Here is a 245,084-nt window from a genome sequence, read left to right as displayed (position 1 = left end):
TATCTATAGTTCGGGTGGAGGATGAAAGGAGATTCATTTTCCGAGCTTGTGGGTTGGTTTCTGAACGTTTCGTTACCAGGCCGGGTAACGTCTTCAGCAGAATTTATTTATTTATTTATTTATTTATTGGAATTTATATCCCGCCCTTCTCTGAAGACTCAGGGCGGCTTACATTGTGTTAAGCAATAGTCTCATCCATTTGTATATTATATACAAAGTCAACTTTTATTGCCCTCAACAATCTGGGTCCTTATTTTACCTACCTTATAAAGGATGGAAGGCTGAGTCAACCTTGGGCCTGCTGGGACTTGAACTTGCAGTAATTGCAAGCAGCTGTGTTAATAACAGACTGCATTAGTCTGTTGAGCCACCAGGGGACATCTAGACATTTAGGGGACATCAGCGTTCTGCTTATAAGACCCATCACAACACTCACCTGACACGACGCTCCCATCACAAGACCTACTGACCACATGAAGCCCTTATCGACAGAACACCGGCATCCCATAAATTCTGCTGAAGATGTTACCCAGCCTGGTAACGAAACGTTCAGAAACCAACCCACAAACTCAGAGAACGAATCTCCACCCTCCTACGTGGATGGATTGAGAGGATAGGATTGGAACATCTCAAGAACTTCCGATTACTGCAGGAAATCCAGTAAGTCACAATGGAAAACAAGCTTGCAAAATGCCAGGGAGGGACCCAGAGGAGAAGAGTCATAGCTTTGGCTGGATGAAGAGCTCTGGAATGCCAGAACATCCTCCACACTTGAAGTCTCGTGAATTAGGCCTTCAAAGGAGCCGTTCTCCTGGCATCCCTGGCATGGGAGCGGGAGCAGGATTTGAAGCGGCTAGTAATCCAGGATGGGCAAGGGGCTGCCCAGACATGCTTGTGAGTGAGCCACAGAAGGGCTCCTATCTGGACCAGCAGAGAAAGCAAAGGAGTTGCAGAGATCCTGTTCAAATGCCACCAGTTTCTCCTGGACACGAAATGGAGACTAAAGCATAGCCACTTCCAAATTCAGGTGGGCTCCACAGCCCATGACCTCAGACTGAGGTGGTCTTTCCCATGACTTGCTCCTTGATATTGTCTCATAGGAGGCAGCAAAGCTTCTGCTAGACCTTTTGAGGACTTGACATATTTTTCTAGCACTAACCAACATGTCGCCACACCACGAAATGAGGGAAAGTTCTGGGCCAGCTAGGTCACCAACAGATTAGGGAACAGAATTGGGACACCGAAGGTGATGTCTGCCGACTGAGCTTTCCAAAGTAAAGAAAATTGCTTTGCCGAAAGCCAGAACGTTAATCTAATTGCTCCCTCATTGGTTGCAGATGAGATGGAAGTACGTTTCCCGCTTAAGGAAGAGCAGGCCAGCTGCCTGATCAAAGGCTCCATTTGCTGTCTGAATGGATGAAGAGTTAAATTGGAGGCAGAATTACCACGAGATTGGAAGAACTATCACAGAAGTGCATGAAGCACATTCCCAAAACGGGCTTTGTGCAAATCTAGGACAAGTAGTGAAATGTTCTGCTGGGAGAACAGGAAGAGCCAGAACTCGGGGAGGTGGGGAAAGGGCGGGGGGGGGGGGCACATTGGCTGCTGCTATGTCAGGTTTAGGAACAGATGGCTTGATCAACAGTTTGGTTCATGCTTGATTTTTTTTTTTAACCCTGCAAAACAAATTACCAGGGAAGAGCAGGCAGACCCGTTCTTCAAAGGACCAGAACAACCGCATTCATGGACATTGAGAATGCCTGCATCTCCCTGGTCGTTCCCCCCCCCCCCCATTTCTGTCCTCCTCTTGGGGACTTTTGGCAGTGAGCATCATCTAGCTGATTTTTCCTTGGCCTACAAAAAACCAAATATGTCTAAGCAGGGCTGGAGCTGATTGGTGCTAGGCTCTTCTGCCCGCCAATGAAATAGGGTGCAGCTCTTGCAAACTTTGACTGACATCCCAGTCCATCAAGTGCTCAGAACAGGGTTTTCTTAGGAAAACTTCCTCCAGGAATCCAGATGCTGAACAAAACCAGAATCCTCACATCCAAACTGCCCAACTTCCATCGGCCAAAGTGGCAAAGAACAGGGAGAAATCTCCTTCGGTCATCAGGGCCACCAGGGAAGAGGGGCCCCATCCTTCAGAAGGATGGTGACATCCACCAATGTCTTTAAATCGTCATCTCTCCTACCCCAAATTAGTGTCTTCCAGATGTACTGGATTGCAAGGACCATAATTCTCAGACAGCTCGTTTTATCCCAGCCTCCCCTCTGCACGACCCTTCAGGATTGGAAGTCCATTGGGGGAGACCCATCAAAGGTTATGCATGCCAATGGCACAGAGATATTAATTTATTTATTTATTATTATTATTATTATTTTTATTGAAAAAGTTTTAGAACAACAATTAAATTTCCCCCCCTCCCCTACCTTCCCCCCTCCCTCCGTCAATAATTTATTTATTTTTTAAAGAACACCCATCAGCCTTCGCCGAAGGAGGGAACATCTCAGCTAGTGTTTGAAAAGTCACAACAGTCTGGGAATATATGAGCAATATGTGTTTAATTCTGACAAGACACTGAATTCTGACATGCCCCAGCTTTCTACGGCTGGGTGACCATCACGCTTCTGCCATACGGGGGACCTTATAGGATACAAAGGTACAAATGATAAATGACAGCCGTACAGAAAACAAAAAATTTGACACCACTTAACGAAAGTAGCCCGTTCGCAATGGTTTAGAAAGTAGTTCTAAAATGTTTCCCTACAGATTCTGCCGCAGAAACCAAGTCAGGCTAGATATTTAAGCCATACTCCATAAAAAAGAGGCGTCAGAAAATAGTTGGAGATGAAAGAAATAGGTGGCTGTGATCGCTTTCCTTGAACTAGGGAATTCTTTTTTTAAAAAAAAAACCTGATTCATAGAATTTTATCTTTTTAATCCCTTTTCTCTATTCACGTGTGCGTGGCCAGCCAACACCAACTCCTGTTTGCCCGTGTATGCCAACCCTCAACCGTTTGCCCATGTATGCCAACCATCTTTTCTCCTACTGAGAAACTCGGTACAAGACAGACAGACTTGGCTGAATAAAAACAGAGCACATAAAGGGGGGGAAATTAATTAATTTAACTGGAAAGCCTCTTTAGGAGCATTCTGAAGTCACTTTAAGGAAGGCAGGATAGGAAATGTGAAGGGACAGTTAATAATGTTAGTCTACGTTAATTGGAAGGAAAGCAACAGCAGAAAAGTGGCATGTTTAAGCTGTTTAAAACCTTTGGCTACATAAGGAGGGAAAAAATCACCAGACAACAACTTTCCTGTTGACTGCCAACAAAATACTTATTTAGCATCCTGTACCTGGGTTAGCTCCATAGAACGAGCTACTTTTTCCACCTGGACAAAATTAAATCAGCTTTTCAAAGCAGGAATTCTGCAGGGACTCTAAAGACCATGCTGGCCACACAAGGAACGAGCAGAAGCTCTTCCAGAAGACCTGGGTGGAGAAGGCCACTCTAGGGTGTTCATGGCTACTCAAGAGTGAAATGACCTGTTGTGAGGAATCAAACACAACAACTTGTGCAACAAGGTATAGGAAACAAAATGAGAAGTGGAGGCAGCTGGCCATTGGAAAGCAGCTACTTGTCTATATTAACCGCACAATGTCTGTCTGTCCCTTTGGTATCGTGGATTATCATACCTTCCCTCGAGGTCACCAGCAAAGGCCCCCTCTTGCCACTTTCAAGTCACTCAATAGCCTTTGAGAATCTTTTTTACCATGACCCCCGGCGGCAGAGTCTGCTCACCCAAAAGGGGCTTCCTGGAACGGATGTTTCTTCTAAAGAATAAATTATTAAAAGCCACCCAACAACTGTCCCTATTGCACACAGCCAGTCTCTAGCATCAAGAGACCTCATCCAGCTTTTGAGAACATCTGTATGTAAGCACACACACGTGTTGATGCGTGCTTTCTTGCAGTTGCCATTTCAAAAGGATTTTCAAATAGTTATTAACTACTTAAACCTGAGTATGTCTTAGTGGAAAAAACATGAACCAAAAGAATTAAAAGTTTACTTTTCGGAGAAGACTGTAAACAGAGCCAAGTAACACCATGGAGTGCATTCTTTAGTTAGAAGAGTTTAGTTAATTAAAAGTAACATTCATACAGCAATGTTTTGTTTTTTAAGTTGCTGAAAGTATTACAAGAGAGAAGTCATTTATTTTCCATGATCTTCAACCTCTCAAAGGCTTCCAGGAGGTTTTTTTTTTACACAAAGTGGAGAGATGTATTCATAAAAGGGGGAAACTGAAAGGCAACTGTAGTGTTTTCCTTTTTCAATGTCACCTTAGCCATATCCCTCTCAAAATTCACGTTACACGAGCTATTCCATTGTTTTTTCCAATACAAATATGTCTTTGTTCAAGAGCAGAATACTTGTCGATATTCCCTTTAAAATTCTCTTTAAGAAAACCAAGAGCTAAAATATTTATATATAAATAAGAAACATTAAATCAAAAAAAGAAGAGAATTGGAAAAGAAAGACGGTATCTTAATTTTTCCACTAAACCTGATAAATCTATCAAAACTATTGACTGTTAAATAAGAACATTATAAAAATTAGCAAGAGTGAAAACAGAACGCTCACCTGGCGAACTCAAATCCAAAAGGGCCCTATCCTTAAAAGTGCAAAAGTATACAAGGATTACTGCATAATAACAAAAGGTCACCCCCAAATCAGTTCCCAAGTCGCCCCAGTATTACCCCTATGCCTTTTTTAAAGCCTTGCGTTGCAAGTCAAATGAAAAGAGCAGGTGTAACTAATTTCCAAATGAAGTCACCATCAGAAAGCACAGAGCCAAACCCAGCCCTGAACAACCAAGGCAGCATGCCAGCCATTCAGACGGAAGTCGTGGGCAGTCCGTGTTAAGTTGTAGAAATTCAACACTGCATACAAAACAGCACACTTGCAGGGTTTCACAAAAACTTTGCAGGACTTCACAGAGCTTGCTTCGGTTCTCCTCCTGTGGACCAGCTCGCCCGGCCCTCCCCACCTGATTCTCAGCGGTGGGGGTGGGGGTGGACAAAAGGGAGGCACAGTTTTGCTCGACATTTTAGTGTGCAAGGATATACAGAACACAAAGGCCAGATTCCTCTTTTGCCAAGACTGGTAAGGACTATGGGTGAACCAAACAGTCTAGAAGAGCAGGTGGTTATGTGCAAACATGTTCACTAGCACTCTTGAGTCTCAAATGTGTTTTTACAAGCACAGGAGCTGGCTGGCTCAGGCCACGGCACTTTTGAGTGCGGCTTATGGTCTACAAAACAACACGGGGCTCTTTAAGATGGCAAAGTCTTCCTATTACCTTGAAATGATTAACAAAAAGGAAGGGGAGGGAGCAGAAACTGCCTTTGGTGACAAACACCGAACTGTTTCTGCAAGGCTGCCGAGAACCTAAACAAAAAGTACCATCTGCGGCAAAAGGGCACGTCTCGGCGAATGGCCGAGGGCACCAGGAGCTCCCACAGGCGGCTACAGCAGCCCGCTAGCCTAGCCACCCCCGTCTCCGGTGTTCGGGGTTCAGCCCAAGCCAACCTCGGATGTCCTGCCCGCCTTTCCCAGGGAAGCTTCACGCTCCAGGCTTCCTTTAGAGGAGGAAAGGGTTAGTGGCATTGGCCGGCTGAGAGACCGAGGGAGGCATCCCCGGGTGGTGGAGAGGCTGTGCCACAGACCCCATCACGCCCACACTCACTCCCGGGCCCATCCTGGTTAGAGAGGTCACAGGGCCCGCGGCAGGCAAGGGGGCCAGGGCCACAGGAGCCACAGAAGGAAGGGGCCCCGGCTCCGGCACAGCATTGAAAGACAGGCTGCCCCCAAGGATCGGGCTGGCCCGCATCTGATTGAGAGTGAGGGGTTGCGGCTGATTCACTTGGAAGGGGTTGACTGTGGCTGGAGAAGGAGAAGCCGACGATGACGACGAGGATCCTGGGAGCAGAGAAGAGGGGAGGAAAGAGTCAGTCTGACTGCCACGGTTTCCAGTCTGACAGCAAACAGTTACACAAGCACAAAGCTGCAACAAGGGCATCATTCAATGCAGGGACACCTTCAGTGCAAGGCACAGAGGTAGGGGGCCTACCGATGGGTCATGCAATGCCCATTGTCCAGGAATGACAGCATTGGGGTCTACAGAAGGAATCGGGGGGCGGAGGAAGGTCCGAAGCACCACAGAATTCAAATTCCACTGCTGGTAGCTAACCAGTAGCCCAATTCAGAGACTCTCGTCTAGACCAGGGGTCTCCAACCTTGACCACTTTAAGCCTGGAAGCTGAAGTCCACCAGGCTTAAAATGGCCAAGGTTGGAGACCCTGGTCTAGATGGAAATGAAACATGGCACCAAGGCCCTCTCACTGGCTAGAGTCACCCCCAACCTTTCCTCCCAGGCAATTCCCCCCAAACCTCCACTGAGCAGAGACTCTAGAGCACTGGGACCAGAGAAGTTGCTGAAGTGAGAAACTTCAGCAACTTCTAAAAGCTGGGGAATTCTGGGAGTCGAAGTCCGCACATCTTAACGTTGTTTAGGACGACAGTCTTAACCAGGCTTCAACTGACTGCCCAAGAAGCCACCTTGCGTTTCTGGGTCCTGGGTCCCTGCCATGCAAAACGTTTGTTTTCCTAAAACGCAGCTACCAATAGGCTCAGGGTGAAATCAGTTGCTGCACTGACTCAAATAACGTCACACAGACTGTCCACCTTCAAGGGAGCAATACTCATTATTGTGCCCATTTTCCATCTTTGGCAATTCCCCTCTCAAAAGAAACAAACAAGTGCAAACTCAGGGCGAAGACGTACCTGCAGCCAAGAAAGGGTTGAGGGATGGTGCTGGCTGGGGGGGCTTGGATACCAAGGAGTCCAGATTCACCAAAGCAGCATTGGAGCCCAAGAAAGACTCGGGGGTTTTCCGAGCAGCGCTCTGTTTACCGGAGGAGAAGCTGGCTGGCTGGCAGTCTGAGAAGTCAGGGCTGGTGGTGCCGCTGTTCTGGGCTGACAGAGCAGAACCTGAATTGCGGGAAAGGAAAATACGGCTCTTGAAAAAGTTCTGTCTCAAAAGGACACATTCCCTATTGTGCCAGGCATTTTCCTGGAAAATTAGGTGGTTGCTTTACTCATTCTGGCTTCTTCAAATCTGAAATCTGAGTCTGACTCAAACATCAAGAATGCTGACCTGTTATAAACGACTTTCTTTACCTAAATGTTCACAGGAGTGCAATTTTTTCTCTTCTTTTAATTTGGGGAAGGCTATCAAGATCTCTCAGCAGCATTTCCCTACCAGGTGTCCAAGCTCCCTTTTCAGCCCCCTGCTATGGTGTCCATTTCAAAGATACCTTGCTTGTTAGAAGTCCGAAGGGTGTCGAATTCGGAAAAGTCATCTTTAATCGTCCCGTTCAAATTGCTGAAGAGATCGAAAGATTTGCTACCTGCAATGCAAAACAAGAATATTGCCACCATAGCCAGGATTCTTCTCCACAATCCTAGAAAAATACTCTTTCCGCCAGCACCTCCCAATCTTCCAATCTGTTAACACTCTCTCTCTCTCTCTCTCTCTCTCTCTCTCTCTCTCTCTCTCCCTCCCTCCCTCCCTCCTTCCCTCTCTCATTAGTGGAGGACAAGACAACCAGCTTCACCCAGCTACAAAACTCCACCCCCGAATCTTGGCCACCCTGACTGGAGAGGCTGGGATCTGGGCCTTTCTGATGTTTGGCTGAGCCATCGGCTCTTGGCCCTTCAGGATGCCCTAATCCAGGAGTCTCCACCCTCAGCAACTTTAGCGCTTGTGGGCTTCAACTGCCAAGGCTTCAAGCTGGCCGAGGAATTCTGGGAACTGAAATCCTTGCAGTCTTAAAGTTGCCAAGTTTGAAGAGACCTGATCTAGTGGACAGTTACACTATGCTGCTGAGTAATTCTAGGAATTTAAGTCCACAAGCCTTAAAGTTGCCGAGATTGGAGACTCCTGCCCTAACCTACTTTGCTTCATCAGGACACCTCGGCTGTGTCCCTTCAGCCCACCCAAGCATTCAGGAGAGAATTCCCAGCATATGAGCGTCTCAGGCTCCAGACAGATTAAAGTGGATTTCTTTCAAGAAACAGACCAAGCTACCAAGTAGCCTTAAGAATGGAGGAACTGATAGGATTCCTGACACGGGAATGCCTGTGTCCTAGGAAAACTCCCTAAAATGAGAAACTCTTTTGTCCAGGGCACATCTGGAGAATAAAACAAAAGCTTTAAAATGTACAGAGCTTCTCCTTTGCTGAAGGGAGACAGTCATGATCTTTCACTTTTTTAAAAAAAAACATTCCCATCACTTGAGCCGGGCTGTTGTATTTCTAACCACGGCATCTGTATGAAGATAATTTTGCCCCACATCCAGCCACTTCTCACCCACACGCCAGAGAAGATGCCTCAGACCTAGCCAACGATAAAACAGGTTCCTCCAGAAGATACTTACCAGAAGCAGAAATTGGCTTGTTTACTGGTGCTGGTCCCCAGGGGTCTGCGGCTGTCTTTGTTGCCACAGACGATGGCTGGGAAGGAGCCCAAGGATCGGCACTCTTTGGGAGAGGCTGGGCAGCTGAGGAGGTCGCAGGGGTTCCCCACGGATCAACCGAGGTGGCTGGTTTGGCACCTGCAGGCAAAGGATGTACAAGCCCTGACGCTTCACAGCAAAGTCAGACCTCAATCTGACAGTCAACATGTGACTAACGAGAAGACAACTTCCATTTTGAGGGGCGTATCTATTTAAACTCTATTTAAACTAATCCTAACTCACCAACAGGACCAGATGCGAATAACATCCACACAACATTCAGAGCCCTAAGCCAAAATTTGTGGAGCATTTTTTCACAAGAGAAATCCTAAATTCAAAGAGGGCAAATCAATCTGCAGTTAAACAATGAGACATTAAGGACCCTTCTTGATCTTCACAAACACTTATGATCCACTTATCTGGACCTACTTGCTGCCTATCCATGCATATCACCATAACTCATTCATTATAGACTAGGTTCTAGCAGGATTTTTTTAATTATTATTTTTTAAACTTAAAAGATTGTTTCTTGATTGGCATAGCATGATTAAGTGACAAAATTAAAACAGCAAGTCACTGTTCATCCCATCTTCTCAGCGCCTTGATTTAAAAAAAGAGAACCCAAATTCAGAGGGTTGGTTGTGTTTTGGCGTATCTGTTTAAAGGAAGCCTGCTGAAAACACACTCACACACACACACAAAACTATTAAAAATGTTGATTCAGATTTACAAACAGGTGCAGGCTCCCAGTCACTATGTCCAGAAGTTAGGAAAGGCCGCAGAGCTTTCCAGAGAAAGCAGCTCATCTCTTCCCCGCTGCCTCCATTTCCTGCAAATTTATCAACAATTCCATGCAAGAAATGCTAATTGCCTGGGGCTGCCCTAAGTGGAAGCTTCCCAAACAAATTGCTCTTTCATGAATCGGATGACAAAAGCGGGCAGACGCAGCAATGGCAGCCCCGGAGGACAAGACCCTCTTCTGAGAAGGCGCTTACTGAATGCCACTGAAAACCCGGTCCAGCTAAGCAAGACTTAAAGGCCTCTGTTCTGCTTTGAGCCACCCTTTTCACCAGCATTCAGATACATAAATCTGATTCCTTCAGCACCGTCCGAGGGAGCCAAGGAGCTGGCAAGCTCAAACAAGGGCCTCTTATCAATGCATCGAATCAGTCAATGTTGGAAGCCCGCAAGGCGTCGCAGCTGCAAGCCTGTTTCCTTGAACCCGAGGACGAGGGATGGATGGCATCTCTCTAGGTTTAAGAATAAAATGTTTCCAAAAATCCTCACCTTCCCAAAGATACCAAACCACAACGGAAACCTTTCAGGGACTTGCACGGGCTGCCCCACCCTGTGGGAGAGGGCAGCAAAAGACCCCTTTGCCCGGCTCTTACCGAACGATTGCCATGGATCGGAGGGGGCAGTGCTGGCTGGAGGGCCCCCCCAAGGGTCGGCTTTCTTGACTGCAGCTGGGGGCTTCCACGTCTCTCCTTTGGGGGCAGAGGTGGCGGAAGAAGGCAGCACGTCCATGAGGTCCAGCAAAGCTGCGTGCTGCTGACAAAGGTTATTTTTAGCCGAGGACAAACATTTACCAGGGCCCACAAATCATCTTTTTCAAAAAGGGAAGACAGGAGCGCAACAAACAAAAGCAATGCACCATTTCACTCTTTCAGGTGCCCTCAGCTGATCATTTCGGCTTTTTATCCCAGTACGGGAGAGATGCCTTATGATAAACCCTCTTGTCTTCCATTCACGCATAGATACTCAAAGTCCCAATGCTGGCTCCGTCTCTAAGCTGTCCAGTGAGCTCTGAGAATTCTTTGCAAAGGAAACCGCCTACCTCCTTCTTTTTGGGAAATTTGACGGTATCTCTGCGACTTTCTTCCAATGCCATCTGTAACCTCAAATCATCGCCTCGGCGCAGGCGCTCTTCCTGCAGAGAGGGAGAGAGGGGAGAGGTTTAAAACAGGGTCCCACGACAGCTCAAGGAAAGCCACAAGTCGAGCTCAGGGACTCATCCGGGCCCTTCCCTTGGCATGACAGGGAAGGGCTTTGCTGACACTTTTTTCGTGCCGTTTTCCTGAATTTCCCGGTCTAGTCTACAGCCAACACTTCCAGCCAGATTGCAGAACAGGTAACAGCTTTGTTACCTCTTCATCTACAACTTTATAGGAGTCTCCAAACTTGTCAAGTTTAAGACTTGTGAATTTTGACTCCCAGAATTCTGGGAGTTGAAGTCCACAAGTCTTAAAGTTGACCAGTTTGAAGAGCCCTGATGTAGTGTGTACCAAAACCAAAGAAGCTAAATCGCGCATTTTCCACTCCTGCTTCATGTCATCTGCAGAGGCGTGGCTGCCTCGAAGATTCAGAATTTTCCATACTCATCAATGTAATGTTTAGAAGCCAGATTGAAAAACTGGCCCTGTTAAGACCTGACCGTGGACCTGAAAAGGTTTTGCTTCAGGATTTGACTGATAGTTCCAGAGTGTCCAACGGGGGTGATTCACATCCATTCACAAAAAGGCTGCAGCTTTCCTTTGATCATGCGTAACTCGTAACAGCTGTCATACGCTGCCACGGATCGTCAGCTCCTTGCTTAACCATGACAGCCAAGCTGGGAGGCAGTTTTCAGAAGTGATTTTCAGTTAATAGGGAAATTGGGGTGGCGCCGACGGGGCTCCCGCAGGGTTGCAGAACCTACCTCCTGCTAATCCAACCAACCAAACCTAGAAGGGGAGGGAGTAGAGAGTGGCAGTTCAACAGGTTCCTACCTGTGCTCTTCCCAGCCCTTTTCCTCGTTTCACCTTTCTGGGGTAGACAACAGATCAACCCAAAGTGTACCAGGTGATGCTGTCGCTCTGGGAGAAACGCACCTGTTCTGCCACTTCTCTGCTCATGGCCAAAGCCAGCTGCAGCTGGAGCTCCTCTTCCCCGCTGGTCTGAGGCCGGGCCTGCTCCAGTTCCGAAGACACTCTCGGTGATGTAGCTGCAGGGGGAAACAGGCACAACCTTGGCTCTCTCTGAGCAGCTCTGCTGCTGAAACCTGCTCTTCTCCACCTCGGCCCTCCTCCCAGGGACAGCTACACTCCCACAACCAAGGTGGTGAGCTTCCTCTCATCTCCCTCGTAATGGCAAGGGCCCCAGGCAGACAGATTAGGATTCAAAACAGCCATCCTTTCAGTAAAAAAACAGATAACCCAGAATTGTAAACTGCCAAAGAAGAGCCAGCTGAAGACTGATAAAAACTGAAATCCAGCTGAGGAAAATTAAAATAGGAGATTTACAGCCACAGAGGAGGGGATTGCAAAGATGGTTGTCCACTCGAACTTGGACTATCCCCAAAAGTCAGAGGATGGGCAGGCTGAGGTTTCCCAGTTAACCGGCTGCACAGCGAGAGCGATCCGAAAGTCAGGTCGGGGGCCAAGGGGGTCTGATTAGGCAAGAACCCGGAGGCCAGACTCCCTTGAAGGAAGACCCTGAACCGGCCTCACCCGAAACACAGGAACTCCTGTCCCTCTAATGCAGGCCTGAAGCCCCATATCAGGTGGCACTAACAGGTCACTGCCGCACGTGAGGCTCTTATGGCCGGGAATGGTTTGCTATGCTGACATGCACCCCACTGTAGGCCATTATTCCCTGGATAATGTACAGAAATTCCCAGGGTTCCCTCCCAGATATCTTCTGCAAGTAAAGCTAGAAGGGCAAACTAGACAATCCAAGGTCTCTACGGAAAGAAATATTGCTCCAGGGCTCCGATCTCCCTGGTATGTTGCTTCCTCTCCTAATAAGTACAGGACAGTAACAGGAAGCTTCCCAGGGCTGCTTCAGCCCAGGAAACGTTCGTTTCGCTGCAAAGTCAAACGAAGTGAAATGTTAATCCTTCCCTGGATCCAGACCAGGAAAACTTGACCGTGACCCTTCCATGCACACCGAGGAGAGCGAGCAAAACCCTCAGAATTCAGCTTGGTTGACCTGAGTAAATCTGGTTAGGATAGCTCACCTCCCTTCGTTTCCACATTCAGCGAACTGCAAATCATTTTTGAGGCACGCTTAAAATCACAGCAGAATTTCAGATGAAGATGCGCCGACTTCCCAGGGGGAAGCTTCCGTTAAATTTTATAAAACGGTGCCTGCAAATTGAAGCGACCTATTTCCCTCTTCCACTCCACATTTAAATCCCTAATGTCATTAGGAGGCCGTTAATGACAGCTCAATCACCATCCCGGCCAACCCTGCAATTTCTTAAATTTCCGAAGCATCCCAGCATTGCGGTGAAAGCCTCGTCTCCCAAACGACCCAGCCTTGTAACCCATGAAGGGACCCTTTGTTATCCTGCTACAAAGCGCCTGATCGTTAACTCAGATGTTTGCGCAAGATGGCACTGAGTAGATCCAATGTTGACACCCCAAGACCTGCTTTGCGGCTGCTTCCAGAAACCTTCGGATTCCCAAACTATAAGGAAGTCAAAAACGGAGGTCCGCTCTTTCACAAAATTCCCACAGGTCAACTCTGAGCCGCCCTTCAGGTCAGGTTCCCTGAGACTAGAAATGAACAACTTCCCAGAGGATATTTTAGCTGCCTGAGCCTTCTGGGGAGCCCCAGTGCTTCCCACTGTGTGTGTGTCTGAGAAACGTTGCCTAAAGTGGGGTGGGGGGAGATGGCGACCACACTTCTCACAGATTCACAGAAATTGAGGGAGCACCACGTTGCTCCCGGGTAACACCACTCCTGCGCAGTCTGCACTGGCTACCTGTGGTCTTTCGGGTGCGCTTCAAGGTTCTGGTTACCACCTTTAAAGCGCTCCATGGCTTAGGGCCCGGGTACTTACGGGACCGCCTGCTGTTACCTTATGCCTCCCACCGACCCGTACGCTCTCACAGAGAGGGCCTTCTCAGGGTGCCGTCCGCCAAGCAATGTCGGCTGGCGGCCCCAGGGGAAGGGCCTTCTCTGTTGGAGCTCCTACTCTCTGGAACGACCTTCCCCCCGGTTTGCGCCAAATATCTGACCTTCGGACCTTTCGTCGGGAATTAAAAACTCATTTATTCATTCTAGCGGGACTGGACTGATTTTTTAGATTTTTTAAATTTCTAAATTTTGAATTTTAAATTTTTAAATCTTCTGTAATTTTATATGGGGTATTTTAGGTTGGTCAATTTGACGGTCTTAATTCGGCCATTATGGAATAGGTATTTTAAATTGATTCTTAACTTTGTATATTTACTGTTTTTTATCTTGGCTGTACACCGCCCTGAGTCCTTCGGGAGAAGGGCGGTATAAAAGTTTAATAAATAAATAAATAAATAAATAAATAAATAAATAAATAAATAAATAAATAAATAAATAAATAAATTTAGAAAATTATTATTACTAGCCCAAGAATCTAGTAGTACAACCTTACAGCTGCAACACTTCTCAATCTTTAAAGATGCAACAAAATTCTCTACAAGAGAACAAAACTCAAAATTATAACTAATTGGGATGGAACACCTGCAGGAAGGGGAGGATGGGAGAACTATTTCCAATCCAACTTCAGGGCCGTCCTCCTGTTCCGGAGAACCTCCAAATGAGAACGTCCTTTACAGTGAAAGCACTGGCCAAGCAAGGCCCACACACCAGGTCCCTGTAGCTGGTTCAAAGACAGGACCCACATTTCTATTTATCCACCCAGAAATCAGAAGAGGCACGGAGCGTGGAAGAACCCCAAAGCCCACAACGTGCACTTACACCCGTGGTAGGAAGCTGGAGAACCTCCAGATTTGCCGTACTCTTGCTCGGAGTAGCTGGTGGACAGATTAGGCTGGCTGGACCCTCTGCCAAAGGAGATCTGATTGCTCCCCACTCCGGTGGCCACTTGAGCCATGCGTTCTTTGGTCTTTAAGGCCTGGGCCCTCTCCGTCTTGAGCCGCTCGTCGTCCTTCAGCAGGGACACCAACTGCTTGGACTTCTCGCGCACGTTGATGCCCTGGTCTTTCCCATCCCGGTCAATGTACTGGAAATCTTTCAAAGTCTGGATGGCAAAGATGTTCTCCTTGCACTGCTGGGCCACCCGCTCTGACCCGGTTTTGATCAGGTAATCCAACAGGGTTAAAGCCTTGTAAACATGCCTCCAGTTCTTGCCGTGGTCGTTCAGCCGCTTCCAGATCATGCTCATGATTTCTGAGAAGGCCACCACGTTGTAAGTCAGGTCTGCAATTTCGGTCATTAAGGAGCTGGAGGGACCCCAGGGGTCATTGGAAGTTGCTTCCCGGACTTTAATTTCGGCCTCCGAATAATTGTTCACAATGTTTTTCACTTGCCGCCTGATCGACGAAGTTGTCATTTTTATCTCCTGCTCCTCCGTCAACGCAGATTCCTCCCAAAAGTCCTCAGGGATTGGCCACCACGGCGTTTCCCCCTCTGCGAGTCCCTCGGACAGGAAGACGGAGCAAGAACACCCGACTTGGAGCAGTGTCTGATAAAGTCATTTCCTCTCCTCATCAAAGGTACGAAAGGAACTGGGGAGCTTGACCTAAAAAGGAGGGGAAATCCCATTAGTAACCATGGCAATGGCTTTCTTGCCTTTTGAAAGATGGTCCAATCCAACTCTGGCATCCCATCTGTCTGTTACATGACCTGCCTTCCTGACGTGACCGAAGGAACCCTCCATTTGCTCACAGGACCTGAGCTCGCCTCAACAGCACCTGGCTAACTAAATCACCTCCAGACACAGCAGCCAAGAAGCCCCATTTACAGCAATATCCTCGCAGCTAGGCAGCCACGTGCAAGCAGTAGCGTTTCAGGAGCTCTTGGTCAGGCATCCCAGACCCAGATAAAAACACTGTGAACAGCTCGGATTGCCAGATAAAAGGACCAGGAGGAGAACTGAACTATGGCTACGGACAAGATGGCGCCACCAGCTTGAAGCAACTTCTGTTGAAATCATTTCCTCTCCTCCCGGCAGGGCCATCTGTTGCTCTGCGTAACACACTCTGGCTAGCTCCCCAAATCACACACCCCACAGGGAAGTCACCCTAGGGCCGAGAGGTATATCAAGGGCAAGGGCACCAGCTGCTGGGGCAAGGGGTTTTCTACCCTCCTCCAATCCTCTTCTATCAAGACTGCAGGATGTCTGTCAAGCGGCTATCGGGCAAGGCAGAAAAGGTAAGATAGATCATTTGGTAAATATAGAAAGTACATGACAAATTGCTTTCATTAAAAGCAAAGCATTACATTAGCAGGGAATTAGCCTTCTTTAAAGAGGCCCTGGCGGATTATTACTTTACTGATGAATCGCCCTGGAAATGTGTAAACTCAGCAGAAACAGGGGCTCCGCAGGGCCCTGAAGTTGCAACTGCAGCACGAATCAAAATTAAACTTTATGCAGGCAGCTGCTTGGTGAAAATACCAGAATGCAAAGCCGTATCTGCAATTAGACCTCCTGATACAGCTGATGCAGCCACTGTGTCACACCTCAAAAACACTTTGCCTTTTCTGGCCTTCTGAGCAATGGGAGCATGTGACTCAGACGGAAGGCAGGCCTATGAGCAGTGAAGGGGGGGTGGGGGGGTGGGGGAAGCATCTGCAGATTAGAAGCTGAATTCTTCCCAAAACCACATTATGGCAAATGGTCCCTTCGCCCTTGGGAGCTTGTATTTAGTTCTGTCCTTGGCCAAAGCATTTTACAATCTCAGAAGCAGCTCTGGTGCTCACAATGGCCGTAACCCTCGTTCCTAACACAATCTAGGCTCCGTCATTAAAGGAGCAACTAACGCTTTCAGGTAGTTTTCTTTATAGAAGTGATCCACCACCGACTTCAGAAATTCTAACTTGTGGTTTCCAAATCCTAAGCGGGTCTTGTCATGCGTAACTTCCCAAAGTCACGACAGAGCTTAGAGCTCCCCAATTTTAGAGACAAGGCCTTTCTTTTCATTACGTAGGATACCATACTCAAAAATGAATATACGGAGAAGTAATAAATGTTTATAGTTTTTGGCAACATTCAAAACTCCAAAATGAAGAGCAGGAAATAGTGTTTTATCATAACTTCAATCCTGAGGGTTAACTCAAGTCACCCCAGGGATGTCCGACTGTAGGAATTTAGCACACACCCCCCTCCTAGAAGAATGAAATATTTTAGAAAATATTTAAAAGCAGAATATATTTCCCTGGATGAGAAATGGAGAAACATGTTTTAAAGTCAAAGCAACTTCCTGCCACCCCCACCTCACCTTTGTCAATGGGCCATTAAAGCCTCAGCCAAGCTCACTCATTTCCCCCCACATTTGTCAACCACCATCTGCATCATAATAGAACCCATCTAGAACAGAAACTCACCACATGGCAAGGCTCAGGCAAGCTTGAGGGACAACCTACAATGTTAGCTAAGACCCCCACCCCCTGGGAGTCTGACAGCCAATCAGGATATTCTTCTTGTGCCCCAGAAAGTCCAAAACTCAGAAAAAGCATAAAGCCAGGGAGCACACAGGATCTCAGCCCTTTTCTGTTCAGGAACTCAAGCCATGTGATCCTGACCACCATTAAACCATCTTTCCAAGCAGTCTCCATGTTTCCAGTGTCTTTGTCCCCACTTGGAACTGAACCCAGATGGAAATTTCTTCCAACACGACCTTGACAACTTTTAAGAGCTGCGAACTTCAACTTCAATGGCTGGCTGGGAAATTCTGGGATTTGAAGTATTAAAGAGACCAAGGTTAGACACCCGTCTGAGCTACTTACCCCCTTGTTAGAGCATAGGGCAAAAGGAGATTCATATCTTAATCCTCTGTGGATAAGGAAAGTAAATCACAATTTATTGATACTACAGCAAAGTTCTCAGTTTGCAGGATAATAAAAGGCATTTAGCTAGCCACAGGGTTGTTGTTGCTTTTTTAAAAAAAAACCAAATGAAAGCAACAGCCAGAAGAAGTTCCTGCATTCTTCTACCAAAAATGTAAAACATGCCAGAAATGTTTCTTATTCCAGGTCTAATACCACTTTGGAAGTGGGGGGAGAGGGGGAAGCACCGGATGGCCCATCTGTTGACTTGGAATTAAACCCCTCCAGATTTCAAAGAGAAGCCCGGGGACCCCCTGCAAGCTCTGGAATCCAACTATTTCCGGTGGCATGGCGGTACAAAAGGAGCAAGAGATGACACCCTCCCCCCCAATATCTCCTCCAGATACAGGAAGGAAGCTTCAACTCTCCCCCCTGCCCCCCCCCCCCGCCCGCCCTTCAGTTCTAAATGGCCTCTTTTTCATGACAGGTGAGGGGGTGAACAAAGAACTGGGCTTTCATTACACCCATTGCTCAAATCTTTCATGAGAGATTTGAGTTAGAAGCCACAAATCACCAGACACCAATACGACAAAGAGGCTGTGCATTTAAAAGTGGGGGGTGGGGTGGAGAGATCAAAAGATTTGTTTCCAGAGCTGAACAGGAAAATGAATCCCATCTTTCATTCTATCAGGTGCAAACATGCACGGCAGTCGGTTAACAGATGCAATCAAGCTGGGCATTGGGCATAAAACTCCATATGCAGAACACACACATCAGATCTTTCCTGCCTTAGTTTAAAAAAAAGGAAAAGTATTATCAACAGAACAGCAAGGAGTCCTGGAAGGGTCCCAGGAACTTTCTTGCCTTCCAACTATCTAAACATAAAGCTCTGCAGAAGAAAAAAAGAATCAAGCTAAGATTTAGGACGTAAAATGTATTTCAGGAAGGAAGAAGAGGGAATCCATGTCATTTCTCTAAATCGAGTTTGCTTCATACAAGGGTGACAATTGTTTCCATCTCCCGTTTCATCATTCAGGAAACAAGCTTAGCTGCTTAGGCAAACAGACCATGGTGACGGGGTCCACTTTTAAAAGTTAACTTTAATAGGATTGTTTCATTGATTTGTGTGCATTTCATTTTATTTTTTCTTCTTCTGCATTTCCCTCTAATCATTACAGGGCTTCCAGACTGAAAGCTTAAGCAAAAAATTGATGAATCTGATCCTAACGCTGAGATTGACTCTGCAACTTTACAGTTAGTTTGCAAAAGGGACTAAGATGCTTTCAGGAGAATTTTTCTCTGGAAAAGCTATGGGAAAACAGGGATTATTAGCCACGTTTATGTAGCTCAGATTCCTGAGGAACCTCATCTGCCCTACCAGCTCAGGAGTCTCCATCCCCCATCAGTGGACCTGCCTTTCTCCAACAGGAGGATTTCATCATTTTGCGTACTTCAAGGCGCGTTACACAATTGGGTGCTTTTGAAACAAAAGCCAGAAGAGATCCTGTTGACCCATCAGCAGAAATCCCTGAGAAGGGAGGAGGAGGAGGAGGAGGAGAACAGGAAATCTGATTCATGAGGAGCAACAAGTCAACCAAGTATTTCTGAGATTAAAACACACAAACACAAACACATTGCTATTTAAGGAATGGCGAGAGCAGAGAGCTGTAGATATGTGAAGAAGCCCTCAAACAATTCCAACCCTGAAATTATGCTAATATCTTCGCACTGCCCAATGCGGGCTTCCTCTTAAAAGTACAACAAAGAGTAAAGTAGATAAACACAAACATACTGTCTGGAGATTAATGGAGTTGCAATGCAACATAAGGCTGGGGAAGGTAGATTACAGGCATGCACAGAGAGAGAATAAAATCGAATTTCCACGCTGAGTTTTCTTGGGGTGCAGAGTAGGACCACATTGCTATGGAAACAGAAAAGAAAACCCACTTGATACTTCTCTTGATCTTACAAAGGGTAGGGCCACTGAGCAATTCAGGCACTGCTTTCCCATCAGGTTTGAGACCAAGTTTATGACAGATGGTATGTGCCACAGGAAAAGATTTCCCAAATGCTAAATTACAATTTGCTCATTTTAAAATAAGGCTTGCAAAATTCATATGCATTTTAAAATGTTTTTTTTTTAAATGAAAATGCCTTATTGGAAACACGCACAAAAGGATATTACCTAGGAATGGCATCTGAGGCAGCAGCCCTACGAGCACAAAGTGCAGCCAGAGGAATGGGAGCCCAACTGGAAGACACCTGAATTCCTGGGAGAGAGGCCTCAATCACCTGGGACTGATCCCTGCCCCATCCTCCAGGGTCAGCATGATGGAAAATAATCGCAGGTCACAACAGATGTTACTTCCATTCGTTTATTTGCAATGAAAAACGCAGCCCTGCCCTCTGGATCAAGAGAAAAGAATCCAAGCGGGCAAATGCATTTGGATCATCAGGGGATGCTGCCAAGGTCCTGATCCAGGATCCAAAGGCTGCTTAGGTCTGGACAGGGAAGAGGAGATTGGGGCTGAATCCTGCCAAGACTGGTGTGTGTGTGTGTGTGTGTGTGTGTGTGTGTGTGAGAGAGAGAGAGAGAGAGAGAGAGAGAGAGAGAGAGAGAGAGAGAGATTCTTCACTATTGGTCCAGAGAGGACAAGTGCTCAACCTGGGGGCTTTCCTGAACTCACAGCTCCTCTGTGAAGAACAAGTGGCAGCTGTTGGGAGTCTGTCACGGCCAGTTTGGTACTGGGACGCTTACACAATGACTGGACACCTTGCTGAAGGTATTTACAAAGCAGAGGTGTTAGCACTGAGTTTCATTCAAGCTGGTGTAGCCAAAAACCTGGGCTGAGCAGAAATTTGGAAGCTGCAGGCTTCACACTGAGGCTCTAAATTAAGGGTGTCCAACCTTGACAATTTTAAGACCTGTGGACTTCAGCTCCCAGAATTCCCCAGCCAGCCAGCCATTTCCCCAGGAGTTGAAGTCCACAAAGCTTAAAGTTGCCAAGATTGGACACCCTTGCCCTAAACAATCTGGACAATGCAAGCACAACATCCGTGTTACCAAACCTCCAGTCTCTTGCTCAACTATCTTGCATTAGGACATATTAAACTCTCCGCCTTACTGAAATAAAACAGGAAATGTTTGCAAAACATTCCGAAGTACCCGACCCAACTCTGCTTTTTGTCAAAGGGATTGTAGCTAACTGGCTAAAAAAGGGGCAACTTTGTTAAGTGCTATCTGTAGCATTATTGATTCAATTAAGGCTATAGTGTTCAAGTATTTAGGACACAAATGTTGCCAAGCGAGCAAGCAAACACAAACAAAACCACTTGGAATAGGATGCTTGACATAATTTTTTTTTTTACTTTTATCCCCTAAAATGCATAGTTCATGTAGCATAAAATATACTCAATTTAATCAACTTGTTGCTAGTTGCAAAGTCGTGTCTGACCCATCGCGACCCCATGGACGTTCCTCCAGTCCTTCCTGTCCTCTACCATCCTCTGGAGTCCATTTAAGCTCACGCCGACTGCTTCAGGGACTCCGTCCAGCCACCTCATTCCCTGTCATCCCGTTCTCCTTTTTAATTTAATTTAATGTAATCTAGTTAATTTTAATACTCTACCTGCCTGCAAACGAACCAAAGAGGCATAGGGGATAAAAATCAAGAGGTTGTATAATCAGGTGAACAGCAAAAATTTTGTTTGCTTGTTCTCTGCTTCATTTATGCAAGAACAGTTCATTCTTTAGTTGCAGATTCAGAGAGTTGACTATACCTCATAAATCACAATGGCCCAGAGAAGCTATTATTTACTCTTTCAATCTCAAAGATTGACTCAATAAGAGCAAAAGGATACCAGCCTTGTGAACCAGTGAACATCATTAAACAACTTTCAAAACACAACTTTAAAGAAGAAATTACAAGGAAGATCCAACACTGTATGCAATTTAACTCCACTTAAATCCCTTAAGTAAACTGGGAACTACTATCTGGGGAAGGTGGTGAATCTGTTTTTTGAACCTTGAGAGAAAGGAGTTAAAGTGTGTCTGTCAAAACGTGAAGAACCTCTTTAGAAGCAAACATTTTCCATTTCTCCTTTTCTTCATCGTAAGGAATGCAACAACTAGCCATGAAGGTTGCTCCAAAAGTCATAAAAATCTCCCCCAAGCACCTAGGGAAGCTACGGAAACTACAGGCCCTTTGAGCATGGGAATCTTCTGGCTACTAAAAACTGACTTTGAAAACAAATACTTTCCATCAGCCATTCATTTCAGTGAGGTTGGCTTAAAACAAATGAGTTAAAACCTGAAATTCAGGAGAAATGAGGAACTGGCCTAGAATTCTGTACTTTTCCACTGACACTCCTTCCATCTTCCCAAGGTCTCAAGCATGTAGGGATTAACAGGCGTGATGGATTGGGGGGGGGAGCAACGCCCCCAGGACCTCGTGCCGAAGGATAGCTGGAATTCTCTCTCCTCACAAATGGCCCTGCTTCCTGCAAGCACTTCACACTCTTCACTGGGGGATACTTGGGGAAAGCAGAGTGATCTGTTTTTACTGTAAACAATGCCTGCTTATCACCCAGATCCAACTTGGTAGCCACTTGGAGAGCAACAGGACGAAGAGATGACCTACATGGCAGGGCCTGTTTCATATCTTGGGAAGGGGCTTGTGCTTAGCTCTCACTCTCCCAGCTAGGAAGAGAATTGGCTTTGCAAGCCAATGTTCCTGTACTTTCTTAGTCCAGCTGCCATAAGCAATGGGCATTCTCAGATTTGGAGCATAACTTCTCAAACTGATCCATGGAGCAGATTCAGCAAACCAAGTTTTGCTAGCCCTTTTTGTGACCCCGATGGGCGTGTGGCTGAGCAAAGTCTTCGGTTCAGGGTAGCAAAGAACTGCAGCCAAGCTGCGTTTAGGGAAATGTGTGACTATTACTAATCTTCATCAGATCGATTTCCAAAGAACCCAAGAAAACAGTTTTATGATGCAGTAGAAACCCTGCATCTTATGCGAACACAATAGTAGGTTTCTATGTATGTTGGCCTCTGAGTTCACCTCCTAAAAAAAAACATCCTCTTACTATGTTCAACAAGAGAGGAACCAAAAATAACTGTGGCAAATAAGGAAGGGTTTTGCTTGATGGATTCACACCACAGCCCTGATGTCGCCCTGGGTAACCTATTTAAGTCGCTGAGAGGCAGCCTTTCCATGCCTTCCAGGGAAGCTCCAAACCGCCAGACTCACAAAGTGGATTACAACAGCTTTCCCATTTGTATCTGTATCACATTTATGCTGCAACAAATTAAAAATCAAAAACAAAAGTTAAAACGGCAAATAAAATAACAGCAAGTTAAAACGAAATTGACAGCAAGAACACAGGCCGCCTTATAGCCCTGTAAAGAAGTACTAGCTTCTCAGCCCTGTGACTAAGATCCAGACTTGATGTTCTGTTCTGCAGATGTGATACAGTATTAAGATCTACAGTTCATAGCAAACGTGGTCATTGGCCATATTGGCTAGGAACTAAATGTAACAGATAGCATGTACAGTCTCCCAATAAATATATATCACATGTGTTCCTTTACTCTAGAAAGCTGCAGACAAACCAAAATACTCATTATCTACAAGTCAAGACTTGAAAATTCATGTCATGTAGTTAGACTGGTTTATTTGATCCCTGGCAAATGGCACTATTCTTCCCCATGAAACTTACTTGCAAGACCTCTGTTACGATCAGAACAAATAGAAGGAATCTGAAGACATATTTCAAAATAAAATGATTGAAGAATGCTTATGTGGCAATTTACCTGCTCCAAGCTCAGTGGGGCTTAATTCTGAGTAGAAAGTCTGTTACTGGTAACAGACATATATACATACACACGCACACACATATATTCATATTGCAATTATGTGGCAATGTGTTTACCTTTCTCCAGTGATAAAATACAGCTAACCTGTATCGATGAAATGCCACAATGATTTTTTGTACTGTAGGCATTTTAACCTACCGTAGAAGCTGCTACACCTGCCACATAAAACAAATCACCGCCCATTTCCATTGCAACCACCCTGAATCCCCAAATATAATCAGGCTTTCCTATCCGCAGAAGTATTTTGCCACTCTCCGTGGGGCTGTTCAGGAGAGCTACATAAATTTAATCTCATGCTTGGCTGACCATGCCTCACCTATTTCAGTATAATTTACTCCCAGGTAGGCTTCCATGGATTCAATTTACAACTGAACACTTCTCAGTGATGTAGAGCCAGTTCATACATATTAAGAGTCCTTACTTCTGTGCACAAAAAGGGCACACACTCCTTTTCAATTGAGTTGTCCTAAGCCTCCGCGTTAGAGTCAGTCACTTGACTTTCTTTCTTTTTTTAAGGAAAAAAAAGGAGGGGAGGAGAATCAAGGAAACTCCAATCATAATCCTATTGCATAGATTTCACAAGCTCTGTACCAGCATGCCAGTCCAACTTACAACCAGCCTTCTTCAACACAACACCTCCAGAAATGAGATGCCAACAACTCGCAAAATTCCAGCACTATCAGTGGAAATTCTTAGCTAATCTCCAAAGGCTGAGCAGGGCCAGAAGAACCCAGTTAATATTTGGATGGGAGACCACAAGAAATATCAGAACTGCAGACTAGATTAGAAAGTAAAACAAAATAAATCCCAGAACAGGAGAACCTACATATCTAAGAAGAACGAAATCACTTGGAGTTGATTTTCTATTTTATTTGGTTCCAACACTCTTAAAAAGCACCAAGACAAGGAAGATTACTGTACCCAATGCATCTATACTCAGAACTGTCCTGGAAATTACCTCTTAATTGCAATCAGCCACTATTTCTTAATATTGGCATAAATGTAAACTCATTTTCTCAATTGCGCTGCTCTACAATAGGAAACAAACCAAATTTCATCACTGCAGGTCCTTATGTATTAAAATGTTAAACTCATATTTATATGACATTCAAATATCTCCCAAACTACACAGACTTCTAATAAAATATCTTAAAATTCAATAATTTGGTAGAGAACCCAGAATGTTTCCAAGGGCAGAACAAACGATTCAGAAAGAAATTATGATCTGCTGATGTGCACAATGCAACACAGAATAATAGAAAAATAGCTGGAAAATCACTGAACAGATCTCTCCTTTCTGACAATTTTTATTCCAATTGACAAGGCAGAAGGAGAAAATTTATTTTCCGGCTACTAACTGTTCTGGGATTGCTGGAACAACCCTGGATGACACAAAAGAAAGACCACATATCCAGACTTCACTGCCATGAATTAAAATAACTGCTGCTCTCATCCTAAATGAAAATAGCAAAAAAGGAGAAAATTCAAAGTGTTAGGATCTGACCTGCGTTACACATCCTTTCAGAATGACTCCTGAACACAAAATACAGTCCCGGTACACACACATTCCGATTTCACAAATTCCCAGCTCCCAAAGACTGCACCAGTGTCTGAAGTACCCGGCAAAAGCCCGTCTGCATTTCAAATCTGATACCGGATTTGGAGGAAAGAGAAGGCAGAGACTCTTAGGAATCTCGGTTGTGTCACCCACACCACACCTTAGGCCATTCTCCACCCTGTGAGTGTTTTTTCAGATAAAGACAAACATCTCCTAGACATGCAGAGCAGCTTCCATAACTCAGCCCCGACCCCTTGATTGTCACCGACACCTTCAGGATATTATTCAGCTCAAACACCAGCCTTCTTCCCTTTTGCACCCCACCCCCCAAATTCTTTCCTTGTGGGTCCATTTTAGGTAATTGCACAACTTTGGTCCCTTTTTCACACTGACCCTCCATCCACTTCCAAGTGCAAGAAGACACACCCACGAAAAAGCCACAACAATAACGGGGAATAATCTGGTCGCAGCTTTCCACCTAACCCTAATTCTGAGGAAAGTCCACAAGCTCCGCAGAGGGTTTGGCTTTGAATCAAAGGCACAAAAGCTGCTTTGAAACGCCTCGGCTGACGGGCTCCCGATTTCCTGGCTACCAAAAAATTAAAAATGAATTTAAGATGAAGTGTCCTCCCTCCCTCGCCAAAATCAGTAGAGGTCGATGCACCAGCCATGAATTGTTGGGGAAACGGCAAGGAAAGCAAAGAAAAAAAGGGGGGGGGGCGGTGTTACAGAAAAAAGGGGCGTTGGACCCCTCCTTTAGAACCCCACCATGCAAAACCATCCCAAAGGGGGGGGGCTTGTCTTTGTTGTGCAGGGAGCATCTTTTACCCGAAGGGGAAGGGGGGGAATCACAGGCTCTAGCCAAGGCAGGGTCGACCCCATGGGCCCCTCCTTTGGCTGCCACCCAGGAGGCTCACCCTGGACCCCCCCCAAGAAACACGGAATAAGACCCCCCCACCCATAAAAGCAAGCCCTCCCCCACGTGGTCCCCTTTCCTCCATGGGGCGCACCCCTCCTCCGCCCTCCTTCTCCCAACCCCCTGGGGCAGGCCAGGGTCGTGGGGTCCTTCAAACGGGGGTGCTGTGTCTCGGGAGCAGAGAGGGGAGCCAGAGACCCCCCGAGCGACCCTCCCCCGAAAGAGCCTCCGGGAAGCTCCTCAGGCCGCGCCGCCCCCTCCCCCGACCCCAGGGCCCCCCCGGCCGCCCTGCTCGCCCGGTCCCACCTGCTGCCGGCGGGCGTTGCTGGGCTCCGGGCTCCGGCGGGCGCCGCCGCCGCCTTCGACACTCGCCGCCCACACGCGCCATCCAACATGGCGGCCCCGCCGAGGGAGGGGGAGAGAGAGGAGGAGGGGGCGCGCTCCCGCCCGGCCGGCGTGCCCACGTGAGGGCGTGCACGCAGCCGGAGAGCCCCCCCCGCTCCTCCTGCGCAGGCGCCCTGGGCTGTCGAGGAGCCCGGGAGTCCGCGCATGCGCCTTCGCAGCCTGCTGACGAGCAGCCCCGGGGAGAGCGTGCGGGATCGGGGGGGGGCGGGGATGCCAAATGCCAGACAGGCTCCGTGCGCGCGTGCATGCAGGGATGCGTGGCTGCAGCTCTCCTTCCCGAGCTCTGCGGCGCCCTCCTTCCCCCCCCCTCCCCGGCAGGGGTTGTCATCATTAAACGTGCGAGGGTAAGAGAGACCCAAGCGATAGACAGGGTTGCAAAAGCTGCCCAGGGATGCGCTGGGACTCGATGCCTCTTTGCAACCAGGGTTTTCCACTCGCAGAAGTCCCCCAGCCCGGTGGGAGAATTGCCCCACAGGGTCGGGGGAAAGGAAGCCCAGAGAGTGAAAATGCAGCCCTGGTCAAATTCTTCTCCCACTAAGAGTTGCACGGCCAAGTTAAAGTATCTCTGCACTACTATTAATCTTCTCATCGTTCCCATCACTCATCTCCTTCCACTTATGACTGTGTGACTGTTGCTTATATCCTTACGATTTATATTAATATTGTTTCCTGATTGCTTATTTGTACCCCATGACTATCATTAAGTGTTGTACCTTATGACTCTTGATGAAGGTATCTTTTCTTTTATGTACACTGAGAGCATATGCACCAAAAAGACAAATTCCTTGTGCGTCCAATCACACTTGGCCAATAAAGAATTCTATTCTATCCTATTCTATTCTATCCCATCCCATCCCATCCCATCCCATCCTATCCTATCCTATCCTTCCCCCCACCCCCGCCAAAGAGTGCCACAGTCTGATGGACCAACCTTCAGAACCTGCCTGGAATTGGTCTCCATCTGGGGCACCTTCCTTGGTGGGTGGGATTCTGAAGTGGGATCCCAAGAGCAGGACTAGGGCTCTGCTCTTTTCCCAAGGAAAAGCCCATCTCGAGAGCATTGCGCCCCCAAAGCCAACCCATCTCACTGGGCTGAACAGCCGTCACCCGCAGGAGCCCTTGGGTGGAGGAGAAAACGGCGTGTTCCCACCCAGATGTAAATATGTTGGACGTTCAATTTTATTCACAGGTGTTAAATTTCCATCGCCGCCAAGCCAGCCTTATGCGCACATTCAGGCAGGCACAGCGATGGAGGCAGCATCTGAAAGAATTGGAAAGAAAGAAATTATTTTGTTTGTTTCTTAGCAAACACAGCCCAACCTCTGGCACATCATTTTTCTCCCTCCATCCCTGAGGTTGAATCTTAGTAGGTGGCTGCCTGGCTTTGGCTTGTGTGCAGTTCAGCCTCCAAATCTCAGTGGGGTTCTGTGTTAGAAGGTCTGGCTGGAAAACACACAAACACACACACACACACACACACACACACCTACCTCCCCCAGCTTTCAGAGTCATTAAAGAGATCAATAGAAGAACAAAGGGTTGTTTCAGAATGGCAACATCGGCCCTCAGGTGCCGTTCTTTTCTTTTGTTGCAGTTCTGGGCCCTCAGATGCCCAGGTTAGAGTCGAAATACACTTAAGGAAAGGTTCATTTGCAAACCAGAATCTTAATTTTCCATGTGCCTGTTGCCCTAATCTCAAGGAAGCCCCCTTTTTAGACCAGCTGTTGGTACAATAGGACCAAACAGGCAGCTAACAAGACATTTGAAAATGGAGAAGCAAAAAAAGATGGTGGGTTTCTGAGGATTTTCTGTGCGTGTAGCAGGATGAGGAGGGGTAAATCTTCAGAAGGCCTTCTGTGCTCCAGAAAGATTATGCTTTCTCCTGGGCGTTGGGCAGCTTGCTGAGAGGAGGGAGGGAGAGAGAGAGAGCTTGGTTTGGTTGGGTATTTCCATGCCAAGCAAGACAAGCAAGTAGTAATTTATTCTAATTGGCACCCTGCTGCATTCTTCTGCTCTTCGATGAAAATGCCCAGCTGCTGCCTCTTCCTCCCAACACCTGGAGGAACAAGTGGTTAGAGGAGGAGGAGGAGGAGGAGGAGGAGGAGGAGGAGGAGGAGGAGGAGGGGCGTGCATAAGCGCACAAATGTGCCTACCGTTCCTGTCCTATTGTTTTTCTTTTCTTCTTCCTATATATATATAGATGCTTATACCTCCCAATATTTACTCATATATATGTTTATATACTATAAAATCTTTTTATATGATGTTGTGACGAAAATAATATAAATAATATAAAAATAAATATATAAAATAATAAATAAATAAATAAGGAGGAGGAGAGAAGACCTCTCTTCTGCAGTAGATGATTACTTTCAGATGCTCAGGCTGCAAAGACAATGACGTCTCCCTTTGAAGAGAAGACAAATCCTGGCAAGCTTGGCTTGTTTTTTATATTTGACACACTGTTGGGTGCTTTCAGTCCTGGCACCAACTGTGGCTGTGATCTCCTTGAGCCAATGCCAGGGCATGGGGGCCTCAAGAGCCCCCAAGATACAGCCAGACCTTCCTCCCGTCTTCTGAAAATGCCAAGGAATGCTAAGCCAGTTGGCTCCTCTTCATCCTCTTTAGTTCTCTGTGGATCGATTCAGATCTAGGGGTTCCCTTTTCAAGGGTGATCCGCGGAATCACAACCCTCGCTGGTTCCCCTTGTGCTCAGAGCAACATTTCTCTGCTGCGGCTATTTTAAGACGTGGACTCCAACTCCCAGAATTCCCCAGCCAGCATGGGTGGATTTGAATTCCCAGGATCCCCAGGCCGGCAGGCTGGCCAGGGAATCCTGGGAGTTGAAGTCCACAAGTCTTAAAGCTGCTGAGGTTTCAGGGAAGTCACTGATCCTTGGAGGAAGCCCTTCTGGAGACAGACCTTCCCTGCTGGATTGAGTCTGAAAAACAGGAAGCGCCATTGGTCTGCACAGTTGCCTTCCTTCCCAAAAGGGCTCCCCTCTACTTCATGCCCTCCCCCAATCCCCCAATTATCCACATGAGCTTTGGAACAAGAGGAATAGGCAACTCCTCCCTTCCCATCCACCACCACCCCCGGCTCCCCCTTCCTGAGGATTCCCCACCCCCACCCCCACCCATCCACCCACCCCGCACACCAAGGAAGCCTGGAGCGTTTCAATGAAGGGTTGGGACACCGGCTAATCACCCCTTCTGCCTCTGCTTCCTGGGCTAGGCATATTTTCAACTGGGGGTGTCGGATCCCACATGGGTCTCCTGGAAGTCTGCCAGGGTCCATGCAGGAAGAGCCGGTTCAGAGGGAACCAGATGCTGAGACGCATCACCTGCAGGATGTGGCCATGTGCAGCACCCCAGAACTTCCCATGGAATCTTCGGGGGGGGACTATGGCTGCCTTCTGCCCCTCTCCCCTATTTCTACATCCCTTCGCACCGTTGGAATCACATTCCTCCCGATGCTCGGCCAGACGGGCTATTTCCAACAGATCAGGAAAAGCAAAGGAAGCAGTAAAAAATAATTTCAAAAAATAGCATGACTGCACATGATGGGTCTGACAGCCGCCAGGAAGCATTTGGCAATTCTGCAAGACATTGGTGGGAACTGAAGAAAAGCAGCCCTCAGAACTGGAATCTCAGTCCTGGCTGTCCCAGGGTGGGGCTTTTGCTGGAGCTGTCAGTCACCAGCCAAAAAAAATCAATAATAAATACCTAAATAGAAGTAATAAATTGTTTGGAAAAAATAGAGAGCCTGTGGGTGCTTTGGTTAAGATGTTGGACTGATACAGATTCTGGCTAACTCTTAGTCATTAAACCAGTGGTGGAATTCAAATTTTTTTTACTACCAGTTCTGTGGGCGTGGCTTGTTGGGTGTGGCAGGGAAAGGATACTGCAAAATCTCCATTCCCACCCCACTCCTGGGGGAAGGATACTTGCAAAATCTCCATTCCCACCTCACTCCAGGAGGAAGGACACTGCAAAATCTCCATTCCCACCCCACTCTGGGGCCAGGCAGAGGTGGTATTTGCAGGTTCTCCGAACTGCTCAAAATTCCCGCTACCGTTTCTCCAGAACCTGTCAGGACTGCTGAATTTCACCCCTGCATGCAACAACCTGCAGACTTTGAGCCAGTCGCTCTCTTTCAGCTCAGCCTGCCCTGCTGTCATGCAGGGCAAAATAGATCTTGCACTGAGCTTAGATCCAGTAAAAGCCTGTGGACGCTTTTTTCCGCCTCTGGAGGAGAGGCTTGGAAAGGGTTCTCCATTTCCTGATTTGTTCCTGGTTTTCCTTTGAAACTGGAATGCCAGGCTGCAGATCCTGCCACCCACACGCCAGCTGCATTCACACAATCTGCTTCCCCAGACTGATGGGGAGGGAGGAGAAAGAACAGCGGGTGCCTTTGCACAGCATGCTAAGCACTCGGAGTCAGTCAACTGGGTACTTGGACAGTGCTGTGCCTATCCTGCGCTGCCCAGAATGCAGTGGGCTGGGGCAGTTTGCAGATATTCTCCTATAAATAACCAGCAACCTTTAAAAAGCGAGCCTATCGGGAGCCCAGACCAGGGGTTAATTCAGCCACCAGCTGAAGGGTGAGGTGAGCCCAGCCAACCTGGGAATCTGATTTTTCCAGACAGGAGAAGAACCAGGAAATGCACCAACCTGCTCAGAGGAAGCCAAAAGAAAAATTATTCTCAGCTGCATCCCTCCACGGTCCTGGCATCTGCCAAGCGAGAGGCCAAGGGCATCTACGGGATGCTAAGGAATGCCAGCGCCATTTGGCCTGGCAAAGCTCCTTTGCCCGTCATCGCCTTTCACATCCATCATGCTTCCCAGCCAGAAGAGAAAAGGGGGCGCGCCTTGGAACAAAAGGCCAGAGCAACACAGACACAGCTCCCCTCCCCTGTTGTGCACTGGGTGTGCCCCACACACATCTGCCTAGGCAACTCCCCTCATGCTCAATAACCGACCCAAACCCGATTAAAAGGCTGATGGCAGAGCAAAGCTGGGGGTGTCACTCACGCTGCAGATGCCCCAGGGAGAGGTCAGGGATTCAGCCAGTTCGCACCACTTCGGGAGAACCGGTTGTCAACTTTCTGAGCAGTTTGGCAAACTGGTTGTTGGAAGAAATCATTAGGGCAAGAACCGGTTGTTAAATTACGTGAATCCCACCACTGGTCAGGGGCTGTTTGCTTCGTGCACATCCTGTAGCCTTTGAAATGAGGTCAGCCAGGAAAAATGATCTCTCTCTCCCTCCCCCACTCTCTGTCTCTGTCTCTCTCTCCTTCCCTCCCTCCCTCTCCCCCCCCCCAACCCACTCCTGTTCTGTCAAGGGAGCAACAGATGGGGACTTTTAGTGTTTTCTGTGCTTCCCAGAATGCAGAATTGGTCTGGGCAATTTGCACCAGAAGGCAAGAAGAAGAAACAACAGATGGAAACTAAACAAAGGAGAGAGGCAATCTGGAATGCAGGAGAAACTTCCTAACGGCAAGGACAATTAACCAGTGGAACGACTTGCCTCCAGAAGTTGTAGGTGCTCCATCATCGCTGGAGGTTTTTAAGAAAAAGACTGGCCAGCCATTTGTCTGAAATGGTACAGGGTCTCCTGCTTGAGCAGAGGGTTGGACTAGAAGACCTCCAAGGTCCCTTCCAGCTCTATTCTGATTGATCTGGTTCAAGCATCTTGTTAGGCAGAGGATTGTCCAAGGCCCTCTCGCCACCTTGTGGCCAAATGAGACACTTTAGAAGGATTTGTGCAGATGTTTGGGCAACTGGCAGGGTTGGGGCACAGGGCCACTGACCCCCAGCCTCCTAACCAGAGGGTGGAATAATCTCCCTGCAAATCCACTGGAAAAGATGGCAAGACTGTGGGAAAATCTGGTTTTGGGGCAGGACCCTAAAAAAATCAGAACTGAAACCTTCCAGCCTCGCCTTTTGCATCCACTACACAAAATCAGCCAATGATTGCGTTTGGGTTTTGTTTTTTTTCCACCTAGAAAAGCAACAGGAGCCAGCTGAGGGGGAAGGAGGGTCGCTTGGGTTGGTGGCTTTGGCCAGGAAAAAAAATAAGTTGTTTTCGCCTTTTAGAAGCTGGTGATGGGTTCGAGCAGATGCGCCTGCCTTGAGTGCGAGCGGGGCAGGGGGCAGGAAACCTTGCCTTGAAGCCCCCTGGGAGGAGAGGAGGAATTCCCCTCTGTGAGGTTGCTTTCTGCAGGTGCAGCCTCTTTGTTCCTCACACACTTGCACGCCCCTCCAGCGAATATATTCAAATATATTTCCTGTCTCATTTTTACGCACAGATTTTTCCCCCCTTTCCTTTTTCTGGCCCCAAACTGCCTCCTGACTTGTGACTGGAAGCAAAACTTTGAGGTGCTGCTGTACACGGGAGACAGAAGGAAACTCAGCCTGGCACTTCTCAAGAGGAACTTCTGGCTGGCCTTTTCGGGGGCCAACTGGGCTGGAGAAGTGGCGCCTTTGAGGTCTCGCTCTGGGCCAGAGAAGGACCAGCCCCAACATGGAGGCCCTTGCTTTGTATAACTTCCAGGCATCTGAGAAGGATGAATTAGCCTTTAAGAAGGGGGACACGCTGAAGGTAACTCGGGGGGGGGGGGGATGCCGGTCAGGGCTGTTGGCAGATCAAACCCCAGCTGCCTTTGTTCTGAAATACACAAAAATCAGATCCACTTGGACAGCCGAACAAAATCGCCCAGCTGAAGCAGGTTCAGAGATGAGAGATGAGAGGGAGTGCATGGATGGATGGATGGACAGGCAGGCAGGCAGGCAGAAAGAGAGAGAGCAGATATAGTTCTGATCCACCTTGCTTAAATTCCCAAACTTAGAAACGCATTATTAATCGTGCTAAAAAGTGTCTCAGAGCCATTTTGACTGCATCCTTGGGCCTCTGAGCTTCAGGACAATAATCTACCCTTGAACTTTAAATATTTTCCTGGGCTTCCTCCATGCCAAGATGGAATCTACCTGAGAGGTTCCTCTTCCCCCCTCCTCAACTACAACCCACCCCCTCGGCAGCCTTCTGCCACTTTCCCTCCCCTCACAGCTTCAGCCCGATGTTTGCTTATTCCTCCTTCTGAGTCCACAGATTCTGAACATGGAAGAGGACCAGAACTGGTACAAAGCAGAGCTTTTGGGCCTGGAAGGATTTGTCCCCAAAAACTACATCAAAATGAAACCTTATCCGTAAGTAGCCTTTTCTCTCCCACTTGGACAAGACGAAGAATCTCCACAGAAATGTTGTTCCTGTGGTTGACATCATCAGTTAATTCAGTCCTAGCAGGGATCTGGGCTGAAGCAATGGAGAGAAAAACAGCAAACATTCCTTCAAACCACACTTTGCCCATCCACTTCTACATTTCAGAATCAGAATCAGAATAGAGCTGGAAGGGACCTTGGAGGTCTTCTAGTCCAGCCGCCTGCTCAAGCAGCAGATCCTATACCATTTGTGTCTCTTATCTATGCATATAAATAAATGTACAGTATGCATAAATAAAAATGCATGGCAGAGAATAGAACAGAACAGAATAGAATGTTGGAAGGGGCCTTAGAGGTCTTCTAGTCCAGCCTCCTGCTTAAGCAGGAGAACCTATACAATCTCAGACTTAATGATAGTCATAGGGTACGAATAAACAATCAGGAACGAATCAATATCAATCTAAATTGTAAGGATACAAGCAACAAAGTTACAGTCACACAGTCATAAGCGGAAGGAGATGAGTGATGGGAACGATGAAAAGATTAATAGTAGTGCAGATTCAGTAAATAGTTTGACAGTGTTGATGGAATTATTTGTTTAGCAGAGTGATGGCCTTTGGGAAAAAACTGTTCTTGTGTCTAGTTGTTCTGGTGTGCAGTGCTCTGTAGCGTCGTTTTGAGGGTAGGAGTTGAAACAGTTTATGTCCAGGATGTGAGGGGTCTGTAGATATTTTCACAGCCCTCTTTTTGACTCGTGCAGTATACAGGTCCTCCATGGAAGGCAGGTTGGTAGCCATTGTCTTTTCTGCAGTTCTAATGATCCTCTGAAGTCTGTGTCTGTCTGGTTGGGTAGCAGAACCAAATCAAACAGTTATAGAGGTGCAGAAGACAGACTCAATAATTCCTCTGTAGAACTGGATCAGCAGCTCCTTGGGCAGTTTGAGCTTCCTGAGTTGGTGCAGAAAGAACATTCTTTTTTTGTGCTTTTTTTGATGATGTTTTTGATGTTAGCTGTCCATTTTAGATGTTGTGATATGATAGAACCTAGAAATTTGAAGGTCTACTGTTGATACTGTGTTGTCTAGTATTGTAAGAGGTGAGATCATGGAAGGGTTTCTCCTAAAGTCTACCACCATTTCTACGGTTTTGAGTGTGTTCAGTTCCAGATTGTTCCAGTCACACCACGAGGCTAGTTGTTCAACCTCCCCTCTGTTTAGTTCCAGTTCTCATTGAAAGAGCTGGAGCAAAGCATTCCACCCTGGTTCTTGCAGAGTCAAAAATAAACCAAGAGTGACAGGCCAGAGATGGCCGCCTTCATCAGCCCCCACACGCTCTGAAGCTACAAGTGGAACTGAAACTTCCTTTGCAACCCCGCTGGCTGTCATATTTTATACGTTGGGAACCTTGATTTGTTGCTTCTCTTCTCGCCCCTAATTCCACCTCCTGCCTCTGACCCTCCAGGTGGTATTGCGGCAAAATCTCCAGGCAAGGTGCGGAAAAGGCCCTCCTCAAACGACAGTTCCGGGGCGCCTTTCTCATCCGGCAGAGCGAAAGCAGCCCAGGGGATTTCTCCATCTCGGTGAAGTAAGTGCCTTGTTGCTGGGGTGGGGGGAGGCGAGTGGGGGTCCCTCTGCTGTGAATACACACCCCTGTCGGAAGGCCCCAAAAGGAAGAAAATGCCTGTCAACAGAATCCTCGGGACACGCCTGCTTTGCCCAACTGTTGCCGTCGGCTGCAGCTCACAGCACCAGAGGGTGCTCTCAGCACACCAGGAAAAAACCAAAGCTGCTTTTCCAGGAAAAAAAAACCACCCAGGGCATTTGGAAGGAGCCAATTTCCCAACTTTGGGAAGTGAGCGAGCAATTAAAATAAATAGCTGAGGATTCCTACTAGTGCAAAGCATATTTCCACTTCTGCAGTAATCTTAATTGGCTAAGCAGCAGAACTTTTGCTACTACAGGTATTCCACCTGTCTTAAATGGCTGGGGACTTCTGGGAGTTGAAGTCCACCCATCTTAAAGTCGCCAAAGTTAGAAAACGCTGCTCTAAGCTGCTTGAGGTCATCCAGCCCCTTTCTTCCATCTCTTTGGTGCTCCCATCCCTTTGTTCTGCAACCCATCTGGGGGTGACAAGTTGGGGAAGGCCACCCTCCTCATCCAAGCACATCTGGAGGGGTTCTCACCCCTTCTCGCTCCCTCCCACACCTGCCAGGACCATCTTGGCACAAACCAGGCAGGCAACAATGCCACTTTCCAAACAAGGAAAGTTGCTTTGCTGAAGGAGAAGCCCGGGAGGAAGGGAGGGAGGGTGGCGAGAGGACACAATTCAGATTCATGTTCAGACTGATGCACAGAGCCTGGCATGCCAACCACCCAGCATGTTTTCTGTGCCAAGGGCAACCCATTACGGAGAGAAACCCGGGGGGAGGGGCGGGAGAAATGTGACTGGCACCTTTCCTCCATCTCGACCCATTTTGTATTCAAAGTCAAATCCGGGCATTTTCTTCCTTTCTCTTTTGCCTTGTTCAGACGTGACCAAGAAGAGACTTCACAGCACCTCCTCTACTTCCAAGGGACTAGAAACTTGTAGCAACAAGCCCCAAAGCGATCCATTAAACATGACAGGACTGACCTCTCCTTTATTTACCAGGGTGTGGTTCTGTTCTCCCTGAGCACAATTCTCAGAGGCATCTGGAGCCCATTTTACCATCCAGCTCCCCCCTGGAGGGTGAATCAGACCAGGCAGATCAGGCTAAGGGAATGGCCTTGACCATGTACACAGTTGCACCTTCTTGAAGGACCTCGATCAGCCCCTTCTCCAACCCCCCCCACCCCCCCACCCCCAGCCCTGAGGCCACAACTCCAAGATTTCACACTTTGCTTTGAGAACATCAGTGCTGCTAATGGGATGGGAGGCACCACCCCGTTTCAAGATTTAAATCAGGGGCCTCCAGACTTTGCAACTTTACAGCTTGTGGACTTCAACTCCCAGAATGCCCCAGTCAGCTTTACTTTGCTGGCTGGGGAATTCTTTGCTTTGCTTTGCTGGGAGATGAAGTCCACAAGTCTTAAAGTGGCCACGTTTAGAGACCCCGGACCTAAATTCAAATAGTCCTTGGCTTATGACCATTGTTGGGAACCAGAATTTCTGTTGCTAAGCAAGGCAAGTGGTTAAAAGAATCATGCCCAATTTCACTGTGTTTTTTGCCATTATGCAGATCACTGGGGTTGTTAAGGGAATGATGTAGCCATTAAACAAATCTGGCTTCGCTTATTGACGAATCAGCACAGAGGTTTGCAAACCAAGATTTCCAACTGAGCCAGATGTGCAAAGTCATTTAATGGGAGGCATTCAGCAAGCCTCTCCTGGTGTTCAGGAACTAAGGCTCTGAACTGGAAGGGATCCCCCGTCTTGACCCCTTTTCCAAGTAATTGAATAGTTCCTAGGTGCGTTTCCAAAATGCCACAGGTGAGAGGCCCAGGTGCCTTGCCTGCCCTTGTGTGTCCTGTTCAGAGGGAGGGGAAGAAAACTGAGCTGAGCCTGTGGAAGAGGTTGGGATGATTCGTCCTAGATCAACAAGGGAGTTGTGTTTCCAGAAACAGCAATGAAAAGATGCTTCCTTCGTGTCCTCAATTATATGGCCAAAATGGTAGAGTCACCCTGGGTGGATTTGCAAGGCCAAAGGGCTGTAAAAACCCAGTTCCAGGATCCAAAACACATCGACGTGTGAGATCTCATCACCTGCAAGCCTTATTGTCTCTGCCCAGTTCCAGAAGAAGAGGTGGACCTGCCCTTCTAGGAAAAAAGGGGTAAAGTAGATCCTGTTCCAAGCCAAAGGTCTCCTCCCCTGCTTAGACCGGACCGGTTTTACCAAAGGTGCTCCAGAACCTGCAAAGTCAGGCCAACCTTTGCATTCTTGCGTGGCTCCATCCTGGTGCCGCTCTCTCAGAGATGTCAACAGGCCAACAAGCATCGTATCCTCCCGATGTGGAAAACCACAGGGCTTAAACTTGGAGTTCTCCGCCAAAATTAAGCTGCAGTTGCCATCTCATTTTATCATTTTTCCTAGTTTAGGATCAAGGGGTGCAGTTTTGATAGGAAGGCGTAGAAAGGACATCTCTGCAGGCCACTCCTGGATCAGCAGAAAATAGGCAGGTGGTTTTTGAAGGACTTCCAAGGGCAGGAAGCAGCTTCTGCCACTTCCACATGATCCAGAAAGGGAACCTTCTGAGTAAGATTCCTTCTCCTGCCCAACAGGCTGGCTTTCCTGTGGCCAGCAGGGCTGAGAATTAAGGGGAGGGGGCTACATTCCCAAAATGTCAGGAGAGCAGTGGGTTGAGAAGATTGACATAGGATGACCCACAAAGTGGCCTCTTCTGGAGTCCCGTTTGATTCTTCCCGCACATGGTGGGCCTCCAAAACCTGAGAAGGGTTTTACCCAGCTGTTGTAATTTAGGATCTCTAACCAGCATGTTCAGGGTGGAATATGGAATTTTTCTGCTTGAAAAGGAGCTGTGCCCCCTTCCCAAGTGTCCAAATGAAGGGAGGTGGGCTTCCCTCTTCTTGAGGTTGACCCAAACTCATCTTGAACAAATCCATCCATCCATCTAATTTCTATAGCTGCCCATCCAGACTGGGCAGCTTATAATTCAACACTGAACCTTTTTCTTCTCCTACAGTGGGGTCTTCTTCAGACCAACCCCCAAAGCTTTCTGAATTGCTTCCTCCCCGCCCTAGCGGGGGGCACATCCCTCCAACCATCGCATCCGCAATGACACAATGCCTGCTGCCCCATCTCCAGGTTGTTCTTTCCTTCTCCTCCCAGGAAGGTGGGCACTTCACACATGGGCACCCAGAGCCAAGAAACACGCCACTTCCTGGCGCATTGCCCAAATCAAAACATCGTTCAGACTCCCTGGGAGGTTTAATCTGCGACTTTGCGGATGCAAGTTGTCACTTGACACAGGAGCTGTGAAAGCCAAGCTGTTTCCCGTCGCCTCTGTGTGTTTATATCAGCTTTGTGTCTCTCCTGTTTCAGCACCTGAAAGCTTGTAAGGTAGAGCTATGAGAAGATGAGGGTATAATTATGGCTTAACCCAAGTGTTGGAATTGCGAAGGATGGGACTTTAAAGAAAAAGCAATTTGCAAGCAGGAGACAGCCCAGCCGGGCAGCTAAATAACTGAATAAAAGTTTCTTTGGTGATTGGAAGGCGATTTGGGACTTCTCTGAGCATTTACAAGCAGAATTGTAAAATTGCACAAAGTTTCTGGCCTCTGACAATTCAGCTCAGTATTTTCCAAAGGTGGCAACTTTAAGAGGGGTCGACTTCAACTCCCAGGATTCCCCAGCCAGTATGGCTTGGTGTGGAATCCTGGGAGCTAGTGTCCAACCCTCTTAAAGTTGCCACCAAGGGAAAATCCTGGGTTTAACCCTAGTAACGTAGGAGACCATCATCAAAGGCACCAGTTCTCCACCGTCTCCAGAGGGTTTTTTCGGTCTGTGACAGTCAATTGTTATTTTTGCCCCAAGAAAACCAAATGCAGCAGTTACCTAGCTGGGAATCTGGCATTTTGCAGTTATCTCATCAGACACACAACACAGAGTGTTATCAACCCCACCTGGTTGTCCACCTGGCATCTCCTACTGAGATCTGGGGAAGGTCGCAAGCAAGTTCTTGCACACAGAGGGTGTGCTTTTTGTGAGTCAAGGCCGTGGGGATTAGTAGGAGCTACAGAAGTCAGCCTGCAGGCAAATTGCTGTTATCCCTTTGTTTTCTTGGTTTAAAGGAAGCCTCAAGTCCTCAGGACAAAAGGCCAAGGAACCTCAGGTGGGAGAGCTTGAGCCAGGTTCCCACTAAGAGGCCGAAGTGCTCATTTGTGCCAAGTTGCGCTCATCCTGTGGCAAACTCACTTTAAATAAAATGATAAAAATAGGTACAAAAATAGATATAGGAATCTAAGTTGCTTAGCAAGACAGAATAACAGTGTTGGAAGAGATCTGGGAGATCTTCTAGCCCAACCCTCTGGTCACGCAGGACACCCTTTATCATTTCGGATAAATGATTGTCCAGTCTCATGGGCATGGGACACTTTGTTGTTATCCAGCCTATCAGTGTGGTAGACGCCTGATAAGTAAGATCATCCTTCTTCTTCCTCCATGATGGACTCTGGTCCATGGGATTATTTCCTAGACCCATCAACCTGGAGGGTCATTGAGGCTATCAAGTCAACCTCTGCTCCATAGAAGAAGCCCAATCCATCACCAAAATGCCCAGCTGTCCTCCAAGCACCGCGTTCTCCTCTTCTCCCCACCCCTAAGCTTCATCCTCTGCTTCTCTCCTAGTTATGGAGACCAAGTGCTGCACTTCAAAGTCCTCCGGGAGAAAAAGGGCAAGTATCATCTCTGGGAGGAGAAGTTCAACTCCATCAACGAACTGGTGGACTTCTACCGAACCACCACCATCGCTAAGAAGAAGCAGGTCTTCCTGAGAGACCATGGAGAAGCCCAGGAGGTAAGGAACTACCCGGCTTCCCCTTGCTTTTCTTCCATCCTCTTGTTAACTGTGAGCAGTCGCTAAACAAGTGGTTGATACATCAAGGGCTACTTGGAATTGCACCCCTTGATGTAGAAGATGGCCTCTTCTGAAGCCTTCTCTTGATCTCCTGGGCTCCCACTGTCCACCTAGCCAAGGCTGACCTTGGAGAACATCCTGCCTTGGGAGATTCTAACAATCAAATTTAGATGAGGTGGACAAAGACGTCCCAAATCGTCTGTCCTTCCGTCTCACTGAATGATCTCCAACCTCCAGAGAACTATCATCTCATCTCCCACCCCACGTCAACCAGAGAGCTGGGACAAGAAGGGGGAGGAGGGAATTGCTAACAAGACCCCACTTTTCTTTTCACCTCTTTTCCCCACAGCCCAAGAAGCCAACATTCGTCCAAGCCCAGTTTGACTTCTTGGCCGAGAACCCCTCACAGTTGAGCTTCAGCAGAGGGGACATCCTCAAGATTCTGGACTGCTCTGACCCCCACTGGTGGAGAGGGAAGCTGGGGGTGAAGATGGGCCTTTTTCCTCGGAACTATGTTTTCCCCCTGCGCATGTGACCTGGCTGGCTGGCTCGGCTGGCGGAAGTGATCAGCCGTCCCGTCTGGACCTTTTTCTCTCTTGCAAAGTCAACCGATGCGATGCTTTGATTCGCCCTCAACCAGAACTAGGCAAAACTTTCCATTTTCACACTCCGACCTTGAAAGAGGCCCGTTGCACACCTGGATGGCTGTTCGGAAGCTGAAAGTTTGGGGCTCATTGCAGCTCATTGAAATACTTTGCAGACTGATCCCCATCACTCACCTGGAGCCCAAACAAACCTCTGGAGATTTCTAATTATTTTGCTTTATACAACAATATATTTCTAGAAGTAAAACTGCAATCAAAGCACCGTCCGAAGTCAGCCCTTGTTCAAAACTGCCTTGTGGTCCAGCCACCTGATGCTTTTACTGTCATCTGATGCTTTCAAAGAGCTGGAAGCCTTTTCTGAATTGAGGCGCTGGAATGACCTACGGGGGGGGGGTGGATCTGATCCACTGGGGCTGGTGTGGAGACAATTCGTCACAAGTTTCCATCACCCCATATTTGTAGGGGAAAAGAACTACAGTTCCCAGCATCCCTTGACAAAACACGTGGAGCGCAAACTTCCAGTGGAGAGGTCCCGCCTAGAGATACCATGTGAAGCATGCTGGCTGGGGAACTCTGGGAGTTGAAGTCTTAGAGTGGCCGAGGTTGAGAGACACTGCTCTGGATGCCACCCACCCCACCCGGTTGCCCTGGTCTTAGAGCCCCTCCTGACTGCTGCAGAAGATTTTCTGCCAATCTTCAGACATATTCTGGGTGACTTGCTGAGTTTTGATCTCATACCTTGGCAGAGATCCTCAAAAGTGATCCTACGGATGCCAAAATGATTCCCACCAGTGGACCTCTGGACTCAGGAAGCAGATGGGGGAATTTCCCTCCTGCTTCTTTCTTTCTCTTTCTAAGCCTTTCCTTGGCGTTTTGCTGCCCAGTCCAGCTCCCTCTGCTGCACAGTCCTCTTGGTCAGCTGCCAAGTGCAAGGAATGAAGGCGCCAAAAACCATCCAGCAGGTCAGGAAGTCCACCGGTCCCCTCCTTGACCTTCTGCTGCCCTCCTAATCTTTATGAGACCTGCCCTAAGTCAGGTGTTTGCTCAGCGCCCTGCAGAGGTGCTCCCAAAGCTTCTCAGGCAGGGCTGTGTCGGGCTGGAAGCTCTTTTCCACCTGGTGGGACTCCCTTGCTGGGGACCGGCCACCATACAGCCTCTAAGTGGCCCTCAGACCACCCCAGGGGCCCTCCAAGGAGATGGGATGGCAGCTCTCATCTCCCTAAGCTGCTCTTCTCTGCCAGGGACACAAGTTCCAAAAAAGTGATTTATTGGGTTTTATCTTCTCTGCGGGCAAAGTGGCAACCAGGATTTACAAACTCCTTGCTGCTCAGAACTCTCTCCTGCCCCCCAAGTCATTTCTTTTATTCCTAGAAAAAAAAAATCTCTTCGTGAAATAAAGTTCTCCATTTAAACCCCTTCGGAGAAATGTTCCCTATCCCTCCCCCAGATCCTTTTTCCAAAAGCCCCTTTGCTTTGCCAAGAACCCCACGGCTGAAATCTGTTGAAAAGCTCCCACAAATCCCCTTTGAAGTCCCTTCCTTTGATCTCACCCTTCTTGCCCCCCCACCCCCCAAAAAAACCCTTTCAAGCGAAGTAAGCGTAGAAAAAGACGTTGATGCAGATGAGGATCACGGCGTTGGCAGAGCAGACCCGGGACCAGAAGCCAGCTGCCCTCTGCTTGCTCTGGCCACCCTTCCCTGGGGCACCTTCAGCGTCCCTCTCGGTGCAGAAGGACCCCGCCTGGAGGATTCCTGGGGCAGCTGGCAGGGAGAGAATGGAGAAGCCTACAATAAAAATTAGGGTGCCCAGAGACGGCACTCTCCCCAGACCTAATGGCCACCTAACCTCCATATGCAGTAGCAGTCTACCTTAGAGTGGGAATGCCAAGGAGAACGGTCAAGAGGTCTGCCTCCTGCTTGCCATGGACTGGGAAACACGTGTTTGCAAACCAAGGCCATTTCATTACTCTGCCACGCCTGGCACAAGTAGGTGTTTCTGTCTCTCTCTTTCCCCTCCTTCAGCCCTGGCGGGGGCTGGATGGCCTTTGGCTGCCCTCCCTCCCCCAAAGTGAAAGATAGTCACTTTCTGTCCCTGGGAGGCTGAGTCCCAGTCCACTGCTGCTCCTACTTTGTTTGCCTGGTTTGGCATCAACTCTAGGATGCAAAGAGAAGTTTGGCCCCTGCCCCAGAGACCCACCGTCTTTCTCCGTGCCAGGCAGGGAAGGGGGTCCGGAGAGATGGGCAGATGAAGGCACCTCCAGGGACCGTCGGGTCCACCAAGTCACATCCTTTATCTGCAATGGTTTCCAAAACAGAAAAATAGAATTGTGGAATCTGATAAAATATGGATCCTTCCCTTCCCTTCCCTTTCTTTCCCTCTCTCTCTCTGCCTTCTTCATCCTTTATTACTTCCTCTCCTCACCCTTCCCCTCCCCTCCCCTTTCCCCTCCCCTTTCCTTGCCTTCTTCATCCATTTACTTCCTCTCCTCTCCTCTCCTCTCCTCTCCTCTCCTCTCCTCTCCTCTCCTCTCCTTTCCTTTCCAACTTGTAGGCTAGATTTTGCCTGGGGCAATAAGAGGAGGGCTGTTTTGGGGGAAGGGGTCAGTTTCCATCTTTCTGATAGCCTCTTCCACGTACTCCTATTTTTCCTCCCCAAAGCCAAGAGACAGAAGCCCAGCCTGCCTCTCCTGTTGAGCAGAAAAGCCCCCAGACCCCAGACCCGAAAACCATGCTGGTTCCCAAGGGAGGACCCAGACCGGATTCCAGGACATGCTCTTTCCCAGAACTCCTCTGGGCAAAAGGCCGCATGGTTTGGGGAGGTGGTGGTTTCGAAGGCGGGGAAAGGGGGGGGGCGGACTCACTCTTGGGAGGGGCAGTTCGCCTCCGTCTCCCTCCTGCCAGCGCAGGAATGCAGGGCCGGCTCACCCATCAGACTCAGCCGTGGTGTGGCCGGTCGGAGGCTCTGAAGCTCAGCGTCCCCAGCCTGCCTCTTGCTTCTCAGTTGTGGCTTCGGCTCAGCCGGAGACACAACCAAGCCCTTCTCTGAGTCAGCTGCTGAAGGAGCATCAGGCATGGATCCAGCCTGGAGTTCAAGCTTGCCTCTCCCCCTCCAAGCGGTGGGGCCAGACGTAGCCCCCAAGTTTCCTCCCTGCCCCCAAATGCTCTGCCACTAACTCAGTCCTTCCTGGCCCTCAGAACCCGTTTGGAAAGGGAGAATATTTGGCCCTCAGGCTCCACAGATACCCCCAGCTTTCTTGACCTCCACGGGCTCCGTCGTCCCACTTTTCTGTACCAACCTGGGCTTCAGACGGGGCTGGCGTCAGGCAGCTGATGCCCACCACGATGCCTACAGTCAGGAGACACAGCAGGGGAGCGACGTGGAGGTAATGCAGGTCCCTCATAAACGAAGGCCGATGGTCCAGGACGCCACAGCGGGGGACGGGGTAGGCAAACTCCAAGATCATCCGGCTCAGCCCCACTGCCAGCCCCACCATCAGGCCCCAAAAGGCCCCCTGCACAAGAAAACCAACACCTTCTAGACTCCAACCTTGGCAACTTTTAAGACCTATGGACTTCAACTTCCAGAATTCCTCAGCCAGTGAAGCTGGGAGTTGAAGCCCACAGGTCTTAAAGTTGCCATGGTTGGAGACCTCCGGTCTAGACTAGGGGCGTCCCACTTCAGCAATGTTAAGCCTTGTGGACTTCAGCTCCCAGAATTCCCCAGCCAGCATTCCCCAACCAAGGCTCTGGGAAGAGCCATTCATTGGGGTTCATGCACCTTTCGCTCTAAATCCAGGTGAGCCAAACACGGCCACCATCCTCTCCAAGTCCAGCCTCCCATAACCACCACCCAACTCATCACAAGGCTTTGCTGAACTGGGGCTGATGGTTTTGTACACTGGCCAGGTGTGCAAATTGCTACATGGATTGGGTTCGCCTCTCCGAGCACTCTTGGGGCAGCCAGAGGCTTAGCACTGTTGAAGGCACACACAGGCACACACACACACGAAGTCACCTGCTCATTGGCTCTCTTCCAAAACACAGCCAGGAGAAAGACAGCAGTGACGGGAGGGGCCAGGTAGCTGGTGACCGACTGAATGTAGATGTAGAGTTGACCACTGTTGGAGCTCTGCAGGATGGGCAGCCACGCCACACTCACCGCCACCAGGACGACGGTCACCACCCTGCAAAAGCAGCAAAGACACCGATCACTTTGCCCTTCCCATCGCCCCTCCAGAATCACCCTGGGGGGCTACAAAAAGGGGGATCACAGCAGGATCCTCGCAGGTGGGCTTCTCCAGGGATTCTGCCCGATCTGCCAGAAAAGATTGTGGGGTCCAGTGTCTCTGTTGAGGATCATTTTTGTTCCTGGGATGATCATTGACTGCAGTAAACATCCTTCTCCTCCTTTTCTCCTTCCCTTCTTCCTTCTCCTTTCTTCTTCTCCTTTTCTCTCCCTTCCTTCTCTTTCCTTCTCTTTTCTCCCTTCTTTTATTCCTTCTTTTTCTCTTTCCTTCTCGTCCTTCCTCCCTTTTCTTCCTTCTCTTTCCTTCTGCTTTCTCCTTCTTCATTGCTTCCTTCTCCTTTCCTTTCCTTCTTCTTTCTCCCTTTTTCTTCCTTCCTCTCTCCACCTTCCTGATTACAAAGGTTTCCCCCAACTCAAATAACACTTGAATGCCACCGAGCAATACTCCAGCTTCACGAAAGTGTTCACTTATTTTAAGGTTTCTATTTCCTTAAGATTTCACGTAAAAATTCTGCACAATCAAGGATGATCTTGAATGGCTAAATAAGGGACAGGACCAGGGGTGAAATGTAAAATTTGTTACTACTGGTTCTGTGGGCGTGGCTTGGTGGGAGGGGGTAATGTGACTGGGTGGATATGGCCAACTTTTTTTTAAAAAAGCATTTTTTCTACAACCTCTTGGGCCAAAGAGGTTGTAAAAAAATACTTTTAAAAGCCTCTGATGATCCCAGCTGAGCTGCACAATCATCAGAGGCTTTTTTTTTACTTTTAAAAGCATTTTTTTGGCTGAAGAAAAAATGCTTTTAAAAGTAAAAAAAAACCCTCTGATGATCCAGTGGCTCAGTTGGGATGGGGCGGGGGCAGGGATTATTTTCTACCAGATTAGGCAATCCGCCCCTGGACAGGACCCAACCAACCCTGAACATCTGACGTCCGTTCCAGGAAGGAAATGGGAAGGGCTGTGAGAGTCAGCTGGACAGACAGCCCAGAGAACCACCTGATAAAAACAAATCTGAATCCAACCCAGAAATGCAATTTGAGAAAGTGTCTCAGAAATGACTCTCCCAAGTTGTCTGAGAAGGAAAAGCAAAGGGCGGGGGAGGGGGAAAGGAAGCACTTTCAGCCTTGCAATGTTCGGTTCCTCCGTCCTTCCAATCAAGGTAGCCTTCATGATGTCGGTTTCCCCGTCTGGACTACCTCAGAGGGTTGACACACCCAGGTCCCCTTGCAACCGGATTTTGCAAGCTGGTGGAAACTCAGCTGACTCACTCTGGATTTCAGGGGCAACCCTAACCGAACCCACTCATGGCACCCAAATTCGGAAGTGACTGTGTCACCTGCTTCTCCCAAGCGTTACGGCATGAGAGTCACTGCGGAAGGAATTCAAATGTAAAGCTTATTAACACCTTTGAAGACATCACTCAACCGCACCCCAGCCAGGAACGGTGTCTCGTGGCTTCTCATCCCCACCAGGAGGTCCACCAAATTCTGGGAAGCCACCAAAGAAAAAGAGGTTAAGGCATTCCACCCACACCGTGCAAAACCCACAAATCCTCGCAACCCACCATCAGCACTGAGAAAAACCATGACAAATAGAAGAAAAAGCAAACAAGTCCAGGCACATTGTTACGATAACGCTTTATTTATACCTCGGGCCAAAAAAGCCAATCAGATCTTAATTAAAGCATCCCCTTATTCTGATAGCTCTCCTGGCGAAAAGAAGGAAGATTACTAAGGAAGGAAAATGCAGCAGAGATGTAAAGTCGACTCTTGTCTTTTCAACCTGACCTTGAAAAATCAGCATTTCAGGGAAAGGGCTTCAGCGCCAAAGCCCGGCACGAAATTTTAGGAACGGCAAAAAGGGAAACGATGGCAGGGCGAGGCAGGTAAAGGAGAAATGCACATCGTTAGTGCCAACATAAATGTCTTTGTTACCTAATTTTGAATAGTCACCTTGGCAGCTTCCTGTTGTTCTATGGAAAGCACCTTTAGGGCCAGGAATGGCCACAGTAGGCAGAAATGCTTTCCCCAATTCAGGAAGCAATTAGGCAATTAACTTTTTAAAATTTAAACTTTCCAGACATTTAAATGTCTGGATGTAAACTTTTCTGGAAGACCAAAGAAGGTATAAACCAGCCTTTCTCTACTTTAAGACGCGTGAACTTCCAACTCCCAGAATTCCCTCCAGCCAGCCATGGGGAATTCTGGGGAGCTGAAGTCCACAGTCTTAAAAGCTGCTAAGATTGAGAAATTTTGGTACAAACGTTTAGAAACAAAGGAGGCTAATTGGCAGGTGAGCGTTTGCAGTCCAGCACACCTGGACAGTGCTGGGTGGAGAACCTTCTTGAAGGTTTGACAGCTTAATAATTCTGATTATTACCGTTCCAAGCATAGGATGAGAAAGCGCCAAGCAGGCTTTTTAATTGGCCCACTAGATTAGCCAACTCCGCAGGGCTGTCCTCAAATGGCCGCCAAGCCCTGGAGAAAGGAGCTGTGCCATCACTGCCCATCCATCTCGGAGCCTTTGGGTGAGTCAAGATCACACCCGCCCGCTTCTTTCAAAGCCAAACCAGGGCAGTGGCCCAGTTCTGCCCACTGCAGGTATTTCTCAATCAGCATTAAAAACAAGGAGTTTCTCCAGGCCCAGGGAGGCAGGCAGGCAAAGAGAGGAAGACGTCTGAGGCAGGGGTGACATCCCATTTTTTTTACTACTGGTTCTGTGGGCGTGGCTTGGTGTGTGTGGTGTGGCTTGGTGGGCGTGGCAGGGGAAGGATATTGCAAAATCTCCATTCCCACCCCACTCTGGGGCCAGCCAGAGGTGGTCTTTACCGGTTCTCTGCTACCAGTTCTCCAGAAACTGTTAGGACCTGCTGGATTTCACCCCTGGTCTGAGGTCATCACCGCATGTTGGAACACCTGGAGGTTCACCCCAAAGAAGGATGGATTCCACAATGCTGGGGGGGGGGCTAGGGGTGCAGGGGGCTGTGGTTCAGCATGGGGAGAGAGCCACAGGTAGGTGGATCACCAGCATCCCCACCCTTGAGAAGGCACCATCTGGTGTCTAAGCACTCAGGTCTACAGCCCCCAGGACCGCCAATCCATTCTAAGCAGGGAGGCTTCCGATGGCTAATAATGCCCCTCCCTCGGACTGGGGGGGGTCCCAGCAGAAGCAACGGGGTGGCAGAGATGCTTCACCCCAAAGGTTCCTCCTTCAGGGCCAGAGCTGCTCTTCACCAGCCCCACTTCAAGCAGCCCAGCTTCCCTCCCGCAGGAGACTGAACGGACCGGCCACCCGTGGCCGCAGAGTCCTGGTCCTGCCATGGATCCAGTCCTGGAATGACCGACTCCCTCCCTGCTCCCTTTGGCTTCTTGTGGGCCACTCCCCGAGGGGGCAGATGACGCAAGGATATTGATCTTGTAGACAAAAGAGAAGGAAGAGACGTCGCATCCTTATAAGGAGAAGCGGAGTTTTTGGGTTACCTGGCGAGGAGGAGGCCTGCCGAGACAGGATCCCTGTTTTCCCAAGTCGGGCTGTTTGCTTCTTCCCCATGGCAACCGGGAACTCGGTCCCCACCTGGCACTTTCAGCCTCACCCCCTGAAAAGCAGCCACTCCTCCCTGGATACAGAAGCCAAGCGGAGCAGCTTTCCCCACCTTCCCCTGCCACTCCCACTGGGGGCGATGGGGTTTGTCAGGCCTTTGGATTCCAAAGAGGAAGAATACAGGCTGTTCTCAACGTATGACCGCCACTGCCATGCAAGGGGACGGTTCCATGAGTCGCGCCTCGTTTTATGACCTTTTTTCAACAACGGTTGTTCAGCAAACCGCCGCAGTTGTTAAGTGAATCACATAGTCACTAAGCGACTCTGACTTCTCCCATTGATTTCAGCTGGAAGGACGACTCATGGCGATCACGTCAGGATGCAGCAACCGTCATAATACATGCCAGTTTCCCAGCGCCCAAATTTTGACCACATGACCACGGGGATGCTATAACGGTCGTAAATGCGAGGACCAGTCCTAAGTCACTTTTTTCAGTGCCGTTGTAACTTCGAAGGGTCCCTAAATGGATGCAAGTCGAGAACTCCTTGCAAATATTTCAAACCCAGCCGGTAGTTAACACAATAAACACAATAATTGGTGATATAATTTTTGCTTTTGCTCAACCCATCAGTCTCTCTCTCTCTCTCTCTCTTGAGCCATCCTGTGATGCCTTCCTGCAGGGAAATCACCAGGTTTCCCAGAAGGATCAAGCGAGATGCCAGAGGTGCCACTTAGACTCCTGATCCCTCTGCCGGAGCCTCTGTGAGAGGCGGAGGGGCCCCTCCTCAACTCCCCTCCCCCCCTTGCCTCCGTCTCCACCAGCAGAGAGGAAGCTCAGCAGCCCCCAGGCCGCCTTGGCCCTTCCCCCTGCCCGGTTCAACATTGTGAAACCCCCCAGGAATTCGTCTAAAGCTGGGGCGTGGCCCTCTCCCGCAGCTTTCTTTTTCTGCCCGGTTGCGCCCAGCTGGCATCTCGGGCCCTCTCCGCACATCACAAGCGAAGCGATGAGCCGCAAAGAGACAAAAGAGGAAAACAATTAAGTCGCGGAGGGGCACACCTTGCCCAACGCGATCCGGCTCTGCTGGGGAGAGTCCAACCCGCTGCCACTCGCTCGCTTGCTCGAGCGATGGGACTGTTTGCCCTGCAAATCATGCCAGGCCAGACGTGCCCTGCGCAGATCAGCTGCCCGAGGAGGGGAAAGTCAACCAGCAGGACTGTACCCCTCGGGCCAGTGGGGAAAGCAGGCCTCCTGCAGAAACCCTGAAACAGGGAGCTGGCTTTAATTCAAAATATCTGCACCCCATTTTCCTGCTTAACCTGAACAATCTTCACGGCTCACAGGGAATCTTCTACTCACAAGCATTCGCTTAGCGACCGTTCAAAGCTGCAACAGCCCTGAAAAAAGTGGCTCATGGTCAGGCTTGCGCTTATGACGGTCGTAGCATCAGGGGTCACGTGACGGCAATCTTTGCACTTTTCCTAGCAGACTTCCGGCAAGCAGAGTCAGTGGGGGAAAGCTGGATTTGCTTAATGACTGCATGACTCACTCAACAGCCCCAGGGATTCGCTTAACAAGCATAGGCAAAAAGGTCGTAAAATCAGGCATGATTCACTGAACAACCTCCTTGCTTAGCAATGGAAATTCTGGGCCCAGTTGTTGTCGTAAGCCAAGGACTAGCCATTCTTAAAAGGGCAGCTTGTGGTTGAGATAAATACAAGAAATCTAGGAGATCTCACAATATTACTGGTAAAGAGAGCTTACAGTGAGTTCAAAGGAGAAATTTCCTGAGAGTGAGAACAATTAACCAATGGAACTCCTTGCCTCCAGAAATCTTGGCTGCTCCATCACTGGAAGTTTTTAAAAAGAGACTGGACAGCCATTTGTCCGGAATGGTGTAGGGTCTCCTGCTTGAGCAGGGGGTTGGACTAGAAGACCTCCAAGGTCCCTTCCAACTCAATTATTCTGCTATTTTGTCACCCTGCATTGTCCAATTCATGTAGCCTGAGATGGTCCATAAATCAGGTTTATAGGGTCACAATGAAGAGTAATCACTTAGAGTGAACACAGCACTTCCGCCAATCAATCCAACAGAAACTTATAAACTTTTTTAAAGAAACCCAATAATACCTGGAAACATAGAACTAGTGCACACACACGCGCGCGCACACACACACACACACACACACAGAGGGTTTGAAATTTTGCAGGGCGATGAGTTCAGGGGCTGAGAGCCACAACGTTGGCGGCTTCTCTTCCTCAATCCATCCCTGCTTGCCAAACAGGCCGACAAAATGGGGCATCGCTCGGTGATTAATCGTGATGAAGATCGGTGTGTAATTCAGACAATCATCACTCGAGCTCTCGCTGTGTCGCATAAACAATGAAACAATTGCTGAAGTCAGCAGATGCTGCTGAGATTGTTGAGCCCATTTTACAGGAAGAGAAACTGAGTGGCGGGCGAGACTGGAAAATTACCCAGGAGAAGAACCGGAAGAGGAGAAGAATTCTGACCTGGGAGTGAAGCTAAAATAGTTTGGCCCAATGTGGTGCCTTCCCTACAGACTGGAAATCCCACCATCTTTCCAAGCGTGCATCTAATATGCTTTTGGAAGAAGTACATTCATACCTCTACATTTTGGCCAATGACAATAGGCTGAACTGCTGTTGCTTTGGCCCCAGATTTTAAAAACCAGTTTTGATAAGGTAACTGAAACATGGTTTGTCTCTTCAGCATCCCATCAAGGTTGCCTTTGACTCTTCAACTTCCCTCTTCAATACGATCCCAGGGACAAACCCCAGATGTGCCAAGCTGGAGATGAATTGGATCCCTCGTTTCTGATCTCAGTTTCCCGTTTTCTCCATCCGAAAGCTAGCCGACATTCATGGATATATCTGGCTTGCTCAGCCCTCACTGGGCTGTTGTAGACAAACCTACCTCCATTGAAATTCTACCAAACTTCTGCAAAAGTTTCAGGTCTAAAGTGGGCAGTGCTGGTTTAGCTACAAAATATGGGACAGGGGGCTTCATAGGATTGTGGATTCCTCTGATGGCCTGAGCAAAATCCACCAATACCACATCGCCCTCACCTTCCAACCAGCAGCAGCTCCTTCTCACTGGCCTCCTGCCGGACCTTCCTCCAGATGTCCATGGTGAAGAGGGCACTGCTGCTGTTGAAGATGGACGTCAGGGACGACATGAGGGCAGCCATCATCACCGCCACCATTAAGCCCCGTAGACCTGGGAGGTTGTGGAAAAGTCAGGTGTTCAATGCAACCACTACATTTGGGAAGGAGAAGAAGGAGAGGAAGGCCACCTGCAGTGTGAAGTCGCCTCTATAAAGGCAAGTGACACCATCTGGTCTCCACCTACCGCTGGGCATCAGTTCCATCACCAATTTGGGATAGGCGATGTTGGCACATCCAACTTCTGTTCCACAGACTTGAGCGCATTGTTCCGGATCAACACATCCAACAGCATCTGAAATCCACACAAACACAAGGGACCCTCAACTTACTGGGCCTCCAGCCATAGGCTGCCCCCTTGGGAAAGACTCCCCTGCTTTGACCCAGGGGCCAAAATTGATGGCATCGGATCCAGAGTCCCTTTCTGGTATTTTGTTCTGTCATATTATACAATCTCTTCGGATACATATAATTTCTTTCTTTCTTTCTTTTTCTTTTTTTCTTCCTTCCTTCCTTCCTTTCTTTCTTTCTTCTTTCTCTCTTGTTATGGCTTTTTTCTTATGTAAAGCACCCAGTATCTGTGGGAGCTGAGTGTTTTTTTAAGCCTAGGTCTATGAATAAATAAACAAACAAACTACATCTGGCTTCATTAGATCTGCGGAATGGCCACGGGATCTGATGAAGTAAGACATAATTCTCAAAGGCTTTTCACGAAATTATTTCGTCTAAAAATAAGGAGCTCCCAGACTCCGCCTGATAATTAACTAGCCCAACTCATAATACTAATGGGGCCTCATTAGGGATTATTATATTAGACATTCAAGGCGAGAACAGCAACTTCCGTAGGAGCCAAACACAGCCATGGATATCACACCAAGAAACCTTCCCCAGCCTCCTGCACACATTGCAAGAAGGGCCACAGGCACAGGCACACACACACACACACACACACACACACAACACCATAAGCACTGAGCACCAGTGATGGTCAGAACCCATCCCGAGCAATGCGCTTGCCCTCCTGCCCTAGACGGAGAAGGTGGGTGAGAGGGTATCTGCAAAAGAAAGGAAGGGGAGACAGAAAATGTGGCCCCAGCTTCCCCAGGGAAACTGCAACCCAAATCCCAGTGTTGTTATTGTGGGTTGCACAGCCAGATGTTTAGACTGGAGCTGGTCCTTCTCTCCACCTATCAAGGCCTTCCCAAGGATTCTGAACAGGTAGATGTTGTTGTTTAATAACATTCAAGGTCTCCTTGAAAGAAGCAAAACTGCCTTTTGCAATTGGCTGAGGGTGATTTTCTTATTGCAACCCTCATCCGCCTTTAATCGAGCTGCCCATTCCAGCTGCATAGCAAATATAACAGCAATTAAAACAATTAAAACACAAACCAAATGAAACAACACAGCCCGGATTGAAAACAAACAAACAACCCAAGCACAAAACAGCGCAAACCAAAGGTGAAGGCCAGGCTTGGAAGCAACGTCGGGGTGTTTTGGGGAACCCCAGGATGGAGGCTGACACGCGTGTCTCTGGGGGACGCTGCTCCAAATTAAGGTGGGGGGGGACGATAGAAAAGACGGAGTTCCTCAGTGCCCCGAGACAGCAACCTTTCACTGAAGCGACCTGGAACGCACCCGTGTAAAGAAGAGGGCAGAACCAACGTGAGAAAGGCCGCCTCTCCCTCCCTCCCTCCCTTCCTTCCTGGGCATTCCAGGGGGCTGCGACTCTTCCCTCCCCCCGCTACCCCCCCCCCAAGCTTGGTGGATCCTCGGGAGATCCATCAAGCCCCTCCTGCTGTTTGCAAAGAAGGAATGGAAACTTTGCCCGACTTTGGAAAAAACGCCGGCTGCCTTTTGCGCTCGGAAAGCCAAAGTCTGACCAGCTGCCCGGCCAGCCTCTGCCTAGGTCCATGAACCCCAGCCTGGCCTGGCCTGACGAGGAAGAGCAGAGCTCCGAGAGGGGCGGTGAGTCAGTTTCCTGCCTCCCCTCCGAAGCTGGGCCGGTTTTGGCACCGCGAGAGCCCCGCGTGGGACAGGCAGGAACCGGGACCGTCAGAAGGCGGGCGGGGCCACCTGGGACTGCAGGTGAAGCGAGGAGGAGGAGGAGCGCCTTACTCAGCCGGCTCGCTCTTTGGTTCCTCCTCCTCCTTCCCTTCTTTCTCCACCTCCTCTTCTCACGCTGACTTCATTCCCGGCAGACGCCGCCGGAGTTTCCACGCTGTCGGCCGGCGAGATCCGGCATCTCAGGAGCGCGCCTGGCGAGGCAGCCCAGCTGGCAGAGGACGGAGGTCGGGAGGAAGAGGAGAGAGCGAGAGCCCCTTCTCCGCCCAGGTGGTTGGGCATCGGACGAGGGTCGCCGAGGAGGGCAGGGCAGGAGAAGAAGCCCCCGGGAGAAAAAGAGGCAGATCAAGATGCCTTCAGACTGAATTGCTTCACCTTTCGTCACCCAGCGCCTCTGGGCATCTGGAAGGTCGAGGGTGGCGGTGAGGAGAGGGGGGTTGCTGGGAAGTTTCTGACCGAGGAGGAGGAGGAGGAGGAGGAAGATCTGCGGAGATAGTCGTCGTTTGGGGAGAGTGAGAGGCCTCCGGTGGTTGGGATTCTGCTTTCCACCCTTTGTGGGCCGTTTACAAGAGTTTTGGGAGAGAAAGACTTGGGACCGATTTGGAGACTCCTCGGTCCTTTTGGTTCTACAAGATGAGATGAGGAACCAGGTGAGAAACTGGAGGTGGAGGCCAGAAGACTCTGAAGCACCTGAAACTTTGCTGAAATCCGGGAAGACTTCTCAAGAGCCTTCGGAAGAGCTGAAGAACTCTATTCTCTGCTGCTGCTGCTACTAACTGTTCAACTCAGGAATACCCACCACTAAATTATTTCTCCGCGTATTTGAGCTTGTATTTATTCTTGGTGGAGCAGACTCTCCTCCTGGCTTTTGAGTCCAACCATGGCTTTCTCCCAGGTTCAGTGTCTGGATGACAGTCACGTCAACTGGAGATCCAGTGAATCCAAGCCCGAATTCTTCTACAGCGAGGAACAGAGGTTGGCCTTAGAAGCTCTGGTAGCCAAAGGGCCGGAAGCCTTCTACGAAGTTCTCAAGAAGGAGAACATCCGAGACTTCCTCTCCGAGCTGGAGCTCAAAAAAGTCTTGGAGACCTTGGAAACCTACGACCCTGGTGCGGAGTATCCCCTCAAGGATAGGAGTGGCTGTGTGGACAGTGGCAGCCAGACCGATGACCAAGGCCCAGGGCCTTCTTTGGAATACTGGCCGGAAAGATCTGACCGATCCATCCCGCAACTGGACCTTGGCTGGCCAGAAGCCATTGCGTACCGTGGGGTGACCCGGGCAGCGGTCTACATGCAGCCGCCCATTGACTACCAGCCCCACATCAAAGAGGTCGTGCGCAAGATGATCTTCCAGGCTCAGAAGGTGAGAGGGCTGTAGGGGTGGGTGTGCGCATGCGTGTTGGGTTAGATGTCCTCTGAACCAACCTCAACATCTCAGGAGCTTCCTGGGAGATCCGCCTGGAGGATGAGCCACAACAGAGCTGATCTGGTGTCTCAGTGAGCTCATCTCGGGCTCTGTTTATGGCTGCCCTCTGACCTGCTGGCAGATTTGATCCCAGGATAAGGTCCCATCTCCCAAAGGATGGGAGAAGAGGTGGGACTGGATGAATGACAGGTTGAAGAGCTAATGGTTAGAAGCCAGCATCCATGACGCTGGAAAGACTGGGGAGATAGAATGGGGTAGAAGGAAGAAGCTCCATTCCCAGAAATTGTCTGACTCTCCAAAACATGAATCAAAACTGAGCCAAAATCTCAGTGTTTCATTCTTTAAAATCTCAGCTACTTGCCTTCCGTAATCCCAAATAGCTATTCGTGGGGAAAGGTCCTCTGCAGATGCTCAAGAACACTCTTGTTCTTACTGACTCCTTGCACGGAATACGAGTTCCAGGTCTTGCTAAAAGGCATTCTTTTATGTTTCCTTTGTATCTGACCTCTGGATCTCCCAAGTCTAAACACGGCACAAGACCAGCCTCAGTTGTTTCACTTAGAAAAAGAAATGGAACAGGAAGGGAATCGGATTTGGGCCTCCAAGAATTCCGTACGATGCACAGCTGAAAAAAGGCCACGTGATTCAAAGGCCCCAGGCAACTTTCAGTCTCAGTCTTCCCATCCATAAAATGGGAGTAACTGTGACCTAGATTTTTCAGGCTGTTGCAAGAAAGAGATAAAACGCTACTTATTAAAATTCAAGCCTGTACTATAAACAACTACTTCAATCAAAAATAACTGCAAATGGTCTCCATGTACTCTCACTTTATTAACATATTTCAAAATCTCCGGTCCAGCCCTGGACATGCCTTTCCCTTCTCCTCCTCCTCCTCCTAATTCACTTTCAACTCAGTTATTAATTAAAATCGGGAGTGTGTGATACAGGCCCAGATTCGTTTTCAATCTTCTAGAGCTTCGGTTGACATTTAGCAATCAAGCATCCGCAGCTGGCGCAAAGGCGATTTCCATTGCAAAAGACAAAGCTGTCAACCCAGAATAAATACATAAATTTATTTACTTTTATCACATTAGGTTGGGAAACTAAACCTGTCAACGGGCAAATGAAGGTGTTTTCCAGCGTGTGCCTGCTGGCGGATTCCCACACATTCATATCCCTCTTGAATTGCAGTATCAAAGGGTAGTTTGTAGAGGTAAAGGGAGCCAAAAAGCCATTTTTTAAATCTTCAGTTGCAACTGTCATCAAACCATAATGAGAAATTAAATGTATTATGAGAAATGAAATGGAATGCCTGTAATTATATTTGAAAGACGTTGAGACTACGCCAGTCCATTGCATTCCAAGTTGGTGAGAAGTTGGCTTGTCGGGAAGATTAGAGACCCCAGCACGGAAGAGGGCCCACGGTCAAAAGAGTTGAGACAGCAGCCACATCAAGACCCTGCCCCCTTTTGATGTGGGCTGTGTGTAAAAAGGAACTTTGTGGTTGTGTGGCTGCCATTTTGAGTCCTTTGCGGAAAGGCGCATGGGCACCCTCACCCACGTGAGATCTGGGCGGCCCTTGACTGCCACTTGCCAGGAAGGCTGCCCATGGCAATGGCTTACCAAAAAGCATGCCATGAAACTTGTATTGACCAAAGCCTTGGTGGGCATTGGACAGCAACATCAACAGGCCTCTCTGAGAATGACCGCGGCAAATGGAAGATGGTATTTTAGAGCAGAAAAGGATAAAACAGGAAAGAGCGATAATGAAGAAAACGTGAAATGAAAGGAAAAAAGAAAGAACAATAGATCTGTGGTCTGTCTAGGAGGCCAAAGGAAAGGGGATGGCATGATTGGTCTTCTAGAGCAGAGCTGGTCACACAGGCATGGAAGGAAAGGAATGGTTTTAATAATAAAAGGGTTAAGATATCACTTAGGGAGCGACTTTGCTGTTATCTAGGCCCGTGATGGCAAACTTTTGACGTTCCCGTGTGCCAGCCTGCATGCCGGCAGTGCCACACAAAACCATCCTGCGAGATATGTGCAGCCCCTCTGGCCTTGGCACGCGTGGGGGTGCCGATACCCGGAAGAGCGGCGGTCCATCGCGCATGCGTGAGCCAGCACCCAAACACCTGGATACCATCATGGAAGCACGCCCGACAAACAGCTGGCCATCGCGCATGCGCGCAATGTCAACCCAGAAGGTCGGGTGCTGGCCTGCGCACATGTGCCGGAACGCCACTCTTCCGGGTTCCGCTGCTCCCGCGTGTGCGACGGCCAGCTGACCGGCACACGTATGATCACAGGAACACGGAAGAGGAGCCAGTGAGGCCGCGCATTCTTCGTGGGATGGTTTCGCGTGCCGCTTCCGGCACGCGTGCCATAGTTTTGCTGATACTGATCTAGCTATTGTGTATATGAAAGCACACGGCCACAATCTGATGATAATTATGTTACACTCCACTGTAAAACCAAGGATGGTCTTGGAGAAAAAAAATCTGCAATATTCTGAATAGATGCAGTCCAGGGGAAAACACTCTATAGGTGACAAGAATAACTGAAAACAAGCTGAGAGAGAGTGAAGGAAATCAGTGGGACATCAGGAATCCAAGAATGATTATTGGCTTGCTTAGGACAAAATCTTTGTTTCCATGGCATAATAACAAGTCTGTTCATGAAAATATTAATAACAAGTCTTTGCATGAAAAGGAATCAATATAATTCTAGAAGCATAACTGATTTCATTGCTTACTGTGAATGATGGAGAAAATGAGTGGCTTGAAGGATGATAAGATGTTCTAAATGTGGAGCTGACTATTTTGTAGAGTATCAGTGGCCTTTTCAAAATATCGAAAGAATACTGGGGTTTACAAGAAGCAAGAATGAAAAGTTCAGTGAAAGTTTATGGTGGGCAAAAGGTGTTTAGACCAGATTCTTGTTCTTTAGTTTTTCTTTGCTGAGAAATCTACATGTCTGTGAGAAAGTATGTTTACCTTGTGTTTATTAATTTAGAGAAAGCATTTGATAAAGTTGAATAGGTTTGATGTATGGAATGTTTTTTTGCAAACATGGAAAGGAAGGTTGGTTGCTACATGTGAAAGAAATGGCGTAGAATGGAGGTGTGAGAATTAACAGATGTTTTGTGAATGGATCAGCTGAAAGCAATACATCACACAAGGTTGTGTGATGTCCTACAGGCTGTTTACTGCATTTCTGGATAAACATGTCAGGATAACCTTTGGTGATAGAGACATATTTTGTTTTGATGATGTGGACACATCTGTATTTTTTATGCAGATAATGCCGTGTTGTTGCCATCTTGTTGTCAACTGAAAATTAATGTAGCCAAGACCATGGAAGTTGCATTTGAGGGGGAAAACAGAATGAGCGATTGCAAGTTTATGTATAAATGGTGAAAAACTAGAGTGAGTCGATTAGTCAGCAACTGACTTGAAAAGCTGGGTTCACAAGTTACATTAAGCCAGGATTGTCTAATTGATTGGTTGCATGGAGCAGGCTGGCCTGACCCTCGACGACTAAGAGCAGCTGAATTCACACATTATGGCTAAGTTTACATCCAGAAATCAGCAAGCCCGTGATTGCTTCACACTGGATCTCAGGCGCTGAGTTTTTGTTGAGCTGATCCATCTGGACTCCACCAAAAACTATCTTGGACAAGCTTGGGCTTGTGAAACCCTTCTAGCCATAACATCAAAGTGTCCTTAGGAGATTAAGCTTCTCTTTGGAGCTGCCTTGGCTTAACCCAGGATTGGTTAGGCACCAAGAATCTGTTTTATTTGCAGTAGCAAAAATGATCATCTTGTGTTTCTAAGAAGCTTCCAGGAAATGGCCCAACGTCCACTTTTTTCAACATAAACTGAAAATAGTTCTCAGTATTTCAAAGCTTCCCTAGGGGATTCTGGTGCCTTTTGTCTCCTGCCCAGGTATTTCTCTTAGGGAAGAGTCAGGAAATGTGGTGGTAGATCTTGGATGGAAATGTGACTTTTGTACAGCGGTGAAATCTGAACCGGTTTATTACCGGTTCAGTGGCTGCACATGTGCTCTGTGTGCCAAACGCAAGCTACGTGCGCACATGTGCAGTGTACACCACACCAAATGTGAGGTGCGCACGCACACACGCACACAAAAGGAGGCAAGGGAAGGAAGGTAAGTAGAGCAGCGCCTGCGGAAGGGGGGGATCAGCTGTGGTGCACAATCGTCGTTCTTACTTTTTTTAAACCATTTTTTTACTACCTATTCAGGCGTATAAATAGTACAAAAATGCTTTTAAAAGTAAAAAAAAGGCTCTGAAGATTGCGCAGCTCAGCTGTGATTGGCAGAGCCTTGTTTTTTTTACTACCTAGTCCTACCATTCGGGCGGGAAAAGCAAGCGAGCCGGAAAGAAGTGGTAAGCGAGCAACCAGGCAAGCAGGCGATAGGGTGGGCATGGGTGGGGGGTGGTGTCCAGGGATTTTTGCTACTGGTTCTCTGAACCACCTGTTGCCCTCGCTACCAGATCAGCTGATCCGGTCTGAACCGGGAGCATTTCACCGCTACTTTTGTAGCTGGGAGATTCTGCCTTCACGTCTCCTATAATGTCAGATGCAGCTCCAAGGTCTGCCTACTTCAAAGGAGGTCTTCTTGCGGACAAAAGTCACACCTCCAGGTTCAAGTGTGCTTTCTGAACAGAAATGGAGCCTTTGGTGTAGAAATATTCAAAAGCTCTAGAGATTGGCAGCTCTTGACAGCTTGGCTGGCTTGACCAAGGAGCCCGAGTCTGAACACATCAGTGGGACCTTATGAAGAAGGACCGGCCTGGATGCCTTCAGTTGGGAGATTTCCCCAAATTTCAGCAACCATCGGAGCTGTGTCAACATGATCCGTGGGGTTTCTAGTTTTTAGATGAACTCGGCTGCATTGCACCCACTAAGGAGAGACAGCAGAAGGAAGAGTTGAAGAGTGACACAGGCAGCATATAAATGTAATAAATCATTAAATTCTCAACATTCAAAAGTAGTTTCTCATAGAGTCTGGGACGATTCCACCTGTCTCTTTTCGGGTCACTGAATCACAGAACAGTCGCCTTTAGGGCAGGTCGAATTCCACGTCATTTCTGTGTCACATTTTCTCACAACATTTAATTTTCAAGATCTGTTGCTAACAGCTGCCGTTGGCCAATCCTAGGGTGGCAGGCTAGATTTGGAAGTCAAAAAAACCCTGTAAAAATCTGGAAAGAAATCTCCGGTGCCACCGTTTATGAAACCATTGGTCAAATTGTGTGTGTGTGGGGGGGTATTTTTGTTTTTTAGTGGCTCCCCCAGGGCAGCCGAGTGCTGATGAGATCCTGCCTCTTCTGATACACTTTTCTTCAGGGTTCATTTCTTCATACTGCTCTAAACGGCACTTTTCAACTTTCTTTTTCTTTCTTTCTTTCTTTCTTTCTTTCTTTCTTTCTTTCTTTCTTTCCTTTCTTTCTTTCTCTTTCTTTCTTTCTTTTTCCTTTCTTTCTTTCTTTCTTTCCAATTTGTCCTCTTCCATTCCTGACCCTTGCGAACCTGCTGTACTTGGTTCCAGAAATACGACTTTGCCTCCTGAACCGATTCAGCGTAATCTGATCCAGAAATGAACCTTGGGCATAACCGCACTTTGGGGGGGGGGGGGAATGGAAAAGGTGTTTTTGGAAGCAATCGAGGAAAACAGGCAGCCTGAGCAGATCAAAGGTCTTTCAAGCTTCCTTTCTCCTTCCTCCTCCCCATAATACTTATTTTCAAACCTGCAGGTGTGACACAGTAGCACCGACAATGGCAGCAGGGCAGTCATTCTCTTCTGATTAAGAAGCGTGGGAAAACAGCTTAAGTCTTGGCTGGCACCTCAGTGCATCTTCCCCATTTAAGACCAGCTGATTCCAGATGCAACGGAGGCCACTGCATCCAGTCTTCCAAGGCCATAAACAGGCAGGGAGGAATCGAACTCTCTCACTGCTTCCTAATCCACTCAAAAATGCAGACCAGCCACATAGTCTAAATAACTGCAGCACAGTGAAAACCCAGCTGCGGGAGACCTAAGAAAGGGCCCGGATCTGTAGTTCACAGCAGTCCAGCGCCAACCGGCTCTCTGGGGGACAGTGGCTTGTTTTAGGGTAGACAAAACGAGGCAAAGAAAGAGAAAATCCCCTTGCTAAACTGGAGGAGTGCTTGGGAAAGTTGGCTTCTTACTCGGGCATTTGATCACCAGGGAACTACATTCAGTTTGACTCTGGACAGAGAGCAGGACTTATTTTGGCAGCTCAGCTGGGGGGGATGGAGGATAAGACCATTAATCAACCCTTTGAATGGTGATGCTGAATGATATTCCTAGAATGTTTCCTTGGGTGGGTTTGTGAAACATTCAACAGCATCCTCTCTGGAAACCGTTTATATAAATAGTATTACACACATGAATCAATCAACCTCTGCATGGTTACTTTTCAGAGAGGAAGCTGCTTCCTGTAAATTTCAACTTCGAGACCTGGAGACAGAAACCCAGGTTAAGGAAATCACAAACCAGGATATCCTGGTTTCTTTTGGATTACGATCTCCATGAAATCTTTAGCAGAAATCCAGTTTTGGTTTGGGAAAATGATTCCTGGCTCTCGTTCCCTATTGGAAAAGCCTGAACACTTTTAATCTTTCTCTTTTTTAAACTTTGCAGGGACTATGCGCTCTTTGTCTCTTCTTTTAATCGATAATTTAGCAGGATAATCTTTTCACTCGGCTGCCTGGAAAGCTGCCTCAGGTCTTTTTGCCTTCTGCTTTTGGTACATAGAATGTAGAATCCAAGGGCTGGAAGGGACTTCAGAGGTCTTCTAGTCCAACCCCCTACTCAAGGCAGGGGATCCCTATCCGGATCAAATGGCCATCCAGTCTATTAAAGTGTATCTTTAGGCCCTCGGATTAGCTGCTGATGCTAGTTACCTAGCAGAGGCAGGTAAACGCTGAATTGACAGGGCTCTGCCTATTTCCCTTGGTAGCCAAAGCACTAAAAATAATTATTGACACTCAAAGGAGGGGGAACAAACACTGAAAGGCTGCACTGGGGCATCTGCAAGCGGAGCAAACAGCCGAGGCCTCGATACTGCTCTGTTTATCCAGCAAGGATTGCTCAGCCTGACCTCCAGATTAACCCTGTTGCTAACAGCAAAGCCCCCGGCCAAACCTTCGGCCCCGGATTCTTTCAGCAAAGCTGCTCTGCTCCACCTGCGCACCTTTTCATGCCTCTTGCAAAGCCCGGGGCTTCCCTAGGGAGAGGCTGTCTACCAGCAGATGCAATGGCAAGATTGCAGGGCAGGTGCCTTGATCGGAGAGGGTCTGGTTGGCCAAGGCAGAGAACTGGAGATACAGGAGGAGAAGAGTTTATAAGGCAGCTTCCCACCCACCCCCATTTCCAAGGATGGTTGTGTTGATGGGACGGACCTCTAGGGCAGTTTTCTCAATCTTTGCAACTTTTAAGATGTCTGGACTTTAACTCCCAGGATAGCTGAAGCCACACAGGAAAATGCTGCAATTGTGTGCAAACTATATGAATCTTAAGAGGCTCTCTTGCCTTCCACCTTGCTCCTTTAAATCCTGGGGAATTTGCCACTCTGCTTTTCCTGTGGCAAAACAAAGCAGATGGAGCTGCACCAAACAGAAGCTGCACAATTCCTGTCCCATCAGGATCCCATCCCGATCCCACCAGTCTGAGATCAGCCCTTCCAAAGATTCTCCTCTATTGTAAGAACATGAAACGCGGCACATCCTCGGCCACCACAGGAATAATAAACAAGGATAGGAGCGTGGGAGGGGGAATAGGCTGTGGATTATGGAACAGATGCTGGGTAGGGTACGGGATTGGTCATTCCTATTCAAAGCCACAGAACCGATGGATTGTATCGGACTGACAGCCGGCCAGAAGATGGACAGACAGAAGGATGTGGAGAAATCTGCAGGTTGAGATTCTTCCTTCCATTTCCAGAGATGCTTTAGTGGTTCCCTAGCTAGCCAAGTGCCCTAGGTGGACCCTCACCCAAAACTAACCATGTACCTCCCCCTGCTAAGGCAGAGACAAAGCATTTGAGAACTCCTCAAGTACCTTTCGCCCTGGAGAAACAGCATTTTCAAGAACTGCTGTTTTGCCCAAGCAATCCATCTCAGGAAAATGGAACAACAGATTTATCCATTGGGAAAGCAAATAAATAAATAAATAAATAAAAACCGGATCTTTTTTCAGCAAGCAGAAGCTGCTTCAGGAGAAAACTTGGGACCCAACAGACACTCAACGTTTGTTCTCCGAACAGTTTCGAAAACAGATGACGTGTGCCTGGCCCAAGATGAAAGCAGGAGACAGCAACATCTGCGAGCGCCTGAAGGGAAATGTTGCCCTTAATTAGGCCAACAAAACTCCTCCAACTTCCTCAGCTTTGGGTCCCAGATATGGGAACCCAGGTGAGAGTTCCAGTTGGCTCTGGACTCCAGTGAAGTTTGCAGGAGGAACAAAAAATTACTTTGCAAGGGAAATCTGAGATCCAGAAGTCACCACCGAGTTACACACCGACATGGATGTCCACAGGATATGGTCACAAAAAATCCACCCACACTCATATGCATCATGAACGTTCCATGTGTTCATATTTTCTCTGTGATGGAAAGTCCACATGAAACTTCAATCCCACCATTTTGGGGCCACTATCTTGCCTTTTTGGGACCACCTGTTGTGGTCCGCCAGCAGCCTGCAGAGCTGGCAACGGAGTCAGACAGCGATGAGGCTGAGGAAGAGTGTGGGCCAGTCCTGGAGGCTGGGGAAGGCCCGGATGAGGGCTCTGCATCAGAGGCAGAGGTGGGGCCAGGGCCATCGGGGAGTGAGGTGCGGACTCAGGAGCCTCTAGAGGCTGACAGTAGTGAGGCAGACCCTGTTCCTAATGCAGGCATGAGAAGAGCTGCCAGAAGGCAAGAGCAGCTCAAGCAAAGAGGACAACTCGGGAGTAGGGCCAAGAGATGATTGGCCCCTTGCCTAAAGGCTTAAAAGACCAGTGACGGTGTTTGGGCTCTTTGCCGGAAAACAACGTTGCTGCATTTGTGTCTTCTGCTTTTGAACTTTTGCCAAGAAAGGCCTTTGGCAGTTCGCGTAATTAAGACCAAGGTTGGTCATAGGACTGAGGAATTGTGTTGGGAATAATTTGCTTTAGTTTGGACTACGCTGCGAATGAGTTAATTCTCAACTGTTCTAATAAAGTCTGTTTTTGAACTGAGTTTACTACTACCTACTTGGGCCTGGGTCACACCACCCCCCTCTGCAGACCCCCAGCCCATGAACTAGTCTTCCTGACAAATTACTTCCTTGCCTCTCCCCTCCAGTTCTTCCCATCGCACCTGGGGACTGAGCAAAACCAGCCACGGTTACACAATTGTTGCTCGGATTATTTGCATGGCGATAGAAGTGCTGTGCGTGGCGCATGGGGTATTTGCAAGACATTCAAGATGCAGGCTGATCTTAACACGACAGAGTGGGATTATTAAGCGTGATTAAAAGGCAGCATCCTGAGACAGCGAACTAATTGCTCCGTGTGACAAGGGAGGCTTAAGTAGGCCACGGGAGAGGCAGCCGTTCGGTCATGAGATGGCATTTAGCAGCTTGGCTTGGTGGTGTACGCAAGCCACTCAGCCTTCCAGGCGTGCCTCGGTTGCCCAATCTGCCAAAAGCAGGTTAGATGGCTGTGTCCTGACCTCCCATGGAGAAGAAGCCCTGCTCAATCACGATCGCCTCGCCCAGAGACACATCTTCCAAACCCTGGAATGAAGGCGCAGCAGATCAAAAGCATCCGAAAGACAATGGTTGAGAAAACTTGGTTGAGACAGCCTGTTCAAAGTAGAGCCCCGTCCCTTCCAGTTGGTAAACACCAAAACAGCTGGCACTGCAGCCAGATCCTGACACATCTCGATTGCAACTGGTCCACAAAGACCATGTAGGAAGAGGGTGTTCTCGTGAAGATCTCCCGATTTGGAAGTTCAGCGTGGTGATGGTCTATCTCAACTCTTCTAGAGGCCTCTCTTGGCCACCAGTGGTCCATCTGCTGTGTCCTGGGGAGGTCAGGAGGAGACACTCTTGGATCTGGACTTCTTGGCCCCTGGAGGACTTTCTGGTTCTTGGGTCAAGTGGGCCTCTTTTCTCAAGGACACTATGGTCACATACCCACCGAATATGACATGTAAGAGCCACAGACGTGGCCATCTTTCCTGGATGGTGATCTTTCCAAGAATTTCCTGTAAAACCACTATTGGAAACTGGGCAGCAGAGCAAAGAAAAGACCCTCTGCCCAAAAGGCAACTTTTGACTCTTCCAGAGAGTTGAGATTTTGCAACATGTGCTGTTAGAGAACATGTTTCTACATTGCAATCTCACAGCTTACCTCAGGACTCAAACATAGACCCAAGTATGTTCTGTTGGGTTTTTCACAAGTGTGTGTGTGTGTGAGAGAGAGAGAGAGAGAGAGAATTCCTAGCACAAACATCTCTGAGCTTAATCTGCTCCCATAATGTTTTCCTCATGTTTTCCTTCTTTCAACCCCAACAACTGGTGCTCCAGTGCAACCGATCAGAGCCACTCCGAAAACCTTCACTCAAAACTGGATCCTCCCTCTTCTTAGAGACCCCCAATAACCACATTTCGGGTTCTCCCAGCTGTCCAGAACCTTATTCTGCACCAGTGGTTCACCCAATCCCCTTGACAAGATCAATCAAAGTCAAAACCATACAGACTCAGCTCGATTAAATCTCGGATCACTTTAGGGTGTTCCACAAATCCAGCCTGTTTGGCTGGTTCACTTTTGGCGTATTGTGAGGATCCAGAATGCTGTGACTGTGGTGTGAAAATGGCAACGTGTCCTAAGCTGCTTTTTTTTAAAAGGAGGTTTGGCTACCGAGATCTCTGATTTTTTCCTTTGAGCAAGAAAAGTCAGTTAAGTCTTGGCCATAAGAACCAGAAGCAACCTACATTTCAAGTTTTTAGAGTTTTGGTGTTTTTCTGTTGTTGTTGTTGTTATTATTTGACTGTTCGGTTTGTTTTTAACCATGTGAGCAGCTGATAGTCGTGTATGTAATATAAGTGGCTGTACAAACTGAATGAATGACCTTTGCTTGTAAATAAATCCCATTAGTCTCTCTCTCTCTCTCTCTCTCTCTCTTTCTCTCAAACACACCTACACATGCCTTACAGAAGTGTTTTCCAACCTTGCAATTTTAAGATGTGTGGCTGGGGAATTCTGGGAGTTGAAATCGATACACTTTAAAAGTTGCCAAAATTGAGAAATACTGCCTTACAGCCAACTCAATTTTCAGAATTAGGAAGCTGCCAAGATTTGGAGGACCGGGGTGCAAAAACTCACAGAAAAAGGGGTATCCTCCCCATCATTTATGTGGGCCGCAATTCCTGGGAAAAGGAAAGGGCTTGCCTTGAACCCACACATTCCTATAGGCAAAAAACCCCCTTTCTTCCTACATTTTCTCAGACGTTCTAAGAAAGGAAGCCAAGCAAGTCAGCACCAGCTCCCTCCTCACTTCACCTTGTCTGCTCCCGATCATGTTTCAATTCTCTCTCGTTAATTTTGCCGCCTGCCTTGGTTTCCCTTTGCTGACCCGGTGACTTTCCTGCTCTTGAATTGAACCTCTCGGGGCCGAGAACCGACTCTTGTAAGAACTACATTACTCAACCCGAAGGCAGCTCGTGCCAGAAATACGATTCCCCCTTTTCTCTTACAAGATGTAAACACGTCTTGCCTCCTTTTGGAGCTGCATCAGACGTTTCTCCCACGAAATGCATGGAAGAAAAGTATTTTTTTTCTAGCTCTTGTTTTGAGAAACAGGCCCACCCACACAGCTGGGACCCAGATGGAAAAGATTTTCCTTTTGGAAAAGCTGGCCAAGTGAGACAGGCTTTTTCTCAGTGCAGCATGGAACCAGGCTACCTTAAAACACCTTTTTGCTTACAGCAAGCCTCTTTCAGGAGAAACATGGATTGGGGTTCTGAGTTTTAAGAATTGGGGCTCTTTGCTCCTCTTTGGAAGTTGAGGCTGCCCCAAACTCAGCCTCTGAAGAGAGGAGAAAGCAAAGTTTGCCATGTCTAAGAACAGAACAGAATAGAATAGAATAGAATAGAATAGAATAGAATAGAATTCTTTATTGGCCAAGTGTGATTGGACACACATGGAATTTTTTCTTGGTGCATACGCTCTCAGTGTACATAAAAGAAAAAATACCTTCATCAAGAATCCTAAGGTACAACACTTAATGATAGTCATAGTATACAAATAAGCAATCAGGAAACAATCAATATAAATCTTAAGGATACATGCAACAAAGTTACAGTCATGCAATCGTAAGTGGAAGGAGATGGGTGATGGAGACTCATCCAAGCCGTGGTTGTCCCAAAGGTGGTTTTTCAAAGAGCAACTGCACTTCCTTGGGGATTTTTCTTGAAGACGTTTTGCTTTTCCTGCAAGAAGCTTTTTGGGACAAAAAGTTGACAACTTAATAGCCAGGAGGGCTCCTGGGGGAAAGACGGTCTGCGTTTAGGCTTTGTCACGGGGAAATGGGTTTTGTTCTGCCCCAAACGTTGGAATGTGGTCCCCATCCAAGCAATTAGCAAATGCCACCGGCTCAAAGGTGGAAGGTAGATTTCACGAGGCCATCTAATCCTGGGCTCTAGAATATTTGAGGTTAAATGGAGAACTGGTGTGTGTTGATCCAAGGAGAACATTCTAAGAATTTTACGGGGTGGAATCAAGGAGCAACATTTGCTCTACTCCCGCACGTAAGTCCCTCTCCCTCTACTTGGTTTCTCCCTGTAAAGGGCATTAGATGAGAACCAGTGACTCCCAGGCCAGGCAAAATCATTAGGTAAACCTTGAACCAAAATCTCCCAATCCGAAGGCTGAAAAGAGAATGGCCCAACCTTTGTTGACTTGAAAAGGAAGGAAGACAAGATCTAGGATTTGAAGCCCAAAGTGGGCCTGGAGAAAGAGCTTAGTTGTTACGTTCTGCACGAGGCAGACCTTCTGTGTAGATAGCTTCTGTCTTAATTGCAATCAAGCCTTTAAGACAGCTGTGTTGAGTCCTTGAGGTTCTGCTGTAAGCCAGTTCTTGACTTTGGGCTGATGGAGCTGGAGAGTCAAGATTTATTGCCATGCTTGGTGTGAATCAGGCACCTCCACAAATGCTGGGATTACCATTCCCAGAATCCCCAGCCAACTAAGAGGTAAGGCCAGATCTGGAATGACGTTTAGCTCCCGTGGCTGAGGTCTCCTTTCTCCCTCTTGGCAGGTGGTTGCGGTGGTCATGGACATGTTCACGGATGTTGACATCTTCAAGGACCTCCTGGACGCGGGATTTAAGCGGAAAGTGGCCATCTACATCATCATAGATGAATCCAACCTGAAATATTTCCTCCAGATGTGCGAGCGAGCCCAGATGCATGCCGGCCACCTAAAGGTAAGTCAGCCCCAAGTCTAGCAAAGGGTCCAGTGGAAACGTCGTCCACAAAAGGGGAGAGATAAAACGCCCTCGGAGTGCTTAGGAGGCAACCTTTTGTAGTTTGAGCTGATATCTTCATTGGCCAATTCAGGGTATAATTACTTTCCCGTTTTGCAATAATTGCAACTTTCCCAAATTCCTTTAAGCCTTGGCTTCGGAGACGGCAGCGCTTGCCAGCCAATCCCATCCATGCTGGAGCACCCAGCGCTTGCGAGAAGAGTCTCCATGGCACCAGCTGGCCGTGATATTGATCTCTTACAAGCACATTCCTGGGCTTTCTCTGCTTCCTTCCAGTCGGTCGTTCAGCAGCTCTGAGAGGGGAAGACAGCAGAACTTCACATTGATTCCAGTTTCTAAGCTAAGCAAGACCCTGGCCCTCATTAAGGGAAAGGTAGTTTCAAGAGTCTTGATTAACGCCTAGAAAGCCTCCCACCCACCCACCCACCCCCATCAAGTCAACCTCTGACTGCCGATGACATTAGGGACAAGTTTCTACAGTTTTCTTGGCCATAGTTTCAGAAGCAACTTTGCCAGGACCTTCTTCTTGGATAGAAAGAGAGCGACTGACCCCCAAAGTCACCCAGTTGGCTTCATGCCTAAGGCAGGACTAGAAAATCCCCCCACACGCATGCGTGCGCCCCCTGCATCCGCCCTCCCCGCCACATGCATGTGTGCCCCCCATACACACACCCTGGGCATGCGCAACAGAGACCCGATGACTAGCTGGCCGGCGGGAGGCGCACACGCAGGCACAGCGAAGCTTAACTGGGGCGACGGCTCACGTGCCCACAGAGAGGGTGCTGTGTGCCACCTGCCGCATGTGTGCCACAGGTTCGCCCTCACGGCCCTCGACCACTCCAGACAAACGGGGGTCCAGCCTCTTCTTGAAAAGCCTCCAGTGATGGAGCAGCCACAACTTCTGGTTGCCACCCATTCCACCGTTTTCACGGTTTTCTAACTTGCGTAGACCAAAACAGGTAAAGAGGGGCTCAGGTACATTTTCCATGCCAAGAACCCCATTGCCGGAGGCCTGAATAGCTTCTTATTCCCAATGATCCACAAAGCTGCATTTTGCAGGGGCTCAACGGGATGACAAGAGGTTGGAAGAGCTGAGGAAGAAACCACAGCACACCTCTTGCATTACATGTAGGGACGACTTTGATGCCTCGGCTGGTTGTTTCAAACAGTTGTCCCAGGGGTGAAATGAAACATTTGGTACTGCCGGTTCTGTGGGTGTGGCTTGGCGAGGGGGGGTAACGTGACTGGGTGGGCATGGCCAACTTTTTTTTTTTAAAGTTTAAAAGCATTTTTTCTACAACCTCTTCGGCTGAAGAGGTTGTAAAAAAATGCTTTTAAAAGGCTCCTCTGACGATCCAGCTGAGTTGCCTGATCGTCAGAGGCTTTTCTTTTAAAAGCATTTTTTTTGTTTTGCTACTGGTTCTCCGAACCACCCGCCGCCATCGCTACTGGACCGGGCGATCCAGTCTGAACCAGGAGCATTTCACCCCTGGGTTGTCCCCATTTTGCAAATGAAGCAAACAGGTGCTGGGGAAAAGAAGGATGGGCGTAAGACCACGGATGACTTTGAGCGGTGGTGGGTTTCCGAAATGCTACGTCAGAAAGCAGCTGGTGATGGAACCAGGTTTCTTTCGTAGTCTTCACATCAGAGCGTGCTTGGCATTCCTGAAGCGCTGCTGAAAGAGATCCGGGGCTGAGCAGATGAGTTCACTCCGTGCCCTTTGCCCTCTTGCTAGCCACACACACACTTATATGCCACAGGCCCAAAGGTGAGACCTCCCTTGGTCTCCTTTTTGAAGCACAGGACTGCACTTTACCCATCGGGAGGTTGTAAACAAAAACCACCTTTGCCTTGAATTGCCCTAGAGCAAGGCCTCATCCTGCTTACATTCCAGCTCAGCTCTTTCCTTTGAAAACTTCGTTTTATGCGGCTCCACCTTTAGCACATAACGCCGACAAAAGGCCTGGCTGTGGAAGGGATTTATTTACCATTTTCAAAGCTCGCAAGCTGCTCCAATCAAAACCAACACATTTGCTTCAAAGATCTGGAGATGCTTGCTTGTGTGGGCTCCAGAGGGACTCCAGGAAGCTGGATTCTCCAGTGCTGTAGAGGAGGGTTTCTTAACCTCAAGAACTTTAAGATTTGTGGGCTTCAACTGGCAGAATTCTGGGAATTGAAGTCCACACAGTCCCACCTCCAAGGTCCTAAAATTCCACGATTCCCTTTGAGAGAACAGCAGCTCCGTTCTCATCAGGCTTGGTGTCCATCTGAGGACAGCCGAGCTTCGGCACCATCACACCCGGCAAGAGTCGTCACACAGGGGCGAGGGGTCAGCCACAAGGCACCCTGGGAAACGTCTCCAGCTCTCTGAGCGCATGTTTGCCCAGTGACTCAGTCCTTGGCACGAGCTGCCACGCTGGTCCTCTTCCCTGCCAACCAGCCGTCTTGGCTGTTTGCTCCTGTTTTTTTTGTGTTTTTTTTTGTTCTGCTCCCGGCCGGCTCAATCAACAACTTTGCTCTTACTTAAGACAGCTGCCTCAACTGCATTTTTCCCCCTTTCTTGTTGTCAATTCAGGCTGCTTATTTTCAATGGACTGCGCTTGCTTTTCTTCAGAGGAAGAGAGGAGAATAAACATCTCATAACGTCATTCATTAACTTCAGAAAAGAAAACAAGGCGTTTGGCCTTAAAATGCTGGCTGGGTGAGGAAGGGCCTGAAGGATGAAAAAAAAATATGTTTTTGGAACGAGAGCAATTAAGAGTTAATTGAGCCCTTGGTCTCCACCTTCTTCCTGGAGATTTTCCCTCGGAGATTCTCCACTTCCCTTTGACCGAAACTTTTAAAGAAGTTCTCGAGAACTCTTAAAGCTGTCCTCTTCCTTATGAGCCACTGGGGCTTGTTGACTTTTTGCCAACCCATCGCCTTTCTCGAATTCAGAAGATCTCAAATGTGAGCGTAGTCACACCAAAGACAATAAAGACAGGAAAATCCAGCACTGGGCTTTTTATTAGCTTTCCCAAGAACTCTGCACGTGGCCTTTGGCTAGTCCCTCAAGTCCTCTTCCAGCTTCGGTGGGCCTGCGCCTTAAAACCTGCCCTTCGTTTGCACGCATTGACTTGTTTCTACAGGAGAACTTTTATATTTCTTCCTTCGGCTTCCCACTTATCTTTTCTTCTCCCTTTAAAACATTTCTGCAGGTCGTCCTCGGCTTACAGCCATAATACAGGCTGCCCATTATGGTTATTTTAAGTGGTTGTGACCATCGTAAAACGGTTCATCACATAACCAGCCTGGGTTTTGCAAACTTTTTTTTTGCAGTGGCTGTTCAGCCAGTATGGCTACTGGTTTGCAATGGGGTGGTTTTTGGCAAAAAAACAGAAGCAAATTTCAGTTTTCAGCAGAAACATCATAATAAACCTCAGAGACATAGGTGCATTAATAGATGGTATAAATAGGTTTTGCTCAGCGCTTTCTCAATACGGAGGAGGCTCCATTACAGGGAGCACACAGCATACGTTGGCGTGTTGCAATTCTGCACTTTCGCACACCACAACTTCCCGCTTCCCGCTTTAACTCCCGCCCCTCCCTTCACCAAAGCCAAGAGGTTTGCAAAACAGGCATGGCACAGTCCAAATTATCTGGGCTTTGCAAAGATGCTTCGGTAATCAGCTTGGGTGCCTCTTCTGTTTGCAGCAAGCCGGTATTGTGCTGAGTAAGTCAATCTTGGATGGGCTAACTCGAACGGCCACGCCACACCTGCTCCAGGCTCCACCCTCCGCCCATCCAGGTTTGAAACCACAACTCTGGCTCCCAGGAGTCCAAAATGAAAAGAAATGTCCTTTAAGTGCCGATCGCCCAATAGCAAGCTTTTATCCGCTGTTTTCCGGCTCATTCCTGCCCTTTTGTGTCTGCAGAATCTCCGCATCGGCACAATTGGGGGCACCGAGTTTTTCACCCGCTCCGCCATGACATTCAAGGGGGCCTTGGCTCAGAAGTTCATGTTTGTGGATGGGGACAAAGCTGTGTGTGGCTCCTACAGGTAGGTGGAGAACCTGGAGAACGCCCTGATTTGGGGTCCCAAGCATTCTAGCTGGCTCTGTGTGGCTTTAGGGGTAGGAAGGATGCCAGTGGCGAACTGAAAGGGGGGTGTAAAAGACCTCCTATGGGAGACCCTGCGGCCAAAGAGAGCTTTCCACTCTCATGGGAGAGATCAGACAGAAAATTGGGGGTATTGCTCAACCAAAGCTTTAATACTTAGCTTCTTCTCATGACCCACAACCAAGCAGCAACTATTTAGATTTTGCACAGAAAACTGGTCTAGATGTGCACTGAACACAAATATTTGGCTGTAAAAATGCCCCCTTGCATGGTTTATCATAGTGTTTCTCAAGCTGTCAGGTTTAAGAGGTGTGGACTCCAACTCCCAGAATTCCCCAGGCTGGAGAAGTCTGGGAATTGAAGTCCACACCTCTTAAAGGTGAGAAACATTGTTCTAGCAGGTTTGAGCGATGCTAGTCCTTAGCCAGTTTTCCTTTTTAACATTTTCTTCAAGTTCAAGAGTCTGTCAGCCCCCAACTGAACTGTCCCGTATTCCCTTCCAGCTTCACCTGGTCAGCCGCAAGGACCGATCGGAACATCATTTCCGTCCTTTCGGGCCAGGTGGTTGAGGCCTTCGACAAGCAGTTCCAGGAGCTGTACCTCATGTCTCGGAGCGTCAGCCTCAAGTCCATCCCTATGGGGGAGGAACCGGAACCCGAGCCAGTCATCCTACCTTCTGTTATCTCGCTGACCCCGGCCAACTCCACGGTGAAGAAACTGATCAATCCGAAATATGCTTTGGTCAAGGCCAAAAGCACCGAGCAGGTGGGCAGCGGCAAAGCCAGCAGTGACAAAGTCCTCACTGAACAACGGGCAGAAGCCCAAAGCAAGGTCATCCCTGAAGACCACGTGTCCGAGAGGCCCAGCAACCTCACCGAGAAGGTGCCACCCATCCACCCAGGTCTCCTCAACCTGGAGAAGGCCAATATGTTCGACTACCTGCCCACTTGGGTGGAGCCTGACCCAGAACCTGGAAGCGAAGTCCTGGGCTACATCAACATCATCGATCCCAAGGTGAAGAACATTCAGCTTTCTCAAATCAACCGCATCAAAGTGTGTGATGTCTCCAAGGCCAACGCCCAACACAGGCATCTCCTCAAACAACAAAAGGCCCTCGAGGCCAAGAACAGAGCTGGTCAAGAAGGGGCCAAGAACCAACCTTCCCAGACTTCTCTACCCCTGGTGGAATCTGCCCCTTCTCCGGCCCATGACCAGGAGCCTCCTTCCAAACCCTTGGCCACCAGCCCCGTGGAAAAGTCTCCTAGGCACCTGGTCAACGGGGAGACAATTGCCACTCTGGCCAACAACAAGCACTTGAAGCAAATGCTGGATCCCCAAGCAGAAGATGGAAGCGCTGCTGCCCCAGTGCCCAAACCAAGGCGAGTCCACGCGAAGGATCCCATCGCTACGAAACGTCTTCCCCATGAACGGGGTGCAGAGTGGTGAGGGGGAGGCGGAAGAGGAAGAGGAGGAAGACTATGTGACCCCCAGTGACCACGGAAGCCTCTCCAACAGCTCCCCTGCCCATAGCTGCGACCTCTCCAACGCGTCCATCCACTCTGACAAACACAGGGGGCAAAGCCACATGTGCCCCCTGCGGAGGACCAGCTCCGACTTCCTTCTCAACGGAGAGGGGCCCGGCCTTCACCACTTGCAGCGGAAACTGAGTGAGCCTTACCTCAGCCGAGGGACCTTTGTAAGCCCCCTGGGGAGCCCCCCACCAAGGCTTACTCCGCCTCTGGAGGAAGCCGCTCAAAGGAGGAGGTGGAAAAGTGACAGCCTGGAGGAGACGAGGTGCGTTTGGGAAAGGGGCCACCCCCTGCATGCTTTACCTGCTGGCTACATTACCTGTACGAGCGAGGCTCCACAGGTAGGCATTTCTGTGGTAGCATTCTACCTTGGCATGTGAGTTCAGCTCTAGGAAACCACCCAGGAGGGTTTCTAGCAGAACATGTGGCTGTCCTCTAAAACAGAACTTGGGCAGTGACTGTCACAGCAGTCCCTGGAGAGAAGGGCCACTTGCAAGGGTTACTCTTTGTGGGAACCTTTCTCAGAGTGGTGGGCTGGGAGACAAGGATGACTCTTGGGTGCTGCTGCTCAGCAACACACTTGTATTGAATAGCTGCAAAGGGGGAGAGAAGATAAAGAGTCTTATCTCATTGAGCATCGTATCTTCTCAGTAGCTGACCAAACATGGCATCAGCCCAACTGTTCCATTCTGCTCATGGTTCCCAGAGCCATCTCCAATGCTGGAGGTCAGATATAGGCATTAAGATCAGAGGCCACAAATAGCTTCATCCTTTATGAGTTTGTCTCTTCTCCTTTCAAAGCCATCCGTGATGGCCTTCACCACCCCTTCTGCCAGCAGTTCCAGAGTTTCCCTGTGAGAGCACCATAAGTCAGCTCTAAGAAATATTCCTCTGGATCAGATGCCAACAGCAATAACCAATCGATAACCCAACCCTGGGCCTTGGTCATGGCTTTCAACCCAACCCAACACTATCAATGTTTGTTGTGTCCACCAACATTTCAGTGGGGTATTGAGGGACTGGGTTGGAATTCTGAAGAAGATCCTTTGGCTAGGAATTATGGGAACCCAACCCCAGGCCAGACCCACCAAATAGGGAAAAAAACAGAACAGTTGTAAAATAAGGGTTGATATTGGGCACTATCCCAATATCCACATGGACAGACATGCATTCGAGCCAAATGGGAATCATTTGCACTCGCTCTTGGTTGCTCTCTCAATAGTGAAGTTACAAGACAACTGAAAGCTGTAATTGTTAGTTTCTCTGGCCTTCTCATCCAAAGAATTACAATTAGCTCTAGCTGCTTAATCTCATGGCCCCAGAGGCAATATGTCTTCCAGGCCCACATTTCTCTCCTACCTTGCGACACTTTCTCATACTGAGTTGCCTCTTCTCCTACTTCTGATATGGGGACAGAACAGCCAGCTCCATAGTTTTGGTTTCCTCCCAAATTTATCAAGTCTTTCCCCAAGAGCTCAGCTCTTGAGAAGACCTTGATCTACACCAAGCCATCTGGGGAAGACCTTGGTTCTCCCAAAGTGCTTCAAGCCCAGATTTAGGACCAATGCTAAGTGGAGATGCTGGGCCTTGTCATGTCCAGCTGCCAAAGTCCTCTGTCCAAAGCCTCAGGGTCCAATTATGTGGTAGCTGAAGGCCATCCGAGGACAAGCGCTGGAAGGAGAAGCTCTTTAGCACAAGGAGCTCCCACCCAAAGGATGCTATGGGGTGTCTAAAGCCAACCACATCCTTCTGGGGCCCCTCAGGATGGTTTGTGACCGACCAACAACCTCTGATTGGTGTTTTTCCCCACCAGCTTCACACAAGCCATGTTCGGATTGGTTCCGTTCTTGGCTTGGCCTCCTTTTATGAATTTATTAGGTCATTAGTGTTTAATATTCTTGCTGCAATCATGTGCCTCTTGGCGATGTAGACATAATATATATACTCATGTATATAAAATACAGGAAGAATGAAAACAATGCCATCAAAATTAAATTAAAATGGAGCAATACATAATTACATAAAACGCCAGTGCAGTTATCCAGCTAATTAAATGGAAGGGCTCCACTTTAACGCAGACTTTCTTAACCTCAGCAACTCAAAGTTAGGTGGAGTTCAGCTCCCAGCCAGAAAATTAAAAAAAAAACAAAACCCCAAAGGAAAGGAAATAAAAGCAACACAACAGCAACAATTATACAAAAGGCCTCTCGTCCACAATCGATATGAGAAGCATGTTGTGCAAAGCTGCTGGTTATTATTATTCCAGCATAGTCAACAAACCACAGTTGACTAACAAGGCTGATCCTAATACCGGACAGTCCTGAAGTCTAACATTAGGAAGAGGAGAAGTGCAGTAACCTTGATGGCCATCAGACAAGCTATGGATAGAAATACGTCCCCTCTCCACCCACACATGCTTCCTCAGATGCTTGGCAGGTTTCGTACACAGCTCACCTGCCTGTCAATCAGTTCGCACCCTGAGATTATTTCCAGAGGATGGCATCCTTAGCTGTGTTCAGGAAGTGATCCCATTCCAGGGAAGACAGAGCAGGAACTGGCCCCCAATGAGGCCAGTCAATTGCCCTGCACTGGGGCACAGGAGTAGTCAGTGGCACAGTTCTCCTGTCCAGGGCCAGCTGCATTTGCCAAGCTGAGCGCAGGTGCCCACCCTGGAAGTCCTCTTGCAGCTGCTTCCCTGGGCCAGGCTGGGTCCTGCTAGGCTGGGTACCCCAGATATGAAGCCCATGGCCTTCGGGCCTCTTCGGTAGGAAAAAAAACAGAAGGCGTTTCCTCCACGACATTTTTTTTTTTTTGGACACGCAACTTACCTGGGTAGAGAATTCGGCTAATCATGCCCGGCATAACAATGACAATCATAGGCAGCATTTTCAGGTAGCTGGCAAGGATGGAGGCGGCCTTGGCATGGTTGAGACTCCTGGCCGAGAGGGATCTCTGGACAATGACCTGGAAAGACACAAGAGTGAATTCTTGTTCAGGACAGAAAAAGCCCCATGTTGGTTAGGGAATTCTGGGAGGTGAAGTCCATCCATCTTAAAGCTGTCAAGCTTGAGAAACACTGATCTATCATCTCTTTATTTCTCTTTTCTGCGTGTCTCCTCCCCCTCTTCTATCTATTTCTCTATCCTCTCTCCCTGTCCCTCCGTCTCTCTCTCTCTGTCACACACGCACACACACCTACCTACCTATCAACTATCTCTGTGTTTCCCAACTTTACAACTTTAAGATGGGTGGACTTACCTCCCAGAATTCCCTAGCCACCTATCTTGGCTGGGGAATTCTGGGATTTGAAGTCCGCCCATCTTAAAAGTTGCCAAGCTTGAAAAGCACTGATCTAAACTGAACTGGGCCGTGGTGGCTCAGGCTGTAAGATAGCCTGTTATTAAAACACAGCTGCCTGCAATTACTGCAGGTTCTAGTCCCACCAGGCCCAAGGTTGACTCAGCCTTCCATCCTTTATAAGGTAGGTAAAATGAGGACCCAGATTGTTGGGGGGGCAATAAGTTGACTTTGTAAATATACAAATAGAATGAGACTATTGCCTTACACACTGTAAGTCGCCCTGAGTCTTTGGAGAAGGGCGGGATATAAATGTAAATTAAAAAAAAAACCTGATCTACGGCAGAATCCAAAGTTATTTCCAACACATTTATGGGAGCAGGACTCTGTCTCTCAGCCCTTTGCAAAACTCAACCACGCACTGGACACATAACTGCATGCGGATGTTTCGAATGCCTTTTTCTCTTCTTGATGCTGTTTTGCGTTCTGTCCGCAGGGGCCTCAGCTGTTCTGCTACGGATCCCGGGTGCAAGTGTCGGCTGAACAGGGCAAAAGCCGACCCCAGCAGCGGAAAACCTCCGAGGAGGGCAAACGGCCACAGGACAGATCTGGGGCCAAGAAAGTCGCCCCAACCTCAGCCAACCCCTTGTTCTGGCAAAGGAAGAACTTCACCTCTGCCAAGAATGCCCGGCCCGGCCCCGTCTCCCACAGAGGTGGCACAAGCACCCCAAGAGCCACTGGTCGGTCCCTGACTCCACTCCCCGAAGGCCAGAGGTCACCAAAAGAAATGAGGACTCCGCTGGACATTCCTCTGTCCAAGCTCTCCCAGTCAAAGCACCTGAAGAGCAAGACTTCCCAACTGGAATCCAAACGGAAGCCCCCTGGGACCGCCCACCCCAAGGACCAGTAAGGCCGGTGGAGACACCCGAATGACCAATGGAAGGGGGGCTGGGCTGCTTTGCAATTACCTGGTCGGTGCACCAGTACCACGTGGCCAAGACGGTCAGGCCCAGAGTCATGCCCGTCCAGGGCAGGTCTCCAGTGATGGGATCCCGGAAGAGATGCATGGCGTCCCGCCTGGGCAGGTGGCAAGTTGTGTTGGGGACAATCTTGGATGGGATGGCAGCTAAGTAGGCCTCTTCCAGGTTGTGGTAGCCCCCAATCCGGTGGAAGGCTGCTCAAAGTAAAAATCAATGGGGCGGGAGAGCAGAGGACCAATGAACAATGTCTGAAGCGAGCAACCACATCCCTCCCCTTTGTCTGGGCTCCTCCAAAGTCAATGGTTCCCACCTTCTTCCTTTGCCCCCAAAGAATGAGGAAGGAACCTTGACAGTGGGGCATTGAGTTTCCTCTCCACTCAGGATGAGGTGGGAGAAGAAGGGGGCCATTTGAATGCAGAGGTCATGGGCAGTGAGAAGAAGCTGGGTGCTCTTTGTAGGCCACCTTAGGTTCAGTCCCATTCAAGAGTCAAACTCCAGTTGATCCTAAGTCTTGGGCCAACCTCTGAAGCACCATCTAAGCATGAGGAGCAACCAACGACTCACCATCTCCTCCATCAACTCCTCAGTTGCCCAAAATTCTTCAATAAGCCAGAAGGATCCATGGTGCATCTACAGGGCACCAAGTTGAGGAAAGTTGCACTAACAGCAATCTCAACCAGAGAGCCCAAAGGAAGCTTCTTGTAATGTTCCCAGACTTCCCCATCTGCACCTTCAGCAAGGGGGTGAACCCCACCTTCTGAGATTTGCTCCCGTGCATCCACGCACCTCCTGGCATTAGTGCCACATTGTTGAAGCCAGAGTGTCATCACTGACACCACAAAAGCCACTGGGGCATCCCATGCCACGTAACAACAATGCAGTGATGGCCTTGCTCTCCCCTGCCTTCTACACATCTCCCCACAGCTCCCCGAGTGCACATGGGTACTGTACCCCAACTAGTCAGCTCACTCACCTGCCCCTTGACAGATTTCACTCCCAAGAAGCTACCGTATATACTCGAGTATAAGCCGAGTTTTTCAGCACGTTTTTTGTGCTGAAAAACGTCCCCTCGGCTTATACTCGGGTCTATATGGCTTATACTCGAGTTTTGTTTTTTTTTAAGCCCCTCGGCTTATACTCGATATATCGCTTATACTCGAGTTTTTTTTCTTTTCACATTTTACCGGACGGGAAGCCCTGCGGTGCAGTGAGAGGCGGGCGGGGGCCGCCAGCCTTCTCAGCTGAGGGAGGAGGTTTCCCCAACCGGTAGGTGCCTCATTTCCCACCCTCGGCTTATACTCGAGTCCCCAGTTTACCCCAGTTTTTGGGGTAAAATTGGGGACCTCGGCTTATACTCGGATCGGCTTATATTCGAGTATATACGGTAAAGGAAAATTCAAATTTCACCCTACGTATGACTTGAATTTAGGGGGGTTGAGGGAAGGGCCAGGCATTCCAAAGGAGAGAGAACAGAACAGAATAATAGAGTTGGAAGGGACCTCGTAAGTCATCTAGTCCAGGGGTCTCCAACCGTGGCAACTTTAAGACTTGTGGACTCCCAGAGTTGAAGTCCACAAGTCTTACAGTTGCCACGGTTGGAGACCCCTGATCTAGTCCAAACCCCCTCCCCCGCGCCCGCCCAAGCAAGAGATCCTACACCATTTCTGATAGATGGCAATCCGGTCTCTTCTTGAAAGCTTCCAGTAGTGAAGTTCCCACAACTTCTAAGAGAGAGGAAAAGAACTCCAGGGAAGTCACAGGAAATGACCATATTCCAAGGGGAGAGGTGGGCAGCGCACCAGCCAACCAGAAGGGTGCTGAGAAGCCCTGGCAGGGTCAGCCTTCGGCTGGCTGTCCGATTCCAGCATAAATGCTGCTAAGGGTTCAGTGGTGAAATCCAGTTTTTTTACTACTGGTTCTGGAGGCGTGGCTTGGTGGGCGTGGCAGGGGAAGGATATTGCAAAATCTCCATTCCCACCCCACTCCTGGGGCCAGCCAGAGGTGGTATTTGCCTGTTCTCTGAACTGCTCAAAATTTCTGCTACTGGTTCTCCAGAACCTGTCAGAATCTGCTGGATTTCACCCCTCGTTAAGATGCCTGGGAGGGCTGGCCTTCGTGTACCCCATCCAAAACAATTGTTTACAAATGTAGAAAGAGAATAAAGGACTTTAAGCTGCAGAAACATGCGTGGCTCTTTCCACCCAACAGAGCTGAATTGGGTGGGTGAGATAATTGAAATATAAGAAAGGACCGTCCCTGCCCTGAAAGACATGGGAAAGTCATCTTGGGGCGGGAGGTGGAGATGCATGAGAAAGGCAGAACTTCTTGGGCTGGCTCCTCCCATTGGTTCCTCCTGCTCCCAACAGAACATCTGCCTTTTCCCCAAGTCTACCGTGATCTCCAGCTTCTCTCCTCAAGTGGCAAAGGGCAGAAAGCAAAAGGCAGGTCTCGAGTCCTCACCAATGACCGTCAAGATGATCGCACCAACCACCATGATGAGGGTTTGCAGAGCGTCGGTATAGATGACAGCCGTCAGCCCACCTGGAACCATGTAGGATGCAACTTGTAAAGGGGTTGACCCAACGGGTTGGTACCAAGAGAAGAACATCTTTGTAGCTCAGGGTTGAACCATGAGTTCCTCATTGCTCTTTGAGCTTGGCACTTTTCATGCAAATGTTTTATGACCCAACTAGGTAACACCATCAGTGCTACCTGAAGGTAGTGATGAAGTTACTTAGTTAGGTAATGAGCAACACTCAAGCTCAGAGAGCAGCCAGCACACAATTGGTTGGTTTTCCCCCAAAAAACCCTAGTTTGTCTGGAACCAAAAGCTAACAAGTAGGAAGTCTCCTTCAAGTCACCTTCTGGTGGCTTCACAGGCGAGGCTCAGCAGGTAGTAAGCTCTCAGTCCTTACCTGGAGCCCGAAGTAAGCAGGGCCAGCCTAATTACTAGTCGGATAGGGACAGCATTGGGAGATGCCAAGAGGGCAGGTGAAAACAAGAAGGAAATGGCAAAAAATATATGGGCCCTCAAAGCAACAAAGCGTACGGGTAACCCTCAAGGTACAAGCACAACTGGAACCAGAGTTTCTGGTTCAACTCGGGGATGGTGAGAATGGTCCCATCACAGTCCTGCAGGAGACCAGCCTGGGCTGAGAGCCTGAGACTTTGCGCGGGGCCTCTTCCTCTCACCTGCGATGGTATAGACAGCAGTCACCACCAGCATCAGGAGGGTGGAAAGGTAGAGGTTCCAGCCGAGGCAGATCTGAATGAAGAGGGCTCCGGAGTACAAGTCTGTCTGCAAGAGGAAACCCAGCCCCGATTTCATCCGCTTTAACCTTGGGCTCCAGCAGGGGAGGTAAAAAGCCACCTTTGCAATGCGGTTTTGCATCAGGAGACACAAGCCACACAGACACACAATCACAGCCCTCCATTTCAGTAGGAAACACTTCGCTCCTGAATCCTGACACCTACAAACATGTTTTGGCAGAAGATTTCAGCTCAGGCATTCCAGCTGGGCCCTGTGAAGCAACAGAGACTATCTAGGCAAAATGCTTCCCACCAAGGGCTTCCTGGCTCTGCACCTGCCCAGAGCTCCTGTCAACAAGTCTTGAGGGGCAAAATATCCCAGCGAGCAGGATTTGGGGACATGTCCCTCATTAGCTGCTTGTGGGGAGGCACACCCAGCCGCCTAGGTGGAGCAGAAAACCCCAGAAAGCTTGTCAGATCAAAACAGCCCATTTCCAAACTCCAGGGAGCTTCAGGTACGAAGATGCAACAACATTTGAGGCAAGATTTCGCCTCGCAGCCTGTAATTAACCTGTGGAACTCACTGCCGTGAGACGGTAAGAGGATCACCTACAGCCCAGATGGCTTTCAGAGGAGACAACACAAACACAAGGAAAGGGAGGAGCTGCACTAATGGTTTATTGGGCAGGATGGTTAAGATCTGAGTCTCTGAGTCTGGGAGTCAACCGGAATCCAGGGAAGGGGAGGAAGAAAACAAATCTATCTCTTTAAAAAATAAATTAAGATGGTTGGTTGCCTAGTCATCCAGAGGTTTTAGGCTCGATTTGGCATTTTTGTCCACCTGCAGAGTCCTTCCAAAGGACCTGGGATAGGCAGATGTGGATGTTTTGAAAGTGCTAAAGGTTTCATCGCAGGATGTAAGCCGTTCCAAGCAAAGTTGCCTTTTGCAATTGACCGATGGGGATTGTGTCAATGCCCATAATGTTCAACTGGTGCTCCAGATGTTTTGGGATTGCATCCAAGGCACCTATTACCATTGGTATTATCCCGGCTTCTGATTATTATTCATTTAGATGCCCTCCACATAGAAAGATCCCATGGGGGGGGAGGGACTCAGAGAGGAAGCCGCCCCTTCGGTTGCTTATCCTTCCAGCTTCCTGGCGGGTGGGTGGTGTCTCCTCTCCATCTCCTGCTGGCTCAGCAAAGCCCGGCTGGCCTCTTTTTAGCTGCCAGGCAAAGGCGGAAGGCGGCAGGCGGGCGATGCCCAGTGCTTTCACTCTCCCGGCTCGTACAATTTCTCCCTCGGGCACCTGCCCCGCCTGCCAGGCAGCTGCCAAGCTCTTCCTGACACCCAGCCCCAGTGCCGGTTCCGCACCGGGCTACCGCAAAAGATTTGCTGGCCCTCCATGGAGCCTGGCAGAGGGACCAGAGATTCTTCCCACGGCTGCCGTGGTTCCATTCAGGGCGCTGCCCTACAAAGGCCACTCGGCTCTCCTTGGTGGCTGGTAGATGCACATCCGCTACGCAAAGGTTTTTTTCCCCAGACTCCCAGAGCTGAAAACAAGACTCTCATTTGTCCACCTGTGGTGGAGTGATGCTTCCTTCTGGGTGAAGGGCAGCCCTTTGCGCAATTGCTTTATTTCCTTTAAAAACCAATTAAATTGCCGGCCATTGGCTTCATCTGATGGTTGGCCCTCCCATCCCTTAATTCCGCAATTGGTGGGAGGGTGCCCGATCTCTTCCCAGGCTGACTCCTGCGGAGTTTCAGGGAAGCACAAAAGGAGCCCCATTCATGTCTCTCCAAGCCAGAGAAGAGCTCCATCGACCCCACCCACGTGGCCCCCATCCTCCACAGCCACTTTTAGTGGTGGGTTTCAATTTTTTTTACTACTGGTTCTGTGGGTGTGGCTTGATGGGCATGGCAGGGGAAGGATACTGTAAAATCTCCATTCCCACCCCACTCCAGGGGAAGGATACTGCAAAATCCCCATTTCCTCCCGATCAGCTGGGACTCGGGAGGCAGAGAATAGATGGGGGTGGGGCCAGTCCGAATTTTTACTACCGGTTCACTGAACTACTCAAAATTTCCGCTACCGGTTCTCCAGAACTAGTCAGAACCTGCTGAAACCCACCTCTGCCGCTTTTCCAGGAAATTGCCGGCCTGGTTCAGAGGAAGCCATTGGTGGCCCCGTGCACTGGCAGCTGTGCTGGTCAAGGGGAGGGGATGGCCGGTCCTCTCCTGGCCTTGGCTCAGCCCCTTTCTCAGCCCGGAGAGCGGCTGGCAGCAGCCCCCAAGGGAAAGGAATGTTCTGTCATTACTGCAAAGGGGTGGAGATGCCTGCTTAGGAGTTGGCAGCGTTGCACCCCACTTAAAAACACACATGGGGCATTTCTTGCCTCGAAAGCCTCAAAGCCCGAATCCTTCCAGCTTCCTCTTGCTAGCTGAGCATCTCTCCACCCGATGGGAGGGAAAACAGGGATTCTTGCAGACTAAGAAGGCAACGCTCGCCTCCTGCTTCAAAATCAGGAAGAGAAATCTCCCCACCACCTCATCCCCAGGGAATTTGGCCCATTCATAAAACAGGAGCTGTGGCAGCCGGGAAGCCCTTTGATCTCAGCAACTCCTGGAAGGAAGAGGAGCAGAGCCGGGGGTGGGGGTGGGGGTGAATCGGAGCCTGCTTTGGGATTTTTTTTTCTCTCCGCTGCAGCCACTCAAAATTCAGGCATAAAAAAAAAAGATTTTTAAAAAATATCAAAATTCAGGCATCCCAAAAGAACTCATCTATGGTGGAGGAAGCTGTTGGCGAAACCCCAGGGGGCAATGCACAGTGGTGAAATCCAATTTTTACTACTGGTTCTGTGGGTGTGGCTTGATGGGCATGGCAGGGGAAGGATACTGTAAAATCTCCATTCCCACCCCACTCCAGGGGAAGGATACTGCAAAATCCCCATTTCCTCCCGATCAGCTGGGACTCGGGAGGCAGAGAATAGATGGGGGCGGGGCCAGTCCGAATTTTTACTACCGGTTCACCGAACTACTCAAAATTTCCGCTACCGATTCTCCAGAACTGGTCAGAACCTGCTGAAACCCACCTCTGCCGCTTTTCCAGGAAATTGCCGGCCTGGTTCAGAGGAAGCCATTGGTGGCCCCGTGCACTGGCAGCTGTGCTGGTCAAGGGGAGGGGATGGCCGGTCCTCTCCTGGCCTTGGCTCAGCCCCTTTCTCAGCCCGGAGAGCGGCTGGCAGCAGCCCCCAAGGGAAAGGAATGTTCTGTCATTACTGCAAAGGGGTGGAGATGCCTGCTTAGGAGTTGGCAGCGTTGCACCCCACTTAAAAACACACATGGGGCATTTCTTGCCTCGAAAGCCTCAAAGCCCGAATCCTTCCAGCTTCCTCTTGCTAGCTGAGCATCTCTCCACCCGATGGGAGGGAAAACAGGGATTCTTGCAGACTAAGAAGGCAACGCTCGCCTCCTGCTTCAAAATCAGGAAGAGAAATCTCCCCACCACCTCATCCCCAGGGAATTTGGCCCATTCATAAAACAGGAGCTGTGGCAGCCGGGAAGCCCTTTGATCTCAGCAACTCCTGGAAGGAAGAGGAGCAGAGCCGGGGGTGGGGGTGGGGGTGAATCGGAGCCTGCTTTGGGATTTTTTTTTCTCTCCGCTGCAGCCACTCAAAATTCAGGCATAAAAAAAAAAGATTTTTAAAAAATATCAAAATTCAGGCATCCCAAAAGAACTCATCTATGGTGGAGGAAGCTGTTGGCGAAACCCCAGGGGGCAATGCACAGTGGTGAAATCCAATTTTTTTTACTACCAGTTCTGTGGGCGTGGCTTGGTGGGCGTGGCGTGGCTTGGTGGGCGTGGCAGGGGGAGGATACTGCAAAAACTCCATTCCCCCCCACTCCAGGGGAAGGATATTGCAAAATCTCCATTCCCACCCCACTCTAGGACCAGCCAGAGGTGGTATTTGCCAGTTCTCCAAACTACTCAAAATTTCTGCTACTGGTTCCCCAGAATCTGTCAGAACCTGCTGGATTTCACCCCTGACATTGCAGGACCCTTTGGGGGTTCAGCCTGATAACCAAACCCCAAATTCTGAGCTGCGCCATTCTGGGGTCACGTGATCCTCTTTTGCAACTTTCTGCCAAGCAAAGTCTGTGGAGAAACCAGATTCGCTTAACAACCAGGTTACTGATTTAACAGCTGCAGCGACTCACTTAACAAACTTGGCAAGAGAAGTCGTAAAAGGGGGCAGTCCAAACTGGGAGCCTTTCACCCCTGAGGATTGGGGGCCTCGAGCCCCGGGGCCAAACCTCCAGGGGGCGACTCAATGGCCCTTGGAAAGCAATGAATCCCCCGGTGGGCAGGACAAGCTCCGTTCTCAGGGCAGCTCAAACCAGCCTCCCTTTGGATACACAAAAGACCAAAGCGGCCCTGGATCACAACAAAGAGCTGCTCACACCTGGCGGAATCTACACCTAGGTGAGAACAAAGAGGGAAGTTCAGGTTTTGCTCAGCCCTCCGTTGTGTTTTTATAGGGAGGAATTCGCCGGGAGCGAAGAGAGGCCAGAATCAAAGAAGGATGAATAATGGCCCTTATTTCCTGCCCGGTTCCTACCTCAAGCTTCCCTTTAAGCTAATCATCACTTATTATCCCTCGTCAATTAAACACCTTGCAGGAATTATCTGATTAAAGCCAACTCCACGGCCAAGGCTCTTCGCATCCGATTAAGGGAACCGGTTGCCGTGCATCGCCAAACTCCTGACAAAGGCATCCTTCCTGGGCCTTCCCACGCGCAGCAAACAGCGGAGAATAAAAGAGTTGGAAGGCACCTTGGAGGTCGTCTAGTCCAACACCCCTCCCCCCAAAAGCAGGAGACCCGACATCATTTCTGACAGATGGCAAGTCTGGAAAATCAAAATTGGAAGCTTATGGATATAAACCAGCCGTGGTGCTCGGCACAATCTTGGACAGCACTTAGAAAATCTGCCCAGCGATCCAAAGGCAACCGGAGCACCGCTTGAACCCCATCGGCATTGACCAAATCTCCATCGGTCAATTGCAGACCGGAGCAACCTCCATCCTGCGATGATTCCTTGAAACTCCATCAAACCAGAACAGATCCTTGGGAAGGATCAAAACACCAAATCCAGCCTAAACATCTGACCAATCATAATTGTCGTTATTGGTGGGGTTTTTTTTAAATCACTCTTTTCCGTCTTTCTGGTTGAGTCTGAGGGTTTGGCCCCATCGGTCCCACTTCAACCTGTTGGGCTTTCAACCTCCCAGTCGCCCATCCTCCCAGTCTGGTTCCCAGCAACGGCCGGTCAGGGGTGTCTCCAGAAAACCCACAAGCGCAAAAACAATCCCTCTCTCTTTCTCTTTCCCAAACAATCCACCTAGAAAGATAGACTGCTATTGAATAGGAGGGTCTACTGTAACCAGCGGCCATCGGTAGGTAACACGGCCTTTTCAAAGAAGAAACGAAATCCTTTCCAACATATTGCGGTCGTCATAAACTGCCCAGGACAGGCGTTTTTTTAAAGGAGGCCTCAAGGAAACCATGAGGTTGTATTTGCACCTTGGCGCTTTGGCCCAGGGGAGCAGGAAACGCTTTGAGAGGACTTTTAAAATGTGGAGGTCAACGGCAGAAACCTTTGGGGTTGCTGGGGGAGAGGAGAAGAATTTGAGTCTTAAGAAGTTGGAAAGCAAGAAGCCATCCTCTCCCCCCCACCCACCTCAAGCAGGGGCTGCTGGTGGGAATGCGGTGGTCAACAGCGCCCCCCGCTGGACAAAGACCTGAGTGCAATGTGGGGCCTGCTTCAAAGGAGCACTCATCCTTTCTTTCCAAGGGTTCAAAAGCCACTTGAAGAAGCCAATTAAGGACCAGACAAATTAATTAATTAAACCAATTAAGGATCAGACAGGTTACTTGCTGTCCAGTGCCAGAGGGAGGCAGGGAGGAAGGAAGGAAGGAAGGAAGGAAGGAAGGAAGGAAGGAAGGAAGGAAGGAAGGAAGGAAGGATGGATGGATTTATCTAGGCTCAGCCTAGAGATGCAGAGGAAAGGGGACCACTCACAGATATCTTGGTGAAGATGGAGAGCAGGAGTGACAAGAAGGACAGGCAGATTCGAATTCGCTCCCCTCCAAAGCGTCTCTGGAGATACTCTGGCATGGTGATGATCTGGGGGAAGAGAGGAAGGGTCAGTCTCCGGATGGCCTGAAGGAAACGGAAGGGGCAGGTTGGAGGGGATGATGGGAAGCCAGAAGCAGGAGGAGGATGGAGCCAAAGGATGAAGAGCTTTGGATGGACACCACAGGAAAGTTTGTTTGGTTGCGGAGTTACCGCGTCCTGTGAAGCTGCCCCACAGGATCTGCAAAGCAGCGGGTTGTGTCCACTCATCAAGGGCGGCTTCTCGGCCAAACTCTGGCTCAGCAAGCCAAGATTGAACTCAAGGGGGAAGGAGCGGGGATGAAATGCTCCCTGTTCGGACCGGATCGCCTGATCCAGTAGTGATGGCAGCGGGTGGTTCAGAGAACCGGTATCAAAAATCCCTCCCCCCCCACATGCCCAGCTGAGCCACATGATCATCAGAGCCTTTTTTAAAAACTTTTAAAAGCATTTTTTCTACAACCTCTTTGGCCGAAGAAGCTGTAAAAAAATGCTTTTAAAAGGCTCCTCGGGCGATCTCAGCTGAGTTGCCTGATCGTCAGAGGCTTTTCTTTTCTTTTAAAGGCAAAAAAAATGCTTTTAAAAGAAAACAAAAGCCTCTGTCGATCAGGCAACTCAGCTGGGATCACCAGAGGAGTTTTTTAAAAGCATTTTTTCTACAACCTCTTCGATCAAAGAAGTTGTAGAAACATGCTTTTAAAAGTATATATATAAAAAAGTTGGCCACGCCCACAGAACCAGTAGTAACAAATTTTACATTTCACCCCTGGGAAGGAGCCGTCCACAAGGAGACCCTCACACGCAGCGCCAGGAGTGAAGGGTGGGGACTGAGAGAGAGCCAGCTCGCACTCACCTCTGACGAAAGGTAGACAGGAACGAAAAGCCAGGCCAAGGCCAGCAGCACGTAGGTGGCCTAAAAGGGGCCGAGAACCCAGACAGAGACCATCAGCAGAAGGGGGTCAGCCTCAGCCAGGCCCACCCTCTTTGCTCCCCGGGGACACTCCAAAGGGGGTCGGCTGCTTAAACCCAGGTCTGGGCCAGCAGAGTTGAGCCCCTTACATTCCACTCAAAGCCGGCCACGGCGACTCCGCCGGCGGCTCCACTGCTGGCCAGCCCGATGAAGAGGCCGGCTCCTTCGCTGCTGGCAAAGAGCGAAGCACCGATCTGCAAAGGAAAACCTCAGAAGTTGAACTCCGCCAAACGACAAGAGGAAAAAACCTCCTTGTTGGTGACGGTTATTTGATTTATTTATTACATTTCTGGGCTGCCCACTTCGCTATCTAAAGAGGGTCTCAGCGGCCTGCATTAAATTATTATTATTTGCGCAGGGAGGAAGCTACCCTGGGCATCCAAGCATCACGAGCTGACCCACTAACCTATTAAAACAATAAAGCAAACAGAAAACTGTGACTCTGGACTTTAATCATTAACTGGATCAGTTTAATTGGTTTTGTAAAATATGTGAATCATTGGTTTTACTGTATGCTGCCCAGAGTCATCTTGAGCAGCCATGTAAGAAAGATAGAAAGATAGATAGATAGATAGATAGATAGATAGATAGATAGATAGATAGATAGATAGATAGATAGATAGATAGATGAAAAGAAAAAGAAGGAAGGAAGGAAGGAAGGAAGGAAGGAAGGAAGGAAGGAAGGAAGGAAGGAAGGAAGGAAGGAAGGAAGGAAGGGATTAGTGTTTCTCAACCTTGCCCATTTTAAAATAAGTGATTTCAACTCCTAGACTTTCCCAGCCAGCTATGATAGACACAGATGACAGATATAAGCAGCAACAAATATATACCCATATTCCTTGCAAGAGACCAGTAGGAATCAGTTACACCCAGTTGGTGTTACTCACCGGCCACCAGGCGATGTTCCTTCCAGCCAGAAAGTAACCACTCACGCTGTTCCTACTTGCCCTGCATGACGACTGCAAAGGAGAAGAGAGAACTGAGCCAGGAACAGGATGAGATTTATGAAATCTGTCTTTTCAGTCTCCCCATCACCTCTTTTCCAGCCCTGCCTCCTTCTGGGAATATGCATCCTGCTTTCCAAATGCTCGGCTGAATCCCTACTTTGCAATAAAACCTCACCCCATGTTTATTTATTACCTTTGTTCTTTCTTTCATCGCCCCTTATTTTGTTGATTTTCTCGTTTACTGGATCATTGCAGTCTGGACTGTCAGTTTGAGGTCATGTTTTTCAATGAATTAGATTACCCAAAACTACCAAGTGGGTCCTTTCTCTCTTCCTCCCTCTCTCCCCCTTTTTACTTTTTTATTTATTTAAGAGGCTGCAGATTAGTTCTAACTGAAAAGAAACATCCTCTAACCCTAGAATGCTACCCCAGGATTAAAAACAGCACTTTCAGAAAGAAGACGGGGGCCTTCCATGAAGCAACTACAGCTTCCACAGACAAATAGCCACTCCGGGTGAATTCAGAGGGGTCAGCGTAAAAACCGAGGCTGCCATACCCAGATGCCAACTGCCAGGTTCAAAAGGAAATACATCACCACCACCACCGCATCTGGAACGCCGAACTGCGGCGAAAGAGCAGGGATTTCTGTGTGGGAATCGTTCTCCATGGACGCCGTGTGTCAGCCCGGAAGAGAAGACAAGCTCAGCGTGGCTTCCTTCTAGCTGCTTCCAAGCCGAAGGGAATTGATGATTAAACCACCCACCACCTCCTTCCTCCGGAGCTGAGGCTGCCCACCTTTTCAGCTAAAACAGCCTCCGATTCGACCCAGGTTGTCTGAACTTTGCAGTGGCCAGAAAACCTGCTCCTTCTAATGGTCAGAAGCCAAGGTTGAACCTGCTTCCATTCACCCTTTGGAGGTCTATGTAGAATCTCCATCATCCAGGTCATGATTGTCCCAAAAGTGCTTTTCCAAAGGGCAACGGGACTTTCTTGGATTCATATTTTTTTTCTTGAAAATGTTCCGCTTCTCATCCAAGAAGCTTCCTCACAATCGAAGAAATTTCTTAAATGAGAAGTGAAATGTTTTCAAGGAAAAAACCCCAAGAAAGTCCAATTTGGAACAGCAATTTTGGGATTCACCCTTGGAAGTCTCGGGTAACTTTCCTCCAGCTGCTATGGAGAGTGAGAGCTACACACACACACACACACACACACACACACACACGGACAACTCAAACTTTCGGAAGACACCCTGGGAGAAATCCCGGTCCCTAAACTGATGCGTTGGCTTCTGTATCTGCCAAGCTCTCTTTGACAGGGTTGGAACGGCAGCTCCCAGTAGTGACCTGGGTGGATCCACGCCAGATTTAACATGGTTAGAAGGACCTGGGCACAAGGACACATTTGAGGAATTAAGTCAATCACTTTCACAGGGAGCAAATCTCTCTGTATTGGGTTAAAGCTTAAAAGTCAACCCCTTGGTCAACTCTCAATTTAGTTTCTTGACAATACGATGGAAGGGGTTTGCTATTTGCCCTCTCCGACTTCCCAGACTGGTCAATGTGACTTTGGCATCACCTGGTGGCCTCCCACCCAAGGATGACTGGTTCTTGACTCGGCCTAGTTGAAACCAGCTAACAATGGCTGGGGGGCTGCCCCCTAGTGGCAATGCTTGTCATGAGAACATAAGAATCAGGTTAATTCTTAACCTCTACCTTAATACACTTTTTGGAGAGCCTTAAAAACTCAATTCTTCAAAAAGGAACTTATTTTATTTATTTATTCATTCGATTTGTAAGGAAAGCTACAAGCACACTGCCTCTGGGGATGTGGGGGGGGGGAGCTCAGTGGATCTGCTGATAATTGTAGGGAGTTGAAGTCTAAACCTCTTAAAGTTTCTAAGACTGTGAAGCACAGCCTTAAAGGTGGCTAGAACCTTTGAAAAACATTGCTGTAAATTTGTTTTAACAAACACGTGTCCAGGGAAGAACAACAGACCTCTTCATGCTTGCATACTTGAACATGGGATCCATTCTTTCATCTTAAGAGACCAAAGCCCCATTCAGCCCAATCTTACCAATCTCCCCTTTTCATCCCGTCCACCTCTCTCACAAACATTGACATGTCTCGTTAATGTGTCAACCTTTTCATTTGCTTGTGGCATCGTTTAGTAAGCTGTTGTGTTAAAAGTCCAACCCCGGGTGGGTGTGGGGGCTGGATACATAAACTCCTTCATCTGAGACACACAGAATGGATCACAAATTGCCATTTTGCACCCTTGAGTGGTGAGGCCACCAAGGGGCCCAAGGGCTGCAGGCAAGGTTGGAAAGTCAAAATCAAAAAATCAAAAAATAATAATAATAATAATCAAAAGTCAAAATTGGCAATGCTCTATCCAATCCTGTTCCTGTCAAGAGTGGCGTTCCTCAAGGCAGCGTCCTTGGACCAACACTCTTCATACTATACATTAATGATCTTTGTGACCATATCTCAAGTAATTGTGTTCTCTTTGCTGATGATGTCAAACTATTTAACACCACAGACAATACTTCTATCATTCAAAAGACCTTGATCATCTAACCGCTTGGTCTAAAATTGGCAGCTCAAATTTCAACCAGCAAATGCTCAGTCTTACATATAGGAAAAAGAACCCAAACACTAAGTACATACTAGATGGACATTACCTTACAGATGACCCCATCCGTTAAAGACCTTGGAGTTTTCATGTCAAATGATCTAAGTGCCAAAGCCCACTGCAACTACATAGCAAAAAGCTCTAAGAGTTGTAAACCTAATCCTGCGTAGCTTCTTTTCCAAAAACACCACACTACTAACCAGAGCATATAAAACATTTGCTAGACCAATTCTAGAATACAGCTCACCTGTTTGGAACCCTCACCACATCTCTGACATCAATACAATTGAACGTGTCCAGAAATATTTTACAAGAAGAGTTCTCCATTCCTCTGAAAACAACAAAATACCTTATCCCACCAGACTTGAAATCCTAGGCTTAGAAAGCTTGGAACTCCGTCGCCTTCGACAAGACCTAAGTTTAACTCACAGAATCATCTATTGTAATGTCCTTCCTATTAAAGACTACTTCAGCTTTAATTGCAATAATACAAGAGCAACCAATAGATTTAAACTTAATGTCAACCGCTTTAATCTAGATTGCAGAAAAAGTGGATCAAAATGAAGATCAGGTTGTGATATTACAATATAAACTTATGGAAGGAGCTCTTAGAATTCGTGGTATGCAAGAAGAGCGTGGAGAAGACTTAAGAAAAATAATATCAGAAGCATTGGCTGAATTTATTGAAGCGGACCCCAAGAGGTAGCTTACCAAATTGATAAAATATATAGAGTTAATTCTTGGATTGCAAGACAGAGAAAGCTTCCTCGGGACATTGTGGTTTATTTTGTGAAAAGGACTATGAGAAATCAAATTCTGCAAGTTTCATATCAGACAACTTTAAAAATTGGAGAACAGGAGTTGAAGGTGTTGAAAGAGATTCCTTCAAAGATGTTAAGAGACAGGAAGAATTTGCTTTTTACACAAGAACTTAAAAAACATCAGATTCAATTCAGATGGGAGGTGCCAGTTGGACTGACACTATTCTATCAAGGAAGGAGATATAGAATTGACACGGTTTTAAAGGCAAAGGATTTTCTTTCTACAGTTTTGAAAGTCGAAATAGAAGTGATAGAAAAACTTCAAGAGACTCAAGAAGGCGTGGTGACCCAAGAGCCTTTATTGCTGCCAGTATTAGAGGAACCACAAGAGCAAAGGGTGACAAGAGGAGCCCTTAAGCGTAAGAAGAGCAACAGTCTCAAAGTAAAAGTCAGGATCCCATTATGGAAGCTGTGGGAGGAGCTAGACGGAAGATACCGGAGGAGGAGCTTCCGTTGTCTGCTTCAAAGCTTCAGGAGGCCAGTAATGGCAAATAGAATCTTGTCATGGAATGTTAATGGCTTGAATTCAGCTCAGAAAAGAAGGAAAATATTTCACTACTTGAAACAATTTAAAAATGATGTGATTTGTTTGCAAGAGACACATATAAAATTATCAGACCAAAAATATTTAATTAATTCAAAATTGGGTAACCATTTTGTTGCATCAGCTTTGGAAAAGAAGCATGGAATTGTTGTATATATCCGGAAGGATATACCAGCTAAGCTAATTGAGGCAGATATTCAAGGAAGATTTATTGCTATTGAACTGGTGATAGATGCAAAAAGACTTTGTTGATAGGTATTTATGCACCTAATCAGCAACAAGAAAAGTTTTACAAAATGTTACATGAGAGGTTGACCCTCTGGGATTATAGTTCGTTTATTTTATTAGGAGACTGGAATGGAGTAATTGATACAAGAAGGATAAGAGAACTCCTCCAAGAAGATACCTATACATGCAAAATTACCAAAATCTTTTTGAAATGATGGAAGACTTTGAGTTTAGAGATATATGGAGGTTACGGAATCCAGATGAGAGAGATTTTACTTTTTTCTGATAGGCATCAATCTTTTCACGCATTGATTTTATTTTAATTTCTAATGACTTGCTTTCTAGGGTGAAGAAAGCGAAGATATTTTCGAGGTGTTTAACTGACCATAGCCCAGTATGGATGGAATTATTACAAGGGAAAAAAGGTGGTAGAACATGGAGGTTGAATGAAAATCTGTTTAGATATGAGGATAATGTAACTTATTGTAAGAAACAGTTAAAACAATTCTTTGATTGTAATATGTACAAAGGGACACCTATAGGAACTGTGTGGGAGCGAGCAAAGCGTTTATTAGAGGATATTGATTTATTTGGACAACAGGCAAAGGAATAATAAACAAAAGCAGCGTAGATATTTGGAAGAAGAAATTCAAAGGAAGCAACAGTTATTAATTCAATACCCACAAGATCATAAACTTAAAGAGGCTATAAAAATATTACAGAGTCAATTTAATATGTTAATGGCAGACCAGATGGCAACGAATATACAATATGCTAAACATAATACCTTTTGTAATGCAAATAAACCTGGGAGATGGTTGGCATATAATTTAAGGAAGAAACAGAAAGCACGTGTCATACAAAAATAGAATATAAAGGTAAAGAGACATATCAACAGGATAAAATTAAAAGGCATTCTCAGAATTTTATACTGCACTATATACAAAAGACAAAATATTGGATAGGGACATTTATGATTATTTGAAAGATTATAAGGTGAATATTCTAACATTAGAACAGAGGAGGAGCTGAACGGCCGATAGCTACTGGAGAAATAGTGGAGGCAATTAAACAATTAAAATGGGAAAACCCTGGTACAGATGGTCTTACAGCAACTTATTATAAAAACACAGGATGAAATATTAGGCCCACTTAAAGAATTATTTAATCAGATACAATTAGGAGTGGAATACCCCGTCATGGAAAACATCTTTTATTTCACTGATACCGAAGAGGAGCAAGACTGCTCTAAACCTGGTAACTATAGGCCGATTTCACTTTTAAATAATGATTATAAGATTTTGTAAAATAATAGCAAATAGATTAATGTTAGTTTTACAACAAAGAATTCATACTGATCAATCTGGTTTTATAAAGGGAGGCAGATGAGGAATAATGTTAGACAGATTATTAATATATTGGAATATTTGGAAAAGAAGAATACTTCAGCGGCACTTATTTTTTTGGATGCAGAGAAAGCCTTTGATCGATTGCATTGGGATTTTTTATTTAAATTAATAGAGAAAATGCAATTTGGAGACTGTTTTATTAGAATAATTAAAGCGATTTATGGAGAGCAAACAGCACAGATTATAGTAAATGGTAGTTTGACAGAAGTTATTAAGATTGCGAAAGGAACAAGACAGGGATGTCCCTTATCACCATTATTGTTTGTTTTGACTCTGGAACCATTATTAGATAAAATCAGAATTAATGAAAATAGAGAATTAAGATTAGACAATATGAGTACAAAGTTAGAGCTTTTGCAGATGATGTAGTGGTTACGTTAATGAATCCTATAAATTCAAGTAGATTTTTGTTGGAAGTAATTGATAAATATGGAAAGGTATCAGGATTTAAAATAAATCAGAAAAAAACAAAAGTGATAATTAAAAATATGTCTATACAACAGAAACAAAAACTAGAGGAAATGACAGGATTTGAGGTAGTAAAAAAGGTTAAATATTTAGGGGTCTATATTAGCTCATCGAACAAGAAACTTTATAAGAATAATTATGACTTGCTATGGCAAAAAGTTCAGAATGATATGAATGGCTGGAAGAAATTGCAGTTATCCCTATTGGGAAGGATTGCTATTAAAATGAATGTGTTACCTAGATTTTTGTTTCTGTTCCAGATGATACCTATAATTAAAAAGGATAAAAATTTGGAAGATTGGCAGAGTGGGATTAATAAATTTATATGGCAGGGTAAAAAGGCGAGGGTTAAAATGAAAATAATACAGGATTCACGGGAAAGAGGTGGTTTAAGAATGCCTAATTTTAAACTATATTATGAAGCAGTAACCCTCTCAGTAATAAGTGACTGGTTTAACTTAACAGAGGAAAGAATTTTGAATATAGAAGGTTATGACTTGTTATATGGATGGCATGCGTACTTATTTTATGGAAAAAAGTGGATAGGGCTTTTAAGAATCATGTGTTGAGAAGTGCTCTTTATGGTCTGGAATAAATATTCCTATAAATTAGATTATAAGATTCCTATATGGGCGAGCCCTAGACATGCAATAGAGAATATAAATATAGAACAGAAACAGGAAATGATTACATATAAAGAACTTTTGTATGCTGAAGGAGGTAGATTGCAATTAAAATCATTACAGGTATTAAATGAAGAAGGGAGGAATTATACTTGGTTTCAATATGGGCAAATAAGTGCTAGATGGAAAGAAGATCAAAAAATTGGTATAATGCAAAGGAGGAAAATTTAATAAAGCAAATTAGAAATCAGACCCAGGAGCATATAAAGAGATTGTATAATGTGTTGCTTGAAATAGATTCGGAAAAGGATTTGGTAAAGGATTGTATGATAAAATGGGCACAGAATATTCAGGAACCAATAATGTTGGAAACATGGGAGAAAATTTGGGTTAGAAATGTTAAGTTTACACAAGCACAGAATTTAAGGAAAATTTTTATAAGATGTTTTATAGATGGCATTTAGATCCCAAAAAATTATCATGTATGTATCCTAATATCCAAGCGAAATGTTGGAGGTGTGATTGTGATGATGCTACATATTTTCATATTTGGTGGACTTGCAAGAAAATTAAGGTCTTTTGGATAAGAATTTGGTGGATTATTCAAAATGTACTGAAGAAGAAGATAAAGTTCCTGCCACAATTTTTCCTTTTGGGAATTATAATGGATTGTACAGGGATTGAGACTAAACTGATTTTGAACTTAATAACAGCAGCAAGACTGTTGATTGGACAATACTGGAAGAAGAAGAGATACCTACAATAGAAGAATGGATATTGAAAGTTATTAACTTGGCTGAGATGGCTAAAATCTCAGCGTTTTAAAAGACAATACGCAGGAAAGATATTTAATTGAATGGAAAAATGGATTGATTATCTACAAAACAGATATCAGATTAAGAAATATCAGATTGCCTTTGAATAATTAGAAAGTTATTTTATGTAATGGGAGGGGTTGGGAGACGAAAAGCTTTGGATGTGGTTATTTGGATTGGACTTTACCTTGTGATTGACCCGGGAAGCCGGGGTGGGGAGGAGGGGATGTTTTGTTTTTTTTTTTTTTTTGGGAGGGAGGGGGAAAAAAGGGGGAAAATGTTTTTGTTTTTTTTAAAACTCTTTCAATAAAAAAAAAAAAAAAAAAAAAAAAACATGGTTAGAAGGACCTGGGCACAAGGACACATTTGAGGAATTAAGTCAATCACTTTCACAGGGAGCAAATCTCTCTGTATTGGGTTAAAGCTTAAAAGTCAACCCCTTGGTCAACTCTCAATTTAGTTTCTTGACAATACGATGGAAGGGGTTTGCTATTTGCCCTCTCCGACTTCCCAGAATGGTCAATGTGACTTTGGCATCACCTGGTGGCCTCCCACCCAAGGATGACTGGTTCTTGACTTGGCCTAGTTGAAACCAGCTAACAATGGCTGGGGGGCTGCCCCCTAGTGGCAATGCTTGTCATGAGAACATAAGAATCAGGTTAATTCTTAACCTCTACCTTAATACACTTTTTGGAGAGCCTTAAAAACTCAATTCTTCAAAAAGGAACTTATTTTATTTTATTTATTTATTCATTCGATTTGTAAGGAAAGCTACAAGCACACTGCCTCTGGGGATGTGGGGGGGGGGAGCTCAGTGGATCTGCTGATAATTGTAGGGAGTTGAAGTCTAAACCTCTTAAAGTTTCTAAGACTGTGAAGCACAGCCTTAAAGGTGGCTAGAACCTTTGAAAAACATTGCTGTAAATTTGTTTTAACAAACACGTGTCCAGGGAAGAACAACAGACCTCTTCATGCTTGCATACTTGAACATGGGATCCATTCTTTCATCTTAAGAGACCAAAGCCCCATTCAGCCCAATCTTACCAATCTCCCCTTTTCATCCCGTCCACCTCTCTCACAAACATTGACATGTCTCGTTAATGTGTCAACCTTTTCATTTGCTTGTGGCATCGTTTAGTAAGCTGTTGTGTTAAAAGTCCAACCCCGGGTGGGTGTGGGGGCTGGATACATAAACTCCTTCATCTGAGACACACAGAATGGATCACAAATTGCCATTTTGCACCCTTGAGTGGTGAGGCCACCAAGGGGCCCAAGGGCTGCAGGCAAGGTTGGAAAGTCAAAATCAAAAAATCAAAAAATCATAATAATAATAATCAAAAGTCAAAATTGGCAATGCTCTATCCAATCCTGTTCCTGTCAAGAGTGGCGTTCCTCAAGGCAGCGTCCTTGGACCAACACTCTTCATACTATACATTAATGATCTTTGTGACCATATCGCAAGTAATTGTGTTCTCTTTGCTGATGATGTCAAACTATTTAACACCACAGACAATACTTCTATCATTCAAAAAGACCCCGATCATCTAACCGCTTGGTCTAAAACTTGCCAACTCCAAATCTCAACCAACAAATGCTCAGTCTTACATATAGGAAAAAAGAACCCAAACATACTTGTACATACTTGATGGACATTACCTTACAGATGACCCCCATCCCGTTAAAGACCTTGGAGTTTTCATGTCAAATGATCTAAGTGCCAAAACCCACTGTAACTACATAGCAAAAAAAGCTCTAAGAGTTGTTAACCTAATCTTGCGTAGCTTCTTTTCCAAAAACACCACACTACTAACCAGAGCATATAAAACATTTGCTAGACCAATTCTAGATTACAGCTCGCCTGTTTGGAACCCTCACCACATCTCTGACATCAATACAATTGAACGTGTCCAGAAATATTTTACAAGAAGAGTTCTCCATTCCTCTGAAAACAATAAAATACCTTATCCCACCAGACTTGAAATCCTAGGCTTAGAAAACTTGGAACTCCGTCGCCTTCGACAAGACCTAAGTTTAACTCATAGAATCATCTATTGTAATGTCCTTCCTGTTAAAGACTACTTCATCTTTAATTGCAATAATACAAGAGCAACCAATAAACTTAATGTCAACCGCTTTAATCTAGATTGCAGAAAATATGACTTCTGTAACAGAATCATCAGTGCTTGGAATACTTTACCTGACTCTGTGGTCTCTTCCTATAATCCTAAAAGCTTTAACCAAAAACTTTCTACTATTGACCTCACCCCATTCCTAAGAGGACCATAAGGGGCGTGCATAAGCGCACAAACGTGCCTACCGTTCCTGTCCTATTGTTTTTCTTTTCTTCTTCCTATATATATATATATATGCTTATACCTCCTAATATTTACTCATGTATAGGTTTATATACTATCTAATCTTTTTGTATGATGTTGTGACAAAATAAATAAATAAATAAAATAAATAAAGACACATTCCAAAATCCCAGAATGGCTGGCAAGAAAATGCCTCTGACCTCCCAACCTCTGAATTCAAGCGGGAGGTCAGAATTCACCAGATGTTGAACTATCTCCATTCCCCTCCCCCGTCTCCATACGTTTTCTCTCCCAACAGCAAAGAAAAGATAACAATTGAACAAATATTTTCTAAAAAGCAAAACCAGAGTCATTTTATTTGTGCCAGAAAATAAATACCAGTGCACGTTCCTTATGGGTTTTTTTTTCCTATAAAAGCATGGTTACAAAAAAAGACGACGTCACAGAACTGCATACAACAGTGCGGTTTTCTTGTTTGGCTGGTCTCGGACACAAACTCGATGCCATAGCTACCGTTTGTTGAACAACGCACAAAAGCACTTGAAAGCAAGCTGGGAGGATCAGGAAGGAAGATTATGAGCTACCTCGGCTTCCAATAACGGAGGAGAATGCATCCTGTGCGAATCTCATGGAAAGATACATAAAGATGCACGCGAAGGATGGAAATGAACAGAAGCGGCTGTTTCCAATGACGAGTAGCCAAGTCTGACATGGGTGCTTTCATTCCAAGCTCTAAGGCAGCGTTTCCCACACTTGGCCACTTTTACGCTCAGTGGATTTCAATTCCCAGGATTCAACTCCTGTGAAAACAGCCGCTTCCGTTCACTTCCCTCCCACATGTGCAACCGTCTTTTGTGCAAAACGGCTGCTTTCAGTGACAAATAGCCAAGCCTGACATGGTTGCCTTTCTCTCAAACTCTACGGCAGTACTTCCAAGCGCTATGGCCACTTTAAGATGGATGGGCTTCAAGTCCCAGGATTCCCTAGCCAGCTTGGATTCTGGGAGTTGAGGTCCACCCATCTTAAAGTGGCCAAGCTTGAGAAACACTGCTCTAATGGAGTGCAGGACTCTTCATATCTGCTGGGACAAAATAGTCTTATGAACATGGGTCCATCCCAGTACCGGATCCATGTTAGAAATAAATGCCCTTGAGATGCAGTCCTTCCTGCTGCCAAGATCACCCCAAACCCCTCCCACCCGCCCCCCAAAAAGAGGAAAACCATCAATAAGGCCGTTTCCCAATTTGGATTCCTGGCAATGAAGCTGCAGCAGAAAAGTCTCTGCCGGGAATGGGGGGGTGGGCTGTGCGGTGGGTCTTGTCTGCAAAATAGCGCCGCTAACCTGACCATCTCTAGAAGTTGAAAAGAGGGTTGGTTGTTGCTGTTGTTTTTTAAAACTTTTTATAAAATCCTTTCTCTTTCTCGAAAACAAACAAAATCGCAAGGAAAATAGCTCTGAGGATTTTGTCTACTCCATTTAAACCACCGGAAAGAAGGGCGGAGGGGGAGAATAAAAGCCATCTAATAAAAAAAGGGCTCCCACCGAAATACAAAGAATAAGCCACAAAAAGATTCACAGCTGGATTTCTGTCCCGTGTCCAGTTTGGCCCCTAAAAAAAAAACACTTTTTTTTTCTTTCTTTCTTTCCTTCAAGCCCTCCCGAGCCACCGTCAGTCATCTAGCCCTATGTTTCTGAAGAGGTACGACATGGATTCCCCATTGTGGATTCTGCGAATGGCCTCCGAGAGGATGAGGCTGATGTCCACCGTCTTAATTTTGGGGCACTGCAGTTTCTGGATCTCGTGAGGAATGGTGTTGGTCACGACCACCTGAAACAAAGCAGAGATCAGAAGTGCCTGGGGGGCTGGGGGTGAAGAGAGAGACCCCCCAGGAGTTGAGGTCTCACCTCCTGGCAAATCTGGACAAACCCTCTTGGAGTTCTAGGCATGGCTTCAATTCGGCCTGGAATGGATCGCCATGAATTGACCGGCAGACTAAGATTATTTTAAAAGACTTCATTTAATTTATTTGCCGTATTTCTATCCTGCCTGGTCTGCAAGAGCTCAAGGGAGGGTTACAGGGGCTGTTTCCTGCCCGGCAGAATGAGGAGGGCTGAACTGCTTTAAAGTCACCAAAGGCAGCAGTGAAATGTAAAATTTGTTACTACCGGTTCTGTGGGCGTGGCTTGGTTGGGGTGGGGGGGTAATGTGACTGGGTGGGCGTGGCCAACTTTTTTCTTTTTTATTTTTAAAAGCATTTTTTCTACAACCTCTTCGGCCAAAGAGGCTGTAGAAAAAATGCTTTTAAAAGCCTCTGACAATCCCAGCTGAGCAGCATGATCATCAGAGGGTTTTTTTTTTACTTTTAAAAGCATTGTTTTGGCTGAAGGAAAAATGCTTTTAAAAGTAAAAAAAAAAACCTCTGATGATCTTGCTGCTCAGCTGGGCATGGGGGGGCAGGAATTTTTGCTACTGGTTCTCCAAACCACCCGCCGCCATCCGTACCAGATCAGTCAGTCCGGTCCAAACCGGGAGCATTTTCACCCCTGACCAAAGGGCTCCGTGATGAAACAGGTTAAATTTGAAATCTTTAATGGTCTTCAGAAAAAGGACAGCAACAGCTAAACCAACTGGGCAAATTTCTAAGCCTGAGACCGCAAGAACTGGGTTCAAATTATGGCGTTAGCGGCCTCATGCTGAGGAATTAACTGGCCTTGCCTGCAAGGTGCTTAGGCAGTGTTTCTCAACCTCGGCCACTTGAAGGTGTGTGGACTTCAACTCCCGGAATTCTGGGAATTTGAAGTCCACCCATCTTAAAAGCTGCCAAGGTTTAAAAACACTGGTCTACATTCCTTCTGGGGCATTCAGGTCCGGATGATGTGGGAGCAGGAGCCGAGGCATGAACGAGGGGACCAGGGATTTGAACCCAGGGCCTCCCGTGGCCACGACTGCTCAACTTCATCTGCCGAATGCAGCAGCTCAGCCGGACACGTCTCCCGCGTACCTCATCGATTGCCGACTCCTCTATCAACCGGGGGGCGTCGGAGGAGAGGAGGCCGTGGGTGGCCATGACGAAAATCTTATAGGCGCCTCGCTCCTTCAGGGTCTCGGCGGCCGCAAGGAAACTGTCCACGTCATCTATGATGTCGTCCTGACCGGGGAGACCAGGATGCTGTTAAGGGGGGCCGGGGGAGATTTAATCTGCCTCCCCCTGGGGGACCTTCAACCCCAGCGTTTGCAGCTGCCATCTTGGCTTTCCTGACCACATCCCACCGGCACCTCTGCGCAGGACCAGTTCAAGTACCGAGGAATAAGAAAGGGAGCTTCGCCTGGCACCAACACCACTCAAGAGCAGACAAGCCAGGATTGGCAGCCCCGGATTCAGTCCCGCTTTCACGGGTTCAGGAAAGAGAAATGGGTGGTGTTGTTTTTTTCCAAATCAAGGTGGAGATCCGCCCTTTCCGTACAGGCAGGCTCTGAGCCTTGCAGGCCTCCAGGTGGTGACAGCCACCTACCACAATGATGGCTATTCGTCCCCCAACATCTCCAACCACAGTGATGGGCGGCTTCTCTTTCGGAATCAGCACTGGCAAAAAAAAGGAAGGAAGATGAGAGAAAACCGGGGTGGGGATTTCTGCCTCGAGCCCAGCAAAACGCCACCCCAGACAAAGCGGCCCACACCCAGCCAACCCGACTCTGACCGAGGGAGACAGAGGTGGGGGAACCCTCAGAGGACCCACTTTCTGAATTTAAAAGTAAATATCCCCCCCCCATCCCTTTTAGAGCCTGAGAATAAGTTAGAGAGATTATCTTCTGAATTTCTCCCTCTGCCCGTTATGCAGCTCTGGGTTACGTCGTCTCTTATCTGATCGTTCCCTCTTCAGCATCTCTTCCTCCTTCTCCCAAGGCCATTTGCACTTGCGTTCCATCCCAGTCACAGCTTCTCCATCCCCCCCTTTGAGCGCAGTCCTCCAAACCAGGTGGATTTTCCACCAGAAATCCCACCTTGCCTTCCGGCCATGGATTATAGCCCCATTTGAGAGGAAGGCATGCTATGCCATTCTCCCTGCCTGAGGCTACTTACGGGGTATCTCCAAGCTGGGGTGAATGGCGGCGACGTTTTTGGCAGTTGGGGGCGAATGGCGCCCGTCCACCAGGTCAGACTCGGCATCTTGAGCCTCTCCATGGATCACAGCGATGCCCAGCCTCAGACGCTCAGCAAATGACTGCGCCCTGCCGAGAAGGACAATGAGCCCACCATGTTCTCGGCATGGGCACAGATCCGAGGAGAGGAAATGCCCCGCGTGACACGTAGAAACATCTCAGGGGAAAGAACGTCATCCAGGGGTTTCCAAGACCTTGGCCGCTTTAAGACCTGTGGACTTCGACTCCCAGAATTCCCCAGCCAGCCATGCTGTAGTCCGGAATGTACACATGCTGCCTGGGGAATTCTGGGAGTTGAAGTCCACAGGTCTTAAAGCGGCCATGGCTGGACAACCCTGCCCTACTGAATTCTGGGAAAAGACAGGGACCCACTTACCTCTTCGCAGATGCAGGAGACTTGGCCACAATCACAGCATTCCTGTAGTCCGGAATCTACACAACGAAAAGCAGTACAACCACACTCAGAGCTGGCCTTTTACCTTGACTAAAAAAGCCCGTATCCTTCCTTCTACAGAGAGCTGAAGTGCAAAACCGGCTGCTGCCTCTGCCCCCCACGATCTCTCCCAGATTCCAAGCTGCAAAGCCCCCCCCCCCGAGATTCGGGGCCATCTAAGGCCTAGAGATTACTCATGGCTGACCCCGAAGCCTGCCTGTTCTGACCCAGCTCCCCAAACACGACAAACCCTTTGCAGTGAACTCAAGGATTCCTTTATTGGGAGCGCCAGCAGCCCCGGGAAGAAGTTTCTCTCTCAATGCAGGCTAACAAGTCTGTCCGGCCAGGAGATGAATAGTTGTCTCCACCCCATGCCTTTTATTCCCAGAGCTAGGCTGGGGCTTCACTAGCAGCGGTTGCTCTTTCGTCCCAAGGACCGGCCCATAGATTTCCATTGCTCTCCTCTCCTCTGCCTTCTGCACATCCGCATATCAGGCACTGGACCCAGTTGCTCTTCCTCATCAGCCACTCCACACCTGGGGGCTGTTGACTCTCCATCTGAGGGCTGACGGATGGCCTAGGCTCTGTCTGTCTGTCTGTCTGTCTGTCTGTCTCTCTCTCTCTCTCTGCCAGCTCCATTCCTTCTTCCCCCTGGGAGCTCTCAGGTTGCCTTGATGCTGACCCTGACTCCCACACAGCCTCCTCCTCCTCCTCCTCTGATTTGGCTGCTGGAGGGGCCGGCAGCCGATAGGCCACAGCACTGCTTTTCCCCCATGGCTTCGTTTTTGGCATCCATCCTAAAAGGAGTGTCTTCACACACGCCCCGAGGCGTGGCTGACCTCTTTCCCGGCGCAGGAGAGATTGCAACGGTCTGCCGTCTGCAGCTGCCCAGCCCGGAGGCCGAGGATTCAGCCTGGCTCACCTCTTCCTGGATGTACTGCAGTAAAAACGGTGATGCTCTCAGATTGTCCACCGGCACGTTGAAGAACCCCTGGATTTCCTTTTGGTGCAAGTCCATGGTGATGAGGTGAGTCAGCCCTTTGGGGAGGGCAGAGGGGACAGTCAGGTTGCCATGGCTCCATCCAGGCCGCCTGTTATCCTGGGCGGCAAAGGCCAGGCAAGGGCAAAAGGCTCTTACCTGCCTTGCACATCATGGAGGCGAGGAGCTTCGAGACGATGGAGCCCCGTTTCCGCATCTTGCACTGCTTGCTGTAGGGGAAGTAGGGCACCACACCGATGATGCTTTTGGCGCAGGAGGTCTTGCAGGCGTAGACCATGATCAGCAGCTCCATGATGGTGGTGTTGACGTCCCTGGAAGGAAAAGACGCCAATCCAGCAACCGCCCTTCTGACGGAGCTCTGCAGCTCCTGCTTGTAGCTGGTGGGTCAGCCTTTTTCCCCCGAGTTACCACTGGTCCTCACTGCTCCAAACAGTGAGTTAGAATACCAACCATGTTAATGTATCGGAGGACACTCTGAAATACACAACACAGAACTGTAAAACTAAAATGTCATTTCCGCAACTATGACCAAGACAGACAAGCAGAATGAATTCAAGGAGACTTTATTTCCAGCTGGTGCGTTTACTCACTTGGAAACGGTCTGGATAATGAAAACGTCTTTGCCCCTCACGGACTCCTGAATCTGCACCCTCGTTTCTGCCAAAAAGGGGGGGGGAACAAAACAGGTGTGCTCAGGACTTGCACACATGCATGAAGTAAATTGCATCGCAGTGTGATGTAAAATGAAAACGCACAAGTGATTTTTGACAATCGGAACAAGGGGGCATTGTTGCAAACGGCAGGATTCTCCAGAAAGTGTGTGTGTTGTGTTTGCATATGTGCAGCAGGGGAGGAGGATAGATTTAATGAACAGGTTGCTCCTCCTCCTTCAACCTTCAGATAGGGAGGCCCCAGGTGTTCTCTACTCACCTCTGTTTGCCTCCTGGTAAACCTGCACCTTGCCCATTTCCACACCCAGGCGCCTACAAAAGGATCCGAGAGAAAGTAAGGTCATGAAGAGGAAGAGGATCCAGCAGGTATTGACTTACAACTCCCAGAATTGCCCAGCCAGCAGGTGGACCAGTGAATTCTGGGAGTTGAAGTCCCATCTACCTTCAAGTTGAGAAACTCTGCATTGGAAGAGTTCAATTTGCTTGATCTCTAACCAATTATCAATCAAACCCTGACTTAAACAAAAGACTCTAAACTCGTGATGGCGAACCTTTGACGTGCCCGCGTGCCAGCCTGCATGCCGGAAGTGGCATGCGAAACCATACCGCGAGGTATGCGCAGCCCCACTGACCTTCGCGCACACATGAGCACCAATACCCGGAAGAGCGGTGGTCCATCGCGCACACACGAGCCGGCACCCAAACACTCAGATACTGGTAAGGAAGCGTGCCCGATGAACAGCTGGCCATCGTGCATGCCACAACGTCAACCTGGAAGATTGGGTGCTGGCCTGCGCATCTGTGCTGGAACGCCGCTCTTCTGAATTCTGCCACTCCCACGCACGCGACGGCCAGCTGAGCGGCGCACGTGTAATCACAGGAACGCGGAATAGGAGCCAGTGAGGTCGCACATTCTTCACAGATGGTTTCGCGTGCCGCTTCTGGCATATGTACCATAGGTTTGCCGACACTGCTCTAAACTCACCCTGTGTGGGGGTGCATGTAAGAGAGAAGCAGAGATAAAGAGAAAGAGAGGGACACAGATAGAAAGAGACACACACACACACACACACAGAGAGAGAGAGAGAGAGAGAGAGACAAACAGAGACGAGAGAGACAGAGAGGGAGAGACTATCATCCCACCCTCCTCTATATCAAAACTCTACTGTTGAAAACAGCCAGGGAAAAGAACTGAGCAGTAGGGAAGCCTTACTCAGCAATCCTCTTTGAGAGCTCCATGCAGGAGGGGTTGGAGTTGGCCGAGAACAGGACCAGACCACCCTTCGTGACATTCATGATGGGCCCGGTTCCAACAGGTGCCACGCAAAACATCAAAACTGCCTTTGTTGTCCCGCCTTCGGATAGACTGCCAAAAAAATATCATAATAATATTCCACCAAGAACTTTTCAGCAACCCTCAGCCAAACGAAAGTTACTGAAATCTTGCATTTCAAGAGCTTCTGCGAGAGGATGGAAATGTCTCCCCTGGAGCATTTAAAGCAAAGCTTCTCCATCAATCTCAATCACTTTAAGATGGATGTACTTCAACTCCCAGAATTCCAAAGCCAGCAGAGTTGATTTAGAGCAGGGGTCTCCAACCTTGGCAACTTTAAGACTTGTGGACTTCAACCCCTAGAATTCGTCAGCCAGCTTTGAAGTCCACAAGTCTTAAAGTTGCCAAGGTTGGAGACCCCTGATTTAGAGGGTCTTAATACCACCCGCTGTTCACCCAGCAACACAAGCTGTGCCTTTCTGAGCAAAAATCTCATTTATAACCTCAAGGAACCTCATTTACCAGCAGCTTAAGAATCTGAAGGCCACAACCATACAAGCCAGGGATGAATAAAAGCAGGTACAGTAACCTAAACCTTAAGCCTTCCCAATGAACAGATTTAGGCTCCACCACAGGGGAGGAAGGTTCGCATGTCCTTAAGAGTCTACACACAACAACCAACCGTTAATTCAGCCGTTTTTTCCTCCCTGGGGCTGTTTCCATTCCCAGAAAAGCACTCCCAGCTCTTTGCACTTACAAATCAAGATGTGATCCAGGAAAAAGCGTTTCAGGAACTCAGCCCACCACGCTTCACGCTTCTTCTAGAATGTTGCTTTTAAGCACCTGCGGAAAAAGAAGATATATATATTTATTTAAAAAGCACCTCCGGTTCAAGAAACCTGTTTACTATCTTTGAAAACCGAAACCAGGAAACAACTTCAGTCACCCGCCAGCAAGTGTCGGATTAGGCCCTTCGACAAAGTGCCAAATCTAATGAGTGTTGCCTAAAATGTACTCCAGTCCCAGGCCGTCATCCAATGCCAAATTTATTACTCAGAGAGGATTAGTTGACCAACTCCTAACAAGAGGTGGAATGTACAAATTGTGCTAAAATCCGGAACTGTCTGACCGAAAAGAGATTAGAGATCCTAACACGAAAACTGCCCCTCTAATTGTGTCATCTATTGAGAAAAGAAATATTTTGAGCCTCCAGCACTGGCCAACAACATTATAAAAGACTTTTTCCCCCCTAAGCCTTGTCTCCCAGGTGAACCAAAAACATTCTGTGTGTTTAGGTCTCAGCCCAAAGCAGTTTGGAAAATCTCTTTCACGCTTCATCAGCTGTTCCGCCTTGTCCCCAGAGGAGGCAGCCACTGGAAAAGGGGAAAAGACGAAAGGCAGAAAAGTCACAAAAACCGCCGGGCAAAACACTTCCTTTCCAAGACAGCAGCAGTGACAATGCAGTGGAGAATGAAAACCACAACGCACAACCCAGAGCCGGGTCTTGTGACAAAGGCCTTATGGGTGGCAAGGAAGGCTGGCAGCTGCAAGCCAGACGCAGGGCAAGGATGAATTTGTAAAATAAAAGCCAGGGTTCCATTCGTAAACCAGGCAAATCCACTAGGTGAACCGACTGGATCAGTAATTTGCGATGAAGCTGCACAAAGATCACATTCTGGGAGTGAAGCCCATGAAATAATAAAATCTCCACATGGTGGGTCAATGCAAGAATCTTTCCAAAGGACATTCTGGGATTCTCCTGCAAACAAGCCTGGTTTTTCACAGCAGGTTCCCCCAGAAAGGGGGATCAGGAGACCCATCCTGCTTCGGAGCCACCGCAATCCGAGAGCTAAGGCCACGGCTGGTCCTGGGGTCCAAAAAAGCTGGATTTCACAGCACCTCAGAAGGGAGAATTGCCAGCCCCTCTTGGGGGGTGGGGGGGAGAGAGAAAGAAAGACACGGTTATTTCCATCTTGTTTTCCAGACGACTTGCCAGCTCTCTTTGTATTCCAGGACTCCTCATCTCTCTCTAAATAGAATTTAAACAGGGGGGTGAGCTAAAATCCAGCAAGAGCAAACTCTTCCTTGCCCATCAGTGAGAATATCCATCTGGTGAAATACACACGATTCCTGCTCACCACTGAGTAACCTTCTATTTTGTTCGTTTGACAGTAATGGATATTTCAAGTCGCAAGCAGATTTTTCCTGCCTCCTGGCACAGGAGGGACCAGGTGCGTAGGGCAGGTGTTGTAAAATGTATGGGCTTCATCTGGATTTAGAAACATGGCTGTTGGCCACAGCAGGAGGAAAAACTGCAAGAAAGCCATTGGAGGAACACAGCCTCGGCTGTGCAAGGACCAGAGCCTGACCCAGACAGGAAGCAGACGGCTAGTGAAAATTGCACACGCAGCTGTAAAAATGACAGATAGAACAAAAAGAACCCCATAAAAATAAAAGGTGCACAGAAATAAAATAAAAGTGAGCCGAGGCAGAGAGGCCATAAAACAGCAGAGGCAAATCTGAACCTGGTTGAATGCCATGGGGTCACCATCCATCTTCTCCCCTCCCTTCAGATTTTTTTCTTTTTTGAGCGGTGGGACTTGGCAACAGGTAACGGGGCAGCAGAAAAGTCGCCCCTCCATTCTGGTCCTTCGCAAACTCAGCTGCCAATTCAAATTCTGCAGGGAAACAAACCTCCTTCTGAAGAAAAAAGGCATCCACCAGACGGTAAACAACACCGCCCGTCTGGAGGGGAAAGTCCAGCCTCTTTGGAGCCAGACTGAAGTCCGAGTGACTTTGCGGGAAACACCCATGGAAGTTTCTCCAGAAATGGATGGAGATCTTGCAGGGTGGGTTTTCATCCAGCCTCCTCCTCCAGGCTTGAGATTTCCAGGAAACCTCTCCCCTCCCATCACTTTCTCTGGCCTCCAAAGTTGTTTTTTAGCTGTTGCTTTGAGTCCTCAGAACCCCAAAACCATGCAGCCCCCTCCACCACATCCCTCCTTCCCACCCTCAAAAGGACAAAACCTTCATTTTCAACCACCCTTTTGCATTTTCTCTCCCCTACAGCATTTCCCCCCTCCCTCAACCAGCCACACCCACCATAATTTCATTTAAAGGGCCTAATTCCCAGAATTTCAAATAGAGGGGTGGGAGGGGAGATGCACGCCTTCCCCCTGAAAAAATCAACCCCTAAATAAACCAGGTTCTGTGGAATTGGGGAGGGGACCCTCATCTGCTCTCATTAAAGGGCCCCCCAGCTGTGTAGGAGCCCCCTAAAAGCCCATCCAACTTTCAGGGTCACCAGATAAGCAACACAAGGGGGGGATATGAGAAGACCCTCCTCCCCATGAAATCAAAGGATGATATACCAGAAACATGTTGGGGCTCCTACACAGCTATGTTATAATAAACTATAAGACCATATAGGATAATATAATATAGATCAAGCTATAAATTTCATTTTGAAGTATGCTGATTAGCGTACATTTCAAGTGAAAAAGTGAAAAAAATCCTATTCTAGAAGTCCCCTTGCAATTAAGGGGGGGGGACAGCAAGGCATGTATGAATGTCTCCAAGAAACCTATTCGATCCCCTAATTTGTAGCCCTTTGCAAGTCAGGTTCCAGAAGAAAAGCAGACACCATGAATCCCATAGGAAGCTATAAATAAAAGTCACTTGCTCTGGGGCTACACAAATTTGCAAATAAGTAAAATAACAGGGTCCTTCCCCTTTAGTTCCCGGAGGGAGAGGCCAATCGTGCACGTGTGCAAGCAAACCTTGTAGGAACTCTGCAATGTAAGGCATAATTTGATTAAATGGCAGAACAGGGAATAGGCTACGGAATAATACCCACCTCCTTGCAATTCGTACGTCTGCACGAGGCTACAGAAAATCTATAATACAACTAACTTAGCGTAAGATAGTAAATCACGGGCGGGTTTTCTGGAGGGGCAGCCCAGATAAGATGCAGCTTAAGGCCAGAGACCCTCCGAGGCCCCTTCCAGGTTAATTTGGGGAGGGGCAGCACAGACCTCAAGCCCAGGAAAGGCTGCAATAAACAGAATTAAGGCTTCCCATGAGAACTAACGGAGCCCAGCCTTCAATAAGGTCAATACTGGGCTGAAAGGGAGCCCCTGCCGCCCCCCCCCCGCAAAGACCTCGGCCCCTCCCCAGCCACCCCCCCACCCAAGCCCCGCCCTTGCCCGGGGGAGGGGGGAGGAGAGGAGGGGGGCGGCGCGGGCGCATTCATACGTGCATCTTCCGTGTCCGCCCGGCCTCGCTCCGCTCTCCCCCACCTGGAGACCCCCTCCCAGGGCGGGGTTTGTGGGGCGGGGGGGGTCGCACCCCCGCGACGACCACCACCCACCTGCGACCCTCGGAAGGGCTGGCGCGGCGGCTGCAAAATGGCGGCGGGGCGGGGCTGCTCAGGCTCCGCCCCTCGCGAGCCTCCGCCAATCCGAGCCCGCGGCGGCGGCGGCTGGGCCCGCCCCCTCTGAGACCGTCCTGCCTTCTCCATCCTTCAGAGGCAGCGGCGGTCTACCTCGCGGGGTCGTTGTATGGAAGAGGGAGGGGAGGGGAGGGGGCTTCAGCCAGGAAAAAGGGACTGCAGAGAAAGCTCTGCAACCCGCACCTTGCCGCCCGTTTCAAAGTGGCGGGCTGGGGGTCTCACCCAAAAGATCCCCCCCTTGGGGAAGGCTGATGCTTGTATCCCCCCCCCCCCGAGGGACCCCTCCGTTGAAGCCCACCCCCGAGGGCTTGCCAAGCTCTTCTCGCAGGGGGGATTGGAAGCTTAGGGGGTGCCCCACCTTCCCTGTCGTGTTGAGGGGGGAGGGGGCTTTGCTCAGGCATGGGGGAAGTTCCTGGCAAACCTGTCTTGCTAGTGGGGGGGGCACAGGGGGGGCCCATCACAACAATTGCACTACATAAAACTGCTGCAAAGTAACTTTATTGCCACCAGCGTGTGCACAAATAAATGTTTTCTGGGCATGGGCAGAGGGCAGGAAGGACCCCCTGGAGGGTAGCCGCCGCTCCCCCCCCTGGTCAATTCAGATCTTTGACCCCCAAGAACAACTGGGTCCAGTTGGCCATTGCCAGACCCTAAAGTACAAAACAGAAACCAAAGCGGCCCCTTCCTTCTTCATCCACATCATCTCTTAAACCTGCTTTCTCAGCTAAGCCATCCGGATCTCTGTTTGGGAGGCAGCCCGGGACTTCCTCTTGCTGGACAAGGACAGGAGGGCGTCCTCCCCGAAGGCCCCCTCAAAAGCCTCCCGCACGGACCGCCGGAAGCTCTTCTGCCCCACGAAGACGTAGAGAAGCGGGTTGAGGCAGCTGTTGAAGAAGGCCAGGCTGGATGCCAGCGGGACGCCCAGGTGCAGCGCCCTCTTGACCGCCGGGCTGCCAGAGGTCTTGGACATCTCCAGCAGGGAGAGGACGTGGTAGGGCGAGTAGCAGAGGAAGAAGCAGGCCGTCACGGCCGCGATGATCCGCAAAGGCTTGGGCGACTTGGCAAGGCGCCTGCGCTGCACCTGGAAAGCCACCACACCATGACAGACGGCGATCACCGTGAAGGGCAGGAGGAAGCCAAAGACGAACCTGGCCAGGATCATGGCTCTGTGCCTTTTCCTCCACAGGCTCCGGCTTTCCTCGCTGGTGTAGTTGCTGGAGAGGGCAAAGTTGTTGTAGCAGCTGGTGACGTTCCTCGCACTCAGGGCCGTGTCTCGGAAGAGGAAATACGGGGAGCTGATGAGCAAGGCGGCCCCCCAGGTCACCAGCGCGATGGCCCAGGCCAGCCGGGGTGTCCGGTGATTCCTGGACCACACCGGCAGGACCACCAAGAGGCAGCGGTCCAGGCTGATGACAGTCAAGAGGAAGACGCTGGCGAACATATTGAGGAAGGCCAGGCTGCTGTTGAGCTTGCAGAGGAAACGTCCGAAGGGCCAGTGGAATCCCAGCGCCGTGTAGGTGATGCTCAGCGGCAGGAAGAAGGTGAAGACGAAGTCGGCCAGCGCCAGGTTGAGGAACCACACCACGTTCACCGTCTTTTCCATCTTGAAGCCGGCGATCCAGATGACCAGGCCGTTCCCGGTCACGCCAAGGAGACAGGCCAGCCCGTAGACCGCGATGGAGAGAAGATACAGGATCCTTTCGATGCCCTGGGAGGGATCCGGGGCTGAAGGAGTGAGCTTCTCGGGCTCCCGAGTGGAAGGGGTCAGGAAGGGCGAGAGGGAGAAGTTTTCCATTCGGAAGAGAGAATCCTGAAATGAGAGAAATGTCTCATATAAACACTCAAGGAGCAGAGCAGAATAACAGAGTTGGAAGGGACCTTGGAGATCATCCAGTCCAACCCCCCACCTAAGGAGCAGAACAGAATAACAGAGTTGGAAGGGACCTTGGAGATCATCCAGTCCAACCCCCCACCCAAGGAGCAGATCTTACACCATTTCTGACAGATGGCTGTCCAGTCTCTCCTTGAAGAAAAGCATTCCAACAGGAAGGAAACGGCCCCCAAACTTGGATTGAAACAAAATTTGGCCTAACAGCAATTACTGCATTAATTTTATTTCAATATTAAGCAACACATTATCGGTAATTGCTTTTCTTAGCTAGGAATATTGTGGCTCGCATTTTCAAGCATTGTCCCCGTTGGGATTTTGTTCTGCTTAAACGCCTTTTTAAAATTTTATTGTTATATATTTATTTTCCTTGCTCCGTTTGATTTTTTAAAAATCATTTTCCTCCTTCTCTTTTCCTGTATGCTGACACAAATCCTCCCATATTCTTCCTCTGGTTTTTCCCCCTCTATTTCTCCCCTTCTCTGGGAAAACTCACCTCTCTTTTCTCCTCTTCCAACCGATGCCTCTCCTGGATCGAATTCTGGATTGCTACCCCCACCGTGTCGCATTTTGTCTGTCCGTTTGGAAGAGAGGGATCTTCCCAGCGGTGATTCAGGGTGGCTTGAAGATTTTCCTTCTTCTTTCCATAAGTGTGACTTTAGGGGAATTTGATTTATTTAATATATTCCATCTCTCCTTCCTCAATCTGTTACTGATGAAACTTTAAACCTTTAAAAAGAATTATTTTTTTCAAGCTGAGCATTTATTGGAATGCAGGTCATTGATGGCGGAGGTTGGTTTCATTTACAGGGATGGAAAGAAACTGCTTTATTAAGTATTAATTGTTAATAATACTTAATAAGTCCGGCTTTAGGCATGAAAACTGGCTCGGAAACTTTAGCCCGATCCCTCTTTCTCTCTCAGCTCAGTGGTTGTGGGAAAAATAGGAGGAGGAAGAAATGTTATGCAGCTTCACTACCTTGAATTGTTTATAAATATAATAAAGGTGGGATAAAACAAATCTATAAAGAGAGGAGACATGACAAATATGTCCCAGTTGCAAGGAATCACACCAGCATATCACAAAACTGGCAATTTAAGATATGTGGACTTCAACTCCCAAAATTCCCCAGCCAGATGTTGGGTGGGGGATTCTGGGAGTTGAAGTCCAGAAAACTTTTCCAAGGCTGAGAAATCATAAATTTTATTGAATAGAACACAGTGTGCCCTAGAAGCGCAGTCTGTCTGCTCCAATAGCTCATGTCTTCTATTGTTTAATTCCTGATCTAATTCGCAGCCAATCCTCGGGAGATCCTTTTGGGAGGCGCGGATGGAGTTTAGGAATCCAATATTGCAAAAAAGTGGATTTTAAAATTTGGCTTCCGGGTGGGGCAAATGCATAATGAATACAGCCAGAAACCTTACTCCTTGGATTTTTATTTTGATCTTAACTCTCTGGATAGAAAAAAGTTAAAAATCTCAACCCGAGGGTTGCCTAATTCTCTTGCGCAACCCGCGCATCTCTTTGCAAAATCTCTCCCAAGCAAAAGAGCGCGCGGGAGGCGGGCGGAGCTGCGTTCTTCTGATTGGCTGTGACGCACCGCGGTAGAATCCTCCGGCGGGGGGCGAAGGGAGAGCGCTGATTGGCTGCGGCGCGGGGCAGAAAGTGCTGAACGTTCCATCCCCCGAGCGCGCGGGGCCTCGTGAATTTAAGCCCGGAGTTTGCAGGGAGGCGCCTCTTTTTCGCGGGGGCGTCCGCCGTTGCACCGAGGATCCCAGTAAGTATTATGGTTTGGAGGGGGGAGGAGGAGGAACCTTCTCCTTTTTTTCCTGTAGGATCTCTCGCTCTTTCCCGGAGGCTACTTCTCTGCATAACAGGCGGAATTTCAACTGGTCACTCCGGCTTTCTCTCCCCTGCCTCCCTGGCTTTTGCAGCCTGTTGCAAAACCGGACCCCGCCAGGCTGTCTTCCCCAGCTCGGGACGGTTGCAGATCGTTGGTAGCTTTAGGTCACTGCCTCTGGATCAGCCTTTCTTTCTCCTGCCTGGAAAACATATGTTATTAGAATGTTATTAGAATATATTAGCAATTTAATAGAGTCAATCTTTGGTCCCGGGGACCGATTTCACGTCATAATCCTGGGACACGTGTATTTGCCTTCATTCGTGAGAATGCAGTCTGCCTACTGTGCGCAGACAGTGAGCAGTTTACAGGAGCATAGCTGGGATTTTAAAAACTTGCTTGGCAAAGGGACAGTGAGAGAGGTGGTTATACAAAATGTGATTAAATAACTGAATAAGGTGATAAGGATGGAAAGCTGCTGATTACAATGTCAGTTTGCAGCGTTGCAAACATTAGAAGCTATGCGCCAAGTTCATATTTGCTCCTGAGACGCCAGGCAGGCCTTGAGCAAAAAAGGAGTAGGGTGTAAACTCTACTTACATGTGTTTGCACAGAAACTTGTGTGCAACCTGACAGTTTGGTGCCCTCCATGGCCTGTAAACGGGAAAGTTAGGAAGAACTTGAGGCCAGGCAGAAGTTCAACACCAGATTATACAGCAGGGTTGGGAGCTTCCCAGAGACTTTTCCTCCTCTTGGAAAGTTAATATATAACTTGAAGTGGTAAGACAACCCCTCTTTGTCTAGGCAGAAACTCCGGGAGGGAGGGAGGGATTGGGGTCAGCTGATGGGCTGGTCATGGAGAGCATAGGGCGCTCTCTCTAATCTTGGTAACTTTTAAGACTGGGGGATTTCAATTTTCAGAATTCTGGGAGTTGAAGTCCACAAGTCTTAAAAGTTGCCAAATTTGGACAACCCTGCCTTAGGGCTTCCTGCTACCCACTCCCTTGGGAGCCAAGTCCAGAGCCCTTCTTCTGCAGCTGTTAGTTGGGCCATTGTCCAGCAAGAGCCACGCTCAGCTGGTCCCTCCCCAACCGGGCTTTATTCATACAACATGCTAGAGAGAGGATTCCTTAAAAGCACAAATGCTGGGAGGAATTCATGCAATCCTCTAAACCAGAGGTCTTCGAACTTGGCAGCTTTAAGACTTGTGGACTTCAACTCCCAGAATTCTCCAGCCAGCATAGTCTTAAAGCTGCCAAGTTTGGTGACCCCTGCTCTAAACCGTTTTTTCTCTACCGTAGCAACTTAAAGATGGGTGGACTTCAGTTCCTGGCACATGGGAATTCTGGGAGCTGAAGTCCACCCATCTTAAAGTTGGCCAGAGTGTAAAGACCTGTCCTAATCTAAATCTAATGGTTCACAAGCCATCCAGATTCAGAAGGCACCAAGCCACACCCTTGGAGGTCTGATGTGGCATGTGAATCTGGCCACTGGGTAAGCCACAACATCACAACATAAGCTGCAGGTCTGCCCCTCCACCCTGGATGTTTAGAATGGTTGGTTCATTCATTCATCAAATCTATATGCCACCTGTCTCACTGCCGACATAACTCTGGTTTGCATTGATTCCCGTCTTATAACCCTCCTTTGAAGAGCCACCTTCCCCATACACACACCTTAAATCATGGCCTAAATGCAAGGCAGAGACATTCCTTTTTGAGGGCGGTAACAGAATGCTAATTTTGTTCTATGTTGCAAGATACTTTGCGAGACGCAGCATTGGTGTTTTTTACAAAATCAAATTTTTGCAGGCTGCTAGTACTTCCTGGTGCCATGGCCAACACAAACGCCGGCGGAGACCAGGTCACCAGGGACCTCTGGGTCTCTCATAACAAGATGGTGATGGAAGCCCTGGACACCAATGACCCCGAGGTAGGTCCCTCTTCTGTTCCCTTCTGCTTCTTTGACTGGTGACCTCAATTGGGAGGGGGCTGTATTGATCCGGGTGGGCAAAGGCCACTGACCAGCGGCGTGACGTTCAACTGAAAGGTTTTAAGCTGGCTCAGCTCTTCCAGGTTGACACACCTTTCAACCTTGCGTAGGGAATAAGAGCAGCGAGAACAACATGTTCCAGAGTTGGGTTTGTTGCAATCGATGGCTTGCATTTCTCTTTAGTAAACAGCCTCTGCAGTGGCACTGCTGGTGCAGCTCACGTGGGAAACTCCAGGGAACGCCTCCATTCCCCCCTCAGGCTGTCGGGAAGAACGCAACAGGCCTATTGGTTCACCTTTCTGAATTGCTGTAATTGACTCACTCAGGGAATTACATACCTGCACTTCAGAAATCTTTCGTGAGGGAGGTTCAAAAATATTTACTGTGATGCTACAAAGATAGCATGCCAACGGATCAAACCAGATATTCACGGCAGCCCCCAATGCAAAGCAAGATCTATCGTTAATTGTTTAGGAAAATTAGAATCCATGGGCATTTAAATATGTGAAGCACCTTACTCTCTCAAGGTGAACTATATCCTTTGTACTATTCTTTATACTGTATCCTTTACAGCCCGCTTGCCTGGGGGCCCATGGTGAACTTCCTTTCTTTGGAGGGGTGTGCATGCCACGCCCTCTGCCTTCTCACCCCCAGCCCCAGACAGACACCCCTCTCAATCCTATTCCAGAAAGCCCACTTTTCTGCCCTCCCCAGGTCTACGATATTATCAAGAAAGAGAAACGGCGTCAGAGACTCGGGTTGGAACTGATCGCATCGGAAAACTTTGCCAGCCGAGCTGTTCTGGAGGCCTTAGGTTCCTGCCTGAACAACAAATACTCAGAAGGATATCCGGGGCAAAGGTGGGGCTGGGAAGGAAGCGGGTGCGGTCTGGGGTTGAATACCTGAAGACCCTTTGACCAGATAAAGCCCCCCACCCCGCCTGGATCTGAGGCCTGTAAAGGGGATGCTAGGAGCAACCTATTTTTCCCCTTCCCCACCCATGTTATTGATACAGTCCTTGACTGGAAATTGGGCCCTTAATTTCCAGAATTATTGGCCCTATGGTGGGGGTCAGAACTGGATATGTTGGTGGGTAAAATGATCATCAGATCTACAGTCTTCTAGTCTCTTCCCACAGATGTTTTCTGAAACTTGGTTTGCATGTAGCTGTGCAGCCTTCTCACTGGGGCGGTCTGGGTTTTGCTTAGCTGGCTGTTTAAGGGTCTTCAGAGATTTCTCCCTGTAAATGCACATATGCCAAAGGTGTGGCATTTAAACCAGTGGTTCTCAACCGTAAGCTTTGTGGGCTTCAACTCCCAGAGTTCCCCAGCCAACGGTGGCTAAAGCTGCCGTCTATTTTTTTTTCCTGTTAGATATTATGGTGGGACAGAATTCGTTGACGAGTTGGAAAGACTTTGCCAGAAGAGAGCCCTGGAGGCCTATGGGCTAGACCCACAGAAGTGGGGGGTCAACGTCCAGCCCTACTCAGGTATTTTGCAAGGTCTTCTAGAACGGACTGCAGAATGCCTGTCGGTGGCAGCCCATATGGGCACAACAGACCTATTTTCACCAGTTTGAATGTGACTCAGTGCAGCTGTCTCTGTGTCCCTTTTTTCCAGGGTCCCCCGCAAACTTCGCTGTGTACACCGCCCTGGTTGAGCCCCATGGGAGGATTATGGGCTTGGATCTGCCAGATGGGGGTCATCTCACCCACGGCTTCATGACTGACAAGAAGAAAATCTCCGCCACGTCCATCTTCTTTGAGTCGATGCCCTACAAGGTGAGTTCCATGCCACCTAGGGAGGGAGGGAGGGAGAGTGCTACCCGTGGGAAATTTGTGTGAAGAGTTTGTGTGAACTTCAGGATTGCGCTCCTCTTCTGGTGAAAAGAATTGGGGAGTGGGAGCCTCAGCATGTTTGCCACAAGCCTTTCCTGCAGTGGTGAAATTCAATTTTTTTTACTACTGGTTCTGTGGATGTGGCTTGGTGGGCGTGGCAGGGGAAGGATATTGCAAAATCTCCTTTCCCACCCCACTGGCGCCAGCCAGAGGTGGTATTTGCCAGTTCTACTCATAATTTCCGCTACCTGCTGGATTTCACCCTTGCTCCCCCTCCCCTTATTTTGACATTACCCCTCTTAACTTCTTCATTTGGCTTCAGGTCAACCCCGAAACGGGCTACATTGACTATGACCGACTGGAGGAGAACGCCCGCCTCTTTCATCCAAAGCTGATCATTGCAGGTGAGGCTCCTTCTCTTCCACTCCCCGGGGTTACTCAGAGGTCATCTGCTTGGGCCTGGGCACCCTTCCCAGGTTGGGCTTTCCTTGTCTTCAGAAAAGTCCAGAGACCAAAATGACAGGAGTACATTTGATGTACAGAATTGTGAAGATCAAGTTGAGGAGGAGAGAATGCTTCTCTTGACTTTCCACGGGGAGAGCCTTCCACGTCAGGCGGAGCTCCACCCTAGAAGCAAGTCCAGGACCCCGCTAGCATCTCCTTCCCTGGAGCCCTTTGGAGTAACCCTCGCCCTCTCTCCCACCCCAGGGGTCAGCTGCTATTCCCGGAATTTGGACTACGCCCGGATGAGGAGGATCGCGGATGAGAACAGCGCCTATCTCATGGCCGATATGGCCCACATCAGTGGCTTGGTGGCCGCCGGCGTGGTGCCCTCCCCCTTCCAACACTGCGACGTGGTTTCCACCACCACCCATAAAACCTTGCGGGGCTGCCGGGCTGGCATGATCTTCTACCGGAAAGGTGAGCGCTGCAGCGAGCAGGTAACAGAGATGCTCCGTCTTCCTGGGCTGAAACCCCTGGAGGAGATGGGCAGGCATCCGGCACCTTCCAAACACCCTTCTTCCTTTCTCCAGGCGTCCGCAGCGTGGACCCCAAAACGGGGAAGGAGGTCCTGTACAACCTGGAAAGCCTCATCAACCAGGCAGTCTTTCCTGGTCTCCAGGGAGGCCCTCACAATCACGCCATCGCAGGTGAGCCGCCCTTGAGAAAAAGATGGTCGGATCCTGGGAACTGGGAGGGAGGAAGAAGAAAAATTGGCGAACGTATTCCCGCCTGCTTCCTTCGAGCTCAGGGCAAGAAAATGTTTGAAAAAAATGGGTTTCATTCACACCGCAGGGGGCCTTGCAAAGTCCATTCCTTCTGCCTAGAAGGTTTTTCAATCCCTGTCTGGCATGGCCTGTCCCCCAGGGGTGTCATTGTACACAGGCACTACTTAATCCATCTTCCACTCTTCGGGGGGGTCGGGACAGGCATTGCTGTGGCTTTGAAACAAGCCATGACTCCCGAATTCAAGACGTACCAGCAGCAGGTGGTGGCCAACTGCAAAGCTTTGTCAGCCGCGCTCACCAGCTTGGGATACCACATCGTCACTGGTAAGAAAATAATCCTCTTCAGGACAATTCCCACACCTTGCGAGGTTTATTTCCGAATAAACGTCTAACAGGATTGTGTTGCTAGGCAGCCGTGTGTGTAGTTCTCCTTGGCGTCTTCTCCGAAGGACACAGGGCTCCCCAGGACAATGGTGCTTCATCGCACCTTCAGCCGCTGGGGTTTTTTTTGGCTCTCCATGCAGGGGGTTCCGACAACCACTTGATTCTTGTCGATCTGCGCAACCGGGGCACGGATGGGGGACGAGCTGAACGGGTCCTAGAGCTCTGCTCCATCGCCTGCAACAAGAACACCTGTCCAGGTGAGGGAGGCTCAGCCAGAAGGGACGCGCTTCGGCCCCGGGGGATTTGCTAGCGTTGGGGTTTAGAAGGACGGTGACGGTTGGTTGGTGTCACCACTTGGACCTTCTTACACAGGGAAAACGATGCAGTGGCTAATAGTGACCTCAATAGTGACCCTTGCGGTCAAGGAAGTTCAATTCTGGCAGTCCCAGCTCCCATCCTTTGGGGGGCTGTGTTGGCTGGGAGAGACTGAAATCGGAAAGCCAAAATCCTGAATCCCCACGCTAATGATCACAAGGGGAGTTGGAACCCAGCAACACTTGTCTTAAAGTTGATTTAATGTAGGCCTTTGAGACTGAACGGCTGTCACTGAGCACAGCTGCTTGCAGGAATGACTGTCTGCTTAAATCCCCCACCTGGCACCAACCTGCAATTTCTTTCCTGCAATTTAATCCCTATTTCCCCCCTCCCCCTCCTTGTAGGAGACAAAAGCGCTTTGCGCCCCAGCGGGCTGAGATTGGGGACCCCGGCTCTCACCTCCAGAGGACTCCTGGAAGACGACTTTAAAAAAGTAGCTCACTTCATTCACAAAGGTGGGGTGGTCATTGCACCTGCTTGCCCGTCCTCTTCCCCCCCCCCTTTCTTAGGCCAAGCAGTTATTGTGAATCCTGGGAAGATTGGGGGTGGGGGATAGTGAAGTGCTTTAAGGCAGAGCTCTCTAATCTTGGCAACTTTAAGACTTGTGGACTTCAAATCCCAGCATGCACTGGCTGGGAAATTCTGGAAGTCCGCAAGCCTTAAAGTTGCCAAAGTTGGAGAGCCCGACTTTAAGGGAACCGGGGGAGAACTTGGAGGAGGGGAGGGCAGAGCTCCCTGGTTGTGGTCTGCAAAGCTGCAGAGCAAGACATGAGCAAGTGTAAATAAGAATTTCCTACCCTTTCAAAGCAAGATATTCTTAAGCCTAGAACAGACTCCTCTGAGAAGTGGAGGGGGGGGGGCTCCCTTTCTCTGAAATCATAAAGGCAAAGTCCAGCCAGGTGAACCCCTTCTTTCTTGCCTCCTAGGGATTTCATCATTCCACAGGGAAGGATTGGGCAACCTCCCAAATTTACCCTATTCCTCAGTCTTGTTTCAATGAGGTACTTAGGCAGGTGTCTCTCTTCCCTCATGCAGGTATAGAGCTCACCTTGCAGGTCCAGAGCGACATGAGCCCCAAAGCCACCCTGAAAGAGTTCAAGGAGAAGTTGGTGACGGAGCAGAAGTATCAAGGGCTGCTAAGGTCCCTCGAGCAGGAGGTGGAGACCTTCGCCAGTTCCTTCCCGCTTCCCGGCTTGCCTGTGTTGTAAAGGAGCCACATCTGGAATGGCAGCCCCCACCCACCCCAGCTGCCCTCTTGCAACAAGACCCTCCCTCCCCCCAATACCCGTCTTTGGTTTCCCTTGGCTTGGCCTCTGCTTTTGTCATCAGCTTTTTAACCAAATTCTGTTCCTCCCCCTTTTCTTTTAAAAAGAAAAATGTACTGGAGCTGGCAAGGAAATGGAAGGAGGGTGAAATTTAGCATGAGGGGCCGCTGTCATCAGCGTTGCCTTCCTTTCTTAGGGAGTGAGATCCCAGGTCAATGAACAGGAGTTTCACCCTTACGAAAGAAAAATAATCCATTTTAAATGGGGGAGAGGGAGGGTTCATAGTCCAGCTAACTGAGTTGTATTTTTATGAGGTTTGGCATCTGGGGCAGTGAGGCTGTTTTGTGGGACGGCTCCACGTTTAGTCTCAACGGTTCTTTGGAAAGTAATTCTGCAAGACTCCTTGAAAATGTGTAAATGAAGACTCAATCATCCAGGCCAAAAGTACCTAAAAAGGTTAAATCGTGGCAACTGGACCAAAGTTTATTAAAACGGAGACTTTTTGTTACTCGTCCAAGTGACTTCTTCGGAAACTCCCTGCTGCCTGTATGGCAATAGTTGTGGGTCATTTCAACATCTCTCTGCCTACCCAAAATTTTCGTTCTGACTGAAGAAGTCACTTGGATGAGAAACAAAACAGTTTTAATCCCCTTTGGTCCAGTTGCCATGATTTACCCTTTTTAGATACTCCTTGAAATGTTTTTGGACTCGTTTCAGAGCCCTTCCTGATGGGATTATTCCACCTTGTGCTCTTTCGCCCTTTGACCTTGTGGGAAAAGGAAGAAATAGCACAATTGTATAAAAGGTTTTCAAGCAGAAGATGCTATCTAGGCCTGTTGCCAGAAAAAATAAACAAACACATTGATACAACAGGAGAAGCATCTCTTCTAGAGATCTTTTGGAGAGAAGTTGGGGGAAAAATTGTTCTCCAAACTGTTTTGCTCTTAAGTTACAGAATTTATTGCCACAGTTTATAGGGATGACAATAACGCTTAAGCAGGAGACGGCCTTCCTTCCATTTACCTCGCAGCCTTACCAGGAAACCTGGTGGTTGGCCAGGGAGGGAAGCAGGAAGCTAAACGATGCAGGGATTTTAATTTTCTCTCGTACGCCTGAGCTTGTCCCACGGTTTGTACTTCCAGTTCCCAAAAAGCAGAGGTGTCGTTCAAGGAAAGGGGCGCTTTTAATGACAAGCTGAGCAACATATTTGACACCAATTTCTCCCCAATTGCAATTTGCCTCCCCACCCACCACAGACAGTTGCCTTCACTGTACTAGATGCACAAGCCCAAAAAGACCGTCAGGACAGTTTTTACTAAGCACAATAAAATTAAGAATTTTACCACGAGTGCATGGGTTATATAAGCTTTAAAAAATACAACAATATATATATAGATATAGATATATATTTGTATTTCAAAAAATATTTGCGCCCAAATAAATAATTTCCTTTTTTAAATATACACTTCTTTTTTCAAGTCACAGTAATTTGGTGTTGAATATTATTTCATCCAGTTCTTGCTCAGGATGTGACTTAATAGCATGAATGTGGGAAGGCTGCCTGGATTTCTCTGAAGGGTCCCAGTTTTTATGGTCTCCTAAGTGCCGCCTATGCAAAAGCTCTGGGACCAAACCAGAAAACCAAACATGCAGAGATGAGAGAAGCTGCTTGGAAAGTGACGGTGTTAGCAGGGAGTGACAAAGAGGGTGCAGGAATTGGCAGTAAGAGGAAAGGTCCTTGGGGGGGGGGAGCCCCGGAAGGCCTGTGCTATGTCTACAGATACTACAAGGGCAGGCCACTAGCACCAGATCAACTCAAGCAAGGTCTATGTATAGTCGCAGAGACTACATTGCGACTCCAGATTGCTCTCAAAAGGCACGATGGCCCTGGAAGGGCAGAGCCACCCGGCTACCAAGCTACACTCCTGAAGCCGTGTTCCTCAACCTTGGCCATTATCAGAGGTGTGGACTTCAACTCCCAGAGTTCCCCAGCCAGCAAGCCACACCTCTGATAGTGACCAAGGTTGAGAAAGACTGCCCCAAAGTCAAAGAAGCCCTCTGAAAACACTGGTGCCTAAAGAACTAGATGACACTTGCCAGCCAACTCTTGGGGATTGCAAGTAAACAAGTTTTAGGGTTTCTTAAATATGCCCAGAAATGGAATGTTTTATTTCCAGATCTGCTCCCTGGTCTTGTTGAAATACAACAATTCTTTGTTGCTGTACCAGTATGGATGACATCAATGAAATTGGCAACACAACCAACCCTCTCCCAGTATTTCATTGGGAGGCACAAGAAATCGATGGGTTGGGAATCTTTTCCAAATGAGTAAACGAAGGGCACTCCAAGAAGCTTTCTCAAGCTTGGTCTTGTGCAATCCTGACCTTCCACAGAAGGAAAAACTGGCATGTTTTCAGCACAAGCTAGAATATTTTCAAGGTCAAACAACGAAGATCTCGATCTACAACATTCTTAGCCACCAAACTGAGGTCTGCTTGAACAGCTTCCTTTATTAGCCAAGATCTAAGCCACTATCTAGAGCAAAGGAATTGTTATCTTTGGAGGGGCTGGGTGTATCCATGCCTACGCTGGCCAGGTCACTGGAACTTGACCTGTCCGGCCAATTTGGGGTTCAAAACTCTTGGGTGTCGGATTATGGGAAACAGTGCAGTGTTTCAATGTCACAAGAGGGTCTACACAATGTAGCTGACAGTCTGAGCAACTCTTAGGGTCCGTCCTGGCCAAAAACCAAGCCACGTTAGGTTGTTACCCAAGGGCCACCCACATTCACATCCTCAACACCTGACCACCTCAACAGACTTTAGAGCTGAACCCTCTCCTCGTTCAGAAGTGCAACGCAACAGCGAGTTTCCCTTTTGAATCAGATCGCCCCACCCCCACTCCCCGTTTCGCCATGCAGATTTCACCTCACCTGCAATTCAACCCCCAAAGCCTCAGCGAATCAGAAACTTTATATTCGGTTCCTGAACACTGCCCTCTGCTCCAAAAGGGGAGTTAAAACCAACAAGGCCTCTCATTTCAAATGTGACAAGACAATTGCCCAAATAACAATTCACACTCGTCGGAGTATTATCCCACATGCAAGGAGATGCACTGGAGATATCCCACCGATCTGCAAAAGACCCGACAGGAAGAACTTGCTCACACATTCGGTATCCCAGCCTCCTCCACTCCATGATTGCCCGCCACATTCACGCCCCCTCTGCCTTTTAAGAGCAACCTGGCAGTGGTGCCCAATGTCTGGAGTCTCACTGTAATGCTCTATCGCTCTCAGGATTCCCACGGGACGGTCCTGGAACCGTGGAAGCCTGTTAATGGCCATAGACGAATGTGGGATGAGGAGGGACATTGGCAGGGCAGGCTACGGATGCCGCCTAAATTTTGTACAAAGAGCTGGGCAGGTAATCAAACCTGAGCACGGGGCTAACCCCGCGGATGGGATCCTGAATGTACTGCAATTTCAGAAGCTCGGCCAGATACTGGACCACTCTGCGGTCCTCGTTTGCCAGACCCAGCTGGACTTTCAAAAAGTTCTCCCGCCGCACAGTGACAGAGTCCTCCGTCTCTCCCTCTCGGATGGGGAGGTGCAGGTGATGGCAGAAAGCGTAGAGGAAGGCCTTGGAGCAGAGCTGGGTGAGGAGGGTCTGGACGTGCACGTGGTAGGTGCTCCCCCGCTTGATCTGGGTGCGGTGGTCAGCCAGCCGGAGGATCAGGTGCCCTCGGTACTGCGGACAGCGGAGGGTCTTGTGGTCGGCGTCCAGCACGCTGATGTATCGGCTGTATCGGCTGAGAGAATGCATCATGTTGGGGCCACCTGGAGAGGTTGATCTGTTAAGAGAAGGAACAGGTGCAAATGGGGAGGTTGGAAGGCAAAAGGTACCCGTGAGACAGTGAAGCGTCTTAAGAGGAGGAGCCAACTTTAAACTCTCCCAATGCCCACTATTGAAAAGGCTTCTATAAGCACCTTCGCCCTTCTCTAATGCACTTCCTCGGGAAATCTTAGCTAAAGAACAGGATACCTTATTGCCTTTTAACCGTTAATTCCCTTATCTATGTTTACCTGAACCCCTTCCCCATCTCCCAGCATTGGCTAGAACAGAATGAAGGAAACAGAGGTCACATCTGCCCAATTGCCTCGTTTGCTAAATTAATAGAGGCAGACAAAGTAACTGAATACATAAATGAAGTTAGGATTGTGGCTGTTCAAATCTCAGCCTGGCCACGTCCACTAATCACTGAAACTTGAGGAAGTTAGTGATTTTTAACAAAACTGCAAGTTCCTCTTTCTACCCTCAGGAAATCAGCAACCTTTTCTTTTCAGTCAGCTGATCAACTGGTTGGCAGGAGACAAGAAGCCGAGCACTGGCTGGTTCTGCCAGGCACACCTGCCAGAGTCGTTTGCTGAGATGGGCAGCTACAGAAACCGAATAAATAAACAGGTTAGCCACTTTGGTCCAGTCTAGCCTTATTTCTCAATATAGTTTACCAGGCTCAGCTTTCTTTCAATCCATCTTCCTTGTGACCACCAAGTGTTGCGGAAAGAACATCTCTCAAACCATATTTGAACAGGATATTTACGTATAACGAGGATAAACATGCCAATACACGACACTCTTCTACTTCTACACCTCACTGCCCAGTTCAGTCAGCTAGCCAATACCAGCAGAGACCCATTTCAGATCTCGCCACTCAACATGGCAAGGTCAGAGGCAGGAGGAGCAGGCAATTCTCTCCATGATGTGATATGGTGAGGAAATGTGCCAGGGCAGGACATTTCTGTAACTAACCCCCTCGGGGAAAAAGGTCCAAGGGCCTGAAATGTTACCTCTGGAGCCCCACCAGCTTCCACTTCTGAAAGTCCGTGATCTGCAAAGGCGAGGTGGCCCAGTGCTTCACGGGCTTGGCATACGCGCCGGAATTGGGGACAAAAATGGAGAGGGCGGTGATGAGCTTCTCCACGGTGGCCTTGTCTTCCCCCAGCACTACCAGAGTCCTCCCGCTCAGCAGAGAGTAGATAGCGGGGTGGGCGAAGGGGTACTGCCGGATGAAGCGCAAGGCGCTCTGCCCAGCCTTCTTGGACTTTTCTCCTGTGAGAGCAGCAGGGGATGGGGTTCTGTCGGAGTTGCTGGACGCCGCGCTGCTCATGTAACTTGTGGAATCCGAGCACTTATCCAGGTTCATTTTACTAGTTTCTCGGCCGTCAGAGAGGTAATGAGGATCAAGTTCATAGGCAAGGAGGCCTCCCAGGACCCCATCGTGGGAGCAGTCTGTGAAGTTCACCTGAAACCCTGCGTCACCTGGCCTGTATGGCTGGGGGGGGATGCTGACCACGCCGTCGTCATCAACGTGTCTGGGAGGCACATTGGCTTGACCCTCAAGGAAGTTGGGGCTCTCTTTGCCAATGCAGCAAGAAGCATCCCCCGGAGGGGCTTCAGGCGCAGGGCTGCCTTCCACCTCCTCTTCGGTGCTATCCAGATTTAACTCACGGTTGAACAGGAAACCTTCCTCTTCTTCGCCACCGTAAGGATCTTCATTAATGGCACTTGGGTAGCTCGCTTTAAAATCGTCTGGGATCAGGGCCTCCGAGGGGCAGGTACTGAGGACTTCGATGCTGTCCCCGCTTATGGTCCTATTGCTGGTGACTTTGTCCCTCACCACGGGGGGGCTGGGGGGCGCTTGTAGCAAGCCAGACTGACTTTCAGAGTGGACAGAAGTTGTGGCCGATTTCTCCGTTCCCAAAACTTCAATGCTTTCGCCGCTGCTGACGCTCCCTTTCAGGTCGACATCTAGAAGTTCGACGTTGTCATAAGGGAGAGGGTGGGAGACCTCTGGGTCTGGGCCATCTTCAACCTCTGGGTCCATCTTAATCAGCACAGACTCCACACTGGATTTGTAAGAGGCAAGATCGACTAGTATCTCAGGACTCGGGCAGCTTTCCAAACAAGCCACGTTGGGAGGGTCCAGGTTCTGACCCGGACCGACTTCAAAGGGCTTTTCCTGCTGCTCCTCGTCCAGAAGAGACACGTCTTCGAAAAGGAAGCCAGCAAACGCCTGCTGCTTCAGGAGGGCTCTGCTGATGCGGTTGATCAGGAGGTAGCAGACGTCACCCCGGAACATCTTCTCGATCCGGTGCAACCGGTCGAGGGTCTGGCTAAAGGACTGTTCCTCACAGAGTTCCTGGAGGGTTTTCAGCTTCTTGTCAAAGCATTTGCTGGACTTGGCCGGGATGAGCTTTGGGGTGTAGGAGGAGCCCTGGACACAGGGTGGTGGCAACGTATCATCAACGGGTAACTCCGGCTGGGCGTCTTCTCCGGTCGGCTCGCAGGGAGGCCCGCTGGCCTGCTTCCGTCTGCCGGGCGGATAGGATCGGATCTGCCGGAGCAGGTCGCGGTGCTCAATGATGGCCTTTTCCACACTGGCCAGCTCGTTGGCCTTCTCGATGGCTCGGCTGGAGTAGCATCCTTTGGCCAGGCTGCGCTTCTGCAGCTCGGTCTCACGGTGCAGCACGGCCCGGGTGTAGTCCAGGTCATGCAGCTTCTTCTCCAGCTCGCGGGCAAAGGCCCTGCGGTTGCCGTCCTTCAGGCCCTCTGAGGCGCCCGAGAACTGGGCCGAGAGCTCTGGGAAGAGGCGCATGACCTTGCGCTCGTCAGCTGAGACGTAGGCCAGGCAGAAGGGCCGCACAAAGCCGCGAGCCTCCAGGTCGTAGAGCGTCAGGTGGTGCACATAGGCGAAGGCACCCGCCTTGGAGTCGCCCAGCACCACCTGCGAGTCCCTGGCGAAGCGCAGGCGCGGGTAGGGGCCTCCCGGGGCCGCCCCCGCCGCGCAGGCCTGGTAGTCCACCGACATGATGCGCAGCGCGAAGTAGTTCAGGTCGAAGCCGCCCGGAGCCTCCCCGGCCGGCACCGTCAGCAGCGGCTGCGGGCCCACCTGCTCCGAGAACTCGGCCACCAGCAGGAAGTCGCGCGGGAACGGCGGCGGAGAGGCCCCCGAGCCGCCCCCCAAGCCGCCTCGCCGGGACCACGGGTGGGCGCCGCGGCCTGGCGCGGGCAGCAGCGGCACCGAGTACTCCTCGGGCAGGCCCGGCTCGCGCGCCGCCGCCGCCGCCTCCTCGGCCGCCGCCTCCTCCTTGGCGAAGGCCACCACGTCGGGCGCGCCGATCATCCTGGCCGGGAAACGTCGATCGCGGCCTGGCCCGCCGGAACCGCCGCCGCCGCCTCAGCCTCCCAGCCGCCGCCGGGCGGCCATCTTGGAGTCACATGACCCGTGGGCTGGGGACCTTGGCCCCGGAAGCAGTTGGCGGAGGAGAGGCGGGCTGACTGCCACCTGCCGCGATTGATAGGCTGACTGGGCTGATTGACATTAACGGGAAGGGTTTGTGGAAGAGTAGGGGCGGAGGTGAAAAGAAGGGAGCATTGAAGCGGCCCTGCCGAAAGGCATGCTGGATGTTGTAGTTCTGACTTTCATATGATGGTGTTGAGGATGATGAGATGCTTTTTAGATATAACTGCGCCCGCCTGTTCTCCCCAGAACAACAACCCTGAAAGGTGGGCTCCAGGGCTGAGCGACAGCGAACCTTTTATTTACTGCCAGCGGCTGCTTCCCCCTTTCGCAAAGGGAGTCCCCGAAGTTGCGCAATCGCCGTCCTTTCGCGGCTGGGCCGTAAAGCGAGCGAAACACCGCCCCCTTCGCCTCTCCGCCAATCCGCTTTGCCGAGGGCGTTTACGACGGCGCTGGGCGCGAAATACGGCTGGGCGCTGAAGCGGGAAGGGGAAGGGAGTTCGGGGAGGGGGAGCAGGTCAAGCAACCCCTTCCCAGGCGGGGGAAGGGCAAGTGGAGGAGGGGGCTGGGGGGGGGAGGGGCAGCTCTGGCTTGCAGGCTGAGGGGGTGCAGAGGAGGGGGCTGGGGGCACCAGGGGCTTCCTCCATCCTGATCTTGGGGGGGGGAGTCACACAGCAGACAGGTGGGTGGCCAAGAGGGCCTGAGGTCAACCTGGCCCCGGTGGGTGCCTGATGGGCATCTGGGGAGGGCCTCTCCCATTGTGGGCCAAGTAGGAGAGAAGCTGCTACCCCGCCAGTCCTGGGGAAGAGCCCCCTGTGGCTCCCCTCCCCCCCAATTGCCTGAGGGAAGGTGCACCCCCACCCCCCACCCCGGCTGCTGCCTTTGGATTCAGAGCTTCCGCTTCAAAGAACATTTGGGGTCTCCCCATCCACTTCTGTGACCTGTGCAAACTTGGGGGACCAGCCCCAAGAAGGGATCCACTCTCTTTCGGACCGGGCCAGAGTTCTCCTCCCTTGCCGACAGACCTTTATTGCCTGGAAAAGGAGCCGGCAAGGGCCCACGATGGGCCGGCCGGCTGGATCTGGGCCGGCTGGGTTTTAGGATGTTTAGCCAAGCCAGAAGATTGACTTGGGGAACTGTGAGGTTCTTCTCCTGCTCCTCCAACCTTTGCTTCAGGCTGACGGCAAAGGCCATGGCGTTTCGCAACCTCCAGAAGGTTCTCTGTGTGGCAGAGAAAAACGATGCAGCCCGCGGGATTGCAGACATCCTTTCGAACAGCAGGATGAGGAGGGTAGGAGCGCAGGGAAGCCGACTTTCTGGCCCTGAGTGAGAGATTTCCCCTGGTCAATGCGAAGATACAGCGTGTTTGGGATGACTTGAGCCAATTCATTTCAAGCTAAAATCAATGTCCAACTTGCTCATCTGAATTCCAATTTATAAAATGAGCCGAAAGTCATTCTGGCAGAGGCATGGGAAATTCAAACACCATTTCTACCATAAGTTCTCAGAGAACAGCGGTTAAAGTACAGAGAATCTGTCATGATCCCAGGCATTTATTTCTGTCCATGTTGATGGGCTGGAAAACACTTTCACGTCTAGTCCAGTGGTTCCTAAATTGGGGGTAATGACCGCCAAGAGAATAATCTGGGCCTATTGTAAGAGTAATGGAGCAATTTATAATTGCTTGTTTGTGAGCTGAATATTCAACCTGGGATTTAAAAACAACTTCCTCAGATTTGGGAGGGGGAGGGAATAATGCCCTTATTTGAGACGGCAGAAAGAAGTAAAAGGATCAAGCAGAATTTGGTCTAGTTAAATTCTACGAAGAGTCAATAGTACCAAAGTTACATCCTATATATAAATATCATGGCTTACTGCTTGAGAGATTTCTCAGGATATTTATCTGAGTATCGTATTGGTTATTTGTTTATTTGGATAAGCTGCTTTTTTGTGAATTAGAATTGTTTGTTTTCCTTTCCAGAGGGAAGGAATGTCCAAGTTCAACAAGATCTATGAATTCCAGTATCACTTGTTTAACCAGGTTTGTGTCAAACAGTTCATCACAATTCTCTCTGTGCCTCTTATTATTACATCCGTAACTGTGGATATAACAGTGATGTTATCAATGACTTTTACTTTATTGCTAGTTATATAACTAAAAACCTAATGATAGAACAAGTATTCTTAATAATGAGTCTAAATGGATTAAAAAAAAGTTAGACTGTCTAGATAAAAATCCATCTTTGCAAAGCAACACTTAGCATGGCCAAGAATAATTTATCTTTCTCTATTTTATGCAGAATGTAACTTTGATTATGACGTCTGTATCCGGACATTTGCTGGCTCATGATTTCAAGGCACCATTTCGGAAATGGTACGTAGCAACAGATCAGGAAGGCTGATTAAATCAGGAAGGCTGATTAATGATATGATCAGATTTTGAACAAGGTAACTATCATAGGCATAGATGTCTGGAGAATCTAGATAGTATTTCTTTAAATGTTCCCTGTTTCCTATATGCCTTTCTCTGATGCTCTTCCAACAGGCATAGCTGTAACCCCTTGGTCCTTTTCGATGCTGAAATTGAGAAATTCTGCCCTGAAAACTACATGGACATTAAGGTTTGTGCTGCCCGCAGCCTCCTCTTTTAATAAGAGGCAAGGTAGCCTTCCTCCTTTTCTGTGGTTGCAATCTCTGACTGAGGAAGAATGTGCCTTATGTCCAGCCACAGACATAATATAAAATATCGTTGGCCTACCTCTTATTTCAGAACAGTGGCTCTTTCTCCTCCGTTGTTTCATGTTGTTTCATCCTATTATCAATTCCAGCGCACCCTTGAGCGAGAGGTTCAGCTGTGCCAGGCCCTGGTGATCTGGACCGATTGTGATCGCGAAGGGGAGAACATCGGCTTTGAAATCATTCATGTGTGCAAAGCAGGTGGGTGGGGAGAAAGAGTGAAGGGCTGAACATTCAACATACGCACATCCTCGGGCACAGAAATTTTGGCCAAGAAGCCACAGAGGTTTTATCAGTTGAGTGAGATTAAGAAAACCTTCCAAATCACAACGAGTTTCTTTTTGCTTTGCTTCCCCTGACTCCATGTGCCTTGAACCTTCCTTTGGACAGTGAAGCCAAACCTCCAGGTGTTCCGAGCCCGCTTCTCGGAGATCACACCCCGGGCTATCAGATCCGCTTGCGAGAACCTCACCCAGCCAGATCCGAATGTCAGTGATGCTGTGGAGGTTAGGCAAGAGCTGGATCTCCGGATAGGTAAGAGAGAAAGCACAGCAGTCAGATCGTAGACCCAAATGGTGCCTTGAGATACAGAGGAGATCAATATAACCAAACACGGGTGGTTGACAGAGCTAACTCAATAGCTTAATCTTTGTGGGATGGAGTTCCTAAAACCAAACACTTCATTTTGATTTACTTTCTGATAGCTGGTGGTTAAAGTGACTTCTTATTTTTCCTTGGCACCATGATGTCACCAGCTTCTCAGAAGAGTTGCTGTCTCTCCGCTGGGCCTGTCCAGTAACTCCTCCCCTCTTCCAACAGGGGAGTTGTGGTTTCCTTTTCACGCTGGGCCTGGGTTTTCTGCTTCCTTGATCAGGTGCTGCCTTTACCCGGTTCCAGACCCTGAGGCTTCAGAAGATCTTCCCGGAGGTATTAGCGGAACAGCTCATCAGCTACGGGAGCTGCCAGTTCCCCACCCTGGGCTTCGTGGTGGAAAGATTCAAAGCCATTCAAGCCTTCGTTCAAGAAACGTTCTACAGAATTAAAGGTTCGGGTGCAGAAGGTGAAGGCCAAGCAGGGAAACACCTGGACTGAGAAGCCTATAGTGGGAATTTGCTTTTCAAATCCCATTCTTGTTCTTTGCATTCTTCCCGCCATATCGCAGGGTCCCCAGTTTTGCATTTCCCACACCACTTTTGTCTGGTCTGCTATGGCTTGTGTGTCTTCATGCAGGCAGTCCTCCTATCACTTTTTCGGCCATCCTTGGAGCTGCCCTCTGGGCTGGGTGCAGGTGCCTGTCTCGCGATGGATTCCACACCAGCTCTGCCCATACGTCTGTACCACTGCAGTCTCGCTTCTCTCATTTTATCTGGAATTGGGGCGACTTTGGCTTTTGTCGTCAAATTGCATTGTCTACTTAAAGTGCAGAGTGTCAGGGTTCCAAGCAAGCAAAACTCCGAGGCAGGCGAATTCCTCAAAAAATAGCTTTATTGGATATATCATATTGGCACAGATCTGGCGAAAACCGACTCTGAAGGTTCCCGTGGTTTTCACCTAATTAAAAGTTCTTTCCTCAACCCCAAACTGTCAGTCACATGGTCCAATCAAGGCTCTGTCTGGTGACCTCACTCCACCTTTCTGTGGCCAGGTGTGAGAACGTCCTTTGTTCCCAAGAGAAAGTATTTTATTTTGGCTACAAAGTCCCAACCATCTCCAATCCCCCCTCCCTCCCTATCCCTCAGCTCCAGTGTGGCCAGGTCAGCTTCAGGGTTGACACAAAGACTGCCTGGGTCCACCTGCCATTTCCCTCCGGCCATTTTGGACTCCAGCAGCTGTTGAGAAGAATCACCTTCCCTCCCACGCAGCATCTTTCTGCAGCTGCAAGCAGAACGGTGTCACCGAGCCTTGGTCTATCTTCTCCCCCCACAGTGACTCACGACCACGAAGAGGGTACCGTGGACTTCAACTGGAAGAGGCACCGTCTCTTCAACCACACAGCGTGCCTTGTCCTCTACCAGATGTGCATGGAGGTAGGGAAGCCGGCCGTCCTGTCTCATTTTGTCACTTGGCAGGGAGCTTTTGAAGAACCTTGTCTTCCGCACACCTTTGTCTTAGGCTCCTCGGGCCACTGTCCTGGAGGTTGGAAGCAAACCCAAGAGCAAATGGAGACCTCTTCCGCTGGACACTGTGGTAGGCTTTGGGAGGGGGGAAACCCCCACGTTCGTTTAAAGTCAGAACAAGAAGAGCTGTCGGCTCAGCTTCTGATCCAAATCCCCTTAGACGGCCTCCTTTTGGAAGCCTCAAGTTGGACGTTCAGAGGAGACGGGGAAGGGACTAAATCTGAGGAATGTTTTGGCCTTCTCTGGTGGGAAGCCCAGCCCTAAATGAATCTCTTAACTGTGAAAATGGGTCCTGGAGAGGAGCGCATGAGTATTCCTGGGTTGAGGAAAGTCACCAGAGGCATGCTCGTGTTCCTGCGTCCAGGAATCCTCCTGATTTTATGTGGGCAGAGAGGCCTATTTTGCCATACGGTGATCAAGCATATTTTCCTCCTTCTGCCGTAGGAACTTGAGAAATTGGCTTCCCGTAAGCTGAAAATAAATGCCAAGGAAACCATGAAGATTGCCGAGAAGCTGTATACGCAAGGGTAGTCAAAGCAGCTCTTTTTCTGTGGGTAACTCATAAAGATCACTTCCTAAAAAGTAACTTTTTGTCCTCCTTTCCTGTTTTTAAAGGTACATAAGTTATCCCCGAACAGAGACCAACATTTTTCCCAAAGATTTAAATCTCTCCCAGCTGGTGCAGCTTCAGACCCAAGACCCCCATTGGGGAGCCTTTGCACAAAGGATCCTGGACCAAGGTGGGCCAACCCCACGGCAGGGGACAAAGTCCGATCAGGCTCACCCTCCCATTCATCCCACCAAACACGCCGGGAATCTGCAGGTGAGTCCCCGAGACTGACTGGCGAGCCTCAGGTGCAGCTTTGCTTCCGAAGAGAAAACGGTTTGTAACCGGTGAATCTGAAAAGTAAATGAAGCAGGAAGTGAAGCAGAAAGTGGTGCCTTACAAAATGCCCTTTTATTAAAGGACAGGAATACATTTTCTTCTGGTTCAAATTAGGAATATTTATTCCTAGACCCTCCAGGTGGTTTTTTCAAGCAAACTCCAGGTCTCATTTGAAAGGGGAAAAATGCGCAGGGGGCGTGTGCGGAATTCCTTGCTCCTTGTGGGGAAGAGCAGGGTTATCTTTACATCTGTATGAATCCGTTTCTCCCCCCCCCCCCCCGGTCTTTTTCCTCCTGCAAAAATTCTCTTCATTTTCCACCCGTTGACCCTTTCCTTTGCGTCCTACAAGGGCAACGACCAACGCCTGTATGAATTCATCGTCCGCCACTTCCTGGCCTGCTGTTCCGAAGATGCTAAGGGGCAGGAAACCACGGTGGAGATTCAGATTTCCAACGAGCGCTTCGTGGCTCATGGGTTGATGGTCCTGGCCAGGAATTACCTGGAAGTTTATCCTTACGAAAGGTGGAGTGACAAGGTGGGAGCGCTCGATAGTAAGCAGATGAGGGTCAATTCCTTAGGAGAAGTTGTAGTATCTTAAGAGAGGGAGAAAATTACTCATTCATAGTCCTGCTTTGAACTATCAATACAGAGGTAGTCTTCAACGTACAATCGGTCACTCATAGACCATTACAATAAGACCATCCTAAAGCTTCACTTTATGACGGTCATGACCTAGGACCATAATGGGCAGACTCCATTCCGGTTGTAGGTTGAGGTCTACTGTATACCTTTCTCGTTTCTCCTGTCCTTTCTTAGGTCTCCCATGTAACCCCGTTTCCTCCCTGCCTTATCTTCCTTCCCCCCCCCCTTGACTCTGCAGGTTATCCCGCTCTACGAGGAGGGCTCCTGCTTCCAGCCCACCACGGTGGAGATGGTGGAAGGGGAGACCAGCCCCCCCCAGCTGCTCACTGAAGCGGACCTGATTTCCCTCATGGAGAAACACGGCATCGGTCAGTTCTCCTCCGGCTGTGATTTGGACACGTTCTCTCACTCGTCTTCAGTGTTTATTTTATTTTTTTATTTACATATCGAACTTGTGTTGCCCATCTTGCAAAAGGCAAGAAAAAAAAGCCTCTGATGATTGCGTGGTTTAGATAGGATCATCAGAGGAGGCTTTTAAAACCATTTTTTTACAACTTCTGAGGTTGTAGAAAAAATGCTTTTAAAAGGCTCCTCTTACGATCCCAGCTGAATTGCCTGATCGTCAGAGCCTTTTTTTTCCTTTTAAAGGCAAAAAAAATGCTTTTAAAAGAAAAGAAAAAAGCCTCTGTCGATCAGGCAACTCACCTGTGATCATCAGAGGAGCCTATTAAAAGCATTTGTTCCACAACCTCTTTGGCCAAAGAGGTTGTAGAAAAAATACTTTTAAAAGTAAAAAAAAAAAAAAAGGTTGGCCACACCCACCCAGTCACATTACCCCCCAAGCCACATCCACAGAACCGGTAGTAACAGATTTTACATTTCACCACTGTCCATACCCCAATAGCTTCTTGGCCAGAAGTTTTTGATTCCCTGCTGCAGAGCGTGTCTCTGATCCAAAGCCTTCCCTGAGAGGCAAGCCCTGGTGGCAGAACAAACCAATCCGAGAGCGGTTACGGAGAAAAGGGGGCCAAGGAATGTGGGCATCCTGGCTAACAGCAGAGGGCAGAGAGGTTGAGGCTCGGCTGGATTGGGTCACTGTTGGCATCAGGATGGAAGCAACTGAAGTCCTTGGCTTAGGACGTAAATATTGCCGAGGTGTACAAAGCTCCCCACTACGGCTTGTATGCGAGGACTACAGTTCCCAGCATGCAGTCGGGGAATCGTTGAGAGCTGCATCTCTGGAAGGCAAAAGGTTGGCCTTAGGGTCAGTTGATGGAAAGTACTCTCAAGCTTGCCAGCTTTGAGATGCGTGGAATTCTGGGAGTTGAAGTCCTCCCGTCTAGAAGCTCTGCTCTAAGGAATGTGAGCGGCAGAGGAACCTGGGCCACTCATGCCAACGCTTGGCTTTCAGGAACTGACGCCACCCACGCGGAACACATTGAGACCATCAAGTCCCGCATGTACGTGGGGCTCACCCCAGACCAGCGCTTCCTCCCAGGACACCTGGGAATGGGGCTGGTGGAAGGTAAGAATGGACCCCGTTTAAAACCTTGGCTCTCCCGTTGAGTCTTTCCTCTGCCCACTCCTCTTTCTACCTGCCCCCCTCCTTCCCCCCCCCCCAGGCTACGACTCCATGGGCTACGAGATGTCCAAACCGGATCTTCGAGCCGAACTCGAAAATGACTTGAAGCTGATATGTGAGGGGAAGAGGGACAAGTCCGTCGTGCTCCGAGAGCAGATCCAGAAATACAAGCAAGTCTTTGTGGCTGCCGTGGCCAAGGCCAAAAAGTGAGGGCTGAAAAATCCCCACCCAGATCAAGGAAAATTGGGGGGGAGGGTTGGTGGCCCCTGCCTGGACCAGCTCAGCTGGCAGTGGATGGAGAGGAGAGGAAGGGCAGCTCAAAGGCCAGGGGAAACTGCAAATAAGCCCCTCTTTAAACCTTTGTTTCTTTTCTACAAGGGAAGTACCTATTTCAGAATTTTTTAAAAAGGAGATATGTCACACAACTTCTGTCGAGTCGGTGGTGGTAGCTCAGTGCGGGGCGGTGTTTAGGTCCTTCCTTGATCAAGATTGTGTAAGCAAAGAACTAGGTAATTTATGTATTTATTTAGCTGCCCAAAAGAAACTGGGCGGGGAGCAAAATAAATACACAGGTATTAAGAGTTTAAAACAACTGTTACAGAGAGGTACAACCCAACAACACGTGGAAAGCCACAAGCTGTTTCTCCCTGGATTTTCTCAGAAATCTCTCCTGAAATAATATTAATGTATTCACATTTTCCGCACAAATCCTTAGGATCCATGAATCCTTGCTGGACACGGCTGATGGCAGGAAGAAATATGCCCACTTCATAATTTCTTTTTTTCAGGTTGGATGAAGCCTTGGCTCAATACTTTGGGGAGATGGCCCAGGTGGCTCAGGAGGAGGACATTTACCCAGCGATGCCCGATCCGGTTAGGAAATGCCCCCAGTGCAACTCCGACATGATCCTGAAGACCAAGAAGAAAGGAGGGTGCGTTGGCATGCGGCAAGAACCACAAGCTCTCTTGATTTATAGCAACTTTACCCACGCAAAAAAAGCACTCATTGGAAAAATATCAAGCCAATCAGACCCATTTTGACAGTTGATCCGTAACTGCCGCCTCTTCTGCTTGTCCTGACGTTTCCTCTTGTGTTTCTCTAGCTTTTATCTCAGCTGCTTGGGCTACCCTGCTTGTAAATCCTCAGTCTGGTTTCCCGACTCCGTGCTGGAAGTCAGCAAGGATGATTCTGTCTGTGACGTCTGCAAGCCGCCTCCAGTGCATCGGTGAGGCCTCGAGTTCTGTTCCTGCTGCCGTTCGGGATATCCTGAGTTGCTGAGTTTTGCATTCTTTGGAATTTCAGGGCGTTTGCATTCCGGCTGAGTATTTGCTCTGTCCCCGCCCTCCAATTCAGGAAACCTGTGGGGGGAGATTTATCCTGCGTAAGGCACAAGACCTGCCCTCAACACTCCCAGTTGGAGGGAAGCCTTATCAGAGCCATGATGGCCCAGTGGTTAGAATGCAAGATTGCAGGTTGGGGGCAAGAGGCTGACTCTGTAAACTGCTTAAAGAGGGCTGTGAAGCTCTACGAAATGGTACATAAGTGTGTGTTATTGCTATTGCAATTCGTTGCCTGGGAATATACAGCCATTTCAGACTTGATTTCTACTAAAGCATTCCCTCGCTTTCCTTTCTCACAACTTAATAGCCCTGGGCACATCTTGAGATTGAAATCCATTGGGAGAGGGTCATTTGGATGCAGGGGCCGAGCAGAAGCTTCCATGCCGTGGGGCTGCAGTGCCAGCAGTCCAGGGCTAATTGCTCCCCTTCTCTCCCCCGCAGGCTGAAATTGAAGTTCAAGCGAGGCAGCCTCCCGGCCGTGATGCCCCTGGAATTTGTGGGTTGCATTGGTGGCTGCGATGAAAATCTCAGGCAGATCCTAGACCTGAAGTACCTGCAAGGACCAGCCAGGGCTCCAACTCAGCCGAGGAATCTCTCCAAGGAAGCCCCCGGCTCCCTTAACGGCACAATCCACAGCCGTGGCCAGCGCATGCTTGCTCCCATGCCCCCCCCTGCACCAGCACACAGGACTCCTCCAGCGTTCACCAATGCGGCCGGGAACGATGCCGTGATGTGCAACTGTGGCGAGGAGGCCCTGCTTCTCACCGTCCGCAAAGAAGGGCCCAACCAAGGCAGGCAGTTCTACAAATGCAACACCGGCAACTGCCGATTCTTCCTGTGGTCCGACCAGCAGGAGCCCGACAACAGGCCGAACGGGACATCCGGGTTCCTGGCACCGCCCCCGGGCTCTTCCCTGCCAGGGCAAAGGAGCTCAGCAGGGCCCAGGCGGGCGGGCTCTGATCCTGGAGCCGGTGCTGGCCGAGGAGGCCCACTCTGCAGGTGCGACCAGCCCGTGGTGACCAGGACAGTCCAGAAAGAAGGACCCAACAAGGGGCGCCAGTTCCACACCTGCTCCAAGCCGAGGGAGCAGCAGTGCGGCTTTTTCGAGTGGGCAGATGACAGCTTGTTGCCAGGTAAGAGAGGAGTGGGCATCTTTGGATTGGCATGAGCAGGATTGGTGGGTGGGTGTAATGGAACATGCAACCAAAGGAGCAGGGGTGGGTTGGCAGGAGCATCATGGCTCTCTGGGAGAGGGAAGCAGAGACGGGGCCCAAGACAAGAGGTTAGAACAGGGGTATCCAACCTTGGCAACTTTTTAAGATTTGTGGACTTCAGATCCCAGAATTCCACAAGCAGCATGGCTGGCTCGGGAATTCTAGGAATTGAAGTCTATAAGTCTTAAAATTACCAAGGTTGGACACACACACACACACAGCCTTAAGAGAGACCCTAACCCTGCCAATTGTAGCTGGCTGAGGAATTCTGGGAGTTGAAGTCTTAAAAGTTGCCAAGGTTGGACACCTCCGGGTTAGAAAGTTACAGCTTTAATCTGGCAAGATTCCGTCTGTTGGGTGTCAGCAAATAAAGAGCTACACGCGAGTGGATTTCACCGTGACTTTGGACTTGGACCCGACAGCGAGGTTTGCACGATGCTCCTTTAAATAAACTTTCCTTAAGAGCTTCCCTTATTAGCTTGGGATCTTGCCCAGCTCCAAAGGCCAGGAATGTACTGCCAGCAAGAGCTTGAAGTAGGAGAGAGGTGAGAGGATGTAGCTCTCTCCAGCTGTGGCTTCAATTTCATCACATCCAAAGATGTTAAGAAAACAACTTTTAAGCTTCTGGCCATCAGAGGATCCCCAAATGGGGAGAATCCATTCTCAGGTGACTTAAAACTCCCCTAATCTTCTCCTCTCCTCCTGTTGCAGCTGCCTCCACCTTTCCTCCTTCCGTGGGCGAGTGGGCCAAACGGGGGCCTGGGGCCAAAGCAAAAAGATCAGACAGCGACTCTTCTTTGACTGCGCCTACAAAGAGACCAAGGACGTGCAGCGTTTGCCACCAGCCTGGCCACACCAAAACCACGTGTCCGCAAAATCGCTGAAGCGGCGTGGCCCACGGACGAGCCCAGGCCAGGGAGACTCGAGAAGGCCCGTTTGCCAACGAGAGCCTTGCCAGTGGACTTCTGAAAGATCGACCTCCTTTCTTGCAGACTTCAATTTTCCACCTCCTCTTAAGTTTTAAAATAGAGGCGGGGCTGTAGAAGAACCTGAGGCTGGGGTTCCTCAACCCCTGTGGCTCCTTGAAGAGGGGTGTTCTGGGAATTGAAGTCCACCCGACTTCAAGTGGCCACGGGGTTGAGAAAGGCCACTTTAGACTGGAATGCTATGCTGATGTTTGATTTTAAAAAGCTTTTCTTCTCTTCGGGAATTTAAATGAGGGGGGCCTGTTTCTCAAACACCTGGAACTCCCTGTAGGACGGACGCTTTCTTAGAGGACGGAATTTCAAAGCTGAGCCAACTTTTCCTCCGTGGAAATCCTCTTCCACCCTCCCTGTAACTAGAATAACCAGCCTCCCATAAATTATTCAAAAGGAAAATGTGTGTGTACAAAACCCAAGAGAGTTTAATCTCTCTAACTTCCTGTCCTGCTCGATGCTACACGCTTATGCTAAGGGCAGCTACTGCCTGCTCTCAACTGATGTGGGTAACATTTTTTTAAATTAAAATATATATTTGGCTTAAGCTCCGTGTGTTGGGTGTGCCGGTATTCAACCCCCTACATAAGCAGCATTGAAAACATCACAAGTTTACATCAGAAGTTGGTTCCTGGGTGCTCAGAAGCAACCTGAGCATGTTTGCTTGCTTGCTTTATTGATGCATTTATTCGTAAAAATCCGAAGAATCTTCTCATCGCTGCCAAGCACAGAGACCTCCGCAGCCGCCACTCAGAGCCCCAAAGAGGGCATTGCATTCAGAGGTGCACATCCACAAGATTTCAGAACTCAAAGCAATGGGGAAATCGGAGAGGAGGGAAGGGGGATCAGCTACTCTCTGCTACCTCAGCCCTCCAATCCTGCCCTACGGAGAAAGGACATGTTCCTCGGAGAACATCCGCTCCGAATGGCAACAGAATCTGCTAAGAGAGCGAGTACAAAGGGCTTACAATCAAGGGCCATTTTACTTCAAGAGCTAATACTTTCATTTCATTCGGTGCAAAAGAATTGCAATGGGGGGGAGGGGGAGGGGAGTGAACGGATCCCTTTCAAGTCTTCTCCATCCGAAAAGGAAGCCAGGACTCTTGACCATTTTACAAACCCAGCCCATCCGCCAGATTGGGCGCGGCTAAAGCCTCGTACAAGGTGCAGCCGATCTCGTCAATCTCCTCCGGGAGCAGATGGCTCAAGAGGTCAATCCTGTCGTCGAAAAAGCAAGGGAGGGAACCTTTGGCCAGGTACTGGACCAGCTCCTCCAAGACCTGCTGGAGCCTGACGGCCAGCATGGCCTCTGACCAGTCCGGCTCCGTTCGGCTCAGGTGGAGGATAACGTGAGTCAAGTCACTGCCGGTTATTTTGCTCCAGAAAGGGTGTTTTTCGAAAGTGGCCTTCAAGATGAGGAAGCAACACTGTCGGATGCCTCCGTCTCCGGCATCCAGTTCTTTCAGCTTGGAAACCTCCACCATGTAAAAACTCTGCTGCCAGAGGTTCTCCACAGGTTCTCCAGAGAATGTGGCAAGGAAAATCTTGCCTTCTGTTTCCACTACCGGGCAGAGGGTTATGTCCAGGAGGACCTGCTCATGTCTGACTTCCAGCTTGAGCTCCCTGGGAGCCATGGAAGGCCGGATGATGCAATCCAGCAGGCTGCCAATGACTGGCCAGTTGACGGAGGCCACCAAAGTCTTCAGGAGGGCGTCGTTGATAGAATTGGACGATAAGTACCCACCTACAATGAACTTGTCCCAAGGGCTACTCCCCCGTGTGAAATAATCCAGACCACTCCGTTTGATCATTCCGTACCACGGGTTATCCACGAGCGTCTCTTCCCCACGGATGAAGTGCCAGAGATGGTCTTCTAGGACCAAGGGAAGGTTGAAGACCACCTCTAGTTGATGTTGGCCAACAAGGTCGTCACAAAGGTAGCCGCTCAGGGAAATATTCCCAAAGGGCAGGTCCAAAGATTTGTTTTTCAAGAAGCTCTGCAGCTCCACCCGGATGTCTTCTGCCAGCTGCTTCCCAACTGCCTTTTCCGTCTCGGAGACGTAGATGTGATCCCTGTAGAACGAGAGGAGTTTCTCCTGAAGGGTGAGGCAGAGCAGGGACTTGGACTGCTCCAAGGAGACCCCGGTGGACAGGATAAGATCTTTAGAGTCTGCAAGGAAGACAGAGAAAAGGAGGTCAGTCACAGGAAGCCAACGTCCGGTTCATTGACCAAAGAGATGTTTAGTTCAGGGGGTCTCCAACCTTGGCCACTTGTGGACTTCAACTCCCAGAGTTCCTCAGCCAGCAAAGTCTTAAAGTGCCCAAGGTTGGAGACCCCTGTTCTAGTTCATCTAAGAGCGGTTCAGGAAGGGAAACAAGGGCCTGAAGAGCTGCCGCATTCTCCTTCCTTAGTTGTGTTCAAGCCAAAGCCGGGCCAATCATTAACCAGAGATGCTTTCATTTGGATTTTGGCACTTCTTAGGGACTTGGGATGGATAGGTTGGAATCAGGGGGCCCGTCCAACTCAGGATGGGTTAGATAGTTGGGGTTCAATTGTACAAGGCCCCCCTGGGGAAAATACCCTCTCCTCTACCACCACCAGAGGATTGGAGCAGGTCTCCTCAGGAAGTGCCCCCATCCTGGAAAGGTCAGCCCGCCCACCCACCCCCCATGCCCAATCTGACCTTGCGCAGGTGCAGCTATGACGGGGGACAGCAGGGGCTCCTCCAGATCTTGCCGTCGCTCTTTGGACACCCCCTTGATCAGGCTTAGCTCTTGCCAGCTCTCCTCCAGGGACTTCTGCTTGGCTTTTATGTCGTCGCTGTCGCCCGGCGGGCTGGTGGCTCGGTCAATAAACTGTAGAAGGAGAGACCCTTCCCCAATTAGCTCTTCTCTTGTGGCAATCCCACCCTTGCTGAACACGCATTTTTTGCCTGTAGCCAGATGGTTAGAAGTTTCATTGGGAAAACATCTGGGCCCCTTAATCAGGTTCCTTCTGCAACCAAGCCCCCTCACCCCAACAAGCACGCAGGCCCAACACCCACACCCCAATGTCAAAATAAATTCTGAAGGGCAAACTTCTTGAGAAGGGACTGAACCAACCACAAATCTCGGATAGCTACCCGTTTCATGTCGAGACTTGTTGCCTGTCTCTTTAGGGGCCCCCCCGAGTTCATTTTGCAATGTTCAACTTGGTTGGCAAACCCTTTCAAAATACAGGTAGTCCCCAATTTATTGACGGTTCAAAGTTACAACGGCGCTAAAAAAAAAAAAAGAGGGATGACCGTTTTTGCACGACTGTTGCAGCCTCCCCAGGGTCACCTGATCCAAATTTAGACAAGCAAAGTCAATGGGGAAAACCTCGCTTAACAACGGGGTTACTAACCTAACATTGTGATTCGCTTAACAGCTCTGGCAAGAAAAGTCATAAAACGGGGCAAAACTCACTTAACAAACGTCTCACTTAGCAACAAAAATTCAGGGCTCAATTGTGGCTGTTAAGTCAAGGACCACCTGTACTTTCCGCTACTTTTTTCAATTCTAAAAAGTCCAGAACTGGGATATTTAAAAAACTGACTGGAAAGGCCATAATCTGTGCCATGAAATTAAACAGAAACGTAGAGGGTGGGGAATTCTGCTCTGTTCATCCCCTGCTTTCAAGACATGAGGCTGGCCTGTTTTGCTGGCAGCTGAACGAAGCTCTTATTTATCTCCGGTCTTCCAACAAAATGCACGCATAGCAGGCGCATGCGTGCCCACCCTCACTCCCACACCTTTAATGCTCCACTGAGCCATGACAGAAGGAGAAGCATTAAAAGAAAAATTGCATTTGTGGGTCTTTGCAAATTACAAATCCGCAAGTAATCCACTGTGAGTTTCAGCCAAACAGAGGCCAGCGGAAATATTTAGGACACAAACAGAATCTCCCCAACCCATCCAGAGTGAGGCTGGAAGGCTGAGGGCTTCCACGGGCCTGGCTGGTTGAGCAAAAACTAAGGGCTTCTGTGACACATTCACAACTCAGGACGACCATTAACAAAAGGCAGGTAACAACAAACGGGACCCGCTCCCTAAAGGCGCGTTTGTCATCACACAAAATACACCGGTCACCCATGGCAGAAAAGGGCCAGTTGGTCTCACCCTCTTGACCGCAAGCGTTGCCAGGGCCAACACAGCTGCGCCGCTGACCCCCAGCACCACCCGGGCGTTGGCCAGCACCAGGTCCACCAAGCTGCCCAGGCTGCTCTCATCCTGCCTCTTGCCCTGCTTGCCGGCGGAGGTTGCCATTGTTTGTCTTCAGAAGTCAGTGCCAATTTGGCTACTGCCAGGGAAAAGTCTTTATGGGCGCAACCAAGAAAAGGCAGGAAGATTCGACGAGGACCGGGGCATTCTTGGAAGCCTTCAGACCTGGAAGAGAAGCAGAGAAGAGAATTAGCTACCTGGCTATCTCAGTGCTTCTTAACCTTGGCAGCTTTAAGATGGGTGGACTTCAATTCCCAGAATTCCCCAGCTGGCATGCTGGGAGTTGAGTTCACCTGTCTTAGAGCTGCCAAGTTTCAGAAACACTGATCTCCCTCTCTCTCCCTCTCTCTCACAATACTAGACAACACAGTATCAACAGTAGAAACCTTCCAATTTCTAGGTTCTACCATATCGCAAGATCTAAAATGGACAGCTAACATCAAAAACATCATCAAAAAAGCACAACAAAGAATGTTCTTTCTGTGCCAACTCAGAAAGCTCAAACTGCCCAAGGAGCTGCTGATCCAGTTCTACAGAGGAATTATTGAGTCTGTCATCTGCACCTCTAGAACTGTCTGGTTTGGTTCTGCAACCCAACAAGACAGACACAGACTTCAGAGGATAGTTAGAACTGCAGAAAAAACAATGGCTACCAACCTGCCTTCCAATGAGGACCTGTATATTGCACGAGTCAAAAAGAGGGCTGGGAAAATATTTACAGACCCCTCACATCCTGGACATAAACTGTTTCAACTCCTACCCTCAAAACGACGCTACAGAGCACTGCACACCAGAACATCTAGACACAAGAACAGTTTTTTCCCAAATGCCATCACTCTGCTAAACAAATAATTCCCTCAACACAGTCAAACTATTGACTAAGTCTGCACTACTATTAATCTTCCCATCATTCCCATCATCTTCCACTTACGACTGTAACTTTGTTGCTTGTATCCTTACGATTTAGATTGATATTGTTTCCTGATTGCTTATTTGTAGCCTATGACTCTCATTAAGTGTTGTACCTTAGGATTCTTGATGAAGGTATCTTTTCTTTTATGTACACTTAGAGCGTATGCACCAAGACAAGTTCCTTGGGTGTCCAATCACACTTGGTCAATAAAAAAATTCTATTCTATTCTATTCTCTATCTTACAGTATCTTTATATCCATCCATCCACCTATCTATCTACCTATCCATCTATGCATCTACCTAGCTATTTACATACCTTATCATCTATCTATCATCATTGTGTTTCTCAACCTCAGGACCTTTGAGCTGGGTGGACTTCAGTTTCCAGAATTCTCCAGCCAGCTTAGGGTTTGGTTTTTTTTGTCCTAGCCAACATTAGTAACATGTTGAAGGATTGCTGGACACTGCCCCAAGGTCACCAGGGACTAAAATGTAATGAATATCAATGTGCGATGATTTCAAAATGAACGAAAAACATCAGTATTTTGGCAGGGGCGTCTCTCCAGGGGGGTCTCCGAGCTTAGTTGTAAAGCAATTTTTTGCAACCTTTAACATGGGATTCAACTCCCAGAATCCCCCAACCAGCCTGCTGTATGTTACCCACCCAGGGAAGAGTCAGTCAAGAGTCTGTCCGCCAGCTGCCAACCTCGGTGGGGCCAGAGCGGCGCCTTCCTCCCCTGCCACAATCCAACTGGCATTTATGAGTCAGAACACTCCGTAAGACGTCACCATGGGGATCCAGAACCAGGCAAAAACCAGCCCAGATCCTGCCAGCCGCAGAAAACCGCCACGTTTTCAGTCCTGGTGGTTTCCCTCATCCAGATCCGGAAAGAAAGCACTTTGCTACAGATGCCACCTTTGAAACCAGCAGGGGCTGCCAACCAGATGCCCCCAGAAATGTCCTTCCCTGGAGCTGAATGGATTCTCCCACCTGGTCCCCAGCACCACTGCCAAGGACAGACAGCTGAATTCCTCAGTTCCGGAGCAGATGGGGGTCAGGTTTCTGGATGCTATTTTTGAAGCAGGGTAACAATATCCCGGTGCTCCGGCAGCCTTCCCATTGCCAGACCGTTCCCCAGGCTGAAATCAAGGCAGGGGTGGGCCAGACCCCATCGGCCCTCGTGCAGAGGGCCCCTAAGCATGTGCAGAATGCACCACCCGGTAACTCTGATGCCCTCGTCAAGCTGAATGCAGCCAACAAACTGGGCTCATTTTGTACCCGCAGTGCTTTCAACAGTCGGTTTCTTAGAGGGGAACCTAACTTAGCGCTCTGACCCATTTCTTCCAGGATCAAAGGAATTCTTACTTGGATCACATCTGCAATTTTAGGATGGCCGGTATCCCAGGTTCCACACCCCTGCCATTTCAATTTGCGTGCCCCCCCCACCTCTTTTATTATTGTTTCCATTTATGACCTGGCTTGGGTACACTTGAAAAAGAAATTTTTGGGGAGAGGGGAACTGAAAAATTCCCTTTTCTATGCTAAATCCTAGAAGCTGGCACCTCTTGGGTGAGGCCAGTGGTCTAGGAGTGGGTCTGACCCCTCTCCATATCTCAATATGCGCCATCAGGTAATGCACCAGCTAGCAAAGTGATAGAGCCTCGAGGTTTAATCCCCCACCCCAGCCTTTCCATCCTACCAAACTGGTCCCCACATCTCTTGAAAAGTCCCAGAGCTTTGTTGCCTACAAAGATTGTTGCAAAATTATGGCTTTATCCAGAAAGCAGAAAGCAAAATCTCAGAATTTGCAGGATCACCCAGGAAATTAGATCCGTGGTACAAAATGGGTAGGTGGGGAGGTGATATCAGGGATCCTAAAATGGAATCCCCCCAAAAATGGGGGTGATCCAGCCCAGAATTTAGTGACATTGCTTATTAGCAAGCCAGGAGGCTGACTTTCCCCCCCTCCCGCCCCCCTTTTTGTCAAAAGCTACACTAGGTGGTGTCAATAGGACCTTAGGAGAGGCTGCCAGGCTGCAAATTCCAATCCACTCAGGCCTTTGTGGCTACTAGAAAAATGTGCTTATTTAGAAAATGCTCATGGCTGCCAGTGCGAAATAGTTCTGGGTGGCTAATCACCAACACACAAGGAAAACACAGCACAATGTGACCCCCCCCTAAACTGAACAAAAGATGAAAAATAATAATACAATAATCAAGACGTTGCATACTAACCATAACGGAAAAGCACCTCAACTGGGCGTCATTAAACATCGTGGGGGCTCTGATATCTGGGGAAGAACCAGGTCTTGGGACCTGTAGTTTGTGGGGTGGGGGAGGGAGGAAGGCTGTTCCATAGGGCAGGTGCCAAGGCAGAGAAGGAGAGTTTGGAGAGCAAACAAGGCACACCAACCCTGCAGAGACAGCCAGTCTTCATTAAGAAGAGACCCAAGGCGAAGGCTTTGAAAGCAACCCCCTGCTGGTTGCCTTCAAAAGACCCTGGCACCTTAAACCCCCTCCTCTCCTCTCCTCTCCTCTCCTCTCCTCCAAAGGGCCTTTTCCCAGGTTACAAAGCTGCCCCCAGCGGTCTCCTCGTGGGCCAAGCCCTCCTTTAGCCCGAAGGCTCCTTGGAGGCCGGCTCTGACCCCGGGGACTACAGGGCCAGGACCGCGCAGACCGATTGTCCACTGTGCAGCTTCCCAGCCGGGGGAGGGCAAGGAAAGGCCGATATTGAGATGAAAAATCCCGCAGGCTTTGAGCCCCTTCCTCATTCCAACAAGGGGGCTGCTTTTGCCCCTAGCCAAGAAGACCCCCTGCCCTTCCAAGGCCCCTGCTCTTCTCCTCCCCGCCCTCCCCCTTCCAAGACCGCCCTCCTTTCCAAGCCCCCTGCCCTTGCAAGACCTTGACCCTCCCTCTTGGACCCCTCCTTCCGCCCCAACCCTCCCCCAGCACACCTTCCGAAGCGCCGCTCGCCGAATCTCAACCGCCCGCAGCGAAGCGCGCAGGGCCGCGGCCCGAGACAGAACGCCACCGAAAGCTCCGCCCCTCTCCCCGTGCAACCAATGGCAGCGCGCCGCCCGCTCCCAACGTTCGGTTCCGAATGCCGAGTATCTTCTGCAGCTTCCGCTTCCCTGGAACTGCGTCGCCTTAAAGGGGCCGCGCGCTTTTCCTTCGGGCAGGTGTGCACGTAGACGATGCTGAGCGAGGAGGCGCCTCCCTACCCGAGTCCGGCCAGAGAAGCATATCAAAAAAATTTAGGACGGCACTTAATTTCCTTCTTTTTTTAATCCTCCCTTTTTTGGGGGCATGCGTTTAATTATTGAAAAGTCGTACATATAGTCCTCGACTTACAACAGCTCGTTTAGTGACCGCTCGAACTTATATCGGCACCGAAAAAGTAACCCATGGCCGTTTTTCGCACTTAACCACCATTGCGGCATCCCCACGGTCAGGCAATCCAAATCCAGACACTCGGCAAGGGACTCGCGTTTATGACGGTCGCAGCGTCCGGGTTGGGGGGGTGTCACGTGATCCCCTTTGGCGACAATCCAAGTCAATGGGTTAAGCCAGATTCGCTTGACCACCCTGCTACGGGTGGTTAACCTAAGGACCTCCAGCGATGCGAGCTATGGCAAGCAAGGTCATAAAACGGGGCAAACCCCCCCCCCTTCATAAAACCTCTGGCTTTAGCAGCGGAAAGGCTGGGGAGGGGAAGCTCCGTTGTGGTCGTAAGTCGAGAACTAACGCTACAGAATGCCCAGGAGAGGGAAGGAGGAGGAAGGCTGTTCCATAGGGCAGGTGCCAAGGCAGAGAAGGAGAGTTTGGAGAGCAAACAAGGCACACCAACCCTGCAGAGACAGCCAGTCTTCATTAAGAAGAGACCCAAGGCCAAGGCTTCGAAAGCAACCCCCTGCTGGCTGCCTTCCAAAGACCCTGGCACCTTAAGCCCCCTCCTCTCCTCTCCTCTCCTCTCCTCTCCGCCAAAGGGCCTTTTCCCAGGTTACAAAGCTGCCCCCAGCGGTCTCCTCGTGGGCCAAGCCCTCCTTTAGCCCGAAGGCTCCTTGGAGGCCGGCTCTGACCCCGGGGGCTACAGGGCCAGGACCGCGCAGACCGATTGTCCACTGTGCAGCTTCCCAGCCGGGGGAGGGCAGGGAAAGGCCGATATTGAGATGAAAAATCCCGCAGGCTTTGAGCCCCTTCCTCATTCCAACAAGGGGGCTGCTTTTGCCCCCAGCCAAGAAGACCCCCTGCCCTTCCAAGGCCCCTGCTCTTCTCCTCCCCGCCCTTCCCCTTCCAAGACCGCCCTCCTTTCCAAGCCCCCTGCCCTTGCAAGACCTTGACCCCCTCCCCCTCTTGGACCCCCTCCCCTTCCGCCCCAACCCCTCCCCCCCCCCAGCACACCTTCCGAAGCGCCGCTCGCCGAATCTCAACCGCCCGCAGCGAAGCGCGCAGGGCCGCGGCCGAGACAGAACGCCACCAGCTCCGCCCCTCTCCCCGTGCAACCAATGGCAGCGCGCCGCCCGCTCCCAACGTTCGGTTCCGAATGCCGAGTATCTTCTGCAGCTTCCGCTTCCTGGAACTGCGCCGCCTTAAAGGGGCCGCGCTTTTCCTTCGGGCAGGTGTGCACGTAGACGATGCTGAGCGAGGCTCCTCCCTACCGAGTCCGGCCAGAGAAGCATATCAAAAAATTTAGGACGGCATTTAATTTCCTTCTTTTTAATCCTCCTTTTTGGGGCATGCGTTTAATTATTGAAAAGTCGTACATATAGTCCTCGACTTACAACAGCTCGTTTAGTGACCGCTCGAACTTATATCGGCACCGAAAAAGTAACCCATGGCCGTTTTTCGCACTTAACCACCATTGCGGCATCCCCACGGTCAGGCGATCCAAATCCAGACGCTCGGCAAGGGACTCGCGTTTATGACGGTCGCAGCGTCCGGGTTGGGGGGGTGTCACGTGATCCCCTTTGCCGACAATCCAAGTCAATGGGTTAAGCCAGATTCGCTTGACCACCCTGCTACGGGTGGTTAACCTAAGGACCTCCAGCGATGCGAGCTATGGCAAGCAAGGTCATAAAACGGGGCAAACCCACCCCCTTCATAAAACCTCTGGCTTTAGCAGCGGAAAGGCTGGGGAGGGGAAGCTCCGTTGTGGTCGTAAGTCGAGAACTAACGCTACAGAATGCCCAGGAGAGGGAAGGAGGGAGGGAGGGGTTAACGAGGGGGCGTGTCCGCGCGAGGCCCCGCCCCGCCTCCCCTCCCCTTCCCCCCCCCCACTCCGTCCGCGGAAAGAGCCGCCGCCGCCTCCCCGGCCGCGCTTCCCCGCTCGCCGCCGCCCATGGCTTCCACCGGGGTGCTGCCCTTCATCCGCGGCGTCGATCTCAGCGGGAACGACTTCAAGGTGAGCCGGGCCCCGGGAAGGCAGGCAGGCTGAGCCGCCCCGCGCTGGGTTCAGCCCCTTCGCCGAGCCCCGGCCGGCCGGGCTGGGCTGGATCGAGCCGGGCAGCCGCCCGCCTGCCCGTCCGCCCGTCCGCCGCGTGGAGCCAATGCCCAGCGCTGGCCAAGCCCCCTTTCCTGCGGACTCCCACTCCCATCCTCCCCCGCCGCCGGGATTCCCCGGCCCCGCTTTTCCAAGCGGTTCAAGCCGCAAGAGGGGAACTTGTCGGGGGCTTCCGAGGGTGGCAAGAAGCAGCGGCGGGGTGGGGAGGGGAGGGGGCGTCAAGGAATCCCCCCCGCCCCATTGCTCCAGGCAGCCCCGACTGAAGACCCCCAGCCCCTCCCGGGTTAGGGAAAAGCCCCGGCGGCCGGAGGACTTTGGGGGGGGGGAAATACATGCAATTTTGAAAGCAAAATAAAAGTTTGGGGTTTCCTGTTTGCATCGGTGCAAATCCTCTCTGGAGAGTTTTTTCTTCTCTTTTCCCTGGAGTGGGGGGGTGGCTGTGCTGCACCCGGACTCGCTTGCCTGAGCTGCCTTTTCCCAGGGATTTAAATCAATACAATTCAGACCCAGCTAGAGAAAGAAGTAAGTGACATTTCCGGTCTCAGCGCCGGGGATTTCTCAACCTCAGCCACTCTTCATTCATGCCCGCTGGGGAATTCTGGGAGTTGAAGGCCGCCCATCGGAAAAAGTCGCCACACCGATTTAACCCCAACGCCTCTCAGAATCCCCAGCATCCGATTGGACCGGTGGCTGCCTGCAGCGTCCTGCAGCTAATTTGCATAGTACCGTAGACTGCTCCTGTCCTTGGAGGCTTCACCTCCTTTTTCAGACTGGGGAAGGGGGTGACCAGGTTCCCCCCACCACCACCAGTTATTCCTAATTTTTGGTTATACAAGAGAAGGATTGATTTATTCAGGTCCTGTGAAGTCAGGCTGCCTCTTGGTCATTTTAAGATCTGGTCTTTGGCTTCCTCTGTGACTCAGTGCTACAAATGTCAGCTGGCCTCAGGGGAGAGAGGGAGGAGGCTGGGCCATCTCCTCTTTGCAGAGTCTGACCTGGGACAGTTCAGAAGCACCTTCATTTGGGGAGGGGGTTTCTTTCTAAAGAAAGCAAATATTCACAAATTGTTCCACAAAATTCACAAACAGTTAATATCCACCAATCGTTGGGGTGATCAGGGAAAGGTTGCATAAAATGAAAAACTCCTGTTTTCATAATTATAATAATCATTTATTAAATGTATAACCCCCAATCCCTCTTTCCCAATGGAAGATATGAAATATCTCATCTCGCTGGCTTGTTGCCACTTAACCAGAAAATATTATGAAATCTTGCACAATTTATTTACTAAAAGTTCCTGGCGTTTCCTACCGTTAAACCTCCCTGGGTTCCTTTCCATCTTCCTAAAAGTTTCCATGTATCCTCCTTTCTCAATCGTTCAACTCATTTCCTCTTGCAGAGTTTACGGGGCTGACATTAGAATTATAATTAGCAGTGAGCCACACTTGGGGTGGGGAGGGGGAGGGGGGGCAGGCGTGTTTGCCTTGAGATGTAACTGAGGTCAGGAATACTTCTGAAGTGACGCCGGACCCTGCTTATAAATAGTGACGTCACTCAGGGAGGGGGAGAGGAGCCAGCCTTCGGACACCCGATCTCTGTGGCTCGGTCCTAGTTTCTTGCCTTGCATGGATGATGGATCAAGCTTCATAACATTTCAGACTGTCCATTTCTGAAATATGACTGTAGGACTGTAACTTTGTTGCTTGTATCCTTATGATTTATATTTATATTGATTGGTTCCTGATTGCTTATTTGTACCCTATGACTAGCAATAAGTGCTGTACCTTAGAATTCTTGATGAAGGTATCTTTTCTTTTATGTACACTAAGAGCCTATGCACCAAGACAAACTCCTTGTGTGTTCCAATAAAGAATTCTATTCTATTCTATTCTATTCTATTCTATTCTATTCTATTCTATTCTATTCTATTCTTTCCAGATTCTGTTCTGTTCTGTTCTATTCTATTCTATTCTATTCTATTCTATTCTATTCTATTCTATTCTATTCTATTCTTTCCAGATTCTGTTCTGTTCTGTTCTATTCTATTCTATTCTATTCTATTCTATTCTATTCTATTCTATTCTATTCTAATGATTCTTAACAAATGTATCTTGTCTTTTATGTACACTGAGAGCGTATGCACCAAGACAAATTCCTTGTGTGACCAATCACACTTGGCCAATAAAGAATTCTATCCTATCCTATTCTATTCTATTCTATTCTATTCTATTCTATTCTATTCTATTCTATTCTATTCTTTCCAGATTCTGTTCTGTTCTGTTCTATTCTATTCTATTCTATTCTATTCTATTCTAATGATTCTTAACAAATGTATCTTGTCTTTTATGTACACTGAGAGCGTATGCACCAAGACAAATTCCTTGTGTGACCAATCACACTTGGCCAATAAAGAATTCTATCCTATCCTATTCTATTCTATTCTATTCTTGAGACGGAAACAGTTGCTTGAAATGGTGCTTCCCTCTTCCTCTCAATGCACGTTCAGTGACCGGGTCTGAGAATCTCAGGGGAGAGGAGGATCTGTTCAAAGTCAGGGAGCGATCCTATATTTTATGGACATGGACCATAAAAAGAGATGGGTTGGCGAGACCCCTTTCATCAGGGACCTGTTCGAAGGAGAAGAATAGGAATAGGAATAGAATAAGAATTAATAGAATAAAATGTAGCAGGGGTCTCCAATCTTGGCAACTTTAAGAGTTGTGCAAAGCTGGCTGAGGAATTCTGGGAGTTGAAATCCACAAGTCTTCAAGTTGCCAAGATTGGAGACCCCTGGAATATAGAACACATGAGAAAGTGGCAGCACGGAAGCTTCCGGCCTACTATGGCTTCCAAAGCTCACATAGGGCAGGGCAGGGTAGGGTAGAGTAGAGTAGAATAGACCTTTTTGCCATCGCATGCCAAAAGCAGGAGGAGTGCAGGTCATATGTGTGTGTGCCCACACCCATAATTCAATGCGCCCCCCCATGTGTGACACACACACACCCCGCGTGGTCCCCCCGCTTTTGGCACGTGATGGCCCGGTGGGCCTGGTAGGCCCATTTTTCACCCTCCCCAGGTTCCAGAGGCTTTCTTGGAGCCTGAGGAGGGCAAAAATGGCCTTCCCCACCCCCACCCCACCCAGAGGCCCTCTGGATGCCGGAAATGGCCTGTTTCCCGACTTCCGGTGGGACTGGAACAGGGGTGGGTTCTACGTACCTTTACTACCGGTTCGTATGCGCGCTGGAGCTGAGCTAGGGCAATGTCGTGTCCCACTCCTCCGCTGACGGCCGGGTCAGGGAAATCCGAATCAGGCGTGCCTCTGCAGCTCTGCCAAAGTCCTAGCAAAGTCCTCAGAGCAGGCAGGAGACCAGAAAGTGACTTCAGCAAGATATGTTCGACTTTGCCTGACTCAGAGAATGCCAGAAAGCAGATCCTTTATATAGGCCATGGGGTGTGGCTCCATGACTCAGCACTTATCCAGGCCTGCCCCTCCCTTCCTTCTGTCGCCTCCGCCTATCAAGTCTTCTGACGCGAGGGTCACTCCAGTCGGCAGCTGTTGGTAATTGACCTCCCTCAGGCTCACATGCTGTGGGGGAGGGGGAGGGGTCTAGTTGCTCCGTTTGCCTGGGCATGGAGCCAGAGCTGGGGCCGGGAGGTGCTTCTTCCTCCTCAGCCTGTCTGGGCATGGAGCCAGGGCTGGGGCCGGGAGGCATACTAGGATATTCCTCAGCGTTCGGAAGCAGATAAGAAGGCCCCGACTGCGGTGAGAGCGGGCAAGACACAACAAGCAATGCTTGCATGGCCACAGATACGGCTCTGCTGCCACCTGTGGCACATGTGCCATAGGGTCGCCATCACGGGAGTATAGAATAGGGAATAGAATAGAATAGAGTAGAAAGAATGAATGAATGAATGAATAGAATAAGAACGAATAGCATAGCGTAGCATAGAATAGAATAGAATATCAAAATGAATAGACTAGAAACAATAGAATAGAAAAGATCCTCATCCTACGACTATTTGTTTTTTTTTTTTTTTTTTTTTTATTGAAAGAGTTTTAAAAAAAACAAAAACATTTTCCCCCTTTTTTCCCCCTCCCTCCCAAAAAAAAAACAAAACAAAACACCCCCCTCCCCACCCCGGCTTCCGGGTCAATCACAAGGTAAAGTCCAATCCAAATAACCACATCCAAAGATTTTCGTCTTCCAACCCCTTTCCCATTACATAAAATAACTTTCTAATTATTCAAAGGCAATCTGATATTTCTTAATCTGATATCTGTTTTGTAGATAATCAATCCATTTTTTCCATTCAATTAAATATCTTTCCTGCGTATTGTCTTTTAAAAACGCTGAGATTTTAGCCATCTCAGCCAAGTTAATAACTTTCAATATCCATTCTTCTATTGTAGGTATCTCTTCTTTCTTCCAGTATTGTCCAATCAACAGTCTTGCTGCTGTTATTAAGTTCAAAATCAGTTTAGTCTCAATCCCTGTACAATCCATTATAATTCCCAAAAGGAAAAATTGTGGCAGGAACTTTATCTTCTTCTTCAGTACATTTTGAATAATCCACCAAATTCTTATCCAAAAGACCTTAATTTTCTTGCAAGTCCACCAAATATGAAAATATGTAGCATCATCACAATCACACCTCCAACATTTCGCTTGGATATTAGGATACATACATGATAATTTTTTGGGATCTAAATGCCATCTATAAAACATCTTATAAAAATTTTCCTTAAATTCTGTGCTTGTGTAAACTTAACATTTCTAACCCAAATTTTCTCCCATGTTTCCAACATTATTGGTTCCTGAATATTCTGTGCCCATTTTATCATACAATCCTTTACCAAATCCTTTTCCGAATCTATTTCAAGCAACACATTATACAATCTCTTTATATGCTCCTGGGTCTGATTTCTAATTTGCTTTATTAAATTTTCCTCCTTTGCATTATACCAATTTTTGATCTTCTTTCCATCTAGCACTTATTTGCCCATATTGAAACCAAGTATAATTCCTCCTTCTTCATTTTAATACCTGTAATGATTTTAATTGCAATCTACCTCCTTCAGCATACAAAAGTTCTTTATATGTAATCATTTCCTGTTTCTGTTCTATATTTATATTCTCTATTGCATGTCTAGGGCTCGCCCATATAGGAATCTTATAATCTAATTTATAGGAATATTTATTCCAGACCATAAAGAGCACTTCTCAACACATGATTCTTAAAAGCCCTATCCACTTTTTCCATAAAATAAGTACGCATGCCATCCATATAACAAGTCATAACCTTCTATATTCAAAATTCTTTCCTCTGTTAAGTTAAACCAGTCACTTATTACTGAGAGGGTTACTGCTTCATAATATAGTTTAAAATTAGGCATTCTTAAACCACCTCTTTCCCGTGAATCCTGTATTATTTTCATTTTAACCCTCGCCTTTTACCCTGCCATATAAATTTATTAATCCCACTCTGCCAATCTTCCAAATTTTTATCCTTTTTAATTATAGGTATCATCTGGAACAGAAACAAAAATCTAGGTAACACATTCATTTTAATAGCCGCAATCCTTCCCAATAGGGATAACTGCAATTTCTTCCAGCCATTCATATCATTCTGAACTTTTTGCCATAGCAAGTCATAATTATTCTTATAAAGTTTCTTGTTCGATGAGCTAATATAGACCCTAAATATTTAACCTTTTTACTACCTCAAATCCTGTCATTTCCTCTAGTTTTTGTTTCTGTTGTATAGACATATTTTTAATTATCACTTTTGTTTTTTCTGATTTATTTTAAATCCTGATACCTTTCCATATTTATCAATTACTTCCAACAAAAATCTACTTGAATTTATAGGATTCATTAACGTAACCACTACATCATCTGCAAAAGCTCTAACTTTGTACTCATATTGTCTAATCTTAATTCCTCTATTTTCATTAATTCTCGTATTTTATCTAATAATGGTTCCAGAGTCAAAACAAACAATAATGGTGATAAGGGACATCCCTGTCTTGTTCCTTCGCAATCTTAATAACTTCTGTCAAACTACCATTTACTATAATCTGTGCTGTTTGCTCTCCATAAATCGCTTTAATTATTCTAATAAAACAGTCTCCAAATTGCATTTTCTCTATTAATTTAAATAAAAAATCCCAAAGCAATCGATCAAAGGCGTTCTCTGCATCCACAAAAATAAGTGCCGCTGAAGTATTCTTCTTTCCAAATATTCCAATATATTAATAATCTGTCTAACATTATTCCTCATCTGCCTCCCTTTTATAAAACCAGATTGATCAGTATGAATTCTTTGTTGTAAAACTAACATTAATCTATTTGCTATTATTTTTACAAAATCTTATAATCATTATTTAAAAGTGAAATCGGCCTATAGTTACCAGGTTTAGAGCAGTCTTGCTCCTCTTCGGTATCAGTGAAATAAAAGATGTTTTCCATGACGGGGTATTCCCACCCTAATTGTATCTGATTAAATAATTCTTTAAGTGGGCCTAATATTTCATCCTGTGTTTTTATAATAAGTTGCTGTAAGACCATCTGTACCAGGGTTTTCCCATTTTAATTGTTTAATTGCCTCCACTATTTCTCCAGTAGCTATCGGCCGGTTCAGCTCCTCCTCTGTTCTAATGTTAGAATATTCACCTTATAATCTTTCAAATAATCATAAATATCCCTATCCAATATTTTGTCTTTTTGCATATAGTGCAGTATAAAATTCTGAGAATGCCTTTTAATTTTATCCTGTTGATATGTCTCTTTACCTTTATATTCTATTTTTGTATGACACGTGCTTTCTGTTTCTTCCTTAAATTATATGCCAACCATCTCCCAGGTTTATTTGCATTACAAAAGTATTATGTTTAGCATATTGTATATTCGTTGCCACCTGGTCTGCCATTAACATATTAAATTGACTCTGTAATATTTTTATAGCCTCTTTAAGTTTATGATCTTGTGGGTTTTGAATTAATAACTGTTGCTTCCTTTGAATTTCTTCTTCCAAATATCTACGCTGCTTTTGTTTATTATTCCTTTGCCTGTTGTCCAAATAAATCAATATCCTCTAATAAACGCTTTGCTCGCTTCCCACACAGTTCCTATAGGTGTCCCTTTGTACATATTAAAATCAAAAAATTCTTTTAACTGTTTCTTACAATAAGTTACATTATCCTCATATCTAAACAGATTTTCATTCAACCTCCATGTTCTACCACCTTTTTTCCCTTGTAATAATTCCATCCATACTGGGCTATGGTCAGTTAAACACCTCGAAAATATCTTCGTTTTCTTCACCCTAGAAAGCAAGTCATTAGAAATTAAAATAAAATCAATGCGTGAAAAAGATTGATGCCTATCAGAAAAAAAAGTAAAATCTCTCTCATCTGGATTCCGTAACCTCCATATATCTCTAAACTCAAAGTCTTCCATCATTTCAAAAAAAGATTTTGGTAATTTTGCATGTATAGGTATCTTCTTGGAGGAAGTTCTCTTATCCCTTCTTGTATCAATTACTCCATTCCAGTCTCCTAATAAAATAAACGAACTATAATCCCAGAGGGTCAACCTCTCATGTAACATTTTGTAAAACTTTTCTTGTTGCTGATTAGGTGCGTAAATACCTATCAACAAAGTCTTTTTTGCATCTATCACCAGTTCAATAGCAATAAATCTTCCTTGAATATCTGCCTCAATTAGCTTAGCTGGTATATCCTTCCTGATATATACAACAATTCCATGCTTCTTTTCCAAAGCTGATGCAACAAAATGGTTACCCAATTTTGAATTAACTAAATATTTTTGGTCTGATAATTTTATATGTGTCTCTTGCAAACAAATCACATCATTTTTAAATTGTTTCAAGTAGTGAAATATTTTCCTTCTTTTCTGAGCTGAATTCAAGCCATTAACATTCCATGACAAGATTCTATTTGCCATTACTGGCCTCCTGAAGCTTTGAAGCAGACAACGGAAGCTCCTCCTCCGGTATCTTCCGTCTAGCTCCTCCCACAGCTTCCATAATGGGATCCTGACTTTTACTTTGAGACTGTTGCTCTTCTTTACGCTTAAGGGCTCCTCTTGTCACCCTTTGCTCTTGTGGTTCCTCTAATACTGGCAGCAATAAAGGCTCTTGGGTCACCACGCCTTCTTGAGTCTCTTGAAGTTTTTCTATCACTTCTATTTCGACTTTCAAAACTGTAGAAAGAAAATCCTTTGCCTTTAAAACCGTGTCAATTCTATATCTCCTTCCTTGATAGAATAGTGTCAGTCCAACTGGCACCTCCCATCTGAATTGAATCTGATGTTTTTTAAGTTCTTGTGTAAAAAAAGCAAATTGCTTCCTGTCTCTCCTACGACTATTTGTTTAACCACCGCTCACAGTTACGATGGTGCTGAAAAAAGTGACTTAGCCCTGCTCCTCGCACTTATGACTGTCGTAACATCCCCCTGGGCATTTGCCTGCCAGAACGGCCTCCAGCTGGTTGGTTATCCGATCTGATGCCCTCCCTGGTGTCTCTCCCTGCGGCAGGGCGGTTTCTTCCCGGAGCACGTGAAGTCCATGAGCAGCCTGCGATGGCTGAAGTTGAATCGGACCGGCCTCTGCTACTTGCCCGAGGAGCTCTCTGCCCTCCACAAGCTGGTGAGAGATCGGCATTTCCTTTTGCAGCCTCCCTGGGGATTATTTTGGAGGATAGGAAACTGGGGAAAGGGGGAAAAACATGGGGTCACAGAAGGGAGTGTTTTAAAAATCCCCCTTAATTGTTAAAATTGAATTTTGGCAAGAAAGAGTTATTTTGACGTCCTCCCACCTATCCCTATTTCTCTTTTAAAGGCTAAACCCAGGTGCCCAGACAAGGGGCCTTGGGATCCTTCAGGCTTCCAAAGACTAGTGAGAGAGAGTGGATGGAGGATTTGGGGAGGGGAGGGCAGGATTTCCCTCCAAAGATCTCTCCCCCTTCCTCCTGCCCTCTTCATGGGCCAGTTTTTGTCCCACCGCAAGCCACGTCCTCCTCAGTTAGATTTGGGCTCAATAACCCAGATACTTTGTCCACAGTGAACAACCCCTGGGAAGCTAATCAGTGGAGAGGGTGCCCACCAACCCTCCTTAACATGACTCGCAGCCCCCAGACCCAAGGCCCTTTCTGTTTCTCTTTCCCAATAGGAACACCTCTCCGTCAGCCACAACAACCTGACCACCCTCCACGGAGAATTCTCCAGCCTCCCTTGCCTGCGGGTAAGTCCTCTGCACCCAAGAGCTCCCCCGTTGCCCCTCTGCATGGTCCCAGGTGGGTCTGACCCTCTGTTCTCTCCTGCTCCCCAGGCCATCGTCGCTCGGGCCAATGCGCTGAAAAATTCCGGGATTCCTTATGAAATCTTCCAGCTGGACGACCTCTCGGTCTTGGTAGGTGGCAGCCCTGGCTGGTGACTGGCTGGGGGATTTTAGGGACTGGAGTCCACAATTTTCAAGCACACCAGCTGGGGAATTCTGGGGGTTGAAGTCCACTTATTTTACAGTTTGAGAAAATTTGAGAAAATTTCTCTAAATTCAGGTGCACCAGTACCGTATTTTTCGGAGTATAAGACACACCTTAGGTTTTGGGGAGGAAAATAAGAAAAAAGCTGATTGACAGGTAGATCGGCCTCCCGGAATACCCACAATCAGCTGTTCTTAGAGGTGAATTTTAGCAACAGGTTCCTTGGTTGTGAGCTCTGTGCCTTGGTTTTTTTTGCTTTCTTTTCTGTCTCTGAAAGCCTCCAAAACAGAACTTCAGAAAAAAAGCCTCTGAAGCTCTGTTTGGGGGCTTCTTTTCTGAAGCTCTGTTTGGGGCTTTTTTTAGCTTCTGAAACCTCCATTTGAGAAGCTGGGCAGGGCTGCATTCGGAGTATAAGATGCTCCCAGATTTTCACCCTCTTTTTTGGGGGGGAAAAGGCGCACCTTATAATCTGAAAAATACGGTATTTGTGCTCTTTTCTTTGGGTCTCTGAGAAACGTGGCCACACGGTGCTTCATTGGCCCCTTCCTGGCTTTCTGTTTCTGTAGGACCTGAGCTACAACCAGCTGACCGAGTGTCCACGGGAGCTTGAGAACGCCAAGAATATCCTTGTGCTCAACCTCAAGCATAATAGGTAACACAGATAATCCTCCACTTGTGACCGATTGCTTAGCAACAGTATAAAGTTATGACAGACCCCCCCAAAAAAACCTGATTTCAAAGTTATGACAGTCACAGACACCCCAGGGTCACATGATCACGTGATTTTGGGCACTTGGTAACTGACTCGCCTTTAAACATACGGTGGTCCCATGACTCCAGCAATTTTCCGTTGGTGTTTTGCCAGTATTCAGATTTACTTGTGGTTTCCAACAAACAATGCCGCCTGAATAAAATGGCTTCACTTAGTGTCAGAGTGTTTGCTTAAGAACCACGGCATTTGCCTAACAATGGCTGCTGACAATGCCAAAATATCGGGTCCAGGCACTGGATGCCTTGACGTGCAACCGCAACAACTCATAACCCAAATTCAGAGCTTCACAAATTACGGTCGTAAGTCAAAGACCTCCTGTACGTGGGGGGGAAGCGGCAACTGGACAGAAGGGTTTAAAGTTTCAGTCTAAAGTCTTTTTCTGCTCTCTTGCTCGTGAGTGGCTGCCCGTGAAACTGAGATATTTGGAGCTGCCCTTTGCTTGGCAATAACTCTTCTCCTTCTGCACTTGCAGAAGAAGGAAAATTGTGCGCTGGTGTGTGAGGATGCCCGCTCTGTTCCCTTCCTTTCTTGGCCCAAATCCTAGATTAAACCAGAGCAAACCATAACGATCAGTTGCCCAAAACAGAATGCAGAGGGGAGATGAAAAGTCTCCTTGGCAGATTCTGCCGGTGCCTCTCCTTTCATCTCAAGTGCCCGTCCTCTGCCTTTCTGCCAAGCCAAACAAGCAGCGAGCGAACGGCAGCTTCAGCCGAGGATCCTTCGGCATCGCCTCGAAGAAGCAGGCGGCGGCTTCTAGGCTCTGGGTTGGGTCCAGCCCTCTGCGGAGGGAGACACCCCAGGGTGTTTGGGGAGAAGAGAAACGAATGGTTCCTTGCAGAACAAAGCTGGGGTGTGAATTTCTGGCTGCTTCAGTGTCTTTGGCGAGCGGGGTGAGGCGCTGGCACCAGGCAGAGCCTACCTGACCGTGTACACAAGGCGTGTCCCTCTTTTCTCTCCCGCCCCACCTCCCGCTTTGCCCCCGCAGCATAGATAGTATCCCCAACCAGCTCTTCATCAACCTGACCGACCTGCTTTACCTGGATTTGAGTGACAACAAGCTGGAGAGCCTGCCCCCCCAAATGAGGCGCCTGGTGCACCTGCAGACTTTGCTTCTGAATAATAACCCTCTGATGCACGCCCAGCTCAGGTAAAAGGAGAGGGAGGGAGGGAGGGGGACTTCTGCAAAGGGACTTCCATCCTTGTTCCCCTGGGAGTTTGCAAGGGGAGGGTCCCGTTTCCAAGCCCGAGACGTTGCCCTAAAGGGAAGTCTCCTTTACTCACTTCAAAGGCGCTAGTCCCTGGGGTTCGGGAGAGACCTGGGTGCTGAGGAAAGACAGGCAGGTTGATGAAGGCCAAATCAGGGCAGAATCCCGCCTTGCTTTCCTGCACCCGGTGTCCTAGCTAAGCCCTTCTCCCCTCTCCTTCTTCCCCCGCTCCCCCACCTGAAGGCAACTCCCCGCCATGACAGCTCTGCAAACGCTCCACCTCCGGAACACGCAGAGGACTCAGAGCAACCTGCCGACGAGCTTAGACGGCCTGACCAGCTTGGCAGGTACCAGTTGCATTCATCACACCTCCCACCAGGGAGTAAAGACTCCATTATCCCAGCCTTCCGCCCCCCCACCCCTCCACCCCCCATCCACCACCACTCTTGGCGTCCTCCAAAGGTGCTGGACCTGAAGTCCTGCAACCTCCAGCTGGGTGGACAATTGTGGGAATTGTACTTCCAATGCCCTGGGAGAATTGCCTTGGAGGATGGCGCATGTTTACTTACAGTTGTAGAAATAAGTGCCTTGAAAGTGGGGGGAAATTACTGCAACACAAATCAGGGCACTGTGGACCCCAGAACTTGCAGATATGGATGACCACCTGGCCCCCTTCCCTCCCCACCCCCTGCAGTGAACCCCCTCCCTCGTGCAATTTGGTCTTTCTCTCTTCACCCTGCACAGATGTGGACTTCTCTTGCAACGATCTCAGCCGCGTTCCGGAATGTCTCTACACTCTGTCCAACCTGCGGCGTCTGAACCTGAGCACCAACCAGATTTCGGAGCTGTCTCTTTGCATCGACCAGTGGACGCAACTGGAGACCCTCAATCTGTCAAGGAACCAGCTCACTTCCCTCCCGGTGGGTGCCCCTTCCTGGAGACCCCCATGCTCTCTGGGCTCCTGAAGCCTAGCTAAGGACAGACCAGCAACTGGAGCAGGAGCCAAGGACGGTTTTATTAAACCATCATATTTGATTAAAGCTGGCAGGTTAAACGGAGTCACTGGTCTGCTCTTAAGAAGAAAGCAGTTTCCTCAATTGAGCGTATAGGTCCGTGATGGCAAACCTACGGCATGTGTGCCACGGGTGGCACGCGGAGCCATATCTGTGGGCACGCAAGCATTACCCTAGGTCAGCTCCAGGCCCACCAGAAGTCGGGAAACAGGCTGTTTCCGGCCTCCGGGGTGGTGGGAAAGGCTGTTTTTGCCCTCCCCGGGCTCATCGAAAAGATCTGGAGCCTGTGGAGAGTGAAAAACGGGCCTACCAGGCCCACCGTGCCATTGCGTGCCAAAAGCGGGGGGAGTGCAGGGGTGGGTGGAGCGCATTGAATTACGGGTGTGGTCATGCGTGCACACAACTCCCCCGCGCTCCCCCCACTTTTGGCACGCGATGGCAAAAAGGTGATCCATCACTGGTCTAGGTAGTCCTTCACTTATGGCCAATCACTTAGGAACCATTTGAAGTTACAGTCTACCTGAAAAGGGGAACTTATGACTCAGATCCAAACTTTCTTAGATGGGGAAGATGGGTATGATGGGTGCCTTGTTTTTACAAGCAAGAAAAAGCAGAGATATTCAGGAACTGGCAACATCCCAGGGATAAGGATATAGGCCAGGGTTTCTAAACCTTTAGACCTTGAAGATGTGTGGACTTCAACTCCCACAATTCCCCAGCCAGCATACTGGGAGTTCAAGTCCAAAGACCTTAAAAGTTGCCAGGTTTGAGAAATATTAAGATGTACGTAGAACGGTAAATCAATTTTTTCTCCCTTTGCATTGCGATTTAGGGACTTTTGTTCTATGTTTATAAAAAACATTTTGATCTTTTGTGCCCCAAGGGGTGTATTTGGACAAAGTTTGGAATTGGAAAATCAGCTTCCAAGTGAGCAAATGGAGGATTCCTTTTCCTTCTTGAAATTAATTTTTCATCCGTTCTTCCCTTCCTCCAGTCTGCTATCTGCAAACTCACCAAACTAAAGAAGCTCTACTTGAATTCCAACAAGCTGGACTTCGATGGCATCCCCTCCGGCATCGGGAAGCTGGCCAACCTGGAGGAATTTATGGCAGCCAATAACAACCTGGAGCTCATTCCCGAAAGCCTCTGCAGGTAGGTCGCCCTTCGCTCCTCCACCAACCTCCACCAAGTAGCGCAGTCATCGCTCTCTGGACAAGCTGGACTTCCACTTCAGCTGGGCTCTGCCCTCTGCCCTTCCTCTTTCCACAGGTGCGTGAAACTCAGGAAGCTGGTTTTGAACAAGAATCGCCTGGTGACCTTGCCGGAAGCCGTGCATTTTTTGACAGACGTTGAGGTAGGAGTTTTGGGGGGGCAGAGGAGTCCTGCAAAGTGGAGGAGACGGGTGGGGCATCCTGCAAAAAGGAAGTGGCTCCTTCTTGGGCAACAGTTGAGGTCTATGGAGATTCTCAGTCATCCAGGTCACGGCGAGCGAAAGTGGGTTGTGGTTGAGAACTTTCAATTCTCACATCACAGCCCGAGTCTTGTCCCTGAAGAACCTCTTGTCTTCTCTGCTCCTGACTGAGGTCCTCTTCTCTGCTTGCAGATCTTGGATGTCCGGGAGAACCCAAACTTGGTGATGCCCCCAAAGCCTGTAGACCGAACTTCAGAGTGGTACAACATTGACTTCTCCCTGCAGAATCAGTTGCGGCTGGCTGGGGCATCTCCTGCCACGGTGGCAGCGGCAGCTGGAGGTGAGCTTAGGACCCCCTTTGGCAGGGGTGAAATCCATCAGGTTCTGACAGGAGAACTGGAGAACCGGTAGCGGAAATTTTGAGCGGTTTGGAGAACCGGCAAATACCACCTCTGGCTGGCCCCAGAGTGGGGTGGGAATGGGGATTTTGCAGTATCCTTCCCCTGCCACGCCCACCAAGCCACACCCACAGAACAGGTAATAAAAAAAATGGATTTCACCTTTGGGTGTAGGTGTGTAGTTTTCTAACCTTCCCCAGCAAACAATAGAAGGTCAAACTGTTGCCTTCGGCCTGATCATCTCAAGAACTTCCACCTGCCTTGTAAACTAAAAGCACATCAGGCATCTCTCTCCCTGAATCCTCTTCCCGATCTTGTTACTTCTAAAACTTCTCCATCCAATGTTCTCCTCTTCATCTCTTGCTTTCTAAAACTCTCCCCCTCCCTCCTTTGGTTCCCAGGGAGCAGCCCAAAGGACCCCCTGGCCCGGAAAATGCGCTTGCGAAGACGCAAAGATTCCGCCCAAGACGATCAAGCCAAGCAGGTGTTGAAAGGCATGTCCGACGTGGCCCAGGAGAAGAATAAGAAGCTGGAGGTAAGGTGATGGCCACAAGGTTGGATTCCTCTCCAAGTGACCCCCCCCCCATGGCTGCGGTGGAAAGCTGTCATGAGGGCTAAAGGAAAACTCCCTCCCCTTCCTCTTTTCACCTGTAGGAGAACGGAGACCTAAAATACACGGATCTGAAGACCCGCCGCTGGGACCAGAGTTTGGAGAAACCCCAGCTCAACTATTCGGAGTTCTTCACGGAACATGTGGGCCAGCTGCCAGGGGTCACCGTCTGGCAGATCGAGAATTTCGTGCCCATCATGGTGGACGAGGCTTTCCATGGGAAGTTCTATGAAGCCGATTGCTACATTGTGCTGAAGGTGGGAACTGCCAGGGAGTCTCTGTGTGTGTGTGTGTGTGTGTGTGTGTGTGTGTGTGTGTGTGTGTGTGTGTGTGTGTTAGTGTGTGCATTACTATGATACATCCACAGCCCTAACTTCCCTGTCTTGAGACTGGTTTATGGCAATGTCCTTCAACCACTTTACAGAAGTTGGGCAAGATAGCTAGTCTACAGCCCACATCTAGCCATGGCCGTTCAAGGTTGTGGAGAGCAGATCGCACAACACTGAATCCTCCTGGGAAACTTTTTCTAGGATTGGAAATAGAGATACGCAGTAGTCCCCAACTTGTGACCGTTTGCTTAACAATTGTTTGAAGTTACGACAGCCCTACCTTAGCTTACGTATGTAAACTGCTTAGAGAGGACTATAAAAATGGTATATAAGTCTTAAGTGCTATTACTATGACCCAGATTCAGACTTTGGGTGATTGTGTGACTGAACTTGGAAAACTAAGCAACCAGGTTGCAATAACCACCACAAAAAGGATCGTAAAATTGGCTTGGTCATGTTTTATGACCATCTGTGATGGGCAGGCTCCATTATGGTCCTAAGTCGAGGACTACCTGTTCAGGAAGAACAGAAATACTGACGCGGACGTAGCGGGAGAACCGAGATGGACTTTTATCCCTCTCCAACTCTTAATTGCTTCTCTCCAGACCTTCCTGGATGACAGCGGATCCTTGAACTGGGAGATCTATTACTGGATCGGCCAGGAGGCCTCCCTGGATAAGAAGGCCTGTTCGGCCATCCACGCCGTCAACCTGCGGAACTTCCTGGGGGCCGAGTGCCGGAGTATTCGAGAAGAGATGGGGGACGAGAGCGATGAGTTCAGCCAGGTACCCGCCTTTCTCCTGGGGGTGGGGGAGGGGCTTCCGTTCCGGAGACCTTTGCAAAGACCCAGGCCTTCAGAACTGCCGGGAATGGCTCAAAGGAATTGTGAAATGGAGGATAAAGAGCATAAAGCAAGAGCAAAATGGCTTAACATGGAAATAAGCTTTCTGTGCTGTCGTCAGGAGACGAGGGTTATGAGCTGGCCTGCGTGTCTAATCCAGAAGAGTTGCAGGCTGGCTTTAATGTAATCATTTCTGTCTTCCCGCTTTTGAAAATCCCATTTTTGGACATGAGGTGTTTGATCACGAGATCTCCTACATCGAAGGAGGCACGGCAAGCGGCTTCTTCACTGTGGAAGACGTCCATTATGTCACCAGGTAAACCTGAAGCATTCACACCATTCAGGCTTTGCTCCAGGTGCTCAGGAGAAAGGCCGGTGGTTACAGTTGGCAGGTGGAGAAAGCCTGAATCTCTCGATTCAAACATAATGGTTTCCCAGGTACACCAGACTTCCCTGCCTTTCCTCTACCTGCAACCCCCATGAGTTAGGATGACCTGGTGGAGTTCAGGAGATAGCGGATGTCTTTGGGTTGGGGTCAAAACTGATGGCTCCCTTGGCAATTTTTTTTGGGGGGGGACCCACCTGCAATCCTGACTCACCCCCAAACTAACCAGCTTGCAAATCTTCAAGTTATAGTCTTCTCTAGCTTGACAGTTCTGTGATGACGGCTTGCGAACCCCAATCCGTAATTTGAGGAGTCTGCAGTAATTACTTCAGCCTCTTGTTTTTCGAATGTCTTAGGAGAGAGAGAGTGATTGATTATCAATTGCACAACATTCATTTCTTGTTTTCTCTGCCCCCCCTCCCTCCTCCCAAGTGGATATGATCAAGCTGTTGTTTCTGCCATTTCAACGCAGGCTTTACCGTGTTTATGGAAAGAAGAATATCAAATTGGAACCAGTTCCTCTGAAAGCGACCGCTTTAGATCCTCGGTAAATTTGCAGGAGAGCCGCCTTTAGAACCCTTGAACACAATCTGTTGGGGGGTGGCTGGGAAAATGCTGCTGGCTATTTTTTTAAAAAAACATTTCCCCCCCTCTCCCTTTTCTTTCTTCCCTTCTAGTTTTGTCTTCCTGTTGGATCACGGCCTTGAGATCTACATCTGGAGGGGCAGCCAGGCTACTCTCAATGGTACCACCAAAGCCAGGTGAGTGCCAGAAGAAGGATGTGGCACAGCTGTCTCTGAAACATCTGGAGGAGTTCTGCAGAAGTGCACTGACTTTAGCTACGTCACTATCTTACCTTGCCATTATTGCCAGCACCCCAAAAATAGATTCAAGGGGATCCTTTGTGGTGATGTCAGGCTCCAAAAACCAAAAAAGACACATTAAGATTTTTCAAGTGTATTTCTTTATTGTCCCTCCCCTGTAGATAAAAATCTTGCCAAACTAAAGCCAACTACTTGGATGGTAAAACAGAAAAGGCACCATTAAGGAGGAGCTGTCTTCACCCTCTTTCTCACACACAAACTCTCTAAGTTGCTTTGTCTCTTGCTCCTCTGGAATTCGCTCCTTCCCTCCTGGGAAATCTGGACAACAGACCATAACTGAGAGGGGTTTTCGGGGAGGTGGGCAGATCTGGCATTCCAGCCAGTGTGCTTCCTTCACAAATCAAAGAGGCTTGGCTGTGTAAAAGCCACCGTGCCAAAAGTAGAGCTTTGAAGGCCTGCTAACGTTGGGCACGAAAGTCGGGTCTGCAGATGGAAGCAGGGAGCTTTATCTATGGAGATCCAGGCTCTCTTTCATTCTGCTGGTTCTGCATTCATCTCTTCTCTTTAGGCTCTTTGCGGAGAAGATCAACAAGAACGAGCGGAAAGGCAAGGCGGAAATCCTGCTGCTGACTCAGACCGAGGAGACCCCAGAATTCTGGGACCTCCTGGGTGGGCAGCCAGAAGAGATCAAGGCCAACGTCCCAGATGACTTCAAGCCACCCAGACCCAAGCTCTACAAGGTGAGGCAGGAGGGAGTTGAGGAGAGAGAGAGGGGCTGGCCTCACATAGCTTAAGAGCCGATGTCAGCCTCCTCCACCCATTTCTGTAGGGATTTTCCCAGAAACCTGCTCTTTTCTTGCAATATTCCTAATAAAATCAACCTGCTCTAGACTTTACGTTAGTTTTGCGGCATTTATGCCCGAAGGTGTTGATTGTGAGAGAAGGCAGGACTTTGGAAAACCAGTGACGCCGTGTTGGTTTGGATCGCACCCAGGATGGCTCAAACTGGGCTTTTGCTTGCGTCCTTCTCTAGGTAAATGCTCTTTCTTCTTCTCCTTTCCTCCCCCTGCGCAGGTTGGCTTGGGACTGGGCTACTTGGAGCTGCCCCAGATCAACTACAGGCTCTCTGTGGAGCACAAGAAAAGGCCCGGGGTGGACCTGTTGCCCGAAATGAGGCTGGTAGGATCAATGTCTGGAAAGTGCTGATGGGACCAGAGTAGACATTCTAGATGGTTTCTGATTGAACCTAGTCCAGAATCTTGGGGAGGGGGGGTGGGTTTGGATCTCACTTACCTTCCAAGAGTCCTGAAAGGAGACTTCAGGTAGTCCAGCTGAGTCTCAACCATCTGCTTTTGTCTTCTCCTTTGGTAGCTCCAGAGCCTGCTGGACACCAAGTCGGTCTACATTCTTGACTGCTGGTCAGACGTCTTCATCTGGATTGGCCGGAAGTCCCCACGCCTGGTGCGGGCGGCTGCTCTCAAGCTGGGTCAGGAGCTGTGCAACATGCTTCACCGTCCCAAGCACGCCATGGTCATCCGGAATCTGGAGGGCACCGAGTGCCAGGTCGGAAGGAGGGCGATTTGGCGAGGAGGGACAATGGGTACTCCCAAAGGACTCTAACCTTCTTCAAGGGTCGGTCGGGCCATCTTTGCCCACTTGCCAGGAGAGGGAACATACGTATGGGATGCTGCAGGGTTCAGGAAGTCAGGGGGCAGAATTTGCAAAGTGATTTGGCTTCTTCTAGCCTTAAGTGAAGCTTTGGAGGACCAAAGTCTCAGCTGAAGAGACAGTCCTTCAAGAAAAGAGCTTATTTTGTTTGCAGGTGGCTGCCTGGGGGATTCTGGGAATGTGAATCCAGCTGAAGAAGGCTCGACTTGATCGGTCCCTTGTCTGTTGGGTCTTTGTGATTCTCAGAACTCTGTATCTGTAGACCACTGACCACAGACCATTTTGAAGAAAATGACAGTAAATCCTAAAAATAAAGACATGTGATGTGTTTTAAAGTGTTCTGATGGTATCAGGTCACAACGACTGCCAAACTCTGGCACAATTAATGAAAGTATTAAAGCTATTACTAATTTAATGGTAGGAGACAATGTCTTAATATAGGTAAGGCTGCTTCTGATTCAAAACAGATTTAAGTTCTTAAGGAGTGTTTCCTTTATTTTGTGTTCTGGAGGGAAAATGTTTTTAAAACACAAATTTAAAAGTGAAAACTTCTAGCATAGTTTTCTTCTGCTTGGTCTGGATTTTCTGATGGGGAACCATGTCCCTGCCAGGTCTTCAAATCCAAATTCAAGAACTGGGATGACGTTCTGAAGGTGGACTACACCCGCAACGCCGAAGCCGTCCATCAACCTGGTGGTCTCTCGGGAAAAGTGCAGAAGGATGCTGAGAAGAAGGACCAGCTCAAGGCTGATTTGACAGCCCTGTTTCTGCCACGTCAGCCCCCGATGCCTCTGAGTGAGGTAAGCCCTACAAGGTGGAGAGAACCAAGCTAGGTCCACCACTCTGGCTCCCTTGTGTGAAAGTAGATGAAGCATTCCCCAAAGTAGTGTTTCTCAACCATGACATCTTGAAGATGGGTGAACTTCAACTCTCAGAATCCACCGGCCGGAAGAGCTGGCTGGGGAATTCTGGGACTTGAACTCCACCCACCTTCAGCTTGCTGAAGGTTAAGAAACACTCCTCCGAACATTGGATGATTGCACCATTTATGACCTAGACCTGCTCCTGGCAATCAAGAAGCATCTCTTTGAGACACCTAGAACATTTCCCCACCCAAAAGTTTCCTCCATTCTTGCACTTCCTCTGTCTCCCTTGAAGGCCACCACGGTGACTCAAGTCTTTGGGCTGGTGGTTGCTTTCCCTCCCCCAGGCAGAGCAGCTCATGGAAGAATGGAATGAAGATCTGGACGGCATGGAAGGCTTTGTCCTGGAGAACAAGAAGTTCACCAGACTGCCTGAAGAGGAATTTGGCCACTTCTACACCCAGGACTGCTACGTCTTTCTCTGCCGGTAGGTCATCTCGCCAACTTTCCAGGTGCTCCATGACCTTGGTTTCCCGGGTGACTTTCTGTCCTGCCTTCTCCCTTTGTCCACATCAGTGCAGCACATGGTGTTCCTCAGAGTAGGGAAGTGATGCTTCTTCAGAAATGCTCCTCTCCCATTCCAGTGGGGGTCTCTAGGTGGGCTGAAATTCAACCTCTATTCATGGATGTTCTCTTTTCTTTGCTGGACCCAACCTTTAAGAGATTCCCTTCCTATTGGGTCCCACGTGGGCCCTTCAGACAAGGCTGAGATGCAGGGGTGAAATCTAAAAATTCTCCCCTATCGGTTCTGTGGGCAGGGCTTAATTGGTGGGTGTGGCTTGGTGGTCAGGTGACTGGGTGAGTGTGGCCAATAACAATAAATAATAAAAATAATAAAGTACACAAAACAAGAGGTACCAAAAACTAACTTTCACACTTTACACACACACAACACAACACAACAGACTCACACACACACACACACAAAATGCCACATACAGCTTTGTGAGATTTTATGTGTTTGTGTAGTTAGAGTGAAACACTACAGAAACACACCAAATCTCAGAAAGCTGCACAAATATTTTATTTTATTATTTTATTTTATTTTATTTATATTTTTAGATAAAAGCAGCTAAATTTAAAACTTCCTTAACTTTAAATTGCTATGTCTAAAAAAAAAAAACTAAAAAAACCCATTTAACAATTTTTTAAAGCTCCCCCCTCCCCCCAAAAAACCCCAGTTACTTACCCAATTCAAGGGACAAGGCAGGCAGATTGAGTTGCTCACCATGAGATGGATTGCAGGCAGGCAGATTGAGTTGCTAGCTGATGCAATTGATTGCAGCAGCCGAAGCAAGGCGAGCCCGAAAGAAGCAGCAAGCTGCCAAGTAGGCAAGTGGGGACCGGACAATTGGGTGGGCATGGGGGGGGGCAGGGATTTTTGCTACCGGTTCTCCGAACTACCCGCCCCCATCGCTACCTGATTCCCCGATCCGGTCTGAACCGGGAGCATTTCACCCCTGCTTAGGTGCCCAGCCAACCCCACCCTTCCCTTGAGATGTTCTCAGAAGTTCTCTGAGGTCTCCAGCCCTCAGAGCTGCTTTGCAAGATCCTTGTGCTGAAAAAGGTTCTTCAAGTCGCTTCTTTTCTGCCGAGGTGGCTTGAGAAGAAGTAACTGAGCAACTTTGGTTTTGTCCCGAGAGGTACTGGATCCCTGTGGAGACAGAGGAAGATGAGGAGAAGAAGAAGAAGAGAGAGGAAGGGGGCGCTGAAGGAGAGGAGAAGGACGAGGAAGAGGAGGTGGAAGAAGAAGGGAAGCAGCCAGAAGAAGACTTCCAATGTGTGGTTTATTTCTGGCAGGGCCGTGAGGCCTCCAACATGGGGTGGTTGACCTTCACTTTCAGCCTTCAGAAGAAATTTGAGAACCTTTTCCCGGGCAAGCTGGAGGTGAGCCAGAAGATCCTCCCTGGGGCTGGAAGGAGAGTGGGGAACTGGGGGCATCCATCCGCTCGGCAGTGTTCTGGGCTGGTGTTTTCAAACTTGGCCCCTTTAAGAAGGGTGGACTTCAACCCCCAGAATTCACCATGGGGAATTCTGGGAGTTGAAGTCCACCCGTCTTAAAGGAGCCAAGTTTGAGAAACACTGCTCTAGGAGCTGAGCTGGAATAAATCATCCTGTCCACCATATCTGTGCATCGTTGACCAGGTGTCAGGCCTGGAAGCCATATTACCTTGGTGCCTTCAGGATGTTTGGCCATAGTCCTGCCCAGATGTGCTGGACTTCAACTCCCAGAATCCACCCACCCAGAATGGGAAATGCTCCCTGATTAATCTGGCCTGGAAAGGAACGTTCCTAAAAAAAACCACACATCATGGTTTGAATACTGTTCAGGATCGTTCTGCTTCTCCAAGGGAGTTGTGTGCATGTCTTGTTCCTTCTTCCCACTTCCTCCTTGGCCATTTGCAAGGATCAGTCAAGGCTGCTACATTCTGGGTGGATTCATCCCCCCCCCCCATTCCAAGTATGACTGAGATTTCTGCACATACACACCCTCCCAAAATCCCCCAGGTTGTGCGCATGACGCAGCAGCAGGAGAACCCCAAGTTCCTCTCCCACTTCAAGAGGAAATTCATCGTCCACAAGGGGAAGAGGAAAGCCAGGGATGACAACCTCCAGCCCAGCCTCTACCACATCCGTACCAACGGCAGCGCGCTCTGTACCCGGTGAGGAGCTCCATTCCCTGTGGGCAGGGTGGAGGTCTTGGACCGCTGGACTTGCTGAAACCCTTAGAAGCCTCAGAGGGGATTGAGGCCCTGCTGGGACCCGGAAGAAGTTCTCCCATTTCTGCTTTTCTTGCATTTTGGGATCTGCCCACTGGGTTTACACAAGCATTTGGATCTTGGACCCCAGAGTTGGAGAGCTGTCACCTAAAATGCAATTTGAGCATTTCTAAAAGAAGTTTGGGCAGCCTCTGCTAAACCTGACCTCCTACCACCATCTAGAGACCATCCAGAGACGGTTTGTTCTGGAGTCAAATGCCAGGAGACACCTAGCCTTTGACCAAAGTTGGCTTCCTTGACGTTCCTGCTCCTTCTTTGGGAACAAAATTAATTCCCTTGGTCACTTTTCTTTGGCCATGTGCCAGTCCATCAGCCCAACTGCCCAAACCCAAATCAACCTATCAATTCAAACCCAGGTGGGGTTCTTTCTCTTTGTCCCTGTGGGTGCTGATGATCTCCCCACTTTCCTCTCCAGGTGTATCCAGATCAATACGGACTCCAGCCTTCTGAACTCTGAATTCTGCTTCATTTTAAAGGTAATCTAAGCTACCAATGGATGAAAACGGAACAGTCGCTTCCTTTTTTTAAAAAAAATCTGATGGTCTTTTGTAAAATGCAGCAGGGCAGTTGGAATTCAAGACCTCTCTCTGGGGCACCGATCCCCCAGAATTGGTGCCCCCAGAATGCTAACACTTTTGTACCACCATTGGCCATGCTGGCTCCGAATTCATGTAGCCTGAACACATCCAGTGAAAGCCAGGCAGGAGAAGGCTGACCTCTAAGCCAAGGATGTCCTCTAAAGCCAAGGACTTCAGCTCCCAGAATTCTCCTTCCAGGTTCCCTTCGAGAGTTCCGACAACCAGGGCATCGTGTACACCTGGGTCGGCCGAGCTGCCAACCCCGATGAAGCCAAGTTGGCCGAAGATATCATGAACCACATGTTTGATGACTCATACAGTAAACAGGTAAAGAGAACAAATAGAAGAGAATATTTGCAGCTCGGGGTTAAACTGTGGGGTCCTTGGTCCTCTCTGGGCCAGCAATCAACAGCCTAATTGAGGAACCACAAGACACACCCTCAGGGCAAGTCACTCGTGTATAAACAGAGAGCAACCCCCTTCTAGCACTGATGATGTTACCTAGTTGGTCATGAAACGTCTCCGATAAAACAAGCAAGATCAAAGTGCACCAACGACCCCATAGGTGAAAACAACCTGGGTGGGAAAACCCACAAGCAAATCTTTCCCACTTCCCCTCCTTCCTTCCCCTCCCCTCCTCTCCTCACTTCTCCTTTCGTCCTTGGTTTGCAGGTGATCAACGAGGGAGAAGAACCAGAGAATTTCTTTTGGGTCGGGATCGGAGCCCAGAAACCTTACGATGGAGATGCCGAATACATGAACTTCTCCCGTCTTTTCAGGTGGGCCCACGGGGTGGATCCCTTCTTCCCCAAAAGGGCTCCCGTAATTCCCTGGCAAGAGGCAAAAACCCACCCTCCATTTATTTTATTTGTTTTATATTAATCTTTTTACTGTTTGTAAGCTGCCCAGGGTCACTTTAGTGGTGAGATGGGCAGCATATAAATTTAATAAATAAAAATAAAATAAAAATAAATTTCCGGAGCACAACAGGCCAGAGAAGGAGCTGCCCTTTTTTCCAAATTTGTCATCATCCAGCAAGCCCTCCAATCAGTAGCAGAATCCAAGAAGATCCCAAAGAGAGACTGAATGTCCTCCTGGGGGGGAGGGGGGCCCTTCTTCCTTCTGCTCTGAGCTCTTTCTCAAGACTTTTTCCTGGCTTCGTCCTCACCCACCAGGTGCTCCAACGAGAAGGGCTACTTCGCGGTGTCTGAAAAATGCTCCGATTTCTGCCAGGATGACCTGGCCGACGATGACATCATGTTGCTGGACAACGGCTGCGAGGTCAGTCTGGGGCAGGAGCCGGACGGGACCTTTGGCCATCTGTGGCCTGGAGTGGATGAATGGCTTGCAAAGTGGTGGGAACCAGAAGGAGACGTCTGCTGTGGTCTCCTCTGGAAAAGACCCCTCCCGGTCACTTCTTCTTCTCCTCCTTCTCCTTCTCCTTCTCCTTCTTCTCCTTCTCCTTCTCCTCCTTCTTCTTCTTCTTCTCCTTCTCCTTCTCCTCCTCCTCCTTCTTCTTCTTCTTTTCCAGGTCTACATGTGGGTGGGGACGCAGACCAGCCAGGTCGAGATCAAGTTGAGCCTCAAAGCTTGCCAGGTAATGACCCAGAAGTGTTGCTGACCATTTAGGGTGGACACCGAAGGAGGGTCCGTGTTCACCTCTTGCTTTGACTTCAGCCGGGCATGATGGGTTTAAAACAGTGGTGGGAGCAAGAAGAGTCTAGAGCTGACAATAGTTCACTGAAACTGGTGGGGGAGAAAAGACCTCCTGGCCTTCTCCGCTCTTAATGGCATCAAGATGCACAGGTAGAGCTCCACTTACGACTGTTCACTTAGGGACACTGCGACCGTCCTAAATATGAGTCAGCTGCTGAGCATCTGAGTTTTTATCCCATGATGCTGGGGATGCTGCAGAGGTCGTAACTGTGAAAAACGGTCCAAAGTCCCCCTTTTTGTTCAGTGCTGTGGCAACTTGGAACGGCCACTAAATGAACTGTTGTAAGTGGAAGTGTTTGTATTCCATTTTTTCCTCAATTTCTGGAGGAATTCAAGAAGCAGCATAGAGATCAGAGATGGCTAACCTTTCTGCCATCGCGTACCAAAATCAGGGGGAGCGCAGGAGGGTCACACGCGCGTGTGTGGCCACACCCATAATTCAATGCGCTCCGCCCCCTGCGCATGTGACCCTGCCACGCTCCCCTTGCTTTTGGCACGCGATGGCATGGTGGGACCGGAAGGCCCGTTTTTCACTCTCCCTGGGCTCCAGAGCCTTTCTTGAAGCCTGGGGAGGGCAAAAACAGCCTTCCCCACCCCCCAGAGGCCCTCCAGAGGCCGGAAACAGCCAGTTTCCAAACTTCTGGTGGGCCCAGAAGGCCCGAAAATCAGGGGACCAGCACATGCATACATGCTGGAGCTGAACTAGGGCAACACTCACGTGCCCACAGATACGGCTCCACGTGCCACAGGTTTGCCATCATGGATGTAGGTTATAGGTCAAGTTTTGAATATTTTTAGGGTACATTTTTCATTTGCTGGGCTTGAGCCGCTTTCCCTCCCTCCTCAGGTCTACATCCAGCACATGCGGTCCAAAGATGCCAGCCGGCCCCGGAAGCTCCGTCTGGTGCGGAAAGGCAATGAGCCGCTTCCCTTCACCCGCTGCTTCCACGCCTGGAGCGTTTTCCGGAAGCCACCAGCTTAACGGCGGCACCTGGCGCCAAACCTCAGACCTCTCCTGCCACCCTCAGTGGCCAACGGATGGACTTTGTAGTCTTGTGCCAGCGCTGGGTGGACCATCCCCGCCCTTCACTGCAACGCGCTTCTCTTCGAGCCGCGGATTGGAGAAAAGGTTACTCAGAGAGAGGTGGGGGAGCTGAATTGCCCCCTCCCAAAATCCCCCTCCTGCTTCCATTCCCAATGCCAGTCAAATCTCCTTTGACGGTTCCTCCCCGAGTCATTCAGACGCCTGGCTGTGTTCTTAGCCATTGTTACAGAGGAGAAATCTTGGTTTTCCTCCCCCTCAAGCCCTCCTTTGTTGCCCCCCAAATGGTCTCTGGAGCCCCCACCCCCACTCAGGAGCAGCAAATGTGTGCAGGTCAGGCTGAGACCCCGGAGGGTCTCCGTTCTTGGGGGTCTCCAGCAAACACTTGCAAAGAGATTTCTGAATTAAGTTTGGAGTGGAAGCAGAAAGGTTTAGTGGGGGGGGAGGTGCTTGATATGCAAACCAAACATGAAGATTTCCCCCCCCCCCATCTTCCATCCCCAAGAAGGAAGAATTTCATCAGGTGCTTCTGTGCTCCTCAAAGCCACTCCTGGCTAAAATTCTTTTTTTATTATTCTTTTTTTTTTTACAACTACTAAAAGCACAACTCTCTTTTATTGCCTTCCGGTTGAAATGCCTCTTCTTCCTTCCTTCTTTTTGCACTGAATTACTCAGTTTAAAAAAAAACAAAACCAAGCTTGATCACACAAAAAAGTGTGTCCTGCTTGCTCCTAGTCCTCATGAGGCAGTTTTGAAAAGCAGATCTCTTGCCAACTTTCTGCTTTGCAGTCAGTTGCGGTGGCCCCGTTCCTTCCTAGACGCCACCCACATTTTGGAAAGGGTGGGAAGAAAGCCACGAAAAGAAACACTGGGAAGAGCTCGTAAAAAGCAGAAGTGGCACCCATTTTAAACCCAGCCCGTCAACTTGGTGCCCGCTAAACATCTGCAGCAATTGCTACCATCTGCAGAATGCACGGCCAAAGGCAGAAGATGGCGGACATCCTAACTCCAAACAGCTACAGCAGCAGGCAGGAATTCAACCGGCAAAGTGCAGGGGTGCAACTGGCCTGGCGCAAACACAGCGAAGGGGGCATCCGTCCCAGGGCTTCACAAGCTTCCTTTTTAAGGTCTCAATAAAGATTGCAAAGATGGCCGTTGGTGAGCTGCTGTGGCGTCGTTCTGTTCTGACAGCTATAAGCAAATCCTGGTTCGCTCCTGTTGTGACCCAGGCCCAAGTAGGCAGTAGGAAACTCAAGTCAGTGGAAAAACAATCAAACTTTATTCGAACAGCTGAGAATTACTTCATTCTCAGCGTAGTCCAAGTAAATTAAAGCAAATTCCTCCCAACACAAATTCCTCAGTCCTATCACAAACCTTGGTCCAATTAGGCAAACTGCCAAAGGGCTTTCTTGGCAAACGTTCAGAAGACACCGATATGAAACAAATGCAACAAGACGAAGCTATCAGCGTTGTTTTCCAGAAAAGCCCAAACGCCATTGCTGGTCTTTGAAGTCTTATAGGAGGGGCCAATCATCTCTTGGCCCTACTCCCGAGTCTTCCTCTTTGCTTGAACTGCTCTTGCCTGCTGGCAGCTCTGCTCATGCGTGCATTAGGAACAGGGTCTGCCTCTCTACTGTCAGCCTCTAGAGGCTCCTGAGTCCACACCTCACTCCCCAATAGCCCTGGCCCCATTTCTGCCTCCGATGCAGAGCCCTCATCCAGGCCTTCCCCGGCCTCCAGGACTGGCCCACACTCTTCCTCAGCCTCATCGCTGTCCGACTCCACTGCCAACTCCACAGGCTGCTGGCGGACCACAACAGCTCCCACCATTTTTAGTGGTTTTCTCTCCCCTCTTAGGTGCCAGTCCTATAAATGGCATTTCCTACCCACCCACCCTCTTGGCTGTTAGTAGGAAAACACCCCTATTTTGATAGTTACAAGCCGTACTTTCTCTGCCTCCTCCTGCAAAGAGGGGCGCTGAGAAACTGGACACAGAAAAGCTGCTTTAGATAGTAAATGCTTTATTCTTCCTTTATTAAAAACCTGCATTAATTACTAAACAATGCTAAGTCCATTCTCTGGACTGGAAAAAAAAAAGGGGGGGAAGATCCGAAGAGGACATTCTACAAGGAAACTGGCCCACCCTCCCTCAGTGGCTACCACAAAAAAACACTCACAATGGCACACCTCCAGGCACCCACACAGACACCCGTCAGGCACTCGCTCGCACGCACACAGAGCAAGGGTCGAATCGTACCTTTCCTCCCAAGTGGACTTGCAAAGGTCCTTCCTGGAGAGCCCAATTCTCACGTACATCAAAAAGGGGAATTTATTTTTAAGGGTTCAGCCCCACTTCTTAGCTCCCCCCCCCCCCGTCTTATTAACCCTCCAGGGGAGTTTTCTTGGCACAAAAACATCCATGAGAAAAAGGAATCCTTCCCAACAGAAAATGGAGCTTGAGGTCCTGCGACGGGCTCGCCTCTTTTGGCACAAGACATTTTCCCAGCTCAGCATGGAGGGAACCATGGAGGTGAAGCAGAAGAAAACCCACCGCCGCCCCACAGGAAAGGGTCCATGATGCCGGGCAGCGGTGGGGGAGGGGAGGGCCGAAGCCCCATTCTTGAAGATGAAATCTCAGCAACGTGCACAAAAACACCCTTGCCACGGCTTTTGCACAGTGGCACACACACCTCAGTCTTGGGAGAGTCCGTCTGTGGCTTGCAAAAAATCCCAGCAAGGGGTTTGTAAGGCAGGAAAGACACCCCCCAGCCCCCCCATGAAGATCTTTGGGGTGGCATGCAGCATGCCTTGGCCTGCCGAGGGTCGGCAGCTGCTGCAGAGAGTGGGATCCTCGGGCAAAACATGAGCTGGCTCAGCCAATTCAGCACAGGCAGCCGAAGCTGGGATTTCTAATGTGGGAAGCTAGAGGTGAGGGAAACTGGGCGACTGATGGGTGGCAACTGACCAGGCAGCTCAGAGGTACCCTGATATTCGTAAGAATTGGCCAAATAAAGAAAAGAAAAGCCCACCAAGGGGTCCCTGGGCCTACTTCCTGCATTCAGTGGAGACCCTGTATTCTTCAGTGCATCCAGGCCAGACCAAAATCCCGTCTTAAACTCAGCAAAAACTCTTCACTTCCTAGACTCGGGGAGTCCCTTCCCAGGTTGAAAGTCAAAGGGGGAAAAAAAGCACAGAAACATAAGCCGAACTTATTTACCATCATATCACCTCCTGGGATTAAGAGACATACATCAACTCTGTTACCAAGCCCAATTAATTTTCCCTCCCGGAGACAAAAGGTAAATCCCAGGAAATTGGAATTTCAGAAAGGAAAGAGGAAGCTACTTTGGCATTGCTAATTAACCCCAAATCTACAAAACTGTTACCCCTCGTTCTGAACGTTCAAATAACACAGGCGAGGAAGGAAAAGGGAACAATATCTGAAAGGAATGATAGTATTTCTTGCACAGTGTTTTCTTGGACTGCTATAATTTTCTTGCAGCAGCTCTGTGGCTTCCTATTTCACAAAATCTGCTTTGTGCTCAGATAAATGCTCCCAATTAGAAATCTTGTGTAATGAAGAAATGAAGAAAGAAAGAAAAAATCTTTAACCGTTCCCTCCAAATTAAGGGGGAGGGAGGGAGGGAGGGAGGGAGGGAGGGGAGGAGGAATGATGGTGGAGGAGGAGAAGGAAGGTTGGCATCCATCAGTATCACAAAAAACTCTTTCTTCAAATCTGTTCTTGGCCTCAAAGTTCCCACCAGTGAGCAGAAAATACTTAATTCGTCATTGGATCCAGTACAACTTTTCTCAGGGAGTTCAGCCCAGAAACAGCGGAGGGTTCTGGAGAGGAAGTTTCAAGCAAGATCAGTAGAATCTGAGCCTTGGCAGCAAAAAGGCAGGTGGAGGGACTGTCCAGCATTGCATGGCAGCAAAATCCCTCCCTCCGTCTTCTGTCCATCAAAAGCTCCTTTCCCCCAATCAGAGGACCCGCTGGGCCAAAAGATCCCGATTGCTTTCTTAGTGGGGGGCGGGGAAGGAGTCTTCATCCCGGTCAGCCTGGTCCTCCTCCTTCCAGTGGCTTTGTTTTCAAAAGAAAACGCTTATTAAAGTCCCCAAAAGTCTCTGTGCAATGGAAGAGCAGATGCTCCAAAAGTGGTTCCTCCAGGACGTTGGCACATTTTTCTGGGGTTTTTTTTTCTTTTCCTTTTTTTTTACAGATATATATATATATATATAATCTATCAAAAATGCAAACTTGGAGAGGTACCCAGGAAGAGATGCCGCCCCTCCGCTTCCGGGCCACGTGTTAGAAAAAGACCACAACTCTTTTTGTCCTTGTAAAAAAAAATACGGAGGGAAGAGCCCGGGGTCCTCTGGAGAGGGAGGACCAACAGTTTGTGGCCAAAACAGCGAGAAGTCTCAGTCCCAAAGCTCCAAGCATCGCGTAGGATGGTGGTGCAGGGGCCCTGCAAAGGAAACAATCCCACCTTAAAACAGGATGGACAGAGCACCGAGTGCGAGTCTCTCTCTCTCTCTCTTGAGCCAAACTCTGCCCTCTCTCCATCTTTTCTCTTCCCTTTTCCGCTGCACTCGGCCTTTTACTTATTTCCCTATCTTATTCCACGTGGCCACACAGCTTGTCCTCGATTTACGACCACAACTGAGCCCGAAACTCCCATCACTAAGCGAGGCATTTCCTAAGCCAATTTTGCTCCATTTTACAACCTTTCTTACAGGGGTGAAATGCTCCCGGTTTGGACCAGATTGCCCGATCCAGTAGTGATGGTGGCGAGTGGTTTGGAGAACCAGTAGAAAAAATTCCTGCCTCCCCCCCATGCCCAGCTGAGCCCTGCGATCATCAGAGGTTCGGGGTTTTTTTTACTTTTAAAGCATTTTTTCTTCGGCCGAAAAAATGCTTTTAAAAGTAAAAAAAAAAGCCTCTAATGATCGCGCGGCTCAGCTGGGATCATCAGAGCCTTTTAAAAGCATTTTTTCTACAGCCTCTTTGGTTGAAGAAGTTATAAAAATGCTTTTAAAAGGCTCCTCTGGCGATCCCAGCTGAGTTGCCTGATCATCAGAGGCTTTTAAAAGCATTTTTTTACAACCTCTTCAGCCAAAGAGGTTGTAGAAAAAAATGCTTTTAAAAGTTTTTTTAAAAAAGTTGGCCACGCCCACCCAGTCATATGACACAAACCCCCCCCACGAAGCCACGCCCACAGAACCGATAGTAACCAATTTTACATTTCACCCCTGCTTTCTTGCCATGGTCGCTAAAGTGAATCTGGCTTCCCAGTGGACTTTTGCTGGTCAGAAGGTCTCAAAAGGTGATCTCATGATCTCGGGGCACAGCAACCGTCATAAGTACACGCCAGTTGCCAAGTTTCCAAATGTTGCTCACGTGACCAGGGGGAAGCTACAACGGTCGTGTGAAAAACAACCTACTTTTTTCAGCAATGCTGTAACTTCGGTCGCTAAATGAACCGTTGTAAGTCGAGGACTACCTGTAAAAGGGAGGTTCTTTCTTTTCTGCAATGTTTGTTTGGCTCCCAGCCTGGGCTGCCCCAATGCCTTCTGCCCCAGCTCAGAATTTGCCCAGCTGCACCTCTCCCTTGTTTGAAAACAGGAACCGCCATTATCCCTGGACGTGCCTCACTTAATGAGGATCCCTGGAGATCTGGCCTCCTCCTCATTGACGTTCCACAGATTCCTCTCGGCTTCCTCGGAGGGCCTGGAACGAGAAAGGGAACCAAGACGTGCCAGGCCAGAGCAGAACCCCATTTCCAAGGGGCATTCAGACAAAGCCAATACAGGCCTAGGTCGCATTAACAGAGGGACTGAATCAAGGTCACGTGAAGCCATGATAAGAGACCACACTTGGAATCTTGCACCCAGTTTTGGTCTTCACAATGTAAAAAAGAGGTCGAGACTCCGGAAAGAGTGCAGAGAAGAGCAACCAAGAGGATTTAGGGGACTGGAGGCTAAAACATACGATGAACGGTTGCAGGAACTGGGCCTGGCTAGGCTAGTGAAGAGAAGGACCAGGGGAGACATGAGAGCAGTGTTCTAATATTGGAGGGGCTGCCACAGAGGGGAGGAAGGGGGTCAAGCTATTCTCCAAGGCACCCGAAGACGGGATAAGGAATAATGGATGGAAACTGAGCAAAGAGAGATTCAACCTGGAAATGAGGAGGAACTTTCTGACAGTGAGAGCAATCAACCGATGGAACAGAAGTTGCCTCCAAAAGTTGTGGGAGCTTCATCACTGGAAGTTTTTAAGAAGAGATTGGACAAGCAATCTGCCTAAGGAAGGGGTTGGACTAGAAGACCTCCAAGGTTCTGTAAATGTTGCGCCCAGATGAGGTGGGCTTCTGCAGAGGTGGCAGGCATGTTTTTACATCCAGGCTGCTACCAAAGGACAGAGACTTACGTCAAGTAATCCTTCACTTCTTCGGCTGTAATATCTCCAGTGGTATTTAAGGGGGTGTCGATGCTGCTGTCGGGGGAGGCAAACAAGGCTGGGTGGTCTTCGGGAGACCCTGAAAGTAGAAAAGCAGACCTTTGCAATATACATCCATAAAACATCCAGAATTCAAATGTAACCTCCTCCGTCTTTAAAACGCTTCACTCTTTGTGACTGGATCCGTTATAAAACTTCCCTCAAAACTTTCTGAATTTAATGAATGCAAATTGAAGGATTTTTCCGAGACAGAAGGAAGGAAAAACGAACCCCTTTTATTTTATCAAGAGACCCCTGGAATTTCCTTCAAGACTTCCTGAACTTTTCTTTAAAACATGCAAATCTATACAGAGTGATTTTTCTCAGGGAGGCAGACCAATATTCAAGGCCAGCCAGTCAGGTGATGAGACATCTGCAGGCAAATTTGAGTGGGCACCAAGAACTCCACACTTCAGCCCTGAGCCACAGTGGTTCTCTTTTATGGAGACAAATAAATAAGCCAAGATTTATTTTATCAGAAATTATGATAAAACCAAGAGTTCGCAGAGACTTCAGACTGGCCAACTGAACCAGCTTTCGCTCTCTCTCACACACACACACAGAGAGAGAGAGAGAGAGAGTCCTGCAAACAACTTGCACCCCATTGCCATGGCAGTCATACACTGGATGACTTGCCAGCCTGCCCAAATATCTGCAAAGGTGTTTTCCTTACGATCGTTGCTTGCAGGGGAATGATTAGCCTCTGATCCTTGTAAAACATGCGTCCCGTTGGCCTGGCTTAGTTTTGGTGTTGCTGTGAAGTTCTTTCTGTAATAAAAAGGAAACAGCACATAAATTGCCATCTGCTACCCCAGGCCTCTCCACACCCCTCCCACGTCAGGCTCCATTCCAGGGTCAAAATAAACACCATAAATAAATAGGATACATTTGATACATCTTAAGCACAGAAGAAGCTATGAAATGCATTCCCCGTAATGCGACGCACGTAACAAAGCAGGCAGGGCTGTGATCACCGCATCACGGCCACCATTCCGCTTTTTGGACCGCTCCTTGTGGAGTTCCCCGCTTTAAGCTGTGAGGTGGAACACGGCAGGCTTTAAGCCTCTGCCCTTTAGGGTCCTAGCCTGGATGGCTCCCACCCCACATCCAGAAGAATTGTCCTCCGGGTGCGGACTGCAGCCATCACAGAGTGGGACAGATGGCAGATCAAGCCCCCATCCCATCTGGGTTGGTTTGTTTTTTCAATCTTCCACAAAATGCATCCAGTTACAACCTGTGTATCACCCCCTTAGTTTGACTTAGAAGCACAACAATCTACTAGCACTGTTTCTTTGAGTTTAGTTATTAAATGCAAGGCTGTTTGGGGGGGTACCACCTGCCCATGAGCCCCACTCTGCCTCATGAATAGTGAGAAATGTGGGTCGAGTTTCAAGAAAGCCAGCTGTACGTCCTTTTGGGTTTAACTTTGCCAGGCTTTTGCCTTGGCAGAGACTCTTCTGCACCAAAAGGGGTCCCCATCGCGTATTTAAAGGAAAAATGCCCCCCACCAGGCTCAGCTGGACTTGCAAAGCCACGGCAATGCCAAGGGGGTTCCCTCACCCTGGAGAAAGACTGTCGTGGGTGCGGCTCGTCTCCAGAATACACAGCGGCTCGGTGATGTTTCTAGTGCTCAAGGAGAAGCGTTCGAATTCTGACGGAGAGATCAAATAGAAGCCTGCAAAGGGGACATAAAAAGAGATCCGCTTGCAGGCCTCTCTGCCCCCAAATATTCACAGCAACGCAAAAACAGAGTGTGGGAAGGACCCCAACCTCACCACTTTGCATCTGGCTGCCCCTGATCCTTAAAGGTAAACTTTTTCCACCTCAGTTTACCTGCACTTTTAAGTCATGTTTGTATCTTGCTTTATTATGTTATTTGTCAACCACTTAAGTGAAGAAATTGGATCAATAAATAAGCTTAAACCCACCACCACATCTGGAGGTACAGATTTTCACCTCTGAACAATCTGCAGCGGGAATTTCTCCCCAATGCGCCATCGCCGATTCTCATCGCATCTCCCTCTGGCTCTCCCCATCATTTCAGGTATTTTCAAAGCAACCCACAAAATCATCCCGTTTCAACTGAACGGCTGTGCCGGGGTGCCTCGGAGGCCTTCGGGCGTTTGTCCAACCCCCCCCCTTGGCCCCCGGGGTGCCTGCCGCCCCTCGCTCACCTTGACCATACTTGGTGAAGACGCAGGAGGCGATGCCGCTGATGTCCTCCTTCCGGATGCAGTCGTAGTGGACCTGCGGCCTCAGGCTGGGCACCGTGAAGACGTGGAGGTCGCCCAGGTTGGTGAGGCAGGCCAGCCCATTCTCCGAATAGTCGTCGCACGTGGCGCTGGCAAAACTCACCAAGCCCACTTTCCGGACGCGGCAGCCTTCGTGGGCAGTCAGCTTGAACTTGGTTTTGGCGCTGACCTTGGGGAGGGTGAAGACCTGCAAGCCAGGGAAAGGAGGAGGGCAGATTTAAGTGGCTTCTTCTCGGACGCCGGCCACAATGACCAGTGGCCACATTGATCTGGACAATCAGTTCAGCCAAGAAGGAAATTATTCTAGCAGACAGGTAGTCCTTCACCTACAACAATTTGTTTAGTGACCGTTTGAAGTTACAACAGCACTGAAAAAAGTGACCAATGACTGTCGTGGCATCCCCTTGGTCACAAGATCAAAATTTGGATGCCGGGCAACTGGCATCTACTAGGCCTATTGCAGAATTCCAGGGTCACGTGATCAACATTTGAGACCTTCCCAGCCATCTTTGGATAAGCCAAGTCAATAGGAAAAACTGGATTTGTTTAATGACCACGTGATTCACTTAATAAGTGCAGAGATTTGCTTAACAACCATGGCAAAAAGGGTCATAAAATCAGGTGTGACTCGCGTAACAACTGCCTTCCTTAGCAATGGAAATCCTGGTCCCAGCTGTGTTTGTAAGTCAAGGACTTCCTGTGGCAGAAAGTCAGTTCAGAGGGAGGGAAATGCTTCCCGTCCTGACTCTGAATGAGCCAATCGTGGTCAGTCCCTTCTGGGGCTCTTTTGTGCTCTATCGTAACAGTGAGAAAACACGGAATGGCTACCGAGATGCCGGGGCCACCCAAGGAGAACAAGATTCCACCGAGAATGTCCAGAGGGCTTCCTCTGCCTCGCTCGGAATTACCTTGAACTGCTCTTCGGAAGCAATGAGCACCGAGTGGCTGCCCTGCATGTCGGGGGCTTTGGCCAGATCCCGAGAGACCTCGTATGGTTCCGGCAGAGGGTTCCCTCGGCCATCCAGGACGGCAATCGAGACCACCGGGGCCCGGTGCATGAGCTGGATCTCCTTGCCCAAGACGGCCTCCACGGAGCGCTCTGAAAACTTCTCCTGGGAAGGGATCTCCAGGGCGTACGCAAAGACCGAGCCCGAGTTGGTGCCGGCCCACATGGTGGGTCCATGATGTGCAGCTGCCGAGAGACAGGAAGAGAAACTCAGAGGCTGCCTGTTCCCCCTCCCCAGCCTCTCCCAGCCCCTCTACACCGCAGTTCCCATCACTCACAACCAGCAAGACTCCGGTGACTCTTCTCGGGAGTCAAAATTCGGCCATGTTTCCCTCTGGCTACACTAACTACTTGGTGGAGGATACCTTTCCCTTTGGGGTCACCGTCTTCCATCGGGGTCCCTCCCTTACCATCTCGGAGGAAGGTATCCGCAAAGTAGAGGCAACGCACAACCCCGGACAGCGAATCGTCTGCTGAGCGAGGCTCAATCCGCCGCTGGACAGGCGCCATCTCCACCTCGTGGGGACCAGGTTGCTCAGCAAGGTGGGCATTTGCTTCCTGTACCTGGTGGGGTGAGAGAAGCAGGTGAGGGAGGCCCAGATCCAGGTAGCTTATCAGCAGAGCCTCAAAAGTGCTCAGCAAAACCCCTAGGACAGGAGACCAAGTTCTCCATCCATGACAGGCCTTCTCCATTTCCTTCAGTTGAACACAGTAAAGTTTTCATCCCTCTTCCCTCCATGGAATTTGGAGTGGGGGAAGTAGTTGGGGAATAGTCAGGGGTGAAATGCTCCCGGTTTGGACCAGATTGCCTGATCCGGTAGTGATGGTGGCAGGTGGTTCGGAGAACCGGTAGCAAAAATCCCTCCCCCCACCCGGCCCAGCTGAGCCGCGCGATCATCAGAGCTTTTTTTTTTTACTTTAAAAAAATGCTTTTAAAAGGCTCCTCTGGAGATCCCAGTTGAGTTGCCTGATCATCAGAGGCTTTTAAAAGCATTTTTTACCACCCCTTTGGCTGAAGAGCTTGTAGAAAAAATGCTTTAAAAAATAAAATAAAAAAGTTGACCACACACCCCCAGTCACATTACCCCCCCTTCCCACCAAGCCATGCCTACAGAACCAGTAATAACAAATTTTACATTTCAGCCCTGGGAATAGTTCCATCTCCTCCAAAACTTCATGAGGAAGGTGAAATGGAGAAACTCCGAATAGTAGAGGAGAGAAGATGGGCCACAACAGATCTCTTTAAGCTGAGGTTACAGACCAGTCTTTCTCAAGCTCAGCAGGTTTTACGATTTCCCAGAATTCCCCAGCCAGCGTCTCCACCCTTCTCCCTCTGCTTACCTTACTTGAGGGGCTACTGGCCGTGACTCTCTTCTTGCCCGACACGCGGCTCTTACGGATCCTACGGAAGGACTGGCGCAGGGACTTTTTCAGGGACTTAACCCGCGAGAGGGGGCCCTCCATTGCCAGAGAATCATTGGGGTGCAGGGTGCACCTATCAAAAAGGAACCATCGATCACCAACCGTCACAATCAGCAGGCCTTCAACTACGAACACTAATCCATGGGGGGCCAACTCCTTTTCTGGAATCACAAAGATGTGTCCCCGGAGGACTCTCTACCTGGCCAGCACGGGGTTCCGGCGGTAATAGTCATAGAGGCCAAAGCCATGGCTGGTTCCAAAGGCCACCAATTTCCATTCTGAGTGCAGAGTGACAGCCGTGACAGCTGCTGGGGGCAGGCACTGCAGGAGGACGCTGGGCTGGAAGCCAGGGGCAAAGAAGAGGGCACCATTCTTGGGGGGCAGCCGGTCATGCCCCTTCCATGTGAAGCCTTCACGGTCTTGGAGTAGGTCCACCACAGCAATGTTGACCATGTGTTCGGACTTCTCATCGTTAAACTCCATCACCAGCACCTGCCAAAGAGAGAAGAACCCCAGATAAGTCTTAGACACGATTCATCCTGGAGTAGACCAAGATTTGTAAAACTGAACACAATTATATTCACGTTGACACAACTCAAGCTCTCTTTCCCCTTCTCGGGTTGGACTGGAAGACCTCCAAGGTCCCTTTCAGCCCGATGATTCAATGGCTACGACCCTTGTGATCTCCAATACTTCAAGGAACTCCATTGTTCTCTCCTCTTGTCCCTAATATCTGAGGTCTCACAGACCTTGTTCTCTTCTTCCGATAGTACCTGCACCTACAAATATCTACAAAGCTCCATCAAGTAACTTTTCCATCTTCTCCCAAATGTCAACTATCACCCCAGTTCAGTGATTTTTTATTTATTTATTTATTTATTTTTCATATTTATATACCGCCCTATCTCCCTAAGGACTCAGGGCGGTTCACAGGCAATTAAAATACATATAAATACAATTAAAAACGACAATTAAAAAACTTATTCTATAGCCCAAATTATTAAAAACAGCATAAATAGTAAAAACCCCTTAAAACCACTCACTTTAAAATCTAATCCAGTCCCGCGCAGATAAATAAGTGTGTTTTAAGCTCGCGACGAAAGGTTCGGAGGTCCGGAAGTTGACGAAGTCCTGGAGGGAGTTCGTTCCAGAGGGTGGGAGCCCCCACAGAGAAGGCCCTTCCCCTGGGTGTCGCCAGACGGCACTGCCTAGCTGACGGCACCCTGAGGAGTCCCTCTGTGAGAGCGCACGGGTCGGTGAGAGGTATTTGGTAGCAGTAGGCGGTCCCGTAAATAGCCCGGCCCTATGCCATGGAGCGCTTTAAAGATTGTCACCAACACCTTGAAGCGCACCCGGAAGGCCACAGGTAGCCAGTGCAGTCTGCGCAGGATAGGTGTCACAGGAGCCACGAGGGCTCCCTCTATCACCCGCGCAGCCACATTCTGGACTAACTGCAGCCTCCGGATGCCCCTCAAGGGGAGCCCCATGTAGAGAGCATTGCAGTAATCCAGGCGAGACGTCACGAGGGCGTGAGTGACCGTGCATAAGGCATCCCGGTCTAGAAAGGGGCGCAACTGGCGCACCAGGCGAACCTGGTGGAAAGCTCTCCTGGAGACGGCCGTCAAATGGTCTTCAAAGACAGCCGCTCATCCAGGAGAACGCCCAGATTGCGCACCCTCTCCATCGGGCCAGTGACTGCCCCAACAGTCAGCCGAGGACTCAGCTGACTGTACCGGGATGCCGGCATCCACAGCCACTCTGTCTTGGAGGGATTGAGCTTGAGCCTGTTTCTCCCCATCCAGACCCGTACGGCTTCCAAACACCGGGACAGCACTTCGATAGCTTCATTGGGGTGGCCCGGTGTGGAAAAGTACAGCTGGGTGTCATCAGCGTACAGCTGGTACCTCACACCGAAGCCACTGATGGTCTCACCCAGCGGCTTCATATAGATGTTGAACAGAAGGGGCGAGAGAATCGACCCCTGCGGCACCCCACAAGTGAGGCGCCTTGGGGCCGACCTCTGCCCCCCTGTCAGCACCGTCTGCGACCGGTCGGAGAGATAGGAGGAGAAGATAGTGATTTCTATCTTCTATTATTTCAAAGTCTTCTCCAACTGATTGGAGAAGGCCACTAATGGCACACAAGACGGTGAAGAAGATGCTATAGGTTTCTGGAGAGAAAAGGCTGGATTTTGGAGGAAACCCAACTGTGGCACCCCAACTGTTACCTGCCCTGCTGTGCCAGCAACCACCATCTTAGCCGTATATTTGCACAAGGCAATTTTCTGGACACCCAGCCGGGGGTCGTCGCTGTAAGGGTCAAAGCAGCCAACCTGGATGAAGGTAGTGGGTTGTCCCCAAAGAGATAGAAGGAAAAACCAAAGTCAAATTCTGCCCACAGAAAACGGACATGGTCTTCCTTGCAGGTAGAGATTCCAAAGACAGACCTTCTGATTCCATCATGATCAACTGAGATGTTCTGGGCTAAGGTGGGCCTCCAGATGCCGCCAAACCACACCAACTCCCAGGAGCCCACTGGTGATAGATTTCAGCAAGATCCGGAGAACTCAATCAAATCCCTGCCCAGGGCTGGACCATCAACCACCCCCAATGACTTCACATCCAGGGGGCTTCCTGCCTCCCCACACACAAGCGGGAAGCAATTGAACCTAGCACCTTCCGAAAGGGGGGCCATTCCTCCTCGTAGGATTGATTCAAGCTGTCGTTGTGTTCACAGTCCATCTGGAAGATGTTGGCCGTGCCCAGCTTGAACAGCGGCTTGAGGGACACTCCGGAAGCATCCCAGAAACGCACGGTGCCATCTTCATGCCTGAGGAAAGGAAAGGCCGGACTGGAATGGTGCTGGAGCCATTCTGGCAACCGTACCACAACAACAACATGTTTGTACTCTTTTATTACTCGCAGGAGGAATTTAGTCCTGGCTTGTGGCCAACAGGGGTCAACATCTCCACTTCTCCACTTGGAAGTAGCATTCCTCATAGTCAGCCACCACAATTGTCTTCTGGCTCGGCCAACTCAGAGACTCTCCATCTGACACCTCCCAAATGTGGTGGGACCATTCAGGTAGTCCTCAACTTACGACCAGAACGGAGCCCAACATTTGTGCTGCTAAGTGAGAAATGTGTTAAGTGAGTTTTGCCCCATTTTACGACTTTTCTTGCCATGTTTGTTAAGCGAATCACCGCAGTTGTTAAGTGAGTCACACGGTTGTTAAGTGAACCTGGCTTCCCCGTTGACTTTGCTCGTCAGAAGGTCACAAAAGGGGATCACGTGACCCCGGGACGCTGCGACCGTCATAAATGTGGGTCAGTTGCCAACTGTGTGAATTTTGATCAGGTGACCCGAGGGATTCTGCACCGGTCGTAAGTGTGAAACACCATCATGTCTCTCTTTCAGTGCGGTGGTAACTTCAAACGGTCACTAAACAAACTGTTGTAAGTTGAGGCCTACCTGTATTGCCCAGACAGCTCTTTCTCTCTCCTCTCTAGGATTCCTTCAGGACTTTGGGGCCTCCTTCCATTGCAGGCCTTTCCTAACACAAAAACTGCCCCTCCAGTCTTTGGCTTCACCCCGTAACAATGGTCCACCCAAACCTTCAAGGGCTTTGCTGGCCATCTGGCCAAGACCTCCAGACCGCAAGGGGCCTTCTGCAGCTAGCAACCATGAGGATGACCACTTACCCGGTCAAGAGCAGCCCCCTCTGGGTGGGTTCCTGAGCCAGGGGCCGCCCTCCATCGATGGGCCAAGGCTGTTTAGGGCACAAACACACACACAGCTTGCTTTGGTTTACGTCCATGTGGTGCCCGCGCTGCAAAACCTGAAGACTGTTATGTGGAAAGTCCTCCATGCAGAAGATGGAGTGGGAGGGTTAGCTGCCTCTGACCCCCTCCCCCGCCAAGCAGGCCCCCTCCTCCAAGCTCTGGGTTTGGCAGAGAGGCTCTGGAGATGAACGAGCCCATTTCCCAACTCACCACCGAGGAAAGCCGAGGGCTCTGCTGCTCGCCGGCGCTGATGATTCTCTCCCACAGCTTGAGGGGCACATTGGAGATGTGGTAGGAACAGGTGATGGCCGAGGAGTGGAGAGGGGCCAGGTAGGGCGCGGGGATGGTCGGCCAGCCCGGCGTCTGCAGATCGATCACCACCAACTCTTCTTCCACCAGAACCACCAAGGCTGCTGGGTTGTCGAATTCTGGAGCCACCGGATAAAAATAGCACCGCTGAGTGATGCTTTAGGGCAGAAAGACCAGGTTGGAGGAGAGGAAAGGGGGGGAACTGACAAAGAGAAAAAGAGCCGGGTGGAAGGACGAGGAGGTCCCACTTTGGAAACCTGCCAAGCGCTCTTGACAAACAACCACAGGAACCTGTCCAAGGTTTAAATCAGGGGTGCTGTCAACCTTGGCAACTCCCAGAATTCCCCAGGGAGCATGAAAAACTAGAGCAGGGGAGTCCAACCTTGCTAACCTTAAAACCTGTGGACTTCAACTCCCAGAATTCCCCGGCCGGCCGTTCTACGTACCGTCCTCAGCCTCTGTGCTGCCCACCGTGAAGAAGTCAATCACCCGCGAGGTGAAGTCCAGCGTGAGCAAAGTCTGGCCCTGCAGGATGGTCACGCAGTGCCTGTCCCCATAACTGGCCCGGGGCATCCCCCCGCTGAAGATGATGAAGTGGCCCCTTCGGAGAAGACAAGGAAGCAGAGGGAAGTCATTCAGGGCTGCAGGAATCAGGAGGATTCTGGCAGGTCCTCAATTTACGACCATCGTGCTCATGGTTATGTGATGGTTATAAAATGGGTTGGTCACATGACCAATCCGATTTTACGATATTTTTTTTCCAGAAGTTGTTAAGAGAACACTGTAGCCATTAAGCAAATCAGGGGTTTGCCGTGGGCACACTTTTGCTGAAAACCAGAAGGGCTCTTTTTTGGTTAAAAAAAAAAAAACACCAAACCCGTAAAACTGCCATGTTGCTGGGCAGAGGGAAGGAGGGGATTGTAAGGTAGGCCCATTGTAACTTCAAACGGTCACTAAGGGACCAGTCGTAAGTCAAGGACTGCCTGTAAGTGAAATGCCATTCTACGAGAAAGGAAAGCGAAGATCGGAGACGGGAGAGGAGAAGAGCTGGGGGGAACCACTCAGACAAACGCAACGCACCCCGAGTCGCAGTTCTGCCACAGGACTTTGGTGATGGCTTTGCACGGGAAAGGACCTAGAAGGGAGAAGGGAGAGATTGATCAGCAACTGAGGAAAGAGATAAACTCCCCCGTCCGCCCGTGAAAAGGCGCTGGTCCTCATGGCAAACCCTTATTCCGCTAACCAGTAGCATTTTTTACTATGGGATCAGGTGAACCAGCCCAAACCGGTAGCATTTCATGCCGATGCCTTATTTGAAAGAGTTTGGGCTGAAATCAGGGGGGAGCGGATAGTTTCAGAGGATCCATCTACATGGAACAGGAGGAATGCTGAGCCAAGGATCGCTTTGGACAATCAACACAATCTTCAAAGTGGATAAATTCATTGAGTGGACTGAGCAGAGGAGAAATTAGGAGCTTTGAAGAGCAGTGGAAACCTCTGTCCAGACGGGCATAATTTAGCATCCATAACAGTTAAATATTGTCCCCTCAGTTTCTCTAGGCGTGAAATCCTCCCTCCGCTTGGTAACCTGTCGGTTGCTTTGGGACAGGAGACGGCCTCCAGATCCAACCCCCCTCTAAGGGCCCACACATCTCCCTCAGCTTCTCCCTATTAGCCTCACCATAAGGGACGGTGGAAGTTGTGGGTTGCAGGGTCTTGGGCGAACCGTTTGCCATTGACCACAAGGCATAGCCCCCATCGTTGTGAGAACTGACCAGCGTCCGGCCGCTCCGCTCCCAGCTGACGCTTTCCAGTTGCTGCAAAAAAGCCGCAGACCCAAGCTAAGCCATCCAGCCTTGGGCACAGAGGAGAAAAAGAGGCTGAAAGGAGACCTGCCAGTCAAGGTCATATGGCTACAAGACATTTTGAGAGCGCCCTACTGGGTCTCTTGAGCCACTGCAGACTTTTAATCCTGGTTACCCGAAGGGATCATCTTTTAATCCTGGGTAATCAGGGTGGGTAATCTGTCAAGTCTCTTCCCCATTCCCTTTAACCACCCGCTAATCTCTCCTAATGGCTAGTTTCAGCGCCTCAAGGCCTCAGCTGGCAGGAGACATTCCTTAGCTCCGTCCCATCTAATCTTGGAAACTTCCTGCAAAAAAGAGAGGAGGCTGGGACTACGGCGTGAGGAAGACTCCCCCCAACCCAGCCAAGCAACCTACCTGGTTGCCCAAGAAAAGATGATGAACTTCTCTTGAGCTTCTCTCCCACAGCACCATCAGGCCCCTGCTGTATCCGATGAGGATTTTGGCTGAGTCTTGAGGATGTTCCTGAAGAGATTCAACTGGCCCGAGGGCCTTCCCGCATCGGTAGTCTTCAGGCACGCTAGGTGGGTAAGAGAAAGAGGGACGCTCCAGCTGTGATCTCCCTTTCCAAGAAATTAAGGTAGTTATGGAACCTGAGTGACACGAGGTGCCCTTCTGCAGATGGGACCTCACTGTGTGCATCAGGAATTTAGGGCAGAAGAACTCTCTGTGAAAAGGACCTCACAACATTAAGACCCATCATGCTTGTGGTGTCCAAAACAATGAAGACACATAGAGGCGTGTGTGTTTTTCTACAATTGACACCCCATTTCTGAAGGACATCAGTTAGGTGAGTTGACCTGACATCACCAGCAGGCTTCTTGAAGATCTCCGAGCTCTTTTTTCTTGCATTTGGTGCTTCCCTCAGAAGGCATCTCGTGTCTTCAACAGTTGTCCGGTTCTTCACACACCGATCATGTTCTTCTGCTGCCCATCTCCCCACCCACGTAGACCCATGCCTGCTGACCTCAAACCCTGGCTTTCTAAAGAGACGCTCACCTCTGCAGGACCTCATCTTGGTACAGGGTGTTGTCCTCCAGCAGCGTTAGACCAGGAAGCCCCAGGAAGTAGATGCCACCGCCTTCAGTGCCAAGGTACGCGATGCTGCACGTGGACCCCAGGAGGATCACCGTCACCCGGGTGATGCTGGGAGGAGAACTGTCAGAAGAAAGAGGACCCTCTTGTAACCAGAACTGTTGCGCCAGCTGGATCGTCTGGCCAGTGGTTCTCAGAATCTTTTGGGAAAGTTATTTCAGAACAGTTGGGCAGCTTTGCAGCCAAGGGTGCATCATTTATGGACTCTATGATGTCTTTGGCACTTCCCTACAGCATGGACTGCATGGAAAGTTCAATCAGGGCTCTGAGATACTTCTGGCAACTTGGTCCTTCAAAACAGAACCCAGAACACGTTCTGAAAACGGTCATCCCAAATCATGGCACATACACACCCAAGTGGATAGTCGCAAACACACACACACCCAAGAACCAGTGAAACTAGCGCTAGATCCTCGTTGCAAGCATGGGAAACCAGCACCCCAAAGGTGATTTGCAAGGACAGCTGCCTCCCTCAACATCATCCCACCAAGGTGTGTCATTGTGCCAGTGATGCCCAGGCACCAAGTGGTGGAAGATCAGGCTGGCACCTTCTCTCCTCCTTCCTGTAGCCCAACCCTCAACGGCGCTTCCCACCCTTGAAAAATCTGGAGCAGAAAGCAGCTTTGCCCCATAGATTCCGCAGCAGCCCTCCTGCCCATTCTATGCCTTGTCCACCCAGCTGGACTTCCCTCCCTCTCCTGCAGAGAGCCAAGAGAGGACAAGAAAACGGCCAGGAGGTGGTTGGAGGCTGAATAGCCCCGCCCCCTCTCACTTTTGCCCAGGGTCCCTGGCGCCCCCAACCAGGAAGGAAGGAAGGGGGAAAGGAGGGGGCAGAAGCCATGAGTACTTAGCGTTGTCGAACCCTGGCCGTCCGGGGAGGACAAAGTTCCGGGTCTCTTCCAGGTGGGAGTAGCCATCTTTCTGGTAAATGTCCCACAGGTGCAGCGTGTTGTCATCCAGGAGGGAAAGCAGGAGACCCTGCAGGAAATGGGGGTGGGTGGGCTTTGAAGGCATTCTCAAGGGCACTTCCAAACCTGGCCTTCAGAAATCCCGCTGCCTCAACATTAATTTATATCTATCCTGCCTTTATTATTTTTACAAATAACTCAAGGTGGCAAACATATCCAGCCTATTCCTCCTCCTCTTTTTCCCCATAACAACAACCCTGTGAGGTGGGTTGGGCCGAGAGAGAGTGGCTGGCACAAAGTCATCCTAAGGCAGGACTACAACTCACCCATCTCCCAGTTTCTAACCACTAGGTCAAGCTGGCTCTCCTTCATATTATTCAATCCAACCTTGGAGCAACTTACATTAAATTTATTTATTTATTTCCTGGGTGGGTTTTTTTTTATTGTTTTGAATTGTCTTATAATTGCAAGCCGCCTAGTTGAGTTGGGCAGCAATGGAAATTGAATAAATGAATAAATGAACAAATTAAATAATTCATACAGCTGCCAACATGCTTACACCCACTTTCTGAACCCTGATTCATAGGGTCAGTCTAAGCAGCCACTCAAGCAAGCCAAACCCAGGTCTTTATTTATTTATTTTTACCTGTCCAGGTAGGAAGTGCATCTGAGTGACGGTTGCAGTCTCTTTGTGCAGCCCCGTGAACTCCACTCCGGGAGCACCGTAGCTGAAGGAGGCCCAGAGTCAAGGAAGAGTCTCGCCAGAAAAGGGGAAAGGAAGCACTTCAACAGAGCCCCCACCATCTCTGCAGTCGTGAGAGACCCTTCTAGCTGGACATCCCATTTCCAGCCCTGGATAGCGGCAGGCTTTGACGAGAGCCAACATACGCAACGCACAAGCACTAAGGGCTGTTTTTAGGGCCCTGAAAGGTATGCAAGGTAGCCTGCTCTTGAGTGTGGAGGCTTTCTCAAGAACAGACTTGTCTTCTCTTCCAGGAGACTGCCAGATTCTCTTTGAACATCCCAAAAGTTCATGAGCTCTTGTGACAAGCAAGCTCCTGCCCATATTCTTTTCTCTCTGCCATCCTCTTAACCCACCTATTGACCCAAACTGCATGCCCTACACCTCCATTTACCCATCCCAGAAAGTTTCCTGGCTGAGTCTTCCGCCGTGTTCATGACGTCTTTCATTGGCCAAACACTGCCCAGAAAAGATCACCAATAATGGACACCCATTGGCAAGGGAGCCCCAACTCCTGTCTTGGCCCCCAAAGCTCCTTCTTTCGTCCGAAAATTTCACCCAGGTCAGTAAAAGACCCAGAGGCTGCATTCACACAATAAGGATCTCCTGCAAGTGGCTATTTGCGGCTTTGTTCTAGTGTTCATACAAACCTAATGCTTTCCATTTGTTCTCCGCTCATAGTCCATGGCTTAGCACAGGGGTCTCCAACCATGGCAACTTTAAGACTTGATGACTACAACTCCCAGAATTCCCCAGCCAGCACAGGTCTTAAAAGTTGCTAAGGTTGGACGCCCCTGGCTTTGCCCAGGGATCTTCAAACTAGGTCGTGCACGTCCACAAGGCGCCTGTGTTTCGACTGCAATTCTACAGGTTGGAAAGCCTTCCAAGCACCACAATTTTTTTTTTTTTTAAATAAGAGACTCAGCAACTTTTCCAGCCTGGCTGGGGATTCTCCAAAACGTGCGTGTTTACATGAAGGGAGGAAATGACACCATTGCTTCATCTTTGAATGAAGCTGCCAGGAGGAGGAGGAGGAGAAAAATAAAAAAGAGGTCATTTGATTTTCGCCCAGGGCCTTTCTGCCTTGCAAAACCAAAATCATTTTGCTTAAAACAAAACAAAAAATAAACCAGCAAAAACTATTTGAAGAAACTGATGGAGCAAACAGACTCAGCTGGCTTTATTTATCTAAGAACTGGAGCCCATGGCTGAAGAAGGGAGATTTTTCTTAAGGTCGACTTCTCGGCTTACTGCTGGCTTAAGAGGAATCCGATTTTGGCACACATTGGCTCCCCTCCCACCTCACTCCCCTCTCCAGCCTCCCCCCCCCCCCGCACAAATTAGCGTGCTGGGCTTTGTTTACCACACTAATGTGTGACCTACTTTTCAAAGAATGGGAGGGGGGGCATGCTTGGCTTTGGCTCTGATGATGCACGCAATCCAAGCCACTATCGAACTAGGGAGACGTTGTGGGGGGGAGGGGAATGATCAAGTTTGGGGTTAGAGTGGTGCAACTTAGACCAATCATGTTCTCCAAGGGGAAGGTCAACAGTTGACTCGAGTCCTCCTGGGACCCAAGGCTCAGTGCTGAATTGCAAAGGGTGGGCCAACGGTTCTCTCTGCAGGTGGATTTAAGGAGGGGGGGAGACATCAGAAGTGTCTCTTCCACAGAGGCAGCCGACCCTTCCTCTAAAAAAGGGCAAACCCGACCCCTACATGAGACGCATGCAGTGAAATCACAACCAGCTGCAGCCAGCTGAGGTGAACTTCAGAGCAGGAGATCACACAGAGATGGGCAACAGGATCCTCTCTTGGGTTGGGGGCTCCAGAAGGAATTCAGAAGGGGGTGTTGGATGGAGCATTTGCACCCTCAAACACGGCCCTGGGAAAGCGGGAAGCCGAAGGGGACTTCCCACGCATTTCAACTGGGTTTATCTGCTTCCAAGATCCTGGATAGCCACCTCTTTCAACCACGCAGGTCCCCAACCTTCCCTGCTTTGTGGACTGGGGGGGGGGAGGGAGAGGGCATGGTTACGTGTGAGTGGCAGGTGGGCGCGCGTGTGCAGCTCCATTTGCACAGCCAGTGGCTACACATGCCCAACGCTCATGCAACTGGAGCTGCAGGGACATGCTCATCTGCCCTTTTCGTTGCTCGGTCCCAAACGAGCCACAGCCCGAGGGTTGGGGACCTCTGAACGGTACCATCCTCACCACAGCACCATCTCTCCTCCCTGGATGAGCCCTTCCCAATGTCATCATCAGGTTCCCCTCCTTTAAGCTCAGTGAGTTCAGAGAAAGCCCTCTAGAGGGTCTCCCAAGAAGTCCCATCCTCTGGGTCTTCTGCAGAACCCAGGAGTGTTCACTTCCTTCCTTTCTAAAGTCTGCCCCAGACGTTGCAACGGACGCCCACTTCCTGGGAAGAAGACCTGAGAAAAAAGCCCTTCCCTGGTTTGTCTTCTGCTCAAGAGCTCATCCAAGATCCTCCTTGCACCACAACCCTTTCGTGGTGCGACTTGTGGGGAGCACAAAAGGGCCGCTTTCACACAGCCCTGTTTGTGCTCGCCAGAGGGAGAGGCCAGGGCAATTTTGCAGAAGAGCGCTTCCCCCAACAACCGTTGAATTCTTCTCCCTTTTTAGAGGAGATGCCTTCTCCACTGCTGGGAAGATGATTCAATACGGTTTCGGCACCTCCCACAGAGTTCATCTACAGTTACACTTCATTTCAATCAATCAATTCATCATGCGGCTTTGCAAGGGACTTTGGAGATCTTCTAGCCCAACCCTTTCTTCAAGCAGGAAACGCTGTACCATTTCAGACAAATGGTTGTCCAATCTCTTCTTAAAACTCTCCAGTGACGGAGCACCTATAACTTCTGGTGGCAAGCTGTTCCACTGGTTAATTGTCTTACTGTTAGGAAGTTTTTACTTAATTCCAGGTTGCTTCTCTCCTTGATGAGTTTCCACCTGTTGCTTCTTGTCTTGACTTTTGGGCAGGGGTGAAATGCTCCCGGTTCGGACCGGATCGTGCGATCCGGTAGCGATGGGGGTGGGTGATTCAGAGAACTGATAGCAAAAATCCCTGCCCCGCCCCCATGCCTAGCTGAGCCACGCGATCCTAAGAGGTTTTTTTTTTTTACTTTTAAAAGCAGTTTTTCTTTGGCTGAAAAAATGCTTTTAAAAGTAAAAAAAAAAGCCTCTGATGATCACACAGCTCAGCTGGGATTGTCAGAACACTTTAAAAGTATGTTTTCTACAACCTCTTTTGGCTGTAAAAAAAATGCTTTTAAAAGGGTCCTCTGGCGATCCCAGCTGAGTTGCCTGATCGCCAGAACTTTTTCAAAGCATTTTTTACAACCTCTTCAGACGAAGAGGTTGTAGAAAAAATGCTTTTAAAAGTTAAAAAAAAAGTTGGCCATGCCCACCCAGTCATATTACACCCCCCCCCACCAAGTAACAAATTTTACATTTCACCCCTGCTTCTGAGGCTTTGGAAAACAAGCTGACGCCACAAGGCAAACCATTTGGGTCACCAGCCTCCCCCAGGAAGCCCCCCAACGTCCTGCCCCAGTTGCAGAGGCCTGGTGACAGCCAGCTCTGGTTCGAAAGCCAACCAGCTCGACGCCTTCCCCCCTTCACCAAGCGGAGCAAAGAAGCTCTTTGCTGAGAACTATTCTCAGATGAGCAGGAGAGCTTCAGACGGCTCTAAGAATAAACACCATCTGGTCAAACCGAGGAGGAAAAAAAACCGGGCACAGAGGCAGTTCGGGCTGCTGGAAGCCCAGCTGGCTGCAAGTCCTTAAAACCTGCAAAGGAGATTCAAGAGACTGGCTCACCAGGGTGTCCAAGGCATCGGGGCTGGCAAAACAGGCCAGCACAGAACCTCCCAAAGAGCTCCTAAGACCACCCTCACACCCCACAGCCAGGGCAAGCCACTATAATATAAACTGAGAGCAAACCCCGCTCCTTACCAGCACTGATGATGTTACCTAGTTTGGCAATGAAACGTCTGCAAGAAAACCAGCAAGCTCAGAGGGCGCCAAGGATCATTTCAAGCTGCAAATATTCTCCCTCCAAAGAGCCTGCTGCCAATTAAGGGCTGGCACGTTTGGGGGGGAGGAGGAGAAAAGAGGTCTGAAGGGGAGATCCCCAACCCAAAGACACCAGTTGCCTCCCATAATAAACCTTCAAAGCGATGCCCGCTTGACTCCCGTCCTTGGAGCTCCCTTGCATGGAGAAGGCAAAGGCAGGGACAGCCCCCTTAAACCATCCCCAGGGTAGGCGTGAGGTCTGCCAGAGGTCTGATGCACCAAGCCAGCTTCACAGCTTCCTCTGGGAGAGAAAGATCTTCGCATCAACGGAGAAAACAGTCCACGCCCCAGTTCGGCAGCAGCCAGCCAAGCCAGGAAGGAGAACCGCACCCCTGGCTGACCCCGAGAAGCAGCAGAAGGCAACGGCACCCCTGCGCCTCCCATAACTTTGAAAAGAGCCCCCCCCCAACTGCCCGGGGTGTCTTGATGGGCAAGACAGAGCGCTGCAGAAAGAGACCCCCTCTGTCCCCCCCCCCAGCGCCGTATTGATTGGGCAGGCATCAGGTTTTCCCATTGGGAAGAAGAAGTTCCCCAATACAGCCAGAAACAAGTCTGGATCCTCATGGAGGTCCTCAAGGTTTCTCCCACCCTCCCAGCCCCTTGAAATAATCAGTTTGAAAAACTTCCAAAGCCGTCAAGAATTGATCCATCAGCCTTTTAAGCAGTGATGGGAATCAGCCATTTCGCACCACTTCGGGAGAACCGATTGTTAACTTTCTGAGCAGTTTGGCAAACCGGTTGTTGGAAGAAATCATTAGGGCAGAGAACCGGTTGTTAAATTACCTGAATCCCACCACTGCTTTTAGGGCAGCTGTTGCAAGACCTCAATGCAAACTCTGCCTGTTTCCCATAATGGGGTATTTCTGTCCCACCCCCCAAAAAAACGATGAAGGGACCCTTCAGAGAAGACGAAAGAAGCAGAACCAACCAAGTCAGCCCCATTCCCACCCCTTTTGTACCCGCCCTCTGAGGAAGGCGGCAGAAATCTGGCAGACAAATGAAACAATGCGAAGGAAGCGACCGAAGCAAAACAGCCACGTGATTTTCTGCCCCAGTTTCTTGGGAAGTGACCCCAAAATTCATTCAGCCATTCAAATGTGGAGAAGCAGCTCAGTCCCCTGCGGATCCAGCCCCCTCGTCTCCAATCGCCCCAGGAGGAGAAAGAGAGGAGGGGGCTGCATTTGGAGAACTGGCATCAACCCTGCCGGCTCTGCCACTGCAGCAGGAGGAGAGGAAACGATGGGGGGTGGGTGGGCTGGGCTGGTCAGTGCAGAAAGCACACCGCCTCCTCCCCTCCTGCCCAAGGGAAGCCCCAGAGGGTGAGAGGTCGCAGAACCCAACTGAGGATTTTCACGTACTCCCATTCCTTCTGCCTCCCTCCACCCCACCTGTCCAACAAAGCCCTGAATGCCCTCGCAAGAGATCTCGCTGGCAATTCAGTTCACTGCTCTACCACCGAACTGGGTGCATTTGTCTTTGCCAAGGATGCCAGGAGCCAATATTGGCATGATTTGGCACTTCCGTTTTCTGGAGGGGTGACTGTGACACCAGTATTTCCCCCCCCCACACACACACACCGGTTGGTTCCCTTTGGCAAAGGGCCACAGGGAGAAAGATCCCAAGCAGAGAAGCCGCTGGACCAAAAAGGTTTTTTAAAGCTGCCTCAGCTGTTTCCAACCAGCCCTGCTGAGATTCTTCCCCGGCCCAGCAGCAAAGGACTGGATCCTCTGTTCTTCAGCCACTTCCTCCATTGTCTTGCCAAGCTGCACATGTTCTGTCCGGCCGCCAAGCCAGGCTCCCAATGCACTACAGATGCTGGAAGGAAAGGCCGGGGCAGAGAGGAAGGGGCCGGTGGCAGAAGGACTGGGCAAAACTCCCCCAACTTAAATACCCCAAACGCCGCCTTTAATCTCCAAACACAACAGAGGAAAAAAACAAACCCTCAGCTGACCTACAAAGATGCCGGTTAGGGTAGAACAAGGTTTTAAAAATCAGGCAGGCAAATGGCAAACTCTCCTTGCCAGCTCTTTTTCCAGATCAAAGACAAATTCACACCTCCAAGACATCGGCTGCAGCCTCTGAACCCCTGAAACAAAGCCTTCCTTTGCTTCAAAAGTTGCCTTCAACATTTAAACTATTGAAAAATTCCTAAAGTTAATGAGGGGTGTGTGGATGCACGAAAAAAACAAACAGAAACTGGGAGGGGGGAGGAGAAAAACCCTAACCCTTGAGGAGGCAGAACAAGATGCAATCCTAAAATATATCCATGCAACAGCATTAGGATTTAACATTCCCCTGGTCACCAACCAGTTCCAGCTGCTGATGCGATTCCTCTGCCCCCCCCCCTAAACATTTCTGCCCTGGTCTTCTCCTAGTTCCAGACTGAAAAGTCCTTGTAAGCAGAGATCCCGATCTACGGAGCCGGCCCAGGCTGGCTTATTCAAGAAACAGGGGCTGCCCAAGCATGACTCCAGAGAAATCCCCGCCGGCCTCTTTATGCCATTTATTTAAAACTCAGCACAGTTGGAAAGCCATCCAATTCTCACCCTCCAGCTGCTATCTTTGAGCTGGAGGGTTTTTAAACATTGAATCTAAGACTTTCCTATCTCAGCTAGGGGGGGAAAGGGCTTTATAATGGATAAACATTTGGAAGGGGGCAGTGTTCCCACAGGCTGGCCACTGCTCTGAGCCTACAGACGCCCCCACCCCACCCCAGGAAAGAGGGAGGTGAGGATAGGCAGGGAAGATCAAACAGGAGCAACCTGGAAGAGAAGACCCACGAGGGGAGGGGGGGGGAAAGGCAAGGCCGGAGAGAACAGCCTCTCCCGGCGTATTGTACTCAGAGGCTGCCAACTCCATGGAGACGAGGCATCGCCGGGCAAGCATGCCAAGGCTGCAGCTTGAAAAGAGGCCGTTGAAGCCGTGGGGATTTGCTGTGGTTTTCCAAAATGCCCCTTCCACAACACACACACGCACACATGCACAAAGACCGCCAGCCTCAACACAACAATGATGGATTGTGGGATTGTGGCAAGAGCCCAGGGAAAACTTCCCAACTCCTGCCGCTCTGGGACACAGGAGCCCACGAAAAGGGGAGCCCTCGGGAACAGCTGAGTCTTCGCCATTTAAATCTCTTCTCCGAATACCTTCTCTTGCATTATGGGGAAGAAGCTGGAGGGCAGGGCTGCCCTCCAGCTTTTAGCACAAGAACATCCTGAAATCGTGGCAAAATTCTGCTGTACTTATTCACAAAAAAGGACCTCATACAGAAAAGTTCTCGACTTATAACAATCCGATTAGTGACCATCCAAAGTAAAAACATCAATGGAAAAGCAACTTGTGACTGTTTTTCACACGGACGACCGTTGCCACGTCCATTCACAGTCACATGATCCAAATTTGTACGCTTGACAACCGATTCATATTTATGACGGTTTGCAGCGTCCCGGGGTCACGCGATCCCCTTTTGCAACCTCCCGACAAGCAAAGTCAACAGGGAAGTCGGATTCACTAAACCACCTAGTGACTAATTTAACGACTGCAGTGGTTCACTTAATGTGCATAACAAGAAAGGTCATAAACGGGGGCAAAATTCCAGAAATGTCTCGCTTAGCAACAAGAATTTTGGGCTCAATTGTAGTTTTAAGTCAAGAACTCTCTGTACTTTTATTGGGACCGTTATCACCAAACCTCCGAACCGGGAAGTCCCGTTTTCTAACCAAATACTCCAATCAGCTGTCCCTAACCTGGCACCTTAATTCCCCAATTCCCAATCACATTGGAAGTTGCAATGCCAACATCTTTGGAGACTTTCCAAATTGGGGAACCCCGGCTTGGGACATGTTGTGCTTGTAATTCCCAGGAGACACAGTGCAGACACCAACGCACAAGTCCTCACACAGCAACAACCAACCCACGATCCCATCCCCTGAGGCCTGGTGGTCCTTTCCCAACTCCCACGTGGTGTTCAAACCCTGCTGCAGGCTTCGCGGGGACCTTCATCTTCGCCTTCTGCCAGAACTCCATGCCCAGAAAGGCCGCTGTTGCCATGCCAAGGAGGATACATTTTGACTGCTCCCGATTTGGTTCCGATGGCCATAATGCGCAGCTTGGGGTCAAAGGCCAAGGAGCTGGGCTGGTTGGGGAAGCCATGCTCCACCATCTGGAAGATGAAAGAGAAGAAAGAATCGTGTTGGAGGGTCATCAAAGCAGGAGGAGGTCGATGGGCATGCTTTCCAAGATTGGCAGGCCCAGGAAATGCAGAAGCTTCTCAAACTTGGTTCCAGAGAGATCAGGGGTGGCAAACTCAAGGTCCAGGGGCCAAATCCAGCCCACAGGGTGCTTAGACCTGGCCCGCGAGGCCACCCTAGAAACAGCCCCCGGTGCCTCTGCCAGCAGCCCTCCCGAGCTCCATTTTTGCTGGCAGAGGGTTGCAGTCAAACAGAACCCTGATGTGGCCCTCAATGAAATCAAGCATGACACCTCTGAGCTAGATTGTTCTCAGATCAGCCACCCCCAAACTTCATTCCCGGTCAAAGAGATCTCAGCTACAGAATCACACAAGCCAGGAAGCCACGTTGCTTTGGTCCAAGCAGGTTTCCAATGGTCGAGTCTCAGGGACGTATCATGTTATCAAGGGCCTGCCAGTTGAGCCACAGAGAGAGAGGAGGAAGGGGCTCTCACGAAACCCCCAATCTGCGCCCTCCGATTCCCTTCCTCTTCCTGCTGCTGCTCCTTCCCCATCTGAGCCAAAGCCTACCCTTGTCCTCCAACCATCCAGTCCAGCTGCCATTCAACACAACCGAGAAGTGGCTGTAGAACAAACAGTGTGATTGACTTGCAGGCCCTGAAAAAGGGCCATAAGTGGCTGAGTGCTTTGTCCTCCGTGGAGGCGGAATGTCTCACCAGCTTTCAGCCCTAGATTTCAGGGAGGCTGCCAGAGCCCCACTGAAATGTCAGCTGGTTAATTCTCCGTCATCTCAACCTGCAGCTGTAATTTAAGAACACCCGAGAGTTGCTATTCTCAACTTGGGTTGAAGAATCCTGGTTTAGATGCAGCAATTTTGTTCTCTTTGCCCTTTCCATATCTCCCTTTCAGACAACAGGCCTCAGGCCAGAACTGTGTTTAGACCCTTTGCAGCATGTACCAATTTTAGAGAGAGGAAGAACTCTGGAAGAAAGATTCCTTCTCTTCCAAGTTGCCAAGTGCTTTGTTTTCCTGACTCAAAGGCGTCGAGAAGCCCAAGCTCTGTTTTACTTATTCCTACCGTCTTTATTTCTATCAAGCCACAGGGACAGAAACGCAACAGCTGAAGATTTTCCGGGCTCGGAAATAAAGCAATGGAGGGAAGAAAAAAAAACCCTCCGTCTTTTTTTTATTCCTGCACAACTAGCTAAAAAGCCAGGGAGGCTGAGCTTTGAATGGGTTGCTGCCTCCTGTAAAGGCCAGGCTCTGGGCCCGAACTTCTCTGAACCGGTCCAAAGACGCCGGTGGTCTTTCAGCCTGACCGACACCTCTGCTAATGAGTCACAGAAGCCAAGGCAGCCCACGCAAAGAGGTGGAGTAGAGCCCACTCCAAAAGAAAGAATGGATTAATCAAGAGCTGGCCCAGAGCAACGGCCAGGCTCCCTCCCTCCCTCCCTTCTGCTCCCCAGAGAATCCATTCAGCCCAGCCCTGCAGGACTGGACGGACAAATGAATCTTTTCAGCCAATTCCAACTTTGCTTCTCCCAGGCGCAGCAGGGTCAAGGCGAGTGAATCATTGGCAGGGAGAAAGAGAGAGAGGGGGCTCTTCAAGGGCTCTCCAGCAAAAAACTTCCCACTTCCTCTCCCTGGTCAGCATCAGCCCCCACCTCAGGAGACCACACGGGAAAGACCCTCTGAGAAACACAGTTGGGGGAACGTCCTGGCCAGGGGCGGTCTTTAGCCCCCTCGAGGAGGAGCAGAACCGGGAACCTCCCCCACCACATCACTGGCAGGTTTGAAGTCAAGGGCCCCCAACCTGCCCAAATCACAGGGAGGAGGAGGAGGAGGAGGAGGAGGAGATCTGGAGCCAGGACCAGTTTTGATCCACCCCTTAGTTTAAAAGAATCGGAACATTTAGGAATTCAAGCTGGGTGAGGCGAAATTATCTTCATTGATGGAATTTATTTATGAAAAAATGCAAGGTCACTGGAGACCAGTTGAGGAAGTCCAGGAGTTTTTGTACACACCTTTTAAAGACATTCCCTCCCTCTTCCTCCTTCCTTCCTTCCTTTCATCCATCCACTGTTCTTTTTTTCTTCTATCCCTCCATCTATCCCTCCACTCTCCTGCCCTTCCTCCCATCTCCCTCCCTTCTTCCCTTCCTTCCCCTAAAGAACTGCTCATAACCACTCAGCAAAACTTCCTGAGGTCCCTCTAGTCCCGGGCCTTCTAGGGATGCCACATTTCCCATAGTATTCAGCATCCAATGCACAATGGCCGCCCCTGAAGTAGCAAGAGGGCGCCAGAAACCTCCGCCTGGCCTAGATCCAGACTTCCGAGGCAAAGGTCTAAGCGAGGATCCCAAGCAATTAATGAAGAATTCAATTTAACGGACAAGTTTGAACTTTGTTCTGATCTTCGTTCAGATGGAGTTAAAAAAGGACCCAGCCGAGGGGTAACTATCAAAGCCTGCAAGAAAGGCCATTTTCCTTCTCCTTCCTTGCCACCTGGTCTTTTTCAGAAGTGGGTCTATTAGGAAGGCATCAAAAACCCTTTGCTGTGTTTCGGTCCCTGCAGGAGAGAAGTGTGTGGAGACGGTGCAGCGCACAGTAACTCATCTTGCAATACGGTAAAAGGTGCACTGCATTTCCTGCAAAGGTGGGGAGAGGATCGTAGCCAGCTAAGATGCTTCCTGCAATCCAGATTGCGCCAACAGACTCTGCACCCTGAAGCAAAATCTACGAGCGAGAGAGACGATCCCTGCAAGGAGGGAGCAGGAGAAGAGAAGAGCAGTGATAGGAAATACGCCAGAAGCCTCCATGCGGGTCCCTGCAGTGGCCACGCCAGCTTCAGCGCTTCCCTTGGGACTGAGGATCTGCCGTAGCAAAGAGGCAGCCAAACGGGTGGTAAAGGCCAGGTATGGAACTCATTGCCACACCGGAGATACGCCTCCCTGTCTACCATCCACGCTGAGAGCCTCACAGTCAAACATGGGTTGAGTCAAGAGTCAAGCCTGGTGCCTCTTTCCCTTCCAGATCCCGCCTTGATGATGAGCAGGGAAGATGACGGCCTTGCAGATAAGATCTTAGGAGGACCTTCACCACCTCCAGAACTGGTGAAGAGCAACTTTCTTGCTGACCTGGTAAGACTGGCCCAGTTCAGAAGGAGAAGCTGTCCTGCCTTCCTTCAGCTGATTGATCTCAGAAAAGACCTCCTTGGACGTTTTTGACACATTCAGGTTCAGCACCCTTGGAGGGAGCGTTCCAGGGGCGCCCTTCCAATTTCCAGTCAGATAAACTGCCCCTGCTGCTGGACTCCCCTCCGGCCAAGCTTGCTCAAGTCAAGGTTCTCTTCCCCCTTGCAAAAACCGAGTTTTGCCTCTCAGCCCTTGCACAGATGATAGGAAAAGGCCAGAAAGAGGCCACCTCGGCTGAATCTGACATCTCCAGATGTTCTGGCTCTACAATTCCCACCAACAGCTCCAACAGAAAGGAAAGGAAGGCAGGGAGTGGTGAGGGAGCAACATCTGGAAAGTCACACACAGCCAGTCCAGCATCAGAGAAAAAAACACCTGGTCCTCAAGAAACGGGGAGATCCAAAACTCTCCTCTCCTCTCCATGAAGGGATCGTGTTTGTGCAGAGGGACCTTCTCAAAGGAGAGAGACACTCTACTGGAGAACTCAAGACAGCCCCTGGCACGCACACACACACACCACAATTGAGAGCAGCCGAGCGCTGCCCCTCCTTGCCATGCATCTGCCCTCTCTGCCTGGCATGCTGCCCACACTGAGCCTCCCGCGAAACAGACACCTGCATTTTCAGTTGCTCTGCTGGGCAAGCGTGGGAAGACTCGTGTCCGATAACACTTTGCAGGAAGGAAGGCATTCACCACAAGGAAACGGGAGCACCAAATCCCTCACCGATTCTCTGGAAGCCCAAATATCAGGGCAGCCTGGCTAATAACACTGCTCCCCCCTCCCAAAAAAAGCAAGGCCTGAACGGATTCTGCAAAAGCTCAGGTTGAGTTCGGTTGCCCCTTTCACCAGAGAGGGAACCAGCCTTGCATTTGGAATGCCCCCACCCACTTCCACCTAGCTGGGGGATTCTGGGAGTCGAAGTCCATCCATCTTAAAGTCACCAAGGTTGGGAAACCCCAATGTAAACTATTGAAAGATGGAGAGGGTAAAAGGAGGAAGACTTTTATTCTGGAATATTCATTCCCAAAGACTTTTTCTTTTTTTAAAGGCAAACTGGAATAGGAAGAGAGACTCTTGTTCTTCCCCAGCATCTCGTCAAGCAGACACAGAGTCCCAAACTCTATTAGCTGCCTCCAGTGTGCATCCCTGACATAAATTTAACAACCCCCAAAGTTCCACCCAGGTCTTCCCACGGAGCCTGCGAATAGCACTATGTCTCCTGGCTAATCCTACTCGAGGCCTCACACACTTGGCAGCCGTTCCTGCAACCAGGAGAAACCTTTGGATTGTCTTCTGAACGGGGGAGCGATTAAAAGTCTGACGTCTCTCTTCTGCTATGAATTCCATGGATACACAAGAACAGCACAGCGGAGGAAACGTCTCACGTTTGCCATCTGCTCGGCACCGTTGTGGCCGTCTGGTTGCTCAGTTTTCAACTTTAGTTCAGGGGAAAGAAACAGGGAATTGGTGGCGTGGCGTTGCTTTTTTTGTACAACCATGAGGACTAGGGGCTTGAGTCCCCAGAAGTCTGTGTGTGGATTTTCAACCAAGGGAGGGGACAAGCATCGTTTTAAAACCAACTTTGCTGAAGGTAGCCAATTGGCTTCCGAATAAAGTCAAACAAGACTGTCTCGTGATGGGAGAACCTGGTTAGTCAATATCCGGCATCACAAAATAAACTAGTCTCAGGTCAACAGCCCAAAAGCCCTCAGCCGATACAACTTGCTGCCTGCGTGGAAATGAAGACTCAACTATCCAGGCCAAAAGTATCTAAAAATTTTTGGGGAGAAACCCTTGCAGTTGCTATGGCAAGAGTTAGTCCATTCAAAGGACTCTCTGACTCTTTGCCTAATGTTAATGTTAACCAACATTCCATGTTGACCACATAAGTTCCTTGGGTGAGTAAAGAAAACGCCTCAGTTTAATAAGTTTTGGTCCAGTTGCTGTGACTTAACCTTTTTAGATACAACTTTAAAAAAAGAAAAAAGGAAACCAGCAATCCTCAACTTACAAACATTTAGCAACCATTCAAAAGACTGAAAAAAGTCATTTACAACCAGCCTTAGAACTTGGCGGCATCCCCAGGATCACCTGGTCAAAATCCAGGCATTTGGCAAAGGGCAGGATGGTTGCAGGCCGGCCATTTGCGACTTTCCCACCCAACCACCAACAAGCAGTCAACGGGGGAAGCCGGATTCCCTTAACAACGGCAACGGTTCCCTTAACACCGTGGTAAAACAGGTTGTAATATCAGGTGCAACTCAACGGAATAGCGACGGAAATGCTGCTCCCGATTGCGGTCATAAGTCAAGGACTCCCTGCAGCGCCTTAATGCTGCCTGGGTTTCCCCGTCACCTGCTGAACCCCAAACCACACAGTCCCAGTTTAGCCGGGAACCATGGGTTGCTGAACCCAGCCAGGGAGGTGCTTCCAGGCACCCTGGGCATGACACCATCCTCTCACCCAGGAAGGCACCCGGGGAGCCTTTGGTGATCCGCGAAGAGGCCATGCGCCTGCTGTGTTTGCCGAAGACCCACGTGCCACCGGAGGGATCACAGAGCAAGCCAGGCCAAGATCAACAGGCTGCCTGGCAAAGTTCAAAACCATCATACCGAGAAACGGGATCAATCACGCCGCTTCCTCCCCCCACTTCCCAATGCTTCGTACTGGCTGTTGCTGCTGCCAAGCACAGGCAAAAGGCAATTCCCCAGCAAGGAGGGAATCTTTCCCAGCCCTTCCATGTTGCAACACGCCAGGCAGAGACACCGGAAGAGGCTGGCCTTGCCAATGGGGGGGAGGATGGCTGCAAGATGGGAAACTCAGCTAGCAGATCATTTTCATTGTTTTTCCCCTGCAAGGGAGAAGCACGCCAGCTTCCCTTGAGATTGCATCACATATGGGTGTCTTGGGGTGCAAATATATCTGGAACCTGCCCACCTCCCCAATCATGCATTCCGGGTGAGGTGACACAAGCAAGGCATAAGCTCAACTCCTCCTCATTTGTGGTTTCTTATTTATTAAATTTATATGCTGCCCAGTTCACTGTTGAAGCCACTCTGGATGGGTAATCTTGAAACAACCACTGCCACAGCCTACCCCGCAGGGATGTTGCGGGGATTCCCAACAGTGGGAGAGAAAGGAAGAAGACAAGCCCAGAGAGCACGCCAGGAAAAAGGACAGGATTAAAATGCCTGGAAATGAAATGCACAGCTGCATGTAAGCACAACTGCTCTGACCCACAGGGTGTATCATCCTGCACCAAGGAAAAAATAGCAGGAGGAATGAGGGAAGAAGGGAATTAGATCCCAGCTGGGTGGGAAACCAACAAACATCAGTTTTGAGTTTCCTGCCCTGCACGCAAGCCATTTCAAGGCTTATGCCTAACTCGGTTTCTACCCTATCAAAGAAAGGAGATGAAATCACAATATTCCTCAAGCTACATTACTGGGGTGGGGTTGGAGAGGAGGAATACCAGCCGGCCATTCCCAAGGAGATGTGGGCTTAATGCAGTCCATATTTTTGGTCAGCCCCGAATTTGACCCAAAGCAAAGCAGGCTGTTTGTCTGGTGCAAACGCAGCAGTCGAGGTATCCAAGATACAGTTTGGATTTCGTTAGCGCCTGTGTCTCCCCCCCCCCACACACACACACTCTTCCCTCCCACAACGCAGACCTTGGAACAGTTCATTTTAAGAGGCCGCCAGAATATAACGGCAGAGCAAGAAAGAACACAAAAGTAAAGAATGAAAAAAAGGAAGACTGTAAAGAGGGCGGAACTATTCCGAGAGGGGAACAAAACTGCAAGCCAATGGAAATAAATATTTTTGGCTATCAAGTTTGAGCCCAGCCCAGGCAGTGTATTATCTAATCTCCTCCCCGCCACCCCACAACTGAAATCTTGGCCCAGACAGCGTGGCTTTTCTCTTTAAACCAGAAGAGCTGTTCAAGCAACAAACCAGGAATCCTGGCTGGTTCCTGAAGGTTCCAACCTGGGCTATTAGCTGCCTGAAAATCAGAGCTAGCTATTCCCAAATCAGCAACCCCAACCTGGTGTTCTCCAGGCGCTCTGAAGCCCATCACAATCAGGGGAGGGGGGAGGCTAAATGGTGAGGGGCTCTCCTAAACCTCCAGCAAGGTTTGGTCCCGTTCTTGAGCACCCACCCTTTGGAAAACAGAGGCTACAAACAGGATGGATTTCAAAGGGGGATGGGTGCTTTCCAGCGCCCCTCCCCAAAATGCTCCAAATTCTGGACAAAGTGGCCAAACTATTGTGACTAGGGGAGGGGGGGTGAACAGAAGCTGCTTTTCTTGGTATGGTGTGTTTTTTTTGTTTTTTGTTTTACATTTCCAAGTCCATCACCAGTAACAGCCCAATTGGTTTGCACAAATAAGCCTTGTAACAACAACAAAAAAAAAGCTTTAAAACTCCTCGGAGGAGGAGGAGGGATGAGTTATTTGGGGGCCTGAGAAGCATCTCCCCACCCTGCCCGAACATCTCCGATGCACGTTTTAAGAAAGAAGGACCCTCTTCATTCTTGTCAAAGGCCGGCCTTCCCAGATCTACAGTTGCAATTTTTTTTATTGCTTCCATTCACTCAAAGGAGGAAGGAGCTGAAAAGGAGGGTGGGGAGGGGGTGGGAGTGCTGCAGATGGCCCAGGAAAGGGGAGGGGGAGGGGGTGGGGGGGAAGAGAACTCCACAGCTTCACAATGGACACGCAGCCTCCCCCTCTGGACCGAAGGGGCTGAAAAGAGCAGGGAAGCACCAAAGCAGCCAGCTTGGAAAGCAGCAATAGTGTGTGTGTGTGTGTGGAAAAGGGGGGCGGGGTTGGAGGGGGGGGGAGATGTTCCTTTCTCAGTCGAGAGCCAGATGGAGGAGGCTGAGTTTTGGGGAGGGAGCCGGCTGGGGGCTCCGGAGAACATCCTCCCCGGTCGAGGTTGGATACGGAGGAGCACCGAGGAGGTGTTCAAAAACTACTGAAGGAGCTTCCAGCAACCCCTCCCCGCACGAGAGAAAGAAAGAGAGAGACACCTTTGCTGGGAGCGAGCGTGGGAAGGGAGGGAATTGGAAAAGGGAAAAAAGCAGGTACACACACACCGCACACAACGAAGGCGCTCCGGAGCTTTCTTGGTGGGGGAACCCAGGCACACAAAGCCAACCTAGGCTGGGCTGGGGGATGTTCCTCCTCCTGGAGCAGCAGCAGCTGCCTTGGGCTGTGTGACCCCCTCCCCCGGGTCCGGTGCCTGCCCGCCTCTCCTCTCCCTTCCTTTTCACCCACCCCACCCTGAAAGGACCCTGCCCGTCTCAGCGCCCCCTCCGTTGGGCTCTCCACCCTGCAAGGAGGGAGGGGCAGCCCCAGTTGTAAAAAAAAGGGGGGCGCGGACAAGCACATGCAAAAGGGGCAGTTGGGGGTCTTCTCCCGGCACCCGCTTCTTCCTGGGAACGCAGAATTTAATTCTCCTTCTCAAAACTGCCTCCCTCTCCCCTTTTTGGGGGGGGGAAGGATGGGCTAGCTCTCTCCTCTCCCCCCACCAAGCCCCTCGCGCCAAACAGGGCCATCCCCCCCCCAAGAAAAGGCCCGGCTTCTCTCGCGCCCCCTCCCCATTTTTCCGAAGCCCCGAAGGCGGAGGGAAAGAGCCCGAGTTGGACCGCATCCCAACTCCCGCCCCCGTCCCCAATTCCATCCCTAGGACCCCTAAAACAGACCAATAGCCGAAAGGACCCTGCCCGCTGCCCCCTCCCCTCCCTCCTGCTTCAACCAGGCGCCCCCAGATGTGCGGAGACCCCCCCACCGCTTCCCCGGGCAGGCAGGGGATGTTGGGGCCGAGGGCCAGCGCCCCTGGGGAGCGGGGAGCGTGGCAGGGACCCTGGGGCGAGGATGATGGGTGGAGGGGTCCTCCTCCCGGGCCCCCACCTTGTTGAAGGCGTAGATGTCCTGCTTGAGCTTCTCCCGCTGGGGGTCGTGGCCCTGGCGGCGGAAGCGAAACTTCATCATCTTGCCGAGGGGCGCGGGCGGGGGGCGAGGCGGCCAGGCGGGGGGGGCGGCGGCGCTTCCCCCATGCAGCAGCGGCGGCGGCGGCGGCGGCGCCCTCCGCATCCAGCAGGGCGAGGAGCGCAGATGCGCCCCGGTCGCGGGAGCAGCAGAAAAAGGAGCGGCGGCGGCGGCGGCAGCTGGGCGGGGGGCTCCTGCCGCTGGGGAAGGGGGGCGAGGGAGGCCGGGCCAGCCAATCAGCGCGCCCCGCGGGAGGCGAGACCCCGGCCAGACAATAGGCTGCCGACGAGCGCGCGCCCCGCCGGAGTAGCAGACGGGCGGGGAGGGGGGGAGGAGGAGGAGGAGGAGGGAGGTGCTCCCGCCCCGCCCCTCCTTTCCAGCTGTGCCTTGCGCTGCGCTCCCGCCGCCTGCCGGGAAATGTAGTCTTGAAAAGGAGACGCTTGGGAGCGGAGGGGTCCTTGGGGCGCTCTCAGTGTAGGTGGCCTCATCAGTGCTAGGAGGGAGCGGGGGTTGCAGAGTGGAAGAGGAGGCCTGGGGGGTCCTTGGTGGTCTCTGAGCTTAGGGAGTTTCCTTCCAGACGTTTCATCACCCAACTAGGGAACATCATGTGAGATTGATGGTGTTACTTAGCAGGGTTGTGAAACGTCTGCAAAAAACAACAACCCCCCAAACCCAGAGAGTGACAAGGATCCCTAATGCAGTTTCCTTCCGGAGCCTCCGCGGATCCTGTCCGCCTCTGGGCTTGCCCGTCCGGGCTGTCTCCAAGCTGGCTCTGCGGGATGCAGGCAGCGACCGTGCCCGGAAACTCCTTGGAGAAGGTGGGCGCAGGACCCCCGAACTTCCCCTCCCTCTGCGGGCTTGCGGCGCGCTTCCCCCCAATGAGGGTTTCGTTTTCGCTGAGCTTCTTACTGGCACGACCAGGCGGGAAACGGGGAAGAGTGACTGAGCCTCCCCGGCAATTGTGCCTCTGCGAAACGTCACGAAGTCTCCCAACTGCCCAGATGGGCTTCCCAGGAGAAGCTGCTCGAAGGCAAACTTCCCCGGAGCATCTCCTGGAAGAGACCCTGCAAGGGCAGCAGCAGCGAAATTGCTTCCTCCACCCGCCCCGCCCCTCCTTTCCAGCTGTGCCTTGCGCTGCGCTCCCGCCGCCTGCCGGGAAATGTAGTCTTGAAAAGGAGACGCTTGGGAGCGGAGGGGTCCTTGGGGCGCTCTCAGTGTAGGTGGCCTCATCAGTGCTAGGAGGGAGCGGGGGTTGCAGAGTGGAAGAGGAGGCCTGGGGTCCTTGGTGGTCTCTGAGCTTAGGAGTTTCCTTCCAGACGTTTCATCACCCAACTAGGGAACATCATGTGAGATTGATGGTGTTACTTAGCAGGGTTGTGAAACGTCTGCAAAAAACAACAACCCCCCAAACCCAGAGAGTGACAAGGATCCCTAATGCAGTTTCCTTCCGGAGCCTCCGCGGATCCTGTCCGCCTCTGGGCTTGCCGTCCGGGCTGTCTCAAGCTGGCTCTGCGGGATGCAGGCAGCGACCGTGCCTGAAACTCCTTGGAGAAGGTGGGCGCAGGACCCTGAACTTCCTCCTCTGCGGGCTTGCGGCGCGCTTCCCCCCAATGAGGGTTTCGTTTTCGCTGAGCTTCTTACTGGCACGACCAGGCGGGAAACGGGGAAGAGTGACTGAGCCTCCCCGGCAATTGTGCCTCTGCGAGACGTCACGAAGTCTCCCAACTGCCCAGATGGGCTTCCCAGGAGAAGCTGCTCGAAGGCAAACTTCCCGGAGCATCTCCTGGAAGAGACCCTGCAAGGGCAGCAGCAGCGAAATTGCTTCCTCCACCCGCCCCCGCCCTCCTTTCCAGCTGTGCCTTGCGCTGCGCTCCCGCCGCCTGCCGGGAAATGTAGTCTTGAAAAGGAGACGCTTGGGAGCGGAGGGGTCCTTGGGGCGCTCTCAGTGTAGGTGGCCTCATCAGTGCTAGGAGGGAGCGGGGGTTGCAGAGTGGAAGAGGAGGCCTGGGGGGTCCTTGGTGGTCTCTGAGCTTAGGGAGTTTCCTTCCAGACGTTTCATCACCCAACTAGGGAACATCATGTGAGATTGATGGTGTTACTTAGCAGGGTTGTGAAACGTCTGCAAAAAACAACAACCCCCCAAACCCAGAGAGTGACAAGGATCCCTAATGCAGTTTCCTTCCGGAGCCTCCGCGGATCCTGTCCGCCTCTGGGCTTGCCCGTCCGGGCTGTCTCCAAGCTGGCTCTGCGGGATGCAGGCAGCGACCGTGCCCGGAAACTCCTTGGAGAAGGTGGGCGCAGGACCCCCGAACTTCCCCTCCCTCTGCGGGCTTGCGGCGCGCTTCCCCCCAATGAGGGTTTCGTTTTCGCTGAGCTTCTTACTGGCACGACCAGGCGGGAAACGGGGAAGAGTGACTGAGCCTCCCCGGCAATTGTGCCTCTGCGAAACGTCACGAAGTCTCCCAACTGCCCAGATGGGCTTCCCAGGAGAAGCTGCTCGAAGGCAAACTTCCCCGGAGCATCTCCTGGAAGAGACCCTGCAAGGGCAGCAGCAGCGAAATTGCTTCCTCCACCCGCCCCCCCGCCCCCCCCGCTTTGCCAGCTACACATCTGGATGGATGCCTCCTGGGAGAAGCCGTCGCTCTGACCTCCTATGGGAGGATCGGGACGGAAGGTTTTCAGCTGGGCGGAGGCCCCCTCCTCGCTGGTGTCCTTTAGAACAGGGGTCTCCAACCTTGGCAACTTTAAGCCTGGAGTACTCCAACTCCAAAAATTCCCCAGCCAGCTTTTAAAGTTACCAAGGTTGGAGACCCTGCTTTAGGAAAAAAGACTCCCGGGATTGGAAGGGACCTCAGGGTCAAAGGTTTGTGTGTATTAAACATAATTTCTTTTTTGGGCAGATCCACTCTGGGTGTTAAGTCTCTAGTCCAGAGTGCCTCAATCTTGGCATCTTTAAAATGGATGGACTTCAACTCCCAGAATTCCTCATGCTGGGTGGGGAATTCTGGGTGGGAATTGAAGTTCACCAAGACTGCATCTGGTAGTCCTTTTTTTATTTCCCAGTAATTCCCCCACCCAAGTTGCCAGTGCTTATTTACATGGATTGTAAGCATCATTACGCTGAAGGAAAAAAAAGGAATGTGGCAAAATTAAAAGGCTTCTACGTGGGAGCAAAGAATGTGTAGGACCTGCCAGTAACATCTCAAACATGGCTGCAGCCTCCATCCTCTGATTCCCACAGACTCTGAGCATTTAGTCATAATGTGGGTTGGTTTCACTCTGGCACCGCACCACACACGTCTCCTATCAAAATAGCAAGTTGGATTGGTGCTCTTCTGGTTGGAGAGGCCTTCAAAAAAAACATCCAGCCAAAATGAAATTTGCCAGATTCAATCTCTTTTATTCAGACATGTTGTGGATGTTTAGGGGCCTGAGAGTAAAACTGGCCGTGATCCGGTCTGTTTCTAGAGGGTGAGAAAGGGGGAGGGAATTGGCCATTCCTGGCTGGCCAGGTTTCATGCTGGACTAGCCAACATGGATGGCAGAAAAATTCTACTTTAGCTTTCCAGAGGAAACACATCAGCGTAATGACTTGGCAGCTGTCCATAGTTGCCTTCATTTAACTAGCTGGATTCATTTTTTGGCTGGGCAAGCCAGTTTTCCTTCAAAACCAACCAGAGTTTACCTTTAAAAGATCTCGGCCACAAGTGGAAAACAGGTTCAGCCAGGGGCAATTTCCTTTGATTAATCCCCCACGCCTCGTCACAGCTGATTTTCTTTCCCCACAAAACCTGTAGGCATTTAGTTTCCTTCCCATGTGATCTGTGACTACAAACACTGATGATCCTTTTCCCCTCTTTTTCTCTCTGGTTAGAAGCAGAAAGTTTTTCAAGCATCTTTTCTGCCTCTTTGTGCTTTTAAGGCTCCTGAAGATGAGCAAGCTTGGAGGAGTTTGCCTAATTTAAAGAGCCCCTCTTTGCGAGAGAAAGAGATGGGCAGTTTGGAAATATGAAATATAAATAATAAATTAGAGGGCCAGTTTTCCAAGTGGTCATCATGGTCGCTTCAGACTTTGGGCAAACATGATAAGGCCCAGAATATGTAATGAGCACATCACACAATCTACTTGTGAAATGCTGGCGTATCGGATCATTTGCAAATATAACTGTTACTTAGGTTTCCAAACTTTTAATTCACTATTGTTAAGCTTCATCTAATATCTACCACCATTTTCCAGATGTTGTCACATCTGTTGAACCAGATTTCTTCTTGTTCCCAACGTATTTCCACATTCCTTTAGTCTCTCCTACTGACCAGCTTCTATCCTGGATTCACTAAACCAAGGATGACATTCCCGGGTTATGGAAGCTACTCTGCTTTCCCAAACATTGCTCTGGCTTCCTTCTCTGGGACCTTGGCACCAGCACAGCCACCGTTCCAAGGGCAGGAATTTAAATTGCACTGCAGTGGAAAAAGTATAATTAGGAACATTTGCCTTTGCAGACAAGGGAGCATCTGGTGCTTGGTTCTTTCCAACGGGCCACATCTACACCTGGTGTAAATCATCTCCTTGTAAGCCTAGTAAATTACAGGGGAGGCTTAGGAATAAATGGGGGATTCACTTTGTAAGCACTATAAGTTATTGTAGTCAACTGTTTAGAACAGGATAGTATCTTGGCTTCCTAGGAAGGATGTGATTGTTCAAAAACTAGGGAGAATTGTTTCACACGTGCTGATGAGAAGGGCAGGGAGGCAGGCTGGCTGCAAACTGACTCTATTAACAAAGTAACAAGCATCGGATACTGAAATATTTATCGTCTTTCATTTCTGAAGCAGCCCAAGTAAGCATCTTGCCACCTTTAGGGCTGAGGTCACACAATACTCCGAGCTTCCAACCAGGTTTACTTCTGGCTTAGCGGGCTGTGTGAATCCTGCTAACTGTGCTGGGCTCCATAAACTCTGATCAAAGAATGGCTTGGCAAGTTGAGCAAACACAACTGGTGTCTCTGGCACGCCAGGGCTGAGTGGGGCTGGGGAGAGAGTTGACAAGACTGGGTGAGTTGGTCCAACATCTGGATTCATTAACGGGCAGCTTTGTATGCGTGGAGGATGGCTGAACACCCACCCACCCCCCGAAAGCTGGATCACGAAAGTCGCTACCGTCTGTCCCATTGGTGTTAACGAGGCCTTGGCAAGAACATGAATTGGGTTCTTTATTTGATATTTAAGATAAGCCAGCTTGGTTTTATTTGGCAGGATGGAAAAGGAAGAGCTGGATGTGTGGTTTTGTGCTGTGGGATGGGGTGTGGTTTGGTTTGTTGTTCTAGTCTTGGGCTTGCCTTTTGCACTCAAAGACCAAGGACGTTAACAGGGGAAACTGAGGGTCTGGGGTACCATATAAGGCAGAGGCAGGCAACTATCTTAATTTTACAACCTGTGGACTTCAACTCCCAGAATTTCTGAGCCAGCATGGTTGGCTCAGGAATTCTGGTAATTGAAGTCCAGGGGTCCTAAAGTTGATATAGCTGCCCACCCCTCATATAAGGCTCCTCTCTCCCTTGGGATCTCTGCCAAATCCCCCTCCCCAAGTCCCGGGAAAAAACAAGGGCTGTTTGCAATTAACCGAGCAGCTAACGAGCTGGGGAAGGGATGATTCATTCACTGGGCCAGATTTACAAGCAACCAGTTCGACAACAACAACATGCTTCAGCTGGAGATCCAGCAGGCTGCCGATTGCGCAAGCAAGAAAGGCCATCTTGGAACCTTGGTCTGGAATGCGTGAAGCCGTTCTTGCAGAAAAGACAGTGGGGGCCGGGATGTGAGGCGAGGAAGTAGAAAGTGCAGGAGTTTCAAAAGTTTGCATTTGTGTGTCTGTCTTTGGCTCTTGTCTCCCAGTGATGCAACACCCCCCCCTCTTTGCTGGGAGTCAGGCAAAGGTAGGACAAGCAGCCAATACATCTGCACCCCTAAAATAGCGCATTTAAAAAGGCAGAGAAAATGCCACAGATGTTGAAGCAAGTGTGCATCGTTCCAGATTTTCACACTGGCAGATTGCAGGCTGGGTTTGCTTCCGGCTCCTATTTAATCCAGGTCTCGTCTGCTTATTTTGGCTGTTTCCCTTTCTTGAACCCACCTCCCACCCACCCACCTACCCAGATGTGCAGTTCTGGGTACAAAATAAGCCTCTTGCGTATGATTCAGTGCCATGCGGCTCTCCAGTCAAGAGTTTGGAGAGTGTCAACACAGCATTGAAGTCGCCGCGGAGGGGAACAAACGGCCTCGAGTGTGTGTGTCATGAGGACAGTGACCTGCCGGGAAGGGCTGCTACTCCGAGCTTGTGACGGAGGACGAGATTGGGGCAAGGGGGGCGGTGGTGGAAGGAAACAGGGCTGCTGCTGCTTAGGAGCATATCAAGGCATCAAGGACCCAGCTCAGACTCCTGGCACAAAGCAGGAAATCCAGCTGCAAATTTGCAGGCCTCTTGAGGCTAGCTGATGCACTTGAATGAAGCCTCCACGTCCCCATGCAGTCTACCTCAGGGTAGCCGTTCCTAGAGAGGAACCCAAGGAGGTAAACAAGCTAGAAGGAAAGAGAGTAGCACTAGAGAGGGTACTTGGGAGCGTCAGTTGTGCTTAATTGGGAAAAGATCACAAATGATGATGACACTGGGATGTCCTAAATGTTGTGAATCCAGACCTGTTGCCAAGTGCCTGAATTCTGATCACGTGTGTGGAAGGATGCTGCGACGGTTGTTAAGTACGAGGACTGGCCATAAGTCACTTTTCAGTGCTGTTGTAACTTTGAACGTCCTCAAAGCAGGAGTGAATGTAAAATTTGTTACTACCGGTTCTGTGGGCGTGGTTTGGTGGTGGGGGGGTAATGTGACTGGGTGGGTGTAGCCAACTTTTTTTTTTTTTAACTTTTAAAAGCATTTTTTCGGCCGAAGAAAAAGTAAAAAAGTTAAAAAAAAACCTCTGATGATCGCGCAGCTCAGCTGGGCATTTATTATTTAGACTTTTATTATTTAGATTTTTAGATTATTTAGATTTTTATTATTTAGATTTTTAGATTTTTAACATAGGTGGGGGGCAGGGATTTTTGCTACTGGTTCTCCAGCATCACTACCGGATCAGCCAATGCTCCAAACAAGGAGCATTTTATCCCTGCCTCAAAAGTTACCAAGGTTGGGCCCTCCTGGAGTAGAACTAGGGAGCCTCCACTCATTGTGCCTCCCGTGTGGTGGCTGCAGGGGCTGCAGTGGGGCTCCTGGTGGAAGGGCAGGCTGGGCCCCCAGTGAATACAGACTTCGAACGGGACCTGAGCTGCCTTCCTGTGGCTGCAGCTGGCTGTCAGATGTTGAGAGAGACACATCAACCGTCTTAGCTCCTTGCAAGAGGAGGTGGGCACACCGAGGCACTGAGACACGAACCCCTTTGGTTTTCCTGCCCAGATCTCTACAGACATTCTTCGGAACAAACCTATCCTGGGTTTATTTCATTTCATTACAGCAGGACAAGAAACAACGGATGGAAACTTATCAAGGAGAGAAGCAACCTGGAATTAAGGAGAAACTTCCCAACAATGAGGACAATCAACCAGTGGAACTACTTACCACCAGAAGTTGTGGGTGCTTTATCACTGGTGTCATTTTTCGAAGCCATATTAGGCCGGAAGCTTCCGTGCTGCCACTTTCTCATGTGTGGGAAAGTAGGAGGGGGGATTTAATAGAGGGGTTGTCTTTAGACATAATAGCATTCCTCCCGTTGGTCAAGGTCAGGCTGATCCTGCATCTAGAGAAGGAGTGGCCGGAGTGCTGTCTTGAGATGGGACAGATGGTGATTGGAGCATGTGACCGACTGAGGAGTGAGGGGATGGTTTTGGGGGTTTTGATTTACTGAGGGAAAACCAGGAACTCTGAGATTCGGGTTTTCCCAAATGTGCCAGTTTGCCTATTCTAGTAAATAGAACTTTGAAAAATGCTTTTACTTGGGAGTTTTTACTTGGAGTTGGATTTTTTTCTGGAACGCTGACAACTGGAGGTTTTTAAGAAAAGACTGGACAGCCACCTATCTGAAATAGTCTAGGCCAGCGGTTACCAACTGGTGGTCCGCGGACCGCTGGTGGTCTGTGAGAAAAATTTGGTGGTCCGTGGAGAAATCTTCATATTTTTGCCGGTGCACCCTACTGGAGGAGCTGTAGCGCAAGCAGGCCGAAGCAGCGATTGCGATGGCTGGAAGCTGTGGGAGCGAAGCATTACTTGCACTTGCACAGCATCAGCATTCCGCCTCAGTATATTTGCCCAGCCAGTGGCACAAAGCAGTCCTCGTCTCCTGCCGCTTGGGACTCAGAGCTGTAAATGGCGACTGGTCTGGAGCCCTCGCTGAAGCGGCATGGGAAACTTCGGCCGGGTTCCTTGAGAGACGAGAGCTTCAAGGGGGCCGGTCTGGCATCCTCAATGGAGAGCAAAATCCGGCTGCTCCCCTGAGCAGATGCCTTTTACCGCTCCGAGTCCCAAGCGGCAGGAGATGAGGGCTGCTTTGCACCATTGGCTGGTGCAAATATACCGAGGCAGAATGCTGATGCCGCGCAAAATGAAATAGAGAAAAAGAGACAGAATGAAAGAGAGAATGAGAAAGAGAATGAGAGAGAATCGGAATGAGAAAGAATGAGAGACAGAGAGAATCAGAGAATGAGAGACAGACAGAATGAAAGAGAATCAGAGAGAGAGAATCAGAATGAGAGAGAGAGAGAGAGAGAGGGGAAGAGAAAGAGAGAGAAAGTGGGAGAGAGAGAGAGAAAGATGAGAGAATGAAAGAGAATGAGTGGGGGAGAGGGGAGAAACAGAGAAAGAGTGGGAGAGAGAGGGGACAGAGAGGGGGGAGAAAGAGAGAGAGAGAAAGAGATGAGAGAGAGTGCCTGAAGGATCCCATCCCGTCACTGGGAGTCCAGGTGCTTCAGCAAGCGGCGCACTGGATTCGTATTAGTGGTCTGCGGGATTTAAAATTATGAACTTGGTGGTCCTTGAGGTCCAAAAGGTTGGGGGTCCCTGGTCTAGGCTCTCCTGCTTGAGCAGAGGGCTGGACTAGAAGATCTCCAGGGTCCCTCCCAGCTCTATTCTGATTGTTTATCCTTAAACTGAGTTCAGGAGCCACTGAAAGGGGCAAACTCGCACCCAACGATGCTGCTCCGAGGGGGCTTAAGAGGCCCAGCCTGTTGGCTCTGCCTCAGTAGCTTCAGTTGCACATGTCAAAGCAACGTTTGTTCGTCTGCAGCTGGGGGATGCTAGCTGACAATTGCTCCTCTGTGCTCCTCTGTCTTGGATGGCAAAGATTTCCTAGGGCACGGGTGCCTGGCATAAACAGGGCAGAATGGCGGGGAGGAGGGGCCAGCCTGAGAAAAGCAGCGGGCGTCCCCTGTTGAAAAGAACACACACACACACACAGTCACGTGTGGCTTTACTCCGAGGAGACCCATGCCATCCCTAATAGCCAGGCACCTTCAAGACCTAATTTGGAGAGGTCATGTTGGCAGAAGACCAGGGACCAGGTGGCGAAGGGCACCTGTGTGGCTGAGATGCTTCCCGCCCCCCATGGAGAAATGTGCCAGGAAGGGGTGAACAGAGATAGTAAACTGGCGCTCTGTAAGGATGGGCTGTGCCTGCCCAGGTTAAAATTTAAAACTTTTTTTTTTTTATGATTTCTAAGTGGCTGCCAGCACCATAGAAAGGACTGGGGGGAGGTTGTGAAATACTGGTATACTGTACTCTCACCAAACAAAGATAAAGATAAAAGGGGCATCTGTTTGAGGACCAAGGCTGAATAGAAATAGTTCTGTAAATAAACTTTCTTTGGCAAGTTAAATATAGCGACAGCTTCATTTTTCCTGCAGAATTAATTGTATTACTCACAGGGGCAGGAGTCTCATCTGCCCCCCTCATCCACTGTGGGATGCCAGATTGCCCCCTCCCCAAGAGCCTGGCACTAGTGGAGAGAAAGGATTCGCCTTTCCCTTCCACGTTTCATGGTGGTATTCAGAAAATTGCTTCCTGCCAATTTGGGCTATTGAATCGTCTTCATCATCCTGCCAACATTCACGTTTTCCCCATCACAGCTTTAAGGCTACCTAGGAGGAAGAGCGGAACGCTGGGTGTGCAAAGCAAAAATGCTCCTCAGTTTCTTCTTGATTTGCACAATTGCTGTTGCACATCCTCCCATTCTTTGCTTCCTTTCCAGCCTTTAGCTTGGCATCCTACACCACCTTGTGGGTTAAGAGAATAATGCAAAAATCCAAAGGCTGCTTGGCCATTCAGGTCCAGCTTTCACGAAAGAGAAACTGCCTCAGTCCTCGTTGCAAAATCAGGAGGGCTGGGAAAATTTTATTTGACAAGGCAGTGAAACTTCAAATGGCAGGCCAAGAGAAGGATTCGGGAAAGACACTTTACTGGATATACGAAGGAAAACTGGCTAAAGTTTTACATTTTAAAAGGGGAATACAAATGATAAACCAAGACAATGGCCATGGAAAATCTTTTTCTAATCGGATCTACGATGAAGCTTGTTATAAAACCTTGACGAGATCTGTGCTTCTAAAAGAAAAAGGAGAAATCAAGTCCTACAAGAATATTTGATTGAATTAAAGGAGGAGACTGTTAGAAGTAAAAGGAAGGAGTATAAAGTCGGTTTACTTGATCAAGATGAAAACATTTGTGTGCAATGTTTTGGAAACCCTTTATGGACTTTTTGCTGATTCCAGGATTGAAAAGTTGGTTTAGATTCGCTTGTAGATGAGGGATAGGATATGGGATAAAGAGATATCTGTTTAACCTTCCAGGGGGTGAAGAATTATTAAATTTGTTTATAATTCTTGTGAGGAAGGTTGGAAATTACTTCCTTATATCCTTTATAATATTTTTCTTTTTTCCACTTTTCATTCATTCTTTCTAGTCTCATTCTCTCAGTTTGTCTTATTTTTTACTATTGTAATTAAGGGTTATGGTTATTATAGGAAACACATCTAAAACTTTCAAGGCATAAACAAGCACAATTTTTTTTAAAAAAAACTACCGATCCAAACACCGAAGTCAATCAAGTGGTGCTTTCAGCTTTTATTTAGTTAAATGCAGCATTCTATACAAGAAAAAAAAATTCAAACCCTTGACAGGGAACTATATTTCTTCCTAAATCAACCCGAATTAAAAGATTTCTCCCCAAATACACTGTACGGAAAATAATCTCTCCCCCCCACCCCATTTACAGCGTGCCACTCAGTACAGTTATTTTATGTATCCCAAACTTCAGAACTGTACAATTTGTTTACAAATCACACTTTTTTCCTATGAAAAATTTACCGAAAAAAATATTGCCACTTATTTTATTTGTAACAAAACAATTAGATTTTTTATTTATTTAAAAAACACAAAAAGTCAGCCAGAACTTTATTTTAAAGTGTGTGCTTGGAAGGAAACGGGTAGTGCTAGGAGAGAAAACCCAGGTGCATTTTAAAGCAAAATAAAAAGTCTTATAGCTCCTGACGCAGGTTCGGCACCTCTGGGAAAAGCTAAACCAGCGATCATCTGCTGGAAAAGAGACCCCAGGGGTGCCAATTCCAGGTTTCAGCAACAGTTTGGGTATGATTGACAGGCTAAGGCAGAATCTTTTTCCGGGGAGGCCCCTCTGAAACCTCACACTAACAGCACTAAAACAAGGATTTCGGTTCTCCTTCGAAGGTCTTCCAACTCACACAACGGAGTGTTCCCTAGCCTCTTACAACCAAGTCAACCAACAAAGGGAAAGTGGGGGGGGGGGAGGAGACCTATAGGGAAAGGAAAAAGCATGCGTAGAGACCCCCTCCTGTTCAACTTTCTGCACGCTGTTCCAAGAATATCAAGCCTTGGGGGGCGCAGATGTCAGCCACTGCGGTGTTGGTGGAGTTCCCGGAGAGATGCAACCAGAACTGAAACAGGTGCAAGGACCAGATAAGGCCACGGCTCTATCAGAGTCGCCCAGATGCTTGGAGAAGCCACCTACGCATTTCCCCCCCCCCACCTCCTAGCAGGAAAGGCTTCAGGGGGAGGCAGAAAGAAATAAAATAAAACCGAATAAAAATAAAGCAGCAGGCTAGCTAACAAGCTCCTTCTGCTTTCTCAGCAAAGGCTGACCTTGCCCTGGCCGTGAGAAACAACCCTCAAGCCAAACATTAAAAACTAAAAACGGGACACAGGTGTGGCTGACCTTCCCCAGTGTGGAAGATTTCGCTTTTGCTCAAGGTCCTGGGATTCCCTGCCGGGGGAGGCTGAGCTAGGCTAGGCTGCTGGACAAAGATACACAACGGCCACTTTTCTTAATGCCCCAGTCGGAGGTTCAAAACACCAGAAGGCCAAACCGCCCATCTTGGTTTAGTCAAAACTCCAAACTGCCACCCTCTGCAAATAGCAAAGCAGAAATAGCTGAATGTATTCCGAGATACCAAAGCCTACACCGGCCATAAGCTGCTGATCAGGCTATTTCAGGACCTGCCAGTGATGTTAGGACAACGCTCTCTGCCACGGCCGCTTGAAGATGTGTGGACTTCAGCTCCCAGAATTCCCCAGCCAGCCAGAATTCTGGGAATTGAAATCCACACATCTTCAAGTGGCCGAGGTTGAGAAGCACGGCGTTAGGTCTTCTGCTTCACTCACCTATGCAGGTATGTGAGACGAGAAAGAGGGATCCCTTCTACCAACCATTTTTCCAACTCCCCGGCCAACGGCCGCACCATCAATCTGCTTTAAAGCCACCCGTGGTGCCACACTGTGGCAGGTGGCAACCAAGCGCCAGTGGGGCAAACGTCGCTCTCTGCTCCGGAAGACAGGAAGCAAGGAGTCTCGGAAAAGAACCACTTTTATCAGCAGGCATTCATTCAGATCGCAGCCAGAGGAGAAATGGTCTCTCCACCTCCGGAGTCGAACAGGGCTTGATTCCCACGAAAGCTCTTTCTGTCTGAGGCTAAGCGAGGCCTGAGGTTTGGTGGTGACATTACCTTGTCATGCAGGTAGAACAGGCAGTAAGATCACGGAAGGTGGACAGGGGAGGTGGAGTTGGCAGGCTGAGACATGGGGATTATTGGCGGAGAGGGGAGGCCCATTATGCCACCAAACCTCCCCTCCTGCCCAGGGCAGAACCACCTTCCTGTTTCCCATGTGGTGCCAACTTGGCAACTCCAGCCCTGTTCACTACAAAAAGGCTCAACTTAATACACGGATGTCCAACCTTGGCAACTTTTAAGACCTGTGGACTTCCAACTCCCAGCATGGCTGGTTGGGGAATTCTGGGAGTTAAAGTCCACCAGTCTCAGGGGTGCCAAGGTCAGACACTCTGGATCTAACGGGACCAAGAGCCAAGAACAGCTCCACCGACAACCCCTCTACCTCTGAAATATCAACGCTTTCTAATAACTGACCATCTTGTTCGAACGACTGAGGACAGCAGCCTAAGGCTGACGTTCAGGCATCGGAAGCAACAGCAATATTCATAAAAATTCTTTGCTAGAACACGGGCACGAGGGCAGGAAAGAGACCTCCCCTCCCCCCAGCTCAAGAGGTCATTCTCCTGGGCTGAATGAACATTCCTTCTTTCCGATGCTGGAATCGCAGCCCCCGCGTTGCCTGCCCCCTGTGCTGTTAGTGTGAAGACTTGAGCGGAACCTGGGGTTTCTGGCCAAGCGCCCCCCCCACCCCACCTCCCTTAAAGAGCCCTCCAGCAGCAGCAGCCCCAAGGTGGGACTGCCGGACCTCCTTCACAGAAAGAAAACAGACTAAACTCTTAGCAGCAGCAGTGCAGGAAAACACGGGTGCTTGCTAGCCCAAGCAAGAAAGGGAACGGGGGGGGGGGGGGGATGTTATGGCATCGAACAGGACACACAAAAATAGGGACGGGGGGAGGGGCTGGGTGGGGAATAAACCCTGACACTAAAGTGCAACATGTCCTATACGCTTTGCCTTCCGGTGTTGTCAAGAGGAGCTGGCCGGGACTTCCAGTTGCTGGAGGAAAGCAGCTTTTTCAACACTGCAGGAGAAAAATTCTCGCAAGAGTCAGCATTGGGAGCCCTTTGGTGCAAGACGGAGCGAGGGGGGGGGGAGAGAGAGAGAGACAGAGAGAGAGGCATCGCCGTGTCCATGGCGGTGTGAAAAGGCTGCAAGTGGGGGGGGGGGGGGCCTTCGGAGGAAGCAACAGCAGCAGTAGCAGCTTCGGAGCAGAGGGGACTCTGCCAGCCCTCAGCGTACTCAAAACGCATCGCTTTTTGGCATCTTCAAAATCTGCTCCAGCCCAACGCCTCTGATGAAACCATGGAGCTTCATTTTATTTTTCCACTTAAAAAAAAAAAAAGCTGCCTCTGCTATGAGGCATGGCCACCTGCCCTGAGAAAGCGGGCAGGTGGCACCACATACATCCTAGTCAGCGTGGAGGAGGGAGGGAGGGAGGGAGGGAGGGAGGGAGGAAAAGAGGGAGAGAGGGTGGGAGGGAGGAAAAGAGGGAGGGAGGGAAGGAAGGAAGGAAGGAAGGAAGGAAGGAAGGAAGGAAGGAAGGAAGGAAGGAAGGAAGGAAGCCAGATTTGTTCCAGCTCTTTTTTCAAGATAAAACAGGAAGAGAAGGGGCAATATAACCTTGAAGCTAAAGGAGAAGTCAAGGGGAAAGATTCAATTTCACAGCCTGAAGGCCAGTCTCATCACCTCTAAGACTGGGGAAGGAGGATGCGGGTTCAAAGAATTCCTCAATGCCGCCTCATTTTCACTTTCCGTGCCGGACTCCCCTCGTCGTCGTCCTCCTCTTCCTCCTCCTCGAAGTCTTCTGTGTACTCGTAAGACTTTCGCCAATAGTTCTCAGAGCTGAAATGACTCCGCCTCCGGTGTTTCGGCAAGAGGACCGAGCGCCGGTTCTCCTCTTTATCCATCTCTAAAATTCGAGGTCTGCCAGAAGGGAGAAGGAAAACAGATTGGTATGCATGGACTAACTCGGAGAGGCTGAGATCCCACCCAACCAGTCTCATGTGCCCCCCCCCGCCTCTCCCTCCCCCCGGTGCCAGCCTGCCTCCCGTGGAGCCTCTTACCGGTGGGCTGCGTCAGGGTCTGCTTTGCGATGGGACCTCTTTGGCTTCAGGATGGGGTCCCGATTGCTCCCTGACAGGCGGTCCGAAGCGTAGCCAGGGACCAACACAGAGCTACTCAGCGATCGGGTCTCCAGCCGGGGGGCGTCTACTCTGGTTCTGGAAGTATTAGACAGCACAACAGCATTCGTCACTGGGGGCCGCTCAACACACACAAAACACCTTGTGTCTCACACACCCACACAAGTCTGAAGGCTCAGGGACAGGACGACGCCTTCCACGGTGGTTAAGAGAAACTCAGCTTCCCCATTGACTCTGCTGGCCAAAAGAGGGCAGGATAGGAGTCAGTTGCCAAGCATCTGAATTTTGATCAGGTGACCATGGGGATGCTGCAACGGCCGTAAGTGTGAAAAACGGTCATGAGTCACTTTTTCCAGTGACGTTGTGACTTTGAACAGTCACTAAGTGAACCGTTGTAACTAGAGGACTCCCTGTGATAAGTGCAACCCTCTGTGCCATCCCGCATGAGTGAAACACAGCAGTTAGTATATAAATGCATTTAAAAAGAAACAAAAAACCATTCCATAAGGGCGAAATAGAAACTTCCAACCTAACATTAAAATGGGAAGCAAGGCTGATTGAGCATTCTCCGAAAGCATCAGGGGAAGAAACGGCCTGGTTCAGTTTAGAACAAAAGCAGCTTTTAACAGAGCCAGGGTGCCCTTTGTTGTTAGTTTTTGTTTTTTTTAAAACTGTTTTATCATTTCTCATCCTCCATTTTCAACCTGCTTCTGTCCAAATTTCCTTATGTTTTAACGAGCCCAACTGCTCCATGCTAACCTGTTCACTTTAAGACATTTTAAAGGGATGAAGCAGCCACAAAAAGCAGCCAATGGCTGAGAAACTGAGATGCCTTTTGATATTTCAGTACCGACCCTAACATTCAAACAGGCTACCAAGTCTGCCTCGTAATAAGAGGACAGCGGAAAATTCACAGAGGACCAAGCTGCACTGAAGCGTTTTTTGGTGTCTGTTTACCCTGTAAACTGGGCACATTTTTTTGTTCCCGGCTGTTCCTTCAGCTCCAAGTTCATCAACGACTTTCCTGGCCTATAAGAAGAGTCCTCCACCCACCCACAAAAACACTTCAGCTGCCCTGAAGTGTTTATGGTCACACAGTAACCAGGCAGCTGAAGGGAATTTCCACTCCATCCATGCCAGATCCTTTCCCCGCAACGTGCTCTCTCCCTCGTCTCTCTTGGCAAAAGGCCGGATCTCCAGGACTGCAGGGCTGAGACGTGTGCACTGATCTTGGCACACAGCACGGTGCTGCACTGCTGGATGAGCGCAGGGCCAGCTGCTGACCGGCAGAAGGTGCGTGCGATGGCACCGGAAGATCTGTGCTGGCAGCCGGAGGCTTCGCGTGCACAACTCAAGATGTTGGTGTGGGCATCACAAGTGCTAAAGCAACAAAGGACCACCTCTCTCAACACGAACCTGCCCAGGTGTTTTGAGATCAACAAAGGAGGCCCTTTAGAAATTGACCTGGCTAGCGCAGGTATGGCCACAGTACGCAGTACTATACTGGAACGCTTTTTGCAGGAAGATGCCTTTAGCGGCCACTCTTCCATAAAAGGCTTGTAATCGTTGATCTTCATGGTCTAGTTTTGGATAGAATTTTAGTTTACACTCCAGATTGTCTTCCATTGTTGTAACCTCAAGTGCTTATGGGAGCATAATGACGAGGTATAAGCTTGCAAGGTAATTATTACTGTGCGAGCCTCAAAGCCTCTCTGCTCTTTTCTAGTTGCTTTCCTGATACAAATTACCGGAGACGCTAATCTCAAAGGTTAACAAAAATCAGATGACACCATTGCTTCCCTGTGGACTACAGCAGTAATTAATCTACTTCCAGCCTGCAGAAGACTTTGCTAGCAGGATGCAGATATCCTGGGATAACCGCGTGCGACTATCGGCAGGATGACAGCACGATGCCATAGTGGAACCACAAAGCTGAGTTTAATTCAAGTTCCCCTTGTGTATAAAACGGCAGGAAGCATTCAAGTTTTCAAACACAATTTCAAACACAGCCTCTGCCTGCTACTGGGGTGTAGCCGCTGGGGAATTCTGGGAACTGGAAGTCCACATGGCTTAAAGTTGCCAAGGTTAGAGAAGCGCTGACCTAGCATGCTTCCCACCTCCCCAGTTGCAAGTTCTTAAAGAACAAGGCGAGACATTTGTGTGCTAAGAAGGTCCGTTCTTGGCCTCTCCCCAACCCCAACTACTCATGGTTCAGCAATTCATGTCTACAGAAAGGACCGAGAAGTCTGCCCCCCCCGCCATTAAATAAGTGTTTCAAGAGGCAAAACCTCAGAAGCAGAAGGACGGAGGAAGCATCAGTTGCACTAACTCCAAGGTGGCATCAGAAACCAGTAAATGAGACAAACAGGAAAACAGCTTTCCCTTCAAAGAGATCCTGCCACTCACTTCCGAAGGATGATCACGGCTCTCCTCTCCTTGATATCCTGTGGTCGAATGCAGTGTGTGATTTCGTCAGCTGCGTAGCCACTGTGTGAAACAAAAGGGATTTTAGAGCACAGGAGTTTACTTTGGGAATTTTTCTTACCAAGTCTGTGACCACGGCTGTGTCTCTTTTAAAGAATGATTGGCCAGGCCTCCCTTTCTGACCAAAGATCAGATAAGCATCTATTCTGACAATGTTACAGAGGAGGAAATGGAAGACAGAAGAACGTAAGAGGTCTCCTAGATGTATTGGGAGTGCCGTTCCCAAAAAATTAGGCAGCGTTGAAATTCCTTGGCAGGCTGGATTTACATCACAGCATCATCGAGACCCCTAGGTGCTAGCCAGGCCTGTCTTTGCTAGATACCAGATATAGATATCAGATCTTTCTATGAAAAAAAATGACACTCTTCAAGCTCTTGGTCAGTTTGACAAAGTCAGGAATATTTTGCTATGCACAGTTAATATAACCAAGTATCTGTGGTCTAAAAGGCCGGCTCTCAGCAGCTCAAGAGGTCAAGACAGGTCATGTAGCATAAGCTCATGGGTATTCTTCAGCCAGCTACCAAAATCCTAAGGAAATGCACTGAGATACGGTAACGTTTTGCAGAACCAACCTCAATTCTGAGAAAAAAGTTTCAGGACTAAACTCCAATTCTTGTTTTGTAAGTTATCTGGTTGGTACTAACTGGTACTAACTGGTACACACCTCACAAAGCTATGTCTGGGACACTTAAATGCGAGAAAATACCAAGGCTATGTATCGCAGGATGTTTTTTAAGCAACACTCATGTGTGAAGTAAAAACAGAATGAAACCAATTTGAGGCCAAACAGGTGAGCACAAATTTGAAAGGCTGGGTAGATTAAAAGGTTGGGCCAGTAAATAGGATCTGGGGCCGGTATCTCCAGAAGACAGAAATGACAATGGGGGGTGAGTGTGGGAGTTATCTTCTCTCTTACGCTGCTACAGCTTGGGCACCAAGACACTCAAAGGAAGGGCCTCAGATTAACTCCTGCGGGGAATGCCTGATTTGCAACCTGGTAACTTCTTCATGAGAGCCAGTTTGGCGTAGTGGTTAAGGCATCAGGCCAGGAATCAGGGAGACCTGAGTTCTACCTTGGGTATGAAGCAGCGGAATGACCCTGGCCTAATCACCTTCTCCTTTCCTGAAAAATCTTGCCAGGAAAACTGCAGGGACTTGTCCAGGCAGTTTCTGAGAATTGGACACAATTGAACGGAAAAAGAAAAGAAAAAAAAACACCCTTCCCTATAAAACTGGTATGGTTAAGACTCTAGTTTTGTTACCAAGATCCACTGGAACCGTCATGCCTATTAATCCAACCTTGGCCACCAGTGGAAACACATGTCAAACACATTGCCTTCCAATATGAGGGATCTCAGCTATTCGAAGAGTGTCACCATATGGTGACGTTCCCAATAATTTCATCAGGTTCACTCAGCGTTCACAATCAAGCTTTGTCCGGAATTGGATAGAAACGGAACTGTTCTCATTTGTCTTTAATGCAAAAAAAAAAAAAATTTGTTTGCTACCTATTAAGAGAAAGAAAACATTCCAACTTGGTTGATCAGTTGCAAAGGCTGTTTGTAGTTGTGGAACGCTTGTCCTTTCCTACCGCAAACAACACAAACGCAGGAACAAGGCTTGCAACTGTAAATATCAGAAAGCACAGCCTAGAAGTCGGAGAACCAGGGGATGGATTTTGAGAAGCTGTGGTGAACACTAGAAGACAGGGTAACCCAAGAGAAATCAATATTCCACCAGATGTTAGGTAGAAAGACCAGAGGCCGCTTCTTGGAATTTCTGTTCCATGCCATCTTGGCAGGAGGCCTCTGATTAAGCAGGATTAAGAACCTGTCCCTGCCTACCTGCCCCTATAGCTCCCAAAGGAAGCTGCATACAGAAGTTCCTACTTCTTTGGCTGAAGGCTCACTGGCTGGATTTGGAGACTGCTGGTAGTTTCAAGAAAACCTGAAAGAAATGGAAGCTATCCCCCTTCTGAACCAGCAAAACGTTCAACTTTAAAGGCCTTTTAAGTTAACGCATAAGAACCCTGCACCTACTTACTGCCCGCAGACTGAAGTCTATACTCCTTGTTTAAAGGGCACTGAGTGGTGAGACGTCTGCCCCTTACCTGGGAAACCAGCCTGCCAGGAAATAAATGTCAAGGCACTGCCCGTTGCCCTTGGCCCTATTGTAACCGTACAAGGTTTCTTGGGGGCGGGGGGGGGGGGGGAAAGAGAATCCCACTGGTTGCCTTGGTAAACTGGCAGAGGAAGTGGAGGTTAACCTGAAAGAGTCAAGCAGCTCACTGTACAGGTGATTTTGTAAACCTGCTCACCAAAGGGCTCCCCCAGTTTGGTTAGAACCCCTTTTTTCTCCCAGCTTGGGCAATCCGAAACACAGGTGGGCTTTGTAACTGGCAAAAAGCAGTATACCCATCTTCTTATGAGGTTCTGCTTGACACAGGAAACAGAGAGCCACGGTGACCCCCAGTCAAAATTAACAACAAAAAGGTCCAAACCTGCCGTCCCAAAGAAGCAACTTGTAGACAGAATGCAAAAGCTGTGAAAATAAGAACTGCTCAGCTACCTGTGCTACTAAGAATGCTCTCCTGGTATCCTTGGGGGTGTTGGCTCTGCCATGCAAGTGAATTAGAAGCCTCCTCCTGCTAGAAAGCAGAAGGGCAATGACCACCTGCAAATTGGCCAGCTACACAAGAATATGTGTTGCTACATGTACAAATAAGCCAAGTATCCCCAGCTATCACCCTGCCTAACTCCTTTGCTACCAAAAACACCTCCGCTTTGCAGGTCATTTTTCTACGCGGCTGCTTGGCTTCTTCCTGACCATCGAGGCTACTTTGTCTCCTGCACGAACCTTAGTTAATATGTGCGAGGCGCCCTGGAAATAACACTTCAGTTTTTGCTTCTCTTTGTTGTTGATGCACCTGGGCTGTTGTGTAAGACCCTGCTGGTGCTGCGGAAAGGCTTTCCTCCCAGACTGTGTGCAGATCAGCTTACCAAGGCAAGCAGGGGATCACCTTACCCCTCACGGAGCACTTCCAAGAGCGAGACACCTTCGCTCCTCGGACCCCCCAAAAGATCGGTTGCCCTCCATTTACCATGGCAACGCTGAATCATTAGGGAGGCTTGACTCATCCTGGCAGAAAACTGGTTCCGGCTTACAAGCCTATAAATACTGTTTGTCACGAGTTTGTCCTGACCCAGCATTTTGTACTAGTTCACACTCGGGGCTTGTGAAGAAGCAGCAGCAGCACCATCTTCATGAGGTGCTAATTGCCACAGGCAATACTATCTCTTTATTATGCAGGATCATCTCCATCGTTTTGTTTTACAGGGGAAAAAAACAGAGATAGAAAGTGGTGGGATGTACAGGAAAAAAAAGGGGGGGGGGGAAAGGGCCAAGGATTGCAAGTTCCAGCTGCAGCTTTACAGCTTTAGCAGAAACTGCTCTGGATAGAATCGCTGAATAATTATTCCTTCCTCCAGAGAGAGAAAAAAAGAAGTGATTGTTTTAGAGAACTAAGACCTTCTGCAAAATCCACCTGATAGGAAAGGACAACCCTCGGCCCTCAATGATGAGCATGGTGGGTAAGTCCTTCTCACCATGCCCTCCCTAGGGGGCAAAGTCAGAGGTTAACTGCTGACTCAGAAGAGACCCTCAGGCCTAGCAATGCCAGCCTTCATTTGCTCCGCCGTTGCCTTACTGTGCGCTGCCGAGGCTGCGTTTTGTTCTTAAAAATGCTGCCGTAGGGAACTGATCAGTCATGCCGTTCTCCAATTTGCATTCTGAACAAGTCATTAGGCTCGCATTCAGCAGGAAGGTGCACCCTGGCAGTCAAAACATTTCCAGCAAAGGTGCAAACCCACACAAGCCTTATGCAGAAGGTGCGTGAAGTAGGGCAGAATGTCCCTTCTTCTTCCTGGATTCCTGATGCCTACAGTATGATCTTCTGGGGTTTTCTCCCCACGCTGCGCTTTCTTCTGTCGTGGAAGGCACTAACTATTCTTATTCTGGACACACTGCTCTGCACTTACCTTAAAATGAACTACTTTCTACCGTTATAGCACCTATGTTGCTCACATCAAGCTTCCTTTGGCTTCTACAGTTCCCAAGACTGCCTGCTCTCTGTAGAGTCACCCCACACCAAGTCTGGAACTCAAATATTCTGCCAGCTGCAATCTAAATTGCATACTTAGTTCACCTCACCAACCCGGTTTTGGCCTTATCTTACACAAATCTGGGACTGTGCTGTGAAACGACTTCTCTGGGCCCAACAGCGTATTAGCGAGATGGCTAAAACCAAATATTGAGGCTTGTTCATGGCTACAGACCTAAGCCTCAGAAGGCTCTGAAAGTTCCCAGAAGACATCTTGAAAATCAGCGTTTCAATAAACGAGAACCGCTTACATCCAGGCAGACTGAGCCAGCAAAATCCTTTGTGGCTCAACAAGGAATCTCTAACCCAGTATTTATCCCAATATTTGAGGGGCTGCCACAAAGAAGAGGGGGTGAGCTTATTCTCCAAAGCACCGAAGAGCAGGACAAGAAACAATAGGTGGAAACTAATCGAGAAGAGAAGCAACTTGGAATTAAGAAGAAACTTTCTAACAGTGAGGACAATTAACGGTGGACCAGCTTGCCTTCAGAGGTGGTGGGTGCTCCATCACTGAAGCTTTTTAAGAAGAAACTGGACTATCATTTGTCTGAAATGGTATAGGTTCTCCTGCTTGTGCAGGGGGCTGGACTAGAAGACCTCCAAGGTCCCTTCCAGCTCTTTTCTGTTCTATGGCGGTCAAACATCCCCTCTTTCAGAATCAACTGCAGAGAGGAAAAATGGCTCATGCAGAGATGAAAAGGGCTCAGATGGCCTCAAGCAAACCAAGTCACTGCGTAGGCAGGTGAGACAAGAGTCCAAGCTCCGGGGAGCTTCCAGGGTGGCATTTCCTTACCTGAGTACAGTGACACTCCCCCTTCGCACGGGCAGGAAGAAGACCGGCTCGGAGACCCTGATGGGCTTGAACTGGAACTTGCATCCGAAGCAGAGTGCTGAGTCACTGAAGAAAGACACTGACACAATCGGCCTCTCAAAGATGTGGATGGGGTCCACGTGGGAGACGATGCAGCCCCCTGGCTGGTAGTCGTTGATCACTGCACTGTTCACAAAGCCCTCAGGGATGACCCGGTGTTCCACCAGCTTGTGGATGACCAGGTCGTGAACCCACTCAGGAATGGTATCCACTTGCCCCCGCGGGTACAGTCGCTCCTGGCCGGGGCCTCGCCTTTGCAGCTGAGACCCATAGGTGTAGCCCTCCCCAAAGAAGTACTTGTTCCGGAGTGGGGCCCTGTCCACCGTGTGCTCTTTATAGAGGCCTTTCTCAGCTCGGGAAACCACCTCATCGATCCGTGCTTCGATCTTGACGCATTCCTCGGGGCTGAACAAGCGAAGCTGCCGGATGCCGCTTTTGACCTTCTGGGCCTCCTCTTCCTCTTCCTCCTCCCGTGGGGGGTCTTCGGAGTCGGTGGGCTCAGAGTCAGAATCGTGGTGGTGCTTGCGCTTGCGTTCAGGGGCTCCCCCCCCAGCTCCGTAGGGGGACTCGGCAGGATCCCGCCTGCTCTTGCCACTGCTGCTCTTGTAGCCGTCCCGGTAAGGCATCATCGATTTAAGCTTCTCTCGTAGGTCCGTATATCCACTCCCAGCCATGGCCAGTCCCCTGGTCACCGCTGCCCTCTCGGTTAAATTCCCTGAGGTGCGGTTGGAAGGGCTGGTGAGCGGGATGGCCTGCTATAATATTCACGGCATGGTCCGGCGTTGCAGAATGAGCCCCGGGAGGAAAGAAAGCCAAAGGCCTATAGTTTGGCCTTCCGGATGGGGAGGATGCCTCCTCCCCCTTCTAAGAGTTTCCCCTTGCCCCTCCCCCGGAACAGGGGCAAGGGGACCCCGAGTCTTGCGAGAAAGTTACGTATTCAGTTTCAACCCAACGCCTGAAAGGAGATGGGCACCGAGCCCGGCATTTCCACCTGGAGCCACCTATTTTATTCCTGCAACCTGTGTGCCAAGACTTCGGAGATCTCACCTGCAGGGAGAAATAAGTTACAGGAGATGGTCAGTAGACGGGATGCTGAGAAAAAGCCCTTACGTGCCCCTGGGGAACCCATCCCACCAGCCTTTTTCCCTGGGCAAGGGGCCACAGGGATAAAGTCAGGAAGGGCTGACCAAGAGGGCAGGAGAAGGGCAAAGAGCCCCGGTCCTCTGCTTCAGCTGCTCTTCCTTATTCGACCTGAGGCAAGCCAAGCGGGCTTCCTCTCTGCCCCTTCCCCCCAAAAGGAGCCACTTGGGCCCCTTCCCCCCTTTCCCTTCTCCGTCAGGCTCAGAGCAGGAAGTGGCCCCGTTGACACCAGCACGGAAAGCGCAGCATCCCCGCCGGCCGCGCGGATTCCCCGACAAGTGACTCAGGCAGCCTGCGGGTGGGGGAAAGATCCTGCCGCCCCCCTCAATGAGGAGGGGGGCGGCTCTTCCTCTGCGGAACCTTTCACATCGGCCTCCCCCCACATTCTGCTTTCTGCTGCTTATCAGCCCCCGGAAAAGGTGGGGGTCTGGCCCGCAAGGCTCCCCTCCCCCAGGGAGGAGGAGGAGGAGGAGGGGACGACCCCGCAGGACCCCCCCGCCTTCCCCCTGTCACGTGGTCACGGGGGGGGTCAGGCTGCGGCCGCCAGCAGAGCCAGTGAGGCGGTAGGGACCCCCAGGAGGGGACAGGCCCCGCCGAGGCACCCCCGGGCGTGGGGGAGGCCAGAAAGGGCGCCGGGGCCTCGCCCGGCCGGACTCACCGCGCTCCGGCCGCCTCGGCCGCCCTCACCACGCGCCGCCCGAGCCCGGCTGCCACCGCAGCGCCGGCTCGGCTCCCTTCATGGCGGCGCAGGCGCGGCGAACGAGGGGACGAGGCTACCGCCGCTGCTCCCGCTGCCCGGATGGCTCGCTACGTCACCCGCGGCCGGCCCGACATTATAAATAACTTCAGGGCATCCTCCTCCTCCGCCTTCTCCTCAGAGCGCAAGCCGCGCCTCCCGCGCAGGCGCAGCCGCCGGTGCGCCTCACTGCGCAGACGCCGATAAGCCCCGCCCCGGCCGCGCGACGAAAGGAAGCGGGCTCTTGCCCGGAAGGGCTCTGCGCATGCGGGCCTCGCCACCAACGAGCGGAGGGGGTAGAGCGACACGCGGGGTGGTGGTGGTGGGGTTGTTTCAGAGTAAAGAACGCTCCTGCGGAATGTTCGGGGGGGGGTTCTTTTGAAAGAAAATGCGAATCAGGAAGGCCTTTCCAGAGGCTTGCGAAACTCCCCTTCGTGAATGTTATGCAATGGGCATTTCTCTACGGTGGCCGGAAATCAAAACGGCCTGTAAAACGCGAGCGTGAAAAGGCGGCTGGAGGGGTCCCGTTGCGCATGCTCAGCCGGGGAAAAGCGCAGGCGCACAAAGCATGCATCTTCTCGCCCGGCGGTGTGAAGGTGCCTAACGAGTCTACGCTCGGAGACTGAGGTAAGGGTGGGGGCGTGGCCACCTTGGCGCCGGTTGGCTACGTTTTCCTGCCAGGCGGAGTTACCTGAAAAGGATGCTCACATCAAGCTTCCTTTGGCTTCTACAGTTCCCAAGACTGCCTGCTCTCTGTAGAGTCACCCCACACCAAGTCTGGAACTCAAATGTTCTGCCAGCTGCAATCTAAATTGCATACTTAGTTCACCTCACCAACCCGGTTTTGGCCTTATCTTACACAAATCTGGGACTGTGCTGTGAAACGACTTCTCTGGGCCCAACAGCGTATTAGCGAGATGGCTAAAACCAAATATTGAGGCTTGTTCATGGCTACAGACCTAAGCCTCAGAAGGCTCTGAAAGTTCCCAGAAGACATCTTGAAAATCAGCGTTTCAATAAACGAGAACTGCTTACATCCAGGCAGACTGAGCCAGCAAAATCCTTTGTGGCTCAACAAGGAATCTCTAACCCAGTATTTATCCCAATATTTGAGGGGCTGCCACAAAGAAGAGGGGGTGAGCTTATTCTCCAAAGCACCGAAGAGCAGGACAAGAAACAATAGGTGGAAACTAATCGAGAAGAGAAGCAACTTGGAATTAAGAAGAAACTTTCTAACAGTGAGGACAATTAACGGTGGACCAGCTTGCCTTCAGAGGTGGTGGGTGCTCCATCACTGAAGCTTTTTAAGAAGAAACTGGACTATCATTTGTCTGAAATGGTATAGGTTCTCCTGCTTGTGCAGGGGGCTGGACTAGAAGACCTCCAAGGTCCCTTCCAGCTCTTTTCTGTTCTATGGCGGTCAAACATCCCCTCTTTCAGAATCAACTGCAGAGAGGAAAAATGGCTCATGCAGAGATGAAAAGGGCTCAGATGGCCTCAAGCAAACCAAGTCACTGCGTAGGCAGGTGAGACAAGAGTCCAAGCTCCGGGAGCTTCCAGGGTGGCATTCCTTACCTGAGTACAGTGACACTCCCCTTCGCACGGGCAGGAAGAAGACCGGCTCGGAGACCCTGATGGGCTTGAACTGGAACTTGCATCCGAAGCAGAGTGCTGAGTCACTGAAGAAAGACACTGACACAATCGGCCTCTCAAAGATGTGGATGGGGTCCACGTGGGAGACGATGCAGCCCCCTGGCTGGTAGTCGTTGATCACTGCACTGTTCACAAAGCCCTCAGGGATGACCCGGTGTTCCACCAGCTTGTGGATGACCAGGTCGTGAACCCACTCAGGAATGGTATCCACTTGCCCCTGGTACAGTCGCTCCTGGCCGGGGCCTCGCCTTTGCAGCTGAGACCCATAGGTGTAGCCCTCCCCAAAGAAGTACTTGTTCCGGAGTGGGGCCCTGTCCACCGTGTGCTCTTTATAGAGGCCTTTCTCAGCTCGGGAGACCACCTCATCGATGCGTGCTTCGATCTTGACGATTCCTCGGGCTGAACAAGCGAAGCTGCGGATGCCGCTTTTGACCTTCTGGGCCTCCTCTTCCTCTTCCTCCTCCCGTGGGGGGTCTTCGGAGTCGGTGGGCTCAGAGTCAGAATCGTGGTGGTGCTTGCGCTTGCGTTCAGGGGCTCCCCCCGCAGCTCCGTAGGGGGACTCGGCAGGATCCCGCCTGCTCTTGCCACTGCTGCTCTTGTAGCCGTCCCGGTAAGGCATCATCGATTTAAGCTTCTCTCGTAGGTCCGTATATCCACTCCCAGCCATGGCCAGTCCCCTGGTCACCGCTGCCCTCTCGGTTAAATTCCCTGAGGTGCGGTTGGAAGGGCTGGTGAGCGGGATGGCCTGCTATAATATTCACGGCATGGTCCTGCGTTGCAGAATGAGCCCCGGGAGGAAAGAAAGCCAAAGGCCTATAGTTTGGCCTTCTGGATGGGGAGGATGCCTCCTCCCCCTTCTAAGAGTTTCCCCTTGCCCCTCCCCCGGAACAGGGGCAAGGGGACCCCGAGTCTTGCGAGAAAGTTACGTATTCAGTTTCAACCCAACGCCTGAAAGGAGATGGGCACCGAGCCCGGCATTTCCACCTGGAGCCACCAATTTTATTCCTGCAACCTGTGTGCCAAGACTTCGGAGATCTCACCTGCAGGGAGAAATAAGTTACAGGAGATGGTCAGTAGACGGGATGCTGAGAAAAAGCCCTTCCTTACATGCCCCTGGGGAACCCATCCCACCAGCCTTTTTCCCTGGGCAAGGGGCCACAGGGATAAAGTCAGGAAGGGCTGACCAAGAGGGCAGGAGAAGGGCAAAGAGCCCCGGTCCTCTGCTTCAGCTGCTCTTCCTTATTCGACCTGAGGCAAGCCAAGTGGGCTTCCTCTCTGCCCCTTCCCCCCAAAAGGAGCCACTTGGGCCCCTTCCCCCCTTTCCCTTCTCCGTCAGGCTCAGAGCAGGAAGTGGCCCCGTTGACACCAGCACGGAAAGCGCAGCATCCCCGCAGGCCATCCTGCGGGTGGGGGAAAGATCCTGCCGCCCCCCTCAATGTGGAGGGGGGCGGCTCTTCCTCTGCGGAACCTTTCACATCGGCCTCCCCCCACATTCTGCTTTCTGCTGCTTACCAGCCCCCGGAAAAGGTGGGGGTCTGGCCCGCAAGGCTCCCCTCCCCCAGGGAGGAGGAGGAGGAGGAGGAGGAGGGGACGACCCCGCAGGACCCCCCCCGCCTTCCCCCTGTCACGTGGTCACGGGGGGGGTCAGGCTGCGGCCGCCAGCAGAGCCAGTGAGGCGGTAGGGACCCCCAGGAGGGGACAGGCCCCGCCGAGGCACCCCCGGGCGTGGGGGAGGCCAGAAAGGGCGCCGGGGCCTCGCCCGGCCGGACTCACCGCGCTCCGGCCGCCTCGGCCGCCCTCACCACGCGCCGCCCGAGCCCGGCTGCCACCGCAGCGCCGGCTCGGCTCCCTTCATGGCGGCGCAGGCGCGGCGAACTAGGGGACGAGGCTACCGCCGCTGCTCCCGCTGCCCGGATGGCTCGCTACGTCACCCGCGGCCGGCCCGACATTATAAATAACTTCAGGGCATCCTCCTCCTCCGCCTTCTCCTCAGAGCGCAAGCCGCGCCTCCCGCGCAGGCGCAGCCGCCGGCGCGCCTCACTGCGCAGACGCTGATAAGCCCCGCCCCGGCCGCGCGACGAAAGGAAGCGGGCTCTTGCCCGGAAGGGCTCTGCGCATGCGGGCCTCGCCACCATCGAGCGGAGGGTGAGCGACACGCGGGGTGGTGGTGGGGTTGTTTCAGAGTAAAGAACGCTCCTGCGGAATGTTCGGGGGGGGGTTCTTTTGAAAGAAAATGCGAATCAGGAAGGCCTTTCCAGAGGCTTGCGAAACTCCCCTTCGTGAATGTTATGCAATGGGCATTTCTCTACGGTGGCCGGAAATCAAAACGGCCTGTAAAACGCGAGCGTGAAAAGGCGGCTGAAGGGGTCCCGTTGCGCATGCTCAGCCGGGGAAAAGCGCAGGCGCACAAAGCATGCATCTTCTCGCCCGGCGGTGTGAAGGTGCCTAACGAGTCTACGCTCGGAGACTGAGGTAAGGGTGGGGGCGTGGCCACCTTGGCGCCGGTTGGCTACGTTTTCCCTGCCAGGCGGAGTTACCTGAAAAGGATGCTCGTTGATTGGCCAAAGTGAAATCCGCGCGCGGAGAGCCGGCCAAAGTGACTGAAAGCGAAGAAGTCGGTTCCTCTTTGAAACGCCTCCCATGATGCCTTGCGCAGGCGACTCTGGCCAACCCCGGAGCATTATGGGAAATTCCTTTTGCAGATTCTTCCAGCCAGGGATCCAGACCCATCATCCCCAGCCAGTCCTTGGGAGCATGCTCGCAGCCCCAAAAGGCCTTCCTTAAAGGGTCTGCTTTGCAGTGCAGAGAGCGAAGGTGGCCCAGGGAGGAGATGGGCAGCACACAAATCAAAATAAATAAAATTTAAGAAACCTCTCCTCCCTTGGCAATGAGGGCATCCCGGCCGTGCACAGCGAGCAAGTTGAAAAGCACCGCTGAAGCCAAAGCGCTGCCGTCTGAGCCCCGTTTGCAGCTCTGCGGAGCAAAGACGTCGATGGATGGGAGACCACTAGGAAATCCCAACAGCACTGGGGACTGTTCAAAAGCAGAAGATGGAAATCCGCAGAGCTGCAGAGCATGGAGCCAGGTGTGGGTGGGTGGCCCTGCTCCAACTTGGTCTGGGGGGGACCAAACTTAGAGCAAAAGCGAAGTGCAAAAGAGCCCACCCCAGACTTTGCTCTTCTGGCTGCTGAAGACATGCCAGTTGCCATTACGTGACCGCAAGGGAACACTCAGAAGTCCCTTTTTCAATGCTGCCATACTTTTGCTGTCATTATACAAGCGGTCGTAAGATGAGGGCTACCTGCGTCTTCTTGCACAATCTGATGTCATGTTTCCAAAGCCGCTATTTAATACAGCTGCCATATCTTGCCTTAATAGGAAACATTGTCTAAAGATGGATCGACTGCTTTTATTAATGAATAAGTAAAGAGTTACAGTTTGGAGAGACCATAAAACAGGAGGAAAATAATTATTTAAAAAATTTCAAAAAACTTTTTTATACATATATTTAGTCTGGATACAAACAATAGATGAATCATCATCCTATTTTGCTCAGACATTTCTATCTAACATCTGGCCATCAGCTGTCTGAAACAGAATATTGAGCCAAGTAAAAACTTGGCCTGCTACAGCAAAATAATTTCTCGCTTTGGCCATAACCACCAATTTACACCCAATGGAG

The 245,084-nt window shown here is 49.4% G+C and overlaps 14 protein-coding genes across 32 annotated transcripts; 5 read left to right on the top strand and 9 right to left on the bottom strand.

The window, feature by feature from the left end:
- Nucleotides 1-2,545: 2,545 nt before the first annotated feature.
- On the bottom strand, nt 2,546-26,102 carry EPN2 (epsin 2). Of its 2 annotated transcripts, none has more exons than XM_058157448.1 (9): nt 25,989-26,102; nt 14,301-15,084; nt 11,450-11,562; nt 10,417-10,509; nt 9,971-10,127; nt 8,502-8,678; nt 7,380-7,472; nt 6,847-7,053; nt 2,546-5,982 (listed from the first exon to the last, which is right to left on the bottom strand). In XM_058157448.1, exons 2-9 carry the CDS (start codon nt 14,893-14,895, stop codon nt 5,645-5,647), a joined length of 1,773 nt encoding a protein of 590 aa, XP_058013431.1. In that variant the 5' UTR covers nt 14,896-15,084; nt 25,989-26,102; the 3' UTR covers nt 2,546-5,644. The 2 variants fall into 2 exon arrangements, with proteins under 2 accessions (XP_058013431.1, XP_058013430.1); XM_058157447.1 differs by lacking the exon at nt 25,989-26,102 and adding an exon at nt 24,713-24,737.
- Nucleotides 26,103-32,454: 6,352 nt separating this feature from the next.
- GRAP (GRB2 related adaptor protein) lies at nt 32,455-40,697 on the top strand. 2 transcript variants are annotated; one of them, XM_058157167.1, is made up of 5 exons: nt 32,455-32,690; nt 33,198-33,295; nt 34,769-34,891; nt 39,651-39,819; nt 40,229-40,697. In XM_058157167.1, exons 1-5 carry the CDS (start codon nt 32,613-32,615, stop codon nt 40,412-40,414), a joined length of 654 nt encoding a protein of 217 aa, XP_058013150.1. In that variant the 5' UTR covers nt 32,455-32,612; the 3' UTR covers nt 40,415-40,697. The 2 variants fall into 2 exon arrangements, with proteins under 2 accessions (XP_058013150.1, XP_058013151.1); XM_058157168.1 differs by having other exon boundaries at nt 39,651-39,870; nt 40,235-40,697.
- A 179-nt stretch (nt 40,698-40,876) lies between these two features.
- On the bottom strand, nt 40,877-90,723 carry SLC5A10 (solute carrier family 5 member 10). The gene is made up of 15 exons (XM_058157170.1): nt 90,305-90,723; nt 89,689-89,760; nt 88,891-88,995; nt 88,685-88,744; nt 87,739-87,843; nt 81,599-81,704; nt 80,867-80,947; nt 78,395-78,600; nt 76,958-77,093; nt 51,643-51,750; nt 51,360-51,510; nt 44,499-44,667; nt 43,780-43,995; nt 42,681-42,777; nt 40,877-42,244 (listed from the first exon to the last, which is right to left on the bottom strand). The coding sequence occupies exons 1-15, from the start codon at nt 90,413-90,415 to the stop codon at nt 42,069-42,071; spliced, it is 1,899 nt and encodes a 632-aa protein (XP_058013153.1). The 5' UTR covers nt 90,416-90,723; the 3' UTR covers nt 40,877-42,068.
- Nucleotides 53,593-79,542, top strand: FAM83G (family with sequence similarity 83 member G). Its single transcript, XM_058157166.1, has 3 exons — nt 53,593-54,879; nt 68,274-68,441; nt 77,923-79,542. The coding sequence occupies exons 1-3, from the start codon at nt 54,397-54,399 to the stop codon at nt 78,334-78,336; spliced, it is 1,065 nt and encodes a 354-aa protein (XP_058013149.1). The 5' UTR covers nt 53,593-54,396; the 3' UTR covers nt 78,337-79,542.
- Nucleotides 90,724-99,932: 9,209 nt separating the features above from the next.
- On the bottom strand, nt 99,933-111,534 carry PRPSAP2 (phosphoribosyl pyrophosphate synthetase associated protein 2). 10 transcript variants are annotated; one of them, XM_058157454.1, is made up of 13 exons: nt 111,516-111,534; nt 107,904-107,989; nt 107,087-107,239; nt 106,133-106,185; nt 105,793-105,859; nt 105,653-105,676; nt 105,341-105,513; nt 105,125-105,240; nt 104,146-104,201; nt 103,690-103,838; nt 103,121-103,191; nt 102,610-102,756; nt 99,933-101,435 (listed from the first exon to the last, which is right to left on the bottom strand). In XM_058157454.1, exons 3-13 carry the CDS (start codon nt 107,203-107,205, stop codon nt 101,277-101,279), a joined length of 1,134 nt encoding a protein of 377 aa, XP_058013437.1. In that variant the 5' UTR covers nt 107,206-107,239; nt 107,904-107,989; nt 111,516-111,534; the 3' UTR covers nt 99,933-101,276. The 10 variants fall into 10 exon arrangements, with proteins under 10 accessions (XP_058013437.1, XP_058013436.1, XP_058013432.1 ...); XM_058157453.1 differs by lacking the exon at nt 111,516-111,534 and adding an exon at nt 111,401-111,461; XM_058157449.1 differs by lacking the exon at nt 111,516-111,534 and adding an exon at nt 109,672-111,315.
- Nucleotides 111,535-112,185: 651 nt separating this feature from the next.
- Nucleotides 112,186-114,972, bottom strand: LOC131185120 (chemerin-like receptor 1). Its single transcript, XM_058157263.1, has 2 exons — nt 113,981-114,972; nt 112,186-113,406 (listed from the first exon to the last, which is right to left on the bottom strand). The coding sequence occupies exon 2, from the start codon at nt 113,389-113,391 to the stop codon at nt 112,321-112,323; it is 1,071 nt and encodes a 356-aa protein (XP_058013246.1). The 5' UTR covers nt 113,392-113,406; nt 113,981-114,972; the 3' UTR covers nt 112,186-112,320.
- Nucleotides 114,973-115,129: 157 nt separating this feature from the next.
- On the top strand, nt 115,130-123,870 carry SHMT1 (serine hydroxymethyltransferase 1). Of its 2 annotated transcripts, XM_058157261.1 has the most exons (12): nt 115,130-115,262; nt 117,137-117,257; nt 118,032-118,177; nt 118,691-118,806; nt 118,937-119,097; nt 119,477-119,558; nt 119,863-120,075; nt 120,189-120,305; nt 120,585-120,707; nt 120,908-121,024; nt 121,487-121,597; nt 122,178-123,870. In XM_058157261.1, exons 2-12 carry the CDS (start codon nt 117,159-117,161, stop codon nt 122,348-122,350), a joined length of 1,458 nt encoding a protein of 485 aa, XP_058013244.1. In that variant the 5' UTR covers nt 115,130-115,262; nt 117,137-117,158; the 3' UTR covers nt 122,351-123,870. The 2 variants fall into 2 exon arrangements, with proteins under 2 accessions (XP_058013244.1, XP_058013245.1); XM_058157262.1 differs by lacking the exon at nt 120,585-120,707.
- Nucleotides 123,798-129,689, bottom strand: SMCR8 (SMCR8-C9orf72 complex subunit). The gene is made up of 2 exons (XM_058157260.1): nt 127,254-129,689; nt 123,798-126,256 (listed from the first exon to the last, which is right to left on the bottom strand). The coding sequence occupies exons 1-2, from the start codon at nt 129,587-129,589 to the stop codon at nt 125,803-125,805; spliced, it is 2,790 nt and encodes a 929-aa protein (XP_058013243.1). The 5' UTR covers nt 129,590-129,689; the 3' UTR covers nt 123,798-125,802.
- A 668-nt stretch (nt 129,690-130,357) lies between these two features.
- Nucleotides 130,358-141,748, top strand: TOP3A (DNA topoisomerase III alpha). Of its 2 annotated transcripts, XM_058157482.1 has the most exons (19): nt 130,358-130,997; nt 131,688-131,747; nt 132,007-132,080; nt 132,252-132,327; nt 132,535-132,643; nt 132,833-132,976; nt 133,317-133,487; nt 134,369-134,469; nt 134,555-134,629; nt 135,004-135,086; nt 135,175-135,382; nt 135,795-135,980; nt 136,326-136,455; nt 137,499-137,612; nt 137,710-137,875; nt 138,458-138,601; nt 138,773-138,895; nt 139,452-140,143; nt 140,936-141,748. In XM_058157482.1, the coding sequence occupies exons 1-19, from the start codon at nt 130,809-130,811 to the stop codon at nt 141,106-141,108; spliced, it is 3,018 nt and encodes a 1,005-aa protein (XP_058013465.1). In that variant the 5' UTR covers nt 130,358-130,808; the 3' UTR covers nt 141,109-141,748. The 2 variants fall into 2 exon arrangements, with proteins under 2 accessions (XP_058013465.1, XP_058013466.1); XM_058157483.1 differs by lacking the exons at nt 130,358-130,997; nt 131,688-131,747 and having other exon boundaries at nt 132,016-132,154.
- Nucleotides 141,749-141,825: 77 nt separating this feature from the next.
- Nucleotides 141,826-149,900, bottom strand: MIEF2 (mitochondrial elongation factor 2). Of its 5 annotated transcripts, none has more exons than XM_058157488.1 (4): nt 149,709-149,900; nt 145,342-145,608; nt 143,886-144,057; nt 141,826-143,371 (listed from the first exon to the last, which is right to left on the bottom strand). In XM_058157488.1, the coding sequence occupies exons 2-4, from the start codon at nt 145,486-145,488 to the stop codon at nt 142,314-142,316; spliced, it is 1,377 nt and encodes a 458-aa protein (XP_058013471.1). In that variant the 5' UTR covers nt 145,489-145,608; nt 149,709-149,900; the 3' UTR covers nt 141,826-142,313. The 5 variants fall into 5 exon arrangements, with proteins under 5 accessions (XP_058013471.1, XP_058013467.1, XP_058013468.1 ...); XM_058157484.1 differs by lacking the exon at nt 149,709-149,900 and adding an exon at nt 149,312-149,621; XM_058157485.1 differs by lacking the exon at nt 149,709-149,900 and adding an exon at nt 148,593-149,164.
- Nucleotides 149,901-151,606: 1,706 nt separating this feature from the next.
- Nucleotides 151,607-179,015, top strand: FLII (FLII actin remodeling protein). The gene is made up of 30 exons (XM_058156970.1): nt 151,607-151,758; nt 160,417-160,527; nt 161,050-161,121; nt 161,209-161,289; nt 161,929-162,014; nt 163,120-163,281; nt 163,583-163,686; nt 164,084-164,259; nt 165,347-165,504; nt 165,622-165,706; nt 165,956-166,103; nt 166,563-166,696; nt 166,816-167,028; nt 167,706-167,885; nt 168,175-168,257; nt 168,799-168,873; nt 169,004-169,087; nt 169,719-169,890; nt 170,225-170,329; nt 170,522-170,713; nt 171,430-171,618; nt 172,029-172,168; nt 173,385-173,628; nt 174,250-174,404; nt 174,937-174,997; nt 175,298-175,426; nt 175,772-175,878; nt 176,275-176,380; nt 176,631-176,696; nt 177,663-179,015. Exons 1-30 carry the CDS (start codon nt 151,696-151,698, stop codon nt 177,795-177,797), a joined length of 3,816 nt encoding a protein of 1,271 aa, XP_058012953.1. The 5' UTR covers nt 151,607-151,695; the 3' UTR covers nt 177,798-179,015.
- Nucleotides 179,016-181,056: 2,041 nt separating this feature from the next.
- Nucleotides 181,057-215,518, bottom strand: LLGL1 (LLGL scribble cell polarity complex component 1). Of its 2 annotated transcripts, none has more exons than XM_058156971.1 (23): nt 215,119-215,518; nt 205,889-205,986; nt 197,641-197,722; nt 196,934-197,064; nt 195,991-196,149; nt 195,349-195,511; nt 194,808-194,943; nt 194,207-194,261; nt 193,573-193,727; nt 193,028-193,245; nt 192,737-192,804; nt 191,712-191,865; nt 191,264-191,368; nt 189,236-189,528; nt 188,956-189,109; nt 188,025-188,178; nt 187,517-187,800; nt 186,531-186,795; nt 185,917-186,031; nt 185,030-185,124; nt 184,288-184,396; nt 183,509-183,588; nt 181,057-182,326 (listed from the first exon to the last, which is right to left on the bottom strand). In XM_058156971.1, exons 1-22 carry the CDS (start codon nt 215,299-215,301, stop codon nt 183,510-183,512), a joined length of 3,255 nt encoding a protein of 1,084 aa, XP_058012954.1. In that variant the 5' UTR covers nt 215,302-215,518; the 3' UTR covers nt 181,057-182,326; nt 183,509. The 2 variants fall into 2 exon arrangements, with proteins under 2 accessions (XP_058012954.1, XP_058012955.1); XM_058156972.1 differs by having other exon boundaries at nt 196,949-197,064.
- A 10,758-nt stretch (nt 215,519-226,276) lies between these two features.
- On the bottom strand, nt 226,277-239,913 carry LOC131185203 (RNA demethylase ALKBH5-like). Its single transcript, XM_058157506.1, has 5 exons — nt 239,672-239,913; nt 237,796-238,920; nt 232,765-232,845; nt 230,281-230,436; nt 226,277-230,140 (listed from the first exon to the last, which is right to left on the bottom strand). Exons 2-5 carry the CDS (start codon nt 238,545-238,547, stop codon nt 229,945-229,947), a joined length of 1,185 nt encoding a protein of 394 aa, XP_058013489.1. The 5' UTR covers nt 238,548-238,920; nt 239,672-239,913; the 3' UTR covers nt 226,277-229,944.
- A 1,256-nt stretch (nt 239,914-241,169) lies between these two features.
- LOC131185338 (RNA demethylase ALKBH5-like) lies at nt 241,170-243,431 on the bottom strand. The gene is made up of 3 exons (XM_058157779.1): nt 243,176-243,431; nt 241,325-242,442; nt 241,170-241,195 (listed from the first exon to the last, which is right to left on the bottom strand). Exons 2-3 carry the CDS (start codon nt 242,067-242,069, stop codon nt 241,170-241,172), a joined length of 771 nt encoding a protein of 256 aa, XP_058013762.1. The 5' UTR covers nt 242,070-242,442; nt 243,176-243,431.
- Between the last annotated feature and the right edge of the window lie 1,653 nt (nt 243,432-245,084).

Source organism: Ahaetulla prasina, chromosome 14 (genome assembly GCF_028640845.1).
Source record: "Ahaetulla prasina isolate Xishuangbanna chromosome 14, ASM2864084v1, whole genome shotgun sequence".
Lineage (NCBI taxonomy): Eukaryota > Metazoa > Chordata > Lepidosauria > Squamata > Colubridae > Ahaetulla > Ahaetulla prasina.
Note: the sequence above shows the minus strand (reverse complement) of the source record. Positions and strands in the feature narration are given on the sequence as shown.

What these genes read in the sequence shown, in the direction of transcription:
- MIEF2 (XM_058157488.1), bottom strand. Translation starts at nt 145,488, where the DNA reads ATGGCAACCTCCGCCGGCAAGCAGGGCAAGAGGCAGGATGAGAGCAGC. An exon ending in CAACGCTTGCGGTCAAGAGG is followed by an intron (nt 144,058 to 145,341) that starts GTGAGACCAACT and finishes CTCCTTCTACAG; the next exon opens with TTTATTGACCGAGCCACCAG. An exon ending in CATAGCTGCACCTGCGCAAG is followed by an intron (nt 143,372 to 143,885) that starts GTCAGATTGGGC and finishes TCTTCCTTGCAG; the next exon opens with ACTCTAAAGATCTTATCCTG.
- FAM83G (XM_058157166.1), top strand. Translation starts at nt 54,397, where the DNA reads ATGGCTTTCTCCCAGGTTCAGTGTCTGGATGACAGTCACGTCAACTGG. An exon ending in TGATCTTCCAGGCTCAGAAG is followed by an intron (nt 54,880 to 68,273) that starts GTGAGAGGGCTG and finishes CCCTCTTGGCAG; the next exon opens with GTGGTTGCGGTGGTCATGGA. An exon ending in TGCATGCCGGCCACCTAAAG is followed by an intron (nt 68,442 to 77,922) that starts GTAAGTCAGCCC and finishes TTCTGTCCGCAG; the next exon opens with GGGCCTCAGCTGTTCTGCTA.
- SMCR8 (XM_058157260.1), bottom strand. Translation starts at nt 129,589, where the DNA reads ATGATCGGCGCGCCCGACGTGGTGGCCTTCGCCAAGGAGGAGGCGGCG. An exon ending in AAGCTGGTGGGGCTCCAGAG is followed by an intron (nt 126,257 to 127,253) that starts GTAACATTTCAG and finishes TTCTCTTAACAG; the next exon opens with ATCAACCTCTCCAGGTGGCC.
- PRPSAP2 (XM_058157454.1), bottom strand. Translation starts at nt 107,205, where the DNA reads ATGTTTTGCGTGGCACCTGTTGGAACCGGGCCCATCATGAATGTCACG. An exon ending in GACGAATAGCCATCATTGTG is followed by an intron (nt 102,757 to 103,120) that starts GTAGGTGGCTGT and finishes CTCCCCGGTCAG; the next exon opens with GACGACATCATAGATGACGT. An exon ending in AGGAGTCGGCAATCGATGAG is followed by an intron (nt 101,436 to 102,609) that starts GTACGCGGGAGA and finishes GCTTTGTTTCAG; the next exon opens with GTGGTCGTGACCAACACCAT.
- LLGL1 (XM_058156971.1), bottom strand. Translation starts at nt 215,301, where the DNA reads ATGCGGAGGGCGCCGCCGCCGCCGCCGCCGCTGCTGCATGGGGGAAGC. An exon ending in TGGCAGAACTGCGACTCGGG is followed by an intron (nt 193,728 to 194,206) that starts GTGCGTTGCGTT and finishes TCTTCTCCGAAG; the next exon opens with GGGCCACTTCATCATCTTCA. An exon ending in CGGAACCCCGTGCTGGCCAG is followed by an intron (nt 189,110 to 189,235) that starts GTAGAGAGTCCT and finishes CCTTTTTGATAG; the next exon opens with GTGCACCCTGCACCCCAATG.
- EPN2 (XM_058157448.1), bottom strand. Translation starts at nt 14,895, where the DNA reads ATGACAACTTCGTCGATCAGGCGGCAAGTGAAAAACATTGTGAACAAT. An exon ending in TCCAGCTTCCTACCACGGGT is followed by an intron (nt 11,563 to 14,300) that starts GTAAGTGCACGT and finishes TTCCCCCTGCAG; the next exon opens with CTACATCACCGAGAGTGTCT. An exon ending in CAAGCCAATTTCTGCTTCTG is followed by an intron (nt 7,473 to 8,501) that starts GTAAGTATCTTC and finishes TTTGCATTGCAG; the next exon opens with GTAGCAAATCTTTCGATCTC.
- GRAP (XM_058157168.1), top strand. Translation starts at nt 32,613, where the DNA reads ATGGAGGCCCTTGCTTTGTATAACTTCCAGGCATCTGAGAAGGATGAA. An exon ending in ATCAAAATGAAACCTTATCC is followed by an intron (nt 33,296 to 34,768) that starts GTAAGTAGCCTT and finishes CTGACCCTCCAG; the next exon opens with GTGGTATTGCGGCAAAATCT. An exon ending in GATTTCTCCATCTCGGTGAA is followed by an intron (nt 34,892 to 39,650) that starts GTAAGTGCCTTG and finishes CTTCTCTCCTAG; the next exon opens with TTATGGAGACCAAGTGCTGC.
- LOC131185338 (XM_058157779.1), bottom strand. Translation starts at nt 242,069, where the DNA reads ATGGCTGGGAGTGGATATACGGACCTACGAGAGAAGCTTAAATCGATG. An exon ending in GGGAGTGTCACTGTACTCAG is followed by an intron (nt 241,196 to 241,324) that starts GTAAGGAATGCC and finishes TCCTCTCTGCAG; the next exon opens with TTGATTCTGAAAGAGGGGAT.
- LOC131185203 (XM_058157506.1), bottom strand. Translation starts at nt 238,547, where the DNA reads ATGGCTGGGAGTGGATATACGGACCTACGAGAGAAGCTTAAATCGATG. An exon ending in GGGAGTGTCACTGTACTCAG is followed by an intron (nt 232,846 to 237,795) that starts GTAAGGAAATGC and finishes TGTTTCACACAG; the next exon opens with TGGCTACGCAGCTGACGAAA. An exon ending in GACCCTGACGCAGCCCACCG is followed by an intron (nt 230,141 to 230,280) that starts GTAAGAGGCTCC and finishes CCCTTCTGGCAG; the next exon opens with ACCTCGAATTTTAGAGATGG.
- LOC131185120 (XM_058157263.1), bottom strand. Translation starts at nt 113,391, where the DNA reads ATGGAAAACTTCTCCCTCTCGCCCTTCCTGACCCCTTCCACTCGGGAG.
- TOP3A (XM_058157482.1), top strand. Translation starts at nt 130,809, where the DNA reads ATGTTTAGCCAAGCCAGAAGATTGACTTGGGGAACTGTGAGGTTCTTC. An exon ending in GAGAAGCTGTATACGCAAGG is followed by an intron (nt 135,087 to 135,174) that starts GTAGTCAAAGCA and finishes CTGTTTTTAAAG; the next exon opens with GTACATAAGTTATCCCCGAA. An exon ending in ACGAAAGGTGGAGTGACAAG is followed by an intron (nt 135,981 to 136,325) that starts GTGGGAGCGCTC and finishes TTGACTCTGCAG; the next exon opens with GTTATCCCGCTCTACGAGGA.
- SLC5A10 (XM_058157170.1), bottom strand. Translation starts at nt 90,415, where the DNA reads ATGGAGAACGATTCCCACACAGAAATCCCTGCTCTTTCGCCGCAGTTC. An exon ending in GAGCTGCTGCTGGTTGGAAG is followed by an intron (nt 44,668 to 51,359) that starts GTGAGGGCGATG and finishes CTGCTTTTGCAG; the next exon opens with GGTGGTGACCGTCGTCCTGG. An exon ending in GCCTGGCACGGAGAAAGACG is followed by an intron (nt 42,245 to 42,680) that starts GTGGGTCTCTGG and finishes TCTCCCTGCCAG; the next exon opens with CTGCCCCAGGAATCCTCCAG.
- SHMT1 (XM_058157261.1), top strand. Translation starts at nt 117,159, where the DNA reads ATGGCCAACACAAACGCCGGCGGAGACCAGGTCACCAGGGACCTCTGG. An exon ending in GAAGGATATCCGGGGCAAAG is followed by an intron (nt 118,178 to 118,690) that starts GTGGGGCTGGGA and finishes TTTTCCTGTTAG; the next exon opens with ATATTATGGTGGGACAGAAT. An exon ending in CATGATCTTCTACCGGAAAG is followed by an intron (nt 120,076 to 120,188) that starts GTGAGCGCTGCA and finishes TCCTTTCTCCAG; the next exon opens with GCGTCCGCAGCGTGGACCCC.
- FLII (XM_058156970.1), top strand. Translation starts at nt 151,696, where the DNA reads ATGGCTTCCACCGGGGTGCTGCCCTTCATCCGCGGCGTCGATCTCAGC. An exon ending in AATGGTACCACCAAAGCCAG is followed by an intron (nt 169,088 to 169,718) that starts GTGAGTGCCAGA and finishes TCTTCTCTTTAG; the next exon opens with GCTCTTTGCGGAGAAGATCA. An exon ending in CCCCGATGCCTCTGAGTGAG is followed by an intron (nt 171,619 to 172,028) that starts GTAAGCCCTACA and finishes TCCCTCCCCCAG; the next exon opens with GCAGAGCAGCTCATGGAAGA.